Consider the following 278,890-nt stretch of genomic DNA (forward strand, 5'->3'; position numbering starts at 1 on the left):
GCCGGGACTGGAGGGGCCGTGGTCTTTCTGGAAGCGTGTGCCGACCGCCCCTGGCTCGCGGCTCAGCAGGGAGGGCTGGATGTGGCAGCCCCGGTCCTTGCCCGGGCGTCCCGCTCCTCCGCCTGCCCCCGCGGCTCTGGGCTTGCAGGGGCAGCCTCAGCAACGGTGGGACTGGGAGAAGGGGTCAGAAGCCAACTGAAAACAATTACGGGCCTGACTGGGAGCTCACTTCGAAGTTCCCAGTGACCTCGTGGGAGAGCAGAGGATCTTCCCAGCACCGGAGGGAAGCGTGGCAGATACGTAAGCACCGTGGTGAAATGCCTTTCTGATGATGAAACTCACGTTCTTAGAGTAAAAACCCGATTGAGCTATTGTTACCAATCTCCCCAAATCTTGCCTGGAACCAAGTTAGGAGGATCCACTCACTACCGAAGTCATCTGTAATGTGATAAAATGTCAGTAACGGACTTTGTGAGGTTCAGCCAGTCAGTACGTCCAGGGGGTTATATTCTGGAATATGTTGCGTTAATATAGTTCACCAAACACACACTGAGGTCACTGGGTTTATGGGTGCCAAGGTGGGGCGGCAAGATAGTTGTCTTCATTGCTCAGTTTTAAAATGCTGCTTCTTTAAAAAGATCCTTTCAGAGCAGTAGGACGTGTGAAACAATGCTGCGAACTGCTGACAGGTACCATGGCAATGGGCTCCGCGAAAAGCCGCGCCGCTCTTCGGAGCTGCTGCTCCTATTGACTGAACTATTTTTCACTCCATATTTATGAGTATTCCCACTCCTGAAGGATTCTGACAGCTCTTCCAGATATTGCTGTCTTGGGCCAGGGGCATGCAGCCCCTACCTCTGTTTCTGCTGGGCAAAGGGAATCAGGCTGCGGGTCTGTCTGTGCCCAGCACGCAGGTCACGGGCGGTGGGAGCCGGGGACGCGGGTCGTGCTGAGGTGCCAGCCTGGGGAGCGACGCTGAGATCAGGGTCCCGCCGCCGAGGCACTGAGATAGCGCTCGCATCCCGCTGTTTGCAGCCGGCGTCGTGCCCCAGCCTGCCGCCTGCCTGCCTCCGGAGCCCCTTCCCTGCAAGCTGCCCTCGCTCGCAACACGGGCTGGGGAATCTTTACCTCTTTCTGTTCATCTCGCTTGGTCTCTCAGTTCCCTTCGTTTTGCACGAGACCTTTCTAACGGCCAGGCCATGCCACCTCAGCCCCAGTTCAGGGGTGCTGCGTACCTGGAAGGTGCCGCCTGCTGCACCAGGCCCTGCATCGTTGCTCTCTAGTGGGGCGTAGTTCTGCTAACTGCTTGGCAGGTGCAAAAATACAACTGCAGCTTGTCAGAGCTGCCCACGTGTCGGAGCTGAGAACAAGAGACTGCCTCGGTCGTTGCCCCTGGTGCCGAAGGGAAGAGCTCCGCGAGGCTGCGTACCCCGGTCCGTGGGGCCATGCCTGCCCCATGCCAGGCTGCCTGTGCTGAGCCCCCGCTGTCACCGTCCCCTGCCCCTGGCTCCTTCTGACCCTGTGGCCATAGGTCTTCGCTCTCGGATCCTGCCAGTAGTCGTGGCTGCAGACACTGGCGATTTCTGCTCTGCCCCGGTGTCCCCTGCTGAAGTGCGTCCGATGCTTCATGTTGTGCAGGGCTTCTTCAGTGGCACAGTAATGGATTTATTATGCAAGGGTGTAATGCAGTCGGTTCAGCTGACTAATAAAATGCAGCACTGCATAATGCAATCTCCCCGTTCTGCTGGGAGATGCCTACAGACATTAAACCCCCAGGAAGGCTGGTTCACCCCCCTGAAGAGACGCTGCGGCAGGGCAGGGAGCCGGTGGTCTCACAGGCACATTCAGGCAGGAGAAACCAGCCCTGCCTGCGGCGGGGTCCTGCCCTGCCCTGACCGGCCGCTCGCTTTGTACCTGTGCCGCCCTCTCCTTTCTGACAGCCCAAACCTGGGCATCGCCCAGCCAGCACTCACGTGCCCGCTGTCCTGACACGCCGTCCCCGCCAGCACCGTCGCGCCCAGGCTGGTGGGAGCTCCATCCAGGTTACGCCGGGTTGTGCTCCCATCCCCACTGGTCTCCCGTGGCCATGGCAGCAGCCGGGCCAGCGCCGAGCAGGCGCAGGCATAAAGCCTCCCCCCTCCATCACCCCAGCTTCACGGAGCCGGGACGTGGACCACTGTGCCCTCTTCTCAGTGCCACCTGGGGTGCGGAGGTGACATCCCTCCCTGCTCCCGGGATGCACGCTGCAGCGCCCGCGGTCGCAACAGAGCTGGTGCAAAAGCCGAGCTGTGCCAGGCGCGGTGCTCAGCCGGCACCGCATCCCCGGCAGGGCTGTGCCGCAGCGGAGGCACGCAGCGCTCCCCCTCCCTGGTGCGATGTGGCTCAGCGCTGGGAAGCCGGATTTTCAGTACAGGAAGGTTAATTGCTATTTGCTTTCAAAGCCTTCATCTCATTTTTTAACTCGTCTCTCTTTCATCTTCCCCGCCTGCTTTCTGAAGAACAGCATTCAGAAATCTGTTTTGCAGAGTCCAAACCGGTCACAGGTTCAGGGCCAGTGAGAATAAACGGAGGAGACCCATCTCAGGGCTGCGGTGGTCCCGTGGACAGGAACCTGCGCTCCAGTAAGACAGGTTTTGTAGAAACGGGTTTTAAGGGCGTGGGGGGTCATCGAGCCCAGCTCCCGAGGGTGGCCTGGCCCCACTGGGAACCCCGTGTGCTTCGACTCTCATCTCAGCTTCTCTGCTTTGACTCCCAGCCATTGGCATCATCTCTGCCTTTCTGTGCTAAATAAAAGAACCTTTAACCATCAGGTGTTTTCCTTACCATAAAGATATTTATATACTTTAATAACGTCAACTCTCAGTATTCTTTGTAAGTTAAACAGATGGAGCTCGGAGGGTATTTTTGCCAGCCTCTCAGTGATTTCACTCGTTCTCTTCTGCGCTCTCTGCACATCTCTGTTAAGAACTCAAACACCAATCCTGAATGCAGATTTCCAGTGTTGGTGTTAACACCGGGTAATTGAATTTTCCATGGGCAAATTCACTGCCCTGCTCTTCTCACTGTTGGCTTTGCTTGCCAGGGAGCACCCTGCCGCTCCCGGTGCGTTGCTTTGCCCCCCGCGCTCTCCCAGGGCTTTCCAGGAGCGATCTCTGCCGTCCTCACCATGCCCTGCCGCCTGGGCACGGCCAGTGGATCTTGCACTCACACGTCCAATTTTATTCTCAGCCACATGAAAACGCTCTCCGTTTGGATGAGCGGAGCGTTTCAGGGCACTGCGCGCCTCAGCTGCTCTTCCTTGTTAGTGACTGTCCTGCCAGGCTGTTAATCATCCATATGTTTTATCAGCAGTGATCTTGCATTTGCTAACAATTTGCTGATTAAAAAAAATTACTACCAGTCCCTGGCGAGCCCCTCCGGAAGCAGCGCCGTGCAGCGCCGGTGCTGCGCCGCGGTCGCGGCACCGTCCTGCCAGCTGGCCAGCTCAGCCCCGGCCTCGAGACGATGCTCAGCTTCACAAACCCCGTGTTACAGCACACCTGCACAACTTCACTTAATTGAAATCTTCTCGAGGAATGAAAACATGTTTATCTGGCAGAATCTACTGTCTATAAAGCTATTGGCAATAATTATATTTTTGTCCCTTAATTCTGTCTCAATTATTCCATTAGCTTGCCTGTCTAGAAGCCTGCCACTCTGCTTGTGAATACCAGTACAGCATCAGCATTTTGCTTTCTCTCGGATTTTCCCCGGTATTCAAAAGCGTATTCAAAATCAACAGCATTGGGTCAACCGACTCTTTTCAGGTTCAGGTGTTCCTGATTGTGGCTCTGTCACATCTGGTGGCCGATAGACCGGGAACGCGTTTGTCGCTCTTCTGTGGTTCGGGCGCAGAAGGCAGCGCTCGCCGCCCCGCCTGCTGCTGCGCACGGACGTCAGCTGTCGCGCCGTGCCGGGGAGCCGCGGTCCGACACGTGGTTATCCGACTGCTCCCCATAAACGCACAGCTCTTCTGGTTGTTTCTGATCCTTCCCATCCGATGGCTTTTTTCTCTTCGCCGATTTTGCACATTTTATGACTTTACACTGACCAGCTCTTGTCTGCTTCCCCATTTCTCATTTGCCAAGTACTGGTTTGTAATTCCTAAGTGCAGACTCACAACAAGAATACATTTTTACTCAGAAATACTTTGCTCTTGATTGCAGCGTGGCGGTTATCGACCGCCTAGTGAGCTCCTCTCAAAAAGTGTTAGCTTTCGGTCATATTTTTCTCTCTCTGTTTTCATCTCAATCTCTTTGTTCCTAATTCAACTCATTAGAAGCATCAAGTATATAAAAATATTACTTCAGTTAATGAATGTGCTCATTTAATAAATGTGTTTAGTAGGTGTAATTAATACCATATTAAATACAACTGTGTAAATGTAATGCGCTTCCATTTTTGTAAAGGCTTGGCTCGGTACAGAATGACCTTCTTATTACAGTTATACATCAAGTAACTTCCTCAGAGCATGAGGCAGATCTGTCAGGCCATCCCTACGTGCGGTCTGGGCTGGACCATCCTCTTCTGCAAGTTCAAGTTCCTCTGTATTCCTCCTCCTAAAGCCCAGAAAAGAGCTGCAGCCTTCGGGGTCTGCCTCAGGCCTGAAGAACCCACCTCCCCCAGCACCGAACTGCGGGAGCCAGGATGCGGCCCCTCCTGGCTGGGCTGGGAGCGGGCGGTATGGAAGCAGACCAAAGCTCCCTGGATCGTGAACCTAAAGCGGGGTCAATGTTGTGATAAAAGCCCAGAAAAATGGGCCGCTTGCATTTTGGAAACCAGTTAATATAGACGCCAATTGCTTTCCTAAATATGCTTCCACTAGGGTGTTATTTCTCACGGGTGCTACTTACCGTTCCCATGCACAATACCTCCTTTTTAATTTCTTTTCTGCAGCTCGGCACAATCTCTGACTCCCAGACAGCATTCAGAAATCCGTAGGGGCAAAGGAATTTCATATTGACTCTAAATAAAAGGGTAACTTTACACAAAGAAAAAAAAAATCCAAACAAAGCAGAAGCAAAAACCCCAGGGTTTCCTAAAGTGGAAAGGAAGGTTTAATTTGTTACCCAGCGCCGCTGCCGTGGCGCCCAGAGAACAGCCCTGCTGCAGCACCACGAGACCGCGTGAGCTTTCATCCCCCCCGTCCTCTCCTGTGAGTAAAAGCCTTTGAAAAGCATCCTTTTCCTTATAATTCACTAATCTGTAAAAAGGGTTGGTTTTGTGGAGAAAAGGCCATTACTGAATAACAAGTGGACATCGTCGCTACATTGATTTTCCAGGGTCTTAGCAATAGGAGCAGTATTAAGTAACTCAGACGGACTGGAGGCCATGATCTAACACACTGGATTTGCCTCATTAGGCTCTAACGAAAGCCAGCTCCGCGGACAGCCTGTTTTCCAAAGGGCAGAATGACGAAAATCGGGATGCTGGCAGAGCCGGCTGGATGCATCACCCATAGCCTCAGCCCGCTCACCCGGCTTGCCCAGCCCGAGGTTCGTTATCCCGGCTTGCTGCGCACTCCGAAAAGGTCAAATACGTTTGTGTCATCAAAATGCCACATTTTTTGAAGATAACTTACAGGGGCAGCAGCGTCTCAGAGCGCGTTCGCTGCCTTTCCGGGCGGGCCCTGCACAGCTATCACAAAGCTCTTTATCTCTTTCCACCCAAAATGTGCAGTAAATGCAGAAGGCTCAGAAATGCGAGGGATTACCCGCTCCCTGCTGACAGCCTCATGACGTCTGCAAACGCGCAAATTATCTTTGCGGTTCTCTTGCAGCTACAATTGCCAAAAAATCTGTATACAAAATGGAGATAATAAGCAGTAAATATTCAACCCAGGCTGTTGAGTTTTTAGATGTAGAAGCACCCCAGGAGTCCATTTTCTTCAGACAACAGGGTTCTACTAGAAATATTTTGAAGAAAGTAATTTTAAACATATTTAAGAAAAAAATAAAAGCAAGTTAGGAAAAGCAATGCCCGTTTCCTGAAACACTCATCATGCGAATGCGTTTTCTTTACGCGGTGCCCAAGCACTGGTCGTTTTAGCAAGACGCCTGAGGCTGACTAGCTTCCTCCCCTCTCTTCCCTTGGCAAACATTGTTGTGAAGTCTCTCGGATCTGCGCAACGTGCGTTTCAGTTACGGAGCTTTACCCCTTCCTCCTTCCTTTGGAAAAATACTAATTGAGCCTTTGATTCTCCCGCACGTCGGCGGGGCAGCGCCGTCCTCTGCAGACAGCCCGTCGGCATCGCGCAGCGGCATCGCGGCACGTCAGCCTGACCGAGGATGGCAGGGTGAGACCCGCGGGCCGGGAGCGCGCCAGGGCAGGGAGTTGTCATTCCGCATTTATCTGCGGAGCCATCGCCTCCAGCAGCATGCAGGGGCTGCAGGAGCAGACGTCCTGTTCCCACCAAGGCTATCAAGACGTTTTACAAATGGAAAGGAGTCTCCAGCCCTGTTTCATGCAAGAGCCACAGAAATACTCCTGCAAGCAAGGTGGTATGGCGACGTCGGCCGGACAGCCCGCTCCTCCTGCCTCCTGCTCTCCCTCCCGCAGGCTCTGCGCCGCCCTGCCCTGCCCGCGGGGTAGCTCCGTGTGCCGAAAGGCTCGGAGGGTGTTTCGCCCATACGGCGAGGCTGTACGAGAGCCAAAGCGACAGCCCCTCCGCCTGCCACTGGAAGAATCAGGCAGAGTTCAAAGCAGAAATGCCATGAGTAGTTTAGATTAAATCCAAATTAAATCCAATGCTTGTCAAACCTTGTGCTATTACGAGGAGCGGCCGGAGCAGAGTGCTCGCTATTTGCTATTAATAGGGTCAGGCTGCTGCTGAGCAGACTCGCTCTGCCTCGGGGCAGCACACCTCCCGGCCTTCCTCAAGGAAAGAGAGATTTTAGGAGGCTTCCCAAAGGCTTGTACCTTGCCATCCCCTCGCAGAGGCTGGCAGCAAGCTTGAATTAACACCGGAGGATGAGCCATGGTTTTTTCTGCGGGAAATGCGCCAGCTTGGCCGCACTCTGTGCACAGCTCGGAGCCTGGGTCAGCTCAAAATGTGGCTGGCAGCCTGCAGGCAGATGGGGCCCGTGGCGGCGGCAGTGGCTGCTCTTCTGCGGTTTGGAAAAACATGGAGTTCAGGCAATTGTGGGTTTTTTTTTTGCAAGGGCTCATCAAGTGTCTCACTATGGGGTGGCCTGTCTGGTTAAGGTGACAAGAGTCATACCTGATACCTGCCCCCCAGCCCTGCCGGGTGCCATCCTCGCTTGCTGACATCCCGCCCATCACGCCACGCCCAGCAGGACCCAGACCCACACGCTCGGCTCCTCCTGCTCATCTTCGCTCCAGACCCAGACCTACAGCTCCCAAAAGCAGCGCTGGACGGTCCCCAGGTGCCTGCCCTGGGCAGCTGCTGTGAGTCGTCACCATCTTCCCCTGCAATGACGTGCCACCCAGACTGCTGCAGTGCCGGGGTCCTCCCGTACTTGGTACCCTCCCACTGGTTTTGGCTGGTTTGAACGCTGGCTCAGCGTTGTGAGGGCTTTTCTGCTGCCTCTCAGCGCCTGCTCACGCCCGGGGAGCCCGGTCCCGGGGAGGGTTCCCATGGGCACTTAAAGGATGGGGTTTCAGCAGAGCTGAACAGAGTTTGGGTGCCCAAATCTTGTTGGATTACGTGCCCAAGTCCACCAAGCGTCCTTGAAAAGTGAGTATTTACTTACACTTAAATTCTTGCGTGCACATCAGGGACAGCATTAGCAAATCCAAGACCTCATGCCTGCAAATCAGGAGCCAAGGGTCCAAAGCCTGAGATGGAGAGCAAAAAACCCCAGGGCTGCTTTTCCTGCTGTCCTATTTCTGACCCCCGCTGAGCACCCTCTGGTCTATGTGCCTCACGTTTTCAAGCCTTCTTTCGCAATCAGGAGGGATAGATTTTTTTTTTTGACAGAGACTGTGATTACTTCTTAGTCACGGAGAGCAAGAAGCGAGACTTTCAGAAAAATACCACTAAATATCATGAGAATCATAAAAGAATTCACAAGCGCTGGCCACGATGCACAGCAGCGGGTCATGGCAAAGTGTCACTGGGTGTGTTGGTGGGGACACGCGACCCCAGTAACGCCTTTGTACGGAGCCCCCAGTTCACAGTGCAGAGTCCCCAGACAGAGAGAGATACCCTTCTCTCTGCCTGTTACAACATTTACAGAAACGGTCTGTAAATAGAATTACAGGAATATTTTAAATGGATTTCTGGGCTGGATTCAGAACTATTCCCTATTTGTGTTCCCTAAATATAAACCAGAGCTTATCTTGCTAGCAAAAAACTGCCGAGAGCGTTTTTCAGTGTTACCTCAGTGAGCACCCAAGAACTGAAAGTTGTATTTGCACTTTTAAGGACTGGTGATGTAAATGTCTGCCAAACCAGTGACTCAGAAAGAGGATAAAATTCCGCGTGCCCCATCTAGCCAGGCACAAACACAGTGCCTCCAATCTGGAGTCTCTGCCGCGAGCGCACGGAGCAAAGCTTTTTCTGACATACTTATGATTAGCTCTGCAAGCAGGGAAAAAAGTCAAGGCAATTGTTTGCTGTGAATTGCCGACTCGAACAGTCACACTTCGTGCTGTCTCTCTCCTTCACAAGTGCCTTCCTCTACAAGGGGAGACGAGGTGGTGCCATCGCACGATGCCGGGAGCGGGGAGCGAGCTCCCCACCACCAGGAGCTCAGCCGTAAAGAGCTCCCTAAGGAACATGAAGAAATCCAGGGGTGAAGAACCTAAAAAGGATCTTTAGGACCAAAAAATGGCTGGTGACTTTGAGCCCACAGGGAACCTCCTGAAAGGTACAGCCTCTGCCTCGTGAAGGGAGGCAACCATTTTCCCAGAAGACCCAAGCCTCGCTGGGGGCAACCAGAAGGGAAGGTGGGGAGACGTGCCTGACGCTGCCCGTGGCTCCAGGCATTGCAGGAGGGCTTGCGGGGGGCCACGGCGAGGTGCTGGCCCACAGCAATGCCGGCGGAGGAGAACGAACAAGATGCTCCGGAGCGACCCAGTGGTACAGGCTGCATCTGCTGCAAGAGGACTCCATCCCTGGCAGGCCTCCTCCAGCCCGGAGGGACGCCCCTGGAAGGAATTCTGCCTTGTCCTGTTGTGTGCCGGGGAGTGCGGCAGCAGACGCCCTGCGGAGAGATGCTCCTGCTCCGGGTGACAGATTGTGCCGAAGCAGCAGCGTGTCATAGGGTGTGACATCAGATGGAGACCTGTAACCGTTGCTGTAAGCCGGGCTGTCAGGGGAGGCTCATCGCCGGGCCTGCCCATTGGCGAGAAACCACGCTGCTCAGAACTGAGACTGAGCAAGGTTTTCCCGGACGGCACCCGAGACGGTGGTCCCTGAGCACAGGACCGCTCCTCCCCTTCTTTCTTCATCACCATTGCCACAGGACCGGCAGTGACGACCCGCACTGAGCCCACCGTACACGGGGCTGCAGGGAGGAGCCCCCAGCTTCGCCACTGCTCCTTGCCGGGCTCTGCCAGCACCTTCCCCACCCCGAGAGCTGCTCCTGCGGCCCTGCAGCCAAGGAGGAGGGAAAAGGTCTCCGTGGCCGACTGCTGCGACCTGCCCAGCAGCACAGGCCCTAGAATGACTCCCTGAAATACCTGCCTTGAGCCAAAAATTGTGTGCTAGAACAGAAGGAGGCCTCTGCCTAAGGAGCCTGTCCCTGTATGTCAGCAGTAATTAATGTGCATCGCCCTGCAGGTTCCCACCTCCTCCTAACAGGCTGAAATTTTATCCTCTGGTTATAATTGCAAATTATGGTTAAAATTTTAAATGCCTGGGAGTCGGGAAGCTGGATGCTACAGCCTGTTCCCCCGTGGGTACGTGTGGGGCGGTTGCTGGGACGGTTCCAGCCCCTTTTTTCACTTTTGGTCCTCTTACAGCTGACTTTCATCCTCACCACCCTTTTCTCCTCCCTCATCCCCTTTTCTTCCCTTTCTCTCTCATTTTGAGTCTCCTCCTTTCCTCACCTTTCTTTGCCTCCTTCTTTTCTCTTCAGCTCAGCATGGAGCACCCTCCGTGGTGGGAGGTGATCGTCCCTTGTGGCACATGGAGCCACCTCTGAGCGCAGCAGCCCCTTCCCATCAGATGGTGCTGCTAGAAATAATCTCAGGATATACAGAAATAACAATGGGACCGAAGATGCACATACAAACACGTATGGCGCACGTCACCCTCCTTCCCGCTGTGCTGGGAGAAACCATGGGAGAAACCATGGGAGAAATAGGACTTGGGGGGTCTCTTGTTGGTACGGCGTGTCTTCCCCAGCCAGTCCCACCACCACCGCTGCATGAGATGTGTCCGAGGGATGTTATCTAAACCTAAATAATTAGAACTTATTGACCTAATTTTGCTGGAGGAGGTAACTCAGCTGCTGGCCCGAATGTTTCCCGCGGCCACTGGTGCTCGGCTGAGGAGGAGAGCTGTACAAACACTGGCTGAAGGGCTTCCGCGCTCCCCAGAGATGAACCGACGGCGGAGCACTCCCTCGTCCGCGTCCCCTGGAAAAATCTCCTGCATGCAATTCTAGAATACTGGCCTAAAGCCAGTGATGGGCCCCTCGTTGGTTTCCACGGTGTTTCTAATCATTCATTATTGTAGAAAAACACTGTATGAAGAATAGACAGGCATTTACTCCAGATTCAGGTAAATGTAAGGGAACTCAGGCTCGCAGTGGGCTGGTTGCAATGCCTAGGTGAGCCTCTTTCGAGAAGAGGTTAAGTCTTCTTTTCCAAAACTTTCCATCAACAAAAAGTAATTAAGGGATAACAGAGAATTTGGTCTTCTGTTTCCCTCTCTTCTCAGTGTATAGAAAACAGAGGGCAAGTGTGGAGTGGTGAATCAATGCCTGCTTCACGTCGCAGATAGCCTGGGAGAGCAGCCCGGGGACTGTGAATTCGGCTGATCTGGAAGTTTAACAATAACGCTGACGGTACCGTTGACCATTTAAATTACGGGCAGACCCTGTGAGCTGGGCCACGTTTTGACATCTCATCTGGATAGCGCTGGGCTCGTGTTGGAGCTCAGATTGATAAGAACCGTTATTCTTCTATAATTTCAGATTCAGGTACCTGCTGAAAAGCAAAGCAAAGCTGACAGCCTCATTTCCCAGCTCCGGCTGAAGAAAACGCAGAAAGTATCTAAACAGAACAGGCTGCAGTTAAACAAGAAATACCGGTTAAAGCAGAGGTCCGTATTTTGGTCACCCTGTGCAGAAGAAGTAGTTATTGCTTACAAACATTAGCGTAATGTAAAGATGAAGGGTTGTCCTTTAACGCTGTGCCAAGTGAGAGGGCGGCTCCCGGCCGAATCCCCGGCGCCGGGCGCGCGGGCGTCCTCCGCTCCCTGCCGCCAGCCTTGCCTTCGGAAACACCCAGGTCTGCCTCTCCACGCCTGGCGGACAGCCGCCTCCGCTCTCAAACCTACAGCTAGTCCTGGATGAGAAATGATAACGATGATAAATGTATGGATTATGGATGATAAATAGATAATGCATGACATTTTCTACTCAAATACCTGAGACGGATAAAGAGCAATGCATTACTTTTGAATTTAAGGCATTTATTGCATCTTCGCTTCTGTTAATGTTAACTATTCAGACAGCTGAGAACTTCCCAGCATCACCGGAGCACACCAGGCTGGATTGGCGTTAGCTTTGTCAATGCACCCTGTATTACTGCACCAAATAAATGCAAACTAATACGCCTAATTGGCTGTTTTCACTTTGAAATATATCAGAGGGACTTAGGCCTGACCATGCCGGTTAAACAGGCGTATTTGACCCAGAGCCTGCGACAGCCTAGCAAACCTGGGAGCCGCAGCAGGGCTGATGAGCTGGCGCGATGCCGGGGCTGCGGGGCAGCCTTGGGCCTTAGCACCGGCCCGCCGGAGCTCAGTTTCTGCCCTGCAGCAGAGGCAAAGAGCCTCCTGACGGCACCTCGGCACGGCTTCTCACGCACGGCTCTGCAAACCCTCGTTCTGCTGCGCGCTGGATGCTTCGCAGTGGTTTGTAATGCGAGTGCCAGCCTCGGGATGGGTTCGCGCTGCCCTGCGGGGAGCGTTCTGCTCCTCTGAGCAGCAGAGACAGCCCTGCCCCGTCCTCCCAGGGTTTTAAGACACGATCTCTTAGTGGAATTTAACCTACTGGAAAACAAATACATCTAAGAATTCACTTTAAATACACATTTGGAATGCTGCATTTTGGATTTCTGAGCTCAAAACTGCAAGTAAGGGAGAATCCAAATGGAGAATTTAGAGGATTTACTGTATTAATTATTAAAAAGAAAAAAAGACATTACTCATCAAAACTGCATTCTTGTCGATCAAAGCTGGGGAGCAGAGAGTATTTTTATAAAGGCATCTCCCAGCCTTTGATGTGCTCAGTGGAAACCTTTCCAGGCAGTTTGCGAGAGCAGCGTAGAGCTGCCCTGAGATGTCTGGCTCCAGCAACCTTCCCTGTCCCGAGGACGGGCCCGAGGCAGCGCAGCGGGGCGAACGCAGGCAAGGGGCTCCTGCGTTGCCTCGGCGAGGGTCTTTGTAAAAAAATGCAGTTTCTCTGCCGAAAACTGGAACCTCGGCAAAACCGTTCACTTGGTCGAGGAACAAAGTTAATAGCGGAGCCGTGGCACGGGTGAGAGGCTCTCTGACAAAGCTGAGGCTGCTGTGGCATGAATGCTCTCTTCATTAAGCCGCTCAGCTGGCTCAGAAGCTTCTGTTCTTGATGAAAGCAGCACCTGCTAATGCTGAGGATCCCATTCTTCATTAACAGTTCAGCTGGTCCAGAAGGGGAGCTCTGAGGCAGATGAACAATTTATGCAGAGTGGGATACATGACAAAGTAGCAGCTACTTTAGTGAATACAAGCATCTTTGTAAAAGTGCCCAGATGGTTCAGGAGCGAGTCCCATTCTTTGTGAAAAGCGCCGTTGTTGCTCTGGGCTCTGCATCACGCCTCCTAACAACGCGCCGGGCACAACCCACCTTCCTGGGGAGCTGCAGAATTCAGTCTCGCGATAGACATCCCGCACAGGCCAAGTCTCTGGCTTTGCCATCAGTTTTTCCAGCAGAATAATGTCACCTACGAGATGTTGCCCACTGTCTGTGTCTCGCTGCTGCAGCACCGCTGCCTGCAACATCTCCTTCCCACTCCGGCATTTACATTAATTGGACATTGAGATTAATTGCCTCTTGGATATTAAAATAACCGAGCCTGGTCCTCCTCTGGTCCCTCCACGAGCGCAGCCACGGCAGGGGTGCGCCCAGCCCGCCGGGCAGAGCCGGCGCAGCCAGCCGGGCTGGGATGGGGAGGCAGCCTGGGAAAGACCCATCGCTTGTCACTCGGCACGGGGACAACTCCTGAGCTGTGTGGCCCCAAAGAAAAGTGCCGGGGTCCCAGCCCCACGCGCCAGCGTGGGCTTCCCACCGTGAGGGCGGTGTGGCAGGGAGATGAGAGCCCGCAGAGCCACCGGCGCCTTGGAGCCATTCTCCTTTCTAGCGGGGCTGGGGAGAGCTCGGCTGGGCGGTGCGGTGTGGGAAGGGATGCTCCCCGGCAGCCGGGAGAGGTCTGGAAGGGCCGGTGGGAAGGGAGCCAGCGCTGCCTGGGGAAAGGTGAGGAATGTGGCTTTGTAAACCATCTTTCTGCCTGGGAGGGCAGGGAATGAGCGAAGTTGGAGCAGAGATAATATGGGGATCAGTTAGCTGCACAGTCGGAGTCCAAGGCTGGGGCTTGTGAAGGGAGGACGGGAGCGGCGCTGCAGGCTGTGAACGCAGCTGGAGGGGCTGCGTGCGGGTCCCCCGGCAAAGGCGAGCCGAGTCAGGAAGGCGCCGCGGGGACAGGGCCCGCGGTGCGGTGGGACAGACCGGAGGCGGCTTAACAGGGACCTCGCAGCGGCCCGCTTGGTTCGGGCGTCTGTCAGCGTGTGCGGAACGGGGGCGGTGGTGGGAGCGATGCTGAACCCCTCGGTGGGGGCCTTCCTCTGTGCAGGGATGTGGACGGAGTGCGACACCCAGATGGGAATGGCCAGGGCCGGAGGCAGAGATCTGCAGCTCTGCCGCCGCGCTCCCGTCCCCGGTCACTGCTGACACCGCCACCAGGTATCTCACTTCTCCAGAGCAGCACCTACTGCGTCTGAGCAAACACTGACCACTTTTAGAGTCCATTTTGTCTAATAACCAGAAATTTAAGTTTCCTTCCATGGCGAGTGAACACTAAGAGAGAAGCTTATGCCCTGGGGGCCACCTCAGCATTTGGGCCAGCATGCCGCTCCGCTCAAGGGGCCGTGAGAGCCGACCCTTCTACTGGAATACCAACCGATTAACCCGAATCTGTCCCTGGCGAGAGCGCCGGGCGCAGGCCGGGGCTTCGACAGTGACTTGCAGGCCTGAGGGTCGTGCCGATTCGCCCGCCGCCCCCAGGGACGCAGCCTCGTCCTTCATGGGACGGGAAGGGCGGCTGCCCACCTCCCCGCTCAGGTGGTCCGGGGCGAGGATGCACCCGGCCACACGCACCCGAGCCCGCTCGACGTCACTTGCGACAGCAAGGCTCAACCGCAACAGCAGCCGGTTGCCCCCGCAGACTGGGGGCTGCTCCCACAAACTGGGGGCTGCTCCTGCAGACTGGGGGCTGCTCCCACAAACTGGGGGCTGCCCCCGCAGACTGGGGGCTGCTCCCACAAACTGGGGGCTGCTCCCACAGACTGGGGGCTGCCCCCGCAGACTGGGGGCTGCTCCCACAAACTGGGGGCTGCTCCCACAGACTGGGGGCTGCCCCCGCAGACTGGGGGCTGCTCCCACAAACTGGGGGCTGCCCCCGCAGACTGGGGGCTGCCCCCGCGCCGCTGCCCCGCTGCCCCCCGCCCCGGGTGCGGGGGAGCCCCTCTGCGGGGGCAGGCTGCGGGCAGAAGTTGCGGGCGGGAGGTGGGAGGACGCCGGCGGCGGAGCCCCGCAGCTCGCCGGGCGCCCCGCTCTCCCCGGGGACCCCCGCCGGCCGGCGCAGCGCCGCGCCCGCAGCCGCCCCCCCCCCCCCCGCCGCTCCGCGCCCGCGGAGCCCCCCGCCCCCCCCGCCCCTCCGCGCCCGCCGAGCCCCCTCCCGCGCGGGGCTGCCCGGCGCAGGCGGCGGGGCCGCGCCGCCCCTGCCGCATTGGTTTGCGGCGGAGCCCGTCACCGCCTCGGCGCCGAGATTGGCCCCCGCAGCCGGCGCCGGTCGCCCCCCCGGGCCTGCCTCCACCCCGCCCGCCGTGCGCCGCGGCCCGGGCACGGGCACTGCGCTCCGCGCCGCTCCGCTCCGCTCCGCTCGGCCCGCAGCGGGGACAGGGCCGGGCCGGGCCGGGCCGGGCGGGGGGCGCGCCCGCCGCACCGCACCGCACCGCACCGCGCCGCGCCGCGCCGGCAGCGGGGATGTGAGCGGAGGCTCCGCCGCTCCGCGCCCCGCTCCGCTCCGCTCGGCCGCCCGGCTCGGGAAGATGCTGAGCAGGTGGATGAGTGGCAGCAGCAGGAACCTGGACCGCGAGTACAACTGCACCGTGCGGCTGCTGGACGACAGCGAGTACACCTGCACCATCCAGGTCAGCGTCCCGCCGGGCCGGGGGCGGCGGGGCCGGGACAGACCCCGCCGGGGCCGCGCTGCCGCCCGCGGCCGCCAGACAAAAGGAGCGGAGCGGCGGGGGCGGCCCGGTCCTGCCCCGCCGCCGCGAACAAAGGCGGAGACCCCCCCCCGCTCCGCTCCCGCCGCCCCCCGGCTCTCGGGAGGCGACCGGAGCGTCGATGCGGGACTCGGGCAGCGGCTGCCGGCGGCGCGGAGCCCCGGGGCAGAGCCCCCCCGCCGCCGCGGAGGCGTGCGGGGATGGCGCGGGGAGCCGCCCGGAGCCGGAGCGGGGCAGGGGCCGCCCGGCACGGCCAGCCCGGGGCCGGCGGAGCTCCTCGCCGTGCCGCGCCGAGCCGGGCGGCGCTCGCCCTCCTCCGCCGGCCGCGGAGGCTCCGCGCATCGCGGGGCGGACTTCGGCGCGAAGTGAAGTCCCGGGGCTGCTGCTGGGCAGGGATGCGCAGGGGCCGCTCCTCTCCCCGGCCTCCGCCGCCCCCCGGGGTGCCCCGGGCTGCCCCCCCAGTTAGCGCCCGGCTCTGCCCTAATGCGGGGGTTGGGGTTTGCGATAGTCCCGAGCGGCGGGGACGGGGCGCGCATCTGCCGGGCGGCACCGGGACCGGGACCCGGAGCCGTTGCCCCCCGCCCGGCTGCTGCCTCGCCCGGCGCGCACGGCCCCTGGGATGTCGTATTCCCAAAAACCAGCAAAACGCGCTCACCGTCCGCGCTGCCCCGAGTTAGGTAACGGGACCGTGTGACCGGAGGGCTGAGCGGAGCATCCCTGGCTCCGGCTGCTTTTACTCTTCATTCCTACAATTACCATCATCTCTGCAAGGGAGCTCGCCGGCGGCTGCTGGCACGCCGAAAACCTGTACGCTATAGCACTCGCAACTCTTCCTGCCGGTACCAGCTGGCTTCAGCCCAGTCCGTAGGCAGTGGAAAATTCAGGGCAGAGTTTTGAGTAAGGGTGACTCAAGGTGTAAACAGCAGCAGCTCCCACCTTCCAGCCTTCCCTGGGTCTCCCCGGTTCCCCCTGTCCTGCAACTCCGAGGAGCAGGGAGCATCTCCTCATTTACCGGCAGGAGCATGCTTTAAACGGTAACGCTAAGGAATGGCTACCGAGGAACGCTGCAGGCGATGGGAGGCACCGTCATTTTTGCTTGAATAGTCTAAAATAGATAAATAGGGTGTTTTGTGCAAATAACGGCTGGAGAATGCTGATGCTCCTTCCTCCCTCGCCTCCCCCACCTGGACCGCGAAGGGTGACCCAGTAAACAGCTGGAACGGCAACCCGCTCTACCCTGCATCAGCAAAACGAATTCGTCTCTCAGAGGTTGTTTTTAATACAAATTAAATGGAAAACTGTAGTTTGGGAGAGAAAGTGTAGGCAACGCAGTTTAGAAAAATCTGGATTTTCTGTCCTTAAGATAATTTAGGTGTCGTCATTTTGCATGTCTTTTTTTTTTTTTTTTTTTTTAAGAGAAAATACTACTTGATCACACATTTCAGTGGCTTGTTTTATGTTTAGCATCGTAAATAGTGAATCCTGGCATTTAGCATGCATGACCTAAGCATACAGAATTAGCTCGTATTGCCCTCACAACCAAGGTTACCCCAGCTAAATATTTGTTTTCTCTCACTTCCACGCTGCCTTATAAGCCAAGTATTTATAGTCCGCGCAAAATTAAAGCGTACACAGTAGGAATGTATAATGTCTCGCAGGTGGGAAAAGCCGTCACCATCCAGGCTGCGAGCGGCGAATGAGTTTTGAAGGTCATTCCCTCACGAGCGCAGCTATTCCGTGTCTTGCTGAGATCCATAGTGTTTCCTCACCCAGGCTGTTTCTCCGCCTGTTGTTTCTAATTTATGTATTTCTATTTTTACTTAAATACGGAGAAACTGTCCAAAGCATAAGGCGTGAGTTTCGTCCGCAGCGCTGTTAATCACGGCGCACATCTGGGGAGCGAAGCTGCTCGCTGGAAGTTTGTGCCGTGTGTTTTCGCTGCTGTGCCCGTGTGTTCGTGCCGCTCAGCCCGGCGGCGCGGGGGGATGCGACGGGCTCCGCGCCCTCCCTGCGGCGTGGCCCGTCTGACATGTCGTCTGGCTTCTCCATTGCTGGGGAAGAGAAAGGAGCGCTCGGAGGCAGAGCTGATTTTGCGAGGTCTTATTTACGTTCGAGGTAATGGCACTGGTTAAACCTGGCAACAAAATTAACCTCTGGCTGTGCTTGATACAGGCGTGGGAGTAGGGGTTTGGTGCTGCTAGACAATACCTGAATATTCTGTTTCTAAATAAAGCCTTTTTTATTTGATTATCCAAAGTTTACTTTGGTAATATTCCCACGTTGAACGAACGGTTCGTTGTCTGAGCTTGGATGAATCCTTCCTCCCTTTTGCCCTAATCCTCGCTCCGTAAGGGCCCACCCGAGCAGGCGGAGGGGCCTGGGGGGCTGGTCCCCGGCTCCCCCGGCCCCGGCGGGCTCAGGGGCGGTGCGGGGGGACAGAGCTGCCGCAGGCAGAGGGAGCGGGTGCAGTCGGGGCAGCTGGGTCGGCACCTCCAGAAGCGGTTTTGTTGTTGGTTGGTTTTTTTTTTTATCTGTTCCAGTAGTTTGCTGTTTTGGGGAGGACATCGTCCCAGCACCCATCTCCGCTGGGTACCCGGGGACGGTCTGTGTCTGCCGGCGAGCGGGGCTGCGGGTCTCAGTCTCTTGCTGGGACTCGGAGGCTCCCAGCAGGTGCCTGAACATGAAGATGTTGGGCTTTCTTGACTCAGAAAAGCTGGTATTTTAATAATACGACATGCCACAGAGGCACCTTTTAAAGCAATAAAGGCGGCAGTTGGTGGTGTGGTGACCATCAGGCGTGAGAAGGCAGCAATGGCCATTAACGCTCCGTCCCTCGGCCTTGTGCTGGCTGCTGGCCACGGGTGCTGGGGACCCCGCTCCCGTGGGTGTCACCGCCCCGAGACGCGTCCCCGGGGGGCGGCTCGGCTGGCAGAGAGGGGCAGCCATTCCCGAGGGCTGTTTGCTCATCTCCATGGCAAGGGTCTGGTCTAGCAGTATATTTAATTTCTCTTTGCCACCTTGCGCGCCGTGTCTCCAAAGACAAACGCGGAGCAGTTTGCCAGCGAGGCGGCCTTGCAGCCGTTGTTAGAATAAAGCAAGCTTTGAACAAACGAAGCAATGCTCTCGCGCTGCGGTTTTGCTGTGACTGAGCTGCTTGTCTGAGGAAATGTTTTAAATTCTTCGCTGTGGTGTCAGTGGTGGTATAAAAGGCTTGAAATAATTAATGATTTGCCATTGCTCGACGCATCAAGCATTTTCCTGAAAAGACAGCGGCGTTTTGTTTCAAACCTCAGTAGTACTACAGGAACGTGGAGAGGTGAGAAAATAAATAGAAAAATGCGGTTTCTTAGATGCAGAATGTGAGAACTTTCTTGCGTAAGATTAGAAATAAATAGAAACGAGCTCTTGACTACGCTGTTGGACAAACCCCCCGTTTTCCACATGAAGCACAAAGTTCATTAGGAGACCTGACAGGATCATTAATAACAGGCAGTCAACACAAAGGGGAACCTTGGGTTTTTGCAGCGCTGGCTACTGTGAAGGTTATTTGTTCATTATCTCTTTATCTTCTGAGAGTTTCCAATTGCTTTTGCCGGGAAATAGGTTAGCGGATGCTGCTGACGCAGTGGGGTCTCTTGTCCAAAGTCCTGAGCACCGGGGATGAGTTCTGCACCGGAGCTTGCTCCCTGCTGCCGAGAGCCCCAGAAACCACGAGGCTTCGTGCCGAGAAACTTCCCTCCGCCCCCAGAGCCTTCCCTTCTCTCCCGCGGCCTGAACCCGGGGTGCAGTAACAGGGCCCGATGCCAAACCTGGCATCAGAAACGCGGAGTGAGACGGGCGTTGGGTCCGAGGCCGCGGGTCTGCGCGGCGGGTCGGGCTCTCTGAGCATCGCCTGGTCTCGTGGTCCGGCACCGGCGAGGCTCCGGCAAAGCCCCCGCAGCACCGCCGGCGCGTTGGGGCAGCGAGGAGAGGTCCATCAGCAAAGTCTCTGGGCTGCAGCGGGTGCAGGATCGCACCCCTCCCGGCCTGCGGTCCCAGGGGTGGTGAAAGCAATACTGGCAGGTTTCTTTGGCTGGTTTGCTCTTGACTCTATTCAAAGTAATGTTTTTATTTATAGCGTTGAAAACGTATTTGCAACAGAAACCTATCGTTCTTGCTCAGCCGTGTCTCCGTGGAGCTGCACGCTGTCAGGGCGCACCCTCCGTCCCCTGCACCAACGCTTACACACGTACGGCGCGTGGGCTCGGCAGAAAACTGCCTGAAGTGCAGAATAAGTTTGAAGACAAACTACCAGTCAAAGCTGAGAGTTTCTTGGGTTTCATCTCCTTTTTCCTTTTAAATTTATTCCCAAGTATGTAATTTTAAATACAAAGGATACAAAAGGCAGCTGAGGAAAACATCCACTAAATGTCCACTGAAAAACTAGTGCCATATTTGCTCTCACTTTAATGGGAGGCAGAAACACAAGTTATTATGGAGACCCATTGAAAATATTTCTAGTGCTGCTGTTTCTTCCCCAGCTGAAATGTCTATTTTCTCCTAAGTTTTCCTACCTGTTTTACAGTGTTACCTGCTGTGAAACTGCCAGCTATCCCCCTCTTAGGAGCCGGTTTCCTGAAAGAACTACTTTGCTTATCGCTTTCCCATACAAGATGTTGAAGACAAATATATATAGAGAGAAATATATACACACACACGCGCGCGCACACACACACACACACACATACACACACACAGAGTGATACCATTGTAGAAAGATATATATGTACACCGGCATCATGAAAGAAGACATTTTCTGCTTCTGTCATGTAAAAATTAGGTAATGCACAGTAGGAGGCTTTTTTTAAGGTGTCTGGGGAATACTAAAAGTGCCTTGAGCAGCCCACTTATTTTTAATTTTTGACTCATTCTTCAGGAGCTCAAAGGGATCCTGTATATGGGAATGACGTCTGCGGCCACATTCCAGCAAAGCCGAGACTTGCAGGATGCTTCGGTTTGCCCTGTAGAAGACTAGCGGCACCGAAAGCGTCTGGGATCCCGCTCTGCTGGTGCAGCTGGCAGCCCCGTCTCCTAGCTGAAACCTCACAGGTTGGCTTCTCCTGGAAGCCGTGTGTGACGATGGGCAGAGGCTGCGCAGCGAGCAAGACCCTCACTGAGACGCTGCCGCTGGCCGCGGGCAAGGGCCCGATGGAGATGCCATCAGTCTGTGGGAGCTCCCCCACAGCTGGCGCAGGCGTGGGTGTCCTCCCCGGGGGGGTAGCACCATGCGTGAAGGTGGGTTCCTAGGCGTGGGCAGGGCACTGGGAATGGCCTCCGCCTGTGCGGCGTTGGGTGAATTTGGCTGTCAGTGGGAAGTGGGGTCCTTGTTGGCTTGGGGGGTAGCTACTCGATAGCCAACAGGCACTTGGTCCTACGTGTTCGAGGATGGCGTGCGCTTATCTTTGTCTCGTTTGCTGGTGGGAAAAACCAAACTCTATGGTACCCTCAACACTTCAGCCTTCTGGGGGACTTGCAGGAATGTCACGAACCCTGTGGTGACCCCAGTTTGCGCAGGACTGATGGGAATCCCGACACGCAGAGCAGAGCACGCGTGTGCTCCCATCGAAACGGGAGCGGGCCCTCTGCCTTCTGCAGCGCAGCTGTGTCTCCGAGCAGGGTGGCATTGTAGAGCAAACGCTCCGAAGTCGCTGTGCTCCTGGTTCCCAAACGGCAGAGGAAGCGTGGCACTACTGTCACTTGTTAGAAATGACAGCGCATTGCTGGAGAAGGCTGGGGAACAAGCAGGGATGCGCCGTGCGAGAAGTGCTGTATTTTATTTGCTCTCAGTTTTGTCAGGAATAGACAATACCTCGTTAGCGCAGGGGTCAGGCGTTGGTGCTGTTGCGGAGAGAACTGAACGGTGCTTCTGTCATCAGCCACTTGTTTGTGGTCAAAAAACCCAATTATTGTTTGGTTACAGAAGGCTTTGGAGTTGCTTCTGCAAATAAGAAGGTTTCAGGTCAAATTCTTTTCTTTGAATTTTTTCCAGAGTAAATTATCACAGCAGTATGAGAGCAATTTCATATTGATGATCTGGAATTGCCTGCAAGGCTGATGAATCCACAGCGAGCGTCTGCAGAGACGGTGGCTCCTGCATGGCAAGAAGGAGGTGGGGAGCAGGTTCTGACGGGCGCAGCGACACTGGAGTTAACGCATGCGTACGCGTGGGCTTGAGTTTGTCCTGCCAGGGCTGGGGGGTGATTTGAAAGGATGGGGATAAATCCCCTCTCGTGGCAGGATTTGTAGGTATGTATTTTTGGTTGTTGTTCCTACCAGCCTCTTAGAAGCTTCAGAACGCAGGAAAATGTATCCTAATTTGTTCCTTCATCGGCCACCTCTTGTGGATTCCCCCCTTGTATTCCCAACGGAGTTACAGCTGCTGTTGCTCTTGGTGACTTTCTAAAATCTACTCAGATTTCTGTGGCACCTTCATCATCCCAGGAGAGGTTTTTGCTTGTGCTCCCGCACCATGTCAGCAGAGCTCTGCCGGCTGCTGCCAGAGCCCAGGAGAAAGGCAAACCCACCGTCTTCCGTCACGACAGGGAGGAATTAACACTTTGAACGTTTTTTTGAGTTTTCGCCTAAGCACGGCAACATCTTAACCAACCCTAATGTTGCACGAGGCGCTGTTAGCTGGTGCGGTCTGGTTTTATTGCGTTCCTTACCGAACTGGATAATCAGCTGCAGACCTACCCAGGGCTACAGAGCAAACTGCTGGTGGAGGCCGGGCTGAAGCAAAGGTTGCTTTGCTCTGAGCGCCAGGACAAAGGAGGAGATGTGGAAGAAATGGGGTGAGTTTTCAGAAAGGTCTGAAGAAGTGAGAAGACTCTGTGCACACAAGCACGGATGTCAGAATTAGGGTTTATATGGTCATCTGCATTTATACAGAAACCTAGGGGTGTCTTCTGAGCATGAAACACAAGCCAGGTTTTGCTTTAGGAGGCGATGCTCTGCCAAACCAGCTCCGAAGTCCGTGGGCCGAGGTGACAGCATTCCTGCAGGCTGGGCGATGCCCTGCGACGAACCTCCTGCGGTCACAGCCCTGCCTTCACGAGGTCCGCAGGGCACACGCCCGGGGCCAGAGCAGCCTGTCGGAGGATGGAGCAGCGGGGACCAAGGCGCGAGCAACCCCCTGCACGAGCCCTGCGGCTGCCAGGGCGTTTTTGCACGGTGAGGATGAGGAGCGCGAAGGGCGGCATCCGGGGCGCTGCGGGGCGGGGGCGTGCGAGCTGGCCCCACGTGGAAGCGCCTGCGCTGGGACTCAACGGCCACGAAAGCTTTGTGTTGTTACGCTGCAACGAGTGGATCTAAACGGCAGAGTGAAGCTCGCCGCCGGCGCGTCACCGCCGGTTCGCTGAGCTGTGCTCTGGTGGCGTGCAAAATACTGGCGTTTCTAGGAAATAAAAGTGTGGGTATTTATTAGACAGTTTTATCTACGTTTACAACGTTTTGCTTGTAAAAACAAATAATTAAAATAGAAATGAAATCTCATGAGATACATCGCCCCAGAGGCTTATTTGCCTGTGTGGTCTGTGTTCAGGGGGGCCGGGGGGTGGTGGGGGCAGAAGCGCGGTGACCGGGCAGCGGCAGGAGCGGGGCAGGGGATGCGCCGGCTCTTCTGCCCAAATCCCAAAGATCAGCTCCTTCCTCTCCAGAAAAGGAAGCGTTTGGCAGCACCTTTCTTGCCAGATTTCTGCGCCCGTCTGTGCCGGCAGCGGGGTCGGAGCCACGGTCGCCCGGCTGGTTGGGAGATGGTTCTTCTCCTCCGCCGTCTCCACCGGGCGTTGTCCTTCAGGGGTTTGCGCGTGCGTGAAATCACTGCCCGTAAACCATCCCCGGGCTGGCGGGCACGCGCCTACCTGGCCATCTTAAATGAAAGTATATTTTTAAGCTTCACACTCCAGTTCTATGTGTCTCCCCCCGCTGCCACCACCCGCCTCCTATTCGAACAAGCCCATCTTTTATTTTGTATATTGAGGGACATTGACACAAGGAGTTCTTGCCGTTGAAGGTAGCTATTAAATACCCATTACGGTGTTTTAGTTTCTAGACAGAAGAGTAACTGCTGCCTTTTGCATTCAGTAGCGTTTGGAAGCGAGAGGAAGAGTGGTGAGGTCTGAAGTCGCTGCAGCCTCGTGCCCCGGGTGCGCGGTCGGTGCGGGGATACGTGACAGTCCCGTGCCATCTTTCTGTCCTGCTGCTCTGTGGCACAGATTTTGCGATGATCTGATTTTCCAGGAATTTAGGTGAGATCTACCAGGATATGGTTGTTTCTGAAGTGACCCGGGGGATTTGGGGCCGGCCGGGCAGTTTCCTGCGCACGGCGCAGAGGTTGCCGTGTCTGTTGTGTAATTGTGGCCAAGACTGAACGGAATATCTGCAAAAAATGCCTGGTCCTTAGGGTCTAATTTTTTTTTTTCTGAAAAGGGCCCGTGCAGAGGGAAGTTGTGCGAACTGTGCTTCAGTCTGCCGGGGGAGAACTGCTCTTTTTTACTAGGTAAAAATAGGATTTTTGTTAACTGCCGGTGGACCGAACTGGCGTGGTCCTGGGGAGCAGCTGGGCGCTTTGTTCCTCCTGCATCGTCATTTTAAAGATGCAGACCGTACTTTGCCCTTAGTTACACTTTGGCAGTTACCATCTGCGTACATTACCTTGACTGGTAACCATTGCCTTCATTTGCAAAAGTGACTCGGCAGCTGAAATTTTGTGAGGAATGTAGTTTATTCTACGCACACACAAAATGCAAGATGCCATCGTGGTTCCTCTGGCTTCTTATCTGTAGGGGACAGCAGGGGTAAAATACAGTAAAATCTTATTTTACTCAATAAAGTCAGCAGCTGCCTCTCCAGATACCCGTCAGGAGCTGTGCTACTGAGCAAGGTGGTGCCATTTTTACATAACCAGTTTGTAGAGCCGAGCTGTGTTTTAAGCCACGGGATCTTTTAGCTGATCCGAGGATCAACTTTGTCCTTCCGTTAGTGGATGATCCCAGTTCTCCTTATGGAAACGGGGCGGTCTGTGCTCCCAAATTGTTCAGTCTTTGGTCCTGACCGGGAAAGTTGATGTGAATGGAAACTGCTCTTCTGCAGGCAAGGGAACAGACTGAAACGCCTGCCTGGGTTTGTAGGATGTACTTCGCATCGTGCGAACGCAAAGGTTAGGAAATCCTTCCCGAAGAGGCGCGAGTGTTGCAGGGCTCAGAGCTGTGGGCTGCCTGCACCCTAATAATTTTAACATAATAATTTTAACATATTTTCTTTAGAATTCTGAGCTGGGAGCCTCCCCCTGCTCCCGGCCGGGTCGCGGTCTCGCCAGAGCTGGGCTTTATGCCGAGACCCATTTTCTTGCCCTGGGAGAGCCATTTTTTTGCCTTGAGCATCTCATTGGGAAGTCAAGGTTGGCACGTATTTTAATCTTTCGTATCTGGCAGTAAAGAATATAAGCACTGGACTCCCGAGGATGGACAAAAACCTTAGGCTGGCTTGGCATGCTGCGGGGAGGCATGAAATAAGGTGGGTCAGTACTCGCCAGGTACCGGTGTCTCACCAGATAGACGAGGCATTTTTATAAATGATAATTAACAGAAGCTTTGTGGCGTTGTGCTTTCTGAGGCCAGAGAGCCCTCAGCTAGTTAATGCTGGATGTCAAAATTTGATCAATGCTGCAGCTGGAAATAGAATATTTTGGCTGCATAATGTCTGTTACCAAAGACTTTAATTATAGTGGCATATCTGTCATATCGACGAGGTTTTTCTATTTTTCAGGGGTTTATAGCAGGGCTGTTTCAGATCGTATTGGCTTTTAGCTTGGCACATAAGCTGGGATCCCAAAGGAAATATGCATCTAGCTGCCAATAGGAAATTTTTCTTTAATAAAAAAATTAGAGAAATTGATGAAGCCATTCTGGAGCCAGAGAGAGACTTTAGGAATATATAGATTAGGTAGTTTATAGTGATTGAAACTATATGTTATCTATATACTGTACTCATAGAATGGACAGTATATTGGGACTGAAGAAAAAAGCTGGAATCCAATATAGTTATGTTTGAAAAATAGATAATAAACATGCTGAGCAGGTACTTTTCATGAATCGATTTAATTCTCATTAGCATTGCAATATATAACATGCTGACTAATATTCCTGGCTTGCAAACAACAATGGCTTTCCAAAGGAAATGTGTAATGAGAACAGAATGTCTTCGGGATCTGAAACCCAGGAGCCCCCGGGGCCTTTGGAAGTGAAGAAGAGAAAAAGCGATGGCAATAGAAAACGCAGCAGCAGAGGAGAGGGCTGGGGACGACGGTGAGACAGGATCGGGGCGATAGGGGTGTGATAGATCTTGGGAGCGTCCCCCGCCGTGCCAGGCCATCCTCCTCCATCCGTCTGGGGACGCCCGTGGCCCCCGCGCCACCGGGACCGCTCTGAACCAAGCCTCGGCTCCTGCCCTTGCGGCGGTGCCTCCCTCTGAGGGCAGCTCTCCCGGGCCACGCTCCTGCCTAAACCTCAGTGTTCCTGGGCTGCTCCTCGGTATTAAAGTTCTGATCCAGAATGGACTTTTCTGTCTTCTGGTCCAGGTCCGTGTTACTGCTGTCCTTCCTTTCTTCCGCTTGCATTTATTACCTGTGTGTTTACAGTTTTGCATCGTTCTCGTTTGCACGTTGATGTAAAAACCCCAAAGCTGCAGGGAATGGTTCCCCAGCCCGTCACCGCTTCTGGGAAGCCACTCCTTAAGCCCACCCACAGGGCTTTAACTGGTTGTGACTTCTGCTTTCCGATTTCTTCATCTGGGGTTTGGAATAAAGCAGAGGGGATGAGCGGTGGCTGGCAGTTGCTTCCCCAGGCGTGAGTGGGAGCTTGCCTGTCTCCTTAGCAGTATCGGCATTGGTTGGGTGCCGTGTCCCCCAGCTTAACATCTGGGTTTTGTTCTAGACATAAATAAGGTGCTAATACAAAATTAATTCCAACGTAGTGAGCCTTAAATACTGATGACAGTGATTTCTCTCTGCCCTTATGGGATGCTTCCCACTGTCAGTGTTAACACATTGGTCCCGTGGCAAAGTCCCCCAGAATTAAATAAAACCACAACTAATGGGGCTTGGAGGAAAGAAATAAGGCTGAGGCTTTCCTTAGTAACCCCCAGTACCACTGAGCAGAGAGCATTCCTGTTTCTATAGGGCTTTTTAATTAACGTGTGGCATTTTGTTATGAGGACGTCATTGAGTGTAATGGGGAGCAAGGTCTGAGGCATTTTAGGCTCATTTGGTTTTAAACTTCTGCGGGCAGCGTGTAATTCTCAGTCAGCTCTGCTGGGCTTTTCCAAAGAGACGGGGTTTTCGGACACGGTTAATCTCTGTATCCGTGAGCTGATGCTGATGAGCCGGGTCACGTCCTGCCGGTGTCCTGGGGCTGCCGGCGGGAAACGTGCGGGTTCGGCAGGGTGCCGCTCTGGGTCCTCCACGGGTGCTGCTCTGGGTCCTCCACGGCTCCTCCCTGATCGCAGCCTCCCCCGGCTGCAAAACTGGGCTAACAGCTCGTCCTTGTTCCATCAAAGTTTCTCTGAGGACGCGTTGGTGAGAGGCTGGGTGCAGGGAGTACGTGAAGAGGGACGCGGCGTTTGCCTGGCACAGTGCTCGGGCTCCTGGACTTGCCAGGGCCAGCGCCGTGGGCAGTGAGGATGATTTCGCTGTACAAGGTTGATGTTGCTTTGCAATGCAGGGCTGCAAGCGAAGAAAAAGCAGAGCAGCCTGCAGCAGAGCTTTTTGCTTGTGCACAGGGCACATCCCGACCCTTCGTGCCCGCACCAGGCGAGGAGGCTGAAGCCCTCGGCTCCTGTCGTGGCCACCCGCTGCCCCGTGGCCCTTTGCAGGGTGCGGGACCCCAGGAGGGGCAGCTCCGGCAGCCCGGGGCAGAGCAGCGAGCGCGGGTGCTGCGGTCACAGCTCCTCCTCCAGAGCCAACCTGAGACCTGCAAAGCCCCAGAAATACGGTTCTGAGCCTGAAACATAACTGCAGTATTTTTGAGGAGGAGGTGATCCATTCTTAGCTATAAAGCACTACAAAACCCAGCAGCAGCGAGCGGGTCCCCCGTAAGGGATAACTGCGAAGGGGACAGCAGTGTCACAGCACCACTGGCATCGGTGACAGCGCAGGGACGAGCGGAAGGACAGCTCCAGCCTGGGGCAGGGCTTGTCCCCAGGGAGCCTCACCATGGGAAGGCTGATCACGGCCAAGCTGCAACTCAGTTACGGTCCCTGCATCGTGAAGAGGGAGCAGGCAGGGGTTTTGCCATGGGAGCGCATTAGTAACGGAGAACATAAGCAATTAAACCTCGCGCCCTCAAGACAGAAATTTCCAAATCTCTCTGGCTCGCTGTTCACCCCCTGGAAGTGAACAGGGAGAAGATGTATTCTCCGAGACTAACCTGCTGTGTTATTGTTTGCAAGGGCCTTTGCAGCCCTTGGGTGCGGGAAGGCACCGTGCCTTGAGCAGGGACGGGTGCCTGGGGCCGGCTGCCCGCAGCGGCCGGGGGCTCCTGCATCCCAGCAGAGCCGGTGCCCATCCCAGGCACAGGCAGCTGGGAGAACCGGTGCTGGGAGCTGGCAGCGGGGCTTAGCCCCCGTTGGTGGGGGGCCAGGAGAGCCCGGGTGGGGAGGGCGTGCTGGGAAGCCAGGAGGCTGCTGGGTGGCAGCTGGTGGCCCTTGTCTTCTGCAGCCTCTTCGGTGTCCTTCGTGAGGCTGTCCCTGGCAGGTTAAATGGTTCCTGAGACCAGGAGAGATTTTGGGTGCCTCACCCTGCCTGGGCTGGGGAGGCAGCCAGCTGCCCTCTGCCAGGCCACCATCTTCTTTCCGTGGCTTTTTTCTGTTACAGCTAATTGAGCTCTCCTTGACTAAAATTCTGAGTCAAAATTCAGATTCTGCAGGATGGATGTGAATGTTGTACAGAAAATGGGCTGCTCTTCCCAGCGCTCAGGTGCAGCATCCGAAAAGCTTCCCCAAGTGCAAGGGTGCTGATGTTTCCCTCGCTGAGCCAGCACCAGTGCTGGAGCTTAACTGGAATGATGGGCTGCTCTTTAACCAGCCCTGTTAGCACAGGATTTCCCATTCCCTCTGTTTGTCTGCTTATTCCTCACCCCTGCGGAGACGTGCCATCTTCAGCAGGCACGGCCTCGGGGCCGGCCCCGGGGGCTTGGCAGAGGTGCTGGCAGCGGCTCGGAGGTCGTGGTGCCTATAGGATAAATGCGAGGATTAGGAGGCGAGTTGAGCTGGGCTGCAGTTTTACACTCTGTGAAGCTTCCATGAGATGGGGATAAGAGTAAAAAGCAGCTGAGAATGGCTTCCACGTTGGCTTCTGCATGGGACTTGGGAAACTGTAAATCAGGCTGAAGGGAGTGACTGCACGTTGACCCCCGCAGACACTGCCTAATTGTTTTATTTTGCTTTGTTCCACGGACCTCTATGGAGAGAGAGGAAAAGTCAACGTCGCCGTGCAGCTGGCGGGGCTGGGGATTGCCATGGGAACAGAAGAACAGGGCTGATGGTGAGCAGGGGACACCGCCATCGCCTGGGAGATGCCCTCGTCCCCCCTGCCCCGCTGCTGCTTCGGGGACATCATGCTGGGGCTTCATGTCCAGCCCCTGGAAGTGATGATGAGGTGCCGTAACCCACGGGTGTTAGTCCACATCCACCTTGTCCCGACCGCTGGGCTGTGGGGACTCCTCCACGGGGCTCCCCGGGTCCGTGCCAACGCGGCCCTCGGCATCGCTTGGGTCCTCAGCACCGGCGATGGAGGGAGGAGGGGGCTGAGCTCCTCCGTGGACCTCACCCCGCATGGATGCCCTGGGATACCCACATCGAATGCAGGGGATTAGGACCGCCGATGGATGGGCTCTCGTCCCTCCTCTTTGTTCCGTATTTGTTTCATCTGTAAAACCTGCAGTTTGATCCGAGTGGGACACTTCGTTCATGGAAACTGAAGCGTGGAGCTGCCGCCTGCGCGTGCGAAGGGTCCCTGCCCGCGGCAGGGGCTTCCCGGGGCGCGTTGAGAGCTCTGCTCCCTCCGGCTGGTGGCTGCGGTGCTGGCCGGCGTAGGGAGGCACTGAAGGTAGACACAGACTGATGAACCTTGCCTTGTGAGCATCTGCAGAAGGTCACCTGGGTTTAAAGCACCGTTTAGGCAAATAAGTTGTGCTAAAATGGCATATCTTTAATGCATGCAGTCAGATTAACCAGTTCTGCAGATAAACCTCTCCTTAAATTAGTTGTTACTTGAAACTTCACTGTCCTGGCATGGTTGGGTTTTTAAAACACTGCCAGCAGACCAGCAGAAGCAATTCTGCTTTGAGACTGCGATCCTCCGCGGCGCTGAAGCCTGCGCTGCCCGTGCCGGGTGCTGTGCCAGGGCTCGCGGGTCTGGGCTCTGAAAGGCAGAGACTCACGGGGGGACGGGAGAGGTACAGATCCCCGCGGGGGGCACCCCTGGGTGCGTTCGGCGTTAGTCCCTGCAGGACGTGTCCCAGAGAGCAGCGGGACGGCGTCTGTTGCTGCTGCGCAGGGCGAGCGTCCCAGCACAGCCTCTGCAGAAACGCGGCTGATGAGCACCATCCTTAAGGCAGGTGGGGAAGGATCCAGCTTGTGTTACAATAACAAATGAAGCAGGCAAAATAAACGTGGAAGTAAATAAATAAACAAGCCCCTTTGCACTGACTTTTGGAATAGCTAACCACACAGCTCTGAGCTGCTAACTGCCTGGGTGCTGGGAGGGCTCGGCGGATGCGAGGCACGCTTTGCTCTGCCGTCTCGCTGAGGTTGAACTTGCCGGCGGTAGGCGGGCGAGCACATCAGATCCTGTCGGTGTACTGCCGCGTGCAATGTTTCTGTAGGGCCGTGGAGCCTGTTTTGCATTACGGCCACCTGTCAGTTACTATTAGTTGTTTTTATAAATTTTTTTCGTGCCTGCCGTACTGCAATGGTCTCCTACTCCGTACTGCGTGGTGGGGTTCTGCAGGCAGCGCGAGCAGCTGCCATGCTGCTGCTTCCTTTTCTTTACGCTTTTGTAACAGCATCCACACTTGGATATTTTTTTGTGCTACAGTAATAATAAATAAAATGCATATTTGAAGGATTCCCTTGAATCTGTTAAATTAGGGAGAGGGAAGCTCAGGATTGCACTTGTGCACCCCAGGGCTGAAGGGGAGCAGAGGCGTTTGCGATGCTCCCTTGCTTTGCAGCGTTGCGCGTAACGATTGCATCTTCCTTACCACCTCCCCGCCGGTTCCCCGCCTGCCTCGGCAGGCACCTGGCTGCCGGCCACAGCAAGGCTGCTCTTCGCTTGGAGGCAGGCACCGAGGTGCTCCTTTCTGGGTACGCAGATAGAGTGACGCTGCCGTATGTTGTGGGCAGGCAGTTGCACAGGCAGTACCTAAGGGCCGGGGATTTAAAAGGCTGTCTTATTGCTGTTCACGGTTTTGCAAGTGCTGGCTCTGCTGGCTGGTGGCATTCTTGGGCTGGTGTAGTTGGCTGGTTTTCATACCTGTGGCTACAATCTTTATTTCTTTTAGCGTCCTGTGATGGTTGTAGAAGGTCCGGTTCTCTTTGGCCGGTCTCTCATGCACGCAGACCTTAGCAGGACGGGCTGTGACATGGCATACCGCCTGGCAGGGCTTGTTTTGGCAAACCCAGATGTCCCTCTGATCGTACCTGCGTAAAAGCTGCAGGGCAGGGGTGGGTGGACATATATTCCTTCACCTGGCAGCAGGCTGGGAGCAAACTCCCCACCTCTGTGGGACCTGAGCAAGGGCGGGCACAGGGCCCGATGCTCTGCGCTCCTTGGAGCGCGGGATTTGCAAATCCTGCGGCTGTTGGGTGCTCCGGTCTGCCCGTTCCAAAGGGGTGATTTCTCTTCAGCATTGGCCGGAATCGACCCAAATTGTCCCTGATGACCGTAACAGCTTCTCTGCGAATGACGGGATTATTGAAGATCTGTGGCAGCTTCCTGGGCAACCTTGTGCTGGTGCACCCTGTGCCGCGTGGTGGTAGCGCTGGCCTCTCGATGTTGCGGAAGGCGCCGTGCGGTTCCCTTTCCCCGTGTTTTCTCCATGGCTGGGCAAAGGAAATATGGTGCCATTTTGCTGTTGTATTCTTCCAAGTGAGCAAGCTGGCATGAAGTAACACTTACACAGAGCAAGCATGAAGAGGGTGAGTGCTTATGGCATGCTGTCTTTTAGTGTGTTTGGGAAAATAAAATCATCTGATAAACTACAGAAGCCAAAAGAGACTATTTTGAATGCACTTGATTCTTCTGTAAGTGCTACAATTATTCTGGCCTTTATTTAGAGTGTCAGTTAGACAGGGTGATAGCACCGGCGTAAAAATACGATGCTTTTGCCTGGATTGCATCCACTGCCGAGGGAAGGGCTGAGAGGGCCAGTGGAGCTTGGTTGCTTGGGTTAGCAACAGATTCACTCAAGCCCTTAAAATATTTATGGCGTTGTAATCCATACACATTTTAAGCATATTTGACATCATCCTGCATTGCTTTTGTGTCTGTCATTGCTTATGGAGAGACTCCAGAGCGCATCACTGTACGGCTGGTAGGAGGTAGCTGCAGGTAGCCATGCATCGCATGTGTATTTTTATAGCGGAGATTTAGAAAGGAGTCATAAAGTCTGTTCCTAGAGAGCTCTTTATAGTGCGAGGAGGGGCTTTGCACAGCACTTGCAAAGGTGGCTGACTGCTGGTGCAGCGGATGGGACTGGGGTGCAGGATACGTGCCGGCGCTGGCTGGGCAAGGAGGGTTTTGGCTGCGGGGCTCGTCCCCTCCTCGCACGCCCAGCCGCCCCCCGCGCTGCCCCCCGCTTTCCGTCACCCGCGGGGAAGCGAAGCAGCCCGAGGAGAAGAAGATGTCTCAGATGTTTCTTCAGTGACTCAAAGTCACCCTGTCATTCGCTGTGTTCCCGGAGCGCCTTCCCCTGCCCGCGGGTGCTGGAGGACCTGTCACCGCGGCTGCGAGCGCCGGCGCAGCGGGGCCTCGTGGGCTGTCACGTCGCAGCAGCCGCGTTTTGGGAAGCTGTGCAGCTCTTGGCACAGCTGGGAGGATTTTGGGTTCCTTTGAAGCTATCAAAACCCAGCTAAACGGGATGGATCGTCTCGTTGGCTGGGTGATTCATCTGCACAGCTGCAAGGCAGCACTCCTGCCTCCCTCCTCCCTCCCTCCCTCCATCCTCCCTCACTGGTTTTCGGTCATGTCCTGCGTGGCCGAGAGCAGCCTCCTCCTCCTCTGGTGCTGGAGAAAAGCTGCCAAGGGCCGGGACACGCGGTGCTGGTTTGATGGGACGGGCTGGGCATCCTGCAGGCGTTGGGCTGCGGGTTCCCCGGGGCAGCACCCGTGCGGGGAGGGGGCCAGCACCAGCGCCTGCACGTGGTCCAGGAGGCCCCACTGAGTGCTGGTTCCTTGGAAGCTGGGCTAAGATTGTACAGGAGATCTAAAAAATCATCAGAACTGGAAATGTTAATGCCTCTTTCCTCTCTGCCATGGCACGGGGGTGCATTTTTTAAATTTAAAAACTGCCTGGATTTTTTTATCTTATGGTAAAACAATTTTTTTTAAAGGATAGCCTGGAGAAAACCCTCTTATGTCGGATTCCATCAGACATACTCCAGCACCTTCCCTTTTCCTCTGCTCTGTATCTCCTCCATCGCTCTCCTCACTTCTGCCCCTTCCACCGAGCCTGGAGCTGCTGCCTGCTGAATAGCTTTGGTCTCGGGACTCACCTGCGGGTCTGGGTGGAGGAGCGGGGCGCAGCCGGGCGGCTGCACGGGATGAGCCCTCTCCTGAAGCCCCTTCAGCCGGTGGCAGCAGCGACGGGAGGGACAGGGTGGCCGGTGCACGTGGCAGAGCTGCAGCTCGGTCCCTATTGAGGCGCGGTGGCCTCCCCGCCGGGTGCTGGAAGCTCCTGCAAGGCTCTGAGGTGGGGCAGAGGGCTTGCTGAAGGACAGGGGGACATGGGCTGGGTGGCAGCTGTGCCCAGGGGTGGCTGCTGGAATTTATCTCACATACTGGGATGATGTACTGGGAGGCCATTTTATTGTGTCCGTAGCACAGGTTTACCTCCATGGAGCGTGTTACCTGGTGCCATCTGCCTGCTGAAAACCAGGGCTCGGGAGCAGGAGTGCCACCGCTCTGAGCTGGGTCAGCGGGGCGAAAGCCCCGGTGCTCTGCGGGGCTGCAGGGACGTGCCTGTGCCGTGGGTGCGTGAATAGCAAACCTCTGCTCGGAGCTGCGGAAGGAGGGCGGTGTGAGACCTGTTCCCATGGTCTGGGGAGGAGAACGGGGGATTCTCGGCAGGGACTGGGGAGGTTGGCTGCTTCCAGCCAGGGACACCCACCGTTATTTGCATGTGCATCGGCCCTTTCTTTTACCTTTTTCTCCCTTGGAGGCTGAAATCTCCAGGCGTTTCACCTCCTGGGCTTTTTCTTGACCCAGAAATATTTCTGCCTGCCTGCAGTTGTCCGTGGTGACCGCGGGCTGTTTTGTGCCGGGGCTGAGCAGCACAACGAGAGGTTTTTGTGCTTGTGACGGTCTCCGTGGGAATGGGGCAGTAGGGCTTTTTCTTTTTTGGGAAGACCATCCCGATGGCCCCTTCCTGGGCAGCGGCGAGCCCCGGGCAGCCTCGTCTGCCCCGTCGGGGTCTGCAGTGGGCAGTGGGGCGGCCACCACGGCTGCCAGCATGTTCAGCTCCTGTGCACAGCCCCAGGCTGGTGCAGGATGACACCCTGGCATTTGTCATCAGGACGACGTCCGTAGCAGGCAATGGGAGCGGCAGGATATTCAAAAGGGTCTCCTCAGACACGGGGTGATTCCAGAGACCTGAGGGGTGTCTTTGGGATATTTGTCATTTTGGGTGTCCAGTTGAGCATCTTCCTTTTCTTGGGCACCAGGCTGTGTTCCTGGGGTCACCCTCTGTCCTTGCCTCCCTGGACGTGTGCCCGTTTGTGCTTGCATTTTGGTGGCTGCCAGGAAGGCCAAACTGGACCGTTTCCCACCCCAGGTCTTGAGGACACCCACGGTCTCTGCATGAATCCCTGCAGAAGACAGGGCTGCTCCGATGGGATCGGTGACTCCAGGGTGCTGTCACTGCCGACAGGGGACACGTGGCTCCATGCCAGCCCTGGAACCCTAATGTGACACCCGGCCGGGGTGGCCCTGGGACCACAAAGGCGTTGCTGTAACCTATCCACACATGAAGACTTGGCAGAAGAGCCAGAGGCAGCGCAGTAGATCCCCAGCCCAGGCACGTCCACCAGCCAGGGAACGGGGCCGGGATGCAGGAGAGGGCGGTCGGCAGCAGCGGACCCTGCACCGGCTCTGCGGGTGCTGCCCCACCTGCTCTGAAGGGGCAGGAACTTGTTTTCTAGCCACAAAAAAATGTCAGTTTTAACAAGCCAGTTGCCTTACTGCTTGAGGGATAGTTCTTGTCAATCTGCCACTTTTTACTCTGATGTGCTAAAAATAGTGCATTATTTCCAGGCAGTAATTGCACATCCTGTAGTCGTAATGAGCTCTTAAGGTAATTACCTTTTGGTGGGAAGGAGCCTAAGATAGGGTGTGTTTGGCTGACAAAGAGAGGGTTTTCAAGACGCCTGACGGATTCTGCGCTCGCGTTAAAGGGCAGACCCCGCAGCAGGGGTGAAGCCGCTGGGGGAGATAGGAAGGCGGTGGCACGTTGGCCCTTCCCTGGTTTCTCCGTGGGCGCTGGGGGAACGACGGCCTCCATCACACATCACCCTCGCCTGCGCCGCTTTGAAGGGCAGTCCTGGAATAAGCAGTAGCATCGTTGCCGTGCTTGTTAGCGAGAGCACGTGAAAGGTGAATGTCATCTGGGGAGGCGGCTCCAGCTTCCCATCTATGAGAGGATGTTTTAATGTGTTTAGTTTCTTCAAACCAGTCTTTAAAAGTGCTTTTCCATAGCTAGGGGAATTAACAGGAATTATAATATAGATTGAAAAAGCCTGACATGCCACCCACTCTATCAAGCCTTGCCCTAGAAGAGGTTACCCTGGCAGCCCGCTCCCCCCGAAGCCCCTCTCCCCGTCAGCTTCCCGGGGGCTGCCGGAGCGGGCAGGGAGGGGACGGCCCCACCTTTCCCCTGCTGATGGTTTGCCATCCCTGGGTCAATAAATCATCTCTTGTAGTACTGCTTTGCCTCCCAGCTTTGTAAATCAATTTACCGTGTTGTAGAGTATCTAGTGCTTGCATGAAATAGGTAAATTACATCCACCACTGTTACATCTTTGTAACTAATTTGATAACATATTAAGAATATAAACCATTTAGAACGTTTTTGTCTGAATCAATTTTCCTTTTGTAAGGCAGAGGTGCTGATCTTACAGTACAATGCATTTCCCAGCCCTGTGGCTTTTCTTTATCGCAGTCTCCAATGTATTTCCACAATTACAGCCAGATTTATATATCTGCAGTTTCGTTCCCGCACGGCGATGCCGGGATATAACCTCTCCAGCTTCGGGTTTCTACAGCTGCGCCAGGTATGTGAGCACATTGCTACAAGGGGAAAAGCTTGTAAAGCCGTAACTCATGTTTTATGGATTTCCTCATATTTCTGTTTTTTCCAAGCGTGGCTATAGCCAGTAAAGTGCTTGTAGAAACCCACCCCGCTCCCGCCGGCATCGGTGAGGTCAGAGGCTGCAGGTTAAAGCTTTCTATCAGACATCAGAGAATCTGAACAGGAGGGCGATTTGGGAACGTGCTCCTTCACATGGCGCCTCGTGCTCCGCTCGTGCTTCCGCCCTGGGCTGACGCGAGCGATGGGATTTTGAAGTCCCGGACTGTCAGCATTGCATATTATTTTGCATAACCTTTTTTAAAATAAAGGCCCCTATTAGAAATCAGGCTTCGTAGCCATGGCGCGACTGTTGTTCTTCAGGAAGAAGCTGTCAGAGAGGATCGAGCGCGGTTTGCTTGACGTGCCTTTGCCGGCTGCGCGGCTCCGAGGACAAAAGCCGGCTGCTTATGCAATCCCTGCGGAGGGGGAAGGATCCCAGCCCTTCCCTCGCCACCCTCTGAAGCGGCTCCCGATGCAGTCGGCAGAGTGACGGGCGCTGTAGGACGGACTGACAGCCGGCGCTGACGAGCAGAACAGCGGTGACGGGCGGTGTTTAATGAGATGCTCCTGGCAGGAGGCTGGGATGTGGCTGGACGCCTTTGCCCCGCTTGATCTGTCGATGCCCCCAGGCCTGCGCCCGCCCTGGCTCGGGGGCCTGCGGCGCGGGAGGGCGAGGTGCTGTCCTGAAGCTGCTGCAGCTCCTCCGGGGTATAAATTGCTGTGGTTGTGAGAGAAGAGGCTGCGGTGCCCTTGTGCAATTAGAGCAACTCCTTTACAATATAAATATCGTCGCTTTAATAAAACCAGAGTGGTCTGTTGCTTGCAGATAACAACTATAGCATGGTATCAACATAAGCAAAGCATTATGTTAACGATAATCACTGTCCTCGCTGTTTGAAGGATGTGGCAGTGGTGTATACGTGTTTCAGAGTGCAGAATTAAAGGCCAAGGCATGAAATCTTTATCTTTTAATTGGTTAACGCCGTGTTTCATCACCTTGGCTGGTGCAGGATGTTCGCCATAATTAATACTAATGAACACATCTGTTGGAGGATGTGATGGGAAGCCCTTCATCCTGCGCAGTTTTCTTCCTTCATTACTCTTTTGGTTTAGACCAGACCTCCAAAAGGCAGGACCTGCCCATTTCTGTGTTGGGGAAAGGTGCCGGGCCAGGGGTGCAGGTGATGCTCCAGGGCTCGGTGTCCCGGTGCGGGGCCGGGGAAGCTGCTGGGAAAATTCCTCCTGCCTCCCCGGCGGGAGCGTCTTTGCTGTCGGTGGGGCAGAGCGGAGCCCTCCATCACCCGGCCGTCCCTCGCCAGGAGCAGGAGCTTGCTCAGGCTGTCGGCGCTGGCCGAGAGCTGCGCGTCCCGGGGAGGGCAGGACCTGCTGCCCAGCTCAGGAAATTACAACCAGGGGCTGCTTTGTGGAAAGGTGGTTGCTTTTTTCCCTCCCACCTTATCTAAAGTGGCTTTCTGCTGGCTTGCTTGACACCAAGCCCCAGGCATTTTGCTCCGAGTATTTGGTATGTTGAGCACTGCTGGGACCAGAGAGGTCCCCAGGGGCTGTGGGTGCTGTGTCCCAAAGCCAGGCTGGCTCCCGGGCCCTGCCATGCCGCAGGTGCTCCCCAGGAATGGCACCCCCTGAGCTCCCCTGTGCCCCCAGCCTTGCCAGCACCTCTGGGTCTGCGCCAGCCCCCTCTGCGAGGGCCTGGAGGCGATGCTCGCTCCGGCCGCGCAGGGAAGCAGCTCCTCCGGGATGTGTCGTGTTCCTGTGCTGGGCACGGTCTCGGTGCTGCCGGGGCAGACGCTGCGATGTTAGTAGGCTGTTTGAGTGCAAAATGCTTCTGGTAGCGTGAGGCTGGTGAAGCGGAGCAGCAGAGCTACCAGAGGCGGGCAGGAGATCGCGGTTCCATACCGGTCGTGATTCAGATGTGATTTATATGATGCTGCAGAACCAAGCTGAATGTTGCAAAGCAGCTGAGAATGGAGGTGTGTGTTGTCATCCAAGCTTCGAGGGCCTATGTAAGGGCTCGTGATGCTGGCTGGATACCGTGCTGGCAGAGAGATGCCCTTTGGCAGTTACTGACTGATGGGGTTTTGATTCAGACGGGGTTGGGAGAAGGTGGTGAGAATATTTGTTTGTTGCAAAGACACTCGCTCTTCCTCCACGTCCCCGGATCAGCTTCCCTCTGAAGCCCTGCTGCTTCCAGGCTGCTCCCCCTCTCTGGTGCTTCCCCCCTCAAATGCCCCCAGCTTGCGCGGGCAATGCCTGCGTCCCGGCTGGGCACGCTCTGGCTGCTCCCAGTCTGCCCTTCGCCCCGTGCTATGCTGGGAGCACTGGGAGGGACAGGCGACTGCTGCTTTCCTTGGTGGGTTCCCCCTGTCCTCCAGCGCCTTTTGTTTGTATTTACAGTCTCCGTGTGCACCGAGGGATGCTGCGAAGGACGTGGTTTTGTCCATGAGTGGCTAGCAAAGGTGGCCCTGGGCGTGCCGAAGGAGGCTGCCTCGGCACCCTGCTAAAATCCGGGGGTGTTTCTGCTGTTTAGATATGTGCATCTTCACAGAGGCTTTGAATTACCTCTCCGACAGTCCAGAGCCTCTATTGCCTTTGCTAAACTCTAGGAACTTTGTCTGAGTGAGAGACAGGGAGCAGTGGATCTTAGAGATAGCGAGGGTTTTGTAAATGTGCTTCTGTATCAGGCCTGATACGAAGACTTGCTTGCAGGGAAGGGCACTGCCTTGATTGCGAGGGGGGATCACAATTCACATAACTGCCAGGCAAAGCTCGCCTTTCTCTCTCTCTCCCCTCTGTGCATTTCTGACACGCAATCGGCACTGACCGTGCAGCCACCTTAATTTTTTAGCAGCTCAGAATGACAGGATTGTACTCCTCTATCTATTTACCCATCTATTTCTGCAGAGTAAGGACCTAATTGAGCGAATAATGTACGAGCTGACGGCTCTGGAAAGCCATTGCGCAGCACTTTATATTTTAGGGAAAGCTTTTTATTCTGAGCCATTTGCAGCGTGCCCACGCAGGGCGCTCAGTCACTGATGGATGGCCCCGGTCCCTGCTCGGGGCGAGCGCGGGTCACGCGTCCTGCCAGGGACCCGGTCCCCGGGGGTCTCCAGTGCCCGATGCGGGGGTTACTGCTCACTGGTTTGAACCATGGGGACAGGGTCCTGGAGAAAGGCTGCTTTGGCCCCAGGGATTGCGGGATCCATCCCTGGCACGTTCAGACCAAGCCCAGGAAATGTCCCTGGTACAAACATCCCTGTTCCCCTCAGAAAGCGGGGATCAGACCTGGGAGCTCAGACCTGGGAGCTCGCTGGGTCAGAGCGGTTCCTCGGTGGGATCTCGGCTCGGCGCTGGTGCCCCGGACCTCGCGTGGCCTCTCAGGCCCCGGGGAGATGCTGAGCGAAGCCAGCACCCGCTTCCAGACGTGAGCAAAGCCCAGTCCTTAGCAAACTGTTGGAAACCCGCTTTCGCCGAGTGCTGAGCCCGGAGGAGCAGTTCCTCTTGTAACGTGGTTTAGTTTTCACTATGCAAACATCAGCTCTTGCAGCTGGGAAAGTGAAATCTCCAACCAGAAACCCCTCTGTGTAGCTAAGTGAAACATGGTTGCCTTGTCTAATCAGGCAAGTGACTGACACAATTTGCAAAGTCCTTGAGGGTTTTTAAAGGTCAGTAATGTGCAATACGTAACCAGCCCAGCGTGAGTCATGTCTGCTAAGCTGGCCTTCGCTGAAGTCACTAGATGGTCTGCTGGGTTTCTGCTTTCCCTGTCCTGCTTCTCCATGAAAAGCAACAGCTGAGAAGGGATCCGTATCCTCAAGGTGTAACTGAAGTGGTGTCTCTGCTCCATGAGGTTACGAGGAGAATCTGGGCAGACAGGATTTGTAGTAAGACTCTCAGAGTATGGAGTACTGGCATGCTGAAAACAGCCTGTGCGCTGCACGGGGATTTAAATGAGCGGCTGATGGGTGATGGAGGGGACGGTATTCCCACGCGGTGGGCTGTAGGTGATGTGCCTCGGCAGCGGCTCTGGTTTGCACACACACAAATGCTGAGCGGTGGCACTGGACCAGGCTGGAGCCGGGAAGGTCTCGCTCTCGTTTCCCCTTGCTACAGCAAAACTCCTCCGAAGCCGCCCGGAGGAAGGGCCGCAGGCAGGGCGCTGCCCGGCTCCCGCGCCTGGGCAGGGGACGGCAGCTGGAGCGGGATGGGAATGGTGCTGGATGGTGCCCAGCTGCCTCCCCTCCGGGGCAGCACCGGCACGAGGGATCATCACTGCCCAGATTTAGATACGTTCTATGAAATAAAGCAGCTTGAGCACCCCTTGCGTACGTAGGCTTGACCCAGCCTTCCTAAACCTGTTCTGCGGTTTTAAACAGTGTTGGGGATGCTGTGGATGCAGCCCTGCCTGGGACTTCGGGGTTTGGCATTTGCTGTTCTGTTCCCACCGTTATTTTAATGCCGCAGCAGCGCAGCTTTAAAGCAGACTCCTGTGTCTCGGGGCAGCGGCTTCGTGGGTCCTTGTGATTTAGAGAAAAACATTGATGAAAATGGCAACGGCGAGGCTGTGCCCGCAGGCTGCGGTGGCAGCAGTGACAGCAGCAGCCCCGGGCACAGACATGCGGTGCCTTTCTCGTAACCCGGGGTCTGTGCAGGACAGACAGACGGACGCGGGGTGGCTGCCGGCCATCCTCACCTGCTGAGCTCTGCTGGGGATCTTACTGGAAGCTGGGAGCTCCGTGCGGGATTCGTGAGTGAGGCTCCCGTGCCCGGAGCTGCTGAGGCGGTCGGAGGGGCAGGTTTGGTGACCCGGGTGGGCAGGACTCGGCAGTGCTGTGTGTGAAGGCAGCATTTACAAAATCCTCTGTAGCAAAGCGGCGTTCGCGACGAAGGCGTGCGCAGGGACTGAGCTGGGTCTACCCGCTGAGGGGTAAGGTGCACGTACATCGTTTTTATGTAGACGGGCAGCAGAGTCAGGGTGCGGGTGCTCTCTGCACAACTTCTTTTCTCCTGCAAATGAATTAGGGACCCCTGTGTCCTCGTGACTTTAATTCTTCTCGCATCACTCGAGGGTACCTCGGCTTGAGTTGGTGGAATTGCTCCGCCAGCTGTTTCCCTGAGCGAGGTCCCCTCGTCGCAGTGGGTGAGGGTGGGCACACGCTGCCTTTGTCTCCGCTGGCGGCAGTGAAAGGGCCCTCTCCACTCCCCCTTTCCCAGCTATTTAAGCCCAAATTCTTCTGCAGAGTTTCAGTGGGTGGGAAGTGCGTCCATGCTGCAGTGCATCTTGTTCTCTGTAGGACCACACATAGCGGTGCTTCGTTGCACTTTTTTTACATCTGTTGTCAGCAGCAGCATCTCATTTTGAAGAACCACAACTCCCAGGAGTTTTCTAATATTGGACTTTCAAAAAAACCAAACCCTCACCAAATCCACCGCCTGTGTGGTGTGCACCGTAGCCGTGGGACGGGGAGCCGGGGGTGGCCACCCCTCGCATGGGGCTCGAGTTCAGGTCAGGGTTGGAGGAGGGCAGGTGCCGTCTCCAGCAGCGTCTCCAGGCGGAGCGGGCAGAGCGTGCGGGATGAGCTGCACCGTGACAGCGGTGGGGTCATAAAGGGACGGACACCGAGGAGGAGCTGGGAGCTGGTGGGACCAAAGGCTGTTTTTCCGAGCGCTGCCGCGGGACTGGGATGGCCCGTGGAGTGCGGGCGCATCGGCCGGCCCCTCTCTGGAGTCAGGGACGAGGAACCTTCTTACCTTTATTTCTCTGTCCCTTATATGTGTGCGTAAACGCACACTGGTCTGAGACCCTTCAGTGGTTCTTGTAGTGCAAATAATACATCAGAGACAGAAAATGTAAACAATGTTTATTCTTGATCCAATTAGTGCAGCTGGAGTTGATTTCTCTAACCCGTGCGAACATTCCTTAGGTGTATTTTCATTTTTCTTCCCACCGGTTTCACAAAACATTGTTTCCCTTTAGCAGAGACACTCTCTAATCATATGTGAAACCTGGTCTGATGTGAGTAAGTGGAACAGACAGGCAGAACCTTTTTTACATTAAACTCGAGTCGCAGAGTCTTGTGCACACACTGTGCTGGATGAGTGTTATCTGCAGACATGATACCTCGGCTTTACACGCTCTCAGGGCACACGGCTGCACTTCTGAACCAGCACGGCTCAGTCGCTCTCTGAAAATTATGAGGTTGAACTGTTGGGAGAGCTTCCCTCGTTTTGCTTTGTTGCGGCCATAAAACCAAAATGCATCCCTTTGTCCGGTTTGGGTTTCTGTTCCGATCTGACCACTCTCTGCTTTAAGTGCAACTCATTTGAGTAGGCTTTTTAAGGGCATGTCCCAGGCCGTTAAGGCCAGGAGCTGACCTCTCGTGGTGCTGCCACATGTGAGGAGGTCCCCGTGGGCTGCAGCCAGGCTTTGCAGGGTGGGGAGCGCCGGGCGAGCCGGGCGAGCCATCCTTTCTGTCCGACAGGTGATGGAGGGAGCGCTGCTCGCGCTCTCCCTCCCTGAAGCACCCGCGTGTCGCTGCGCTGCGGGGCCCCCGACCCACCAGCGCTGGCGGGTCTGCTTCGTTAGCATGGGGTAGGAATAAAGGTCATAACAGACTCCTCTTCGTTAAGACAGAACACAAACCCCGGCCAGGGAGCCGGGGGGAGGAAGGGCAGAAAACAGCCCCTGAGATGGGTCGCGGAGGTGTTGCTCCGTGCAAGCGTCAGGGAAAAGGAGATGAGCAGGAGCAAACAGAGGGGGTTTCTGCTCGGTTTCTGCCAAACCCTGGGGGAAAGCCCAGGGGAAACGGGAGCAGTGATCCTTCCCAGCTCAGTGCCCACCCGGAGAGCTCTTCCCGTGAGTCTCTGCCGGAGAACGTAGCTTTGCCCTGCTCTCCTTCCAGTAAATAAACAAAGGTGAAATAAAACATTTGATTTGGAATGTCATGTGGTATTTTTTCACCTGCAGAATTCACAGTGAAGACAAACCCAGCTCAGTTCAGGCAGTGGACGCCTGCCCCAGCCGTCAGGGCTTCCAGCTCAGCGTCCCTTGGCCCCTTTGCTGCGGGTGAGCCAGCAGAGCCGGGGGCACCGGCGAGGACGCGCAGTCCCAGCTTTGCCGGCAAACCTGCAGCGGCAGCTGTGTGGGAACAAAGCCTTGACTGATGCAAACAGCAGCAGCAAACCCAACCAAGTTATCTCCACCTCTGGTGTTTGGTCTGTAACTACCCTTTGAGGTCCTGGTGGAGCTGATGCTGGGAGGGGATGGCTGCAGGTCTTGGTAAGGCTTGTTCCTGCAGGCTCAGTGGTAAATTTGAGGTTTAAGAGCTCTGGGCACAGCGTTTGCAGGAGCTCCTAGAGGGGTAGAAGGCTGTCAGCCTGGATAAATATTAGAACAGCAAAGAGAGGAAGGAGAAACGAGAGTGAGAAGGAAGAGCAAGCGAGAGGAGAAGATTGCTGCAATTTGTGGAGCCCTTGGGACGGTGCCCGAGAGCTGGGTGTTCATACCTGATTGAGCTCAAACAAAAAATCCTCCCCGTCTCCCGAGGCGTCCGAGCGCAGCGAAATGTCGGAGCAACTCGTGGTCCGGCGGGTTGGCGGCAGTTCTCCATCCCGCTTCCCATCTCCGCAGGCTCGCTGGCAGGACCGGCTGCCGGCGGGGAGCCGCTGGGCTGCTCTGGGCAGGCTCACGAAGAGCAATTCGCCCGGGGCGCACCCAGCCGCCGAGTGCTCCGGGCAGGGCTCCCCTGGCCCCCCGGAGCGGGGCTGCTGCTCTCCCTGCCTGCTGCCGGGCTCTGCCCGCACCCGGCCGAAGTCGCGCCTGCCTCGCCAGGGGAGGGAGGGTTTTGCTGCGGGGCAGAGGAGCTCCTTGTGTGCTCGTGCATTAAATGCTCTCCTCTGCCACTGGAGAAGTGCTCCGGGGTCTGGCAATACGTTAGGGATGCAGGAAGGGTCGCACACAGCGTCTGTGCTGCCTTCTCCTGCTCTATGGGGCAGCTTTTCTTGCCCGTTCAGTGGCATGTATTGAAAATGAGTGCCCATAACCAGGTGCCAAGAGTAAAAATTTGCTTTTCTTGTATTTTATTGAGGAAAGCATCACGTTTTCCCCATTTTGGTAATCTGTGCTATAGACGGGGAGCTGGTAACCTGCAGCCCGCTGAGAGGCGTGGGACTGGCTGGGCATCTTCCCCCGCCCCGGGGTGGACGCAAGGGTCCCCTGGCTCGGGGTCTCTCGCTGCCGCAGCGCGTTTGAAGCTTCTGCCCGGGGTCCGGCAGACCCGTTGCTGCAGGGAACACTCCCTTTCTGGTTTGCTTCTGAGGGACAGCATAAAATTAGGAGTTATGCACTGCAATAAGCTTTGGAGCTCTCCATCACCAGCATCACCTCAGATCATTAAGCCTGAAATAATTTTAATTGGATCCAGAATGCACAAGAGACGTTTTGTGCCGTTGTGGAGCTGGACTAGTTTCTCTGATATCACGCCAACCACCTGAGCACAGGAGAGGAGAGAGTCCCTGCTTGGCTTTGGCGTGCCTTTGGGTCATAGCTTACTGGGTCTACTTGCAGTACCAAGCTGGGTTTAAAGATTAAGAGATAAATATTTTGTTGCCTTTGGAGCGGATAAACACCACTTGAAAAGCTCTAAGTTGTTAAGTTCTTGAAACGAATTCTCTAGTTTATAGCAGAGACAGCCTCCGGACACCCGGTTCACGCGGGACACAGACGTGTATCTGCTGGGGAGATGAACCTGCAGCTCTGCTGGGATGGATTGGGTATGTGCAGAAAAGACAAAATTTCAATTAATCGTTTTGTGTGTCCCAATTAAAAATGAGGCATTCGTCTTTGCAAATGAATGGCGGATCAGTAACCCTCACCCATGCAGACAGGCTTTTTCAGTTAATGTGTCTTTAGAGTGCGTGGACTTCTTAAAATGAATTAGGCATTAATCAAACAGAGATGATTCAGTGCAATGACTACACAGAAAGGTGGGGTAAAAAGTAAACATTAAAAATTCCATTTAAATAGACTGGCCTAAGAACACTTGCAGCTGGGTGTGTTGCAGCTCTTGCTCCTGTGTCCCCTGGCTAAGGAGAGCCGGGCGCCCAGAAAGCCCCCCCCGGTGCTGCAGCTGCGCGGAGGCTTTGGTTCGGGATTTGGTGGCTCCTTGGGTCTGACCATCAAAATAAACTCCCCACTTTGTGCTTCCAGTTTAACGGTGGGACTGTGGTTGCAGATGCTGGTGTGTGCCCGTGGCTGCCCTCATGGCACCCGTGTGCGTGGGCAACGGGGGCAGCTGGGCGGCTGCCCGGGAGGGGACTTAGCACGTTCCTGAAGTGCCTGTGACAAACGCTGTGGTTTGAATGGGAGTCGGCTCTTGTTCAGGTGTCTGCATCCCTGCTGATAAGCGGTGCAGGGAATTAAAAGCTGAAATTACATTGAGAGCCCCTATCTTATTTTTTCTGTCGCCTTCCAAATGGACAGGGTATAAACCAAGCACAAAACGTTAGCGCTGATTCAGTGGTGCCAGGCAGAGCGCGGGGCTCGGCTCAGATTCGGGGTATTTGCTGAAATACAAATGCATTGATTTGGGAATGTCGGGATATTTCTTGTTGTGCTAAGCTGCAGTTCATGGAGCACCTGATGGGAAACCTGTCATGCCGAAAGCTGCTGCTAGCGGCACAGCTCCGACCCGGGTGCCCAGGAGGATGCTGCAGCCTGTTAGCGGGGTTAAAATGGGACGGGGGATTCATCTGGTCATGGTCGTGATGGGGCTGTAAACGGCACAGGAGCAACCAAGGGATGTTTTAAAATGTACACAGAAAAGTCCCAGAGAGCATCAGAGATTTAACTGTATTTGAGGAGGACTCTGGTGTACAAACAGCACTTGGCATTTGCACGGCAGCCCTCTCTCTTGTTGCAGTCAGACGCCGTTCATATACTGACACGACACAAACCCTGGCAAAGGTATGGCCGAAGCCCCCGGAAGGGTAAAGCCTCGGCTGCGCTGGACCGCGGGCGGGCTGGGGAGCTGCTGCGCAGGCTGGGAGTGAAGAGCGATTGCAGGGAGCGGGACGAAGCGGGGGGATTGAGGGGAAAAGGGGCTTACGGAGAGCTCGGCAAGGGCAGGGAAGGGCAGGCTGGCAGGGAGAGCGGTCTGGGAGCTGGCTGGCAGAGCGGCTAGGGACACGGTCCCGGGCTGCGCAGGGTGCCGGCGCCGGCCCCAGCCCTGCCCTTGGCCTCGGTCCCTCTCCGCGGGCGCCTGGCGAGCGGCTTTCGAGGAAACGCCGCCACACCTGCGCTCGCCTGCCCGACCTGCCGGCGCTGCCGCCGCCTCCGGGACCACGGCCAGCCCTGGACCACGGGCAAGGGCTGCCCATCGCGGAGGAGTAAGGGGACATGGAGGACGATGGGCAAACGCATGGGGGGGGAGCTGGTGCCATTTGTCACCATGAGCCCTGGTGCCCACACACCTCATCTGCCCATCGCGGGGAATTGGGCACCGGTCAGCTCACGCGAAGGCGGCAGTGCCAGCACGGGGCGGTCCCGAGTCGGGGTGCCCTGGGCTCCGGGCAGGAGCTGGAGGGCTCTGGCTGCGGGGCTCCATCCTCTGGCCTGGGCAGGTGTTCGGTAACCTCTGATCAGCTGGCCCGAAAACCAAGGACAATTTTGCACGCAGGTTTTACAGCTGAAGTTTTGTTGCTGACGTTCGTTGTTTTCTTGCCCTGACGGACACTGGTGATGCCATTGGGTCACCTCAGTTTGAATGTTTAACGGATGCTTAAATATTTAATTGTGCATTGCATGCTGTGAGCGTGCGTACCATGCAGACGTCGCACCGCTGGTATGATGTTACACGAATGCAGAGTTTATTCTGCTCCAGCAAAAAAGAGGGCAGCGGGCTGCCTGCAGGCAGGTGCCTGCCCCGGGGGGCCACGTCCCGGCGGGGCACGGGCTCCTGGTGCTCTCCCAGCCCTGAGTCCTGGGCAGAGCTCGCCCGCGGGAGCCAGGCTGCTCCGCTGCAGGAACACGGGCGCGAGGCCATTTCCCGGGGTCAAGTCCCGCTCCTCTGCTGAGTCCCCTCTGCCTTGGAGCCCCTCGGGGGTGGCTGGGTCGGGATCATCCTTCCTGCTGCAGGAATGAGGATTCCTGATGCTTCTGGCTGGCAGCCACGATTCGGGCTAATTCCTCCCCAGATAAAAGCTGAGCTAGACCCCTCTCCAGCGCAGGCAGAGCCAGTGCCACTGGATGCACCCCCAGCCCTTTTCTTCCACCCTTCCCATTTCGGAAGCAAACCTGGACCCCCAGTTTCCCTTCCCCATGTTATCTTACTGTGCTGCCCTTGTTTGCAAAGCCCCTTTTTATTCTCTTTCCTGACTTCTGCGTAAGCACCCCTTTTTGCTGTGCCTCAAATGCGGGTTCGTGCCACCCTCCCGGGGGGCTCCTGCTCGTGCCCTGGCCCCCGCGGTGGGATGGAGCGGGGCTCATCAGCCCTGCGCTCTCTGCAGCTGAACTCGAGCAGAGAGAAGCTCATGGCTCCAGCATCCCTCTGCTCTCGGCCATCTGCAGCTTTCTGGACTGTGGTAGCTGTTTTGTCCTCTTCCTGGGTTCAGCTGCCAGCCCAGCTGTGGTCACAGCTCCCGCAGCAAAACAAGGCACTAACCACGCCGCGGCTGTAGGAGCAGTCTGAACGAACCCGAGCGTCCCCCAGGCTTGTTCTCTCGGCTCATGGTTCCTCATTATGCAACCCAGAAACTCCAGTCCTATTTTTATTCATAATTATTAGCTTGATGCAGTAAGAGCCTCGGTGTGGATTCCGAGGTAGGTTTGGTTGGCCCCCTCGTGCCCTGGGAGGGTCGCAGGAACGCTGGTGCGCACACATATGCTCGTGCACACGCAGCTCTGCCCGGTCTCAGCCGTGTCACCCCCGAGCCCCTCGCCGGTACCGAGGCCATGGGGCTGCCGCCTTTGCAGGGGTCAGGCAGACGTTCCTTGTGCTGCCCTTTCGTGAGGTCCCTCCCCGGTCTGTACCGTACGGGTTTTAGCTAAGTATCGCTGCTGGGAGCGGTGGCTGTTGGGTGCTCTGGGGGAAGACCAGGGCGGTCCTCACGTACGAGCCACCTCTGAGGCCGCCCGGAGGTTCATAAGCTGTTGCAGACCAGCAGTGTGTTCTTGCGTCTGCCATGAGCATGGTGATTTTGAGGTGCTGCTATTGCCCAAGCCTTTTAATATCAAGTTTTCTGTTAAAGCAAGCTGCAAACCCCCAGTGTCAGCGAGATGCATTTTGGGGCTGTGATGTGCGCTGGAGGTGATGCGCCTTTGCTCTTCATTTCCCATTCCCATCACACGCCCACACTGCCATCTCCCCTGGAGCAGGCGGACTGGCAGCGGTCAGCCCGATCCCTGCTGACAGAGGACACTCCTCCGCCCAGCTTAGTGAAATATCCCAGTGGAGGAGCGGCGCTGGCTTCTGCGTTGGGGCTCCCCAGGTTGGGTGGGAAGGCGGGGAGCGGGGAGAGCTGCAGCCGCGCTGGCGCAGCTCTGCCCTCGGCTGCGTCTCGTTGGGTTGCCGGCGCGGTGCCTTTGGGGTTTGGTTCCCCTCTGCCTTTGCTCACAGGAGGAGGCGGGTGGTCGGAGCGGTGCCCTGCCCCGGCTCGCACCGAGAGCCCGTGGGCCAGGGCCGGGCTTGCAGGGCTCACGCAGATCAGTGTAGTGCAGGCATGGCTTTCCAATGTACGCTGTTGGCTTTCAGGCAGCAGCTGCTGCAGCGTCTGGGCCGGCTGCTCCGAGCAGCTGAGCACCCGGTGACGCCCCAGGAGCGGCAGGCAGGCAGCAGCCGGGACGGGCAGATGCATCATTTCCACCACCTACCTGTTGTGAAAATACTTCCTTAGCGATCGCAGAGGGGCTGGAGCGGAGCGGCTGCGCCGTGCCGAGGCGCGTCTCACCTGGGCGTTCTTCCCCTCCTGCCCCGTCCTCGGCAGCATCAGGCCGGGGGCTTCCAGCACTGTGGCAACACAGATGTCAGTGCTGGCGACAGCCGGTAAGTGCTGACACGTCTCCGGACAGTCAGGAGCCTTATCTTCTGCAGGGGGCTGTTTCTGCGTATTCCGCTCCTGGGGACGAAGGTAGTAAGTTTGTGGAGGGAAGAAATTAAACATTCCCTGGGTTTGCATTCTGGATCGTTTCCCATCGCCCACGGGATGCTGGATGTGAGCAGACTGCCGAATCAGCCTGCCAAGCAGCAGTGCCAGCCTCGAGGCCGTGTCGTGCTGTTGCAAGCCCAAATCAGACCGGCAAATCTCTTCAGCTACTTTATTTTTCTGGAATTAGAAATCAAAATCTTTTTTAGTAAATACTAACACTTAAAAAAAAAATAATTCCCATGGCTGGGATCCTCCGTTGCAAGTTCCGTTCAGTGCCAATGCTCTCAGCTAGCAGCTCCTGCAAAGCCGTTGTCTCCAGTATAAATGGTTACACAATCCTAATTCTCATGCTGCAAATGGCTTCATTATGAAAACATAACATCAAAGTAGACCCAGAAACAATCGAGTTTCTGTTCAGAATCCAAGATGTTTGGGGAGGATCAAGAGTTCAGCCTTGCAAACTGCTCCGGAGAGCAGGTTGGGCTGGGTCCGGGGAGGATGAAAGCAGCTCCCCCCCGCAGCCTGACAGAAAGTTGTAGTTTATCCTGAATTTGTAAGGGGAGATAAATGTGGAAATCCTTTCATGACCCAGTAGGCACGCTGAATTAACTAGAAGCGAATGTGAATAATGTGTGAAATAAATGAACAAGGAGTCCTCCTATCTGCTGCCTGGACAGCGGGAAGTAACCGGTCCGGCGGAGCGGGATGCTGGAGCGGGAAAAGCGGTCCCTACACGTCTGCCCCCACCGGCATCCCTCCCTCTAGCTGACCTGAGGCTTCTTCCAAGCCCACAGACTTTTACAGTCTGTGAGATGTCGAACCCTGCAGGGTCCTACGGTGCTGGAGAGACGGGGGTGAGGATTTTGCTGGGCTGCCGCAGGTCTCTCCCCGCTTTGGCTCGGGCCGTCTCTCTGTGCTTCGGGGCAGCGTAGGGGCTGCGGGATGGAGGACGAAGCCCAGCGCTCCTCTTGCATCATCCTGCTTTAATGAACTTCTTTGCCAGTCCATGGCACGGACTAATTTGGTTTCTGTATCAAAGAGAATTAAGCTGTGGCTCGTGACCCTGATGGTCTGTTTAGCTGACGGGGAAGTTGCTGCGTCTCTGCAGAGGTAACCGCGTTATCTGCGCAGCGCCCATTTAGCCCTGATGGGAAGTAATGGCAGTGTAGCTTCCCATTAGAGCTAATGGGCATCACCAGAGCGACTGGCCCAGCGCGGTGAAGCCGTGCCACGCCGCGCCGTGCCGTGGGAGCAGCGGGGGGAGCGGGAGCAGGGGCGGCGCGGCAGGGATCCGCCGTGGGCAGGCAGGGGCTGATCCCCCCCTGCGAGGGGGGTGGAGGAGAGAGACCATCTCCCTGCTGGGGGGAGCTGGGAGGCAGGTCCTAAAGCTCCTGTTCGGACTGGAGAGCGGGGCTGAACCAGATACTGCAGAAACGGGTCGGTGCCATCGGATGCGCGCGGTGAGCCCCAGGGTTAAGGCACAATAAGTCTGGGGTTTTCTAAACAGCTTTTAATTTTGTGGGATCCGTGAAAGAAGAGCAAAGACCACAGATCCTGCCAGGTCTTTAATCTTCACAACAGCCGACAGCGCATCAGCTGCTGGGTTAACCTTCGCTTTCTGCTTTTCTCTGAGCAGCCCATTTGCTTCCCGGCGCCGTGGGCCGCAGAGCTCCTGGCCCGACTGGCAGTGCTGCGAGCCGGCCGCGACTCCGCGCCCCCCGCGCCGCTGCCGTGTTTCCATCAGGGCGAGCGGCGAGGGCCCCGAGCATTCGCCTTTTGGTGGCGTTACTTGTGCTCAGGTAGAGATGCATCGCAAGCAGGAGCACGCAACTACCTGCTCTCTTTTCTTCCAAATTTCTGAGTTTCTGGTTAAGCAGGAGCCCAGTCCGGGTCAGCCTTTGCTGGTTTCAGCAAAACCGCTTCCCTCTGCCAGGTTTGGATGAGGCTGAGATTTTTGGAGTACACGATGGATCCAACATAAGTGCTAATGATCTGATGCGTGTTATTAGTAAGTCTCCATCATTTCTTCTCTTCCTCAATGTGACATAGTGAAGAGGAAAGAGGCATTAGTCAGGGAGCCGAGCCTAATTGTAAAATGTTAGAAAAGAGAAGTAAATGGCCCAAACGGAGGCAGCTCTTACGTGACCGATGACTCAGGCTCCCGCTAACCTTGGCAGCCGAGCAGGGCTGGTGCGAGGGCGAGCGGCCAGCGAACAATGCCCACGATGTGCGTGGCACAAAGGGGCTTTTCTTCACCCAAAGCACGCACAGCTGCTTGCTCCAGCTCCTCTTTCCCCCACAAACAATCGCAGGAAAACCTTGAATTGCGCTGGAGTTCCCCTCGGTTGCTCTCATCGTCTCCCAGGCCAGGGGCTGCGTGGTCTTGGCTCAGCTCAGACCTGGGGGTTTCGTAGCCTTCTTAAAAAAAAAAAAAACCATGCCGAGGAGCAGCTGGTGGCAGGTGATGACTTTCCGCATGAGTCAGTCAGTTTGTCTTTTGGGCACCCAGGTGGTGCCCGTCCCCGTGGCGCGAGCCGGGGCAGAGCGAGTCCTCGTCCCATGCGTCGCCTTGCAGCCCCCAGCGCCGCTCCCGGAGACCCAGGGGCTCGGCCCCCAAGCACGCGTTGCAGGTGGTGGCCTGGGCAGCTCCTGCCCCTTTCTGTCCCGTGCTGACACAGAGAGAAAACCCATGGCTTTGCCCCATTACGCGTGCTGCGGCAGCACCTCCTGTGCCTGGAGCTGGGAGTGGGGCTCCGTCCTGTCCCCAAAAACCCGGCGGGAGGTCCCCAACCCGCCCTGCTCCAGACCCCGCAGGTCCGTCCGCTCTCGCCCACGTAAACAATACAGCAAGAGCATCATTTCAGGTCAATATACGGTGTAAACTGTATGAACGTGTTGCGGGACGGTGGCGGGTGCGTGTGAAGCAGCTGGGAAGTGGAGGCGCAGCATCGGTGGGCAGGAGCCGGCCACCCCAAAGGGCCGTCACCGGAGACCTGATGGAAAATCCTCCCGACACGCCGAAGGACTCGGCTTCCCATTTCTCTGGCTGTGGCTTTGGATGGTAATAGCAAGAACGACATCAGTGCTGTGATGACGATAATGATAGTAATTGATGAAAACGCTTTTTCATCTTTAAACCTATTGCTCTTATCTCGCTGAGCGCTCTGCACGCATCGGCTGGTTAATCCTGCCCGCGCCGAGCTCACCGGAGAAGCACGGGTGGCTGGGCCCTGGCGCTGATGCCCGACGGGCTGGTGCTGCTGCTTTTCGTGCTTGGTCATTCTGCTCAGGAGCTCGGCTAGTGCAGTCGATTTGACAGTTTCCATCTTTGTGCTTTATGTCATGTTTTTGAAAGATTTATTTGAATAAATTGCCAGATGAAATACTGCTTTCAACTGGTTGACCTGCTGGGGTATTGTAGCCTTCCAGCAGTGCCGTCAGGGAAAATTCAAGCCTTAGAAGTTTGCCTGGAATAAGTGAATTGCCTTGTAGGTGTTTTGATGCAAAACTGCATTAAGCAGAAAGGGGGGTTTAGTGACTGTGTTTGTTGGTTAAAAAAGAAAAGAATACTTTTCTGTAGGTTTGAATGGCCGAGTTGATCACCACGGTCGGCTTGGGCTAGTCGTGGAGCGGAAAGCTGGCAATGCCGCGGGGGGATAACAGCTCGTGGCAAATGCTGACTGCAAACCCAAACCTGGTGCCCAGTTCCCACAGCTGGGGAGAGTCGTACAGAGACGTGGTAATTGCTGGGATGAAGAGGTGCTTGGAATATGAGTACGTGAGATGAAATACGTCTTAAGGACATTTTTAGGTGCTATTTCTCCAGAGCGTTCCCGAGGGTGATGGTTTTGGACTCCATTCCAGCCACCTCCTGCCAGAGCAGAGCGAGGTGAGCAAGTTTAAGTTGAGCCTGCCCTCCGAGCTGCGCCTCGGTAAGCCTGCAGCTCTTCTTGGCCCCAAGAGCAGCCAGCGGCTGCTCTTGGCGATGGCTCGCAGTGCCGGGGCTCTGCCCAGCTCCGCTCCGAGCTGGCTGCTGGCTGGGGAGCACCAGGCACGGGCCAGCACAGGGCACTCGTGGGCTGCTCGAGTCGTCCGAGGCTGCAGGACAAACCGTTGGCACCTGCCCGTGGCTGCAGCCCGGGTCTCTGTCGTGGGATGATGGGGATTTCCATGCTGGCAGACCCTGGGCTGTTGGCACGGGGTGGGACAGTGCCCCCGGCAGAGGTCTTTAGGAGCAGCCAGGCTGCACGGAGGTAAAGCCGCTGCAAAGCCGGGCTTGGCAGCGCCTGCTGCCAGCAGGTTTGCTGAGCTGATCCCTCTTCCTCAGTGCTGCAACAACCGCTGGGATTTAAACTGACAACATGGGGCGAAAGCACCTCCAGCTCAGCAGCAGCACGACCATGCCACTGCTGAGCCGGAGGTGCTTTCGCCCCGTTTCACCCTCCCTCCCACCCGAGCCCCCACGCTGGGAAGGTGCTGGGAGCAGTGGGTCCGGGGGGAAAACTGGTAACCCCAGCCAGCAACCGGCGTCCCTTCTCCAGCCACACCTGGGCAACGTTCGGCGCTTCAGGGTGACACTTATACTCCAGCTCAAAGAGTAAAAAGCCAATGGTCTGATGATGTTCATCCAACAAAATTACTCCTAGAATCAGTGCGCTAACTGAAATAAATCACGTTCAACGGTAGCATGAATGTTTCTTTTACGCAGAGGTGTTCAGTGCTCCTGAGTGCTGGTGGATATGTCTTCGCCTTGCGTGGGATTGTGCCTGGGCTCTCGGGAGACGGTCACGTTGGAGGTCCCTGGTTTCAAGGCAGATTTCAGCGAGGGTGGCCGGTGTATCGCTGCTGGGATGCAGAAGGGATAGGGGATTGCATCCACTGGAGGCAAACCTTACTGGAGCCAGCCAAGATTTCCTTCTATACAGGAAATAATTTAACAGCACAACAATAGTTATTGCTGTATTTGTAAGTAGGAAAGTAATTCCAGGCTTTACTCATGCGGTTATGGCGTTATCCTTGAGGTGCGCTGGGTAGCTTTGTGTGCCCAGCCAAACCCCATCGTTCTCCATCATCGTCGTCATCATCGCCCACCCGAGCTGATTCTTGCCCAAACTGCCGGAGAGTGCCGCTCCCGGGCGTCAGGCAGGGCCACCCCCGGGCTGCTCCAGCCCAGTTCAATTGGCAGACACCGGAGGAGGCTCTGGGAACCAGCCGAAGGTTTGCTGGGAAGCGCGACGGCCCCAGTGCGTGCAAACCTCTTGCTGTGCCGTGGCCAAGCAAGAGGGCACGACAGGGCGCAGCTGAACCTGGGGAGATCACCGCGCTTCTTGCCTGCAGCAAGGAGAGGAGCCTCGCTGCTGCTGCTCGCCCTCCTGCGCCGCCGGCGGCTCCCGCGAAAGGGAAAACTCCGGGTGAGTTCGGAACAAAATGGCACAAAATGGGGCATAATATGTTGTTTGTAACTGTCCTGTTATTAATAGTTAATCAGTCTGCTCTGTATTTCAAAGCGTGTGGGCATGGGAGGGAATTGCCAGCGAAGCAAACCACTTAACTTGGAGTTGCGTTTCTGGCGTTCAGCCTCTGAGGAAACGCTCTCCAGGTTTTCCTGGAGAGCTCATTACAGAGACAATAAAGGCCCATGATAAATAGGATGCAACTGTTATTAACACGTGGTCCCTAGGAACTGGTCTAAAAAACTCAGTGCTTGGACAATAAAATTGTGTCCTTGATTTGTGTGGCAGCGTGTTCCCTCCCGTTGCCATGGCTGCAGCATCCTCCAGCGATGCTCCCAGCTGCTGCCTCCCAGCCTGCTCACAGTAACGCTTGCTCAGATCTGTATCTTCTCGGGCTGGGGTATTTGCATTTTAAACCATCAGGAATGCCTTCGCATTAACTGCCGGATTTGCATCCATTTTACAAAGTATTCCCATCTATTCCTGCCTGCTTTCCCAAATACCGTGGTTAACATGAGTGGAATATCCTTCCTCAAGGCAAGAAGAGCTGTCTCCAAAGGGAAAATTTTCAGCGAATTGGCTTGTTTGCCTTTGTTTAAAAAATCTGTGTATGTGGAAGTCGGTGGTGGAGAGTGGGTTGGGTACCAGAAGGCCACCTCCGCACCGACCCTGCGGCAGAGGTGAGGGCAGCTCTGGCACCGGTCACGGGGTCCGGACGGGTGCCCCCATCCCGCCGATTCCTTCCCCCGCACCCATCTTGTGTTCCCTTTACACAGAAGCCACGCGTGCCCCATGCTGGCAGTGGTCACCCTGGAAGTCCATCACGGTGTGAATCAGAATATTTAAAACCACGATGACCTGCGGGGAGGTATGCAGCAGGCGTACGTACGCCGGGTCGGTGGAGCATCCCCGTGGCGTGCATCCCCGCCACCTCGCCCGCCGGCGGCTGGGCGCCCGGACCCGTGCCGCCTCGCCTGGGGCTGTGGGTGCAAACGGCAGCACGGAGGCAGCGGGCAGCCAGGGACGTTTTCTGGAGCCTGCGTTCGGAGCAGCGCTAGTCTTGATTTCGGAGCGCCATGGGCTGCGGGATCCGCCACCACCCGGGGCAGTTTATTCTTCTACTTAATCGCCCTTATTTTTAAAAAACACATCTTGTTTCTAATCCAAATTCGACTGCTTCCAGCTCCCAGAGGCTGGTTCTTGTGCTGCTTTTCTTCACTTGATTGAAGAGCCCTTTAGTAGCTGGTATTTTCTCTCTGTGAAGGCACTTACTGATGATAATCATGTCACCTCTCACTCTTCTTTTTGATATATTAGAGAGGCTGAGCTCTTCAGCAATCCCACTGCAAGGCGGCTTCTCTGGCTTCCAAACAATTTCTGTCTCTTTTTGCATCCTCCCCAGTATTTTCGCCTCCCCCTTCACAATGCAGCTCCCGAGGCTGGGCAGAGCCTTCCCGCATCCCGCCCAGGAAGGCTCTGCGGAGGCTAAAGCCTCTCCCCAGCGCTGACTTCGAGCCCCCCGTTTGCACCTCCAGCTACCACGCTGCTGTTTGGTGCCCGTGCCGGGGCTGCCCCGGTGCCAGGGCTGCTCCCCTGCTGTGCCGTGCCCCCGCTCCCCTCCCAGCTCTGCAAACGCAGCCAGGTAGCACCGGGGTCGCCGACTTGTTGCATCCTTTATGTAATTATCTTTTCTTTTATAGAAACTGCTGATGTAGGCAGGCAGCACAGCGGGTCCCGTCTGCTTCTGCGTCCGTCCCCAGCAGCCTCTGCCGGCCCCTGCCAGACTCAAGGGAGGGACTGGGGGACCTCTGGTCCAAGCTGCTGGGACCACGCTGGTGGCATCGCCATGTGGCACGTTTGGGCCCTTCTAGTCCTTCTCCTTGAGAGCAAACTTGCAAAAAGCAACGCTCGGATTTCACAAGCAGCCTTTAACGACGATGCCTTCCTCGCAGGCAGGCGTGTACTGGGGATTGCAGAGAAGTGAAGTTACGGTGTTTGACAAACGGCACGTGTTTATCCTGTCGTCTGCGCGTGTCCTGATTTTGCAGAGCCGCTTTCCAGCACCCCTGTGGGAACCTGGTGCCCAAAGCCGGTGCCAGCACAGCGGTGGTGTCAGAATGACTGCCGGCAGATCCCATCCAGCTTCAGCAGTGTGCTGGTCTTGCCCCTGCCGGGGGACGCGGCACGCAGCGGGAAGCCTCCATGCAGGGCAGAATATGGCGTATGGCGCTGCTGGAGGGGCGCAGCGGGGTGACCCTCCTCTGGTCCTGGCACTGCCCTGGCTCCGACCGTCCCCTCCCAGCCCCTCTGCACTGTTTTGCTCCCCAGCTCCCCTTCCCCTGCCTGCAGCATCCCCCGGAGGGACCAGCCCCTTCCACCCCTGCCCGCTGCCAGCCGCCCTCGCCCTCCGTCCCAGCCGGACCAGCCTGCCTGCATCTGCCTGGTGCTGCCTGCGCCAAACCCGCTGACCTCGGTGACTGGCGGGGATGAGCTCCATGGTCTTTTGCACTTCATATTTTGCATTTTTCTCTACATCTTTTCTCTTATTTTTCACAGGAAGGGTGAGGTGCTCCGGTGCACCAGGCAGCACCTTTCCCTGCCATGGGCTGCGGCGTTGGCTCTGCCGTGCGGGGACGGCTGCTGCCCGTCCTGCCAGCCCCGGCTGCGGAGGGGCAGGGGCAGCCGCGCTCTGCCCTGGGGCCGCGGCTGCTCTCCCTGGGTAAAGCTGTGCCCTGCCAGAGGGGCTGTGCGTACCCTCTTTGGAAGGCCTTGTGGGTCAGAGGCAGGCAATGTTCTACCCATAATGGGTAAATAATAAAAATCTGCTGTATTTTGGTAGAAAAAGATCTCTCTCAAAAGGAAGATTGTAGTCAGAAGGATATATTTCTGTACATCCTACGCGCAGGGGCTTGATAGGGTTTCTTCTGGGTGTGTGTTTTTCCGATTACTAATTTTGACAGCATCTTCCTATGGATCTGCTGCCATTTTGCATTAACGCCCGTTTATAGGAAGCCTGCCTGCCTGAATCCTGTTGTTTGGTGCCAACATCCCCTGCAGTCTGGGGGAGCCTGCCTTGAGCCTGCCTCCATCCTTGAAAGCAACCTGCCTCATTTGGCTGAATAGCAGAGCTCAGCATAAAACAAAATCTTGTGGCAATATTTTTTCTTGTACTACAGAACAGACAGAAGCTCACATAACTGGTTCCTTCAGCAAAGTACACCTATAATTTACTTCCAAACCATGAAGAAAAAAATATAGACGGGCTAAATCGCATAGGTGAAAAGTGAAAACAGCAAAGGTTAGCAGCATCGTTATTACGGTGGGTGGTTTCACGGCGGAGGGGACAGGAGCGGGGAGGCTCCTAGCAGGGCAGGCGGGGGATGCTGGGGTGGCTCGGGAGCCGACGACGCCGTCCTGCAGAAGGCTGCTGGAGCGCACGGCACGGGGCCGAGCCTTACCTGCTGGGAGTGCCGGCCTGCTGGCGGGGAGCTGCGCTCGGGTGTCGGATACAAGGCAATTCAGACCGAACGTCTCGGTGGCCCCCGAGGTCACCGTCCCCGGGGATCGTACAGAGCACAGCCCCAGCGCCGGGAGAATCGCGTGGAAAGCACCGCAGCTTCTTGGGAAGCTCTCCAGGGCTGTTTGCACGTTATTTTTCAGAATCCAGAGTGTGCCCGGCACACATTCTAGACCATCGAGCCTTGAACAAGCCCATAGGAGACCCGGTCGTTTCTGGTGTTTGAAGCTGGGCAGCGGTTTAGGTGCCGGCGGGCAGGGGCTGTGGGCATGCCCCGCGCCGGGAATGAGCCTCCCGCTCCTGCACGCCCGCGGGCAGCCCGTCCCGCGGCAGAGGGCACGGCCCTGCCTTCGCCGGGGAGCGAGCTTTGGGGCAGAGATGCTGCCCTTCGCTGCATCCAGACCTGGCCGCAGGGGAGGAGATGCCCTGGGCGCTGGGATACTCCTCCGGTCAGGAATCTGATTTCAGGGCTGAGAGCAGCGCTTTGACGGTAGCCGCTTAATCCGGCTGTGGGCACGGCGGTCGCATCCCCGCGTGCCTCTGCAGGATTTCTCAGCTTCTTTCTCATCCGACGGTTTTTTGCTCAGGAAAGCAGTGAAGGTGAAAATTTAAATGAAAACACAAAGAGAGGCTTTAGAGAGAACAAATTGGAAAACAAACTCAGTGGAACAAGGAGAAAAGGCCCGTGACATAAAAGAAATTGCATGGTTAGAAATAGAGCTCAGCCAAAAATGAGCTAGTTGCTTTTTTTCCTCCCAAGACAATTAATAGATCAGTTCCTATATTCTTGAGGGCCTTTCTGGGTTACTCTGCCCATGTTGCTCCCTCTGATTTTAATGAGGGTCTGGAACTGGTTTTGAGGTTTTGATTTTAACGAGGGGCTGCCTTGGCAGGTCCAGGCTGCTCCCACGCCGGGCGAGGAGGAGGATGGAGGGAGCAGAGCGGGTGCAGACCCGGCGCAACGCTCTCGGTGCAGCACCGGCCGGCGTCTGCCTCACCCCGAGGGTTGGTCCCCAGACCCCAGGGCGTCTGCTGGGAAAGAGAGGGTCGCAGAGATTTTTGGGAAGGCAACTGCCCGCCAAGTCCCCTCAGCCCCTCGGCACCGGGGGGCTCCTTGCAGCTGCGTGGGCTTGTTTCTGATATTACCTTCTGGTGGGGCCGCAGAAGCAGATTGCCGCTTCCCCTTGGCAGGCGTGCGGGCTCGTTCGTGGACGCCTGTGTGACATAAAACAATGTGACACTTTTGCGCATGATGTCACACTCGTACAAAAATACTCGTGGCTGTCCACCAAGATCTTTGTACAGCTGCAGCCGGCAACAGCTGAATCTGGGGCATCTGCGTCCGCGGTGCCCACGGCAGTGAATTCCCATATTGTCGTGTGCAGTTAATAATCTTGTTCATCCCGAGCCCGTCTCCCCCAGGAGCGCGAGGTAGACAAAAGAGGTTCCAACGCTGCAAGATCTGATTTTTGTCAGTCATTAGCAGGGAGGTAGCGGGCAGTTGCAGCCCTGGCTTGGTCGCGATGGGCGGGACGTCCGCTGGTTCGGGGAACAAAATGATTGTCGCTTGTTTGTATTGCGCGCTGGGGTGACGGTACCAATGATAGCTGTGCGCTAGGAGAAGACTGTCAAGGTGGGTGAGCCGCAAATGCCCTTTTTGTCCCTTTTCTTCTCTCCCCGGCATTTGCATTTGCAAATAAGCCCTTCAGGGGAGCAGAGCTGTGTGTGTGCCCTGGGGAGACGTGGCCTCCTGCTCTGCAGCACCAGAGAAGGAGGGAGAGGGAAGGCGATGCTCTTTGCAGCATCCTCCAGACAGCACGTGTGGCCCTTCGCTCCGGGGAAGCAGAGCTGTGATGTGGGAACGTGTCGTGGGATGGCTACGGTCTCTCTTAGCAGAGATTCCTCTTCCAAATCCTGGTCTTCCTCTAAAAACTTGTCCGAGAGCTCCTCCTTGGCACCCTGGCCTCCCTGCCCCTCCTGCTGCGCGCCCCGGCGGGGACTGTGCTGCCTGGGGCGGGGGTGTGTATATATATATGCATATATAGATATATATAAAAACACCCGACTATGTATACCGTCTTTACAAATCCTTTGCAAGGTCACCTTATGTGACAAAGGACATCAGCGCTTCAGTGGACGGCACTGAAATGATCTTGAAGGCTCATCCGGACGCCAGGCTATTACAGGGGTCACTCCGTAAGCGTTGCAGCGTGGGGACATTTTGTGCCAAGGCGCGTTGCTAATTCATGAGGCAGGGACTGGGCTGCTCTGGTGTAAGTGAGGAGGAGGAGGAGGAGGAGGAGGCAGCGCAGGGAGAAGGGGAGCGGGAGGGATGCGGGGCTGGCGGCCGGGCTCGGCAGGGCGGTGGCTGGTGCAGCGGCTCAGCGCTGCCGGGGCACAGAGGAAGGGGACGGGACGATTTACGGTTCATGCTTGGCAGAAAGGATGGAGAGACAAGGATTAGTTGCACAGGGGGAGTGGTCCTGGCAGAAAGAGCAGATGGCAATATTTAGAGTTACAGGGAAATATTTTAAATAAATTTGCTGCTGAAGGATAGGCTTTTCTGGCTGACAGGAACAATACGTGGGGAATGAAGCTCCTGCTGCTGTTTCCAGGTGATTTGACTGGTAATAAATGAAGTTTTAGGGCAGTACCTGAAGATAGTGTTTAGAAACGTCCTCCTCCGCTCTGCCCTCCCCTCCGCAGAGGCGAAGGAGCAGAGTTGTGGGTTCAGGGCACTGCAGCATCCGCACGGGGCAGGATGCCAAAGCACGGCGTTGTTCGGCTCAGGTGCTCCTAACAACATGGGCCCATTCCCAAATGCCTTGATTTCTCTTTATTCTCATCTTATTCATCTTATGCACTGCCCCCCCAAAGCCAAACCAAAATAAGCTGTAGCACGACAGTGGTGGTGAGATGTTTGAAGATAATCTTGTTTAGAGCTGGTCTGCGCGTTGAAGGTCGGGCCGAGGATGGCAGCCAGCCTTCCCCCCAAGAGAGCCTCTGAGTCACCGTGTTTGCACAGCAAGAAACAGAAACCCTCGGAAGACAAACTGCCTCCTCTAACCACCGCGCTGCTGGGAGACGGGCGGTGGGGCAGCCTCCAGCCCGCGCCCCGCAGCTCCCCCGGGACAGAGCAAGGGGAGCCGCCGCCGCTCCGTTTGGGTTCACCCCGTGATGGCAGAGGAGCCCCCCAGCAGAGTCCCGGCTTTCCCCATCGATCCGGCTCCTCGGTCTCCTTCCTGTCCATCTCGTTAACTTGTCCTTTCGTTACCTCCTGCTCACCTCCGCCTGTCTCTGATGGTCTCTGTGGACATCTGCCTGTTGACCCAAGCTCCATGTTCATGAGTGACCCTGCTGTGCCGACGGTCAGCAGACAGGGCAGTAGCCTTGCATCATCGCCTTTGGCTCCTGTCCCCATGCTCAAACAGCGGCCGAGGGTTCGGGTCGATCTCTGGATTTATTTAATCATGGGAGCAGCAGGAAAAGCAGCAACTTCGACCGCTGCAGGGAAGAGAAGCTATGATAAATGGACCTGCACGTTGCTGGGTTTGACGCATTGCCTGGGACTCATGACAAAATCCCAATAGCAAATTCTCTAGGTTTTCAGTTTTCAAGCAGGTTCAGCTCTTCCTCCTGCTCAGCTGTTGCCAGAGCTAATGGAAAATCCCCGTTTTCCCATGGTCAGCAGGCTGGAGGAGCCGGGGAGGGCGCGGCGGTGCCCCATCGCTGGCTCGTGTGTGCTTAGGAAGCCTTCAGAGCAAACCCCCCGGTCCGGCTGAGCGTTTGCCTCGGCTCTCGCTGAGCAGAGGAGGCTGTCCAAGGATCGGAGCGTTTCCACGCGGGTCCGGCCGTCACCTGGCCGGGGGCAGCGGGAGAGCAAGCCCCCCTCCACGTCACCTCCCAGAGACGGTCCCCAGCACTTTGCTGTGGTCTATTATAGACCGAATCACCCTGCCCTTAATCTGTCGTGCCTGCAGGAGCCCTGTTCTCGGGGCTGCGGAGAATGAGGCCCCCCGGGTGGATGGCAGCCAGCTTGGCTTGAGCTTTAAGGATGCTTGGGACCGGCCTGGCTCAGACACCCCAGAGCTTCCCCGGGCAGGGTCACCCCAGGGGCCTGGCGGCAGCACGCGTCCTGTGAAGGCTGACCACCGTGATGCCGATAAACCTGTTAGTCCCTTGTATAATTACTGTTTGGAATCACTCTGAAATGCGAAATTGCTCTTTCTTTTCAAATGACAAGGTAGCTGCAAGAAAATTGCGTTTTCAGCAGGAAAGAGTGCAGGTATTTCACCCTGTAGAAAGCAAGTTCCGTCTCTCCTCCCCACATGTCATTTCCCAGAGCCCCTCTGGTTTGGAATTTGGGATTTTTGAATACCCCACGAACGTCTTGGCAGGGTCACCCCCCGTGCTGGGCGCAGCTGGGATGTTCCTTTTCTCTCCTGCTTCAGTGCCTGCGTGGGGGCTGCTCTCGGGGGTATTAAGGGCAGCAACTGAGGAAGTTTGCTACATAATCTGTTTCTGCAATTATGACAGAAAATGCACTTTTTTGGTGCCAGAGGTTTGGCTTTTAAATCTTACCCTTGACAAATGGCTTCGCGGCAGGGTGTCTTGAGGAGGCGGCAGGCTTCATTTGCTCCTTACAGATATAAAATGCTGAGTTTAAGGCTTTAAAAGCTGCTTGTTACTTGGCAGATCGGAATCTCTTTGTTAAAGTCAGAGGGGCGAAGGGTGGCAGAAGTGATGTGCCCCCGCCTCCGTCACCAGCAGCTTTCTTCTGGGCAGACCTGAGTCACGAGCCGGGTCGCGCCGGTGCCGAGCTCCGTCCCATGGCTGGGGCACGTCCCAGCAAGGGAAATGGGATTTACTGGCCGACGGAGCCCTGGCTTGAGCCCCTTGGGTTTTTCTGCTGATGCAATGGGTAATATTTGGATTATAGTAGCAAGAGCAGAAGCCTTGGAGTCACATCCCTCCGGCTGAGTTTCCTGCTATCCTAGCCCCTGCTGCTGCCCCGAGCTGCCTTACGCCGAATTTTCCATGCATTTTGAGCATTTTAAGATGGGTGTGGTAAAAATTGTCATTAGTAGGTGCTGCGAGGGTTGATTTAATTACTGCAGGCAGAACTGGAGTCTGAAGGGGCACCGTTTCCTATCGCAAATGTCTCTGTTTCAGTATTGCAAAATTTGAATAATTCTCTTTGACAGCTTTTTTCTTTTTATGGCAGTAATTAGTCAAAAAGGATTGCCGTGATGAGTCTTAGGCAAAGCTGCCCCGGGATTCTCGTCCGATAGCTGCCGGTCATACTGCACGGCTCAAGGAAGGACACCTCTCTGCAGATTTTAAAGGTGGCAATAATGACAGCAGGTAATGAGGGTATCGGACTCAAATGCTAAAACATTTCCTTCAGAGGGCAAAAACGTGGCCTTTTTTCCTACCTAAAAGTTGCCCTTGCATTTTAAGGCACCTGGTGGGATGCTGCGACACCGGTTGGAGCCCAGCTGTTCAGTCCGGCCCTGAAGTGATTACTGCACAAAATAGCAAAAGATAAAAATAAAAAAAATTGAAGATTAGAAACTGTAATTTTAAAAGTTCCGTCTAGGCGGAGGGAAGTAGGGGGATTTGGGGAAGAAATCAGATATTAAATGTGTTTTTAATCCCCATGAGTCCCCAAAATACTACAAGATCTAGCCACTGCGGGCTGACATCAGTGTAACGTTGGCAGGATTGTGCCTTACTTTAACAAAAAGCGTGCTGAAGCGTGGAGAGAATTTACCAAGGGAAATGAGGGAGGTGTTGTCTCCCTTTGTCTAATTCAAGTTATCTAAAAGCCGTGAGTCCAATTTTGTCATATACTGTTGTTAATGCACGCATATCATTTTGTGGGGTTTTTTTGGCGTATTTTATTCAAAAGATAAAAAGCAGGTCCGAGTTACCTGGTGACTTCAGAATAGGCGAGTCCGAGTGGAATTGGAGTCATCTGTGATTTTTTTTCAGAACGCCAAAATGGAACGAGCCCAGCTTACTGCAGCCAGCGCGATGCCTGCTGTACGGCGCGGAGCTGCGGCTGCTCCCATGTTTCGGGAGCTGGGTGCCGGTGACTCGCAGCAGCCGGGCGCCGGTTTAACCTGCACGGGCCGGGCGCGGGGGGATGCTCAGGGAAGCGGGCTGGCAGCTCTGCGCTGCCGGCTGCCTGCTGCTCCTCTTCATCACCGGCAGCAGAATTAAGCAGAAAAGAGGCATTTGTCTTCCTCTCCCTAGAGCTGCAGAGGGACAGATGATGTCACCCATGATGGTGGAGAAAATACCTTCAGGGAGATGGATCTTTTCTCGTTATTAAAAACACACATGCAAGCCTGTGAGGGGCTAGTGCTGCTCGCAGCGGGGCCCCGCGATGCCGCCCCGTCCCCTGCGGGTCCCTCCCGTGCGTCCCCTCCTGCCGCCGGGGCACAGCCTCCACCTGAGCACCTGCAACTTTACAGGTGCAACCGTTGCCCCGTGCAAATGATAATCTTTCCACATGAAAGCCCCATTTTGCACTTTATTTTCATCTACGGAAGGGGGACAAGTCCTGCCTTAGCATTACTGCGTATTCCCATACAAGTGAGGATGAGGAGCAGAATATGTACGTGGCTGCTCCTGAGAACATCCTCGTGCAATGTGACCTTCTGGTGCTCGGACTGGCTCCTCTGCCAGGACAAACCCTCACTGCTCTCTTGCATTGAACCGGACTGCAACAGCTAAGACCCATCAAGGCCTATTTTTTTGTCTACACATGCATGAGAGACAACCGGACACAGCTTCTGTATTATGCAGAAGTATTAAGTATCAGTAATATTAAAATAGTGATGGATATCGCAGTAATGAGAAAATAGGTTCATCATAGAACAATATTTTGCGGCATTCCCATTTGATTGACTTCTGTGGTAGGGCAGAGAAGGTGGTTAATAATAATCTGTGCTGCTGATGGATGGTGAAGGTTTGCTAAGGATGGAGTGGAACTGTTTTAATGTTCTGCTTAATACGCAGTTATTGCTAGTGGCCATGTGTTCTGTGGATAAATAATCAGCAGATATTGTTGCCTCAGCTGCTGGAGAGCAGCGATTTGGCACCCCTGGCATCGTAGCTCGGTCTTGGCAGAGGCACGGACGCGGGAGATCTGCTAAGCACAGACGCTGACAGCAGAGCGCCCTTCGCAGCCCGCTCCCCGTCCCGGGGGCGGCGGTGGCCCCTCGCAGCCCGGGAGGCGGATCGGCGGTGGGCATCCCGCCCCGGGGCTCTCAGCCTGGCTGGGCCCCGTGCCTCTGTCCTCACTGACAGCCGGCCGGAGCCTGCGGGCTCCGAGACTCAGGTCATGCCTGGTTTTAAGTGTGGTGAAGTGCTTTTGCCAGTTTAGTGGTAAAGCTGCTTTGGAGGATTTTGGGGTGGCATGCACCGCCTCCGTGTCAGCTGTGTGGCCATCACCTGCACTGGGTTTCTGAGTGGGAAACGCCACTCGCTCTGTGTGTCCATGAGGATATCTTCATTTCCATTGACGTTATTAAGGTGTGAGGCTTTATTCAGCTGAGTGTCAGCCAACGAAAATATCACATTCATCTGTGGGACAAACGCTGACAGTGAAGTTCACACCTGAAAAGACATCACGTGAAGTTGACGGTGGCAGTGGCAGTGGACGGGGATGGGGACTTGATGCCACCGTGAGGACACAGGAGATGGAGATGCACAACTGAGACATCAGCTGCTTTGCTCTCCTAGCTTTACCCCCAAAAAGATTGCCACTTGTGTGCACAAGCTTTTCCTTGGCACAATATATCAGATGGATGGCGAATTGGCGGTGCAGCTCAGCGGCTGTCGCAGGACTGCCCTGGGAACAGGAGATGAACCTTTGCTGAAGGGTTACAGTTTCCCACCGCTGGGCAGGGGAACCCGGGAGGGCGGCTCTTGCAGCGGGTCAGAACTGGGGGTGAAATGCAAAAGTAAGGGAAGGAAATCTGGAGATGAGAGCTGCCGTCTGCTGCGAGGTCCCTCTGACGGTGGTAAATAATCCAGTGTTACCCAGGAATATGGGAAAATATCTCGGGGGTTTGTACGTGGTGGGATGGTTCTTCCCCTTCCCTGTGTTCTGGAAAACTGATGCTCGCCTGAAATCAAGGAGGAAGATTTGAGCCTGTAGGACCTTGGGCATGGCACTGAGCACCCTGAGAAAGGGGCATGGGTGACCAGGATGAGCTGGACGGTCTGTCCCAGCAGCCCCAGCCCCTGGGAGATGCCTGCCCTCCCTGCAGCAGACGCTCGGCTCCTCCCTGGTGTTAACGGGTGTTAATGGGTGTTAATGGGTGCCAGGTGCATGCAGCCGGGCTGCCTGTGCTCCGCCCTGCTCAGGTGGGACCGGGCTTTATTTATGGGGAGCAGCTGTGGGGCGAGGAGCTCTCTGGGGCTGCTGGTAGCAGGTAGCTGTGGGCTGTTCTGGGATGCTTCGTGGTGAGTACAGAGCCGCACACGAAGTGCTCGGGTCGTGGTGAGCTCGGTGGGATGGGAGGCTCTCCGGGAGGTTGGAGGAGTTTTTTGACCCTACAGCACTTATCTCTGGGGTGGGGTGGAGGCTGGGTGCTGGGACCTGCTCTGGGAGGTGCTCTCGGCTCCCTGGTCAGGGTGAGGCTGGGGCTGGTGCTGAGTCAAAGGTTTTGCAAGAGCTGAGCTCTCAGAGACTGAAGCAGCAGGAAAAAGGAACAGCACTGGTTGCTGCAGAGGCAGGGTGTTTGTTCGGGGTCCTCCTCTCCGCTATCCGGGAGTTCAAGCACTTTGCCTCGATATTGTGGGTAAGCCCGGGGGGTGCAGGTGCCAGGTTATGGGTTTCTGAAAGATGGCACAAAACCAATGCTTTCTCCTGAGAAACCTGGAGCAGATACTGGGAGGAGCAGCCCTGGGTATAAGTTACAACCCCCAGACTGGGGAAGAGGCACCAAACCAAAACCCCAGGCTGGTATGTTTGCTGGACCTTATAGGGAAAAAGATACAAAGCCAGAAAAAGGTGGCTGCTGCAAATCATGTTAGGTTTCCATCCTGCACCTCGGAGCAGCATTTTTCTGTTCTCCAGTTAAAAAACAAGCAATGGCCTGGGGTGGAAAGAAGGTGATGTCTGGTCCTGACCAGCCCCCGGGCTGGCTGCAGGGAGCCGGGCTGATGGTGCATCCAGAGGGCTCTCGGTGCGAGCGGCCCCCTCCGCTCCTGCGGTTCTCCAGCATCGCTGGCTGCCGTGGTCGTCACTGCTGATGCCCTTCTGGGTTTTTTTTATAATGAAGATAAGTGGATGCGTTACTAGTAGCTGCTCCAGAATCTTATAGCAAGTGGTTTTCAGTCTGCAGGACAGTGTCTGATGCTGAGTCACAAGTGTCTGGGTTTCTGTAAGGTTATAAATAACTCTCGCTCCCAGTGGCCCCCAGCGTGGTTTCCCTGCGGGCTCCGAGCGGGGCTCCCCCTCCAGCCACGCGTTTGGGTTTCCTCTCCGCTCCCGTCCACCTCTGATCCCCCTCGGCGGGGCAGATGGGTGACCAGACCCATGAGAGGCGGCGGAGGAGCTGAGTGGGCGCAGGCAGGTGCCTCCCGCGGGCGCTGGGTTCCCCGGGGCTGGGGAGGGGTCTCCTTGTCCCTGGGCTCCCTGCCCGCACAGGCAGCGGGGGGCTGCGGCTTGTGGGGGGTCTGCAGGGCAACTGGTGCGGCTGGGGCTGGCGGTCCTGGCCGGCACAGTGCCCGGCCGAAGCCGCAGGCCTTCGGTCTCTGGTTTCTTTGGTTGTGCTTTTTCCTCTACTGATGTTGAAATCTTTGTTTGAACTCTGACCAGAGGAATAATTTGTAATAATCTCCCCAAACTGCGGTCCAGAAGCTGTAGTAAATCCCTTTTAGTCGAAATAAACTGGTACGTTTCAGTTTTGTTGTTGAAATTAACTTAGATGTTAGTATCCTGGAAGTCCAAAGCTGTTGGCAACTGCTTGGAGAGCATCAGAACTCAGATGTGAGTTTAAAAACATGTAAATCCCGATGTTGATAGGGACGTACTTGAGAAATTCAGTCCGTAACAGCAGACTCCTAATGCTTTTCCTCCCCTCCCTGCCGTGGGCTCGGCCCGTGAGCAGCGGATCCCGCAGCGGGAGCAGGGGCGCGTCCCCTCGCAGCATCCCTCCCTCCCGTCCCCCCGCCAGGCCGCAGGGCCTCCGCTCCGTCCAGCGCCGCCCGTGCCACCGCCCTCGCTGTCCCCATCCCTCTTGCCTTCAAGTCAGTCGTGCTCACCGACGAGGAGCTGGGTGTCTCGCCTCCCGGGCGATGTGCTGGAGAGCCACCTTGGCTGGAATTCCAGCGGTCTGGAAAGCATCTCCTGAATCCAGTTGTGATTTTTAATTTAGAGGGGCTGCATTGTTCTGATTTTTTTAATGTCCTTGCGATGCTTCTCTGGGAGCGCTGGGGCTGGCGGGGCTCCCACGAGTGCCAGGCAGGCGGTGGCATCCCCGCCTCGGTGCCCAGGTCCCGCGCGCACCCGCTGCTCCCCAAGTCCCTCTGTCCATCGTCCCACCACCCCGCGGTCTTCAGTTCCTTCCCTGTGTGTGTATATTCTGTATATTCCTCAGGATGTATGTGCTCCCCGTTCCCAGGTGTGCGCGCCTCACTTGGCAGAGAGAAAATGTTGATTTTTAATTTGTTTCATTTGCCAAGCTATTCCGATTGCTCTGTACCAGTGGCCTGGCGTCGTCTTGTTTGCCGCTCCGCGTTGCCTGCCAGCTTCACAGCAATGCTGTGTTTTCGTGTAGATTTTTGGTTAAAATCTTGGATTTGGACCCGTTTTCTCGAGGATCCCTGTTAAGCACCCACCCAGCAGTTTCAGCATCCTAATTGCGTTGCAGACAGCTTTTAATCTGTTTAGTGCGTGTCATGTTGGTGGTGTATCATTCTAATTTTTAATCAAAATGTCATGCAATACCAGGTTAAGTGTCTTACGGAAGTCTAAATATATTAAATCAACAGCGTTGCCTTTATTAACCAATTTTTAAACTCATCAAAAAACCAAATAGATTTGACAGGGTTCATTTTTCACAAGCCGTGTTTGGCCTCCGCTCGCCAGCTCGTACAGGCGGTTCCTTTATTCCTCCCCGGTCGTGGTCGGGCTGGAGGACGGCGTTTGCCCACGCTGACACCCATCCTTTCTATTTCTCGGCAGAAGCTCTTCTCCTTCAGGCTTTGGGAGCTGTCTCGTGCAGCGGTGTAAGATGAGGTGAATTGCTGATCGATCGTAAGGGGAACTGTGTAACCCTGAAGTGACCGACAGTCCCCAGCCCAAAGAAATTGCAATTTAAATGCTTAAACCTGGAATCTGCCAAGAGTTTTCTCCTTCTGAATGCAAATATTTGAAATCTGCCATCGAATGCAAACTGTGAGCTGGGTCCTTGCCCCGCAGGCTCCGCAGGGCAGGGGAAAGCTAATTAGGCATTGGCTTAATTATTTCAGGTCTGCTCATCTTGAAATCCGTGACTGAGAGCGGGAACGTGGCGGGGGGAGGGTTTATGGCCGTGGCTCCTGGCAGGAGGCGCGGATGTTCGGTTTTCCCATCGGACGGTCCCGTTGCAGGAGCAGATCCGGGGCTGGAGGCAGGCTCGTGTCGTTGCCTGGGAAGACCGTGGGAAGGCGCTTTCCCTCCCGCCTGGGGGGTTCCAGCCTACCCAAGCCTAATTCATGGTAATTATTTTTAATATCGCTTTTATGTGGCAATATATTGTTTTAATTTCATAACAACGCAACATCTGAGATTAAGCGTTTCCAGCTCGACTCCAGGCTCCCCGAGGCAGTATTTATTAAAATCTTTTTTTGTCCATATTTCATGTTTATTACTGCCATCTTTAATTAAGGGAAGTAAATATCGCTGATGTGGGTTGCGGGGCCTTTTTAACATGAATAATTTGAGATGCACTCAGTAACACAAGATGCAGCAGGAGGGGGAAAGGAGCTCTCAGGTGTTATTGCTGCCCCTTCCTTCCCCGGAGCAGGGCGGCTTGGCAGGGCAACGGGGCTTTGTACCCGGGATCTGGTGATGCTTTAAAATTAACCATGAGGTTCTGCCGAAGGGGTGTTTTTCTTATCGGGCATTGGAGCTGGAGGAGCTGAGCCTGGGAGCTGCTTCGCAGGGATGCGTTGCCGGGGAGGGAACGCGGGAGGTGTCCGAGCGGTTTAGTCAGAATCGGATTTTTTTAGTGAATTCCTCCGTTTTGTTCTCTTCTAATCTCTGGAGTTTTACTCCATGTAGTTCTGCGTTCCGTGTCCACACCCATACTGGGAGGGAAGAAAGGGAAAACCAGACCTAAATCCGGTAGAGTGTGTTGCTAGGTCACTTTTCGTGACAGATCTCCCCAAATCCTCCTTTTTGTCAGGGAACGCTCCCGCAGAGGGGAAGGTGGCACAGGCTGCAGCGCTGGGGCAGGGGCGACGCGGTCCTGGCTCCCGGGTGGGGGTTCGCCACGCTGGCGACTGCGTTCTCCCTCCCTGTTGCTGCTCCTCCCTGCCTGCCAGCTTCGGTTGTTCCGTTCGGCGTTGATGGAGCTTTTTGCTGCCTGAAGCTGTCCTTTGCAAATGGTTGCAGGTGAGGAGCAGTGCGCCGCACAGGGAAATGGAAACTGATGTTGTTCGGCGCTTACAAGGACTAGGCTTAAATAAGATCCAATAATATCTGCTGTGAAAATGGCTTCATCACATTTCTTTTTCCTTTTTGTATCTGAAATGGCAATTGATCTCTGAATCCAGATATGTTGTGCTGCATTATAGACCTCCCCACAGCCCGTTTCATTAAGAGACCTCTGTTCAAATGAATGGGTGTCACTTCATGCTTTGCATGCAAGCAGCAGTATGTAATTGCAGGTTTGCTCATAATTGCATGGCTTCTGGAGTATATTTTGGTGTCGTTATTCATGCAGTTTGTTGTAGAGAAAATAAGATTAATTTATATTCCAGTAATACTTCAAGTACATGTTTTTCTACAATGGTGTAAAGGTGGAACCTGTAGGGAACCCTCAAATATTGCAAGGCTTGCCTTAAGATCCCAGGCCTCGGGCTCATTGCCGGGGTGATGAGGATCCCAGTCTATCCATAAGGAGCTGCAGCCGAGGCGGAGCGAAGCTGGTTCTGGTGTAATCTCGCTGGTTTGGCAGGCTTTCACAGGGGGTGAATTTTGCCCTAATAAACCAGCTGCAAAAACTGGGTTGCCGAACAATAACGGCATACTAAAAATTTACAAGATTGAAGGCTGCTGAAAGATACTATACGCCTGCTTCCACCAGCTCTTATTTCTTTAAAGATGTTTTTTATTTCTCTCTATATACAGCTGTGTGCAAATACAAGAGCAAGAGACAGGTGACTCTGGTCAGCTGAAACTTTAGTACAAGACCACTTAAGGCTTCATCTGTGAAAGCAAACCTTGCACTTACGAATCCTCTCGCTGTTCGCCTTTGGAGAAATTATTCCTTTTTAAACATGGGCTGTGCCCAGCGATGGCATGCCTTGGCTGGTGGCCGAGGGAGCTGTGCACCAGGGCTCCTGCTAAGCTGGAGTGTTCCTGGGACCCTGCTGACAGACGGACAGCCAGCCAGCCCTGCAGGGGCTGTGCAGCCAGCACTGTGCGCGTACCCGGTGCAGAGCCCGAGGTGGGCAGGTTGTGCCCGCGGCTGGCTAGCTGGGCAGGGGGCTTTCCTCGTGCCGCCGGGGCGAGCGTGCCCCAACGGGCCCGGCTGTGCTGGGGTTTGCCTTGGGCAGGGGACGCTTGCCGCAGCCTCCTCGCTGCGGGAGCCCGGCCCTTGCGTGGCTCTGACCCTGCTCCGGCGTCCTGGGGGTTTGTGGTTCTTGCCTCCAGCCCCCGAGGGACGGCGAGCTCGCCGCCGTTCTCCACGCACGGTGGTAGCTGGTCACTGCAATGGCTTCAGCCTGCACCGGTCAGAAATCTAGGCTGCCGTTTGTGGGGTGGGCGTCTCTCCTCTCTGCCCACTGCAGAGGCTTTTTAGAGCTGAAGCGTTCGTTATTGGAGGGCTGAAATAAACCTCAGCCCTTTCCAAGGGGATCCCCCCGCCACGTTCAGAGGCAAGCGTGGGACTGGGCAGCAGTGCAGACCTTGGAGTGACGGAGCATCTCGGAGCCCGTGTCCTCCTCTCTGCGCGTAGCCGGGCTGCAGGACGGGGGTTTGACACAAGTTCCCTGTTTTTGCAGTACCTGAGATCCGGGAAATGAGGATGCCCTGGGGTGCTGAGAATGAAGTTATTGAGCTGTGGTGGTTATTTTGGGGAGGTTTCTCAGGGCTGTGGTGTCTGGCACCGTATAAATGTCAAGCAGGGGAAGGAGGCGAGCACATGGCTGTGGGCCTGGAGTGCCCTGCCATGGGGAGCAGCGTCTGGGGACCCAGGCCCTCGTACCGGTCGGAGGGAGCTGTTGGGGACAGGGCTTTGAAAGCTGGCAGAGGCTTCGGCTGCCTGCTGCCCCCAGATTGCTCCAGGTTGGTGAAAATTCATTATCAACCGTTGGTACATCTGTTGCCCTCTGCTCTGTAGATCCCAGCCAGGAGAGGGTTTAATTTGGAAAAACATCCTCTGGGGACAGATCAGATGTCTCATTTGTGGAGGCATCGAGAATACAGCCATGCTGGGAAGCTTCTGAGATGCTTGTGCTTGCCTGTGCCTAAAGGAGAGGGTTTTCTTTTGTGGTTTCTCTTTGCTAGGGCTCCTGTGTTCTCACTTTTTCTTGTCTCTTAAATAGCAGCTGTGGAGCTACTTTGTCGGAGCTGAGTCACCATTTAGTGGTTTCTCTCCTTCACATCTCCCCTTGCTCTGGAGAAACTCGGTGACAGCACTGAACTTCCCCATGAGTCGTTCCGTCTTACGGAACACGTTAAGGCTGTCGAAGCCTGCGATGGAAGGATTTTTCCTCTTTAATAGCCGAGGCACAGCCTCGCTGCGGTATTGGGTGCGCTGTCTGGCTTTCCCTTATTACTGGCAAAGCAGATGGCGGGGGAAAGGCGCCTGGTCGGGGGAGCCGGCAGGGCAGAGGCGCCGCACCCGTGCTGGCCCAGGAGACCCGGGGCTAAATGAGTCCTGGTGCACCTACAAAAGTGCCTTTCCCAGATAACGCCTGAGGCTCTTTGGACTTGGTGACAGCTGAGATAAAGCATCAGCCAGCAGCAGTAGCAGGGAGGCTGGAAAAAGCCCATTTCTGCAGCATGCGGGGAGAAGGCCGGTGCCCTTGGTGTGGCGTGGGGGAGCGGGGTGGTCCAGCGCCCGCCGCTGAGCAGAGCCTCTGCCCGCAGCGGTGGGCAGGGATGCGCTTCATCGGCAGCTTGCCGCAGAGGGAGGAAAATGGCGTGTCGAATAAAACCTGCGGGGCGGGGGGATTCGTGCCGGCCCCGGCGCTGCTGGGGCTGTCCTGGCAGCGCTCCTGGCTCACTGGGTAAAGGCAGGCTCTTCCTCGGGGCCTCATCTTTTGTCAGCCTTGAGATAATTGGATGTGATAGTGCAGGCACAATGACTTCATTTCTGTAATTATTTTTATTTCTTCTGCAGGCCTGTGTTTTAAAATAAACTCAGGAGCCAATGCACTGAGTTACATCTTCATCTCCTTTATTTCATTTTGTGTAAAGGACTGAATGTTCAGCTGTTCCTCAATGCCAGGCTTACCCAGCTTCGCTTGCCTTTTTTTGCCCCTCTCCAGGTTATTGGAGTGGGCTCAGGTATTGCTACACAAGGTTATATCAAGGATTTTAAACTTAGGCTTTGGTCTGAGGGATGGGAAGTGTTCCTGCAGAAGGTGGGACCCCATCGTGATGCTGAGAGGATGGACGGTACTCTTGGGCAGGACTTCTTGGGCTTGTGACCTATTCCTGGTTTCACCTGACGAGATGAAACCTCCTGGCCGGCTCCCGCCTGCTGCCGCTCCGCTGTGCAGCCTTCTCCAGCTGCGCTCGCCTCCCGTGCGTGTCCCCGTTCTCCACGTGCTCACCCACGTTCGGGGCTTGCCTGCCCTTGCTGGGCTCACCGGTGTTCGTTTCACGGGCATCTGAACGGCGTCTGCAAGATCTGTGCCCTGTGCTATACAGAGGGAGAGTGGCTCTGCGTGGCACAGAACAAAAAACCCCTGTATTTAGTGTTGAGCTGTTGCTAGCAGGGTAATCCAGCGTTTCACATTTGGATATTCAGCTCGCATTAGCTTCAATCAAGCACTTGATCGGAAGTCTCCTTCCATTAAGTCGTGCAATTCTCATCCGCTGATCTGGGCTGCGGTAAAGCTTACGCAGCCATCTGGGCTTAAAACAATGACTTTCTACATCAACATGAGTAATCCTCCTGCCTGACATCATTTAATCAATATTTTGCCTGAATGCATCGTAAATACGCGGGGCCGTGGGCAGAGTTGGGGTTCCCAAAGCTGCTTCTGCTTCGAAGGGCAAATGCCCTGTGGCCGAGCACGAGGGTCCGCGGTGCAGAGGGCCCGCGGCGAGAGCCGGCGTCCTGCACCGGGGCCCCCTGTGCAGTGGGGTGCCGCGGTCCCCGTGTGACGGAGGGGTTCGGGGCCAGTGTCTCTGGGCCCCCTGCGCCCGAGGGGGTGCAGCAGGGCCAGCCCCTCCTCTGCACTGCTGCTGTCGGTGGAGGAGATCTGTCCTGAAATTCAGCTTGTGTACAAACTCAGCTGCCTCTGAGCCCATGGGAGAGCCGTGGGCTGTGTTTCTGTGGGTTATTTTTATCTCTAAATAAGAAATTCTCTCTAAGCAGCATTTAAAACTAATGCCCTTGCCCTGGCTGTAGTGGCTGTCCAGGACACCAACGTGAACACAGAAAATGTGGTTTCTGGCAAGAGAATTCAGGCCGTTTCTTTGAATGTCTATGACTTTTAGTATTGCCAGGAGTTGATTTTTTAAAACTGATAAAGTAATTTGAGCTCATTTAATGAGCTGGCCAAGCTCGAAGGGGATGATCACGCTCTGCCCAGCTGCGATTCCCACGCTCTTTCGGTGAGCAGAAATACCCCGGCCGCTCCGCAGCGGCTCTGCGGCGTGCGCCCTGCTCCGAGCCCCGCGCTGCGCCTCCTGCCCGTGCGTGCTCCAGGGCGGCTGCGCTTCAGTGCTGGGGGAAGGACCCCTGCGAGGCCGCAGCCTGCCTGTGGGACTGCATGGAGCCCGTCTCCAGATAATCCCGGGCAGTAAATCACCAGCAGGCAACTGGCAGAGCTGGGGTCTCTCTGCAAGAGGATGGTGGGTCGTGCCCAGGGAGCAGGAATGCACCTGCCTGAGCTGCATCCCTGCAGCGCAGCCTGCACCCGGCCGTGGGACCCCTGGCTGCGCTCGTCTTGGTGGCACATTTAGTTGGCGGTTTTAAAAAATCCGCTTCGTTATATAAAGTAGCAAAGATGGCTGTGCAGGGTTGTGAGAGTGGTGGCTGCCCTGGGCCCTGGGTGCAGGCAGAGGTGATGCTCTGCCAGGTTCGCTCTGCCCCTCCTCGTGCCGGCAGGACCTGATTTCCCACTGACTTCCCCAGAATGGGCTGGGACGGGCCCTGTCAGGCAGCAGACCCCGCAGCGCAGCCCTGTGATTCGTGTCAGGACAATCACCCCAATTTGTGCAGTGAAGGTTCAGATGACATCGCTGTCATCTGCTGTCATGTTTTTAGCCAGGCAATAAAGCATTGCAGTAATTAAGAAGCATGACCTCGCCCCACTTAGTGTAATGAGGTGGCTGCTCAGGGCATCCTCCTCTGGGCAGCCCCGCTGCGTGCCCGGGTGCCTCTTGGTTTCCCTCCTGGGAAGGGAGAGGTGGGAGCCGGCCGCTCGTCAGGCACCGGTCCTGCTGCCTGTGCATGCCTGCAGGTGTTGCCGGCACCTCCAGCTGTGTCTGCACTGCGGTGTCCAAAATTTGCCACCCGTCCCATTTCCAGAGCACCTGCCCAGCAGCACGGGTGCATCCCGAGGACATCCCGCTCCATGCTACGGCCGAGGTCTCTGTCTGGTTTCTCCGGGGTCTGACTCCCAGGGATTGCCCCTGGCATTTGCCAACGATTCGGGGAGTGGGAACAGCTTTGGATTTCAATTTAAAATGAAAATCTCAGTTACTGTTAAAACACTTATGTTCACCCCTCTGCCCCTGCCTGCTGGCAGCGCCCTTCCCCGGCTCTCCCTATGGCCCCTGCCTGCAGGAAGGGCGGTTTTTTGGAGGGCGACCGCCTGGCAGCAAGGCGATTTGGATGTGTTTGTGTGAGTACCGGTACCCGAAAGCTCTGGCACCTGTGGGATGGGCCCAGCCTGCAGGCTTGGTGTTGCAGAGATGGCATCTTTAATTTGCATTGAACTTGATAGGCAGCCGCTGGTGCTGTGCAGGGAACGGGCACGGGAGCGCCGTGCTGCCAGGATCCCCTTCGGCCCCCGGGAAGGGAGGTGCAGCCCTGGGAGGCTCAGCCTTTGGGGTGCATGCGTGGGGGGACGGGGCTCCTGCGTGGCTTCTGAGACAGGGTTTTGTATATTGCTCATGGGTACAATATAAAATGAGGGAATTAAATCATAAGAGCTTTTGTAATTTTAGTAACTCAAGGTTGTGCAGAAATGCCAGAGCTGCAGCTGGTGGGTCCCAGGTCCTCGCACGCCCCTGCCTGCGGCGGGCAGGAGCCTGGGACCTGGCATTTCTGAGGCTGTGCCTGTTAGCGATCTTGGCAAAGTCATTTTGTGTTGCAGATCTCCAACCACCTGCTGGGTTTGAGTGCTTGGGTTTTGGGGTGTGATGGGAGATGCTGGAGCTGACTTCTCTGCAGGGCCAAGAGCCTGGGGGCTCCGTGGGGGGACCCAGCCCTGCGGAGCTGCTCGCCCGGGCACCTCCGCACACGAGCAGCTGCAGGGTTTGGAGACCTTGTCACTCATTTCTTGCTTTTGGGGAAAGCTGGTGCTTCCCCAGGCACTGGGCAGCTGAACCCTTACGGAGCCGCGAGCGCCCCGCTGCCCCGGGAGCCGCTCGCCCACCGCCCGCGCTGCGGATGGAGGGGCTCGGCAGCGGGGGTTTGAAAGGGGCCTTGCGGGGCTCCGGAGCACCTGGCGCTCGTGGCTTTATCCTTTTCTGGCTGCCTGGCGGTTTACCCATGGGACGCGTGGCTGCGCCTTTGGTTCCTCCTTGGCTGCGCAGGCTGCGGCAATGGGTGGGTTTGGCAGGGGGCTATCGGGGACCGTTCCCGCTCCCTTGGGATGCTCCTCTTTCTCCTCTGTTGTGCAAATGCAGCAATAACATTTCTGTAAAGCGTCAGCTCGCCTGTCTGACTGCTTCTCATCTCCAGACATAATGCTTTGTCAAACATTTTTGTTGTTGAGCGGAGCTAAGAATCCTTTAGTCTGTCTTTTTTGATATGGAAAGTAAACAAGTTAACATGAAGGCGTCTTTCTAACGGCATTTGGGTTTTAGCGTGCAGCAAGGCTGGGCCTCGGTTCCTTCTCTGCCATCCTCGGAAGCCGCGCAAGCGTTCGGCGCCGGGGGAGCGCTGCGCGCGTGGCCCCGCTGCGCGCGGGGAGCGGGATCGCTCTGGAGAGCGATGCAGGCAGCGCGCTGCCTACGATGATGTTCGCGTGGATTCGATCACTTATTTTACAGAATATAGTATGGGAAATGTTTCTAAAAGCAGAAGCCCCACTGGTTTTGTGTGCTTTCTTGTGCGCAGCCTCGGGTCCCTGCTCCCCCCGCTTGCCTGCCAGCGAGGGGTTGGGGGATTTGCAGAGAGGCTCGTGTTTTCTTACGGGACTTTTCTGTACCTTTCCCCGTGCAGTTACAGCCCACGTGTTACGCAGCCGTCCGGGCTTAAATTGACGTTTTTCTACGGGAATATGAGTAATCCTCCTGCCTGGCAGCGGGGGGAACAGCCCCCAGGCCTTTGCAACTGTCCCCTGCCAGGGAGTGTGATGGGGCCAAGGGGGTAAAATACCCCAGCGATCAGGAGAGAACAGAGAAATAAGGTCACTTGTTTCTGTTTTTTTTTAAAAAAAAAAAGTAATTCTGCTTATGGCTCGCTGTGGATAATTGGATCCTGCCGGAGAACTTGGGAGAAACGGATGGAATGACAGTTTTCTTTCCGCTCCCCCGAAAGTTTCCCGTGAAGGATGGCACATCCTTCCTGCAGACGCTAACTGCAGATCCTGCCCAAGCCCGTAGCTTCAAATATCAGACAAACTCCTTATCCGTGTTCGCCGTCTGCGGAGGAACTGATTGTTTCTTTCCCCAGCTGGGGTTTGAGCGGGGCTGCGCTTTGCTCCCTGCAGCGATGGGCGCTTGATGCCCCAGTGCCCTGCAGCTCCCCAGTGCAATCGGGGCTGCGGCGCGGTGCTGCGCGGGGAGGGGGGCACTGGGGGGCGGGGGGGCTGGCACCGGGTGCGGCATCGCTACCGGGCGCCCGCTCTGAGCTCGACAGGGCCTCGAGTTCCCTGACGTGTTTTCTGCAAAATACCAACGCGCTGTGTCCTGTGGGCGTTTTCAGGGGAAGATGTCAACCCGCATAACCATTCCCCAAATCACATCACCAAGAGGATGTTTTTTTGCCCTCTCAGGTTAATCTGAAAAGGTCGCGTGTGACACTGGCATGTGACTGGAAGGACGGAGGCTTTTGGGGGGCTTTTCTTTAAAAATAGCAGCAGCTGAGCGCAGCCCCGTTCCCTCGCAGCTGGAAATGTCCCACCGGTGCCGCAAGCGCTTTGTGCCGAGCCCGTCTGCGGGCTTGCTCCTCCATGGCGGCGTGCGGTGCGCTGCTCTGGCAGGGTGCTGGCTGTGCGGGCCAGGGCTGTTTCCCCCTCCTGGAGGGGCTGCGGGCTCCCGGGGCTCTGCGGGGAGCAAGCGTGTTCAGCAGGACGGCGTCTTGCGGACCCCTATGGCTACAGCTGGTCCCCAGGGCAGAGCCACCAGCCCTCCCCGGCACGGGGACAGGGAGCAGAGGGAGGGGGACAGGGGCTGTGCAGTCCCTGCAGACCCCCCGGGGCTCCCCCGTAGCTGAAGGGGGTCCAAGCGATGCTGCGGGACCGCCCGGGCGTCCCCGGGCCCCGCTGGGGAGGGGACCGCGGCATCCTCTGCCCGCTGGCGAGCTGCTGGGAAGCGCCACGTTGCTGACGCTCGCCAGCTCCCTGGGGTTTGTGCCCCAGCCCTAGCGAGAGCCCGCGGCGGTTTGTGGAGCGCAGGGCAGCACCGCGGTGCTGCGGCACCAGCCACGAGCCGGCTCTGCCCAGCCTCTCCCGCGCGGTCCGGGTGCGTTTGCCTGCAGAAGTCCGTTATCCCCGAGCACCCTTCTCCTGGTGCACATGGCCAGGGTGCTGCTTTGCTCGGGGCTGGGGCAGGTGGAGAGCGGTCGGCAATTAATGACCGCGGTTCATCGAGGAGGAGCGCTGCTTTCTTCCTGGCAAGGTCAGAAAGTCCAGGTCATCTTCAGAGGCTTTGATTTACTGAAGAAAGCAGGAGAGATGGGGAGTAAATGTGAAAGGTCAACACTCAAAAGCTTTTGTTGGGTCCCAGGTGAAACCAGAAATTTGCATTTAAATGAATATGTATTTTGAGATATTAAACCCACAGGCAAAATAAAAGCCTTGCCGAGATGACAAATACACCGCTTCTCCTGCTTGTTCCTGATACTACGCCAGCCAGCCTGTAGAAATAAAACCACGTCAGCTAAAGCAGTTTTTCTTCCTTTCCTTTTCTGAAACCCACAGCCTACTGTAAATAATTTATGTGAGCCTGAGCTACCGAAACTTTAAATGATAAACAAAAAGAATCGGTGGATTTGCAGGGTCCGTGTGTGGAGAATGATCTGGGAGCTGTTCTGCAGTTCCAGGTCAGCTTCTTTTTCATCCTAAAATCCTAATAAACAGAGAAAAATTTGCTTAGAGAGGGGAGAAGAGCAAAAGGTCAGCTCTGGGTGACCTGGGAAGAAAAGTGGGGCTTTTTGGGGGTGGTTTTTGTTTTGTTTTACTTTTTTTAAGTCCCTGGTGCTGCCCAGCGCCCCATCTGTAGGCTGGCTGGGTGCTGAGTCTGGGGCTCCGGCCCTTGGACCCCACGGTGGAGCGAGCGGCACCGGCGTGTGTGGGGTACGGCCGGGATGGCTGCTCGTCGGGGCTTGGACTACGGCAAGCAGCAGCGCTGGCACTCGGTCTCTGACACCACGAGCTGCTGGCAGCAGGAGTCCTGCACGGCGGCATCTGCACCGAGTCGGTGCTTTTGATTCCCGGTCGGTGCTGGACTGGTGTCAGGCGGCACTTTGAGCGCCCGGGGAGGTGGGAGCTGACCTGCCGTCTGCCGCCGCCGCGGTGTTGCTCCCTGCAGGAGCTGCAGCGTTCGCCTGGCCGCGTCTGCCGAGGCGGCACGGCAAAGGGCTGCCGGGGCAGCGGGCAGTGGTCCTGTGCGAACCAGAGCAGGTCTGGGGAGGAACGGGCACCATAAAATAAACAGTTGTGGGGCGCTGCTGCCGTTACGGGTTCTCATCTGAATGTGTGTTTATCCCAGGCTTCTGATGAATAAAAGAAGGGCTCTTTGCTGCACTCTGAAGTCGACACCCAGCTGCTCAACAAGCTTGTAAAGCGTTTAGTCGAGGAGCAGAGCTGTGATCAAAGGTGCCTGCCATCTCCTCGCGCGCTCCCCGGCCTGGGGCTGACAGCTGGCGATGGCAAGGCTCAGCTCCCTGCCCGGCAGAGGTGGTGCTGCCCGCGCCGGAGCCCCTGCCCGCGCCGGAGCCCCTGCCCGCTGCTCTCAGCCACGGCTTTAGGGGAAGAGGGGCCGGTGCTGGTGCCCCTTCCCTTGGAGAGGTCTTGCTGGGTGCGCGCTGCCGGACAGTGCTGCCCACCCTCGCCAGGTGCCGCCAAGGGGCTGGCTGCTCTGCCCTTGGAGGTGATGCTGCGGGCGGATTCCCCTTCCAAAGGTCTCTCCACTTTGGCTTTTTTTTTATATCTCAATGCTGTCCAGCAGCGCCTGCGTGCGCTTCCCCAGCTGCCCTTGGCCAAGCCACCCTTGTTGGTGGCAACGCGGATGCTGGCAGCGAGGTGCAGGCTGAGCGTCTTTGCTTCTCCCCATCCGAATCCCCCCGAACTGTGCTCGCTGAGCAAGGCTCGCTTGGGGAAGGGGAGAGGGGAGCGGGCATAGCGTGGCTCTTGCTGCGGGAGAGTGGATCCTGGTGCTGCTTCCCCAGTGCCTGCCGCAGCCCAGCGCAGACCGGGGCTGGCCCAGCGCAGACCGGGGCTGGCCCAGCGCAGACCGGGGCTGGCCCAGCGCAGACCGGGGCTGGCCCAGCGCAGACCGGGGCTGGCCCAGCGCAGACCGGGGCTGGCCCAGCGCAGACCGGGGCTGGCCCAGCGCAGACCGGGGCTGGCCCAGCGCAGACCGGGGCTGGCCCAGCCGTCCCTGGGCCCCTCTTTGGCAAGAGGCCTCGCCGCAGCCTTTTGCCCTCTTTTACACTTTCCCAGCCCGTGAGAGGCTGCACTCAGCAAGGACAGGCTCTCTAAAAGAGATTGCAGGTACTCTTTGCACGGTGCCCAGCGTGTTATCCAAGGTTTATTCCACGGTGTCATTGGTAAAATAACATTGTCATCGTGGAGATTTACATCTCACAGTGCTTGTCTCTATATCTCATTTTCTGCTGAAGGCAGTATCGGATTTATTGGAAAGTTTCCGCTGTCTGCCTCTATTAGTGTGGATCGTTTACACCTTAAAATGGCTCTCCTCCCTCTCCCTAGGAAATCACCTTTTGGGAGGATGAGCAATCTTGCAGTCAAGTGATATCCATGGTGATAAAAAAGTCGTCTTTGTTAATATTCAGCAGGCAATGCGATGTCTCTGAGGACAAAGATCTTCCCATCGCTGGGTAAATCAGAGTTCATTATCATGTTAATCTGACTGATTATGGTCTCCCAAAAGGATTCCACATATGGTCATTTCTGTAGCACAAATAAGATCTGTTTTGCCTTAATTGCAAGTTTGCGCTCCTCGCTTCCTTGCCTGATGATCTTTATTCTTCAGCTGCAATTCAGGGAGATGTAAATATTAATTGCTTTTGAACCTGCTCTTAGTTTTGATTCTGAATCGGGGGTTTGAGCTTCTACCTTGTGTTTAGATTTGCGGTTTGCCCTTATTTTTTGTTGTTTTATTTTGGTTCTGTTTTTAAGTCTGCAGGGGCATGAGCTGTGTGCCCTCCCCTCCATCCAGGAGACGGCGCAGATGAACGTCTTTCCTGGGACCTCATTTTGGGGGAAGCTGTAAGCCTTGGCCTTGGGCTCGGCGGAGGACTGGGGGACAGGAGGGCTCAGGTCCGGCTCATGCTTTTCTCTGCTTACTCCGGTCTCGCAGGCGCTGCTGGCCCCGGGCGTTAGTCAAACTTCTCACACCAAATTATTCTAGCGGCTCATACAGCACGATAGCGAGGGTTTGGGGACACTTGTGGATTACGAACACATTGAACAGCTCGTTCCATCTTCCCGAGCACGCTGGGATGCTCGGGCTCGCCTGCAGCTCCGTCCCCAGGCCGCAACGCTCGAGCGGTCGGTCCGGAGACCCTCGGGGCGGCCGCTCTGGGGCTGTGTGCTCGGGGAGCCGCTGCTGCAGCCCGCCGCTGCTGCAGCCCGCCGCTGCTGCAGCCCGCCGCTGCCGGGACGGGGCGCGGAGGGCGAAGGAAGAGCTCGGCTGGACTCTGGCTTCCCTAGCCGTTATTGCATCTCTCACCCCTGTGTTTCTTCCAGTGCCTCACTTCACTTTCGTGAAAAGTAAATTTTTTATGAACCATTTATACTTTTCTTTCTTTTCTCCCATGAGCTTTTTGCTGCATTCAGTTGCTGGAAGAGAAGCAAGCTTCTCGGCAGGAACGTTGCCAAGAAAACCGGAGGTGCCTGGTTTTCTGGTTGTGAGTAGCGCACACGGACTTTTCTTTTTGTTGTTTGTTTTATTTCATTTTTCATCGGCTGTGTGTGCAATAGCATTGACCACAAAGTGCAGGGCTTCTTCCCGCAGGGTCGGGAAGAGGACGCTGCTTCAGAAGGGAGATTCCCATGGGACCTTGCACGTCCCCGTCCCTTCCCCGGCCAGGGCCCTGGCTCTGCCCTCGGCTCGGGGCTGCCTGCTGCCCGGCGTCCCGAGGGGCTTTCACAGCACCCCTGGGCCTCGCTGCGGTTCCAGCGGTGCAAATGAGAGGGTGCCGCTCAGCACAGCCGCTCTGATCACTGTTCTTTTTCCACAAGCGGCTTCTGAGTTTCGCACAGTCTGACCCAGCTTTGCTGAGTCGGAGGGTGCTGAGCCAGAGCTGGCAGTTCTGGGATCCCGCGGGAATACGGGGCTCGGGTCCAAGGAGCGGTTACCAGTTTGCACTGGTACCAGAGCTACTCTGCAGCCAGGGTAACTCCCAGGTGCAAATGCAGGAGTTCAGGTACAGCATTACCTGACTCCAGGCTGGTGGCATCTAACGCTGCTCTGCAGATCAGAGGATGCCTGCTGTCGGTCGCTGAGGCTTCGGTTGCTCCTCGTTTGAGTTTGGAAGTGCAGCGATCCCGTTTGCAGAAGCAAAACCAGGCGCCTCTGCCGTTCGCTGGGTCGTGCAGCCATTGCAAGCGAAGCTGTCGCTAAAGCATTTTGAGTTCCTGTGTGCTACAAGCAGCATGACTTGCATGAAAACTCTCTCATGTGCCGCAAGTAGGGCTTACTTTCTGACAAGGCAATATTCATCATCAGATGATTACTATGAACATGTTTATTAGCCTCTAAATAATATATGCCAGAATTAGTTGCACCAAGAATCTTTTGCATGCTAATGGAAGAAGAGTGCCAATTTAAACAAGAGCGCACATGGAGCCACTCCAAGCTTGCATGAATGAAAAAAGTGACTTTGAGTTATAGGAAAAAGCAATTTGGGTTTATGGAGAGAGGTTTTCAGTGCCTCTAAATTATAGACTTATAAATTCTAAATTTAATTCATAAAAGTTATACGGTCCACTAAGTAGCAAAATGTAAGGTGATGTGTCATCAGTCACTGGGACTTAATGTACGGCTCGCTGGAGCAAGCCCTCGCCGAGGGCTGAGGAACGCTTTGTGGTCCTCGCGAAGGCGCTGCGGCAGGACCCGGGCTGCCGCCAGCGCGGATCTCGTCCCTCCGGGTCGCGGTTAGCGGACGGGGACGTGCTGCCTTGACTGGTGTCGGGATGGGTGGAGGGAATGGCGCTTCTGGTGACGAAAGAAATCACAAACTCCAAGCGATGCTGGGGCTCTAGGTAACGCTGCGGGTGTTCAGGGGAAGCATGGAAAAACTACTTCTTGCCTTAAATGAGACAGGGTAGTAGATTCTTCACAAAAGTCAGTGCCTCAGGCTTTGCAGAGCACAATCTTTTTTTGTTATCCCCAAACACTCGCGTTCAGGTTTCCCGTTGCCCCGTTGACGCTGAGATGCTGTGGAGCACTTGCAGAGGCGGGTGGCTGCAGCGGCGCCAGGCCCTGCGATGGCCACGGCGGGGGCAGCCCCAGCTCCACCTGCTTTTGGTGGCGGCTTTGCGTGAGAAAAGGCTGTGGCTCCAGGGTCCCCGGGATAAATCTCCAGTGAGCCCGAGGACCAGCAGAAAGCCAAACCAGCTTCCTGGGAACATCCCATGGGCCGAGCATTTTCTGTTATGGTCCGAACTCCTCCACTGCCATGTTTGCATCATTCTGATGCAAAACTGCCCCTCCAGCGAGCCGGGCAGACCAACTGGCACGTTAGTGTCCAGCCTTTACCCTGCTCGGACGCCCTGCCCTGCTGGGAGGGGACAGAAAGGATTGCTGCTGTGGGCATTGCCCTGGCCAAGGCTTGCTCCTGCCCGCCAGCCCCTCTGCGACCTGGGGAGGACAGCGCGGGTCTCCCTGCCCCGTGGTGCCCAGGGCCGAGCCTCCTTCATGCTCCAGCTGTGAGTAACCTGTCCTCATTCTTTAATTTTCTATATTAAATAGTGTCCTTCTCCCCGCTGCCCCAGGAGCGGGAAGGGATGCACCTAAAGCTGGTTTTGGGAAGATGCACGGGTAAAACCAAAGATTTCCCGGAGAGCGGTTCCCTGCTTTTCAAATGAGCTGCCGAGTGACTGGGAAAGCGGAGTCTGGAATTGCTCCTGCTTCAGCTCGCCAGGACCTGCGGGGCTGAGGCTTCGTTCGGTTCTGATCCGGCGCTTCCCGATGAGCCTGGACCGGCCGTCGGTGTGCTGGTCTTCCCGGCAGATTCCGGTAATGGCTTCACGCATGGACCCACTCGAGTCCTGTGCGGCTGCCCCAGGGATGCTGCGGAGGAGCTGGTGCTTTCGTTGGGCGCTGCTGCAGTGTGCAGCCTGTGCTGCCGTCGGCCGTTGAGCCCAGCAGAGCCGGGTGGGATCCATCGAGTCCCGAAAGGCGCTTGCCCACCCTGTTCCCAGCAGAAGCACCATGCAGGCATCGGGCGAGTGCGTGCCAGAGCAGGGCGCCCAGCTTTGGGGTGACCCAGCTGAATCCTCCATCCTTTTAAGGGAGCATGTCCAGATTGTGCTAAAAATAAGTAAAAGTAACAATGGAGTTTTCATTTAAAAATTAAATACAGCTCCGAGAGTCGGAGATGTCACAGGGGACACGGGCTGCCATCGCTCAGTATTAGCTTCCCTTGCATGTATTACCAACGCGGGGCTTTGGCAGAGAGAACCATTCCCTGCTCTCGGTTTCCTTCGCAGAAGCGAGGCTGCTTGAGAGCTGAGGCACGGCTTCTTCCGAAAAATTCACCGCTACCTCTTGACATCGGTCTTTAAAGCTGGCTGTGAAATAGGCCCAGCCAGAAATACAGCCCCTTGTTGTGGGGTCGTCGGGCGAGGCGATGCGGGGGTCCTGGTGCCAGGGTCCCGCTGCGGGGGGGTGGGGGGGGTGTCACCCCGTCCTTTCCTCGCACGGCCCTGGGTGCCGGGCAGCCTTGCTGGCACCGCGCTGCTCACCTTGCCTGCTTTCCCACAGCCCACCTGCAAACCGCAAGCGACTGCAGTGCTTGTTAGGATTATTTTAAAAAGATTTTTTTTTTTACCTTTAATTTTTAAAAATCCTCTGTATTTAATCCATGATAAATATTTGAATGGTGTGAAACTCTCAATTATGGCAGAAACTCGTGTCGTGCTTGTTCTTTACTGTGACTCACTGAAGAATATTTTGCTGCGAGAACAGCAAACAGATGGCCCTGTTGCCGGCACCGAGGCAGCAGGATTGGAGCCTGAGCGGGAGCCGTGTCTCACGGACCTGCTCGGGTTTATTCTGTTTGGTGTAAAACGCCGTAGCCCTGTGCCCGCTGCTCGGGGTCTTGTGTGCGCCGATGCTGACAGCCCTCTGCTCCTGGGGCAGGACTTCTGCCCCGCTGCCTCCATTCCTGCTTTTTCAGGGAGCTAGAGCGTGTGGGCACAAGGGAGCTGCTGTCCTGGGAGAGACGGGGCTCGGCAGCGGGGTGCCTTTCGCCCAGCCGGGCTCTCTCCCAGGCCCCCAGGATCAGCGCCGGGGAGGACGGGGGCCGGCTGTGCAGCATCGGTCCCGCCAGGGTCTGCCACCGCCTCGGCGGTGCAGAGGGTGGGAGGACGAGCTGCCCGGGCCGGGAGGGACAGCGTTGCTTTGAGCGTTGCTTTGCTGTTCTCCGCTCTGTTTCCAGCAAGGTCCTGCTCCTTGCTGAGAAAACGCCAGGGCTGGCGGGATTGTGCCTGGAGAGCTGCGGTGCGGGCGTCGGTACGGGGCTTTGTAAGGTTAGGGGAAAGCACAGAGTGAGCGCTCCAAAGCGCTTGGGAGCGCAGAGCTGTCGGGAAAGTTTCCTCATCAAACAAGGAGATAAAACCTCAGCAGATGCAGCGGTGAGGAATGGATGGGGTTACAGCCCCCTCGGCTTACTTGCTGGGAGGCTGGCAGGTTCTGGGGGGATAAGTCCCTGGCTATTAAAGGATTTAAAAATGTGCTAAACTGCTGTCCCACAGCGGACTCTTTCCTGAATGGGGACTTAAGCAGAAACATCAGTGGCTCAAATTCAGTGATGGAGAGCCGTGGAGGGCCTTTCACACGCACTAGTATGCCAAAGGTTTTAAAAACCTGCTTGCGGATTAAAACAAGGAATCGATAATCTGGAGTTTAAGGCTCTGAGAGTCACTTCATTAGGAACTTTCCTTCTCAGAAGCTTTATAAACTTCTGGAGCAAACTCCCCAGATAAGTCTTGAAGACAGAAATTACTGTGTCAGCTAGGAAGAAGGATTACAGATAACAGGGAATTAATACTGAAATGCATGTGCTATAAATATAACAGGATTACATTCGAGGGTTATGTAAAACCCCTTTTCCTTACGCTGAGCCTCCTCTGGTGGGCACGGTAACCGTGGGCGCCGGTGGGCCACAGCGGGTGGGAGTTGGGGCACTGTTCTGCGTTTCCCTCTTGGCTTCTTGCTCTCGGCTGCTATTTGCTCAGCAGGCGACGCTGCTTCTGTTACCGCCTGTGCTGAAAGGGCTTTTTGTGTGCATTTCATGGAGACCTGTTCATTTGGCACGTGCCAAAATGCCCGGTGGCACGGGGCAGGGCGGGCTTGCTCGGATCTGGGCAGCAGCACATCCCCAGCACCTTGCCGCTGGGGGCCGGTGCTCCTCGGGGTCCATGTGTCCCTGTTCCATGTCCTCCCTGGCCTTTTATCCTCCTTTTCCCCCATGCTGGGGCTGCCTTTGGAAGCCATCCATAGTGTGCCCCCAAGAAAAATTGTTCCCCCCTCGCCCCTCCATCCCTTCCCGCTCGCTGCAGCGGGGTCGGCATCGCTGCGGTAGCCGGGCACTGGCTCGGGGCTCAGGGGTTTGGCTGGAAACGTGCCCGTGCTCGCCCCTCTCCTTCCTGCTGCGCCTCCTGCTCATCCCCCTCTGGGTCTTCTCAGAAACCAAGGGCCTGTTCCTGGGAACGTCCCTCGGCACTCTCCTGAAGTCCTGGCTTCACCGATGGCTCCAAGAGCATCTTGCCAGAGGCTTTTTGTGACACTGAGGCTCCTTGGTGTTGTGAAGTCATTTCTGGAAACAGGGTGTAGGCTCCTGCCATGGCACACTCGAGCACAGCAGCCTTTTGCTGAGCTCTCGCTGCCGGCCGGCTTCTCCCTGTGTTTCAGTCGGAGGTGTCGTGGGCAGGGTGGGTGACCCCGCTCCCCTCCTCGCCGTGGCAGGGTCCGGCGCCGTGCAGCCCGGCCAAATGTGTCCCAGGTGGGCGCCCGGTGCCCTGCTTACACAGAGCAAGTGCATCAGCTGGTGCAATAGCAGCAAAATAGCCAATAAGAATAATAAATCAAAATAATGAATAATAATAATAATGCTTTCTGTGGCCGTGGAGCAGGGGATGGGGGGAGCTGTGGGGACAGGCAGGACTGCAGGAGCTGCAGGAGGACGGTCTCTGCACCTGCGTGGGAGCAGCGGACGGCGCGGGGGCTGCAGGGTGCCCTGCCCTCCTGCCCCGTCGGGGAGCCTGCGTCCCGCTCGGGGACACCCGGCCGCCATGGGTGGGGGACCCTCCGGGCCGGGGCTGCTGCTGGCCCTCGGCAGCCCCTGCTGGGGGGCCCTGGGGAGAGAGGGGGCATTGCAACCCCCTTAGAGGGTGCGAGCTTGAGCGCTCTGCTCCAGGCATAGGCACAGATTTCCGAGCTGCTCGTTGCCTGTCTGGAAATGAATGTTCTCAGGCATATTTTTGCCCATTTCCTCCTCGCACCGCAGCTCGGATGAGGCACTGGCTTACTTTGAGAGAGCTGTCAGTTAGGAGGACTTTGCCCTGCCTGCAAAGCGAACATTAACTTTGTCCAAGGGATGATAAATCCCAGGCTCATACAGTACAATGCCGAATTTTGAAAATGAAGCATTTAAACCACAATATTGCAATCAAATTGCTAGCGAAAAATCTCTTCATGTTGGCAGTGGAGCTGGTAGGTCTTTGATCTCTCCCAGCTCAGATGTTGCTGCCAAAGAGACTTAAGCTTAAACTTCACTTTGTAAAATAGACTTTTTTGACAGTTTCCTTTAAAAAATAATCTTCTCCTAAGCTCAGGAAGCAGGAGGAATGGCCAGCCCCACAATGAGATTTCCAAACCAAATAGCACAGAAAGGAGCCGCTTTCAACTGCTGCCGTTTCTTCTGTAAATCCTGTGCTTGATCCGCAGAGCGGCTGTGGGGCGATTCACCGGTTCAGCTCCAGAACCAAACGTTGCGGTGGGGCTGGGGGCCCGGTGGGGTCGGGTCGGGGCTGGCGGTGGCCGGTGCTGCTCCGGGTGAGCAGCGTTGTCCCGCAGCCCTGGGGCTGGTTGGGCTCCCTCGTCCCGCAGGCTCGGGGTGCCGCCGCTCGCCAGGCTCCCGGCCGTGCCCTGGCAGGAGAGCCGGGATGCGGGTGGCACCCCGCAAACGGCTGCACCGGAGCCGGCTGGTGTGGGAGCTCAGCCCAGTGGGTTGCAAAGCCCTGGTGCCCCTCTTCAGCCCTGCTCCTGCTTCTCCCCAGTCCTTTTTGGCCACATCCATGGAGCAGCTCCAGCCCTGCCCAGGCACTGGGGCTGTGAGCTCGGTTGCACGGGCTGCTCGGGGCCCTGAACCCCCTTTCTGCCGGAGCTGCAGAGCTGGGCGCAGCGGAGGAGAGCTGCCCACCAGTTTGCATGGAAGGAAATGCAAAGTTATTACACGGGAGGGAATAAGGAATCTGTTATTATGCAGTTTGGAGCAATCTCAGATGACTCTCTGGGGTGGCGGATTGGGCTGAGGTGCAGCAGAGCCGTCATCGCCACTCCCCAGCTTTTCCCAGCCCGCACCGAGCAGCTTTGAACTTGTCCGTGCCTCTGGGCACCCGACCTGCTCCTCTGCCCCTGCGTACGGGGCGATGCGGGATGCCTCGCAGCTTCTGCTGACGTATCTTCCTTTTCCCCTGGCAGGAGGTAGGAGGCCCTCAGCCCCCCCAGCGCCTCCATTTCGCTCCCAGCCCCCCTGCAGCCCTGGCCATGGGAATTGCTTCCCGGGAGCTTCCCCACCACGCAAGGCGTGCATCATGCCCGCTTGAATAACGCAAACAATCCTCTGCTTTTTCTTTCGATCTGGAGTGAGTGCACTTCCAGCATCTCCCCGTGATCACAGCTGGTGCTCGTGTCCTTGCAAAGCCTTGGCTGTGGAGTGAACACGGTGGTTGGGGGGATCAGCTGCTCTCCGCAGCCCCTCCTGCTTTGCTGGGCTCCCCCCGCCATCGTCCCCTCCCCGGGCTCCCGGCTGGGGCAGGACCTTCGTGAGGAGCCCTGCGAAGTGTGAGCCGGTCTGGGTGGGCACGGGGTCAGAAGCTGTTTCTTAGCTCAGAGCGGAGTTTTGCAGAGCGAGCACACTGCAGGAGAGGGGAAGAACCTGCCTGCCGGGGGTTTCCGAGACGTCCCGTGCCGTGAGACTGCTGGGCGCAGCGATGCTCGAGCGAGTATGTGGTACCCAACCCTCGCCTTCCCCTTGCAAGGATCACAGTTAAGGATGGCTGATGGAGGATTTTCAGCAGACGCATCTGCTCTCTCCGCCACACAGCAGCCCCATTGTGCCGTCCCCACGGCGCGGGGCCATCGGCAGGACCCGGCTGGCTGTCGGCAGGCTGCGGGAAGGGGCTGGGCTGGCTCTGCGCTGGTGAAGGGGCTGGTTGTGCTCAGCCTCATCATGCAAACTGGCCTCGCTGGCCTGGCGTGGTCCCGGAGGTGGCAGGTTTGGGTGGCAGTGGTGCTGGGGCTGGTGCAGGAAGCTCACACTTTTATATGGCTTCGGGCTTGGTGCCGCGTGATATCTGATTAAGAAGCTGGAGCGAAACAAAACCATCATGGCATGTGATAAATGGTTTAAAAAATGGCTGTGCTACTGGTCTCCACAAGCAAGACTTTAGGACAGACGTGGGTCTCATCCTGCAATGCAAAGCCAAGCCTTGCCGCAAGTTCATGGCTCCGGAGCTTGGCTGGAGCGCACGGATGTGATGTTGGAGAGCTGCTGTGCTCGGTGGGACGGGGAACGCTCCTGCCTAAAGGGAGGCACACCATTCATTTTCAGATGAGCTGCTATTTTTAAATAGCTCCTTTTTTTTCTTTTTTTTTTTTTTTTATTTTAGCTGTGGATGACCCTAATTTTGGCTGAGGAGCTTAGAAAAGCTAAGAATGCAAGGTTAGTTTAATCTTCTTAAAGTTTAAAAATCATCTGGGATTCTTCTGTTTGGTAGTGCTGGAGGCGCTTATCTCCCTGTAGAAACCTTGTTTCTGTTTTGCAGCACATCATGCACGACTTTCACAGTAAGGGGTGGCAGGCTTCAGCGCTCTGCACTTTTCATCTTCAGAAACTTCAGAGATGCTGATGCTCGGCATGGCAAGGCGCTCGGGGGCTCCTCTGCACCGCGCCGGGGAGGGCAGGCACGCCGCGGGGCTGGCACGTCCGTGCTGCCGTGCCGCAGCTCCAGGGCCAGCTGGGTCCCCGCTGGAGCTTGTTGAGCTCTGTTGAGAAGCAAACCCTGCAGTCCCTGGCGCAGGGAGGTTCCCGTCACCAAGCCGTGGGATGGGTGCGTTCGCCGCTGGAAAAGCCCGGCAGGATCTCCCTGCCGCCGGCACAGCGCCGTCTTTCTGTCCCCCTGTAAAAAGGGATCATAAAACTCCCTGGCAGAGCTCGTTCCCGAGGCCACTGAAGAACCCGTCTCCTCCCCGAGCAGAGCACAGTAAATCTCTGTATGAAGCTGTTGCTGACATGTTAATGCTCCTCGGGTACCTCGTAAAGATGCTGCGGGCTGGATGGCTCTGAAGTGCTTTGTAGAGGAGCGGCGTGGGTAGCGATGGATTCCCGGAGCCAGCACCGCTCCTCTCGCCCGTGGCAGCGTCCCCCTCCGCAGGGTTTGGCCCTCAGCCAGCTCCTCTCCTCCGCGGGAAAGAGCCCCCGGTTTGGCCGGGGCGGCAGGAGGGGAGCGCGCCCAGGCAGCCGCCGTGCCCTGGCCGGCATGTGAGTTGGAATACTGGGATGTGGTCAGGGCTCCAGGGATCCTGTCGAAACGGGGAGTGCTGTGAGATCTGGTCCCAGCAGGATCAGGCACGAGGGCCCCCAAGGGCATCGCCCCGCGCTGCCCCGCAGCGCTGAAACCGCTCGGGTTTCTCTCGTGCGCTGGGGTGCTGCACGGCGCGGCTGCAGGGACCGTCACAGAAAAATTCCGGTCTGTAGATTTTCTGCCTGCCTGTGCCATAACGCAGCCCTCTGCGAGCAGTGGCACGTCTTCATCTCGTTTAACACGAGACTAGGCAAAATTAGGGACTATTATGAATCAGAACAATTCAGCGTGGTGCGTCACGAGTGACTGGCAATCCGCGCTATCCTCCGCGGCTCTGCGCTGGCGGCAGCAGCCAGCAGCGCGGCGTCGGCCACGCGGGCTCCTGGCACAGCCGCTGCCGCTGCGCTGCCCCTGCAAACCGGCCTCCACCGGGATCCCTCCTGATCGTCCTGCTCAGTCGAAATTAATAATGTAATGCACCATCCTTCGGTGCCCAGGGGTGTCTGGGACACGATGCTATGCTTAGCTGCAGTTCCTCAAGTTTTTAAACGTAGGAGAAGTCTAAGACAGAAAGAAGGCATTAGCAGCTGTTAGTACTCGGCAGCAAATAACTTTGTGCGGTGCGGGTCAGCTTAGGGTGCGGCGTTCCCGGTGTGCGCAGCGGGGATTGCTCGTGGTGCAGCTGGCAGTAGTCTCTCAGACTGCTCTGCCCTGAAAGGCTGACCTCGAAAACCCGCAAACCTTGAGACAGATGTAAGTTTTACTTCATAAGAACATGTAAAGATCAAAACATGGAATATTTAAGCTGATATTATGCAATAGACAGCTCTTTTAAGTTGTCATTTGTAAAGACAGTTCAGATAATTTCCTGAAAGACATACTCGTGATGATTAATTTAGAATATGTTTAATTCAAGTTAGAGAGATCAAGGAGAAAGCATTTCCCCCTGTAACGCCGTTTGCGTTTTCACACTTTCACTACATTCCATGGGACTGGGGGGATGCCTGATTTGTCCTTTGTTGAGATTTCTCTGTGTCAAAACTGCAGAGGAAAGCACTCTGCAGGCGTTCGTGCTGATTTGGGCCACGGGCAGGGAAAGGGAGAGGAGCCTGTCGCGAATCCCTGCAAAACCGCCTTTGGGAGGTGAGGAGGGGCGCGATGCTGGGGCTGGCGGGATCACCCTCTCTAGCTAGAAAGGGTCACGCTTTTGCAGCTTCCCCTGGCGTTTTGCATGGCCGTTGCCTGTGTGAAAGCTCAATTCTCAGGAGCAGGGCAGAGCCGCGGCTGCTGGGTGCCTGCCTGCGGCGGGGCAGGCCCTGGGCACGGCGGCCAGATGTGCCTCGCACCGCTGGCAGCAGCCAGCGCCCGTGTCGGCACAGCTGCTTCGGGTAAAACAGCCCTTCAGGTCTAATTTGGAATAATTTACGAGCACGTCTTTATTTATGCCGCTACAATTTCTGTTATATGGGCAGTTGTTTTAACCTCTGTGGCTGTGTCAAATGTCCCTTTAGTTCAGTGCGCAAAGTAATCTTTTCCAGGGGAAGAAAATACAATCAGTATTTATTACTATTTCCTGTGTAATGCAGGAGGAGGTGCAGTCTTTGTAACGCACACGACAGCTGATCTGGGAAGGGTATTTCGTGCCTGATAGGCGAGCAAGGCTCGGGTGTTTGTTCTGCTGCTCACACGGTGTTGTGCCGGGTTAACGGTTGGACCCGATGATCTTAAAGCTCTTTTCCAACCTAAGCAATTCTATGATTCTGTGATTCTATGATTCTGCTGCAGTTTCTCTCTTCTCAAGCTCCGTGTTGCTGCTTCAGCCGTCATTGAAAAAATGCGTATTATTTAATGAAAGCAGAATAACTTGCTCTAACTCAGGAAAAGCGATTTGGATTCTGGCAGGTTTCGTTAGTCCTTTCCATTTTGTGCCCTTGTGCCTGAGCCGGGCGCACAGCCTGTACCAGGCGGTGGTTGTGTTTGACAGTGATGGATGATACACGCGGAGACTCGATTAGCCTATTAATAAAGCACAATCTAGGCCACGGTTTTCCGAGTTCGGCACCTAAATCGGTATTCAGACTCATAAATGAGCGGCCTCATTTCCTGAGCAGCTGCCGGCGGTGCCGGTGACCACCGCGTGCTGGCGAGCCGCCGGCAGCTCCCCGCTCAGCCGAGCCCCAGGCGCTTTGCTCCGCGTCCGCGGGCGCCGCTGCGGCAGGGCGAGGGGCGCGGGCTGAAGGGACCTGGCTTGGGGGGGGAAGGGGTGGGCACCGCAGCCCGGCACCGTCCGCATCTGCGTTCCCAGCGGGAGCAGCAGCTGACGGGGACCTGCCGATTCCCGGCTGCGTTAAGTGAGTGTCTCTGCACAAGGGAGCTCGGGAGGGCTGCGGGGTGAGGCGGGCATTCACCCCGCCGGGGCTGGGCTCCCTGGGGACTTTGCCAGCCCAAGGAGTCACCTTTGGCTCGGGCTGGAGCTGAGCAGTTGCCCTCAAACTCCGGGTTTCTGGTCCTCAAGCCGTGCAAAAGGGGACATGGCTGGTGCGGGCGCCCATCCTGCATGGCCGCAGTGCATCGAAGCCTCGCGGGGCCGGTGCCCAGCCTGCGGCTTTGCCAGCGGGTCCCTGGCCCACGGCCGTGGCTGCGGGGCTGCAACCAACGCAGGGCGGGCCACCCAGCACCACGAACCCAGCCCGGTGAGGGTCCAGCAGGCAGGGCAGGCTGCGGCTGGGGGCCCCTGAAATACGACTTTCGATATCTGAGTATGGAAATGGGAATCTTTCATTTTTCCCAATGCTGGGTGCATGTGGCCATCATAGCAAGGGTAAGTGGGGGCTTTGCTGTTTGGCCTGGGAGGAGGAGGGGGGATGCAGGAGAGGAGAGCAGGCAGAGACGATACCTGAAATTTCAGCTCTGCGCTGTCAGAGCGTTGTTCGTGTTGGCTGGCAGGACTTGCTGCCTGCGGGGAGCTCTGTTTGTTTATGGTCTCAGCATCTCCCAAGGACTGGGATGGGTTTTGGCAGGGCTGCTGCCTGCTCAGCTCCAGCCCATCTCCCCAGCCGTGCTGCAGCTGCAAAACACTTCAGCTGCCTCCGTGCAAGCTCTCATGGCACCGCTCTCAACGCTCTCCTGCTACTTCACCTTCTTTCTGCCCAGAACAGCTATCTCAGGTCTCCGTTTCCACAGCAAGGAGAGTTGCTTAAAAACTGAGTAATAAATTGGGGAAGAGCGTGAGTCAGCGGGGCTGAGCCGGGCTGGGATTCACTGCGGTGCCCAGCCAGCAGCCGTCCCCAGCTGCAGGCTCTGCAAGCCGGCTTTTGGCTGCTCCGCTGGATTTTAACAGCAGGGTCCAAAAGCCCAGCACCGTTTTACTTTGGCAGGGGCCAGGCGAGCTTCGGCGAGCCTTTTACTGCCAGGCTGCAAGGTCGGGCCCCCCCAGGCGAGCGCCAGGGCGGCGTGCTGTGCCGTGCCAGCGTGCTGTGCCGTGCCAGCGGCAGCAGCCTGGCCGGCACAAGGACACTTGTCCTCTCAGGTGCCAGCCAACCTCATGGCCCTGTGAACAGCACCTGGAGTCCTCGGCTACACTGGGGTGGTGGGTGTCCGGCGTCCCCCCGACGAGCTGCAGTCCTGCAGCAGGATGCTGACCCACGGCTGCTGCCTGGGCACCATGAGCAGCAGGACTGGGGCTGGACTGGGGCCGGTTCTGGGCTGCAGCCCCGCGGGTGTCGCAGGTGCCCTCAGGACAATGTAATGAGCCGGCAGCCGTGGCCGGGGCTACCTTTGAGCCCTGGCTTTCGATGGCACCTGCTGCTGTGGCTGTGGGAGGTGGTATCGTATGCAGCGGCTTCTCCAATGCTCCTCCTCGCATCCTCTGCGATCCCTCCCGGGGGATTTGCTTGCAGGAAAGCAAAACCTTGCTGTTACCCCCGGCATAGTGAGAGCAAAGCCGCAGACCCGTTTATTGGCCCAGAGAGGTTTTACAAACCACAGAACAGAGGAGCTTCGCGTCCTGCGGCCGCAGCCGCCGGCGTGGCTGGAGCAGAGCTGAGCAGCACCCGCTGCGGCTGCGCTGCTGCTCTTGCGGGGAGCGCCTGGCTGCTGAAACTTCACCTCAAAGCAGTCTCGTCTGCCTAGACAAAGCTTTTCTAGAGTCGGTTTTCTCTTGCGTGTGCATGCAGCTCGCAGGGACCCAGGTACAAGGCCAATGGGGAGGTTTAATCTGCAGAGATGTGATGCTTTTGAGAGCGGTGAACATGCCCGTGCCCCTCAGCCTGGGGAGAGATGTCTGAATGCCCCCAAGGACTCAGGCTACGGCTCGGTGTCTTTTAACGCCACGTGTTTTACAGTGCATCAGTCGCTGCATAAAAAGCCGCCCTTGACTGCATCCCAAACAGATCCTGTTGAACACATTTGCCACAGGAGGCTTTTTAAGACTTGACTTAAGCTTGGCTGATGCCCGAGCGAGTCCCGCCCCATTCTGCGAGCGAGGCGTGAAGGAGCGGGGAGCCGGGGCTTGCTGCCAGGCTGTGCACATCAGCCCATGCCTGGGGTGGCTTGAGACAGCTCCGGCGGGGTGGGATGCCTGAGGCTGCAGGGATGAACCTCGGAGGCAGCCGACGGATCCTCTCCATTGCCGCTGGGTATTTTGGCGAGACCGCCATGCCGATGGCATGAGCACATAGCCGGGCTCCGAGAGCTGCAGGTGCCGGAGTGAGGGGAGGGCTGGGGTGCGACCAGGATTTCCAAAGGAGGCTTCACGTCGGCGATTGCTTCGAGGCTATCATCTTCAGGGAGCAGCAGGGCCCGGCGAGCACCCACTGCCCCTCGACTGAGCTTTGCTGGGCAGCACCCAGGCCTTCCCTCTGCCGCTCCCCCTGGCGCAGGGGCTGTCTGTCCTTCTTCCTTCTGTTTGGGCTGCAGCTGGGGCGGGGGCTACACGCCCCGCGTCCCCCCAGCCCTCTCCTCCGTGCTGCACCGCCGATTCTCCTGCTGACTGCTGTGTGCGACTGCCCAAAACGCTCCATCAGCCCCTTGCGTTGCCGCTGGCCGGGCGCCAGCGCTGCAGCAGCCGGGAGAGCAGGACGGGCTCTCCCCGCGCCTCCGCCTGCAAAGGCAGAGTTTGCACCCCGGGAGCCGGGATGGGCCCTGCTCCGGCGGCCACCTTGCGTCACCTTGTTGCTGCCCTGGTGCCCGCCAGGCTCCGGCACTGGCGCCGAGGCCAAGTCATTTTAGCAGCTGCATGATTGCAGCCTCAACTTCATGATTCTCTAAACGAAGCACTATTTATTTAAAATGCAGAGACATCTGTCATACCTAGCCAAGCCCCAGGAACGGGTTAATGCCAGACCTGCGGTGTTCTCTGATTGCACGGCCTGTGTTTGCTGAGTGATTATTTGATCAGATAATGCACGTGTTAAATGTATTTGTCGGGAAACAGGAACCTGTGTTATCTGAAGGAGGCAGCATCGGCTGTCAGGAGCAGCCTTTGATCAGGGGAGATGCTGCGCTGTAAAGCAGGTCCCCCATCGGCTGCAGCGCAGCCATGCCCGGGCCCGTCTGCAAACCCCGGAGCGCGGCGGAGGGCAGGCAGCAGGCAGGGCAGGCAGGCTGCGGGGCCGGATCCTGCCAGTGCGTCCCCGGCACCCCGGGCCCCTGCTGCAAAGGGGCAGAGGCAGCAGGGTCCAAACGATTTTACCTCTTCTCCCTCCCTGGCCCCAGGTGAGGGGGTTTCCCCGGGCAGCAGCACCTGGTTTAAGCTTTTCAGAAATAAATAAAATACTGGTTTCGATCCCAAACCTGACACTGAGAGGACCCCGCTCTCAGCAAGCGCTGAGCCTCAGGGGGTGAGACCACCGCGGAGGTATGGCTCTGCTTGGCACGGAGCCGCTGCCCCCGGGACGGGTCCTGCGGGCAGCTCCGCTGGGCAGAGGTTCATGAGGTATTGGGGTGCATCTGGGTTCTTGTCCACGAGCAAAATGTTATAGTGGTCCATTATAAATTGGATGGAACATTTTGGAGTCGTTACATCGCTGTCATTGACGGGGTTCGCTATACAGCATTGCACAGCTGTGCACTTGATGTGGATAAGTCCCATTGCTGATAAATCAGCTCTCGTGTGGGGGCTCTACGGCCCTTTCGGGGTGCGATTCTGGAGAGCAAAGGAACTGTTGAACCAGAGGATCCCCGGTGTAACTCCTCCTTCTTCTTGGCTTACTGATGCCAAACCTTTGGTGGGTAGGAAAAGCATTTCTGGATAAAGTGGTGGTGATCTTTTTGACAGAGGGGACGCACAGCCCACCTCCAGCAGTGCCCCCCCGGCTGGATGAGCGGGGTCCCCGGGAGCTGCCCGCAGCCCTGCTGCAGTCCTGGGGGCCGTGCGCGGGCGGCACCGGGGCCCCGGGGCCCTCGGCTCGCTCGTGTGCCGCGTTTCCACGCCAAATGCAGGAAGGACCACGTGTCCTGGGCCAGCGCCGCCGTGGAGCAGCTCACAGCACTCAAATTCAGCATATGCTTCAGTCTTTGCGATGCTGGAAATTCGATTTTTAATAATTTTGAGATGTATCAGGTTTTATATCTATAATACTTTAAAATTCCCCGTTAATGTTCAGTCGAGCGCTGTCTGTAAGTTATACTGGCACACAGGGCCTTATGAAGCTGTAATTCTCATTGCCCAGATGCTCCCGCTCTCTCGAGTGGGGGTCCGGCAGCGCCGGCTGCTCCTGGAGAAAATATAAACCTGCGGAGTCCCCTGCCTCAGCCCGCAGCCGCGCTGGGCCCGGGGACAAGGAAGGGGGAAGGCTTTTTCCTAAAAGCTCAATAGCAGAAAAGGGCACGGAAGAAACATGGTAAAAACAGGCAGGTCAGCACTGGCCTCGCGCCGCAGGGCCAGGGCAGGGAAAGTCTGCTTAACAGAGCCGGGAGAGAGCAACAGCAACGAGGCGACGGGGAGCTGTGCCATGCCTACGGCGAGGGAGTCCGACAGGGATCGCAACAGCGGCAAAGCTGCCGCCTTGCTGATCTCAGCGCCTGAAAACACGGGCCAGCAAACAGACCCCAAAATTCCCAGCTTCCCCGTCTAACGCCTCACTACGACTCGAGCTGCAGGGCGATTCCCAGACTCTGACCTTGGTCACGGTTTTCTTTATGCTTTTAAAATACCCTGGGTGTTCCGTGGCGTTCGGGCTGCGTTTGGGGCGGTTGCTGTTCTGCTGACCCGCTCTCGCCCCGCTCTCGCCGCGTGCTCCATCCAGGCAGCTTCGCCTCCGCAGCGCTGCCCAGAGCCGCCTGGACACAGATGTGTTGTCCAAGCAAATGTGGTTTTTGGCCGATGCTGCGGTCTCCTGCCAAGCCCCGGGCAGCCTCAGCCCCCTGCCTGGGCACAAGCCGCAGGTCTCTGGACGGGGATGGGGATGGGGACCGGTGTGCTACGGGGTCCTGCTGCCGGCTGCTCTTGGGCTGCCCCTCGGGTGGGATGGGAGATGGTTTCTGAGCTGAAAACACCGCTGGTGAAGCACCTGGGAAGTTGGTGGCATCTGCACCGTCCTTGATGTCACCTTGCAAGTTTCAGACCCTTCACCCGCCCGTCGTGCCCCAGCTCCGTTGCTCCGCTGCCATTGTCCTGCCGCTTTGTAAATGAGTTTCTTTGTCTTGCAGAGAGATGCCAAGGGCCAGTACCTGTTCGACCTTCTCTGCCACCACCTGAACCTGCTGGAGAAGGACTACTTCGGCATTCGGTTTGTGGACCCCGACAAGCAAAGGGTGAGAGCCCTCCCTGCCCGGGCTGGCTGTTGGGGTTTCTTGCGGCTCGGTGGTCTCAGACCTGTCCTTGCTGCTGCAGCTGCGAACCAGAGCCTGAGGCAAATGGCTGCGATAAATTCGGTTTAGGCAGTGATGAGGGGCTCTGTCCCAGCGGTTCTCCCCCGCCCTGCTGCTGGGTGCCCTGACGGGTCATTGCTTTGCCCATGGGAAGGGCATCTACTCATGGCCCCCTGAGCACCCTGGGGAGACCCCCGGCCCCTTCCCACCGCTTCTGCCAGAGCCAGGGCTGAGTCTCACGCTGCAGCCCCGGGGCGGGGGGGCCAGGGCGCACCCAGGCTCCGGCAGCAGCAGCCTCGGTGTCCCGGCCCCGCTGACGCATCCTCAGCATCCGTCGGGATGTGCGAGCCGGGGGGGCTCGCACAGCTCTCGGGTCCCCGCGCGAGTGGTGAAAGCATCTCGTGTTTGCCAAGTGAGAGGATTTGATGCTATCGCAAAGGCAAAGGGGGAGATCTCCTGACACTGGGTTTGCAGGACTATTTCTAGAGCAGAGCCGTGTTTTAACACCGAGATTAGGCCATGCGACAACTTTGTACTGAGAATCCAAACACTTGCGCGTGTTGCCTCGGGCAATGAAGAGTGAGACAAGACATGGGAGTGCGTGGAGCTGAGAGCCCCCGCGGCAGGACCTGGTCCGACCTGGCAGTGCAGCTCCCAGCACGGAGCCGTGCAGAGCCCCGCCGCGTCCCCGGGCAGCTGCAGCAGGTCCGGGCGGCGGGTGGCACAGCAGGGCCAGAGCCCCGCGGGGGGGTCCCCTGTGCCATGGTGCCGACGAGCTGGATTTCCACGCAGCCGTTGTGTGAGTGGGTCCTGCCACTTCTTCAGGGTTAGCCGTCCCCGCTCCTTTTAGAACGCGTGCAGAGTGCAAGCTCGGCGCAAACATACATTGACTCGCCGCTTGCCGTTAGAGCGCTTGAGGTGTGTGAATGGGAAGCGCTGCGAAGGCACTCACAGGCGTAGCTATTAATAATAATCTTGTGTTGCGCTTCCCGCTGATCAATATGAGCCACCGTAACGGTTCCTGCTCCCAAGGCAGCTTCTGCGGCGGCTGTTACAGGGAGCAGCCGCTGCTGAGCAAGGAGCTGGGCCCCGCGTCGCTGCCGGCAGCCGCGGAGCTGCTCCCTCCCTGCTGCCTGCAGTGGGACAGGGTCCGTCTGAGCCCCTCGCTCCCCCCTTTCCCCTTCCAGGGCACCCACTGACACTCACATGGCTTATCTGCCCGGTGCCGTAGCCTCCTCTTCCTCACCCTTCCCACCTTGCTAAGTTGGAGCTGTCAGGGAGCGTGAGATGCTGCTGCCTCTCATGGGGTCTTCGGACCATCACCCTCCCACGTCACCTGTGCCCCCCAACTTGTGTTTTCTGGGCTCTCTCCCTCCCAACTTCTCCAGCCTCCTCCCAGATCTGCCTCCTGGCCGTCGTCGTCACGCTGATGCACGCCCTGATGGGTGGATTTGCAGCGGCTGTGGAGCAGTGGCTCTTCAGTACTGGAGAGGCATTTTTCTTGCGTGATGCTGGCGGATCGTTAACTGCCGCTCCATTTGTGTTGGCTCTTAGTTTCCCTGCTTTTTGGTGAATCACCTCTTTAAACGCATGTAGAAATAAAACCCTGTGCATTATGCATTATTATGCATCATCTCTATGGGCTTGGTCGGTGGAGAGCGAGCTCCACACGGTGCTCAGGAAAACCCCTCGGCACAGTCACCCTGGAGGAGGTGTGCTGGGGTTTTTTCTCGGAGCATCTTCTCTTGCAGCAAACGAGCGGGCAGATGGAGAACGCAGGGTCCGTGTCTTGTCCCAGCTGGTGCAAGGAGAGGACGTTTCTCTGCTGTTGCGTGTGGTGGTGTCAGCGTCCAGGGCCGGATCCTGCCCGGTGCTTCTCCTGCGCTCCGGCTGCAAAGCCCAAAGCCAGCGGGCAGCGGCTGCCAGCAGCAGCGAGGGAGCCCCCTGGGGAGAGGGGCGCGGAGGCAGAGCTGGCACGCTCGGTGGTGCCGAGGACGCTCCTTTTACTGGTGCTTTGCTGCTCCTGGGAATAAGCCGATTCAGTTGAGGCCACGAGGGTTGAGGCAAGAGCCATCGCTCAGCTTTGAGCAGCATCCCAGGACGGGGCTGCTCGGGGCGGGGAGACCCCTCCGCGTGGGAGCCGGCCCCAGCCCTGCAGCTCACAGACGCTGTGGCTGTCAAAGACCTGCCCGGGTTTAGCATTTCCTCGCTGAAAGTGCTGCATTGAAGCCTGTGATGAACTAAGCTGTCGCTTCAGTCCGTTATTTCTGATGCACAAATCAATATTGCTTATTGACGGTGGACTCGGCCACGTGCCTGACGGCAGCCTGGGCTGGGGATGGGCCGGGGGGGGCACAGCGCGCGGGGCCGACTCTGCTCCTGCCCGGGGCTGGGCTGGGAGCCGCAGCGCTCGTGTGATGTGGGAGAGGCGGCTGCTGCAGCCCGCGGCGTGCTCCAGGCACGGCTGCGGCTCCTGCCGGGAGGGCACGTGGCCGTCATTGAAAACCTCTTCATTTTTAAGCGTGGCCGTGAGGAGCCTGTGCACTGCCCTGGGGCTGCTACAGGTGGGATGCATCTGTTGAGAGCACAGGGCCACAGACATCAGAGATGCTGAAAAGTGAGGAAAACGAGAGAAAAAAATCCTGCCTCCTTGCCTGTGGTTTCCTGGCACTCGTTGGGTCTGGGTCAGAGGATGCTGAGGCCGGCACTCAAACCATTTCAGCCCAGTCCGAAAGACAACGATGCTTCTTCCCAGTGTGGTGGGGACCGTCGTGACCTGGAGGTTCCCTTGGTCCTGCGGTGGGTTCCTGGGACCGGGGCAGGCGTTTCCCGCAGGAGCCCTCCGTGGTGTTCCTTCCCCATCCCCAGCGCTGCTGTCGGAGCACCAGGACCACTCGCTGCCAGCAGCCATCGGATCCCACGGGGCTGCCCCTCGCCCCCGGGCTCCCCAAAGCCTCATGCCCGAGGGGCTGTGTCTGCACAGTCCTGGGGGTTACCGAGGCGAGGGACCAGAGCCCCGGCTCGCCGGGCATGCCGTGGCCCCCTCGACCCCTGCCGCTGGTTTTTGCAGTGCTGCCAGCAGCACATCTGCGTCAGTGCCAAGCGCACCCCAGAAACGCCCGAGTGAAACCCAGACCAGTTTGTGCAGCCGCGTGGAGCCACTGCTCACTGGTTTTGTCTCAGTGTTGGACATTATATTTGGAGTTTCCTACGGCAATCCCAGATTTCAGTGATATATCTTTGTAGGTCTGTTATCCTTTGTGCTAACTAGCGTTTGCCTTAATTGTAGTCCCTTTGCTTTGGTGTTTTGGGGTTCCCTCTTCCCAACACACAAGCATCTGAAGCTGCTTCTTGACTGACAACGCTTTGTTTCCTAAATGTGCCTGCTCAAACGATGTCAAATCAAAGCAGCAGCTATTCCGCGGCTTTGCTGCAGGCAGAGCTTGATGGTTTCTTTTTGATGGCACAGAAGTGTAATTTCAGAAATACGGGCTTGAACTGAACCTTCCCGGTGTCACGCTATAATTATAGATCCCGGTTCCTGGTGGGGTTGGGCTGGGTGATTTCAGCCGGTCGTTGCAGCCAGCGCCGCAGAGCGATCGCCCTCCCCGGCAGAACTGCACTGCTGCGTGCTCCTGCCTGCCGGCACTGCGGCGGCACGGACGGCCACGGACCCCGGGAGCAGGACGCCGGGCAGGGCCCAGGGCAGCCCCACATTCCCCGGAGCCACCAGCCTGCGGGGAGGTGGGTTTGTACTTTTTACATGCAGGACCTTGATTTAGGTTTTAAAAATCAGATTTCAAAGTGACCAGTCCGTGCACTTCTTCGACGCCATCCAGTGCACACGTGCAACCACGCGGCACCAGTGAAGGGTGATTTTAACAACTGGGGACCAGGTGCCTCGGCACAAAAACCTTCACTGCCGTGCTGTGATTGCTTACTCAGCTGGCTGGCGAGCAGAGCACCGGGAGTGGGGTGAAGGATGCCTTTGCCCTGTAACTTGGCCACGTTGTTGGCACTGATCGAAAACCGCGCTTGACCCTGGGGACAGCGTGCCTTGCTGGGCAAGGGAAAATCCTGCCGGCGAGCCCCTGCTCTGCTCAGTGCCTCTCCTGGGGCTGGCAGAGGGTCCTTGCTGGGCGCTGAGCAAGCACAGCCGCTCACCCCGGCACAGCGGAGCCCGGCTGTGCCACTGCGTCGGCCCGATGGGGCTGCCAAGAGGGGGTGCGGAGGACCTCGCTTTCCCCGAGGCCGTGCAGAGAAGGGGACATCAGATGGGGGACGCTGGGGCTCGGGTCCTGCTCGGGCTCTCCCTCGGCTGCCGGCCGGGCAGGGGCTGCACCCCCCTCCCACCTCTGCCGGGCAGCTCACGGACTCCACCACAGCATAGGCGTTTATTTCAAGTAGCGGGGTTTGTTTGTTTGTTTAATTTTGCCCTGAAGAGTTAATGTTATTAAGTGAAAGTGTTTGTTGCTGAGTTGCTTAATTACTTTCTTTTTCCTTTCAGCATTGGCTGGAATTCACCAAGTCGGTTGTGAAGCAGATGAGGGGTGCGTATCGCTGCGAGCAGATGTCCTGGACAGTGGTGCACGCTCCCTTTGTTTGAGATGTATTTCCATTTTCTCCAGTCCTTCCCCTCTGGGGTTAATTCCCAGCACATCTCCCAGAAAAAGGGCCTTTTTGGTTATCCACGAAGCTCCTGTGCTGGGTCAAAAGTGGGATCGTTCTCTGCCAGTCCCACTGCCGTCACAGCTGGCCATGCGCCCCGGCACGCTGGCACGGGGCACTGGCCCTGCCGGAGACCGGGCCAGAAACAGTGGGGATGAGCGAAGGGGGATTCGCCAGCGCCGGGCCCGCCTGGCCAGCGGGGAGCGCGGTGGGCAGACGGTGCTGCGGGCGCTTCCCCACGGCTTTACCGGGGACGTCTGCTCCCCCCATGGCCACCGCAGCGGGGAACGGCCCCATGCCCGTCTGCTCCCTCCTTACCAAGGGCAGCTGGGCGTGTTTGGGGGTCACGGGGAGGGCAGGGGAGACCCCCGGCAATATCTGACCATCTCCTCGAGCGGGCTTATTCAGGAGAACGAAGGGGACAAACCCTGTCACTTGGTGACTGCCGTATCGCTCTTCTCCCTGCAGCCCAGCCTCCCTTCACCATGTGCTTCCGCGTGAAGTTTTATCCCACGGACCCCGCTGCTCTGAAGGAGGAGATCACCAGGTAAGAGCCCGGCACACAGGCACCGGCCAGCCCCGCACCAGCCGGCACCGGGCAGCGAGGGCTCGGCCAAGGCAGCAGCACACCCTGCCGAGCTTCGTTTTGTGGTCAAGGGAGAGCAACAGCCATTCAGACTTCCAGACAAAGCTGAACGTTTCTGGGCTGTCACAAGTGTGGGGAAGCAGTGTGGCAATCCCCGCCCGTGCTGTGCTAGCGTGTGGAGCCGCCGTGCCTGGCGGGGAGCACGAGCTGCGGCTGTAAACCCGCTGACTTGGTCTTTGGCTGCGGTCGGTTACAAAAACCACGTTCCCGGGACAAAGCGCTCCGAGTGCAGCACTGCTCACCGTAACGTCCATCGCAGCTTCGGTCCCATCCTGCCAGTGCAGAGCGGTTCCTGGGCTGCACCAGCCATGTGGCCTTCCCTGCAGCTCCCCAGAAATCTCTCCCTCCAGCTGGAAGCCCCGGTCCCGGTCAGCGCAGGAAGGTGGGTTCAAGCAGGAGCAGCAGTTCACCTGTGAGAGTCCGATTTCTGCTCCTGCTGTTGCTCTGGCGGCTCGGCAGTCAGCTGTGAGTGCCCCTGCCTGAGCACATCCTTCGCTCAGGGTGTCATTACGTGTGCTTGGTCTGTCAGGAAGGGTTTGAGTGTCCCCAGTTCCCTTGGCGTCCCCTGGAAGTAATTAGCCACATCCCTTTTACATAAGGGGCATGAATGCTCTGGGAGAAATGGGTGATAAACTGCGATGCAGAGACTTGACAGCGCTTCTCTTGAGTTTCTATCTTTAGGGGCTCTTCATGCCGCTCTTCCTGCCAGGAGGAAGGACGTGAAGAGCACTAGCGGAGAAATCGCAGCAGCTTTGGAAAACAAGCTGTGACTGTGGATCTCCGGGGCGCGACAGCCCAGGCTCCCCCCGCCTGCCGTGGCGTGGAGGGTCGGGTCTGCCTGAGGCAGCCGGGCTGGCGCCTTTGCGAAAGGTTTCTGCATTTTTCCCCTGGAACCTTTTGCCATTATTGCTGCAAAATAATTCTTAGTTGTCTTCACAAGCCTGGGCTTTGTTAGGGAGAAGGCAATAAAAGCAGCGTGGACCGGGTGTAGGCACACTAGAGGGAGCGTGACAAGGGCACAGAGCACTGCCACGGCACGGGCACCCCACCGTCCCCACCAGCCCGGGGCCGCGGTGGTCACCTACCCCCAGGGCAGGACCCCTTGCCCTGCCAGCAGCTGCAGCGGCTCTGCGGCTGCTACGCCCCGCGCGCGGTGCGGGCTGCGTCATTTGCCCGCTGTGCCGTGGTGCAGGGCAGCGAGACGCGCTTCAGCCTCACCCGAGGGCTGGGTGGGCGACGCCAGCCTTGCCTTTCAGTTCCCAACCGCAGCAGGTTTTGGGCACGCAGGCTCCATTAATGCCGAATAAAATTTACTAGAGATGTTTAAAGGTGCTGTGGGGAATTCTGCATCTTCAGATGAGGCCAGAGCATGAAAGGCAGTGTGTCGGCACGCCGTGGGACCGGGAGCAGCCTGGCCTGTAGGCTCAGCGCGGGGGTGGCAGAGCTGGGGGAGCCCCGAGGGCTGAGGGGGCGTCAGGCACAGCCAGTGCCTTGTCCCCCAGTTCTGCTAGAGAAGGGAAACGGGGAACTGCTTTATTCACCCTGCTGACGGGTCAGGCACCACAGCGTGCTGTCCCCTCGGCGTGCTGTCCCCTGGGACGTCAGGTTAGGTAGGAGGGCTGAGCCTGGCCCCCGCTGTGCGCCCGTGGCAGCAAGACCCCAGACCCGGCTGTGGCAGCGGGGGCCACCGTGGGGGCAGTGGTGGCACGCACCCCTCCCATGCCCGCGTCTGTTGCGGCTCCCCGCGGGGCTGCCGTCACCTTTTAAAGCAGAGCTGGAAGTGAGTTCCTCAGCCGTGCTTAGATGTTTTCCAGATTTTCCTCATATCAGGAGTAAAGGCTCCCTGCTCCCCTCCCAGCTGGTGGGGGCATCCGCACCCCTCTGCTCCCCGCTGGATTCTCACCCAGCTCGGGAAGCTTTAAAGGAACCTCTAACGCAGGCAGTGAAGAAGGGCCGATGGGGCAGCCCCGGGGCTCACCGAGACTCCTGTCCTGTCGCTGGCAGGGGCCGTTTGCCAAGGATGTAATTAGAAGAGAGAAGTGGCATGGATGAGCCCCTGGAACCCAGTGGTGTCCCCTGGGGTTGTCCTGCACTTGTCCCCAGCTCCTGTCGGTGGTGTTACCGTCGGGGCTGCGGGGTCCCTTGCCAGCCCTGCATCCAGGAGAGGGCTTGAGATTTGCCATCAGGGTGCTTTGGGTGATTAGGGGACTGTCACCTTTTGGGTGGCAGTGCCTGCTCCCCAGCTGTCCTGCTCCAGTGTCATGCGGAGACCAGGGACAGCGCATGCAGGGACCTCTCCCCTCTCCCCTCTCCTCGAGCTCCAGAGCTGGAGGCAGGCCGGCTGCTGCTGGATCTCGCACAGCACCGGGTCTGTGTCTGCCCCCAGACAGCTTCAGTCCCCTTTATTCTCTGTTGTATTGAGGGAAAAGTTGCTTTTTCTTAAACGCATCCAAGAACTTACCGTAAAAAACAGAGAGAAATAAATGATGAATAAGGGGCTGGCAACCTTCCTTCGATGCTAAAACGTCCCAGCCCAATTCCCGCCAGTTGAAGGCACCAGGTTTTTGTGTGGAGCTCTTGGCTGCACCGCAGACCTCTCACCATCTCGTACTGCTGCCACCAAAAGCTCCGGAGCATCCGACACATCGGTGCCGCGGCTGGCAGCCACCCTGGCACGGCAGCGCGGCTGCCCGGGGAGGGACCGGGAGCGGGAGGGCCGAGGGGGCCCTGGCCGGGCGCTGGGACGGCGCCGGCAGCGTCTGCTGCTCCCCTCTGCCGGGCTGCGCTTGGCCGTCCCGATTTCCAGGCTGCTGGGCTGGTTTTCCCTGGTGTCAAAGCACGGGCTTGTTTGTAGCTTGGAAAGTCGGTCAGCTCGCTCCTGGTGCGTGGGCATCTGCGGGCAGCTCAGAAAAGTATCGAATCAATTCAAAGGATCCAAAAGTGTTTGGGGGCTAAAAAGCACTGGCTGCTGATGCCCTGGAGCTGGGCCACTGCAACGGGAGCCGGCTGATTCTCACAACGAGCTCTAGGACCGAAGTGTTTCACTTTCCTTCTGCCTTTCATCATTTGCATGTGTCCTTATGTAAAGTCCAGGCCAGGGAGATGATCTGGAGAAGCAACGTGAACAAATGACTGCAGAAATGCTTTTTCTGACTATGGCCTGGATCTAGGGCTGGGGTGTGAAAGGGTGCCCGACTTGTAGGGTGCCGTCTGCCAAAACGCAGGTAAGGGCTCCGGACAAAGCCGGGGAGCTGTGTACAAAGGGTCTGGGTGTGGGGAAAAACCATCATGGTTTGTGTGTGCAGCTGCAGCGCTCCCCTCTTCCAGCCTCGGCTTTTGCCTGCGGCGGACCTTAGTCGGAGGCAGGAGATCCTAGAGAAGGAAGCCCCCCGCTTGCCTGTAAAAAACAGGGACAAAAGCAGCACAGACTTCTCTTGCTGTCTTCAAAGTGGGCTGTAAATGCCGTGTCGCACTGCGAACACTCAGCTGCTGCAAATTGCAGGAGCCCCAGCGTCTTGGCCCCCGCTACCTCAGGCGGTGGCACGTAGCCCTTGCCACTGGCTCGGAGCGGCTCAGTCCCAGCAGCCCGAAGCCGTGCAGCCCCGCGTCCCTCTGCCCGCCCGGGCCCCGCGCCGGGCTGCCCTTTCGCCATTTGCCTGGGGGACAATGCTCCGGCTGCCATTAAATATTCCTGATGAATAGCCGGGGTCCGTGCTAAGCGCATCGAGAATTAAGTAGGCTTACTGGTAGAGCTAAATATATTCCAGGATTTAATTCTTGGGATTTTCAGTCTATTTCTGCAGGCAGCAAATGAGAGAGGATGTCTGGGCTTTTGCAGCCCGTTTGGAATATACCTGGGCTCAGCTTTTTACTTGCATTAATAAGCTCTCTGTATTTTTGTTGGACAGGTCAGTTAGAAGTAGAGGATGGTGAGGTGTTTCAAAAATTCTTCTGGAGTTTGGATCCCCCGTGATAATGTACAAAACTAACAAAAGCTTTGCTTGTATTTCACAGAAGGACCCAAAAAACAGAACTAAAAACCCCTTAAGATGTTGTTTGGAAGCCTGAGAAAGTTTCAGTTCTCCGGGGCGGACGGTAGAGAGGAGACGCAGATCAGGACGAAAGCGTTTGGGAAGAGCCCTGCGCGCGTTTGCTGCGCCTGTTTAAAAGCATCTTGGTGTCCAGAATGCCAGGCTCTTTGCTGGTGCCAGGACACCGCTGTCATCAGCTGTCCTGGGTACGATTGATCTGGTTTTTCCTACAGGCGCATTTTAGGGGACCCACAGAAGTGCCCAGGAGTAGTTTCACAGGGATACATCTCCTTGTTTTGCTTAAGAGGCATTTATTTAGTTTGCAGATTTTACATTTGCTCCCAGCAACTGCAGCCCTGGGCAGTCATCGGGCCTTAATTTCCATGTGAAACGGCCAGAGCCGGCGGCTCTGAGTAACGACAGCTATTATGTGGGCATTAAGCTGCGCATACAATATGTTAATTGAATTTCTTTTCTTTAATCGGAGATTAGCAAACATCTGCAGTTGTCAAGCACTGTAGGGAGAATTGAAATGCAGGTCACAGGTTTACCCGTGGAGGGTGGGAGCTGGACTGGGGAGCATGGGGCTGGAGCTGGACCGGGGAGCATGGGGCCATGGCGCTGGAGCTGGACTGGGGAGCATGGGGCCATGGGGCTGGAGCTGGACCGGGGAGCATGGGGCCATGGGGCCGGAGCTGGACCGGGGAGCATGGGGCCATGGGGCCGGAGCTGGACTGGGGAGCATGGGGCTATGGGGCCGGAGCTGGACCGGGGAGCATGGGGCCATGGGGCCGGAGCTGGACCGGGGAGCATGGGGCCGCGGGCGCTTGCGGTTCAAGCGCAGAGATATTTCCCATCTGTAATGGCCTTTTCCGAGGCAGCCTCGTCCCACAGCCCAGCGCTGCCCCGGGAAACTCCCCTTGCCAGGGGATACTTCCCAGGCACAGGCGAGGCTTTGGAAAACCCGTTTGGCACCTGCTGAATGTTTTTGTTTGCAAAACCAGCTCGGATCTGCAGACTTGCCCTGCTTAAAGGGAGCAGGGGGCTTCCGCGAGGCTGGGGGGATTGGCGGGGTTAAAGCCATTCGATTATGCGTTTTGGTGAGGCCTGCGCTGGGGAGGGGCTGGTACAGCGAAGGTCTGGCGCTGGCGAGGGTGCCTCGCAGCAGGACGAGCCCCCCGTGCGGGTGGGCTGCGCCGGCTCGCTGCCGTTCGAGCTGTGCCTGCAGCTGAAACCTGGGCTTCAAATTCCCTTTCCCCTGGACTGAGTACACTTCAATATCTGGATTGCTCTTTAATATATTTTATCTGTGAAAATTAGTGGTTTATCTCGTCATAAATAGGGATTTGAGAAACGAAGCATGACTGAGGCATTGGAGAGTGCAAGTCTGCTTATTTAAACACATTTCTGAGCACTCCAATTTCCATTTTGCTCCTTCACTCTAGGACTTACATTTTACCATCAAAAGGTTTTCCCAAACGCATTGCCACATGACTCATCCCAAAATGTTACTTAGGTTGAAATTTATTCAAATATGTAGTTTTCCAACTTAGTTTAGCTTTTCACTGCGCTTTGGTGCACGGCGATAGAGATGGGCGAGCGCATCTAGGCAATGCGGTGTTGAGCACTGGCAAGCACGGAGGAGGGACGTGGATGCGTACACAGAGACCTGGAAGGATACAAAAAGTTGGGAAAGGAGAAAATCTCGTTACGTGGAGGCGGAGCAGCCGGACAAGGATGCAGGACTGGGAAGTGCAACAGCCGCTGGCGGGCTCGGGCCCAGGAGACCCCTTCAGAGCATCAGCCCTGGGCGCCTCGGCCCCCGGTGACCCCGTGATGGGCTGCGGCCGTTGTGGTTGTGTTTGGGCACCGCTGCCCAAAACAGGGTGAAGCATCGCGGGGGACTGCGGGGGCTGGCAGGCAGAAGGGACCAGCACCTCCTTGTCTATGAGTTTCCTCCTCTGTGCGTTTTCCTGGTGGGAATGCTGACCCGCCTGTCCCCGTGCCTGAGGGAGGATGTCTCTGCCAGCAGCTCTGCCCTGCTGCGAGCGGCCGTGCCGGCGGGGAGCCGGCCGGTGACAGAGGGGCCTTGGTGGAGACCTCCATCAGCCCTTGAGGCTGGGTGCTGGCCCCGGCACCGTGTCCCTGCGGGTGGAGCGGGGCTGGGCTGTGCAGACCTGAGCCCCGGCGCCGGCCTGGCCGGGGGCACTGCCCGCCGATCGGCGCTGGGCTGCGAGCGAGCAGCGTGTCTTGTAAACGGGCTGCTCCGAGGGAAACGTTAGTGCAAGCGTCTCGTGGCAGATATTCCACATCTAAATTGCCTGTTTAGGTAATTTAAACTTTACTTAATAAATAGACTCTCTCTTCTGTCCTCAGGTACTTAGTCTTCCTGCAGATCAAAAGGGATCTCTACCACGGCCGTCTCCTCTGCAAGACTTCGGACGCGGCTTTGTTGGCCGCCTATATCCTTCAAGGTAATGCTTTTTGACAAGATAAATTTGCTTTTCATGCTAAGTACTGGTTACATTATTTCGCTTACAACAGATCGCTGCACCTAGAATACAAATGTCCCCCCGCCAGTGCGGGGCTCGCACTTCAGGACTGTGCTCGTGCCGTGCGGGGCTAGAGGAGGGCGAGGGTTGGTGTCGGGGTCTCGCCGCAGCAGGAGCACCGCGCTGCCGTCTGCTCCCCGAGCTGTCCCGCCTGCATCCGGGGCAGCGGTGTCCCCATGAGCATCCGAAGCAGCCCTGTGACAAAGCACTGCTCTTTCTGGGGCTGTGCACGGCCCGCGGTAACTCTGGCAAGCGCCTGCCGTTTGCAGTTGCAAAGAGGGCTGCAGAGCTAACCGCGATTTTGCTGATTGCTAGGACGGGTGCGGGTGGCCTTGGGTAAGCTCACTGCTTGCTGCCGAGCGCCTCGGAAAAGAAAGTGCCTTTGTCGGCAAGTTGCAGAGGTGCTGGTGGTGTTCGGAGCAGGAGGTGGGAAAACCTCTGAAAACCTTCTGCCTGATCTGCCCTCCTGCCTGTTTTCCTGCCGGCGTGGCTCTGCCTGCTCTTGCCTCCGCTGCCCCTGGCGCTGAGAGCACGGAGGTGGCCGGCGTCTGCTCGGCGTGGTGCAACACCCGGCTGCTCAGCGGGGCTCATCAGGCTGTTCGGAAGAGCTGGGTGGTGGTGGTGTGGTGGAAAAGCACGTTGACATGCCGTTAGCACTGCGATGCCGGGCGTGCGAGCGGGCTTCCCCACCCGAGGGTGCTCGGCTCTGCGCCTTGCCGGAGCCCCTCTCTGCAGTCCCCCGCTGCCTGCGGTCGCATCCCCGGGACGAGCTGGGGAGATGCACCCCAGCAATCAAAACAGACAAATTTCAGCTCCAAAGCATTTTTGAGTTACTTCACAGTGCCGGTGTGTTTCCCCCCTTTTAGTGTTTTTAAGCAGGAAACATACAAATTAGTGTAACGTCTCCATTTCGCTTAGGACCTGAGGCTGGAGGGAATTAAATCAGAGCAAGGTCCTTTCATCCCCAGTGGCAGGAGGCTGCCGGATTACTGTAAATCCCGCAGGAGACACCAGCTACCGAGCCGTGCTACAGTGAAATGCCAGCGGCGATCGCTGCCGGCTCCCGCGGGGTGCTGGGAGAGGGAGCGGAGCTGCGTCAGCCCGCGCCGAGGAGAGAGCAGGGCTGAGCTCAGAAATCAGGTTGTCTCGGGCGTTTCTGCACCCTGGTCTCGGTGCTTGGGGCCAGAGCCGCTGGGATTGTCTTGACAGCCCTCCTGTCGCCCTGAGGACACGCGCCTGTCGCTGCGCTTGCAGCTTGCCCAGGCGTGAAGCAGGTTTTCCAGGCGTGAAGCAGGTTTTCCAGGCGTGAAGCAGGTTTCCCAGGCGTGGGGTCAGTCCCTGCCTGCAGGGCAGAGCCATTGGGTCAGCCTGTCCCCGTGGTCACCCGGCAGCACTTTGCCGGGCTAGGTGAAGAGGGGAAGGAGCCTTTCTCAATGTCACTTTACAGATCTCCAACTAATTATATTTTATTGAGGCACAGTTGCATCCACTGGGCGAGCAGAATTCTCTCGCTGCCTTGTTCCCAGCTGGGATCGGGGTGGGGGCCGGGGGTGCCCCCAGGGTGCTCGTGGCCCGTTGCCCAGGGCTGCCATCGCGCGGACCCGGCGCGGCTCCCGGGAGGTTCTTGGCAAATAGCTTAAGGAATTAATAAATGTGGGATGGTGACCATCTGCTGGCGGGTGATTCCCAAGCAAACGGTGAAAGTAATTGGACACAGTTAATGCCTTACAAATGATACTTCCTAACGGGAACCATGGCCGGGTCGGAGCGGCGTTCCCGGGATGCTCTGAGCCCCGACTCCGTGCCTGGTCGCTGCCAGCTCCGCTGCCGAGGCGGGCGCTGCCGGGACGGGGATGCACTCTGCTGTTCCTGACCGGTTCTGTCTCCCACCAGCCGAGATCGGGGACTACGACCCGGGGAAGCACCCGGAAGGCTACAGCTCCAAGTTCCAGTTCTTCCCCAAACACTCGGAGAAGCTGGAGAGGAAAATTGCGGAGATCCACAAGTCAGAACTGAGGTACATCTGGGAGCTTTGCTGGGCGGGAGGGTCGGCTGCTGTAGGGATTACCGATGCTCGGCTGATTTTTATCCCTGTTTGGGATTTTCAGTCGCCCTGGTCTGTCAGATCCAGCTGAGAGCCGGCGGTGCTCTTGGCAGCATGGGTAAAAAAACCGCACAGCAGAGCAGGCTTTGGGAAAGCAGGTCGCTTGGTGGCATGGAGGCATCACAACAAATGCCCCTGCGAGAGGAGCTGCCGTGTCCCCCAGACCGCTGCTCGCTGAAAGGAAAACGTGATCGCGCAGCCAAGAAAAGCCGCAGAAAGTGCAGACAAACAAAATACACCGGCAACGTGGCAAAATCAGCCCCGATCCCTCCTGCCAGGGAGGTCACGGGGGTGTCTCCTGCTCCTGGCTGTTGGCTCAGCCGGCACAACCTGGGGGGATCCCTGGTCTTCTCCGGTGGGATGGGGACCCCCGTCCTCCATCGATCCCCTCCTGCCATCTCCCCTCGCGCCTTCACCCTGCGCTGGGGACGCGAGGTACGAGAGGCCCTCAGCAAAGCCCCATCCGCCCATGGCGCTGGCGGTGCCGCGTCCCGCCGGGGCAGCCGTGCGCCGGTCCCGGGGAGGGCGGGGGTTTCACCCTCCCAGAAACCCGGCAGAGCTCTGCTCTTGGTGCCGGGGCTGCTGCCCGCTGCCCAGCAAGTGCCTCTTTCCTCCACCCCTGCAGAAATGCCCGCGCTGCCTGTAGGGGATTCAGCCTTACATTTTGCAGATGCTCCTGAATTTTCGTCCTTTCTGGTGCTGCTGGTGCAGCGCATCTCCTGCTGGATCAAGCTGGCAGGAGCAGAAAGGCTGGGTTTCAGTGCTGGTCTCCTGCCGCAGATTGATTGTGCTAATGAGTGTAATGGGAATATGCCGTGACTGATGCCTCTTGTTGTTAACAGAAAGCCTGTAACCGAGGACTGACTTTCACGTTCATGTCTTCCGTGCAATATTCTTTTTTTTTCCTATTTTTTTCCCTCCTGTAGTGGGCAGACACCAGCTACTTCAGAGCTGAATTTTCTCAGGAAAGCCCAGACTCTGGAGACCTACGGGGTTGACCCACACCCTTGCAAGGTAAAAGAGTTTTCTGAGCACTGTTCCTTGCCTTGGCTTTCTCGCTCCAGCCGGTAACAAGCTGCAGAGGTGCCATTGACTGGTCCCCAGTGCAGCCGTTTGTCACCTGCCAGCGGGCTGTGGTGCCGGCGGAGCCGCGGTGCCGGGGACGGGCTGGAGCCCGCCGCCGTCGCCAGCCTAAAACCAGCCCCGAGCGGGCACGTGAGCCCAGAGGGGGAGCGGGGAGGGCCAGCGCCCCGAAATCCTTCCAGAGGGTATTTAGGGAAGCCGTAAGAAAGCGTTTTCACACGCAGACAGCTATAAAAGACAGCGGCCGATCATCTTCTGCTAAAGCATGTAATTCGGAGGCAGTAACGAGGTCAGTAATGTGTCTGAGAAACCAACAAGCATTAATCTGCCAGAGACAGTCTATCGCTCTGCTCGTCCCTGGCCAGTAATCCAGTTTTCTGTTTGAAATGCCCTTTATTGACTGTCGATGTCATTGCATTTGTCTCTCTCTGGTCCCTTATAATCCCATTGCATGCAAATGGATGCGGGATGCAAAGCAGACGGAGACTTTTACTCTAAGGGCCTTGCCTGCTCTGTGGTCCCCCGGGGCTTTTAACTGAATTATGCCCCATAAATACACAATTGCAGTAAATACACCTGGCCTGGGCGGGGGGTGTCCCGTTTACTGGCAGGCCGTGGTTGCCGAAGAGGTTGCCAGGCTGGACGAGCTGAATCACCGCGCCGATTCAGCAACCCTGCGTTGCCGGCTGGATTGGGCCGTGCTGCCCTGGGAGCGATGCTCGGCTCGTCTGGCTCAGCACCGGTGCTGGGGGGTCTCTGCTTTGCTCGTATTTCCCTGTAGGGTGCTGTGTCCCATTTTGCATCACCCTCACCCCCAGCATCCCCCACCTTTCCCGGGGGCACCCTGCTCCCCCGCTCCCCCCTCCGCCCTGACCGGGGGGAGCTCGGCCCCACTCCTCCCATCCCAACGCAGCACCTCCAAGACCATGCAGCTTCCAGCCTGGCACTCCGTTAATCTCCGACCTGCCCCGCTCGTGGCTGCAGCATCAGCCATAGGCAGGGCTGGGTGGGTTGGCCTGTCAGCGGTGTGCAGGGGCGAGCGGGGTCTGCACCCGCCAGGAGGGTACGTCCCTCTGCCAAGATGCTGCTTTTCCCTTTCCCAAAGGTTTTCCCAGATTCGGGAAAGAACCAAAGCACTTTGAGCAGCCCAGGGCCTGAGCTGCAGGAGCCGCTGCCAGGCTGGTGCATCACCCATGGGCTGGTTTCTGCAAAGATGCACAGAGATCTTCCTTCTGCAAGACAGGGCTGCTGCAGCTCAGGCACGATGCGTTTGGGGATTTACGTCGTGCTTTGTGCAGGGCATTGGGTTGAGGTTCAGGACTCTCTGCTTTTGGCCATTCACCCTTGAAAGATTAAGATGGATTTTTGATCTAATCTGGATTTAAAACCAATTTGTTCTCTGCTCAAATTCAGAAGATCTCATCACAACGCTGGCTCCCTGCCAGCCCTGCACCGTGCCAGCAGAGTAACCGAGATCCAGCATCCCGGGCTGGAAAGATGTGTCACCTCTTGATTAAACCAGGGAAGGGCACAACTGGGAGCAGAGGGGGAGGGTTGTACCCCTGAGCTGGGGAGATCCTGGGCATGGGGCGTCCCAGCGGCGAGCAGAGCTGACCCGCATTTGCAGGGCAGCTCTGCTCGCCGCTGGGACGCCCGTGCCACACTTTCCCCTGAGAAAACACTGCAAACACCAAACGTAAATCACTTTGCTGCTTTTCCTGCCCAGTGCACCAGAAATCCCAAGCCTGGCATGCACCTTCCCTTCGGCTCAGCATCCTTTGAAAGCCATCTGAACATCCACCGGCCAAAAAAAAGTCAGGGCGAATCTAACCATTACCGAGTGGCCACAACTGTTTCATAATATTTTTAAAATTCAGCGTATCTCTGTTTTTTCTGTGTGCACCAGTGCAGTTAATGATCACTTCCCTGGAGTCTAGACGTTATGATTAAGTTAAACTGCTGCCTTGCTCCCTATGTGACACTAATTATTGCTTTTAAACTGTCTCGATGCCGCCCAGCTGCACTGGCTGTGCAGGGCTCTGAGGGAGTCAAGTGTAACAGGTTTTTACCGTTTTCTGGTTTAATTGCGTGGTGGGTTGACTGGGCTGACCCTGGCTGGAGGCCAGGTGCCCACCAAAGCCGCTCCGTCACTCCCCTCCTCAGCTGGACAGGGGAGAGTATAACGAAGGGCTGGTGGGTCGAGATACGGACAGGGCGAGATCACTCGCCAGTTACTGTCACGGAAACACAGACTCAACGTGGGGAAATTAGTTTAATTTATTACCAATCAAATCAGAGTAAGGTAATGAGAGAATAAAGACTAAATCTTAAACCCCCTTCCCCTGACCCCTCCCTTCTTCCCGGGCTCAACTTCACTCCCCATTTCTCCACCTCCTCCCCTCCAGCGGCGCAGGGGGACCGGGAACGGGGCTGGGGTCGGTTCGTCCCACGCTGTCTCTGCCGCTCCTCCCTCCCCAGGGGAGGGCTCCTCACACTGCCCCTGCTCCAGCCTGGGGTCCTCCCACGGCAGACAGCCCTCCACGAACTGCTCCAACATGAGCCCTTCCCACGGGCTGCAGTTCTTCGCAGACTGCTCCAGCGCGGGTCTCCAGCGTGGGTCCCCCGCGGGGTCACCAGCCCTGCCAGCAAACCTGCTCCAGCCTGGGCTCCTCTCTCCACGGGGCCACAGGTTCTGCCAGGAGCCTGCTCCAGCGCGGGCTTCCCACGGGGTCACAGCCTCCTTTGGGCATCCCCCTGCTCCGGCGTGGGGTCCTCCAGGGGCTGCAGGTGGATCTCCGCTCCACCGTGGATCTCCGTGGGCTGCAGAGCACAGCCTGCCTCACCCTGGGCTTCCCCAGGGGCTGCAGGGGCATCTCCGCTCCTGGAGCACCTCCTCCTCTTCCTTCTGCACTGACCTGGGTGTCTGCAGGGCTGCTCCTCTCGCATATTCTCACTCCTCTCTCTGGCTGCAGTTGTGCGGTTTTTGTTGTTTCCCCTCCCCTTCTTAAATCTGTTATCCCAGGGGTGCTACCACCATCGCTGGTGGGCTCGGCCTTGGCCAGCGGTGGGTCCATCTTGGAGCCCCCCGCTGCCAAAACCTCGCCATGCAAACCCAGTACAAATCACTACTGAAAGGGTTGCTGGGGCACTGCCTTTGCTGTTATTCCTCACTTAGCAAGCAGATGGGACCGCTGGGGCTGGGAGCTGTACTGCGGTTTCTCCTCATTAGCGCCGCTGGAGCAGCTGCCCCGTTGTTGGGCTGCGGGTTTTGCTGTGTGCAGGGTGCCGTGGTCCGGGTGAGCCGCCAGGAGCATCCCGCTGGCAGAGCCGGCGTGGAGGGTTCTGCATCGCCACCGCCTTCAGGGCTGAGGGTCGCCGATGGCGTGTAAGCTTTGCTGGATCCGCAACATTTTGCTGAGAAACTGCTATTTTCTTCCAGGATGTGTCAGGGAACGCGGCGTTTTTGGCCTTCACTCCCTTCGGTTTTGTCGTTCTGCAGGGAAACAAGAGAGTTCACTTCATCAAGTGGTGAGTTCCCACCCCGGCACCGCCCGCGGTGCCCTGCTCGCTTGGAGCTGCGCCGGCCGGCTCGCTTCTGCTCGCTCGGTCGTGAGATGCGCGGGGTGCTGCAGGGCAGGGGCCATGAGTGCCCTGCATCTCCCCGGGGTGCTCGAGGGATGCTGGGGTGAGCTCCCGCAGACGGGGCACATGGGCAGTCCCGGTGTTGGGTGCCTTCCCCAGGCACTCGCACCGCACCGGGGTAGGGGTGGTGTGCCCGCAAGGGATGGTGGTAAGTGCACCCAGTGCCCATGTCTGAGCTGGGATGGGGTCCGAGCCGAGGACACGGAGGGGAATGATTCTGCAGCAGCTGGAAAACCCGTCCGTGCCCTGCACATGCTTGCACCAGCGCACCCGTGAGCTTGCACGCCCTCATCTCGGCAGCAGGGAGAGAACAGGGCCTCTTCAGGGTGCGCTGCCGGGGCAGCGGGGCTCTCCCGAGGCACGGAGAGCGGCTGAGCAGAGCCTGCGGTGTGCGCTCAGGGTGGCACTTCTTGCTCTGTCCTGCCCTGGAGGAGCCCAGGAGCCTGTTTGCTCCCTTGCCGCAGCTGCACGCTGGGCTGCCGGCTCTAAGGGCTTTTCTGCCCTGGCCCCTAAGCCCACCCTGGTCAGTACGGCACAGGGCTCTCCCAGTGAGCTGCACGCTCTCTGTTTGCTTTGTTGCCCCCAGACTTCTTATTTTCTACGTGTCAACATTAACCTGCATCCTCCGTGTGCTGGCCGAGTCCCCCGAAAGCTGCCCCAGCCCCTCTGAACCTGATTGCGTTGCTCCTCGGTCTTTGCTGCATCTCAGATGTTGGCCGGTGTGTCCCTGACGGCTGGCACTGCCACCCGGCCGCCGCCCATGTGACGGGGTCCCCAGTGACTCAGGGACACCCCGGTGACCGTCACCTTCACCCCAGGGCATCCCCCTCTCCGGGTGCTGGTTTCTGAGCCAGGGCTCCTCTCACCGCCCCGTGGCACCTCCCAGGGACTGAAAACAGTCTTGAAGGTGTCCCAGTGCCACCCCCAAGCACCAGCTCACGGCCTGCAGCTCCCCGCAAGCGCTTTGGCCGGGGCTGTGCCCGTGAGCCGGCCGGGCTGCGGTGGGCTCCGCGCAGCCTCTCACCGGCCTGTCCTTGTCCTTTCAGGAATGAGGTGACCAAAATGAAATTTGAAGGAAAGACTTTCTATTTATACGTAAGTCAGAAAGAGGTGAGTGCTTTCCCTTCCCGTGGGACTTCCCGAGCGCAGCCGTGGTGGGTGCTTCAGCAGGTTCTCCTGCACTTGGCAGGCTGCAGCCTGCAGCAGCGTCGCCCTGTGCCTGCGGTGCAGGGACACGGGCACGGTGACAGGGGCTGCAGCTCGGTGGCAGCGCTGGGGTCACCTCCCTGCTCCCACTGGTGCCTATCTCTGGGCGTGAGAGCCTGCAGACACCGGGTTAGCCCGGGGCTGTGCCATGGTGAGGGCTCAAGGCAGAGCCGGGGACCTCCCGCAGCTCCTCGCCGTGCCTGCCCACCACAGCCACCTCCTGCGTTTGGGATTATTGTGGTTATTTGGTACCGCCATCCCGCTCGGTCAGCCCTGGTTAGCTAAGTCAGCCTGGAAACCGCTGGCGGAAAATGGCTCCCATGCAAGCCATCAGCATGATTTTGTTAAAAATGTATTTCTGGACATTCAGAAAGGCAGGTGAGCTGGAGGAGGTGGGCGGCAGGTCACTGGCAGGCACGTCTGCCCATCCCTCACGCCGGGTGCCATGCCAGGGTGCCGCCGGTGCTCCAACGTCTCCCTGCATCGTGAGCGGCTCCGGAGGGGGATCGGCCCCGTGGCAGTGCCGGTCTCCAGCTCCGGCTGCTCTGGCCTCCATCCACATTCCCGACATGCTGCCTGGTGGGCATCACGCACTTGTTCTCCTACCGACTCCTTCCCTTTCTCCTTTAGGAAAAGAAAATTGTTCTTACATATTTTGCCCCAACACCAGAAGCCTGCAAGCACCTCTGGAAGTGTGGGATAGAAAACCAGGCTTTCTACAAGTAAGTGGTGGTGTGTTCCGCATCGCCCCGGGGGTCGGTGCTGCCCCGCACAGCAGCCGCCCGAGGGCTCCGTCCGCCGGCCGGGGCTCGGGCACTGGCTTCACCGGCCACGTGGCCCCCTGTCCCAGTGGCCCCAGCAGAGTCACCAGCCACCAAAAGCACTGGTGGCCCCAGGCTGGGGGCTCTGCCCCATTGGGTCCCTCCCGCCCCTGCTGTGCTCATCCCTCTACAGCAAAGCTTTAATCAGGAGATTAAAACTAATTGTTTGGAGATTAAGCCTTTGATGCTGAGCAACCGGCCCACGTCCCGTCCGCAACAGCAGATGTGGTTTAGCATTTTCCCCGTTAATGGCCGCTTATTCGGAGCTGGCCCGCGCGTGCGGATGCTCAGGTGCTGTGAGCAGCCGGTGTGGGAGGCAGCAGGCGCAGGTGCCAGCAAAACTTGGAATATTTTCTGACCCAGCGTTCAAGGGTGGCTTTTCAGAATGGCTTCACAGGGTGTGTTTGTGCTGAATCCAGTGCTAAAATCCCCACTGAAGTCGAGCCAGTGCCCCGGGGTGCTTTAGAAAAGCCTATCTTTTAATGGGGAAAGCTCAAAAACTTTCAGAAATCATCTGCTTCGAAGCTCTTTGGGAACAAGTTAGTTATTCATGTGAAATATTCGAGGCACCGGGGAGGTGTCGTGCAGCCTGGGCTGCAGCCGCCAGCCTGGGCAGTCGGGGCCGGTGGCTCGAGGGAGCGTTCCTGCAGCGGCCCGGCTTTGGGGCACCTGCGGGCTGGGGGTCCCGGCGGGGCGGTGGGAGCTCCTGCCTGGGGAGGCGGGCGAAGGTGGTGTCCCTCCCAGGAGCTCTGGGCTCCCTGCTTCGTGGCCATCAAGGCACCTTTTCTGCCCCTGCTTTGGTTAATTGGGCTGTCCGACAGAAAGGGAGAGGTCACGGGCTGGACTGTTGCCCAAAAACCAGGGAGGTGCCAGGTGGAACGGTTTGGTTTTACCATCCCGCTCATGTTGTACTTAAAAATAGCCTGCTTTGTGCTTTGTAATGAGTTTTATTTTAATCAGCAAGATGCGAGATAAAGCGTGTGATGTATTCTCTTTGGGAATACTGCAATCAGCAGCTGCAATCAGCCGGTTTCATTTCTCATTATATTAACATGAAATGAAATTGCAATATTGCTTTACAAATCTTTTTATGATTAATCATGTCAGTAAATTACCGCTGCGTTATGCACCCGGTGGAGTGGACTGTGGGCTCGCCGTGGTGCTGCTGGGCTCCTCCCGGGGCGCGGGACCGGCTCCCGCGGGATGAGGAGGAGATGGGACGGTCCCTCCCGGCGGTTTCATCCACCGCTGGCCGGACTGGCCCCGGCGAGAGCCAGGCTGCCTGGGACGGGCTGATTCCTGCGCCCCTGCCACGCAGAGGTCGTGGCGAGGTTTTAGCCCCCTGGAGAGCTTCAGCCCTATGCAGCTCCTGTGTGCTGGTGGCCCCAGGGGATGCGGCGTGAGCTGCGGCCCGAGCCCCCCTGCAGCCGCTCGGGAAGCCCTTGGCACCGGGTCTGTCCCGGAGCCCGGGCACGGGCTGGGCACCGCTCCCGCTGCCGCCAGGGACGTGCTGTGCTGGCGGAGAGGGCGGCGGGGTGATGCCGTGACAGTCCAGGTGCTCGTGTCCTGCCAGCCGGTGTCACCCCACCACTGCCAGCGGCTTGTTTCGTTCCTGGTGGTGTTTTGCATCTCCAGGGCTTTGCTCTTGTGATTTGGCCTCGCTGCCGTTTGCCGGCAGCGTGCGGCTCCCTCCCGCTGGTGCTGGTCAGTCTGGCGGGGGTGATGCTGTAGGGGCATCAGCAGAGCAGTCAGTCCTCGTCACCGGCGCGGTGCACTGGAAAGAAAACCGGGCGAAGGCTTCGCCATGAAGCGGTGCCGGGGGCCGTACCCTGCCCGGGTGCTCAGCACTTGGCCGGCAGCACAGGGCGCTCACGTGGCTCTTGGTGCTGTTGCAGGTTGGAGAAGTCGAGCCAGGTCCGGACGGTGTCCAGCAGCAACTTGTTCTTCAAGGGAAGCCGGTTCCGATACAGGTAAATGCCGACAGTAAGTAGCAGCTGCTGGGTGTTTTCGGATGCTCCTTAGGCTGTGCGGTGGGGAGCAGTTCAGGGCTGCAGCGGTCTGAGGACTTGCTAAGGGTCCTCCTGTTGCCGCAGGGCCTCCCATTGCGGTGCTGCCGCCTTGCCGAGGCCATCACCGCCTCTTTCTCTGTTGCACAGCTGCCATCCCTCTCTCCAGCCCCAGAACGGCAGATTTTTGGAGGGACAGCAGTGGAAGAGGGGAGAGGACAGGGGGCTTTGGGGTTTGGTTTCTGAGAACAACAAGGAGTGAAACAAATCACCGAAATTCCTAAATTCCTGGGGGGTGTTGCTCCTCCCCGTCCCTGGAGCGAGAGCCTGGAGCTGGGACCTGGTATCTCTGCAGGACGAGAGACCCCAGCGCGTCCCCAGCTGCGACGTGCACGATGCCAGCACCCTCCTTGCTGGCACGGGAGGGCCCAGGCGCCCATGGTGTGACCCCCTCCCCGGAGGGGAGGTGACCCCACGGTGTCCGGCATCTCATGCCAGGAGAAGCAGCAAAACATGGTGGCAGAGGCATCAGCCCAGCCTTTCCCTGCTCTTCCCATCACCCTTATTTCCAGCAAATATTTCTGCTTTCCCCTGGAGCCGTGGGAGAGTCCCCCCCACCGGCCCACATGCGTGGGGAGGGGGCCAGGCCGTGCCGGGGCGTGCTGTGCCACGGGGGAGCTCGCGGCTCGCCGGTACGGCCGTCGCATCCTCACGGCTGCTGTTCTTCGACTGCCTGCAGTGGCCGCGTTGCAAAGGAGGTGATGGAGTCCAGCGCCAAGATCAAGAGGGAGCCCCCCGAGATTCACCGGTAAGAGCCCGGCAGCAGCGGCGCGGCGCGGTGCAGCGCGCAGGGCCAGGGCCTCCCAGGGGTTCGGTACCCGGCTCCCCGGGGCGGCGGAGGACCGAAGCGGGAGAGCTGCCGTGTGCCTGGGGCTCTGACACCGTCCCCGTTCTCGTCCCCAGGGCAGGGCTGGTGCCGAGCCGGAGCTGCCCCTCCATCACCCACGGCCCCCGCCTGAGCAGCGTGCCCCGCACCCGGAGGAGAGCCGTGCACATCTCCATCATGGAAGGTAGGGCACGGGGCGGCTCTCCCTGCCGCTGCCGGGGCTCGGGAGCCGGGGCAGCCCCGGCGCTGGGGACACGCACGTGTGTGCACGTACACACGTGCACGCATGCACACACAAAAAGCCGGCACTCACATCCAGCTGAAAATGAGATTTTTGTAGCCCCTGATGCTGATGTGGGGACGCCGGGGCAGGGAGGGTCCCTGACGTGTCCCCAGGGTCTCACGGCAAGGCTTGGCAGCACCAGAGGTTGCCCTTGCGGCTCGGGGCAAGTTTGGCATCAATAGCTGAGCCCAGGCAAAGTGGAGGGCTGGTTGTGTGACAGAAGCTTCCAGTGCAGAAGCAAAGCAGAGGAGAATTTCTCAGCAATGTTAATTTAGATTAAATTGGAAATGTGGCAGAAGGCTCCAGGTTGCCCTGGTGGCTCTGCCCCGGGGGAGGGGGAGCGAGCCCCGCTTTGAAGTGACGCTGGCAGCCCCGTGCCGGCGTGCCTTGCCCTGCTCTTCCAAACCTGGCCCTGGTTTGAAAGCAAAGCAAACCTGCCTGGAGAGGTACGGCAGCGCCCGGCGGGGTCCCATCAGAGTGGAGTGTCACTGGGAGCTGCAGGGCTGGGGTCTGGCCGTGCAGGAACAAGCTGGTCTGCAAAATAAGTTGTCACCCACCTGGGAGCTGCTCCTGGCCGGCTGATGGCCACCACCGATGGCTTGCCGCTGTGCCAGCCTGCGGCGGGGAGGCTGGTACCCCCCGTCCTGGGGCCGTGCGTGCCCCTGGGAAGGAGGGCTGGCAGAGGGCAGGACGCTGGGACCAGCCCTGGAGCTGCCCCGCGGGGCGGGGGACGACGCAGGGGCTGCGGCTGTGCCGCTGGCGGTGGCTGTGGTACCCACTGGTGACGGCAGCATCTGACTCCCGGTGACGCTGGGGTGACGGAGAGCAGTGTGTGTGGTGGGTGCTGCCGGTGTGCGCTGGGGCCATCGGACAATGCACCGAAGTTTGGAAAACGGGGCCGGGGGGGACCGGGGACAGCAGGGAGTGTGGGGTGAGGGGGGGTGCACCCTGCAGCCGTGCCCTGCTCCCAGAGGGGCTGCGGGGCCAGCCCCCGCCCCGGCACAGCCGCACCGATCCTGCTACGGGCAGGGACAGGGTGCAGAAACGCTGCCTGCCCAAAGGCACGGGTCCCTCCGAGCAGGAAAGGGATTTCTGGCCATCGAGGGAGCCCAGGGCTGAGGCCTGTGCTGATTTTGGGGGCGGGAGCGTGCCTGGCAGCTGCGGCAGGCCTGCGGACGGGGTCACCTCTGCTGCCCGGTACATGTGAGCACCCTCTCCCCCGCCTCCCATGCGTGCCGTTGCGAAGCGGCAAGAGCATTAAATAGTCTCCCACAATAAATTACCCTGAGCTGGCGCAGGCTCCCGGCACCACCCCTGCCCCAGCAGCTTGTGCCCTGCCAGCAGCTGCTTTTCTTCACTCTCACTTCAGCTCAGTCCCGTAGAAATGCAGGAGCCCAAAAATAGCCCTGACCTCGGGGCCAGCGGCACCAGCCCCGCTTGCGTCAGCCGTGCCGGCGGGCGAGCAGCCGTCCCTGCAGCCCCTCGCAGTCTCCGTGGGCGCCCCGTGCCGCCGGCCAGGCCAGCCGCTGCCCGTGCCGCCATGGTCAAGTGCCTGATAAAGATTAAAACCAAAGTCAGCGTCCACCTGCGGCTCATCAACCACTGCTGCAGGGAGGTGAGGGTCCGGGTGCTGGCCCTGGGGCCGCGGCTGCTGGCCCGGGCTCTGGGGGCTTTGCCGCTCCTCCCGGCTCTCCCCGGTCTCAGCCGCGATGCTCCGCACAGCCCCGGGGATGCACCCACACCAGGTAACGCTGCGCCGCCGGGCTGCGCGGGGTCTGGGCTCTTCTTCGGCAGGAGTGTCCCCGGGGGTCCCCGGGGGTCCCCACGGCTGCAGCCCTGGGGGGATACGGGAATGTGAGGTGCAGGACGCGTGCCGTGGGGAGCGGGCTGGGGTCTCCCGTGCTGGCTGGACCCGGGGTCGTTATTACCACAAAGCAGCTCCATTTTCGGGGCTGGCCCCAGCTTTCCCCAGCTTCTTACATCAGCCTCATGGAGCAAGCCGGTGGCAGGAGGGTTTGGGTCTGGGGGACCAGCACCGCTCTCATTGTAGTGGTGAGTGGGGGGACCCCCCCGTGGGCTGCCCTCCCTGGGGAGCCGAGCTGCTGCCCGCCCCGGCGGGTGCCCGCCCTGCCAGGACGCAGTGGGTGCAGCGAGGGGGTGTTCCCGTGAGCCCTGACACACCAGCAGACATAGCTGTCGGGGTGAGAACATGTTTATTCCTCCGCTGCGCTTATCGCCTGAGCTGCCCCTCACGCGCAGTGCCCGCGGTGGCACTCGCATTAAGCCGAGCCGATACGGAGGCATGCGGGGAGCATTTACAGGCAAGGGGTTGCAAAGCCCCGGGGAATGCAGGCAGGACGGGCTCCAGGCTCTTCGCTTCACCCTTCAGCAGTGCAGGGGGCCAGGGCAGCCGGTGACACCGTGCCGTGGTGCTTTGGTGCGCTGTGCCCTCCCCACCTGGGGAAATGGCCAGCCCCGGCCCCGTGGGGCGGCACTGGGGACCGCTGGTCCCGGCCACCACCACCTCCAGGCACCCTCCCTGAGGCGCAGGACGCTGCGATGGCAGGGCCTACCCCCATCGCCTGCCCCTCTTGCCGTGAAAGCTGCAAGAAACAATTCCTGCACTTGTGGCGTTTCTTGGAATTTGGGGTTGGGGGGGAGGAGGAGTGCCCCCGTCCCGCCCGCCGCGCTCAGCCTCGGCGCAAAGGGCAGCGCGGCTGTAACTCTAGCTCAGCCAAGACCGCGGCTGGGCGGGCTGGCACACAGCTCTTCATGCGACTGTTGGTCGCGTGCGTGCGCGAGTGGGTGTAAACCACTGGTTTAGTAGTGACGCCATAGGAATCAGAGCGGTTGGTGACCCCGCTCTGACTGGCGGTCCCCAAGCACCCTGCTCTGCCGGGGATCTCCCGCGGTGCTGGGGCTGCGGCTCCGGCACACCTCCTCCCGCCAGGCAGGCGCAGCCCTCGCCTTGCACTCGCGGCATCCTGAGGTCATCTTTGAAGTCATCGCCTGCGGGCGGGCGGGCAGATGCCTGGCCCAGGGCTCCCACAGCGGGGTCGGCCGTGCTGCCCCCGCGGGGCTCCGGCTCAGCCGGGACCCCTCCGCACCTCTTCGGGGCGCCGGGGTTTGGCGAGGCAGGACTGCAGTAAATCCATACGGATAACTACGTAAGGTTCGCCCGTGGGCAGCAGCAGGCTCGGCCGTCTCCAGCGGTGCCGCAGGGTGAGCTCGTCCCGGCTCAGGGCTCAGGGCCGGCAGGGACCCACCGGCTGCCCCAGCGCGGACCCCTCGGGGGGCGTTTCTCCCCCATTCCTGCACCCCCCCCACCGCTGCTATGGCCGCGTTTCCCGGCTCATCCCTGCCTGCATCTGGGCAGCCTGCCCGCGGCGGCAGCGTCGCCTGCTCCCGGGAAGGGGTTGGCGTTGCCGATGGCCTCAAGCACACCGCAGGCGGCTGCCGGGGTGGCTGTCACCTCAGAGCTGTTACAGCACATGGACGTGGTTGTGATCGATTGACGACAGGCCCAGGCTCCTGCCTGCAGTCCCTACCGACAGCCAGCGGCTGTTGGTGACGGTGACAAGTCGCACGGGTGTTTGAGTGGCGCCGCTGCAGTCACGAGCTGCAGCGAAGGGGCTGCTGTGGGCTCCGGCCGGGCTGCGGCTGCCGGCCCCGGGGGACCAAAACACAAGAAGAAGCCGCAGCCGGCGGCAGCCATGCCCCGTCCCCGCGGGGGACACCGTGCCGGGGGCAGCGCCAGGCAAGGGGGGTTTCCAGCGGTGGGAGGGACCCCCCTCCGCACCGCTGAGCGTCCCCCTTTTCCCCCCCACTGTCCCCCAGGCCTGGAGTCTCTGCGCGACAGCGCCCACTCGACCCCGGTGCGCTCGGCCTCCCACGGCGACGCCTTCGCAGCCCCCGGCCGGAGCAGCCGCGCCGAGAGCAGCGAGCGGGTGGCCGTCATCGCCGACGAGAACTACAGCCCGGCGGACAGCGTGCTGCCCACGCCGGTGGCCGAGCACAGCCTGGAGCTGATGCTGCTCTCGCGGCAGGTGAACGGGGCCCCGTGCAGCATCGAGGAGGAGAAGGAGTCGGAGGCCGGCACGCCGGCGGCGGCCGAGGCGGAGGAGGCGGGCGGCGAGCTGCGGGCCCTGTGCCCGGGCGCCGGCGGCCTGGGGGCGGCGCAGGCGGAACAGGTGAATAAGTTTGTTTTAAGTGTCCTCCGTTTGCTCCTTGTGACAGTTGGACTCCTCTTTGTTTTGCTCCTCCTCCTGATCGTCCTTACCGAGTCCGACCTTGACACTGCCTTTTTCCGTGATATCCGCCAGACCCCCGAGTTCGAGCAGTTCCATTACCAATACTTTTGTCCCCTCAGGCGATGGTTTGCCTGCAAAGTCCGCGCCGTGGTAAGCCTGCTCATTGACACCTGAAGGCAGGAGTCGCCACGTAACTAGCCGGGGGCCTGGGGAGAGACCTGCCGCCGTCCCCCGCGCGCGGGACCCGCCGGGGCGCCTTCGGCACACGCGCTACCCCTCCCTTCCCGACCCAGAGCACGGCGCGGCCGAGGCGGCGGCTTTCCGGGAGGAGGAGGGTGGCGGGCGCAGCCCCCGGGGCCCCCTCCTCCCCGCGCTCGGCCGCGCTGCTCCCACCCCTGGAGCCCGCACAACACTTTACCGTTTCGATTCTCACGGACGCGCGTACGACTTGGGAAGCACCGAGCACAGAGAGGAATTTATTTTACTATTGCCACCCATCATTGTACGAGCATCAGCCGGGAGGCTCGCGATGCTGTATTATGCAGGAGCTTTAGCAATGGTGCTACTGAGTATTAATTTAAACACTCGTGTACTCTTACGTTATTAAATCCGCCACTGTGCACTCCACCGCCACCACCTTCCAAGTACCGCTTTGCAGAAATCCCTCCCTGCTAACCGGAGGCTCCTGCGCGGCGACGCGCGGCGCGGCGCCATCGGGGGACGCCCCGGTTCCCCCGCCGCCGGGCGGGCGCGCGAGCCGGCTCCCCGCGGCGCAGCATCGCCCGGCCAACGGGAGCCCTCGCCCCGCGCTCAGCCGCTTGTCGCTTTTCCTGAGCCTTGAAGCGCCGGTGCTCCCGGGGCAGGGAGAGCGCGGGCAGGCGAGGGCCCGCCGGGCACTCGTGGCCCAGCCTGGGCGCATAGCCGGTAGTGACCGTGTCGGATTTATTAGGAAGACCTTTAGCCTCCGCAAGTTGTACCTGTTTTGTACAAAAAAAAAAAAAAGAACAACAAAAAAAAAAAGAGACTGTTTCAAGGTCTATTTTAACAACGAAATGCTATTTTGTTATCGACTCTAATCAAGTCTTTTTTTACTTTACGGAGCGGGTGACCGTGGTGGACCAAGCGGTTCACGTTGAGTAAATGGTTTAAGAGTAAACGCTTTTGTAGCCCGGCAGCCTAACGCCAGATTAACCCGTTGCTAGTTTTGGAATAGAGAAAGGAGCTATAATTTTGTGACTTTTCCGAAGACGAAAAGGACGGAGCTACAGGAGCGGAGGTGACGCCGAACAAGCCAATGGACAGCCATTAGATCTATCTGTTCTCACGCAAAAATGAATAAACCCAACCCATCGTACTTGTGACACAACCACCGGGACCTGCGGTTCCCTGGGAAGCAGAAGTCCTTTTACACAGGGAGCAATAAAAGCCAGTTCTGTTAAGTTTTGGTTGAGAAGTTGGACATACTTAACAAAACAGGTGAAAACAGGTGAGCAAGTTTTATTTCATCTCAGGGAGAGATTTTACGTAAGCTGGGGCCATAACTGCAGTTTTAAAAAGCCTGATTTCTGTGTTCTCGTCTCTGAGCATCCCACCACCCATCACCGCGCGCGCCGCTCCCCGCCGAGGCCGGCTCCTGCCCGCCCCGGACCCGCTCAGCCGGCGCCCGGCGAAGGAGCGCGACGATGCCGTTGGTTGATCCAACACCGCGACAAGTCGGCCAGACTTGGATCGTTTGTCGCTGCAATAACGAGAGGTCCCGTTTAACTGCCGCCGGTCGGGGGAATAACGAGCTAAGGCGCCGCGTCTCACCGCCGAGGCCGACGGCACGAGGGCCGCAGGGGGTTTTTCGCGCGCAGCCCCCGGCGTTTGAGCCGGCAGGAGCCGTTGCGAGCGCTGCCGGAGGGTCGGTTTTTACATGACATCCCGTTTTATGCAACACAGCAAAATTAACTCTTAGTGTAGTGTTCCTACCTCAGTCCGTAGTTAATGGTGTTTCTATGCAGTGCGTGATAGTCCCGAACCTGACGTTTTTCACCCCGGGTTAAAGATGCAGCGTCCCCCCCCCCCACTGCTGACGTAACTGCGTGATGTCATAACAGCACAGCCCCGTCCGCCCGCGAGGCGCCCGGCCCCGCGCGCCCCGCACCCGAGCCATCGGCCTCCCACCCTGGAAACCTCCTACATCGGCTTCCTCTAGACTAGCGATAAATGCCAGACCTAGTTTACCTCTGCAGTTTTCACCCAGCGTTTTACTGCAAAACCACGAGAACTGGTGATTTTTCATCATGTTTTTCCTGTACGTTCCGCATTACGTCTTGTGTTTCACTACCTGTTAGTTTTACCTGTCTTTATATTAAAATGTTGTTTCCATAGGTTCTTATATCAGAAAAAAAAAAAAAAATCTCGTAATAGCATACTGCATCTTTAAGCAGTAGACGGTAAAATACCTGAAAATGTGAATTTCTTAGTTTTCATAAAAAAAAAAAATCTAGAAATTAACCTTTCATGTGCCAAATACTGTAAGTTACATTTTTCCTTCAAAATGTACCTTTTTCTACATATTCAATATCTTAGTTAGCATAAAATCATTGGTGCCATGAAAAGTATTTTTAAATTTAAATAAATATTTAAATATCATGAAAACCAGCGTTGGTATGAGATTTGTTCAGCATTTATGGTGTCGGTACCGATTTTTTTACTTGAGTAAATCTCAGCTCAAAACCCAGGAGGCATTTGGCCCTTAGCCGCCCAGCACCCCAGGCAGCAGGAAGCCCACGCGGCCACGAGCGCGGCGCCGGGCCCCCGAGCCCCTCCGCTCCGCGGCGCCGCTGCCGGGGAGGCGGCCGCGGCCCGGCGCAGCGACGAACCTGGCAAATCGGAGACACGAACGCCCGGTTCCTCCTGATCGCTGTTGTGCTGAGCGGGGCCTGCGCACCACCGATAAAACCCGGTTTCATCGCTCCTCCAGCAAGGATTTAATGAGACATCAGACATCTTACTTAAGGGAAAAATTGTGCTGAAGACATGGATGCTGAACACTTACCAGCCTTAAGAGATTACGGGAGCACCACACGAGCCGGGAGAGAATAAGCGCTCCCCAGTCTCTAAGGAAAATCACTAAGTGCCTCAAACACGTAGCAAGTATCCCACGGACCCAACATTTTTTCTTTTTTTGAAAAATGACTTCAGTATTGGGGAAAAATACCTATTTTGGTACAAACTGACTGTCGTAGCAGGATTAATATATTTTTGTAATTAAAGAAGAGAATGGCAAAGGTAGTTTAGAAGATTTATTTTAAAGCTTTTAAAATACACCTTTGTCCTGAGAAAATACAGTTAGCTTAGGAACAGCTTAATACGGATTAAACAAATTTAATGCAAAAAGGGGAAAAAAAAAAAAAAAAATATCTAAGCCACTTTTTTTACTCTTTGAACACATGAAGGCGGCCACTGGAGTTGCCACCCACTAAGATGTTCTTACTGGGATGGACCACGTTAATGGAGCACACGGAGCCAAGGCAGTCAAGGTTATAGAAAGAGTGCAACAGCTTTCCAGTATCTTGGAAAACTTCTATTTGTCTTGGCCGCGCCATACTGCCCACCACGAAGCAGTCTTCCCGTTTAGGGTCCCATATTGCTCTGAACCTGGTTAACCAGCGCCCCGTGTTATTGTTGTGTCTTCAGAGAAACAAACAGGGAGAAAAAGAAAGAGAGAAACATTCCTCTTACCGAATCCAGTATTTTTAAGTATCGTCACTGCTGTCCTATTTGCTTAAACCCGTCTGCCTCGCCTTCTAAACCCTCAGCGATGGTGGGGTGGGACAAAGAAACGTAACGGAGCAAGAAGATAAAGCAGAGGGCACTCCGACACAAGTGATTATTGGTCAAAGCCGTTATGCTTCACGGTTGCGTATTTTAGTAAAAAATAGGACAAAAATGCATCAAGGCTTTCCACAAACTGCAAACTAAGAATTTTCAAGCCAGTCACCGATCTAGTTCCAGCTCCTCAGCAAACCAACCCTGACGACGATTCGCCCTTCTGGAGCACAAAGGTGTTTTACAAGTCTCGAGACTCTACCCAAACCCATGCACTTTACCATTAAGAAGTGACCTTTGATATTTAAAAAACGCACAAAGAAAAGGCATTCTGAAACAAAACACGTTTCAAAAGTCACAAAACGGTCCGCCCCCGCTACGCAGGCGGACATCAGAGCTTCCCTGCAGCCTCTGTGACTCAGAGCAGGTAGGGCCAGTCGTGCTTCGTGAACGAAAGCCACCGTGGGCACCCGTGAGGACCAGGGCGAATGCTCAGGCTGGGAGGGCCCGAGGGCTGCTCTCGCTTCCGCAGCCGCCCGCCAGCCCGAGGCTGGCTGGAAACACAACGCCCCGTGCGCTCTGCGCACCCATCGCTTATGCCACGAGTGCGTACGCTCGCTTATACACTTAAGCACATCTACTCGGTTATACACTTTGTAAGCTTACACACTCGCGTGCCCGCGCAACGCTTATGCCACGAGTGCCCGCGAGCGGAACGGCCGCAGCGTGCCGTCCGCAGCCCTGCTGCGTTCAGCTTACCTGATGGTACTGAGAACCGCGACCGCCGATGACAAAGAGGTGGTGTCATAGACCCTGTAACACAAAATGGCACGTTAATAAAGCGTGCACGTGTTTAAAAAGGCAGCCCTTTCCTCAGAAAGCGCCTTGCGCCGATCGGCGCAGGCCAGACCGCGCAAGAGTCTGGAATACAGTAACGAACAGCACAGACATCCAGCTCAGACGTAGGCACCAACATTCCAGTTGCAGTTATTACATTTGCTTTTTTACTTGGATTTGCTTTTAGCTGGAACTGAAGGCCATCCTTTCAGAAAGCTGTTGTAGGAAGAGAGCCGAGCGGCTGGCTAGGGCAAAGGCAAGGCTCCCCAGCCCCGTACCCTGCCCACCCGCCACCGCGCAGAAGGCCGCCCGGGGAAGCGCCAGAGGAGGGAAACCGGCGAGTGAAACCCCGCCACTGACAGCTTCCAGCGCCGGGACCTCCTCGGGCAGGCGTGAGCTCGACTGACGGAGAAACCACCAGCAGATCGCCCCTGCTGGGCTCTCCTTCACCCCCCATAAACCTTTAGGACCCCAAAGCCCCTAGGGTTCAACGCGCTGCTGAGTTAAAAAGCTGCTTTCTTTTTTCTTTGGAGGCGGCAGTGAATAAACGATCCTGTATCCCTTTTCTCCATTCTGTCGAGCACAAATATTCTGGTTTGCTCATATCCATTTTGTGCTCTGACACATGCTGTTAGCGCCAAGGATTTACAATTTTCATAACCAAGCCTACTACAGAGGACAAATCTTCAATTATCTATAGTAAATACGCTACAGGAAAGAAAGCATTACAGCAACGCAGAACCCCCACAAAAGAACGCCTTCCTGTGTATGTGGAAAGGGAAGAAAGAAAATCAGATTTCCAGACAAAACGTATAATGCTACAGCTGCACCATATTCAGGTCCTTGCCAGAATATACGTAGTTACCCCGTCTTTTAAAAACACGGGCAATCTGCAGAGTCGAGGCCTGATCTCAACCGGGCTTTAACTGGGCCCCCCGTTTTGTACCTGCTGTTCTTTGGTACAATTTAGGACTTCTGAACATGTACAGGGCAAACGCGCAGATGCATTCAGGTATTGCCACGAACAGACTACCTACATTATGGTCACAAAACTACAAAGTAGAAAGAAAAACTAGATCTCTGCTACAACACAACTCAGAGCAGTTTAAATTATCAAATGGTAGCCTAGTTACCAAAGAGCTGATATTATCACACTTAAGTACCAGCAGTTAAAAATAAATTCAGTTTCTAAGCATTTTGTATTTGTATTCATGAGCCAGCTTTTGGGTTGGTTGGTTGGCTGGTTGCATTTAAAGACTAACAGCACCTGTATATTTCACTGCTCACTATTAAATATTCTTCAGGAAACCCCAAAAAATCATGCAACACTACAAATGCCAGTGCGAGTAAATCTAGTTTTAAAAAGTGATAATGACTGAAAGCTCTCAACGATGGACAATGCAGATAGGAAATAATAATACAAAATAATAATAAAAAAATACCAGTTGACATTTTCCCTAAAGACTATTCCTCCCTACGTGGTCTTACCTCAGCTTATCATCGGCACACACCGTCACGACTCTGTTGCCGGTTACAGGTGAGAAATAGGCAGAAGCAACACTTCTCGTGTGGCCTTTAAGATTGCTCACAGGCTGGTTCCCCTTGGGCTTCAGGTATCGAACGTCATAAATACAAACATCCCTGCAACACACACCACACACAACGCTTTACAAGCTGACAGTTAAATAAGCATTCTCCATTTACCAAAAAACGCTCAAGAGACACCGCGGGTTTTACGTGAGCTGCGTTCAGGACTTGACTTCAGCAGCGCACGCTCGCTCGACCGGCCAGCGGCTCCAAAGGATTCCGAGGGCACCAAACCCAGCCCGAGCCAACAGCTCGGCAAAATCCCTCCGCGCTGCCATCTGTCAAAAACCACAGCGACTCCTAAGCCCACTTTGTACCTGTTACCAAATGGTGAAGGAAAATCACAGTGTATCGCATTTTAAATCCTGCTAAGAACTAAAAACTTGCTTTCTGAAAAGGTCAAGAAAGCTTTGACTACGCACTGAGGCTGACAAATTGTCTGCCTCGTCGGCAGCCGCTCCTGCCCTCCAAACGTGCCATTTATAGCCGGCTTCAGGCACCACTGCGGACAGAACACCGAAAACACAGAGTAACTGCAGTTTTTGAGCTGCGTACACTGAGCCAGCAGCAACGAAGTACTGTTTATTCACTGGGTGAACATGGACTGTCCTCGTTCTCGTGAAGCCAATGTCTGCAGAAAGCTCTGACGACGTCCCTGGCGTCCGTCTGTCCACAACGGCAACGTTGCCATCCCAGCGTCCTACTATGGCGGTGGAGGCATTATCTTCCAGGAAGTCAAAGGAAGATAAGTTTTCTTCACTTCTGCATACCTGAGCATAGAAAAAGTCAAATGTAACCAAAACTGTTCAACAAAATATATGGAGTTATTGGTAATACCCCAAACAGTCCGTGGGCTGCAGATTTCACGCTTTCCCTTTTTACTACCCTAAAAACACTAATGAGGACTACCTGATTTGATAGCTCCAGCCTTAGCCATCCCTGTAGGTAACCTTTCTGTAAAACTGGCGTGCCTTCCACAGAGGAGATAATGAACCATCCAAAACAAACTGGCAGCAACGTACTCCGACTTCTCCGTCAGAACTCTTAAGAGACACTATCGCCTCCGTGTTCCAGTAATCAAACGGCCGTTACCCTCGAGCAAATACTGAGCGAGGATTAATGATACCGTTCCTTTCTCCAGTGCTACAGAAACCTTTAACTGGGTGCAGAAATGTGAATTTGGCTTCCTGTAATTTGGGAGATGAGTCAGGATGTCAAGCCATCTTATCCCATGGAAGTTTCCTCTCGAAGCAGCAATTAGCCACAGGTATAATAACGCTGCAGGAACACCTCCACCTTTCAGCTCTCTCTAGGCGTGCAGACCCTCCCCGTTAGCGCTGTATTCTTTCCAATGGCAGTCACACTCCTAGAGGCGTCACAAGGCTGTGTAAGCTGGCATAAGGTAAACGGAGCAGGAGAACGGCATTTCTCTTCCCCCGACCTCTAAAGACACATTCTTGCAAGCATTTGCCCCAAGAAAGAGCCCCCCCGGACCCTCCTGGCCCCCTGACCAACCAACGAGCAGCTGGCCCGCCTGCAACCCCACCAAAACTAGGGTGCCTGTAAGGGCTGGGGAAAAAAAAGCCTTAAACTGTTGTAGCTTGTTGTATTTCCCCACGTTGGAGAGCTGATCAATGCAGATGTCTCTGTCAAAACCAAGCAAACGCAGCAAGCGTCGTGAAGCTGCTCAGTTAAGCTGTCTGGCTCACCGCGCAGACAGTCACAGCGTTTGGCTCGCTTGAAGCCCGAGAAAAGCAAAGTCAGCTCATGCTCTACGTTGGTTTACAATGTTTATTTGGGTGGGGATTTTTTGAAAGATTTAGTTCTTTAAATCGCTCTTGTTTGTCATCGTTAAAAGGCAATGCTTTTGAAAAGAGGTGCATATTGCTTAAGTACGGAGATACGAAATTAAATTCAATAATTGCAACTGTCTCTGCAGGAAGGAAATTGCAAGTACCCAAGCTGTTACTGTATTTTATTGACTGGGAAGCATCTCCATAGTTTTATGATGTTAATTAAAGGTTACTTCATGTGTCCTTGTGTAAATGGAATCTTGAACTTCCTTGCTAACAAAACAACCAAAAAAATAACAACTTGGGTACAAGATTAAAACTTCACAGCAGCGCATACCAAGAGATTTCCAAGAGACCGCAGCACAACCGAGGGAGCACTCACCTCATCAAAGACAGCTCTGGTAACATCCCCACATCGCAGAGTGTCATTGCTTAGAGACAGCAAGTGAGCAGGATTAAACGGAGAAAAATGCATGCAGCTGACCGGATAGTTGTGTGGAGTAAAGGCATGTGCTCCTTCTTCAGACCTACAGTTCTGAAAGACAACTGAGATTCAGTGGGCACAGACGCTAAGCACTGTAGTTATTTCTATGGATTACTGCAACTTTCAAAGCCAAGTCCCTGGTTTTTCAAATGTTCTCAGTCTGCTCTGGATAACCGCGCGGAGGAGGCAGGAGGGTGCCCGATGCGTGGAGGCATCGGCACGGGCAGCACGGCTGCTGCGGGGCGCAGCGTGCCCAGGCTGACATCCCACTGCAACAACGGGAGCCGCACCTCCGCAGGGAACAGAGCACTGCCCTCACACGGACCGCACAGCTCAGCGCAGCTGGGCTACGGCCTCCCTCCCGCCACCATTTTCACCACTATACAAGCAATTTAGCTCAAAAGAGCACTACGAATTTACTCTCCGTGTCAGAATTCTGTTTCCTAATTAGGAAAAGCTGCAATTTCCTGCTGTAATTTAAGTGCACTTCTGTCATTGCAGCATCAATACTGTATCTGGACGTTGATACCGGGCTCTTTTTTACCGGCAGAATTGTTCCTCCGTTACCACAGCTGGACACCTTGCTGAGGACCAAATGTATGCATATGCCATTTACATCAAAATATGTACATATTAGGTTACTTAGAACTCAAGCTAAATGATAGTGCCCCAAACTGAATGGGTAGCACAATCCCCTATATCTTCTCTTCTAATTTTGGCATCATTCAAGCTCTGTTATTTTAAAAGAAAATGAATAGATCATTTTGGAACAAGTACCAGTTCATTCCACAAGGATTACTCTGCTCCCGAACTTGGTCAAGTCCAACTCACTTCAGGAAAGTAAAAAAAAAAAGGGAGAGCAAAAGGGAAAAGAGTAGCTTTAACAGCTCTAGGCTTCCGCTGAAATGTCTTTGCAAGGCCACAAAGAGAGCCTGCGGCACCCGGAGACGGCAGCCTCCCCGTCACCAGATCACACTCTTCGACAGGCAGCGACCGCAGCTGCACAGCCAGAGCTTCCTAAATTGCACGGAGCATTTTAAACTTCTTTATAATTGAATACGAGTCTCAGAGCTGAATTTAGTTGATCGGTTTCCTGAAGCTGCCAGAGCAGAAATGACTCGAGAGTTTAGCGGCATTGCGAAAAATGAGAAGATCTGCACGTGTGTGAACGTCAAGCGGCGGGTCTGGACGAGGTGGGCGTGTGGGGAGGTGACAAAGGTGTAAGTCAAGGGCGCGAGTAAGGATTCTTGCTGCAGGAGTAATTAAGGCAATTCAGAAACAACACTGAGACTATCTGCAAAGCCCTCAAAAGCTTTCAAAGCACCAAAAGCTAAGCTATTTTTCAGAGACAAGGTATGTAAGTATGTGCCAGCGGACATATTGGCATAGCAATTTTATCTCTGCTGTTTGGAAAACCAGCGACTTACTGCAGCTACCCACAATTTGTACAAACTCAAAACCCAAATATGTGAGCATCCGTTTCCCCTCACTCTCCCAAACCTGGTTGTGGTATTGCTACAAAGGTACTGTAATTAGATTCTGAATCTCTCAACCGTGAATTGCAGTTTTAACCCTCACTGATAACATTATTTCAGCTAGTGATCCATTTTCTTCCACACTGCCCCCAAAAATTACCAGCACAACCTTCCCTGCCACTGAACCTGGGCTTGCCAAGGACCAGACAGACCTTTCGAGCAATCCCGGCGAGCCTCCATTTCACAGACACCCCGGCGTCATCCGTAAGAACGGGGAAAGCCTCAAATACCATCCCGAGCCTGACAAAATGACGCTCAGGCTGTGCCCCATCTGCGTCCATCCTGCAACAAACAGCTCTGCCAGGCGAAGGGCACGCCGACAACTCACCACATTCCAGAGACCGATCTGCCCGAACTTGTCTCCAGCTGCCACGAAGATGATGCTTTCAGAAGGATGGATAGCCATAGAGCACACTCGGTATTTCACCACCTTTTTAACGTTATCTTCACTGAGGACCATGCTGTTCAGGCTGTCTTGGTACCTAGACAACATCGTTAAAATGTCAGCTATTCAAGAGAAGAAAGAAGGAGAAGACGAGAATACCCAGTTTTTAGCTGCTGTCTTTGGATTACCTTGTCATGTCACACGTGTGCTTTTCAGTATCATTAGCTTTCATCTACAGACAGAAAGGAAATATTTATCAGAATTAGAACCCAAGCTAAATTACGCTATCCAAAAATACCGAATTGTAACTAACAATACCTCACTTATCCTCATCCACGTAGCCAGTAAGTCCTCTGTCAATTTACTGTTCTCCGTCTGATCTTCCGGAACCATCGGCAAAGGTCCGGCTGGAACTGGAGGCTGGAATGACAGTAGCAATTTTCATAAGTCGAAACAACTAAAATTACAAATAGGGTGAATTGTTACTTCCCACACAGCAGATATTCTGGGAACACACCTGTGACAAGAAATAAACATAACAACAACAACAACAACAAAGTTTGTATCAAATCTCATTACAAAGATAAACAGAAATTTACTGAGCACAACAGCAAAGACAAATAGCTACCCTATGTTTTTTCCCCTCCTGATATTCCAAGCAAGGTTGATCTTCAAGAACTGTATTACAAAGATTTAGCTTTATTCCACAGCACCATGGAAGATTTAAATTCCCATCTCTCGGAGCAACAGAATTTTTACTTGTTTCTATATAACTACTTCAAAAAGGTAGTAAATATTTCAAAGAAAAATAAACCGGATCAAAAGTTACAGTGAAAGAACATTAAAACGGAGTAATAAAACCTTGAATTTAAAGCTGCTCAGATCTACGGGCTGTTGAAAAATGCGTAACGTTTCACCTCAGGACCCTTCTGATGATCCCAAACTGCACTGTTCCATCAACTCGAGTGACGGAATACTGACCGACTGTCAGAGAGGACACGGGAAGCCTGCTATTCACGATGCTTCAGGGTGAAAGAATTTACCTTTTATCATCACCACTGTACAACGCACCGTCCCAACCGCCTAAAGGTTTTTACAAGAAGCTCGGCAATGACAAGTTTTATCCGTCAACTTCACCAGCACCGCTTTTAGAAAACTTCTATCTATGCGCACACACACACGCCCTCTAACCCTTCCCCATAACGCTTACGTATTCTGGCTGGGCAGGCATCTCCGGCATTGGAATTCCTGACGGTTCTACTCTTTGCAAGCGCATAGATCTTCGACGTACTGGTTCATCTTCTGCCTTTTTAGGCTTAGCTCTAGAAGAATTGAAAACATTTCAAAATTACAGACACAGTTATGTTAATAAGTCCTCTGCATTTAAGTACAAGACTACAGAGGAGGCTCAGACGTGTAGCTCTAACACCTCGGCCCAGACTCACAGCCTAACTACTTCTGGTTCGCTTTAGGAGGGCCGCGATTACTTTTCCCTTCAGCAATAGCAATGAGCAACAAAAAAAAGCACTTCACAATGCATTTGCATTTTCGCTTCGCTTGCAATACATCCTGCCCTTGTCGCTCCTCTTCCCAGCCCTCCTTATTCGTAATTCATCTTTCCACTCATTGAGCTAGTCATCTCTTTCCCCTTTCCTTCATCATATATCTTACTCTTTATTTGGGCTTAAGCTCATTTTTCTGCTTTGCCTGGCACTGTTTTGGCACCGCCAAATGTCTTCTCTTCTACACTAACTGGTTACCCTATCCCTTGCATCTAGTTCTCCCCCTTTCTTCCCCACGCCTTTTCCCCACCATTTGTTTTCACCATTTAACATGTCTTTCTTTAGCCATCATACCAAAATATGAGCGGAAAAAAGAACTGCACTTGAAATACCTTAAGACAAATATCACAAAAAGAACAAATTCTGTCACTTGACAAAAAAGATGTTCATACTGTCATTTTCTATCCAAAGGACGGCAGAGGAGAGGCACTACCTAGAGGAGCGACCTGTTCACGAGTTCATACAGCTTAGGATAACCAGTTATTCAGATTTAGCTTTACAGGGAGACTCCTCACTAGCTCTCCCCTTCGCAGTATCAGGTACGTGCAGATGAAGTGCTGAAACATCCAACACACAATGAAGGAGCAATGCTACAAATCTCATATACAGTTATTTTACCTTTTGGTGACATGGGATTGTCTTTTAGTTGCAATTTGATGAAGTCTTGCAGCTGACTTAATGAGAAAAAAAAAAAAAAAGATTAAAAATTATATATAAGAAGCATGAAGGATTAACCTGTATGAAATACAACTATCTAAAGGCGGCAATAAACCATATCGCAATTGTTTATTACAAGAATAAAAGGGGATTTTTAAGCATCGAGCCGCGTCGTGTCTGCTTTGCTTCCACGTGCCAGCAAGGATTCCCCGATTTCTGCGAAGGGCGCGCAGGAGCACAGCACAGCCGGGGCGTTCCGCAGCCCTTCTCTTTACGGAACACAGAAAATACTCTACGTGCCGCGCACCAGACGCAGACAGGCATTTATAGGAGAACCTGTAACCTCCATTCACACTGTTCGCTCCGCCACGTTTTGGTTCATTTGGACTCCAGGAAAGTTTAGACATGTCCACCTCGCCGCTAAGACCGCTGCTCCGCTGCCACTCCAGCCAAAGCAGCGTCAAGCCGGGCATGAAAAGATTTATCTGCTTCTTGGGCTTGGCAGCCCACACTGGCCAGCGCTAATGGTAGCCGAGACGGCTATAGCCCCTTTTGCTGGTCTTGGCTACTCTGCGGTCAGTGCTGCGATTACAGTCAGACTGCCTAGTCTTTCCTGACCTCTCCGAGGATAACTGGAAGAAAAGGAGTTATTTTTATTCAAGTTTCAGTCTTGGCGGTAAGGAGCCTTGCTGCCTACGAGGCAGGCCCAACCATGTCTTGCAGCCTGGTATAATGAGCAAGCAAGCGTGCAGCCATTCGAGGAGGTAATTCACTCACTGCTGCCAGAAAAGGGATATATTATGAATTAAAAAAATAACGTAAGAGAATGAAGGAAAACAGAAAGAAGGGTGGAGATTTGGACTGACTTATACGATAGCATTTGAAATTCCACTGCCTTAACCTTCTAGACAACTTCTCCAACATGAGAACTGTAATGCCCTCGTGCCCCCCAGACTAGATACGAGACGGGGAGGGACTCCAGCGGCACCCGCCCCGCCGGCTCCTCCCGGGAGCCTCTCAAGCACAGGGCGGTGAGCTGAACCGTCCCGACAGCCCCAGACCCGGCGCCTCGCAGGACCTTCAGTTAGATAACCGGCTAACCCGCACGCGCTGCGCCGAAAACGCAGGAGCTGAACGCCCTCCCCGGGGAACGCAGGGGACGGGAGGGGCGGGAGCGCACCCGAGGCAAGCGAGCAGGACGCTGCACGTGCGGCGCTCGCGCTGCCCACGACGCGAGAGCGTTTTACCCCAGGGTCGCCTCACCCGGCCCTGCTGGGTCCGCAGGCACCGGCGCGGCGGGGTGCCGCCGGTACGGAATACCGCAGGAGCGGAGCTTGGCTTTCCTCGCTTTTTGTAAGTTTAACCCAGGACTTCCCCCTCTTTGGAAAAACCTAACTAGCAGCACAAAAACCCCATTTTTTAATGCAGTCGGGGCAGTCCTGATGCCTCCGGAGGTTTTCGTGGCTTTCCTCAGGCGCCTGCCGCTGCCAGGGAAGGGTTTCACAACGAGGGGGATGACAGCACAACTATTACACTAGGAGAGCACGTTTTGATGCTACTTAGAATCTATACAAACCTCGTGCAGCTTTAAAGCAGCAAAGAATTTAGCATTTTCTGAAATGTTCTTTAGTCTTTTCCTTTCATAAGCTGATAACTGTGGGTATCCATCCTACAAAAAGAAAAGCCAATTAATCTTCATCGTACAGTTACATGGCCTGCAAGAGACGTCCCAGGCTTCTGGGACTGAGTCTCTACATTGTCTGAATTACACAAAAGTGGTTCGATATATTTGTAAACAAACAAAAAAATACACAAACCGAGGTGATCCCATATCGATACCCAAACTCCCCATATAGGTACTGGCCTGCATTACAAAACTTTACTCCTAGCATTAGTTCTACAAAAAGGGCAGCTCATCAAAATCTTGCTGGAACAAAAACAATACTGAAGCGACTCAATGAACAACTTAAAACTGCAGCAATACAGCCGACATTGCACATCAATGGAATACAGTCTTAGATCATTTTTATCCTTCATAGAGAAGGCGGACTTGACAAGGCAAAACGATGATTTAAACATAAGTGAACGTCGACAAAAGCATCCTATCTTATGGCCGCATCCATCCGTACGGACGCCTGGACGGCGGTTACTGCCAGCGCAAGAGCACGCCGCTGCTTTTGCCGCCGGGTTTTATGCGCTCCGACTGACAGCAAGAGCGGATTTTTCATCCCTCGGACGTTCTGAAAGGGTAAAATGAAGTTTTACGCGGCCAGTGGGAGAGGTTAAAAAGAAAAAAAGGATTGCATAAAGAGGAAAAACGCTTTCGGAGCGTGACTTGGATAAACACCGCGAACGGGCGCCTCCCGAGCCGCAAACCCGCCGCCTTCCCCCGCTGCGGGCGAGGAGCAAAGGAGCCCCGGCCGCGGCGGCGGGAGGGCGGCCGGGCCCCGCGGGCACTCACCGCAGCCGCCTCCGCGCCGTCGCTCCCGTCGCTCTCCGCGTCCCAGGCGCCGTCCGCGCCGTTGGCGGCGGGGCTCGGCGGCGGCCCCGGGCACAGCCTCTTGCCGGCCGGCGCCCTGCCCTCCGCGCCGCCGTAGGCGCCCAGCAGCCGCTTCTGGGGCAGCCGCCGGCCCCCGACGGCGAGCGGCGTGAGCAGCACCCGCAGCTGCCGCGCCGCCACGGCCCGCCGCTCGCCCTGCTCGGGGCTGAGCTGCGGCTGGGCGGTCCCCGTCGGCGTGGACTCCTGCGGGAGGGAAACCGGCGGCTCGGCGGCGGTCCGCGGCCCGGGCCGCGCCCGCGGTGCCCGCCCGCCGCGGCTCCCCCGGCCCCTCTCCTCACGGAGCCGCCCGCCCCGGCCTCCCCTCTCCTCACGGCCCGGCCCGCTCCCGCCCGCCGTCCCTGCCCGCTCCCCGCCGCCCCGGGCCCCCCGCCCCGGACCTGCATCCGTTGCCGGCTGCGCGGCGACGGCTCCCCGGGCTCCAGCGTACCGGCCTGCGAGAGCGCCATGGCGGGCCGGGCGGCGGGCCGGGCGCGGGGCGGAGCGGCCGCTTCCCGCTCCGGCGGGGGCCGGCCCCGGCGAGCTCCCGCCCACGGCGCCTTCCCGCCAGGGCAGCGGCACCGCCCGGGCGCGGCCCGCGGCTGCCATCTTCGGCCGCCGGCCCCGGGGCCCGCGCTGCTCCCCGCCCTCGCTCCCCGCCGCGATCAGAGTCGCGACAGCGGGACCGCGGCTGCAGCTCGGCAGGGTCGGGGGAGAAGCGAGCGCTCGTAGCCCCGCGGCCAGCTGAAACGGCCCGGAGGCTGGAAGCGGGGCTCGCAGCGCACAGACCGGGCTCCGCGCACCGAGGGCCCGGGAGGAGCCGGTGAAATCCTCCGCTCCGGTCAGGCGGCGACCGGTTCCTCGCCTCCACCTTCACCGCGGCTGCGACAAGAGCGCAGCTGTCCCGGTTTACTTTAAATTAACTAAAGCGGCACAGCTGGGGCAGGGCTCGGCCCTCCCCGGGGGCTCCCCAGCACCCGGGGGAGAAAATTTGAAGCTCACACCCGTTAATGGTATTTTCTCTCTGGGGCGAACGCCCCAGCAGCGCCGCTCGGCCGGTAACCGCGGCGGACGCCTGGTCCCGAGGCCGCGGTATCGCGGGCTTACAGGGGTTGCTGTCGCTCAACAGGGAGGGTTTCCAGAGCCAGGCGCTGAACTGCCTTTGTTCATAGCAGAAAGAAAGGTCCAAATAAACGTATGAGCTTAAAAACATTTATTTAATGTGAGTTTTTGTGCTTGACAAATGTACAAGTCTCAGAAGGTCCAGCAAACTAAACAAAAATTTAATAAACAATGATTACATCCTCAGGGCTTGCTTTTATACAGTATGTACATTTTCCTAGTTACAATATCGAGTACGAAGGCTGAAGGAAGTGCCTGCTTTTGGGTTTCGGCGGTGCCATAATCCCCAGCTTTCCAGCAGCCCCTTGCGTGGCACTGATGCTGCTCGACGCTGAACCGTGCCCGGACGAAGCCTTGGCCCCGGACGGCCTCTTGCTCCTTCTGTACTTGCTGTAGCCGCTGCAAAGTTCAGAGAGAAGGTACGCGTCAAACGTCCGCTTTACTGGCCCCGTTCCCTACACCACCATTAGATTTTCTAGAAGACTATGCTTTCATTTTGAAAAAGGTTTGGTTGGTTTGGATTTTTTTTAATGCGCATGGCTGCAAAGATACCTTTGAAATGTAAATCAAGTGTAGCTGTTGCTCTGGCATTTGCCTAAGGGCAAGCAGCAGCCTGAAACAGGGACAGAGAATGCTGAACCAGGCTGACTCCTATTAATCCAATTAGAGTATCAACACGAAGTGACACTTCAGGGTCAACAGCACCTAATGACTAATATTTTAGTAGATGGGAAGGTGAAATGGGTGGGAGTAAAACCTCCTGAGCTGGGAACTGCTATTTGCTGCAAAAAAACAAGGCCAGAATGAGGAAAAACAGGGCAGAGGGGGAGACATCCTTGGAAAGGACAGACAGCGGCAGAAAGCAATGAGTTTTAGTAAGGCAGTATTTTCTCTTTGATGAGGAATGCAGCATTAAAGCAGTAAAATGTGCGTAGTTAATATACCAATAAAACCTAACGGGCTTTAAAATTCAGGCGTGACTCTTCGGGTGGGGATTTTACAGAATGTTTGGGAGAGCGCGTTAGTCCCGTTCAGAGCCGCTCTTCCGAATGGCCTGAGCTCCTCCCGGCTGGTAACGCAATTTCGGTGACACTCGGAGACCGAACAAAACCCCATTCAAAGAGTTATTTCAGAAACGCACGCTGTGGGTTGTTCGCATGACCGCTCTTTGGTACCTCACGTTCTCTATCTCGTATACCAGGCGAGGGAAAATTTCCAGGCTGAGGGTTAAGCAACCTGCCCGTGCCACAGTGCTGGCAACTTTACTTCCTTTTTGTGCAAGGCAAGCTCTGAGCACAGCAAACGTGGAAAAGGCACGACTGTAAAACCCAAATAAGAACGCGTTGCTCAAGTTTTCTGATGTCATTCCCCCTGGTTTTAAGGAGGGTTTGGGGGGGGGGGGGCAGAATCTCTTCAACCATTTCTCCTTCATTCCCTTCCAGCACTGCTGAATCATCACGTTTTGAGGCACGGACCTTCAGCACAGACTGCTCCTACTGCAGTTACCAGACTAACAACCACACAAACTGCTAAAATAAGGCCATTGACTCAAAGGACGAGGCCCGGCCTGGCTCCGTCGTCACCCTGTGACGGCCTGGCGGCCGACCTGCCCTAGAAGCTCAAGACCAAGCAGACTCCTGGATCCCGATGCTGCGGTCTCGATGCAGGCGTAGCCTTGTATCGTACAATCAGGGGGAGAAGTTCTGAATTAACAAGGGACGGGGAGGTGAAATTCAAATATTTCATCAGATCTTCAAACTTTCAAGCTGTCTTTATGTTTCCAAGCACAGAATCCAGTCAGCCTGCTAATAACGGTAGTGGCAGCACACTGAAATTTAGTGTCACTACTTAGCTTGTGGCAGTCAAGAGTGAGAAACAAAGGACAGGAATAAATAATAACCTTCCTCACCAGGAGCTTTTTAAACAGAAAATGCTGGAAACCCGAAGTAGAGCAGTTGTTAGCAGGTGCCTGGATAATTTTAATGCCATTCTTAAAGCCCATACTCACTCAAGAAAATGCAGTAGGATAAGTGCGATTCTGGGATCATCACCACGCTATTCTGGACAACGAGAAGTTACAAGTGACCACAAGCAACGTACCCTTTGGGACGAAACTGCTGGCTGCCACCATTACTTGTCTTTTTCCTCTTTGGTTCTCTGAAGTTTGGCGGCCTTTTCCTTTTCTTCCTTTGGTTTGCAGTATTGCAAAAATAGCTGGAGGTTGTAACTACATCTTCTGCTTCTTCATCGCTCTCAGGTGTGCCGGTGCTGCCCGTAGCTGTGTCCGCACTCTGGCAGGCAGCATCTTCTACAGACAGACAGAGAGTTAGAACTAACGAAATCCAGGCATTGCCTGGGCCGGTCGGAACCGTCAGCCAGAAACTTCTGCCCTTGCTGTTCAACACCGCCTTTGCACTGCCTTCGTCCTGGTGCTGCCCCAGGCTCGGCAAAGGGCGTTTCACAGGCTGCTGTAAACCAAAACCGCCTTCTGCCCTTGCTTGAGCTCATGACGTAAAAGAATACTGGCCAGTCCTATTTTCTCTAGCTTGGCTTCTTGTCTAAACTATTTTGGTAACACTGGGCTTTCTGCCTTTACGTTCTCTTCCCCATGGCAGCTGGAAAGAATTATGGAATCTGCCATAAATACTACAGTCAAATATAGCACTTGTTTTTAAAAACAGCATCAGGAGATGCTGAATGGCTCAGAGAGCCGAGAGCTCCGTCCCCATCGGTCCTGATCAAGAGGGACGTGATTCTTTGCACAGGCAGTAGAATAAAATAGTTAAAAATCAGGTTTGTAGCCATGCCTTTATTCCCATTGCAGGGTATGAAAGCACAACCTCCTTAAAAGTAGGCATGAATCACTTGAAAATTGCAGGCCCAAATGTCAAATCTGATAGCCGAGCTGTATTAAATATTCTAACTACAACATAGGCTATGTGCTACGCTCGCGTGACATTACGAGATTTACTAGTCTCAGGGCTCAGTTCTCACTGAGCTGAACTCTGTGTATAAGGGTAGAGCCGTGCAAAGGCATTGTAAAATGCTACCATTCTGACCTGAGAGCTTGTTGGTTTTACACCTAGCTCTGAAAGTTCTTCACGTTTGAGCAAGGGCTACTCCGTGAAGACCTGAACTCGCTGACCTCAATTACTATGAAAAATAAAAGGTGGTAGTTATTGATCATCTGCCAGGCAGCGTTACCCCGTACGCAGTAGATGCGGGTGTAAAAATATGCAGGAGGTGCAAGACCTTTAACCTTGAGGCCAGAATTCCCATGATAATTAAGCATATTACATACATCCCAGTCACTAATGGGTCAGGAGCAGAGCAGCCTGCTGAGCTCTCCATTTCCTTTTCAGTCCTTCAGAGATACGCTGAATTTAGCTAGTAAGAAGATAGCAAAGACCTCTGTATGTTCTGAGAGCGTGCAATTGCTCCCTTTTTGTAATTATTAAACAGCAAAAATTAGTTATTTGTAGTTAAAACAAGGTAACTTGAGTGAAACTTCTGTAGAGGAGGAGGGAAGGGTACTAAACAGGAAAGTGCACACTTAGGTACAAAGCGTACTAACCTGGTACGGTCCATTCCGAGTACTTATCCATCACTTTAATTATTTCTGCCCCGTATTTTTCCAGTTTGTCTTCTGTGACACCATCGATCTGCAGTAAAACCTCCACATCAGATGACAAGGTTTCTGTCGTGTAACAAAGTACCGATTAGACACATCAAACAAACAAACTTTCTTAAAGAGAGCTCGTGGTAGAGTATTCTGGAGGAAATGAATTCCTTTTAGTGCCACCCTGTGCATTAAGTCCTTAGGGAGCAAGCCTTTATTCTCGCAGATTTGCTTCTAGCTGGTGAGCACAAAAACCAGTCCAAAAGTTTTCTCTGGAAATGCTTCCAAGTTTGTTTGCAGTGTGATTACTTGGGTGGCTCTTGTACTTGTCCAGCAGGACTGCTACCGCATAAACTGCGGCTCCAAGGAACCCGTGCTGCCTCCGCTGCTTCCGCAGGACTCGCTCAGTTACGCGTACTTAAACCCATCCTCACTAAATGTTAGAAACCATAGGTTTTCTATCAGAAAAGGCCACAATTGCACATGCAGTCTCCTGCCGACAGGGCTTCCACGTAACGAAAACCTGACATTACCTGCTATTTTCTTCAGAGTCGAAGTACTGAAAATATTGAAGTAATGCACATCAAAGACTTTCCCAAGCGTTTTGCATGTGTCCGTAAGTTCCCCGAGGCACTTTTTAACCATCTCTTCCCGCTGTGACATTTTTGCCACAGAAGCCCTTTGCTTTCTGATGGCACTGGCGCTTTCCGTTTCGTGAAACTCCACCTGTTAAAATAAAGCAATCGATAACGTCTGTCGGGGGAGTTACTGCAGAGCCATCATTACAAGATTGATTGATAGCACAGGAAAACAGTGAAGCAAACAAAGTATTCTTTGATGGACCAAAAAAAGCTCTTTACCCAGTGTACGCTTTTTAAATGATTTTTTTTTTTTTTTTTTTTACAGGCTACGCAACCGCCCCTAAGTTTCTTCTACAAAGACCTAGGAGAGTAAACACGACACAGGGAGAAAAATCCCGAGAACCCAGTTTATAGCTAGCTTTAAACAGAGGTCAGCAGGTCTAATGCTGAGGGCTCTGCTCTTCTCCAAACACAGCACTAATGCAGAGGAGACACTGCCTCAAGCAATTCTGGGACTGGTTCCATGACCTTCTTGAAGTGCATTTTCCATCAGAGCTCACCAATGACTGGAAAAAAATAGAGCAGAAAATGCAGGAGAAGGTAGTGCTCTTCCTTCTTTTGTCCTCAGCTAGCTTTTCCTGTGTTGGCTGTAACTTTCCTGTCTTGTCAGGCTGGAATCGGATGGATGGGGGAGAAGAGAAAGGTTTAATCCTCTCCAATCCTCTTCAAACTCACCTTTTCCCTCACAACATTATTACTAGAATCCTGGCCCAGAATCCATGCTCGTTGGATTCTGTCCCCTGCATCTGCTGACGGTTAGTTCCTGTACTTCAGCTGGTAGGCAACCGATGCTTAAACTATCCCAGGATATATGCTACATAAAAACTGTAGCACGTCCCTTAGAACAATACATTAGAGAAAAAACAAAAGTAATCGTTACACACCTGCAGCGATCCATCTAGCACGGCCTGAGCTTTCTCTCCTAGAATTACATACGACACCGCTTGGTCGTTAGCTGTGATATACAAGTCTTCATCCAGAATCTTGTCCAAGACCAGTTTTCTAAACAGTCTCTCAACATTGTGCCTTGAGTAGGCAGCTCCCTTCCCAAATATTCCAGACTGAATCTTCGCGCTCTTTGTACCTGTGCAACAGAAATCCCAGGATCAGCCTGCGATTAGAAAGCCGACGTACGTATGTATTTACAGGCCTCTGGAAGATTCCCGAGGGTATTCCGTGGTCTATGCACATGAAAAAACGCGTTTAAGCACCAGAAACTCCAAGCACCACCAGAAAACTAATGTTATCGCTATAGCAACCTGAAACGGATTAGAGCTTTAGTCTTATTTATTTTGGATCATTTATCACCAAGAGATTCCTGGGAAGAATAACTTTGCAAAATATTTTGCAAAAATCTTCTTCTAAACCACTGCTGGTATTGCGCAGACCTCCTGATGCTTAGGCAGGAATCTATGCACCAGGTCTATTTAGATCTCGTTTCTGGAAGAACAGTACTTACCTAAGAAAATGTCTACCATCATGTTCAATGTGTATCTTCCAGAACCCGTATTTCCCTTTGCACTTATTCGCCCCATTTGTCCACAATGCTCTCGTACAAATCGTACAATGCTCTTCACTTCATCTGTTACATTTCTTGATTTGTAATCCTGTTAAAATAGACTTGATTAGGAAGCGACGTTACGTGGCTCTGTCCTAATGCAAGTTGTCACTGACAGCCTTGGTTTTCATTATGGAGCTTTTTCTGGTCATGAATTCATTTTGTTCCAAACAGAGAAAGAGAGATTTTCTAGTTAGTACACCTACAGCGATACAGCATAGTCACGGGAATTCTGGATTTGATAATACTCTGGAAAATGCAATAATACATACCGACTGATTGTACGTAATCTCTATTGTGTTAATTCTATAGAGCGAGCTGCAAGGCTGCTGCGGGAATACTGGTAATCAAGGTAAATCGTTTGGAAAGCACTCCCGTAATTATTCCGCTGCCATGCACCAGAACTTACACTTCCAATAGGCATCAAAATGAGAAGACTGGGCTGAATGTACATTATTCTAGTCAAATTTTGCTATAATCACAGCTATGTAAGGTAAGGCTTCAAACACAGGACCGAGAACCAATATCATCGGGTATAAAAGTGATTTATAGAGATCAGTAACCCCTCCCTGTCCACTTCAACAGCTATCTTCTCTTCTACTTCTGTTCCTGCCACGAACAAGCTTGCTTCAATCCTTGATGCACAAACCCTAATCCTTGGGCCACCTCAAGCAGCGCACACCTCCTAAAGCGGCACTCGTGCTACTCTGGCAGCACAAAGCTGCCTTGAAAACATCAGAATAGGCAGTTGCAGGGATTTCCCCGTAGCCATTCCAGTCCATCTTATATTAGCTCCTGCCTCCTCAACGCACTGTAGTCAAGGAAATCAACGCTAAGGAACATCCTTACACCTCGCTAGCCCTCCTCTGACAGAAGCAGGAGCATCCTAAGTCCATGGATAGTCTGCGTAATTCTACTCTTGGTCAGACCCTGGAAATAATTCAAAGCATCTAGCATCACAAAAATACAAGACGTCTCATTCATCTTCTCCGTTTGCCTTCCCAAATGTCATGTAACCATTTTTTAATGCAGCAAAATGCAAAATCAGTTTAACAACACTATAAATAAGAGCTACAATTTTTACCTTCTTTCTACTGCAGTTATCACAAATTACTTCTGGGTGATCTTTACAGAAGGTGGGATTAAAATTTGTTTCCCCAAAGTAGGCCAAAAGCTGAATTCTCCGGCAATCGACGACATTCTCACAGTAGTGAACCATACTGTACAGGTTGTTAAAGTGGGTCTGTCTTGTGTGACTGTTGCCATCTTTCTCCACTGAAATGCAATAAATTCAATTGTATTCGTTAAATCTGCACCTCTGCATTTTTAGATATTATCAGATAGACGAAACACAATATTCTTTTTTTGCTTAAAAAAAGATGAGGCGGTTAGTACAGAACTAACCTAGGACAGATTTTACCTCTAAAGTTTTAGAGAACGGAGAATGGAAATAAGACTAGAATGACACGAATCACGAGATGGATATGTACAAAGCAAAATGTTTTTGACTAAAATTAAGTACAAGTGACAAAAATCTTTCATTACAGAAAAAGCATTCGGGTAAAGGCGCACCGTTCTGCCGTCCCTGCAATGCCATACTACGTATGGCGCTTCTAAATGAGAGAATAACGCAGCCTGACTGGGAGAGAGACCAGTGACTAAGCGACTTCTCTAATCCTGTCTCCGTTAAGTGCCAAACATGAGAACTCACTGAGTATTAGCCTTCTAAGCCTGGTTACGTCGCTGTAGCTGTAGAAGAGCAGACAGTGAGACATTTCGCCATCTCGTCCAGCTCTGCCAGATTCCTGATAGTAACCTTCTATCGATTTAGGAAGGGAAGCATGGATAACATAGCGTACGTCAGGTTTATCAATTCCCATTCCAAAGGCAATTGTTGCACATATAACCTAGGAAGGAAATAATAAATTGTTACACAAGCTTATATTTGTTACACAAACTTATAACTTATGAAAGTTATTCGTGCCGCACTCTGCACTGAGAACAGACAGGATTACAAAGCGGCAGAAGCTAGAATTTCACTTGTAACACTGCAAGACGAGTACGGAATAGCAAAACCGCTTCTCCTTTCAGAAGAGCTATTCCCGACAAAGGGAGAACTCCGAATTTGAGTCTCAGTATACAACTCAGCAGCGTGCCTTGAGCTGTTTCAGAAGCCTTGTACTGCTCGGTTCCTTCCTCCTGGAGTATCATACCTTGGTGCAGTGCCGCAGTCTTCGATTTGTAAAACTCCCAATAAAAAGCTGCCTAACGTCTTTTGGCAGACCTGTTCCGATCAGTTATTTAATACTGCATCCGATTTGGCACTAATGTTACCAAATTCGCTTTCATTTACTAGGCCAAGAGGGATAAAAGTGCTCTAAATTCTATGAGCTTCCCCCCCCCCCAGTTGCTTTTCTTTTACCTGGCATCCTTCTTGATTAATCCACTTCTTTTGTACGAGATCTCTGTTGGAGTCAGTGAGGCCAGCGTGATAGGCAAGCGCAGCAAGACCTTCCTTCTGCAGAATAGCTGCTGTCGTGTCACATTCATGCCGTGAAAGGCAATAAATTATTCCAGAGTCATCTGCAAATGTATAAGAAAAGATGTGTGCTACAGTACAGCTTTATTCCCTTTCACTTGCCTAACAGTCATACCTGCCAAGCCAATACGTTTATTCCAATAGGGAGAGGTTGCTAAGTGTAATGCAATAATTGCTTAATAATAAAGTAATTTTATTAATATCAGGTGGTTTTGTTAGTTTCTCCTCCCCCAATTTCCTGGTTTTTTTGGTAAGGTGGAATCAAGAAAAGTTTTCCTGCTCAGTACTGTGCAATCTTAGGATTTAAAATGCATGAATCAAGAGCTACGTAAATCAAGAGCGAGTTAACGATATGCCAGGTAGCAGCACTAGAGGAGCTACGAAGGCAGCCTGGTGCAGTCAGCTTCCAGCTGCCAGAGCTGCAGGGCTCCAAGAGAGCCTAGAAAGATAGGAATCTCTGAAGAGATCTTCAAGGGGAAGCACCGATAAGCAGACCAACAGAATTAAGCAATTAAAACAGTATGGGTATTGGATGACCTTTATACCCTGGAGACACAACGCTAAAAGGTCTGGCAACCTCCAGAAAGATTACTCAAGAGCATGACCATAATTTACTTTTCCATCTTAACTTGAACTCTTAACTTTAGGATGCCCATAAATCTGATTTCCGTTATCAATATCATTTTGCCCTCAACTTGTTTTTCTTGTAAATATATTAGCCGCTTACAGAAAGGCACGAGTTTGGGGTTTTTACAGCATTAGGAAAGCTTTTCCTGCCATAAAAAGTAGTTCATAAAAATGCACGCAAGCACACTGAGCTGCTCAGTACTCACGTGGATGATATTTTTTAATCCATTCCAAGCAATCCATTGCCACCTTCTTTGGCTTCTTGGGCAACACATCATATTTCAAGTTATGCCTGTTGAAGCTCATTGTAAACCTAAAACATGACAGTTCACAGGTGCTCATCAGCTTTATGGGTGCGGTAATCCTTTCAGCGGGCTGGGTATTGACTGGAATGTCCCAAATTCAACTAACGACTGCTCCTTCTGCATTATCTGCAAAGGAATTACTGTTCCGCTACGCCCACAGAGATTCACATCACCCACACTTTAGGTCTAAAATTCCTGCATTTTTCCCGTCTGTGAAAAAACCAAAGCTACATGGCGTTACGTAGAAGGAAGAAGCGCCCATAAGCCAAACACACGCACAGTGATTTGCCTCGCCTTCATTTTCCTTTTGAATACTTGCATCCACATGCGACTGATCAAAGTCGCAAAATACAGTGTCACCTCCCTCCTTCTACCCTAAAACATGTTTCTAAGATAAAAAAATAAACAAAACTGAACACTTTATTTTTCCATCATGTACAATGAGAACACTACGACACAATCCAGGCCCAATGGTACCTCATGATCTATGTTACTGCCAATGCTAATTAAAAAACACTTCCAGCTTTTGCAGTTTTCCAGCATTCTCCTGAAAAGCACCCCAAAATACAACTTGCACACCTTGTCAGTGACGCAGAAAATTTCATGAGGTTATTTTCTATTAAACAGCTTCCTTAATCATGCAAGGAAGAGTTTGCTAATTTTTTTTTCTTCTTACTTTAATATTTTGCATATAACTCACACGAAGTTCCATGCCTGCATTCTCATTTAATCAGATACGAGTACGTCAGTATTTCAGATGGACCTGCAATGCTTTTCTTACTTTACTGAGTTTTCCACTCAAAATTTTTGCGGCACAAACAACATTGTTTCAGGAAACTGCTGAGCAACTTACACTTGTGGTTTTAGCATCTCAAGCTGATTCTGAATATCCTTCTGCACCCTGGGGTTCGCGGTGGCAGTAAGAGCCATCATAGGAACAGAGCGGAACTTCTTGCGGAGCATATTCAGTCGTTTGTAGTCTTGTCGAAAATCGTGACCCCACTAGTTTAAAAACAAAGTTTAAGTCTAACTGAGTAAGATGCTCCAGCTAAGTCTTTTGCCATTTTGAGAAACAAAGGAAGGTTTTTACCTGGCTGACACAGTGGGCCTCGTCAATGACAAAACGCGCTAGGAGCTTCCTGTCGTAGAGGTTTTCCAGGGCTGACATCAGTCGGCCGCTTGCACAAACCTAGGCACACATCCACCAGTGGCATTAGAAGGCAAACTAGCAGAGCAAAGCGTCACCCTACCTGACTAAGGATGCAGAAACAGTTGTTCTGTACAGCAAAGTTAATCTTGCCTGCACAGGTAAAGCTTGAAGGCATAAAGAAGATGGCAATTGGCTTCATTTTAATTGGCAGCAGAGCAGCTGGTGTGGGATTACCGCAAGGTGCTAGGATCATCTATCCAGAGGTCCTACAGCCTGAGTAAATTTAAATGACTTCTGTCACGACAGACAGGGAAAGACAATGCTGAGGAAAGAAACGTAATCAGCACACTAAACAGTCCCCTCTTACAAAGCTCTCGTGGAATATTATCCTTTTTAAAGGCAGCATATAATTAAGTACAAGGCAATCTTTTGACAATCACCTATTACCTTGACAGTTACATATTTTTTCCCTGTATTATCCTATTCATAGTAGCCTAGATTTTAATAGCTACTTGACAGCAATTAGCCACTAATACCTAGTAAGATACACTGAAATGGATGGGCATGGGGGTTTTGTTTTAAGAATTTAAATTGTACAGACATACTCGGTTCTCACTCTTGGTTAATTACTGATTGAAATTAGTTACATCTGTACAGAGTCCTACCGAATTATCTAAAAAATATTCAACAAATTTTTTCCCCAGAAACCTACTCTAATTTCCCCTTTAATACTTCACAGTAATCCACCTCCTTTTGCCTCCATGATTTTACCGTTTGAGTTAAATACAAACCTTCTCAGGGGTAACATACAGAAGCTTTATTACAGGATCTTTTTTTGACAATTGCATGTATATTTTTGAAGCGTCAGCATCTGTTCTATCACCAGTCAGATACGTTGCAGCAATCTATATTAAAAAAACCATATTGAGTTTTAATATGCACGAAACAGAAGCATCTCCAAATATAGTCCTACATCTAGTTATAAACCAGATAAAGAAGTATATGCATTCACTATCCTCAGCGAATATAACATTTTCAATGCTTCCTTGTGTAATTATAGATAACATTTCAGCCCCCACCGTACTGTAGACATCACAGAATTTTTCTAATGATAAAACCAAACGACTATAAGCCAAATTCTATTCTTCTGCTCCCAATTCTACAACAGACCAATAGCTGGCTTAGGGGATTTGTCTGCTTTCTTTGAACTCTCTTTCCAGTAAAGAAAACAGCCGGGATGTTTGTTTATTGCTCAATACCCTCTAAGTTTCAGATTGAATTCAGAAAACAGAGATCTTAAGAAAAGAAACAAAGTTTCCAAGAAGCACAAAAACATAACACCCTCAACAGCGCCCACAAACACTGAGCAGCATTGCATCAGAAGAGGCTGAATACAACCTGGAGCAGCAGTTTAATATTAAATTTGAAAGTACAACTTACTATTCATGCTGAACAGTAGCAAAGGAATTAGATCCTAAGGACAAAAGCGATGCAAGAACAGGTCACACCAACAGAGCCAATTCTGCCCGCTTGTCTCCTCTTCCTCTCGCCAGCGGCAGCTGCAGCGCTGCAGAGGAAAGTCCTGCTGCAGCTGCAGATCCCCAGGAGCCCAGAGCCAGCTTAACTGCCTTTTACAGCCACGGCGCCCGGAGCGTGGCCAGTGCAGCACTGTGCAGTAGTCACTAAATGGCGGCCACCCATTCAAGGACCGTGTCTAGTCAGACTATCAAAAACCATATTGATGAGAGAATCTCCTGTCTGAGCTTCAAAACTCTGCATCATAATCATTTTTGTCTCATACCCCAAAACACCTCTGTATTTTTGCCCTCAAACACGTGATCCGCCTTTGTTGCCCTGATCTCTCAGTCTCAATAATACGCTAAGGATGTAAAAGACGCTTCGCTGAGGCAAAAGCATCCGTAAGCGATCAGACTCAGGAACGCACATCTTCTGCACTTGCGTTTCTTTCTCTGTATTACTTTTCCAGAAATGCTTAGCCTCACCAGAACCCTCCTAGCTCAGGAATTGGTAGTGCTTATTTCTGCCACAAAGCCAGGCTGCTCCTATTTAGGTGTCTAAATACAACTCTCAGAATCCAAGAATCAGGCATCTGTACTTGAAAACTCCGATAACAAATACACACAAGCATCAATAAATTCAGCGGTTAGACTGCCAAGATATTCTAGTTCATCTCATTTAGTCCTTCCCAGACAACTTAGTGTGCCTTTTACAGTTTCCATCTAATCAATTTTTGCAGTTTATATTTGAGAGACGTAAGATTTACGGTAAAATTTCAGATTTCTAATTCACTTATCTGCAGTTAAACGTAATCAAGTGAGCTGTTTGAACTTACATCTAAAGACTTCAGTTTCTGAACTTGATCTATGATCAGCGACCTCAGCGGAGAGATAACAATAGTGACTCCAGCAGAGACACACGCTGGTAGCTGGTAGCACAAGCTTTTACCACCACCTGCGAGGATTAAACAGAACACAACAAACATTAGACACTAAGAGGAAAGCGAGACAGCGTGGAGAAGTGGAAGAGGGGAGACCTACTTCTTCCTTCCCATTTGACAGCACTTTCAGAAACAATTAACTTTTACTAATGACTGCCTTTAATATGATACCTGCAGGATAAGGAGGAGTTATCATGTGAAATGTCATGGAAGGCAGAAATTCAATTGCCTCATTCAAAATACCACAGTGCACACAAAATTCCAGAAATCCTGCAGCCACAGCAATTCACGCCGCGCAATTTAGCACCACCTCCACAAAGGCACAGAGAAGGAGAAAAGCTTGTCACGGCCCTTGCAAAAGGAGCTTCAGGTCTCTATTTCTCAGGTGTGTGCCAGACCTCAAAAGCCTGCAGCTGCGTGGCGTTAGGAGATACATACCAGTGGGCATTAAGATGAAACAATCTTCACCCAGAAGAGCAGCGTTGATGGCCTCCAGCTGATTTGTCCGAAAATAGTGCAAACCAAACTTTTTGTGAAATATATTCGTCATTTCTTCAGAATGGGAAAATTTCATACCCCTGAAACGTTCCAGCGCAGGGTTATTAACCGGTGGATCTAGTAGACAAAGAAAATGTACTTACAACAAGTTACAATATCCAGTTGCGCTGCCCCTCTCGCAACATAAAACTGCGTCAGTCGAACAGATGGCTTAGCCACCACTTCAACCCTTTAAACCTTTTCAACTCAAATCATGACTTACAAAAAAAACCTGCATTCATCTAGAATTGAAGACCGGCTAAAGTGTGAACTTTGATTATACGCAAATCTCTGGAAACAAGCTTCTTACCCGCGACCATATAAAATGTCTAGTCTTACCCTGACAAACTTCATCTCTGGCACAAGCAACCACGAACGGGCTCCCCGTTCGTGGGCACCGCGCAGTAGGTGCCAGCTGAATCGGCGACAGAGAAGCTGATGAAACGGGTTAACATTTTCCCCTCCCCTTTTACCAACCGGTTCCTACAGTAACCACAAATAACACCGACCCACCCCGTGCCCCAGAGGGATTAGGTTTGCTTCAACAAGTGCCCGTTTTTGAACATTTTGCATAAACAGCTACAACCGTTGTACAGCTTCAGATTAACAACCGCAGAATCATTATTTAATCAAAACAAAAAAACATCCTAGTTTCCAATTTTAGCAGCCTCATCTTCCCAGCAGCCTGCAAGGCAAATAAATATTCAAAAGTTTGGCATCACTTGGAGGAAAAAAAACAGATGACTTTGCAAAGAGAAGCCAAAAGACATTTCCACAGAAACAAAAGGCATTGATGTAATCTGCAGCAAGTTACTTGGCCTTAGGTTTAAAAATAAGTAAATAAAAATTTTAAAAGGGAAAGACAGTAATCCTAATGAGCATAATCTACCTGATCGGTTCTTTGCGGCCATCAAGCAGCTTGATTTCGGAGCAGCAGCATTTGATACAACAGCAGGGCCGTTGGCTCTGGACATTATCTTTGACAACAGCGATTTGGCAGGCGGCCCTTCCCTGACGGGCTGATACAACGGCGTAGCCGGCGTCTCAGGTGCCGAGACATTCACCGAGTTCTCCCAGCCCTCGTCGAAATCATCAATATCGAAGTGGTCAAGGTCAAAGTCTGTATCGTTTATACCTAAGCTGTCCTCCGCAGGAGTGCCAGCAGGAGCTCTGCCCTGACCTTTCAGAGCTGTGCTTGTAAGAGGCCTCTCCAGCAGATGAGGGTTTCCACCGTTTCTCGCCCCTGGTTTTTCGCACCAGCTGCTGTCGAAGGACATCTCCGAACGGAGGCTGAGGGAAGCGCCGCCTTTGCCATTTACCTTGCAAGAAGGCAGTGCTGTAGTTTCTGGGCAGGTGAGCTCCTCAATACTTTGCTTTGAAGTGTAAGAGGTAAACAAGGTTTGATTTTTTTTGGTAGAAAAATCGCTTGAATTCACAGTCCCAGAAAGCACAGATGGGAGGGTTGTGGATTTTGGTGAGTTTCTGTCAGAACTGAAGCTCCAGGTCGGGCCAGAACACAGAGCAGTCCCAGGCCACGCAAGAGGGCCCCGCGCTGCACACACCTTCCAGTCTCTAGGGAGAGTGTTGTTTATGCTACTTTTGTTCAAAGTGACCGAATTAGCTAGCAATTTTCTCCTGGGAGAGATGGCAAGGGAAGGAAGAAGGAGAAAAAAATATTTAGTCGTAAGTAACGATTTATCAAGTTCTACAACACACATTAAACAGGTTTGTCTCTCTCCTATTAAAAATATTAACATATGGTGGTTACACCATATTCTGTGTCACTATATTTTAAAAATATTTCAAATAAATTTAGGGAAGAGAGAATAATACCAGAACTCAGTTGAACAAAATAATTACAAAATTACTACGTCTTCTCTGCAGACGTAAAATAAAAGACCTCCTCATAGCAAGGAACTGATCCAGGCAAGGAACAGCATTAAAAAAAAAAAAATTCCTTAGAGGCACAATCCTGAAGTTAAAAAAGTAAAAACATGCTTGAACCAAATTATGTTTTTATGTACTTTCTAAAGAGTGTGTCTGACTACAGTAATAAGAGGAAACAGAATAAATTACGTTTAGTGAGAATGTTCAGAAAAAGCACAGAGCCCCAGTCCGGTAAAAAAACAAACCCAAATCTGAATACTTGGTCTACGTATTGTGTCATCAGATTACGCAGAAGTTAAAGCAGCAGATTGCAGTCGCAATAATCAGATCGAAAGACGACAAGTACGTGGATATTAGGAGACGTCACGATCACTGTAGTCAGTGACAGCAAGTCTCACGGAGGGAATATTGAATTAATGCCTCCGGTCCCAAGAAATCAGGATGACACCTAGCAGGTTATATCCCGTCACCCTGCTTCTTTGGAAGCATCTGGTGCGAGTCGCCTTCCAGAGAAAAGATACAGGACTACCCATGCCTCAGACTGAATGTGGAACTGGATTCTTTCTTCTGGCAGAACACTGGGAGCGTTAATACTTTCAGCAGTTTTTTGGATTTTTTTTTTCCTTCATTCAGTCAGCAATTTTAAGCTTTTAAAAAAATCCTTCCCTATCGTCTTCTCAGTGCGATGGAGACACCTGCAGGCACGGCACCGCTTCACAGGGAGCATGGAAACGCAGAAGGCTGCTTATTGAAGCGTACCTGAGATCTCTCTGCTGGAGAAGTTCTTTTGCACACGACAAAGACTTAAGCTCGTGAAGCGGAATGGCATCTACCAGCTTACAGATCTCATCCATGACGCCGTAGAGTTGCTGTTCCAAATGCAAGCCCTTATCTGTTAGACGGAGTGTATTTTAGCATACAGTAATACTAATTTTTATTAGAGTATATAACAAGATGATATCACTCTCCCAAAAGACAGTAAATCGCAATAATAATAATTAAGCCTAAATAATTTACTTCCGATGTATTTTTGAGAAGTCCATTCACATAAAGAAGCTGTTTCTGCGTGCACGAACTCAGCTAGTCTACATGTTTTCACCCTTGCCTTTTAATTATCCATCTCTATTTTCCAAACCTGGTCACAGTTCTTTCAAACTTATTTCCAAAAAAACACTCAAGTTTACGTGTTTTGCTTATCTCAAATTACCCCTCCCCAAACACACTAGAAGACATTTTATCAAAATATTGCATTGCAATTCTAGGCTAGAAAGTACCGTACAAAACCTCCCACAGGCGAAAGCCAGCATTTGTCACCTCATGACCTTCCCCTCCAAATTCAGTACCACTGCAAACCATCCGGATTTTGCCAAGGAACTGCACCGGACCTCAAACGCCTGCTACTGGGAGTGTGATCCCGCAGACTACATTCTGGCCTCTGCTACGCTTGCCGAACTCTGAATTACCTGGCGGGCAGAAGGTAAGAAGCGAACGGTCCAAACTGACCAGGGGTTTGCTACAGGTACACTAAAGCCTGACAAGGTGGAGCTTGACTAAAGTGATTTCCAGAACAGCATCGTTAAAACATAAACACGCTGCTCTGGGCATTTATAAACACAAAATTTTAAATGACACTGTAGAACAGTACCATAAGCTACATTTTTATGTATCTGGAGAGGAAAGATCCGCAGCCTTAAAACCAGGTTGTGCCACACCTATACTTGGTAACCTTTTTACGAAGTAAAAAGTGCAAGTGAAACTCAGAAACATTTTAGCTCAGCAGTTCCCAGAGCCAACCCCTGCGGGAATCAAACGGAAGCACTGACACAGCTCCAGCTTACAGCGACGTGCCTTTGTGCCGTAGCTGACTTCGGGAACGATTTGGTCGATCTGTGCTTTTAAGTTCCGAAAAGGAGGCCTGTGCGGTATCCCAGACTGGTCCCGACAAACCCGGCATCAGGATCAGACAACACCCCTGAGTCTACACAACGTACGCACAGCATCTGAAAACCCTGTGCGAGAGGCAGTCCCCTGCTTCCTCGGCCCCGTCAGTCCCTGTTGGTCAATGCTCTCAGATGACATGGGGTACGCAGAACAAGAAGCTGCAAACCATCCCCGAAATCTAAGGCATAAAATCGCAAAATGTTTCGCGTACCTGCATCCTCTGCCCTAGGATCACTTTCAGCAACAGGCTGCGTTGCGGCAGCCTTCCCAGGCTTGGACTCCACGCCGCTAGCTGTGGGTCTTCCCCCAGTTGGAGATTCTTTAAAAACATTGCTAATATTAAAAGAAAAAGTCATTAAAATATGGATAGCTGTAAATCAATGCATTTCCATAAGAGAAGTTTATCTTTTAGAATAACAGCATTTAAGATGTGTGTAAAAGATAAACAAGTTTTTGAAAACCCCGTTACAATCCAGGTAGCTGAGCAGTTTGTCACTCATCCTACGTGCCAACGTGTAGAGACTTGCTCCAATTTTTTTTTCCTCCCATTACGAAAGGAAAAATAACTCTGCTTTTTCTGAAGCAAAAGCCACCTTAAACAACAGCCGTAAAACAAGAAGTGTTTCATAGGACATTAATAGCAGCTGCCAGCTGCTAACCTGCCAAGCAACAGACAGACACAATCAGCTCAATCTGTAACTCTAACAAGCACCAGTTTCATGTCTTTTTTGGTAATTTTTAAAATCGTCCTACAGACAGACAGGTTTATCAATGAACTTTGTTTTACCTAATGCTTTTTACAGAAGGTGAGAAGGAAGGCAGCTCTTCCTCAGGGGAGGGTGGAACGATATCTAAGTAATCATCTTCTTCAAGCTCAGTGCCCGCAAACGGCTCAACATCGACCTCATCCAGCTCTGGGGGGCTGTTTTTCTCATCGCTGCTTGACTTCTGGCTCCCACCACTTTTATTATCATTAGCAGCTGAAAGAGAAGTGTATTAATATTGTTGGGTAACACTGTAAACTCGTTCTGGTATAAACAAAAATGCAGCTGAATAGAGGGGGGAAATTAATAGCCAGATTTCAAAACACTCGTTTAATATGGTTTCTGACTTTTAAAGGACAAAAAGAAATGATTACTGCTCCCTTTTTCTCCCGCATTAAAAACAAACAGACAAAAACCCCACAAACCCTCTTTTAAGTGAAAAACTTATAGAGCTTGCCCATCGTTACTGTCCCCCGTCAGAAGAGACAAAAATAGCTTCTTCCAACTTAAGAGGTACATTTTCCTACAAGAGCTTTTATAGAAAACTATGGTCATATTAAATACTAGCTTAAAAAGAGCGTAGACTCATCAACTATCATAGTCCCTGTACCAGAAGGAGAAGGTAAATTTACATGTATAGGACCTTACATGATAAATCCTACTAAAAAAGGTCAATATCATTAATCTATTAAAATTCATTTCACAGAAAGAGAGGAAAAAGTAACAAAATATTCTTAAGAAGAAAAATACAGCTCACAAGTCCTTTTACCATTTAATGTAATGGCAGTGTCACAGAACACTGTTCAATATCATTCAGTTGCACAAACATATTAATTTCACAAATAAAGATGAAAAGTTTCAAAACCTAACAGGTAAGGCACATAAAACAGAGAAGCTACGGGGAATCCAGAGCCTCCAAGGAAGCAACCTGACCGATGCTCATGAAGTTCTCAGTCATAATCGAGGGTTGGATTTTTTCTGTTTTGTTTTGCTTTAAATCAAGAGAGATCTCTTTTTTCTGGTTTAAGATTTCTCATCAGCATACATTTAGGCATAAGATGATTTTATGTCTCTTTTGTATGAATTTTAAAAGCACTTTTCTTTCTATAACATCCCCATAGATTATCGCTCCTCATTTCTGGAATGCCATATGGGACCTGCAGCTCCGATACTACCATGCGACCAGCTGCTACTTCTGCCGCAGAGACAGGGCTTCACGATTTACAGCCCTGCACTTCCACAGGCTGCCGTTACCCAAACGAAATCCACGAACCCACGACTGCTTGCCAGATAGGAGCATGCAGCTCCCTCTGATTTCTGAAAAATCAAGCCCTCTGTGTGCAAACACAAACACATTTTCTTCTAGCTCACTGGTACTTTAAAATAAATGGTTACCTGGGTGAGCCTCTTCCCGGTCATCATCCAAAATCACCTCAGCAGATAAATCCTCCCACAGGCCCTCACCCACCGCCTTGCTACCGCTGCAGGGAGCTGAATCCCCCAGACAGATCAGAGATTGCTGCGACAAGGGTCGCTGTTCAGCCTCTGGATTGGCCTCCCCGCGCTCCGAAGCGCCGGGGCTGCGGCTGCGAGGCCCGGTGTCGCTGCCCACGGCCCCGGGGACAGAGCCAGGCAGCTCGTCCAGGCGGGGGTTTGACCTCTGGGAGGCCTTGCAGGCGGCCCGCTGCCCTTTGGGGGACAGGACGGGCGGTCTGCAATACTTCTTTTCGATTCCTGACAAATCGAAGTCGTCAATGTCATCCCACTCGTCTTCTATGGTAACGACGGGGCCAGGCGCAGGCCGGGGCCCGGGCTCCCGGGCGGGAGCACGGCGCAGCCCCTCGGTCCCGCTCCTCTTTCCAGAGGCCGCGGGGCCTCTCGACGCCTCCCGAGCGCTGGCGAGCGCCGGGCTCGCACAGGCCGGCTCCAGGCCCTGTCCACCGGACGCCACTGGGAAAAAATGCTGGATTTGTGTTTTCTTGTCCTTGCAGGCGGGGAGGGACGAGGCGAGCGCAGCCAGGGAGGTGTTAACGTCTTTGTCCCTCAGCGCAGAGGCGGCGCAGAGGCCCCGAGGCTCCGCGGGCCGGGCGCCGGCCGGAGAGGTCTTCTTGAAGGTGAAGCCCCTGCAAAGAGAGGGGCCCCTCGTCAGCGACCCGGGCGCCTCCCGCGCCCCAGCAGCTCGCTGCACGCCCGAAGCGCCGCTCCCCGCCCGCCGCGGTACTCACGCCGGCCGGTGCCGCGGCGGGGGCGGCTTGCTGAGGGCTCCGCGGGCCGAGTGGAGCTGCAGCTGCTCCCGCAGGTTGTTCTGAGGCACGGCCGCCATGGCGGGACCGGGCGGGGACGGCCCCGCCGGCAGGGGGCGCTCTCCGCGCCGCGGGGGCCGCGCTCACCGCCCGCTCCCCCCCGCCGCCGCCGCGCGGCCCCTTCGCATTCGGCGCCAAAACGCCGCCTGCCCCCCCCATTGGATGGGCACGCCGGGAGCGGAAGTAGCGTCACGGCGCTTCCGGTTCCGTGGCACGGGCGGGCTCGCCGCCCCGCCTCCCTCCACAAAATGGCGGCGGCGCCACCGGCGGGGCCCGGGCGGCCGCGTCCGTGCCGCAGGCGCTCTGACGCTGGTCACAAAAGCAAATTGCGCAACCGCGGGAAGGCTCTAGCGCCTCGTGCCCCCCTCAGACGCCCCCGGGCCGGAGCCCGCACCGCCGCATCCCCGCCGGCGGCGCGCAGGGCCGCGGAGAGCACAGCACCGCGCCGGCGACACGGCCTCTTTATTCAGTCAGTGGCAGGTTTTAGCGTGAAATGACGCCCCACGGAAGTGGCCCCTGCTGACACGCGGCCTTCTCGCGCCATCGCGTGTCGATAAACTATTAGCAATAAGTTTCTTGATTCTTTATTGATTCATAAAAGAAAATCATCCATTTCTTCTCTATTTGCATTAAAATACCCTATTTTCTTAATACAAAAAAATACTGAAAACATTTAGTGAAAATAGATCAAACGTACAAATCACAGCACTCATCCTTCTCTAGAGAAAGGAAAAATCGCCTTCAAAGAAAATTTTAAAAATCCCTAGAAGTTACATCTCTCGCTGGGGAAGCGGCCACCTGCAGGAGGGGGTGAGCTCTGTTCGGGCAGCGTCTTAAAATCGGGTAACGGCGCGGCCTTTCCCCCGTCCAAGCAGCCCCCGGTGCCGGCAGCCGCGGGGCCTGGGCTGGGACGGGAGAGCGAGGCCGCCGGCACGCCGCCGGCACCGCAGCCCTCGGCGCGGCAGCACGCCTGCTTTGGGCGGGGGAGAGGAGGCGCAGGCCGCCTACTGCAAGAAGCTGCGTGCAAGCCAAGGAATCTGCCTGCAGGTGACGACTTTCAGCAGACTGGAATTTCATCTTGTTCTCGCTTTCTTGATTTTAACATTCCGAAATTCGTATACAATCGGCCGTTCCTTTTCCTATGCCCACTTTCCCCAGCCTGCGCCCTCCTCTTACACCTGAGGAACTGGGTAAGATGCACAAGCAGCAAGACCACACATGTTCTTGCCACGTTCAATAAGGAAGTACCTAAAAAGGGAAACAAATGTGTATGAGTGAGTGTTTCTTCTCCAGCAGAGTCAGCAGGACAGATACCGGCGTAAGGCGACTGCTCTCCTTACGTGCAAGCTCCTCTCTCACGCCAGCGCAAGGAGCAAATACCCGTGACAGAGCTGTTACCGCCAGCAGTCACGGGGCAGTGCTATTCCCCGTCCCCCTTCTATCACAAACCAGCAGAGTTAGCACCCGACTCTAAAAAATTTCACTTGCGGCTGGAAATACTTGCGGAGCTGGGGTGAAAACTCGCTCCCGGCACAACCCGTTCTTCTCTGGCCGCGTAACCACGGAAGAGGCACGGTGCTCTCCTGGCACCAGGCAAACCAGTGGTACGGCGGCTCTGCCCGCGCTGGCGAGCCCCTGGTGACAGCGGCAGGTCTATCGACCTAAGGGGCTGCTCTAACCAGTCGCCCCGGGGCCGGTTCGGAGAGCCACGGCTCCTTCACTGCTGAGCCTGGGATGATTTTCCCTGCCTCTTCCCAGAGTATGAGAGCGCTGCGAAATTTCAGCGCGAGAGCGTAAGGGCGCCCTGGGGGCCGATGGGGGTGGGTGGAATCCCACGCGCGGGACCGTCCTTTTACCGGGTACGGGGAGAGCGCGGTGGGTCCGGTGGCGCGGGGACCTCCTTACCCGTTCATGCCCCACAGCGGGCCCCAGGAGTTCTTCACAATCCAGTAAGGAGTTCCGTTTTCTTCCCCATACCCCACGGCGAGGACAGCGTGGTTCACCTTGTCAGGGGTGTGCTCGCATTGCGGGCTGCAAAGAAAACAAATCTGCATTATTTTTCCTTACATGAAAAAACAGCCTCTAATTAATCATGGATTAGCCAGCATGCTTGATTGCGCTCCAACTGCAAAAAGAACTACTGGATACTCTGAACTTTCAGTTTGGAGAGCAGGGAGGGAAGCCAGGAAAAGGAGATACCGATGATTACCGGCCATATCTGAAGTCAGTGACAGGCTACGTGGACCTTCGATCTGAGCGCCTGGTCCAGCCTTTTGTTCAGAATTAACATCGTCACGCAAGAATGAGCGACAATGAAAAAAGTGAGCAAAGGAATTTTCCCAATGAAAACCAGAAGCTCTTAGTGCATCCCAGTAATGGTTTGTTCTGCCCTGAAGTTCAGGGGTACTGCTCCGCAGCTTGCACGGCGAACAGCGAGTTCCTCAGTCTAAATACACCTTTCTTTGTATTTCCTCTGAATTTCCAGCTTTTAAAGTGCACTTGATGAAAGTTGCTGCCCATGATCTAAAACAAGACAACACAAGGTACAAGCTCCCATCTCTAGAGCACCTATTGTTAAACATTTTCGAATTGCAGATAACTAAAACATCAATAATCCCCACAACAGATTTACTTTTCTTGACTCTGTTAATGGTTGGTCTGGGGAGCAGAGGCCGAAACCACTCAAGCATCAGTTATTCCATAGGCTCCAACTTCAAATCTACCTTAGACTATAAATCTACAAGACAACTTTACTTCGTGTGTTCCTCAAACTGGAATCCTATTACAGAGTATCCTGGCCGTGCCTGCTTTCACCCCTTACATCTGCCTGTCGCTGGCAGGTCGCTTGGAGATTACTGTTTAGTGCAACAGCAAAGCCACTCAAATTCGCGGTGCTGCCTCCTCTTTCCCTTGCTGCTCCCTGGGGCAGATCACTCATGCTCAGACTCTTGGTTTAATTTTCCCTGCAGTTCTACGTGACTGAGGATTCATTACTCTAAAGTATTTTTCTAGTTCTCTCCAAACATGCACTTTTCCCATTCCTTGCCTAATAGAAATCTATCCTCCTGCAGTTAGCTTCCGTAGTCTTTCCAAAATATAATAATCATCCTTTTAAATAGCTTCTTGCTTTGGCTGTAGAGCTGACACAACACTTGAGACCTTCTCCTGCTAGGTCAATTATGCCTCAACTAATTTTTCATCTCTGCTACTTTTCTTACGTGCCCAGCTGCAGAGAGGGCTTGGCAGGAGGTGCTCAGGGACCCGCTCGCCCTGTGGAGAGCAGCGATGCAGGGGCCCTCGCCTTAATAACGCAACCTGCAATCGAACCAGCTCAGGTGCAGGGCAGCGTGAAGGCAGCTGCACCGCCCACCCCCAGCCCGCCGAGGTCCAGCACTGGAAGGGCCGCCCGAGTCCAGCGGAAACTTCCTTTGGTGAGGGCTTACCCCAAGTAAACCAGACACGTTCAGCTGCAACGCCTGGGCCGACCCTGCCACCATCCACCGCTCGGACAGACAGACAGACACTCAGCCCTGGGACAGGCTTCCCCCAGCTCTGCGGCAGGGCTGCAGGAGGATCTCCCGAGCGCACCGACCCGCCGAGCTCCTAGCAGTACACTGGCTGCAAGCGCACTGTTCCCTCTCCCCTGTGCTGCGCTCTCATCCCCCTGGGAAATCCGTATATCAAGGCTCAGTTTACTTATGTTTGCTGTTTTCTGTTTAAAAGAAAATGCAAGAACGCAGCCCAGTCCAGCACCGCAAAGCAGGAAAAATGGGGATGCGAGCGATTCCAGCCCTACACCTTCCCCTCACCCTCGCCTCCCCAGTTCAGAAGTACTCACTTCGAGTAGACTCCTTTTCTGTAGTGCATGAAGTTACTCGTCACCTCAAACGCAAAGCTCACCGGGTTGTGCTTCCCCACAGCTTCCACCATGCCATCCTCGTCATACTGCAAGAAGAGGATCCCAGGGTCACGTATCTCCCGATTGCCCTGGGCCCAGCCTGGATGCCCGAACGAGCAGTCAGGGCACGGCGGGGATGGCTAACCCTGGCTTTCTGCTTGCAGACAAGGAAACCAGTGCTGCTTGCATTGAGAGACAAGAACCGAGACTTTCTTACAGTCTGGAAGTACGCCCGCTGCGGAAAGCGGGCAGCGACCTAGTGCCTGTAGTTGCCTACAGCACTTCATTGGTGCCACCTGCAGAAAAGGGCGCCAGCGGTGCGCAGGAGAGGAGGAGTGTGCACGCCAGCGGCTCGCTCCGCTCCAAAGGGCGAGCAGGCTGCAGCTTGCACGGCAGAGCCCAGCCCACCTCAGGGCACCCGAGCACCTTCCAGGTCAGGCTTGGCACAGCCCTGCAAGCTCGGAAACGTAACCCTTGCGGCCTTACCTGCGTGATATTGATAACATCCTTGACAAACGCAATAGCCTTCTCCGGCTGGAACTTGCACGTGCCATTCTGCGCAGACGGAAAGAAACGGGCGTTAGAGCCCGCTCTGGGCCCTGCCCTGCCGCTGCAGAAAGGCGTCTGAGCTGCGCTGGAAATACCTTGGCCCGGTACGGGTAGGTGTCCTCCCCCATGAGCCCTTTGTTATACAGTATGTATTCGAAGGCTTGGCTTGGCAGGCCCCTGCAAGACAACACAGCCAGAATGCAGATTAATTAGGACGGTAACGCTGCAGCTTCTGCAGAGCAAAGCCAACAGCCTTCCCCCGCAGTCATACACACTGGTCCTGCAAAGCCGGGGGAAAGGGAAGGACAGCGTGGATCCCGGACCCTCTAAAGGCAGAAACTCCAGTCTGTTCCTGCAGCACCTCCCTGTCTGGGACTCCTGGCCTTGCCCATCATGCTGCTTGGCATGGTCCTACACAGGCAGGGGAAGGCCTCAGTCTCGGGGGTGCCTAATCCCCGGGGAAAACGCCAACGCAGGAGCCCCGAAGGCACGAGGCCACCTCGCCCACATGGCGCCAACTGTGCCAGCTCAGCCCTGCAGCCTCGTGCACCAAAAGGTGGGTTTTGTGGCCTCTGCCCAGCCTGGCCGGGGCCCCCAGCTACGCAGCACGGGGAGAACAGGGGACCCACACCGCCAGCAAGCAGCTGCTTCCACGTCTCGCAGAAGGAAGAAAAGGGGAGCGCGATCAGGGCGTGCTCGCAAGGAGAGGATAAGGAGGAGCGACGAGAAAAATAAAAAGCACCAAGAGTGGTTTTGCTCAGCTCCCTGAACATTCCTCGGGGACTGCTTATCTTACAGAAAACCTAAGATTTCAGAAAGCTTTACTTTCTGTCTGCTCTAGCAATGCCAGTAGGAATTTACCAAAGGGGAAGCAGAGGTTTCTGTGGGTTCCTTAAAGCGCCATGAGATGCGTGTGACCCATGAGCACAGCAACAGATAAAACTCCCCGTGTTTTTCCTGAGCATGTTAAAGCCTGGCTACGTAGCACCCGTGACTGCAGTATCAGAAGACGTTGTAGCAAAACAAATATCAGAAGAAAAACTAATAAACAAGAGGACCAACAGAGGTTAGGAAATGCTGGAGATTTAGTCAAAGGTTCTAACCTCTAGGGAGGGTGAAATTAAAATAAGCAAAGCAAACCACACCCAAAACTCTTTTCCCTGACACATCTCAGCCACGGGGAAACAAAAACCATTCCAAGATCTGGAAGGACCCCAACACTAGATCTTGAGGAAGGCTGTCAATCACGGAACATAAGATACTTTTATTTCTACTTTTTATTACCTTATATTACTTACCCACTGCAGCCGTGGTTGTTAAAAGCCTGAGCGCAATCAACTAACTGTTGTTCCGCCTACAGAAAAGTTTTTTGAGTCAGTATATATTCAGCACCTGCGTTCGGGTAAGCGAGACAGAACGCAGCCCACGTGGCAGGCAACCAGAGCGCTGGTTTTACCCGTGCGGCTGGCTGTTCAGCCGCCCCGAGCGCGAGTCGCCCGGCTGAACGGCTCCACGTCCCAAGGAGCAGGACGAGGAAGACGTGGAGCCGGCGGCCCAGGATGCTCCAGCTGCAGGAAGCATTCCTCCTCAGGCCTGCCGGGACACCGTCCCACCCGCGGGAGCGCTGGCTGAGATCTCTTTCAAAGGTCAAGTTCGTTTTTAACACTTACACCCAACCCCCAGCTATTCTGATAAGTCATGTAAGCGGCTACTGTCTTTCTGGTTCTTCGAGAACATAAATCCTCTGGGAGTTTAAAAATAAGCAGTCTCACAACGTGCTGCTTGCAGCAAGCTGTTTTGCAGCAAGGAGCTCCTGCCGGCTGGCAGCACCAGACACGGCTCTAGCTAACCACACCTGCTCCCAGGGGCAGGGACCGTCACCCTCCGGCCCCTCCGGTTTTGTCCTGCTCCGAAAAGGGCTCTGCCCAAGCCCGGGGCAGTGGGCGGACGCTCAGGCCCCGAGAGGGGATGGCGACAGGCCCAGCCTCGGGCACAGCGAGCTCCCGGCCGCGTTGCCCTCGCACCTCCCCAGCAGTTTTGATCGGCTTGCGAAGAGCTGCAAGGGGGCTGCAGGGCCGGGGGTGCCTGCCACAGCCGCACGCAGCGATGCACAGCCGGACTCGGAGCAAGCAGCCGGTGGCTGTCCCGGCCAGGAGCAGGCTGGCCCCTGTGCCAGCCCCGGTGGGTAACCAGAGGCGGGACTTGCCGTCAGCGCACAGGAAAGGAAAATCTCTTACCAGAGAGAGGAGCTTTCCTGTCGCAATAGCAATAGCAGACTCCAAACACCCCGTGGTGGAAAAGGTCCAGCAGCTCCCGCAGGCGCCCTGCGTTAGGAACCGGGGAAGAACTGCTCCATAACGTGCCGTGGGGTCACCGGCCTCCCCGAAACACCGGGGCTGGGGCAGAAGGGCATGCCAGGAGCACAGCAATGCCGGCAGCCGAGCTTCACCTTCCGCTCGTCCCCTGCCCATGGCTGCCCCAGACCCCCCCCAGCTACCCTTGCCCCAGCCGTGGAGGGGGTCCTGGGGGAGCCTGCTTCCCCGCACACCCCAGCACTCCTCCTCCCGGCAGGGTGCCCTGCCTGCAGCAGTGAGCCCCTCTCCCGGCCTGGAGAGGTCACCGATGACACAGGCTCCTCACCTGGTTTTTCACGGGCGTCACGTAATTTCCCTTTTTCCTCCAGTCGATGGAGTCGGGGTACGGCCCGGAGCTGCGCAGGAAGTTCCCCTTCGTGGCCGAGCAGTTCTGCAAGTGAGGCGGGAGGGCTGCGGCAAGCCGCCGTACCGGGGGACGGTGGCCCACGGCCGGCCGCCCTCCCCGGGGTGGCGGGAGCGGCGACTGCCACGCAGCTGGGGAGACCTGGGCCAGCCCTGGAAGAGCACTACCAGCCCGCACCCCCGGCCGCGGTGCCCGAGCTGCTCAGGGAGCTCCGAACTCCCCAAGCAGCCGGCGTCAGGCCTTAGGTCTACCCATAAAAATACAGATCAACCTGCAAAGCTGAAAGCAGAAGGGACAGTTCAGCTGGAGCCGGGGCAGGAGGCGGCTGAAGGCTGGGGAGGCAGGGGATGGGGGTCACCTCGCTCTTACCCGGGCTCCGGCGGGACGGGGCAAAGCGGATCTCGGGCAGCAGAGCGACGGGGCGCCGACCCCGCGGCTCGGGGTCCGCCGTCCTGCCGGGCCCCTCCGCCCCGCCCGCAGCGCGCTCCCCGGGCTTACCTGGGGCTCTCTCCACAGGTACAGTTTTTTAAATTCAGCGAAGGTCAGATCTGAAAACTGGTTCAGGCCCACTGGAAGAAGGAGAGAAGGTTTTGCTCAGCGGGTCAGAGCCCGCAGCCCGAGCCGGGGCGGGCCGGGGGCTGGGGACGCGGCTCCTACTCTGGAAGCTGTGGTTGCCGGCGTTGTGCTCCTCGATCTCCCTCTTGTTGCCCAGGAAGATGCGCAGCCGGCGGGGGTACTCGCCCGGGCCGTACCGCCGGTTGTTCTGGGGGGGCAGAGCCCGTCAGCCGCGCACCGAGACCCCGCGGGGCCCCGGGCCCGGCCCGGCCCGGCCCTTCCAGGCGCCCCCGGCGCTTTACCTGCACCATCCAGGCCTTGAACTGCAGCTCCTCTGCGGGGGAGAGCGGGGCCGGTCAGCGGCGGGGGCGGCCAGCGGCTCCCCCGCCGCCTCCCGGCCCAGCCGCGGGGCCCGGCCCGGAGGGAGAGCCGAGCCGGGCCGAGCCGAGCCGGGCCGAGCCGAGCCGGGCCGGGCCGGGCCGGGCCGGGCCGGGCCACCCCGTCCCCTCCCGGTGCCCCGTTACCTTCGGCGGAGGGCGCCCAGGCGGCGGCGGGCGCCAGGAGCGCGGCCGCAACCAGCAGCGCGGCCCAGCCCATCTCCGAGCTGAGCCGGGCCCAACCGAGCCGAGCCGAGCCGAGCCGAGCCGGGCCGAGCCGCCGCCGTTGGGGCGGGGCAGGGGCGGGGAAGCCCCGCCCCGGGGCGGGGCCACCCCGCACGGTGGAGGTGGGGGGGGTGCCTGCGGGTTGACCCGCCGATAAAAACACCCCAAGTCCCGGTTCACCCTGAGATAGAATAGATTTATTAGCAAGAGGTAATCAGGAAACATATATTTTTACAAAAAAATGGAAATATTTTTCCAAACAAGCTGTAAGTTGAAATAGTTTTTAGGGCTTGAAAGAGAATTCTCATACCACGAGGTATTGCTTACAGCAAAAGTGTTCTGGTTGTTAGAGTGGAGCATGCCTGCCACTGTAAAGTTAAACTGTGTTTATATACTGTACAATGTAAAAAATACATGGTAATATTCACAGAATAAGCACTACATTACTATATTCCTGCTAGAAGGTGGTTAGACAGGATTACAGTATATGTAATAAAAACACTCGGTCATCTTTTTCTAATTCTACATCATGTTACTCATAGTGGTCACAAGGTATACGGATCTAGAGCATATCAACAGAAGCTTGTCATGAGCCGTACGCAGCGGGGAGAGAGGGGACGGTTCCATCTTCCCGGCTTCGGGGGCCGGGGACGGCGGCCCAGGGCCCCCCGGCGCCGGGCGGCAGGCGGAGCGCGGGCAGCTTCGCGCGGAGGGATGAGCTTCAACGTCTTCTCTTCCCCCGCCTCGCCGCGTCTGCCGATACCGCCGGAGCGAGAGCGGCTCCGTGCCGCCCCGCGGGAGTGCCGGGGCTCACCCGCCCGGCCGCCGGCCCCCTCCAGAAGAACAAATGACAAAAATAACATCATCGAAAAGAAACCGGGACTCCAGCAAAGTGTCGATGCGTGAAACCCTAAACGATGCGGGAAATCCTACGCGAGGTCTACTGCGGCCTAAGAACGAGGGGGGCGGTTTGCTTGGAGAAGCACATACGTGACAGTCACTCCAGGGCGTCCAACGGAAACAGACAGGTATATACAGTATGGTATAGCGTGTGTACACGGGCAGCCGCCGGCCACCGCTCCGGGCTCAAGAAGGCAGTTTGGGCTCTATTCGCAGAGAAGCTTCGTAAAGGGTTTCTTCGTCCATCACAAACGACTGGTCCAGCAGGTACTGCGTCACCTGGGGAACGAGAGCCAGGCCGTTACCAGGGAGGACTCACCTCTGCTGCAGCCGGCGAGGAACGCTGAAATTGGGAAATGATAAAGGCCCGAGCAGCAAACGAGTCGCGGTGAAGTGCCTGCAGTTCCTGCCAACCGACACAGGCATTGCACATGCTCATCTCGTCCCAGGATTGCAACATCTTGCCTAGTCCTCAGCTGCTCTTCTGTTTTTCTTGCTTAGTTTTGCTCCCTGGTACTATTTTATCAGCCACAAAGTTCTCTCCTGTTGAGAACACAAAATCCTGATAATTAAGGCACCACGTAAGCGGGGAACAACGTTCCTGCTGCAGGAATGCTGCTGATGGGGCAGGACATCTGCTCCCGTGCTAGCAGAAAATCTGCTTGCAATTCCCGGCAGATTTTTCCCAAATTACTTTTCAGCCTCGCTAGCAGCGCGGCGTGCTCAGCTGATGCCGAAGATGGGCACAGCCCATGCCGGGGCAAGGCGCCGCGCCTGGGGTTCGGAGCCGGCCGGCGCGAGGAGCAGCCGGCAGCAGAGCCTTTGCCCGGGAAGCACCGGCAGCGCAGACAGGGCTTCATCCCATCACCCAGAAGCGCGCCCGGGAGCTTCTGCACGGCCGTATCCCACCTCTGCAGGGAGACGGGGCGATGCACGGCCGCGCACGGCACCGCCTGCGCTACCCTTCCCCGCTGCACTTGGCGCTGGCTGTTTTCAGCCGGGTTTCTCGGGGCGGTGGGCTGCTTTCACAGACACTGGTCTCCTCCCTGAGCAGGAGAGGCCGGGAGGAGGCAGGGGTTACCTGGGGTGCCCGGCTGGGAGAAGGCTGCGGCGTGAGCCCAGCCCCAGGCAGGTGCTGGTGGTGTGGAGCGCAGGGTTGGGCTGCCCGGTGCTGCAGCGGCTAAAATCAGAGCCCGCAGCTCTCCGACCTCTGCCAGCCCGGCCAGGGGTCATGGTCCAGAGGGACTGGGGCTGCTCCTGCCACCGCACATGGAAACTGGCATCATCGGAGGGTGGTTTGGCCCGGCCCGATCACCAACAACACGGCAGCCGGGGCACCGGGCAGCTTCGGCAGACGCCTGCGGGGCCGCAGCAGTTTCAGGAGGATTTGCTCTTTCTGGAGAGCAGCAGTGCCGGAGCCAGCGGAAACCCCCACAGCCACCAGCCCCGTTCCCGGGCGGCCCTGCGGTGCTGTGGCAGAGGAAGTGCGAGGGCGGCTGAGACCTTTCATCTCATCACACACGTGGGGCCACCACAAGGCGGAGGCCACCCAGCACCAGGCTGCAGTGGGGCGGGGGGACGCGCTCTGCTCCCAGCCCACACCCCCAGGCTGGGGAGGGGGTGCTGCCCCAGAACAGCTATTTCTCAGCATCTCCAGGGTGGGCTCTGCCGGTGCCGGGATAGCTCAGCTGCGCGCAGGCTGCGGGGAGCGACCCGCGGGGGGACGCAGCGTCTGGCCCCGCTCGGTGCAACGCCTGCTGCAGGGAAAGGGGGGCACTGAGGGAGGGGCAGCCTCCGCGCCGCAGCCCAGCTGCGCAGGGCAGGAGCAGTGCATGCGTTTTGTGAACACACAGAGCAGCCCCAGGAGCACTCTGGCCGCCCGCCGCGCTGCCCGCCCTGCCCCACGGCTGTCGCATCCGGGCGTAGCTGCCATCTGCGGCAATGCCTCCGCTGCTGCATCCTGGGGGAGGCATGGGGGAGCCTGCTGCAGCCCCTGCAGCCACCCTCCGTCCCCTGCACCGCTGCCGACAGCCTCCAGCACGGCACAGGCACTGCTCCCGGCGCAGGGGCACCAGCCACGCTCCTGCTGCAGCGGACGGGCAGCAAAGGGCAAGCGAGCGCAGGGCGCGAGGGCAGCGGTCCCAGGAGCCCTCAACACTTGTTACTCATTCCCTTGGAAGGGCCCCATGGATGGGGAAAGGTACAGCTTCTCGTTCCACCTCCAGGTAAAACACAAGCGCTGGCCGAGTTCAAGTCCTGGAGCTGCCCTCCCGCAGGACGGGGGCCTCCGCAGCAAGATGTATGCCCGGGCTCTCGCAGCGCACAGGTCTCTGCCTTGGCCAATGTTTGCCCGAAAGCGGCTCACAGCAGAGGATGGCTCCGTCCCCAGCACCCACCGCTCCCCGGGAGCCCTTCCAGGCTGCTCCCTTGCCGCACGGCCTGACCATGGCCATGCTCCAGCCCCAACTCGGCAAACCGTGCTGGGCTGCTGCCCCCCGTGCCCACGATTGCAGCGGCTTGCAGAAGGAACCAGAGCGAAACGCCAGTGCTGTTTGCTGGGAAGAAATGGCAGCAAAGCTAGGGACAGGCAGGGACAGCGCTGACTTGTTCTGGCCAAGGCTCAGCCGACGCGACCCTTTTGCCCTGCCAGCAATGCTGCGTAGGCATTTTATGGTTTGCGTGGCAGGAGAGGCACCAGAGCAGGGAGGTCGCTGCCCGTCTCCCGTGCCTGTCCCCCTCCGTGACGCCTCATCTGACCCAAGCCCCCCACCTGCGCTGGCTCTGCTAGCATTTTGGTGTTAAATGTCTTACAGAAGCATCATATCTTCCCCGAAGGAGCTGCCAGAAATGGAAGGCTGCTCAGACGCTGCAATTGGAGTGGGAGACGAGGAGAGGGAGCGCGTGGCGCTCGGGGCATGGCCGTACCTTAGGCTGGTGCTCAATCTTGTAGGAGGTTTGCTGGAACTGGCGGATCTCTCTTATGATGTGTGAAATCTGTCCGGAGGTAAAACACAGAAGCTGTTTACAGCACAGCCATCACCGCCGGCACCGCATCCAAGCACCGGGGAGGGTGACGAGCAGCTGGCGGCGCACACTCCGTCCGCACCTTTCAACCACGGCACGATGCAAAGGGCTTTTTTGTTTCTTCCAGACATATCCCTCAGCAGGGAGAGCCCCGGCTGCGTGCGTGCGTGCAGGGGGACACGTGTGGCCGCCTGGTGCTGTGTGGACGATGGCCGGCTGCGGGGACTGCGCGGCGTGGGCACAGACCCGGCCAGCACCGCGGCACCGAGCCGCATCACTCCAACCTGGCGCCCGCACACCCACCGCAGCAGGGCTGGGAGACTCACCATCCTCATTTTGGAGAAGTTCACCAGGCCATCCTCGGTGTAATTCGGGGTCCCCTCCTCGATGAACGCCAGGTCGGTCAGGTACATTCCCAGGTAGGGGACGCACGGAGGGTCACAACTTTGAGAGCAAACCAGAAACAAATAAGAAAGAAAACTGCCTTACTTGGGGGCTTGGGGCTTTGGAAGGAGGGTCGGACTCCACAGTCGTTAGCAGAATTTGAAGGATGCTAATACACAGAAACCCTAGAAGGAAGCCTCTCCCCGGGAAGGCTGCTGGTCTCCTGGGCCGCATCCTGCAGCCGCCGTCCCCGCAGGCAGGGCAGGACAAACACGAGCTGCAGCCATGGCCCGCAGGAAGCCGCGGGCTGCGGGAGGTGAGTCGGGGCAGCTTCGGCAGAGGCTTGGAAAGACCTTTCGAAGCCTTCCCTGCCGGCCTCGGCCACCGCAGCCAGGGAGGCCCCTGCTGAGGGCAGTTTTGGTGCTGGGCTAGCCCCCTGCCCTTCACCCCACGCCCCAGCCCAGTCCCCCGGGAAGATCGCGGGTGTCTGCCATGCATGGTGATGCACAAGCCCGTGGGGATGCACCAGCTCCAGGGCAGCCCAGCACCCCGCTCCCACGCACCCACGGCACCAGGCTCCTCGACTGCAGGGCCAAGGTAACACCAAGTAACGAGGATCTGGGGAGCCTGAGCACTGGCGGAGAAGCCCGATGCCACCTCTGGTAGGGTGCGGGGCCGGCTGCTATTGCAGCACCGCCAGCTCTCTGCTGTGCGATGCTCTCACGCGGGAGCCACCCCGCGTGCTGCCGATAAGGTCCACGCTAGCTGGAGTGGCATGCTCCGGCTGGTGGGAAACCGTAGCTAAATATGGTACATTTTGGGGTTTAAACTATGAGTCTGTAAGGGGAGGGGGAAAAAAAGTTTCCCAGTGTCTGGCAATGATTTGCCCCTTTGCAGTCCCTTTTACTCAGGTCTTTCCACATCGCTGCTCAAAGGAGCAGCTCGTTACTCGGGATCGCTTTGCAAGCCACTGCCCCGTGCCTGCTAAACAAGGCAGCAGCCCCCTCGCAGCAGCAGCCGCAGGAGGAGAATCATCATTCACTCACTTTTTCAGTGCCTCCCTCAGGTTCTTGAACCTGCCCTCCGACGACACCAGCTTTTGTAGCTTATCGATCAGAGCCTTCGTCTGCAAGAAACCCAAGGCGTCGCCTGGAGAAGGCCCTGGAAGAAACCCCCATCCCCGCGGCCGGCGGGGGCGAAGCCTGCGGAGCCGCAGGGTCGCTCCCATCCCGCCCTGCCCGCAGCAGCCACCGAGGCTGCTACGCCCAGCATTGCTGAGCAGGCGCTTGAAAGCAAAGTTCCTCCAACACCTAATAAAAGCAGGCTATGCACTTGTTTCCTTCCCCTGCCTCCCACCTTTGCCTTCACCAGTGCCTGTTTCAATTTACAGGTTTATCCCTTTGGAGGAAAAAAGACGGTGTTTCAGATTCGGAGGAGCCCACACAGCGGTTCTGGCTCAGCAGCCCCTGAACTCCATCAGGCTCTGCACCGTGCCGGTGCCAGCTATTTCTGTACCAAGTAAGTCAACACAAGAATTCATTTTGCTCATGCATAATTGGTCTGAGAAGCCCAGAAAACCAGTTTCAAGAAGCACCTGTGTGTGTGCATACAGCTACAATGACTCTTTAGCCGCACATCTGACCTGCAGGATGAACAACCCGACAGCAACGCGGGGTCTGAGCTGCTTGCGCACCACCTCCCTCCTGGGCAAGACCTACAAAAACCTTGCTCCGTTTCCTGTTTTTTCCACGCATGCGCCTTATGCCATCCCAACACCATCACGCTCAGCCCGTCAAACCCTCCCCTGCCTCCCCCGAAGGGGGTCAGCCCCGCGCCCCTACCTGCTTGGAGACCTTCAGCCAGGTCTTCTTCAGGCGGAAGATGGCACTGCGGTTGAGGGAGGAGGTGATCTCCAGCACCGCGTTGTAGTTGTGCAGGCACCTGCAGATGTCCGCCACCGCCACCCACTTCTCGATGGCGCTCACCCGCGCGTTGATCTCCTCGTTCCGGAGGATCTCCGACGCTATCATGTTACTGACCTTTGGGGAGACACCGGTCCCAGCCCGCGCGTCAGGGGGACTTTGGACAGCAGCTACGCGCCCTCCAGCCTTGCAGCATTTTTTAAAAAAGATTTCCCTTCGCTGCAGTAGCCCCAGCAGGAGCAACGGCACCAGGAGATGCTCCACCCGCAACGGGTCCCCAGGGCACCCAACATCCATGGAGCACGTGCGGGGCAGATAGAGCTGGCACATCCCAGCCCCAGCTAAGGCCGGGGGCAGGCTGGCTGCGCTGCCTCGCCTCCGCCCGCCTCCCTGTCCCCTGCCGTGGCTGCGCTTACATCATTGAAGTGTTTTGTGTTCTTCATGATGTAAGGAGTCCTTTCGTTCTTCTCAAGCTTCATCCAACCTTGCCCAAAGAACTCTCTGCAAACGACAACATTCAGAGCAACATTTATTTCCCATTCTTCTGGGACACCCACGCCCTACAAGCTCCACTGCACCCCCACGGGACGGAGGTGCCGGGGCCTTCGCCCCCCACGCTGCTGGCAAGGGACCGCGTGGACGCACTCACAAGTGCGATGGAGGTGGGAGGCTCTCCCGGAGCCAGTCGCCCCGGGGACGCCGGCAGATAAGCCACAGGGTCAGGCCTCAGATTTGGGCTCAAGCCCAGCCTGGGCTACCCACAAAGCAGGCGGCCACCGGGAAGGCTTTGCACCCTCTGGGTTTAGCCCGGGCCAGAACAGCCTTCCCTCACTCGCGGGGATCACTCACTCATACGGGATCTTCTTGAAGACCAGGTGATCCAGCAGCGTCAGCTGTTCCGCGATTTCCAGGGCGGAGTGGTTTTCAAAAGGTTCTGCTTTGACTCCCTCAGCCTGAGCAACAAAGGCGACGAGGAGGGCTCGTTGGTCACGAGCATAGTACAATTTTTTACATTTCACACGCACAAAATCAAAGCCGAAGTTGGCTCCAATACCAAGAAATTCACTGCTCTGCTCCCGCAAGCAGCCCGAGAGAGCTCACGTGGCAGAGGGGAGCTGGGCCGTGTCCCCGGTGCCGAGCAGGGCTGGGGGTCCCAAGCCAAAGGCTTTCCCCATCGGAGCTGGCGTGCGTGGTGCCGCACTGCTCCGATGGCCCAGAGGCACCGCATCCCACATCCCACCAGCACTGAGAACTGCCGGCTTCACGCAGCCCTGCAAACCTGATGGTTTTAATTACGTTATCATCCAAGCACATGTACAGACACAAAATTAACTAATCTTCTCTATTTAAGTAATTAGGTGTCAGCTATGGAACGGAGCCCTGCATGCTGACTTCTGCAACCGCTGCCTTTTTGCTCAACACCTGTTTAATTAACAAAGCGCCAGGGGATCCCAGTCGGAGCGGTGCTGCCGAGCCGTCGCCTCGCGCCCGGCTACCCCTGCCCGGCAGCTCGGCCAGCCTCGCCAGCACCGCTCCACCAGCACCCGTGGGGGCGGCAGCTCCCGGACCCTGCCGTGCTTGGGACGGCAGTTCCAAGGGATGTCCAGAAAAGCAGGAGAACGGGGCTGCCCCCCGTCCCCGCAGCCTGGCTCTGGCCAAGCAGTGCTTTTAGGCACGGGGGGACTCGGGGTGCCCCGTGCTCGGAGCCACCCGGGCTGACAGCGAGAGCCTCCGGCCCCAGACCCGCACAGAGCGCGCACGGACTTCGCCGTGCTTCGGCACAAACGCAGCCCGAACTCGGGGCTCTCCCAGCAGGGAACTGTCTAAAAACCTGCCGCAGCATCCCTCCTCCTGGAAACGGGCAGCAGCGTCCCTCCTGGCCCGGTCCCAGGGGAGGGGATGCAGCAGCTCCCCGCACAGCGGGGTGCATAGGAAAGAGGGACCAGGCTGGCATCGTGCTGGGAGGGAGCAGCATGGTCGGAACCGCGGGCGGCTCCGGGGACGGAGCTGCAAGGGCCAAGGTGCAAAGCGCAGAGTGCGCAGGGTGGCAGGCACAGGGCGGGCACGGGTGCTCTGCGCTGCTTCCAGTCCAGCCAGTTACTCCCACAGGCAGCCTGGACCCTCCTCACTGCCCTCGCTGCCCTCCCCAGCACCGCCTGGAAGCAAACAGCAAATGGCACGGCGCTGTCCCTGCTTTGCTCAGGGATGTCACACTGGAACACCAGCTGCCGCGTTGCACTGTCCCCTGGCCAGAGCCAGCGGCGCATGGGGGCAGCGGGGCAAGGGGACCATGCTGCGGGGTGGCCGGGGTGCAGGACGTGCAGGCCACACCATGGGTCAGCTGAGCCCCCTGCTCTGGGGCCCTGCTTCGCCCCGAGAGGAGGCATCACCTCCCTCCAGCATCCTCTGCAAAGCAGGGGTTTCGGAAAAGCAGAGTGGCTCCAGGCACCCATGGGTGAGCTGGCCCCAGGAACCGCCCTGGCCAGCACGAGTTAACAGCCCGTTGCAAAGTCCCCTCCTGGCCAGCGGGAAGGGGGTTGCGAAAGCGGCTCCCGGGGAGCAAACACCAGCTGGGCTTCCTCTGCCTGGCTCAGGGGCTGCGGGGAGTGGGTGCACGCTGGGGGGTGCAGGCTGCGGGGGGTGGGTGCACGCTGGGGGTGGGTGCAGGCTGCAGGGGCTCACCCTGCCAGAGCACGGGGTGCTGCTGACAGCAAGCGCTGGGTGGGCAAGCAGCACTGGTGGCACTCCACAGCACTGGTGGCACTCTGCAGCACCGGTGGCACTCTGCAGCACCGGTGCCATGTGGGAGGGCTCCGAGCCCGGCCAAGGGCTCAGCACACGGCGCAATGCACACCCCCAGCTCACGAGGAGGGGGCCGGGGCAGCCACAACCCCCATCACCCCGGTGTGCACCCCAAAGCCAGGGCCCCCTCGTGTCCCCACCGCGCCTCTGACCACAGGTGGCTGCTGCTCAGCTGCTCAGATTGAGGGGCAGACCGAAACCCTCTGGTTTTGTTTGCCTTCTCTTCTTCAAAGGAAGTTTCCAGCACTCGTGGTTGCAGACAAAAGCTTAAAAAAAAAACCAAGAGGGCTCAACCACTCCAGAAGCTGGCTGGCAGACCCAGGGACAGAGACGCTGTTGTTTCAGGTGCACCGGGCCAATTTAAAGTGGCTCTTGGGTTTTTTCTGGGAGCAGACTTTGTTTTTTTTAAATGCAGGAAGGTGGCAAATGCACTACAGCCACTGCGACGGTTTGAAATCCACTGCACGTTCCCAGGGCTCTGCTCCCAGGGGAGCAGCGCCGACGCCAGCTGGGCCAGTGCCCGTCACTTGGAACCAGCGCACGGCAGCACCGGCGCAGGCCTGGGGACACAGAGGACACGGTGGGAACCCACAGGGTTTTCCTGCGTCCCTCGGGCAGGCGCTGGCAGCAGCGGGCAGGCACGTCTCTGTGCCCACTCCAGCCGTCCTGCCGATGGTGCAGGAGGACTAAACAGCCAGTGGGCTGGATTTGTGTTGCCTCTGCCTGTAAGAGATCCAGCTGTGCTCCCAGCTGGCCCTGTCCCTGGAAAACCTTTCCCTGCTTTGCAGCCGTACGCCCGGATAGCAGGCTTGGAGAACCGCTCTCCCCCGAGCTGGGTGCGCCGGAGCGTGCGGATCTTTAGCTGTCCCCCTACCACCACACCGAGCCGCCAGGCAGAGTGACAAAGGGAAAGGGTATTTACCATCTGTACGACCTCCTCCAGGGTTATCTGATTGTCTCCTGGGTCCTCCTGCGTCAAGGTCCTACCGCATAAAAAGACAGCGTTACTTTAGCTGGGAAAGCATCAGACCTGCACGCCTCCAACGGGGCTGCAGCACGACTTCGTGGTTTCCACAGATCAAACACGCGGTGCGCATAAGAACGCTTCTCAGTCCTGTTTCCTCTTTTAAAGAGAAAAAAACCCTGAACCGAGGCCAGAGCTGGCCCCGCATGCGGGGACAAGGGTGGGGGTCCCACCTCGCCCACGGGCCCTGACCAGGTCCCAACGCGCTGGGGGTGCACCCAGCACCGCCCGTCCTCCTCCTCGGCGCCTCCCGAGCCCCAGGCCCTGCCGCGGGCACGGCCCCTCCTGGAGACCTCGCGCCTGCTCTCGTCCCCGCTGAGAGCGGGAAGCGGCCGCCGAGAGCCCGGCACAGCGTCCAGGAGAGGCAACCTCCCACCCACAGCCCTGCACCTTATGATGTTGGCGGCTGCTTTCCTCTCCTGGGTCAGGAGCTCGGGGTCATGAATAACCTCCTCCAGAAAGCCGATCACTCTGAACTTCAGCTCCTCATTGGTTTCAAAGTCCTGCCAAAGCCGGCACAGCCACAGTGTTAATGCGCTATAATGTGAGGAACATCAACTCCCAGCAGCTCCGCTCCCTGCCCGTGTAAACCCGGCCAAGACGGACGGCCCCGCGCTGCCAGCACCGGCGGCTGCTCAGCCCAGGGCAGAGGCTGCCTCTCCCCCGCAAAATCCCAGCCCGCGGCGCCCAGCAAACGGGAACCAGTCAGGAAGGCACCGGGCTCATTCTGTCCCATTGCACTGGCATCACCCAGCCTGGGAGAGGCACGGGGGCTTCCCAGTGCCAACCAGTATGGCACTGCTCCCAGTGCCCCCAGAACCAGCAGCTGAGAGGGACAGGGACAGCAAGGAAAGCCACCCAGTGTCCTAGCCCTGACCTCAGCCTGAAAGCCCCTAACAGGAATCAAACCCAGCTGCTCCACTTCCACCGAGCCCAGCTGGGGGGGGACCGCAGATCCCAGCTCCCCTCCTGTGCACACCGAATACACAAACACTGCAACCCACGCCTGGCCCCCCGCTCTGCGCCAGGGGCTCCCAGCTCCCCCGCCTCGCGGTTTTCATCTCCTCCCCGTGTCCACTCATTTGCTTAATTAAACAAGAAGTGCCAAATCGTCTTTCCAGATGGAGCCTGGCTGAGCCGCCCGGCACGCAGCCGAATTCACGCCGGCGGGGAGGGAGGGCCCTGCGGCACCCACCTGCGAGTGTTTGGAGACCCAGTGCCGCAGCACGTTGAGGACCCGGTTGGTGGCCGCTCTCCGGATCACGAATTCCTTGTCTCCATTCCGCTGGTCTGTCGGAAAGCCTGAAACTGCCAGCGATCCCTTAGCACAGCTACAGCTCCGTCGGGAATCGCTTATGGATATTTTCAGGACTGCTAGAAGGAGCAGCCCTGTCTTCCCAAGCACCCCTAAACTGCCTCTTAAACGCAAGCGCCGGGGAGGCTCCACGTTACGAGGCAGCAGGGTGCTCAGCCGCGGGGGTGAAGGGTTCAGCTGCCGGCAACCTGCACGTTCCTGGGGCACCCAGGGACCACAGCCCAGAGCGGGCGGGCGCTGGGCTGTGGGTGCCCTGGGCACCCCCGGCGGGGGCTGCCTCCCAGCCGAGGGCAACCCAGCCAAGTACGGTAGAAAGAGGCACCGCGAAAACACATCCCCGCTCTCTCGGCAGCCCGGGGCAGAGTACCTGCGCTGGCGAGGGACATCCTGCGGTACTTCTCCTTGGTGGGGGTCCCCTCGTTGGCTCCCGCCGTGGCGATGGCGAACGCGGAGGCGGCAGACAGGGCGCTGCGGGTGCTGTCGAGCTCCCGGCAGGACGTCATGACCACGCCGTTGTTGTAAGAAAACAACGAGAAATCTGGGGGGAGAAGAAAGCCAACACCGCTCTGGCCGCCACCGCAGCCCCAGCCGGGTCCCCTCCCGCAGCCCCGGCCCCCTCGCCAGCCCCCAGCACACGGGCAGCCCCCCGGGTCAGGACACGCCGGGAACGGGGCTCATGGGGGTGGTGGGTGCAGGGGCCGGGGCAAAGGAGATGGGCAGCTTTGGATGCCACCATGCCATAAGAATTCATCCAGCACCGCTTTAGCAGGAACTAAGCCGACAGGGTGCAAGAGAGCGTTAAGATAGCTACAGCGGAGACCCGAGCAGATAAATCGGTGCTTGATGCCAGTCCAGGCTCTCGTCTCGAGCAGCATAACTGGCTCCTAACACACCAGGTCAGCCCCGGGAGGGGAGGAAAGGGGTGAGAAGACCCGGTAAAGACCAAGTCAGCAATATGGGCCAGAGAGTTCAGCATTCCCTATCCCCTTGCAGGAAAACAGAGGGCAAAGTCCTGCTCCTTCTCACATCTGCTTCAGTTTTACGCCTGCACCTTTAGCATCTCTGCACGGCCAGGTTCCAGGGCAGCGCGCAGCCCTGAGCGACCCCGCACGGGACGGGTCTTGGCTCACTTGTTACCTGATGAATTTTTGCATTTGATGGACTTAGGAGTCGTCGGAGATTTTGTTGGGGAAGTTTCAGCTTCTGCTTCATCGCTCTGGTTGGGATCCGTGTCCGACTCTTCCCTGACAGATACCTCCGAGCCTGGGAGGAACAGGGAACCCCGTCACCAACACCGCTGGACATGGGCACACTGCAGCCGCAATTTAGCTCTTCCAGATTTTCCTAAAGTCTGGATCATCCCAGCTGGGCACACAGCAACCAAGTACAGGGAAGGTACGGAGTCTCGCAATTACTTCGGGGGTTTTTTTGGGGGTGGGGGGGTTTTGGGGGTTTTTTTTTGTTTTGTTATTACAACTCACTCAGCTTTCAGATTGCACACAACCCACAAGAGGCCCGAGCTCTCCGTGCTGTGCATGGTGCATGTATTGCCAGCTCGGAGGCTCTGCCCGGGGCTGGCGACGGCGAGCCGGACTGTGGGCGAGCTCCAGCCCAGGCACCCCGTGCACGCGATGGGGTGGGATGCGGTACCTCCCTCCCAGGGCGCAGAAGGTGCTCACACAGCCCGTGGCGAGGGAGAGGATGATGTCGAGGTGCAAACAGGGAGGCTGCAGCCTGTTCCCGTTTTCATTAAAGCCAGGGAAGCTGCTGGCAGTGCCAGAGTCGTGCACACAGCCTCGCTGGCAGAGGGGTCCGGCCCCCAGGCAGCCGCCCCGCAGCCGGAGGGTGCCAGCTCGGGGTGCCGAGTGTGACCCCGGTGCAGACGGGGCAGCGCGAGCACTGGGCTGGTCCCTGCGCCGCGGGTGGGGAGCGCAGCTCAGCCTGCAGCCACAAACGCCGCGGCGAGTGCTAAAGGCAGAGGGTCCCTGGGGTCTCCACTGCTGAACGGCTCCCGTGGGGCTATGGCAGGAGGGAGCTTCGTCCTCCGCTATGGTGCTGTGCTCCAAGCCGTGCCCGGGCACGGCGGTGCAGGGATGCTCAATGGGGCGATGCCCCGGGGCTGGGCTGCTGCAAAGCCCCCGGGCACGGTGTGCCCGATTCCCCGCACATGTCCCTGTACCCCCCGCAGAGCACCCACCAAAACCGGCCCCCTCCCTGCTGGCTGCCGGGGCTGGACGCCCACCCACCTGCAAACCCACAGCAACTTACTTTGCTTGCTCGGCTGCGGCTCCTCTTGCTTTTCTGAGGCTGCTTCTCCTTCGTCAGGGATTTTATTGGGATAGTTACTGGACACGTACAGTTTGTTTATGTCCAGGGTGGTCTTACTGAAGGGAGCCATGGAGGAGTACATGCTTGCATAGCCGTTGGAGGAGCAGCTCAGAGCAGCCAGGTCCAGCGCCTTCCCTCCTGTGATGATGGGGATGTTGAGGGAGAGCTTCCTCCGCCGGCTGGGGGACGAGGACTTGGTGATGGAGAGGGGGGGAGGCGAGGAGAACTTGCGGTTGGCTCTGGGGGACTTGGGGGGCTCGCCGTACAGCAGCTTGTTGTTCTGGCTGTTTGCAAACAGGAGCTCCAGGGACCTTGGCAGAGAGACAGGGAAAGGCTGAACTCGCACCTACTCTGCCTGAGGGGTCGTGGAGATCCCCCCGGCAGCTCCAGTGGCACCGGGTCTCCGGGGCATCCCCCTGGGCACAGCAGAGCTGGCACACCCCCTGCCACCCCGCTCCCACCGTGCAGCCCTCCCAGGAGCGGGGACACCCGCAGAGCTCGGGTTTATCTGCTTCCCCGATTTGTGGGTGTCACAGCTCCTGGGGACCAGGTGAAACGGCCCTGGAGCGGCCCTGGGGCCAGGCAGGTCTGGGGAGCAGAGGACTGACTCAGGACAGAAAAGGGGATGGAGGAGCCCCCCCAAACTCTGCCAGTCCCTTAGGGGCAGGACAGGTCACCGGCACGGGCACTGCAGCGATGCCGCGCGCAGCCTCACCGTGCGGGGATGGCGCTGATCGGCTTCTTGTAGATCGTGATGAGCTTGTCGAGGACGACCAGGGCGGTGGTGAAGACGCGGTACGAATGCAGGAACGTGTTCAGAAAGTCAATGCTCAGGAACCGCAGGTCCGTCAGCCTCTCCAGGAGCCGTTCCACGCTTGCATAGCGGATCTGCAGGACCTTGCAGGAATTCATCGTTTTACTGAACCTAATGTCAACATCATCACAATACAAGCTGGCATCAGACCTGCAGAGAAACAAGATATCTGTGGTTCCAGCCTGGAACAAAACCAAGAGCTGCTTCACGCAATCAGCTTCCCCCCGAGATGTGCGGGGACCACAGAAAGCGGCACGGGTCCTCGGCAGCAAAGGGCTCTGTTCGTAGGGGTGTCCCTACGTAAGACACAGGCAGGAACACTCCCGGGGAAAGCTAGGAAATCCGCACCCCAGAACGGGTGGGAACACTGCAGAGGGCTCAACAGGAAAACCGTGGAACGAGTGTCCCTGGGGACACCCACGAACCGAGACCCTTCCCCGTGCGCGACGGCAGGCCCGCAGCAGCGCGGCGGTCAATGTGGTGGGGACGCCCCCGCGCTGCCCCGTCCCACCGGCTGTGCCCGGCCCCCCTCGCCGCACGTGTCCCTCCTCGGCCCGGGCAGCTCTTGCACCCCAGCACCCAGCACGCACAGCCCGCAGCCCTCTGCACCCCTCTCCTCCGGGGTTTCACCCCCCCACCCCTTTACTATCATTATTTTTTGTCTGAGCTCTCCCTTTCAACTTTCCCACCTCCCCGAGCGCAGTCCCACACAAATCTCCTCTCCCAGCTAATCAGCACTGCTAATCACCACGCTGGGAACAGCACACCCAAGGGCCCGAGCCCATGGGAAAGCCGCCGGGCTCCCGGGGCTTTCGGCAGCGCTTGGCTGCCGCGGGAGCTGTGCCGTGGGGCCGGGCAGAGCCCGGCGCTCTCCGCAGCGCCCGGCCGCGGCAGCACTCACTTGATCATCTGGGGGACGGTGACCTTGGAGTTCTCCTCGAAGGCGTTCATCATGAGGCCGTTGCAGCGGATGTTGTCCACGCACTGGAAGAGACACGGGTGGGAGGTGGGAGAAGGCGGCAAGGGGACGCAGGCAAGGGCATGGTACAAGAGAGGTGGCCAGGAGGCAACCCCTATTTAACCAATAACTTTTTCTCTTCCTCCCACCTGGGAAAAAATATCTTCAAAGTCATTTGCACCAAGCAAGTGAAGAGCAGGTGTAAATCATTACCACGTGTCTGCGTCAGAGCAGAAATCCAAACCACATATCCTCACGTGCAGGCAGAGCGCGGCTAGGACAGACCCTGCTCCCCCCTGCTGCGGCTTTGTCACCGTCCTCCTCCACCTCCTCCTCTTCGAGCTACCAGACACCAGCAAGCTTACGGCGACGGCCGGGCTCTTGGTGCCCCCCAGCTCCAAGTCACCCTCTGCATGGAACCGCTCTCCCTGGGTGCCCAAGCCTCGGTGGTCCACCCGTGCTGTTCGTGCCAGCCCCATGCAGCGAGGCCTCAGCCCGCGGCAGGTCCCGAGCACCCCGATGGCACCGGGAAAGCACCCAGGGCGCAAACCCAGCCGGGCGCAAACCCAGCCGGGCGCAAACCCAGCCGGGCGCTACCGCCGCAGCCCGAGGGCCGGCAGCAGAACCGCAGCCGTGCAGCCAGCGCCAAGTGTTAATCCTGGGTGCCCAAAGCCGCTGCCGCAGCCTGCGTGCGGGATCCCGGGGGAGCTGCGTGTCCCTGGGGACTCTGCACCCCGACACCTCCTCCCTGCCGGGTCCGTCCTACCTGGCTGATGTCACTGGTCCACGCAGCCTTCTCCTGCCTGGACGAGGCCACGAGGATAACCGTGAAAGACGAGGAATCTTTTGGCTCCACCACGATTTTGAAGTCAAGATGGTCAATGTCTTGCCCTGACGCTTTTGCTTTGGAATAGAAAAACCACACACAGTGATTGTGAAAAGATTTCCCCACCCCTCTCCCCCAGCGCAGGTTTTATTAAACTTTTAAGGAGTTTGTTGCATTTTGCAGGTTGTCTGCGGTGAGGACGTGACAGGTTTGCTGGGCAAAGGCTCCGCATTTGCAAAGTAAAGTCTGCACACCACGAGTGCAGCATGGCATCGCTGCCGGGGCCCCGGCGCCACGTGCTGGGGAGAGCCCGGCTTCCCGGCACGTGTTAGAAAACTCGTCATGAGGACGAGAGAAAGGAGCCCGTGCTTTTTCACAAGTCTGCAGTTAAGTGGGCACAGCTGACGACGTCCAGCATCTTTGCCTTTTTCCACTTGCCAGCACCGAGCCGTGACGCTCGCTGCCTGCCTCGGGAAGGTCAGATTTGCATAAATGTGCATCTGTTTGCTTCACAGTAAATTATTTACTTAATTAAATCCAGCCAGTAGATCATGACTTCCTTGAATCTATTCAGCATCTGAATTTGCTCCAGCCCTGCTGCAGGTGGTTTTACGCCACGCGGACGGATGGCAGCAATGTCTGGGAGGACACCACGTCTGCGACAGGGGATGCTGGCAGTGCTGGCCACGCTGCCATCGGTCCCCAGCCCTGGAACACGGCAGCTGCCTCCAGCTGGGGAAAACATTGCTGGGGCTGGCAGCAACCTCGGGCCAAGGCCCTGGCGTTAAGTGCAGCCTCCAGCGGGACCCGCACCCCCGGCACCTCCCCGGCCACCCTGGGTGCAGGCTTTGCCCCCCCTGCAATGGGGTGACCACGCTGCAAAACTCGAAACTGCCTGCGGTGCGCAGCGGGAAACAGTCTGCAGTGCTGGTGGTGCCGGCAACCTCAGCAAAGAGGGTCCTGGAGTAGCTGGGACTTTGCTTTTTGAGGTGCTCCTGTCTGCTCAGCACCCGCCGGGAGATGCACAAGCCAACCCCCCCGCCCCGCACCCACGGGTGGGGGCCGAGCAGGGCCCTGGGCATGCCCCGAGGGGCGGCTGCCCGGCACGGGGCTGCGGTGGGCCGGGGGCACCTACCGTCCTCGTCGGTGCTCTCCTGCTCCTCCACCAGCGTGCAGTCGATGAGGGAGATGACGCCGTTCTGCAGGGGCGGGAGTCGGGGCTCAGCGGCAGGATCCCCCCAGGTGGCTGGGGGCTGCCCTGGGCCCCGGGCCCTGGGCCCCACCCCGCCTCGCAGCCCACCGCCCCGGGGACGGGGACGGGGCGATGCTGCCAAGGGTTCCCCACCACCCCGGGGACGGGGCGATGCTGCCGAGCGTTCCCCACCGCCCCGGGGACGGGGCGATGCTGCCGAGGGCTTCCCACCGCCCCGGGGACGGGGAGATGCTGCCGAGGGCTCCCCACCGCCCCGGGGACGGGGCGATGCCGCCGAGGGTTCCCCACCGCCCCGGGGACGGGGCGATGCCGCCGAGGGCTCCCCACCGCCCCGGGGACGGGGCGATGCCGCCGAGGGTTCCCCACCGCCCCGGGGACGGGGCGATGCCGCCGAGGGCTCCCCACCGCCCCGGGGACGGGGCGATGCCGCCGAGGGTTCCCCACCGCCCCGGGGACGGGGCGATGCCGCCGAGGGCTTCGGCACGGCTGCATGCAGCCCGCGGCCAGCGCAGTGCCTGCTTTCTCTGGGAAAAAAGCAGTTGCTGACTGCTGGGATATCACAGTTTTCCTTGTATAACCGATCAACTAATTTGTTTATAAATTATTTAATATGAGCTTTAAATTAAATTTTCCAAAAGTCTGTTGTTGTAATTATCAACTCTTTGCCATGGACTGTAATTTTTCAAACTGATAATTTAATGCCAGTAATGAGCAATCTCTGTAAGATTCTTGCTCAATTAACTGCAAAACTTCCACCAACAAAAGCGTGAGGCTTGGGAGCGGACTGGAGGAGACTGTGAGCGTTATGTACAAACGTAGGCTATAATTTAACTTTCTCACTGAATAGATTGTCACGGTTTCTGCTGCAAATCAGGATAACTTCTTTTATCGAGAACTTGCAATTTCTCATCTTTGCCCGTGACTCAGAGCTCTGCTCATCACTGACAAGGACCACGCGAAATAAATCCGATCGCCTGCCTGCTCCCAGCCCGGCACCCCCAGGAGGCTGCAGCCAGCGGAGGCAAGGTGGTCGCTGGACCCCGGTGTCACCGGGAGACCCTGGTGTCACCGAGAGAGCCCGGCCAGCTCGGGCTGCAGCAGTGCCAGCCTCTGCCCCCTCCCCGTGCACCAGCCCGTGCCCCGGCACCCCGGGCAGCGGCACCAGCTCCAAGCCCGGCAGCCACCGGACCCTTCGCTGGGGGCCGCCGAGCCCCCGCCGCCCTCCACACCTTGGTCAGATGCAGCTTGCCCCCGGAGCCCCTGGTGCAGATGATCAAGTGCTTGGAGAAGAGGAAGCACTGCCGCTCGCCCTCCTTCTTCAGCGAGAGGGAGCCCAGCCGTCCCCGTGTGATCTTCCCTTTCTCCGACATCGGCACCTGGATGAGGGAACCTGCGGAGGGGAGAGCCCCGTCCCTGCCATCGGCTTTGAGCGCACAGTCCCTGGGAGCGGGGCATCACTGCGGGCTCAGAGCGGGGCAGGGGCAAGCGCATCCCCAAGCACCAGGACTGGGACTGGGACTGGGACCGGGACCATCCCCGTGAGCCACCAGCTGTGCGGGCTATCGGGGCCCAGAGACCGGGCGAGCACCAACCACGGCCCCCCCCACCCCTGCACCCACAGCGCGCGGGTGCTCCTCCGGGTCCGAGCGTGCCCAGGAGGTCAGGACGCGTCCCACTACTCCTCCGGTGGTAGGAAATCCGTAACGGCTAAAATGCACGTTCTGCTCCGTGATGCAATAAAATGCAGTGCCGAGATTGTCTGAAAGTGAGGTGCTTCGGAGCAGAGAAAATCCAGAAACGGGTTATATTTTTAAATTTCACAGCTCCCCGGACCGCGCTGCGGAGGGATGTGGTGCCGGGGGGCCAGGGGCCGCAGGGCTTCGCGTTAACCGTGGAGGGGAGGGATGTCGACGCAAAGACCGTACCTTGTCTTACAAAAGTCTGGCTGGTGTCCAGCAGAATTTCACACCCCTCAATAATCATCCTCTCTATCGCCAGATTTTTTCGAATATTTTCAGTCTCACTCACTTCATCGTGCATTATCCTGAAGGAGGGAGAAGAGAAAATGGGAGCTCGGATGAGATTTGCACTTTTCCCAGCAGATCCCTTTTAACGGACCGGAGGGGCTGCGCTAGGTAAGACCAAAACCAAATGAATATCAAGGGAATTACAGCGGTCATCTGTATCTGCACAGACCCGGGAGCTCAGGGGGTAACCTACACCTCAGCCTGCACTGTACCTCTGGATTGGTAAATACTGAAACGCAAGTGCTTCTTACTCGGAAAGCACAAAATTTGGATTTAGTGACGGGCAGATCCCCCCCGTCACCAGCCCCCTCCGATGTCCCTGCTCCTTGAGGAGTGGGAAAAGGGATGGAAACTCTTTACGGATCGCCTCGGGACCGAGGAGCGCCGGCGGGTTTGGCGCCGTTGCCATACGCTGGCACGGGACACACAGAACGCTTCGGTCCGTGGCCTGCGGAGGGAGAGGATCAGAAACAGGGAACCGCGGCTGATTCCCGGGTGCTCGTTGCAGAGACCTTGGAGGACTCAGCCCCCTTCCCGGATTTGCACAGGAGGGCAGGAGACGGCACTGGAACGCCTCAGCCTTCGAAACGCAGAGGACGAGGGCAATGGGAGGGCAGGTCCTGGCTAAAACAGCGCGGGGCACCTTTGGCGCAGGGCTGTGCTTGGTGCCCGCGCCCGAGCCGCAGGCAGGGTGCAGGGGCGGCCGGAGGCACCTGGGCGAGCTCCCCACGCCGCCACCCACGGCACCCCCCACACGAGCGGGCCGATCTCCCTGTGCCAGCGGCTCACGGGGGGATTCATCCTTGTCAGGGAGGGCCAACGGGCTCCGAGCGAACCGAGGACTGAGCTCCTCCTGCGTCCCACCCCAGCAGGACAGCACAGCCCGCCCGTCACCATCTCCACCAGCTGCACCCTGCGGGTGCTGTACGAGCACTCGGGCCAGCCCAGTCCCACCAGCACGGCACCCTCTCCAAACCCTGTGGGTCAGGGTCTGCCTGCCCCAGCCCCGCTCGCTGCGCAGCAGCAGGGCAGCACACCGTGCCAGCAGCCCGGCCGAGAGCCCCTCCACGAGCCCGAACCGCCTGGGTGCGAGAGCTGCCCCCGGTCCCGCAGCCCCGGCCGCCGGGACGGGCAGGGACGGGCAGCGGTGGGTCTGACCTGGACAGCTCTTCCAGCTTGGACTTGGCGTAATCCAGGCTGTTCCTCTCCACGTGCTCGTGGGGGGTGTGAGCCAGCAGCTCGTGCAGCGTCAGGATGTACCTGGGGATCTGCGGCACGACAGAGCAGAGCGGGGAATCAGCCGCGGCACAGCGCGGGGGCGGGCGGGCTGGAGGGGGCACAGAGCGCTGTGGGTGCCCCCCCTGCGCTGCGCCGGGAGCTGCCGTGGCCGGCGACACCGTGCCTCGGACCCCCTGATCTGGGAGGTTATGAAAGCTTCAAAGCTCTTTGTGCTAAAACTTAATGAAGAGGGGGAACGGTGTGGGGGTTTGCCCAGGACTCTGCTGTGCCCCAGCCATGCCCCAGCAGCACAGGGTAACTGGGAAGCCAGCAGCTTCACCCAGAGAGTCCTCCCGCAGCACCGACGAGCCCCGCAATGGCCTGAGCAGGTCCCCGGAGCAGCGTGGGACCACACGGGGTCCAGCCCCAGGCCATCTTTGCCTGGGCTTTGCCTCCCCACCACCCGATGCCTGCTGTGGGGCTGGGGTGTGCCCCGCCCAGCCCGTCCCGCACCGCCAGCGCTGTGGTGGCATCCCTGGGGCCGATCCCGGCGCCAGCCGTCACCTGGAACATGGGGTAGGTCAGGAAGGTCTCCAGGGTCCTCTCCTCGCAGTCGGGCTTGGCCTCGTAGTGCTTCAGCAGCTTGTCGAAGTCCCGGTTCTGCTTGCAGTGCGCCAGGATCTGCAGGCTGTACTGGTGGTTCCTCACGAACTCCTGGTAGATGTTCAGCATGGGCAGCAGGATGTCGAACAAGTCGGCTGCGGGCAGGGAGGCGGTGGGGAGGTGGGTGTGCTGGTCCAGCCCCTGCCCTGGGGTCCCTGCGCAGCCGCCCCGGCTCAGGACCCTCCTCGCCCCTGGGTCCTCCCAGGGCACCCCCGGGGCCTCGTGCTGCTTGTGCAAGCCCCAGCTCTGCCCAGTTTGGGTTTTAAAGACACCCTGCAGAGCCAGCTGAGGGTCTAATCGGACACAGCAACGCTCTTCAGCATCAGCTCTCCTGTGCACGGTCCAGCCCACCCCTTCCACCACCCGGCAGAACCAGGAGCACAGGAACTAGGTTTCTCCAGTTTTTTTGCTCGGGTCCTCACCCCCGTGACCAACATGAACAAGTGATGTGCTGTGCGATGCCTTTCACTGCTGCCGCCGGTTAGCAAAACCCTGTTAAGTTATCGTGGGAGAAGGAGCGCGGGCTCGGCTTCACCAGCGAGCGGGAAGGAAACGCGGCGAGGAGGCGACAGGCACTCACCCAGCACCAGCGTCGGCCAGCTGGATATCCTCGCCTTCAGGCCTTGGTAAAAGATTTGGTGCAAAAACATGATCGTTTCACTGAAAGATAAACCAAGGGGTGAAAAGACAGATGAACAAGCGGCAAATAATGAGTAATTAGACAAAATCACCAGCCCAGAGGGGAAGGGGAGCCCTCAGACTGGCTGGGGGTGCAGAGAGGGTCCCAGAGGCACGCAGGGAACGGTGGAGGAGGACGGAGGAGGAGAGGGAGGAACCGAGCAGCCTGAAGCTCCCCTCAGAAGTCAACCCCAAAATGCAGGGGAGCTCCACCGTTCATTCTCCAAGAGACCCCATGGCGAGGGACCGCCTTCAGATGAGACAAGGCAGAGGAGGGGTGCCCAGGAGCATTCACTCTGCCTGTGCCGGCCCTAGCCAAGGCGCTGGCTTCACACAAGCCCAGATGTGGGGGGAAACTGGAATTTGGGTTCTGCAGTTTGGGTCCCTCTCAGCTTCCAAGGCAGGCTGGCACCCAAGGCAGCCCGGGGAGCTCGCAGCAGCAGCAGCAGCAGTAAGGGCTGTGGAGAGGGGCAGGAGCGAATGCCAGGAGCAGCAAGCGCTGCTCCCAGAGATGCTCCCCTCTGCAAGGGACGGGTGGCCGGCACCTCCGGGGCTGGCTGGTAAGACCTGCTGTGCCACCGGTGTCAGTAGCATCCGCGGGACGGAGCTGTTGCAGGTGCCGTTAAACCTGGCGTATACTGCTGACACTTGGCACCACCGTGGCCTGGCTGGAGTCGGTGAGTGCCACCTCCCATCCCCGCCAGCGCCTGGGCATAGCCGCTCTCGGCACACTTTGCAGCAGCTGTGACCCCGTGTCACAGCTGCAGGAGAGGCTACGCCTGCCCCTCCATACCACCTCCCATGAGAGCTGCATCCTCCTCGCTTCACTAATCCGTCGTTACCTATGGGCTGCTATGAATGCCAAAGGACACCGTCCCCCCACTGCCAGAGCCAGGACCTCAGACAGGCTCCTGGCAGCCCCAACCCGCTACCGAGGCCCTGGAGCATCGGCCCCCATGGCACCTCCTCGTGTCACTGCCAAGCGCTCAGCGGGCTGCTCGTGCAGGTGTCCCACGGGGATGGTGAGCTTCCCTCCATGGCTCGGGGGGCCAGGCTGCAGGCTCCCGGGGAGCCCCCCGGCACCGAGCGCCCCAACACCCATTCCCAGGGGAGGGCAGTGGGCTGTGGACACCAACGCCTGCCCGGAGACCGCCGGCTCCATCAGGGTGCCGCAGAGCTCTTGGAGCCCGGGACGGCACTCACCTGTTGAGGAATATGCTGCTGACATCGTCATGCGTGATGGGAGGCTTCTTGGAGCTGGCCGCCATCCGCAGCGGCCGCAGGAAGTTGTTGACGAGGATGTGGAGCTGCTGGACGTACTCGGCCTCCGCCTCCAGCATGCTGAAGACGACCTGGTTCCTCTTGCGCATGCTGTCGGCGTGGGGGGACCTGATGTAGTCCTGGATGATGGTCTTCCACTTCCTCCGGCACAGCCAGCCCCGCAGGAAGCTCTGCACCTGCCGAGGGAGCAGCGGCCGCGTTAGGGTCGGGGCTGGCGAGCCGGGCAGGCGCCGCGCGCTCGGCACGGTGCAGGGGCCGCGGCTCTGCGGCGAGGTCTCCCTGGCTCTGTGCTGAGGTGTGCACGATGGTGCCTGTTACTGGTGCTGCTCTGAATCCTCCCGGCTGGGAAACGAACAATAACTCATTTAAATGCACTTTCTTACTGCTGACAATGTCCTCTTTTCCCTTTTACAGAGATGCACGGAAGACTACTATGAGGAGCAAGGATCCCATGTTAACTCCTGACCTCCCCCGGCACAGCCACGACACCGGGCGCTTCCCTGCCAGCAGGACCGCGCGGGTACAGAGACTCCCAGCCTGCCGGGTGCTCAGCCCTACCCAGCACCCCCCAGTCGCCCGGTGAAGCGGGGCACCAAAGCCCCCCTGGAGCCAGCACCTGTCTGGGCACCCAGACACGCAGAGGGGTATTAAGACACCTAGAAATCCTCCAACCCTTCCCCATGTAAATGCGCATCCACAGCACATCCCGGTGCGCGCCCGGAGCTCCGGCCATGTGTGCGGCTGCTGCCCGCTGCCCCAGGCCCGCAGGGTTCAACCCCCCATCCCCTGCACGGGGCAGCGGGCACCCAGGGACAGCAGAGGCTTTCCCAGGGGTCGGGCGAGGGCAGGACCCGCTCCCCGAGCAGCGACAGTGCCGGTCCCCTCCGCGGCACCGTGGGGAGGCCAAGGCACCTCCGCGCTTGCCAGGCTCGGGGCATCGCCTGCGGGAGCGGGGTGCACGGCAGGCAGCGTCTGCTGGCGAGTGCAGCTTGTTCTCCCCAAGAGTGTTTATGCGGAGCAGATTTCCTCACGGGGTCTGTTGCTCCCTGCAGGGCTTGTTCTTTGCAAAAATAAGAGACGTAACCGCAGCCACGGGAGGAGGAGATGCAAGAGGTGCTATTTGTGCGTGAGCCGGCCCGGGCAGGGATGCCTCGTTCACCAGGGAAAAGCAGGGCGTGCCCCGCGGAGCAAACACAGCCAACAGAAGGGTTTCCAGGTTTGCAAAACACATTTTCCTCCCAAGAAAACCCCGTTAGCAGAGGCACCTCCTCAGACAGCTCCCCCAGGCCAACCGCTCCGCCAGCCCCACAGGGAGCACGCCTGCCGCGCCGCCACGAGCACCGGGACCCCGCCGAGCGCCGGCTCCGGCCCCCGCGCCGGTCACCACCACCACCCACCTTCTTGATTTTCTTGATGTCGCTGTCGTCGTCGCTGGGCGCGCTGGTCTGGCCGGCCTGGATGCGCTCGTGGTCCTTGAGCAGGGAGGCGATCTGCGGGTACAGGGGCGGCGTGAGCGGCTGCGCCGCCCCGGCACCTCCTGGCATGTCCCGGCACGTCCCGGGAGCTGAGGACAAACCCTGCTGCCGCGCGGTGCCGGGGAACGGCACACGCCTCCAGCTTAACTACAGATACAGGGACATATTGTGCCGATTCTGTCTTAATGGGAGATGGGTAGACAGAGCAGATAAAGAAAGGCTGCAGAGCCGTCAGGGCGCCGACGACTCCCCGGCATCGCCAGCACCCACCGAACACGCCACAGGGACGGGGACCTGGAAATCCTGCTGGGTACCCAATGCAAACGGCAGCCCTGTTGCCCAAGAAAGCCTTCACGGGCGAGTCGTTAAAAAACAGTTGGAGAGAAAATGGCAGGAAAATCTCAAGTCATTGGCACCCTAAAACTTGCAGACGGGGACGAACGCTCATCCAGTCGCAGCCTTCCAACAAAAACTGGATTGAATCTCGTTAGCGTCAAGCATTTGAATTTTTACTGTTTCTCGCCTGTACTTTTTCTCACTCCTCTGCTCATTGCCGTGTCCCTGCCCCCTCCGCTGCAACCATTGCTAAAGCTAGAGGAGAGGGCAGGAAAACAGAAAATGTACCATTCAGAAAAAGAAAATTGGGAAAAACGCGATTTGAATTTTGATTTTATAGAAAATAATAAAAATAAGAAAACAACGTTCAAAGAGTACTTTCCAAAAAGTTTTGGAGAGAAAGGAGTTGAGATCTTTTTCAGCTGGAGACTCTGCCTCCCAGCGAGGCTGGGAACGGACAGCAGCGGAGCTGCGACGCCCACCAAGCGCGTGGGTTTTTTGGTGTCTGGACTGGTAGGAAGGAAAGCAAAGCAAAGGCCGAGAGGAGAGGCTGCCGGGGGAGGAGGACGGCGGCAGGAGCTGCGTCTGTGCACAGCCACAACCCGGGAAGAGGAGAGGACTTCCACAAAATCCAAACTGTAACAGAGAGCTGTGTGTTTTCACGCCATAAGAAACTAAAAAACGCTGCGGGTCAATGCGGTCACCGTGTCTGAACAAAGCTCAACAGCCGCCGCTCGGCGTCGAGCTCACCCAAAGAGAGCCGGCCCTCCCAGCGCTCAGCGTGGAGGCATCTCCCCAAACCCGCCGGGCGCCGGGAGGGAGGGAGGGCGCGCGGGGCTGGTGCCGGGCGCGGGGCTGGTGCCGGGCATGGGGCTGGTGCCGGGCGCGGGGCTGATGCCGGGCATGGGGCTGGTGCCGGGCGCGGGGCTGATGCCGGGCGCAGGGCTGGTGCCGGGCGCGGGGCTGGTGCCGGGCGCGGGGCTGGTGCCGGGCGCGGGGCTGGGGACAAGCCCGATGCAGCCAGCCCCGCTTGTGCCACTGGCGCGACCCGGCCGCGGCTCAGAGGGGCTCGGCCGGAGGCACCGGGGCTGCCCCGGCCCCCCGCAGCCCCGCTCTCCCAGCACAGCCGCCCCCAGCGCCGCCGGCCTCGGCAGGAGCAGCCACACGCCGGAGACAGCAGCCGCGGGCTCACAGACACCAATTCAGCTCCTGCGCAGCTCCATTGGCTTCACCCCATTTTATTACATGGGATTAGATTTTAGAAGAGATTTTAGAGACTTTTTCCTCTCCCTGTGCTTTCCTACGGAGCCTCAAGTCACCAAACGTCCCCTGCAGCCTCTCTGCATTTAAGTGCTTGCGAGCACCGAAGCCATTCCCTGTGCCGGCTCCGGGAGCATCCAGCTGGGACCCATGGAGCGGGTTTGCCAGTGCCATGGCTTTATTTTGGTTTCTTTTTTTAAAACTGAGTGAGCAAAATTTGCACATTAAAGTAGAAGCTGATTATTTGATCTCTGCTTCAAAGCATGTGGAAGAGTAGAAAAAAAAAAACAAACCAATGCAAGGTAAAATCAAATGTAGCTGGGCACAGGGGCCAGGCTGCCGCTCCGCCGGGTGTCTCTGATCCCGACCCCTCAGCTGATTTCAGGGTTCACAACACAGCTCCCACCTCCCCCAGCCGAAAGCTCATCGGGATGCTCACCGCCCTGCCGCTGCCGCCGCTCGCCTCCCCTGCCTCTTACCCCGCCGCGCTCCCAGGGGAGCGGAGCTCGCCCCACTCGGAGGCTGGACCGGACCCGGGGAGCTCCCAGCCGGCGCCGGACCGGGGTCCCAGGAGAAACCCCCCCACCGAGCGGGTGCCGCGGGCTGCGGCCGGGGCGGTTTTGGGGCTGATCCTGTTCTGTCGGAGAGCACAAATTCAGTGGTGCCAAAACCGCTCCTGGGAAAGGCTTGCAGCTCCCCAGTCCCCCAAGACTAAAAGCAGCCTTCAGCGCACTGCCTGCCCTGACTCGGGGCCGGGCACTGCTATTGACCTGCACTTTTAAACTCAAATACTAGAAATATAAGGAAAACACCACAATAAGGACATGCCAACCCACTCCTGCCCTCGCCGCCTCTCCAATTGCCTCCTTTGTGGCAATTTTGAGATTTTGACTTGCTCAGGGTCGATGCCTCAGCCCAGCAGGCAGCAGGACCTGCTCCCGGCTGCCTCTACCACGAAGCCGCTGCCTGACCCTCCCTGCCAGACACCAGGAGGGGGCCAGCGGCAGCACTGGCTTTGGGGGGCCCCACGCCTGCCGGCACCAACACCCACCAGCAGCCGAAACCCACGCGGCGAGAGGGCACCCAGGGCCGGCTGCAGCCCTGCAAGGCGGGTGGCCAGGCAGCGCGGGGCATACCCACGCCTCCGAGCATCCTCTTCCCCAGGTGCCTTAGAGACGCGAGCCTCCCTCGGCACCGTCTGCTGAGTCATTTTTGCATTTTGTTGCTTTGTCTGCCATAACCCACGTCGTGTCACCCTTCCTACAACCCAACACCGCAAACTACTGAACAGCAAACTGCTGCAGGAGCTTCTAGGACAAGCAGGGGCAACAGGTTTTATGGGCTGCTCTCAGTGCAGAGACGCTCCCTTCTCAGCAAAGCATCCACTTTGTTTATAGCGCCGTGCCCAGTAATTCCCTGATGTGCTCGGGTTATGCAGCCTGCCCCTGGCACAGGCTCCCTCCCGAGGCCACAGGCGCCTCTTCCCTTTTTCGGCTACTCCGCTAGCTTTGCCGCGCCTGGCAGACGTTTCCACCAGGCACGCAGAGGGCTCTGATCAAGGTGGCTAGGGTGAAAATGAGGAAGGCCAAACAGTAAGACAGGGAGTTTCCATCCCTCCCCCAATACCTACTCCTGAACCCAAGGGACCGGTTCACCCGCCCGTTCCCCAGCACTCGTTGCTGGGGCAAGCCCTTCCCTGCCGCGGCAGCGTCCCGGGGCCAGGGACCGCACGGAGCCCCGTACACGCACCGTGCCGGGGCGGCACAGCCGCGGGGCTCGCCGCACACCTGTAACAAAAACCTCCAACAAAGGCGATGCCCTTGTCCCTCTCTGCAAGAGAAGGGGCCAGCCTGATGTCATTAAAACAAGCATAAATACGGCTGCTGTGACACCCCCCGGTCCCTGCCAGCGCGGCGATGCCGCCCGCCCGCCCACAGCCCGTGGGTCACCCTGGGGAGCAGCAGCGCATCCGCGGGGCGACGCCGGGCTCTTCACCTCGGCCTTCAGGCGCTCGATCTCGATCTCCCCGTCCTCGATCTGCTGGCGGAGTTGCTTGGCAACAGTCTTCTCCGTTTCCACAATCTGCAGGAGATGGAGGTACTTCTGCATCAGCGCCTCGTGCTCCGTCGCCAGGTTCCTGTAGCTGCAGGCAGACACGGCCATGAGCACCTCCCTGCCGTGGACCCGCCGCCACGGCCCCCCCGGGACGTGCACATGAAATTAGGTGCCCGCACGCTGCGGTTTGCCGGGGGGGTTTCTCCTTCCCAGCTGCCTACGCGCTGCCCTTGCCCCTCCGGCTCGGGGCACCCGCAGGGAGACGGCTCTCACAGTCCGGGGTGCTGCTACTCAGAACTGACCAATTTGGAGAGGACTCGGGTTCCCCACGAGGGTGCAAACAGAAAAGATAATGCAAACTTTAAGGAAATGGTAGGAGACAAAAAAAAAGAAAAACCCATGGCCAAACCTCTCTCACCTAACACATCCCAGAAGTTTAACGAGGAGGGCACTTGTGGCACAAGCTCTTACGAACGTCTGCTCTCATTAAGGTGCTGCAGCAGATGATTTTCTCTTATCTCCCACATACAACACTCATCTGCCCCCCTTCTCGCTGCCAGCCTGGCACCCTCCTTCACCGGACGCGCGGCTGTGCCGTGCTGGCTCCTGACCGCTCTCCCCTGGGCAACAAGTGGGCTGCGCTCGCCTTCCCACAGCACAGAAAAACCTCTTTCTGACCATTTTTGTTATTCCAGATGAAACCCTTCCCGACTGTCTTTGGACCCAGCGGCGAACCGGGCATCCCTCCAGCACCAGGCTGGGACAGGCAGAGCTGGGTTGGCCGCCCTGCACGGGATGGGGGCAGGCGGGCACAGGGCTGGGTGCGAGGTGTCTGAATGCAGCCTCCCATGCAGCACGAGGGTCCCCAGCATGGGGCTGCGGACCAAAAGTGCTCTGCTTTGCCTGCCAGCAGCGCCCGGCTGAACGGCTCCCTGCCCACAGCCCTGCCCGCAGCCCTGCCCGCAGCCACCCTTGGGCACGGCTTCACCTCCGACACCCCCCGTCCCCGGGTCTGCGCGGAGGGCGATACCTGGCGTGAGCTATGGCTGCCACCCACTCGTCGCAGTCCTTGGCATCCTCGGTCCTCAGCTCCAGGGTCTTCTGGTTCTCGTGGTTGAAATTAACGGTAAAGTAATGCTGCGGGAGCAAACACAGGGTGAGGTTACCGCTTGCTCGCACAGGGCTATTAGAAAAGTGCTTTATGATCCACCACGGGTTGCTTAATTTAAAAAACACATTTTGAAACACCAGGAGCACGGCCGAGACGTGCTGCCCTCAGCGCTCTGGGAAAAGCTGCTCCTTGCCGGCGAGGCAGCGCAGCTGTGCCGCGGGCGAGGACGGGGCTGAGAAATGCTCCGGGGGGAAATCCCGCTGGGCAAACCTAAAACCACCGAGGACCAGGAGGCTGCAGGCCTGAGCCTGCGGCAATCGCCTTGGGGACAACCCTCACCCGGGGAAAGGGGCGGACGAACAAGGGCGTTTAGCCGGCCCCGGCACCGGGCTGCCTGCATCCCTGCCTGCACAGGCAGCGAGCACCCTCGGGCACCAAAACAAAGCCCCGCTGCTGCCTGGGGCTTAAGGTTGGGCAGAGCCCCGGTCCCACGTGCTCGCACGGCTCGAGCGGGAGGCTCTGATGGGCAACGGTGTGGTAGGACTCAGCGCAGGGCTATATTTAGCCTCCCTTGACATTTACAGTATTTGTGCTAATTGTGTGCGGTGGCAGCCCGCGTCGGCTGGGGTTTGTGCTGCTCCTGTGCTTTCCTGCAGTCTCCTAGGAAACAGGTACCACGCTGCAGTGCCGGATACTGCCCGGAATAACTGGGCTAAAACGAAACCCACCAGAAAAAGCTCATCCTGACATTATCTGCTCCTCTGTTAGGTTTAACGAGGGATGTGCATTAACAAGTATCTTGGCAAAAAAAACCCCGAACCCAACCTGCAGCAGCCGCTTGCTCCCTGGTGTGAACCCCGCTGCTCCCCAGGACGGCAGGCAGCAGCCGGCTGCGACCGCGGACCCTGGTGCACCACGAAAGCACAGACGGGCACCGCACCGCCGGCAGGAGCTCGCGTGGGAACCTGCTGCGACACGGGGCTGCAGGCAGGGACGGGCAGGGCAGTGAGGGCAAGGCCGGCACTCACCCGGTGCAGCCGGGCGGTCCAGCACCATCACCACCCCTGTGCCGAACATCGGGGGTACTGCTCACCGCACCTCCCCAAAACAGGGCTACGTCTCCCACCCCTGCCCTCCCAGCTCTCCCCTGTCCTCCCCCTCCCTGGGCATCTTTACTCTCGTCCCCTTCCCATCCTTAACGCCCAGGGGTGTTAAGGAAAAGGACCTCCAGATGGATGCAAGAGGCTTTCAGTGAAACTGGGATGCAGGGCAGCAGCCAGCCACTGTTCCCAGGTGATTCCAGTGCAGGCAGCACGGACAGATGGACACCCAGCTCCCCACCCAGCACCATGCCCACCTAGGGCTCATCTCGCTGGGCGACAGCCTGAGAAACACCCCCTGAGCTTCCTCAGCCCGTCCGGGTCCTGCAGAGGAGAAAGGGGAGCCCGGGGACCCCGCGCTGCCTGGGGCCACACCAGAGCCCTCCTTCGGAAACGGCTCTTTCGCCTTTGGGGGACAACTGGTTGTTCCTGCGACCCCGCAAAGATGCGTCTCCTTTGCTTCTGTCCAGGATCCTTTAGGTGCAATATCTCTCTATTGCTGACCCTGCGGACAAGTTTTCTCCCTGTGGAGCCTTCTCCATGGTAAAACACACCATCATCCATCTCCCACCCCTTCCCCAACCCGCCGCGGCCAGGCTGGCGAGAGCTCCAGGCAGCCGGGCTGGCAGCTCGCCTCTGTCTGCGGGACACGTCTGGAACTGCAGCAGCTCCACAGCCCTTCGCTTCTCATCCCCTCTTCTGCTCCCTCCCACCCCCAAAGGCTTTTATTGGCAACAAGACATCTCTGACAGAAAATTCACCAGAAATTTTTGGTCTCTGAAACTGTGCGGGGAGTTACGCCTCTCTGCTTTATGCCCACCTCTCTTACATCCCTTCCCTTGCAAACAGCATTCAAAAGAGCTTGTCAGATTGGCAAGTCTGGAAATCCTCCCCCTTAACCACCGACTCAAGCGTATCACCAGCCGTGCCAGGGCACCGCCGCGCACTCACTCCCCAGCCCCGGTGTCCTGGCCGCGGGGACGCGAGGGGTGGGAAAGCCCTTGCTCAGCCCCGGTGCCCCCGCGAGCTCCCGGGTCCCTTGGGGGAATCAGGGGACGACGCAGCACCCGTGTGCGCTCCCATGGGCGAGCGCGCCCACTCAGAGCCCTGCGCCCACAGGCAGGACCAGGCATCGGGTTAGAGCACCCCGATCTTACCCAGGGCCCTCTGGAAAAGCAGCACCTCTCACAGCTTCGGGACCTGTCGGATTTTAAAATAAGAGGTGGCAGAGCCCGCGGCAGGGACCGGGGCAGGGACCCGGGACAGGCACCCACCCTGCCTCTGCCACTGCTTCACCCACCAGGTCCATTGAGGCACCTCCCTGACGCCCCAGCACCAAAAGCGTTTTGTCAGATGGCTTCTGGCTCATCTGATTTAACCCCAGAAACTCCTGCAGGTTTTGCAAATGGCAGTTTCAACGCTGTCAGCAGCAGAGCCAGAAGATGTGGGGCCAAAAGCTTCGCGCTGCGGCCAGGGGCAGCTCTAGCAGCCGCTGCAGGGCTGCAGCCGGGACGGTTCGGTCCCGACCGCCGCTCCGTGTACAATTAAGAGCTGGTTCCTGCGAGCACACGCGCGGCAGCTCCCCGTGTCACTCTGATTTATCCCCACACAATACCCAGGAAGTGCAGCGCGCTTGAAAGGAGGAAGTTATTTTATATTTGAATAATAAAACTCCCACCACCTTTTATCTCCACCTAAATTATGATCCTTCTCTGTTATCGCAGTGACACATCAAACCCGACAGCCCGGGAGCATTTCCAGCGGCACTGACTGTGCTGGGGCCGAGGCTCGGTGGCAGCGCGGCCCCGGCCGGGCAGCAGGACAGACCCGGGACCAGCTGCTCACCGGCACCGGGCGGAGAGCAGGGAGCAGCAGGATCAGCCCCTGGCTCCAGCATCGCCCCATGCCTGGCTCCCCGGGGCAGTTAGAGCTGCTGGGCCACCCCTGCCCGGTGCAGAGCACGACTTACCCGCAGCTTGGGTTGGCTTCTTCTCGCACCCGTCTTTTGCCCATTTGGGGACCTCATTAGCCATGGGGCACTGACACCCCTTGCTCAAGCCACCTCTCACTCTGCTTCCTGACAACCTGAGCAGATGCAATTCCTTCAGTCCCTCATTACGGGGCATTTTCCAGCCTCCCCCATTTCCCTGGTGCCTTCGGAGCAGCCGCTGCGGGATGCGCAGCCCCCGGCACAGCGGGACGCGTGGCCCCTGGCACTGCGGGGGTGTTATTTCAGGAAACCCCCGGGGGACGCAGCAGTTCTGCCTGAAAGAATGACACGGGAGCATTCCAGGTCACAAAGTGAAATGTTAAAAACCCACCCACGGCCAGCCACAGCCCTGCGACCATTGCCCGGCTTGTCCCGAGCCCTGCCGGCCGCCGGCAAGGACGGGCGCTGGCCACCACGGGGGGCAGCTACCGAAACCCCTGACGGGCAGAGACCCCCTGGCTCGCTGGGACACAGCCTGTGATGCCCGAGACCCCCGGGGCCTCTCCTCTCTCCCACCCTAGCTCAGGCTCGTGGCAAACCAAGCGCTCGGCACCCCCTCGCCCCGCACGGCTCACAGGCTGCTCTGGCCCCGGGGCTTTTCACCGGGGGAAGACACGGCGCATCCCCGGCAGCCAGCGGGAGCTGAATCCGTCCTGCAGACCCTGAGCCGCCAAGGCTCACAGGGAGATGGCTGCAAGCGTTTTTCAGCAGAGGCAAACAATGTCTTCTGCTTCAGCCTCAGCCCCAGAAACTCCAACATTTCACCGTAATTCAGCTGGAGGCAGCCACCGGCATGGAGGATTTCAGCTCCAGCAGGCAGATTGCCCAAGTCCCGTACCTGGACGCCGAGTGCTGTCGTGAGAGGCGTTGGGCACCCGCAGCTCGAGAGGTGCTGGCAGGAGAGGGCCAGGCCATGCCTGCGCGGGCAGGGGCTGCTCCTCCGGGGACCCCCAGCAGCCGCCAGCTCCGAGACCACTTCCAGCGGTTGCTCCTGGGGTGCCCTGGGTGTGCCGAGGGTGGCCCAGCGGGGAGGGACCCGGCCCGGCACCCACCGCAGTGCGGGACCCCTGAGCCCACTCCTGAAACTCCGCTCCCTCTGTCACTTTTTCTGCAAAAAATCCCTGGCACCGGCGTGGCTATTTTTACTGAGAGGAGAGTACAATAGCGAAATGCTGCTCAGGAGCTATTTCTGCTTCCAGAACCTCAACAAACGACTTTGAATTAATGAAGGAGACTACCCGAGTGATTAATGTGCAGGGACTATCTCCCCAGAAATGTCCTCCGGCGTGTCTGATGTCCCTGGGCTGGCACGGTTAGCACCGCAATGATTCTGCCCTCCTGCCATGCCCAGTGCCAGAGAAGCAAAACCTCCTGCGTGTGCAGCCCCGGACGTGGGTCCCTGCCGCCCCGGGACACAGGTGCCTGTGCACAGCAAGACGTGGGTCCCCGGTGACCCCAAGACGTGGGTCCCTGGTGACCCCAGGACGCGCTTTGCCCGCTCCCATGCCTGTGTCTGTCTGACACCCGTTCCCACCCGCCGTGGCTGGGACGCTCGGGCTCCTGCATCCTCCACATCCTCAATAAAAGCCAATGAGACGATTGCAGAGAGCGCTTGCCGTTGTGCTTTGGGGGATCCCACGCTGGGGTCTTGCCGGGACGCAGATCCCCATGTCCCACGGCCACAACAAGGTGCCACGTGGTGTTTCTGCAGGGGCAAGCTCCTGCAGGGCTCCACATCGGCAGGGAGCCGGGCTGCTCGCCGGGCTCACGGCATGCCATGCCAGCGGCTGCACCGGCATCCCCCCGTGCCCCCGCCGCACCCGGCTGAGAGCTGCCCAGCCCTCCCGCGCCCGCTGCCCGCGGTGGAGCCGCACACGCCGGGGCTTCAGCTCCCCAACGCCTGGCTGGCCAGCGCCGTCCCGCTGCCCACGCAGACCCGACCAGTGCCCGACCATCGGCTCCGGGTCCGGAGGGAACGCACGGAGCTACGAGACCATCCCGGTCTGCCACACCAGGACGTTGCTCTCACCTCCCCTACCACAGCCACCAGCACACCAAGAGCTCCCGCGCCCCAGGACACCGGGAGCAAACGGCCGGTGCCGCGGGAGCCTCGGCAGGCACCGCCACTGCAGCACCGGGGACAAAACAGCAAATTTTCCGGTTTGTTGGAGTAAAGCCAGAGAAGGACGAAGAAGAGCCAGGCCTGCCATAAGCAAACCCGCTGCTGCTGGTCCAGCTAAGCTCCTGAAGGGTTTTACTTTGCTTCTTGCCTACTATTAAGTAAACACATAAATAAATTCAAATACGCTTTAAAATGACGCATTATTTCCAAAATAGAAAATCAACGTATTCCAGAATTTTTTTTAATTTGGAGCAGGGCTTTTCTAGCCTGAACAACTTGCCAGACCACCCTGGATGTCGCGACCAACGTGGCCAGGCACCTTTCCCACAGACCCACGCTGGTCACCGACAGTGCCCGGCTCTGCTGAAGGGGCCGGCGTGAGAGCGGGGGGACCAAGACAGAAACAGCCCCGGCAGCACCGCCTGCGCAGAAGCGGGGACCGTCACCCTTTCCCGCACGAAGCGGTTTTGTTGTGCTGTCGCAGGGGCCTTTCCGCCCCGCGGCAGATGCCCCCCGCCGTCCCTCCGCAGCGGGGACGCTCCCGCCGCACCGGGGACGCGCGTGCCCTCCATCCGCCCGCGGCAGATAGGTATGCGGCCGCCTGTTCATGAAGCTGATGGTTATTGCAGCTGACATAAAGGGCAAGGGAGGAGAATTTGCCTGCTCTGGATGGATGAGTCTAAAAATCCACAGCCAGCAATGGCAGCTTTTAACTTCCCTGACCTACATAGCAAGTGCTCTGGGAAGACAGGACCTGGGACTGGGATGGAGGTGGGTGGTCAGGCAGCTCATTTGCTTGCCAGCAATAAGAAAAAAACCCAGAAGCAGAAATTTGTGTCCTCTGCTTCAGTACGGACCATGAGGATGCTCACGCACGGGCACCAGAGCTGAGCATCAGCCAAGCTGCTGGGCAAGCAGCACCCGCGAGCAGGGCAGGCAGCAAGCAGGGGACCCTCTGCAGCGGGAGGCTTCACCCCACGTGAATCCCACCCTAAGTCTTGTGCAGAGACATTTGTAAAAAAAGATCATTGTTTCCTTCTCTGGCACATTATCCAGCGATGCCGGCAGGCGGGCGCGCAGGCATCGCCGGGACCCGGGTCCCGGTATACGCACCGCGAGCAGCCCCCCGGCTCACGGCCTGGGAAAAACCCAACAGGACAAGGGGCCGGCTGTCACGGCAAACACCCGCGCGGGCAAATCAAGGGCAAGTAAGCTGATGGGAAGAGCCAAACAGCTTAAGCCAAGAGATCCCTTAATCAGAAGCGGTCCATACATTTAAAAAAAAAAAAAATATTGAAAAATGTCCTTTTAAACTTTTTAATACCATTTTCTTTTTCAGATTTTTTGTTTTACAGGTGAAAATGCTCTCAGCCTTTTTGCTTTATCAGAAACCAACCTCTACTGACTCCCAGTCTTTGGCAATCAAAATATTCCAACACCTATTTTCCTACTTCAGCTCAGAGTTTGGATGCACAAACCCACTTTTTCTCAACCATCCAACAACGGACAGCTCCTCCGGCAGGACTGCCGCTGCCCCAGCGGGGCTGCTGCTCTAGCACCCAGCTGCCGACTTCGGAAGCTGGAGCTCAAGTGCCTGCGACATCGATGCTAAGCTTAACTGCGGATCTGGAAAACCTCGGGAAGGTGTTTAACGCCTGCGCTGGGGCTTGGGACGGGCGGGTGTTTACTGCTGAGCACGCGATACCCCAGCGTACCTGGACACCGTCCACAACCTCGGGGGCCGTGCAGGGACGCGCACTTTGCGCTCGCGATGATGGGCAAAAGGCAGCTATCGATTAGGGTGGATCTCAGCCTTTTGGAAAGCTGTTTGTACATGCTAAAAAAGCCCACAGCCCTGACCACCACTGGTGGATGAGTCCATCTAACGTACGCACCTTGCTTGGTTCATGAGTGCTGCAAACACCAGTTTGCCCAGCCGGTGCCACCAGCAGAGCGGCCCGGGCTGCAGCCGGCCCTTGGCGACGGCGACAAGCACAACCTCAGCCGCGGCTCCGCCTGCAACCTGCCCAGCATCCCCGTCCGCTCACGCCGTGTGTACTGCTGGGGGAGCCGTTCACCCCATGGCTTTAGCTCCTTTCTTCACAGAACACCTGTAAGAAGGCCATGTTGTCCCAAAATTGCCTTATTTGGATTTATATGACAAATTTGGGGAACAGTTTTCCATCCTCTGACAAAGCCCGTTCCCACAGAGGCAAGGTGTCCTGCGCTCAGACTCAGCTGCGATCGCTTCATCGCCATCAGTCACACAGATCACACTGCATTACCCTGTCCTTTGAATAAGCATCCTGTGAATAATCAGAAAGACGGCAATCAGGCAGCAGCACGCTCACACGGATGCCCCGAAGAAAAACCAGACTTTTCTAGAAGGCGAGAAGCGCGCTACCCTCCTGTGCAAAGCATGTTTTGCACAGACTTGGATGCAGCTGGATGCACGGCCAACGCAGGATTTCCACGTGGCACGGGGATCGCTCGCTGTCTCCAGGCAGCCCTGTGGTACCAACCGGCTGATTTTGCTTTGCTGCCTTCACGCTGGGCTCCGGCGGGCAGGCAGCCACCCCGCGCCCTGCGCGGGAGCATCCTCGCCCCACCGCCCCGCACCCCCAGAGCGGCGCAGAGGGTGCCCAGGCTGCCGGCAGCCCTGCTCAGCGTGTCCGGGGACGCCCTGCTCGCCCCTGCGAGAAGCTGCTCTGCAGGCAGGATCTGTCCCCTCCTGCCACCGGCACCAGAGCTGCACCCTGCTCTGAGCTCTTCCCTGTCTGCCGCAACTCGGGACCACGTTCGAAACTGCTTGTGTGGCCTCTGCTGCTGCTCCCACTCACCGAGAGCACGGCCCGTGGCCCGGATAACCCCGGCCAGCTGGGCACTTAGCAGAGGTGCCCAGGAGGGGAAGAGCCTGGCTCTTTCTTTGCTGGAAAGAGCCAGGGGGTCCCGGGGGGCACACGCTGTTTGTCATTGCCACGGGGGCTGGGATGGCAGCACCCAGCAAAGGCACCCACATCTAACGCCAGAGGAGAAGGCCTGGGCAAATGCCCGGCAGCTCTGGAAGGGCCATCGCCACCCTCGTCTGCAGAGGGACGAGCAGCGGGCACCTGCCCAGTCCCACCCGCAGAGCGAGACCACGTTTGCCCCTGGCTCGCCCACAGCAGCCTTCCTGAGGGCACCGGGAGCTCTGCCCAGGTGACCCCCCCGTGCAGGGACAGGCACGGCCGGATCCCGTGGCCCGCGCTGCTGCGCCCTCGCAGAGCTGCCGAGCTCTCCTGCCGCCAGGGACGGCTCCATCAGCAGGGCTGGGGCTCGGCCCCGCGAGAGCCGGAGCTGCCGGGCTGGCCGGGGCTGCTGCAGGTACCCGACGCCCCGCGAGGGCAGGCATCCCCGAGGCACTTGACCATCCCCCAGCTCCGCTTCCCTCCAGCTTTTCCAGTGTCTCAGGGATGGGTGCCACCGGACAGGGTGCCCTCGGTGACTGCGCTTTGTCCCTGCTCGGCACCTGCTGCTCTTTGTGCTGAGAAGAGACGTGGCTTTCTCGCGCCCTCCTTAGCTGTGCAGGGAAACGAGCAGGACGGGGGCTGGACACACTCCAGGGAGATGGAAGACAAACTCCTTCCCGACATGCCGGTGGGAACCGTTTCCACAAGCCTTCTCGCATCCCACTGGGAGACCACAGCCACGCGCGCCCACCCACCGACCGCTCGTCCTCAGCTTTGCATCAGGGCACAAAACGCTTCCCTGAGTCTCCCCTGCCCCCTGGTAGCACGGACAGTAAACGCTACACCCATCGCTGGCAAAGGCTTCGGAGATGGGGAGGGAAATCTCCAGCTGCAGGCTGTGTTCTCAGGAGCAGCCCAGGCTTTGTGGGAAAAAAAGGCTCGTGGCTCCAGAGAGCTTCTGAGTTTCAAGTCAAGGGTTTCGCACAGTGCTACCACTTGACTCAGCATCATCTTGGCTCTCGTCTGAGGCACAGAGGGCTGCTGGTTAAGAATAATTCATGGCATCAGGGTACGGGTCTGCAAATCCGACTCAAGGCTGGATCCATGGAGCAAATCCAGTCGGGATTCCCGCTGCCTGACTCACGTGCAATGGAGAGCCCTCACCCCGCGCCGGGGCCTTCCTGGTCCTGAGGACATGGCCGTGAGGTTGGGGACGGATCAGCTCCGGACCTCTGCGCCTGCTCAGCTCCTCCGCCGGCATCTCCCTTTGGCTGTGCCCCACCACGTGCAGTCCCACCGGGGCACCCCGCGTCCTGCCCGCCCTCCCCGGCAACGCGGCACGGCCCCGGGGGGCCTCTCCTGGCCCCTGCCACCGAGAGGCAGAGACGTGGCCACGTGAAAGCACATCCCAGCATCCCCACCCTCGGGGGACCGGGGACAGCAGGTCCCGGGGGACAGCATGGCCCAGACACCACAGCAGAATAAAAGGGGGGGTTCAGACCCCCCCGCCTCGCCCCAGCATCGCCGGGCACGCACCCATCGCGCCGCTGGCACCACCGCCCCGAGCAGCCCAAACGCCAGCCTCCCGCCCCGAGCGGGGCAGCGCAGGCGCAGCCGGCAGAGCCCTCCTCCGGGCCGCAGCCTGAAGCCCACCCAACGATAAGATATCTTCCAAATCAAACCGGTTTGAAGAAAACGGCATTTGCGGAAAAATGTAACAAAAACAGAAAAGAAAGTTTCCAGAGGCGTCCAAATCCCCTCTTCGGTGTTTCAGTCTTTCAAATAACTTTGCTGCTTTATTCTCACATGTACACACTAAAAATACACTGCATTCCTGGCAAAACAATGCCCCATCAAAGGTGAAATACGTGAACTTTCAAAAAGAGGGGGTTTAGAAAGACCCTCCTTTTAAAATTTCGCCTTCATGGAGAACGTGAAACCTTTCAGGCTTTACTCCAGCGAAGAAGGAATCTAAACCTGAAACCCCTCTGCTGCAGGGAACACTGTCCTTACAGCTCCAGTTGAAACTGCCCGGATAGATAAATACCCTCAGAAAACAATTAATGGTGATCACGGGCAATGCTAGAAATTTCCTCGGCACCTTCCTTTCAAAGGAAGATCCAGCGATGCTGAACACAGCTCGGGACCGGGGGAGCTGGAAGAAAACGCTGAATCTGGTTTGCAGAAGCCGGACACCTTCCTCCGAGACCTGCCGGCTCCGCCGGCTCCCTCCTGCACAGACCACGCTGCAGAGCTGCACCACAAATAATCCGCTGCTCATCTCAGCTGGTATGCCATTAATTAGTTTGCAAAGCAGTGGGCATTCAAGTGCTCGAGCACTTTCATTTAAATTTGTCCTAATGAATTACACAAAATTATGAGCCAGACACTAAACCTTGGTAAATCGGCGCAGATCGGCGGCCTGGTAAATATTTGGTGTGGCAGGATCTCACTGTGCCGTGACAGCAGCCCCTCATTTACACCGAGGATAAATCTTCCAGGTGGATTTTGAAATGGAAGGGGGCTGTGACATCCTCCCCTTAACGTTTACCTGGTGGAAAATCCCTCCCGCACAAACACAAGGAGTCAGGACCCGGTGAGCGAGCTGGATTTAAACCTGGCTCGCAAGCCTGATTGAAGCCGAACCGGGGACGTGCAACGACATCCATTACGCTGCTACCTAAAGGGGCGCAGCTGGCCGCGCAGGGCAGCGGCGCGACCCCCCTGCAGACACAGACCCTTCCTTGCTGCCATGGCCGACCGCGCGGCGCGCCGGCGGCCGCTCCAGCGCAAGGGCCGGGACGGCGAGAGGGCACAGCTGCTGCAAAAAAAGGGTATTTCGATCTGAAGAGGGAAATATTCCCGTGATCCCTGCCGGGAGCGAGATGCGCCACGGAGCAGTGGTGCTGCGCTGCCTCGCTCTTGTGGCAGGGCTTTTTGGAGTGCTGCGGGTGCCATCGTTAGCCAGAGGCAATGAAGGGGCTCGTTGCCTTCCAGCCAGCCCCTGGCCTCAGGCGGGTCCCACGGGCCCGCAGCCTGCCGGCAGCCTCGCCACCACCTCCCCGGAGCCTGCTTAGGCAGAAATTATGCAAGACCTGCAGAGCTGGACCCAAAATGCACGGTGCCTCCTGCGAGCACCCAGCCTGGGCTGCCAGCACCGGGAACACCACCCCGCTCCTCCTTCCGAGGGGCCTCCCGGTGCCCTCTGCAACACGGGCACCCGGCCGGGCGTGCGACCGCGCTCCACGCGCAGCGGTCGAGGGCTGAATTCAACCGCAATGGGCTCCTGTCCACGCTCATGAGACCGGGGCTGATTTTGGAAGCTACGGCAGCGATGGATGGGGATTTGCACCCCCAGGCTGGAAGCCAGCCCTTCCTCCCCCCCGAGCCCTCCCTGCCTGGCTGCTCAGACGCGCCCCGAACGACACCAGACAAACAAGGCAGAGGCTGCCAGCACCGCACGCCGCGCTGCTCGGTGCCACCCTGCCCACCCGGGACAGGCGCAGCCAGGGGAGAGAAACCCACCCCCGGCCCGTCGGGGGCTGCCGTCCCTGCGGCCGGGGGCACCCGGATTCTCCCAGGGCCTCGCAACGGCCGTGCTGTTTGGGTGCTGTTCCACCCGCAGACATTAGCATCTGGCGAGGAGCGCTGCAGCCGAGTGACAGCCCTGCGCGTGGCACGGGGGTCCCTGGCTCCGCTTCTCCCCGCCGCCCGGGGAGGGCACCCGTGGCGTCCCCACCCGGGTCTGCGACAGGAGCAGGAACCGCAGGCGTGGGGAGCGGGAACGGGGTGCAGTCCTGGGGAAAACAAGGCCCTGCGCCCCCCGGCGCTGAGCACCGCGCCCCCGTCGCGGGGCCGGGGGCGGGCTCGCCCCCCAGCACCCCGGCCCGCCCGTGGGCGCCCACGGGGGCCGCGCCAGGCGGGGAAACGGCGAAGCCGAGTGGCCGAGCCGCAGCGCGGACGGAGCAGCCCCGCGGGCCCCCCGGGCCCCCCGCCCCGCCGCTGCCCCCAGACCTCGGCCGGGGCCGGGCCGCGCCGCGGACACGCGTGGGGCGCGGGGCTCCGCTGCGCAAAGCGCGGCCCGCGGCCGCCGGGGGGCGCCCCGCGCCGCAGCCCCGCCGCCAATTACCGGCGGCTTAATTAGGGGCGGGGGGGGGGGGGGGCTCCGGGCCCCCCCCGAACGAAGGCACCCGCTGCCCCGGGGGGCGCTGGCGGCGCGGCCGGGGGAGCGGCACTGCGGCCCGGGGAGCAACCCCCCCCCCACCCCCCGGCACAGGCCGGCCTCGTCCCCGCCGCGGTCACGCGTGGGGCAGGCGGCGGGCGCCCGGCGGCAGCACCCCGGGGCGCGGGGCCGGGACCCCCGCGGGGGCGGCCCCGGGGCATCGCCCCCCTCCGGCAGCGGCCGGTGCGGGGGGGCCCCCGCGGCGCCCACCTGCTTCTCCAGGGAGTCCTTGGCCGAGAGGGAGGGCTTGGGGGAGGGCGCCCGGTCGCAGACGCAGCCCTCGAGCAGGTAGAGCCCCGAGGGCCGGGAGCTGGAGTCGGTCTCGAAGTAGAAGAGCATGTTCTGCAGCAGCGCGAACCACTTGGTGTGCCATTTTGTGTTGTCGGAGCTCCGCTTGCTCAGGTAGCCCTTCCTGGCGCCGTCCTTCTTCGCCAGCAGCCCCAGGTAGGTGACGTGCCCGTCATTGAGCCGCATCCCCTTCTGCATCTTGGTGGGCACCGCCAGCTCCTCACATGGTCGCCGCCGGGCGGCCGGCGGGCGGGTCCCTGGCGAGCAGCCGCAGCCCCCGCGCCCGCATCAGCGGCGCCCGCTGCCCCCGGAGAGCCGGCGGCCGCCGCGGCGGCTCATGCCGCGGCCGAGCCCCGCCGCCCTGCCCGCCCCGCTCGCCTCCCGCGGCGCCGGCGGCGGCGGCTCTGCCGGGGGAGCGCCGCGTCCCGGAGCCGCGTCTCCCGCAGACGGGCGAGTCATGTGATGCCGGAGCCGGCGGCGGCACCGGGAGCCCGAGCCGCGCCGAGCCCTGCGGGGCCGGCCCCGTCCTCGTCCTGCCGCCGGCTGCGGGGGCGGCCGCGCCGCGCTCCCCGGGGCCGCCCCCCGGGCCGCCGGATGCCGGGGCCGCCCGCCCCGCCCGCCGCCGCCAGCGCGGCCCCGCTCCGCAGCCGGCGGGACCCCTGGGCGCACGGAGCCCCGGGCGCACGGAGCCCTGCATGCAGCAGGACCCCCGGGACAAGAGGGACCACTGGGACAGATGGGACCCCCGGGACAGACAGGATCCCTGGGCACAGTGGGAGCCCCAGGCCAAGAGGGACCCCCGGGCACATGGGACCCCCAGGCCAGGAGGGACCCCCGGGCACATGGGACCCCCAGGCACAGCCAGAGCCCCAAGCCAAGAGGGGCCTGTGGGACAGATGGGATCCCTGGGCACAGCGGGAGCCCTGGGCCAAGAGGGACCCCCCAGACCAGAGGGGAGCCCTGGGCGAAGTGAGGCCCCAGGCCAAAAGGGACCCTCAGGCCAGGAAGGACCTTGGGACAGGGACCCCCGGGCAGGGAAGGACCCTGTGCAGACAGGGACCCCCGGGTGAAGCAGGACCCCCAGGCCAAGTGTGGACCCCCAGTCTGAGATCAACCCTGGGCTGGCACAAGCCCTGGTTTGCCGTGAGCCCCAGACTGAGCAGGACCCCCAGGCCAGGTGGGACCCCCAACCTGCGCTAGCTCAGTGTTGGGCTGTGCTCAGCTGGGCACCCACCCCGGGGCACCCACCTCCAGCCTCGGGTGCCAACTCCTCCGCTGTCCTGGGAAGCCCCCCCGTGTCCAGCCCTGTGCATGTTGCTGACCGTGGGATGTCCCCACTGTGGCCTTCCCCTTGGCGGGTCCCACGCGCAGCCTGCACCTCCCCACCCGGCAGCGTGGAGCTGATCCAGTCCCTGCACGCTGCGATGCCCAGGGCTGCAGTCCCTCAAGCCGGGTGGTCCCTCCCGCGCACCCTCGGCACCGTCCCCTCCCTTCCCACCCTCCGCCTCTCATTGGGGCACCCTGGTCACTGCGCAGCCGCTCCCAGGTGTCACACGTGGGAGAGGAGAGGACCCAGTTTCTCCATTTATGTCTGTTTGTCGCGCTCTTTGGTCCCTCTCCTCCATCCTGGCCTTGTGCGCTGTGCCGAGCCAGGCAAAACTGGGAAAACTGGGCACTGGCAGCAGCTGGAGCCTGTGCAGGGCAGGGAGGGCCCTGGTGCTCCCCACGTCCCGGGGGGTTCCCCACAGCCAGGAGCACTGGGTCGGTCAGACGCCACGGTGATGGGCATGCCTGAGACCCGGGTTGGCTGCGAGGCGGCGCAGGAACCCTGCTGCCCGTAGGCAGCTGCCTGCCCGCATCGGCCGAGGAACCGGCCCCAGCCCCAGCCCCAAGCGTGGCCAAGCCCCGCAGACAGGGAGGGCATCAGGAAAACCACGTTAATTAGCTTTGTTTCCGCTGAAAATGCTGGCAGATCTCCAAGGAATTCAGTGAGGTCACAGGTTGCCATGGCAACAGGAGGGAACGGGCTGGAATTGGGAAGGGTGCTGGCATTTCCAGGATGGAGCCGCTTGGCCTGAGTGCTCGCTCAGACTGGGATGCGTGCCCATCGCTGCCCCAAGGGACATGGCCTGGGTGCCGGACCGGTGCGCTGCCCCGAGGGACATGGCCTGGGTGCCGGACCGGTGCCGGAGAGGGACAGAGCAGCCCTGGCCGGGAGCGGGGAGCGGAGCCGCACGCTGCCCTCGGCACCCCGTGCCCTGCCCCTCCTGGCTGAACATGCCCGCTCTTACCCAACTCGCCAGCGGGTGTTTAGCTCTAGGACTTTCCCCACCGGCACGGCTAACTCTCCTCCTCAGCCAGGGCTCTCCCCTTTTCCATTTTTCCAGCCTGATCAGTGAGCTCCCGCATCCCGTTTCACCACCACAGCCTCTGCTTGGGGTGGAAGATGGGTCAAAGCATGCGGCAGAAGGTGCCCCCCGTGACCGGCCCCTCCTGCCAGCCGAGCGCTGATCCACAATAACCCCCGGAGAAGAACTGAGACATCCTCCGTCCTCTCCGTCTCTCTGCAGGTTAGCCAGAGCCGAGCAGGCAGCAGCCAGGCCGAGCTGGGCAGTGATGGCCATGGCTGCGGGGCCGAGCCTTCTCGCAGCTCCTCGTCACAGGGAGCGAGCTCTGGGCAGCGCTGCCTGCTTTTGTGGCAGGGAGCGTCAGGCAGGACCTGCTGCCTATGAAATGGTGCCGTTGCACAAGGAAAGATCCTTCACGGAAGCCTGCAAAATCTTGCATCAAATAATAACTTGGAAGCTAGCACAGTGAATAATTCCTATACTTGGCGAAAGTGATGGAAAGGAAAAAACATACCCTCTGAAAATGCATGGGCAGCAAGCCTGGCAGCAGGGCAGCGTGCGGAGCTGGGCGGCCATGCCAGCCCTCCCCGGGTCAGGAGGGACCAATGCTGCACAGCAGGCAGCTGGTGCTGGGGGCCGGCTCCTCTCCCTGTGCAGCCCGCTCCCAGTCCAGAAGATCTGGAGTGCAAAGCGGAGCAGGAGAGGAAAAGCCGTCTCGTGCCCCGGGAGCGGCTGAGCCCCCGGTCGGCCGTGGGGCCGTGCCCGGGGACACGGCGTGCCCGCTGCCCGGGGGCGAGGGTCCCCGCTGCCCTCCGCTGCCTTGCCGGCGCCAGCAGGCTGCCGTGAGGACAGCAGCACTTACGGCACCGGGGATGAGCGGCGTTTGGCTGTGGTAGAGTTGGTTCCAGATGAGGCAGCTGGACTCCGGTCCCCAGATAAGTGCTGGTTTAGCTCGGACTCCCCTTAGGTGATATGCAGGGTAATGGAAAAAATAGCTGACAGTTTGCAAGGCTCGAGCAAATACGGAAACTTTGATATCTAAAACAAAGGGAGGTTTATTTTTTTGCATGTGACATTTGCTTCGATCGATTCTAAGGCCTTTGCAGCGTGATCCCTTTGCTCTGGGGAAGCAGAGGTGAAGCCTCTGTTGCGTGTCCCGAGCACCGCCGCACATGGACGTGCTCTGAACGTGCCGCGACGGGGGCCGGGGGCGCAGGGTAGAGCACCCGCTCAGCCGGCGATAAGGCAGGCGAAGGAGAGAGGGTGACAGCACCCGTATGTAGGGTGCTTGTTAGGGGCTCGGTGGGCGTCCGCGCGCGCAGCCGCAGGCCGAGCCCTGACCCGCCGGCGCGGCGCAGGATGGAGCTGCGGCAGGCAGCCTGCTCGCTCAGCACCGCGGCGCTGGGATTCGCCTGCCCCGCGTCCCGCCGTTGTCATCCGGGCAGGTGCAAAGCCCGTTGCTGGGCACGGACGCCTCGTGAAACGCAGCCTGTGGGTTCCGTGCCAAAATAATCAGCTGTGAAAACGCGGCCCTTGCTGCTCTCGGCCCGTGCTTCAACCTCCTGCGTTAGCAGGGCTCACATTGACTCAGCTGGCGGCCGGCGCTCTTTTATACGGCAGCAGCCTCCTCACCAGCTCAGTTCCCATACAGTCTCCTCCTTTCGAGCTTGGATGGAAGAAACAGTTTGCCACTCTGCCTCCCGCTCCGGCGGGGCGCACGGGCCGGGTGCCGACGGCTCGCTCTCCACGGCTGACACCCGTGCTCAGCAGCACAGACATTTCCCCATCTCTGGGCAAACGCTCCCCACAGGGCTGGCTCTCGGCACCGCCTTACCTGCCCGGCGGGGCTGAAATGCCCTCGGGAGGAGCCCCGCAGGGCACCGCTCGCTGGGGACCGCTCTGTTGCTGGCACGAGACACCCCTGAGTGAAGGGCAGCTTCCCTGAGACCCGCCGTGCTGCTGCTCCTCGCCGCGCCGGCACCAGCCGCAGTGAGCGGCACGGGGGGTTCCCTGCAGGCAGCGCTGGCAGCCCAGCCCCGGTCAGACTCGCTGCACCCCTGTCTCCTTTCCCCTGGGCTTTCAGATGGTCGCGGGCCCCTCGGGCTGCCGAGCGCATCTCGCTGGCTGAACTGCAGGCTGAGGATGCTGGCGCTAAACATGTGCACAGAAAAAAAAAAAATGCAGCCTTGCCAGCTCCCCACATGCTGCCGGGTAATGTGGGCGCTGGTATTTACCGGCGGCTCCCCCAGCTCCCGCTCGGCCTCTCCTGTAAAGGCCGGGCTCGGCTGCCGCCCCCGGGAAGCTGCCGGCAGCGGGGAGAGCCAGCAGGCAGCTGGGGAGGCACAGCCGAGGCGCTGCTTGAGGAGCTCCCAGCCTGGCAGCACGGAGACCAAACCTGGGAGGCTGTGCTTCTGTGAGAAACTCCTTGCCTTCTCTCGGAGCGGGGAGTAAACCGGGCGTTTTTATCCAGTCAGGCTCAGAGGCACCAAGCCAGGGCTGAGGCATAGAAAGGTCAGGCGCTGACATTTGTGTCATTAAAACGTGTTTTCCCAGGACACGGCGTCGTTCCAGGCTGCTGACAGCCGGGCACACGCTTACTTTCAGCACTGAGCGTGGATGCTTGGTTCATGCCCCCCCGGAGCTCTTCTTTTCTGCGTAGTATGCGTACAGGGCACTTCCAGCTGCTGCGAGGGATGCAAAGTGTCTCGGACTCTGCCCAAACTGGGCTTTCCGAAAGGAATCAGCACAAGCTGTAGTCAAAGTCAAGTCCATGGGCTCAGGCTCCTAAATCACACCAGCAAGCTTGAAAGTCCCAGCCTTGGTTGAGCCAGTTCAATCTGTGCTCAAGGTTCAGCTGCAGCAGATGCCGCGGGCGGGCGGGTGTGCTGTCACCGTGCTCCACGTGCCGCTCCGGGAGGTTTCCGCCGATCCCGCTTGCCGTGCGTGCATCCCGGGGCAGGCTCGGGCCGAGCGGGGCCCCGTGGGGTTCGGAGCAGCTCTGCGGGCGCGAGGGCTCGGCTCTCTGGCAGCAGGGAGACAAAACCCCGCAGGTCGTAGTGCGAAAGCAAAGGTTTTCCGTTCTTAGCAGCAAACGTTGAAGGAGCAGGAATAGCTTCACATTTCCTTCCAAGGCCCTGGCGCCTTGGCAGGGTTGATGGCGTACCAGATCGGCCGCGGACAGGACAAAGCAACCTGATTCGGAAGGCACCCTTGCTCCGAGCCGCTGTCAAGCACGAGCTTGGTTTTCATCCAATTCCCCAGCGGTTCTCCAGTGCTCTCTCCTTTGTGTTCTCAGAAATATTGCTAGGGCACTGGCAGGACAGAGAAGAGATTTTCAAAGCACAAGGAGGTACCTATTATGGTCACACAAAATGTCAGCGCTGCAGCCTGGTAAGCAATGCCCTCCCCGATACACCAGCACCCGGAGAGCTGGACTCAGCACTCTACTGCACAGACAGTTCTCTGCTAATTGGCCCCATCCAGTGTTTCATTTTGGCAGACCAGGTTCCCGTCACTACCATCACACACTTAACCTTCCCTGACAGAGGAGTCTCCAGGGGAGAGAGAAAACCTGGCTCCTGGGGACAATCTGCGAGCGCAGATCTGCAGCCAGCACCCCCTCCCGCTGTCACCCACGCTCTGGCCTCTCCAGCCTTCGCCCGCTGCCCACGGCAGCCCCGCGGCACGTCCTGGGCTGCTCCCCGCGGTGAGCAGGGCCCTGCCGCTGTGGGTGGGGGCAGCTCCCGCCGGGCAGCCCCTGCGCCGGCTGCTCGGGGCAAAGCTCTGGCGCTGAGGGGCTGCCTGCCCTGCCCTGCCCTGCCCGAGCAGGCACGTGCTGAGAAGCCCAGGGCCGGTGCAGGTCCTCTGCTCTCGCTGTCCCCACAAACCCACACAAGATCCTGCTCTGAGGCTGGGAAGCAGGAGAGCAGGAGCCCAGACCCCCCAGCCCAAGCACGCCAGGACCACAGCGTCGCCAGCGAGGTGCGGGCTGCCGGGCGGGCTCCTACCACCGCCTGCCACCGCCGAGGGAAGAGCGGCAGCCAGGTCCCTGCGGCGCAGGATGCCTCGGGGCTCTGGGTGTCCGCGGGCTGGTGGCTCGCTGGGGTGGGGGGTTCTCCGGACAGGCTGCCATGGCTTCCCAGCAGCGCTGATCTGCAGAGGTCGGCAGCCTCCTCGCAAAGGGACGGGTAGGAAATACTCGTGGAAACGCCAAATTGAAGCTTCGGTGTGCCGCAGCTCTGTGCAGCCAACCCTCCTCCTTGCGCAGGCGTTTCCCTCCTGCTTTGGCACCGCGGTGGCTGCGTAACCACGGCATTGCCACGTTTGGGTTCTTCAGGCAGTGGCCGCTGGCCAGGCTCCCGGACAGGGCGCTCCTGGCACTGCCAGGTGCTGATCTTCAAGCCGTAAGATGCCCCTTGCCTGGGAATAAACAATAGGATGAACACGGATTTGCCAAGCGGTTTACGTGGGAAAAGCACCTTCTCCGACCGTGTTATAAATCCCTCAGTAGTAACTGGTTTCACAAGCAAATGGTTCTGGAAACCTACCAGGCACTTCATCTATTTTGAATTTCACTAATTCGATGGCTGGCGAAACCAGAGCACAAGCCCTGCAGAGGGAGGTTCCCCAGGAACACGATGGAGTTTAAGCAACCTCCTCCCTCTTTTGCAAGGCAACTCATAATATTATGTAAAAATGCAAATAATGTCCACGCGAAGCTGCAGAGCCGTAAGTGCCCAGCACAGCGCTCCGGCGAGGAATAACCCGTTGCTCCTGGATGTGTGAATCACAGGCACAAGCAGTTTGGTTTACAAGCGTTTGCAGCGCAATGTGTGCTCAGCGGCTGTGAAGGGCCCTTTACGCCAGGGCTGTGCTGCGCCGCGCTAACGAAGAGCGTGCCAGGAGGGCAATCCAGCCGAACCGCGGTAATTTCCCTCACTACTCGTGAGCACTTAGAGGGTTTGCAGAACTTAAACGCTGGTAAGAGCTGCCCATTGACTCCTCGGCTGCAGGAGCCCGTGGGGGATCTGGAAATCGTTGCCCTCCTGGAGCGTGAGCTCAGGGATGGCGGGGGAGCATGAGTTAGTGCTTTGTGTGTGCCAGGCGGGACGGGGACAGGGATGGGGACAGGGGCAGGAGGGGGGACAGGGAGGTGGCACAAACCTGCAGCCTGGGGTCACCCACAGTGCCAGTGGTGCACGGGGCTCACTGGGGGGCAGAGACCCCTCTCCCAAACTGAGCCCCCCTGGCCCCAGTTGCCTGAGAGAGTGGAGAGAGGAGGGAAGTGGACTCAGGAGATCTCTGATCCCAGGGCCTTCAGCCGTAACCTCTTCCTCCTGCTCCCAGGCTCTGCCTTCGTGAGCTGAGCCAGGGAAGCTGCAGCTCTCCCCGGCCAAATCCTGCCAGCCTGGAGCCCGCTCACAGCAGAGTAAAGCATGGCGCACGGTGCCCTGGCACCGGCGTGGCTCCTGCGCCTTGGGGACACCACGCTGTCACCCTGGGAAGGTGCTGGGCTCCAGGAGGGACACGGTGCCCCATACACCCCATGGATGACCGCTGGTGGGAGCTGGAGCTTGGCCAGAAGCAGGAACGCCTGCTGAGCTGCGGGGCTGGTGCCTGCGGCACCGGTGGGGGACAGAGCTCTGCCCCAGCCCTGCCACCCACCCGAGCCCTTCTCCGGCCGCCTCCTGGGGAGGGGACAGGCAGCATACGCAGCTGCACACCCGCACTGCCCTTCCCCAGCTCCGTGCCTCCTTCTCCCACCGCGCCGCGAACGAGAGACTTCCCTGCTGCCCACGCGAGCGATGGCTCCCGGTGCCAAGGACCCGCCTGCAGCCAGCGCCTGGGGTGGCACCATCGTCTTGGAACCCGCTCGGCGACGCGCGCAGGGAACAGGCGTCTTGTGCACGTGGCTCCGAGGGCGAAGGGCTTCCATCAGCCAGGAGTCTGAAATAACTTGTCAGAGGAGGGAATTGAAGATGCTCCAAGAGGTGCTGTGGCACGCCGGGCTGGAGGAGCTGCGCTCCCACCGCACGGTGGTCTCCCATCTAGTGGCTAAAATAAAAATCGTTGGTGCAGCCCGGGCAGGGTGAGGAGCACTCGCTGGGGTTAGCGGGCGGCATCCTCACCAGGCCGCGGCCGTGCCGGGCAGGGTGAGTGCCACCGGCGTGGATGCCCCTTCTCATCGCGCCCCGCTTCCCCGCCGGCACCCAGCCACTGGCACTGAGCAGATGGAGGAGCGACATTTGCGTGAAGTGCTGGGGGGGAGAGGGATGTATAAATCGGGGCTCCTCACCAGCACAAAGATCCCGCGAGTTCATTAGGCTAATTTGTCACTTAGAGCCAACCTCTCCACGCTGGGTGTCAGGAAGGGGCTGGCTGCGCCTGACCCCCGGGTGCCAGCAAGTCAGCCACGCTGCGGAAATCATGTCTTTGTTGACGTTTTTAAAATGGAAGGACTGTTATTATGCTGTGCAAAATTATTTCAGCAGCCCTTTGAACCGCTAAGCTATTCTCTGGGAATCTCAGCGCCAGGGATGACAACGTGGTAATTTATGCCAGCAGCTCTCGCTCATTCTCGAGCACGCAGAGAGGGCTGCTGGCACAGCTCCTCGCTCCTCGTCGGGCCGCGCTTGGGTGCCAACATCTTCACCTGAGCTATGGGGAGGAAAAGAGTTGCCTTCCCACGTTTCATCAAGTCATGACCTGCTCAGGGTCCTTCCCCTCCTGGAAGGGACACGGAGCAGCATGAGGCACGGCTGCGTTTCACTTATCAGGGACCCACATTTGCAGGGAGCGGCTCCGAGGCCACCAAACGCCAGTGGCCCCTCCAGCCCCACAGCAGATGAAGCAGCCAGCCCGGTGGTGCATCCAGCCGCTCCGCGGTGCCGTGGGTCCCCGCCGGGTCTGCGTGTCCCGGCTAGCCTCAGCCATCCCCGGTGCCACCTTGCTCCACTGGGACAATGACACGGCATCTGCCCGGCCCAACAAGAGCACCAGGTACCTGGGCACAGACAAAAATTTTCCCTGTCCCGTGGCAGGGTCAGGCAGAGGCGCCGAGCACCCCGCTGCGGCACCCCGAGCTGCTGCAGCACCCCCAGCTGCTGCGGCACCCCGAGCCGCTGCCCCTCGGGCTGGAGGAGGATGTGCATGGCTGGCAGCTGCTCAGTCAGCGGTTTGCAATCACATAAGGTGAATCATTAATATCTCCATGGAGAGCTCCTGGGGAGCACACAGCCACCGCCACGGGGACCGCGGCTGCCACACGCACGGCCACTGCCAGCATCGCCTGCCGGCGCCGGGCGCCCGAGCGCACCGGGGAGCTGTTATGGGGACGGGAGCTCTGCCGCTGCTGGCAATTTGTGTCAAGAGCAGCGCTGCGCTGGGCTGCCCAAGCTGCCGCGGGAAGGCTCACTCAGTGCACGTACAGCAGTGATTTGGTAACCAAACGTTATTTTTAGGCATTTCCGAGACAAACTGGAGTGTTTTACAAGCCTCTCTGGATGTATTACAGCTAAAATGTATTTTATATATTTCTGTGATCCTGTACTTCACAGGCCAGGGGTCCCTGCTGTTACATACAATATTTGCCGCACGATAGACACAACAACACTGAAACCTCCCCTGAAAAATCACAGCTGCAGACTTTTAAAGACTTTTCCTGTCCCTACAGGTACAAAGTATTTTCAGGTACAAACGTTCCCACTCACCCTGTGCCTGACTTTATCGTTCAGCGTTTGACTGGCAGTTCCCACGCTGCAGCTCACAGCGCTGCCAGTCGCTGCTGAACGGCCAGAGCAGGGGCTGGGCTGTGCCGTGGGTGCCCGGCCCCGTGCATGGCACCCCCAGCCCTGCGCCAGTGCCCTGGGCACTGGAAACCACCCCACATCCCCGGGGGAGCAGCCCCCATCCCTAGGGAAGCACCCCGCATCCCCAGGGAAGCACCCCGGCACGTGCCAGCCCGGGATGGGTGGGCAGAGAGCAGCCCTGGCCGTGCCTTTAGGGCCGGGAAGGAGGGACATGGGCCGCCGTGGGCCTGGGAACACGGGGTGGGTGGTGGCGGCAGCTTTCGCAGGCAGCTGCCCAGCTGGGGCGAGCACGGCACAGGCTGACGCCAGGGCGGGTGAAGAGCTAAAGCTCTCCCGAGCTCCGGTGCACAGCAGCACGGTGGCGGCTCAGCCCTCCCGGGGCAGGAGGTGGCACGGAGCGGGGGCACAAAGCGGGCAAACCTCGACCCCCCCGTTTACGGCCAGGGAGGGGGATGCCTTGCAGCGACCTCCTCGACCTTGTCCTCCCTCCCTCCAGGCCCATCCGGGTGCTGCTGGCAGCGCTGAGCCTCTCTCAAACCTCCTGCAGGCAGAGGATTAAAGAGTTGCATCGTTTGCAGGAGTCTCCGGGCTCCTTTGCCTGTCGGAGCCGTGAGGACCAGCTGGAGAGGCAGATGGGAGCTGGAAGGAAAACGGGCAGCCCCGAGCCGCGGGCTGAACCGGGCAGCGTCCCAGGGTGGAGAACGGACAGAAGAAACGGAAGCACTTCTTAATAATACTCACTACAAATTTCCTGGTTAGGGTTCATTTTTCCCTTCACGTACGCAGGTACCATCGGGATTCGGGGGCAGCGAGGGCACATCTGCCGTTCCTTACGGGACAGAAGCAGGGCACGCCTGCGGCAGCGCAAGGGGCGGTGGAACATCTTCCCCGGCTTCCAGCGCCAGCTCTGGGCTCCCCGGCAGCGACAGGACGGTTGTGAGCAGAAATCCCCATTTCTGGTTCTGTGGGAAATTCAGAAAACCTGTGGGTACGGCCAGCAGGGTCAGCGAAGTGCTAGTAACTCCCGGGTACATTTAATGGGCAGGAGGACTAAACTCACGCCTTTGTATTTCAATTTGGTCAGCAGTAGGACGGAGTACGCTAGACGCTTGGACATCTGCTGCAGGAAAAGGCAGCTCTTAGCGAACAAGCAGATAACGCTCAGGTGCTGTCGGGCACCTGCAAAAACCCGGAGCTCGGCCCCCTTCGAGGTGCCTGCGCACCTCCTTCGTGCCTGCCTGGCTGCCGCTGCTCTGGGCAGCGTGGGAGGCCGTTCCCAGTGGGAATCCCCAAATCCCCATCCCCACGGGTGCAGGCGTGGCAGCTCTTGCCACCCTGCAGATCGAGGCTAAAGCTGCCCCTTTACCCCCCCGAGCACGGGGCACGGTGACAGTTGCAGACGGAATAGCTCTGCACATTTTCCCTTATTAGGCTCCAGAGTCAACACCACACCAGGGTGAAGGGGAAGGGCTCCTGCTACTCCGAGCTGCTGCCACAGAGATGCAAAATTACTTTCCCTAAGCAGAAATTTAAAGTGGAGCCGTGCTCCCCGGTCCCCTGACTCGCACAGCTCCGCTGCCCGTGCCCAGCGCTGGGTGGCCCACAGCCACCCGGGGGTCCCGGTCCCCAGCATCTTCCGCAGGGTGAGGTGGGAGCGCAGGGAATAAACCCAGCTTTAAACCCTTCCCTGAACCTGGGTCTCTGAAGGAGCAGTGTGCTACTTTATGTTCTCTAATTAAACTAATATTGCAACTTACCAGCGAAGAACAAGTAAACAAACAATTAAAGACTTGATGAGGTGTTAAATGTGGCACCGGCAGCAACGGGGAAGGAGCTGAACCAAAGGGCCAGGCTCTGCCTGCAGCGGGGCAGCCCCCAGAGCCGAGCGTGCACACGTCTGCGTGTGCATACGTGTACGTGCACACGTGTGGGCGTGCATACGTGTACATGTAGAAAGCCCACGGCCTGATCTGACCGGCACTCAGAAAAGGTTGAGCTGCCCTGGGTGGGGAGGGGATCTGGCAAATCTCTGACAAACAGCATCCTTCCGATCCCAGCAGGCTCACACGCATCCCCAAAATGAGAGCTTTATATACACCTATAGAAAAGGGCTTTTTTTTCCAATTCACTGCTTTCACAAAAAGGCTGAAGAGGGCTCCAGTCCTTCCACCCGTCTCTCAAGAGCGCGCCAGACCCTTATTCAGCAACACTGAAAGCAGATCCAGCCAAGTCTATTTTTGACATCCCCCTGGACACTTTCAAAAACCGAGCTCTGCTTTCCAAGCTCGGAGGAAAGAAAATGGCAAAGCTCTGCCTGCAATCTGCCTGCACACCGGGCAGTCCTGCCCCGGAGGGCTCGGGCTGCTCCGCGGCGCTGCCTGCTCCCACGGGGCATGGCCGGCAGGGAGAAGGTGCAAAAGCAGAGCCCGAGCACCCTTCCTTGGGACCCGTCCAAAGGGCAGAGCCAGGGCTCGGAGCCTGCGCTCGGCCGGCCGAACCCGAAGCCGTGGGTGCGCGTGGAGGGGCAGCAGCCAGGACCTCGGCTCCGGGCTTGTGCCTAAAGCCATTTTTGCAGCCTGGCCTGGGACAGGCAGTGCTTCAAGGCTGCTGTAACACCGCTGGTGCCACCAATTCGGAGGGCAGCCCTGCACGCTCAGCGCAGTGAAACTGTTTGTGCTCGGACACCTGAAAATTAAGCCCAGGGTTTTTCAGCCCCCTCCGAGCCTGGGACAGATGAGCTGCAGTAGTGCCGCAAGAGATTTCGGCAGCCAGGTACCAGGGAGAAGCTTTGAGGGCAGCAGCCACTGAGCCGGCTCGCTCCGAGCTCAGTGTACAGGCGCGTGTGCTGCTGCGGAAGGTGCTGGGCAGCAGGGCTGGATCACCTTGGACAATCCGTCCCGGAGCTGGACACGCCGTGCCCAGGCGTGTAATCCCCAGGGCCACCGGGATTAGCCCACGGCAGCAAGGCCAGCACGCTGCTGCTGCCGCCGGTGCTCCCGGGAACAGCCCTGCCAGGGGCAGCTTCTGCCTAACGTTATTGCACACTTTAGCCCATCTCTAATTAAGAATTTAATAAGCGAATCTCTGGAAGCAATTACTTACTTATTGTCATAGAGAAATTGTTTCTCCCTGTCTCTCTACCAGCAGATCTGGAAGACAACAAAGCACTCCTGTGTCTGCTAAGAGGCGATGGTTTAAGGAGATGCAGGAGCCACAGGACTTGGTTTGAGTGGGTGCAACGAGCCCCGATAGCAGGCAATGCTATAAATACACCAGACAACGCAGGCGGCAGTGGGCAGGACACGGGTGTCATTTGCTAAACCAGTTAGTTCCCCACTTGCCACGGGGCAAACGCTCCACAATTACCCACCGATCAGCTCCGCGTTAGCCGCTTATGTGGGCGGGTAGGATTATCCGCACCAAGGGCACGGCGGGGATACCCGCAGCGACTCCATGGTCCTCCCGCATCCCTCGCAACGCCGCGCTGCAGCCAGGGCTCCCTCCGCAAACAGGACCAACAGCCCGGTGGAGCTGGCTGTACACGTCTGCTCTTTGCCAGGCAGAGCGCCCCGCTTCCACCAGCGCCATGCACGAGCAGCCGGCCAGGATAATTACACCGCTGCAGGAGGGCAGGGCTTTTCCGCAGCATCCCAGCCTCGCTCGGGGAAGGGAGCCGGGCAAATTCCCAGCTGCCCAGGTAGGCTGGAAGCACAGACCACCCCCAATGGCAGGATCCTGGTGCAGGGGCACGAATGGCCCTGGGATGGGGAGATCCAGCAGCCAGGGCTGGATTCCTGCCAGGTGCTTTGTGCAGCCCTGGGGGGAGCAGCAGCTCCCCCTCCACACAGCAGCCAGAGGCCAGGGGAGATCCTGGGGCGCAGGGATTGCTCCGGTCCCTGCGGAGAGGGAGGCTCAGGGCAGCCAGGGAAGCCTCCCAGGGTCAGGCAGCACCACTCCCATCATCCACAGCAAGCGAGGAGCCCAGCAGGCTGCAGGAGGTCCCACTCATGCTACAGAGATGGGGTAATTTGGCTTCCCCATACAGAGCCATCCCCCCTGCCCAGCCAGGACCCCCCTCGGCCAGGGGGGCCAAGCCCGGTGCCACTCGCCCCCAGAGGCTGGGGGAAGCGGACCCCAGGGTGCTGCCCGGTCATCCCAGACCTGCAGCACCAGCTCTCCTCCCTGCAGCGCTTCCCCAAGCACACGGTGCAGCAGCCGCAGACGGCATGGTGAAAGGTGCCCACATCCCTGTGCGCCCCAGCCCGCTGGCTGCCTCCCCTCATCCAGCCGGGACAGTCGGCCCCGCGGGCAAGGGAGCAGCCCAGGGCCGGGTGACATGAGCCCTGCTGGCGCTCGCCCAAGGCAGCACAATGCTGCTGGCCGTACCTGTCTCTGCAATGCATCAGCGACACGCTGTGTCTGTTCCTCCTCTCCCAGGAGTGCGTGCAGGGACGGGTTCGTGAGCCCAGTGATGCTGCAGCAGCCACTGGCCCCAGCACCCGCGGGTCTCGCTGCTCCTGCACCAGCTCACGGGGCTGCTGCACCGGCGGGGGCAAGGACTGCTCCTGCTAGCAGGGCTGCAGGGGCTCACTGCCATGCTGGGAAGAGGAATTTCAGTGTTTTCAGGAGCCCACCGGATTCCCAGTGCAGGAATACACCAGCCCGACTGCCTCACCCCAGCCCAGCTCAGAGGAAGAGAGGGGACCCCGTCTCCCCGCAGGCAGGACCCCAAGGTCGCACCTCCAAAGGCAGGGACAGGGGCTTTGCAGCAGTTCCCCCTGAACCAGCTCCTTTCACTGCTCCCAATCCCTGGAACAGAAACGGCCCCAAACACGTCCCCATCGTTCGGGGGTTTCATTAGCTTGTTACCCACAAGATGGAGGGCAGAGACCCGCTCTGCACCCTGGTTCACCTTCCTGGGAAGAAAGTGCTGCATCAGGCCTCCAGCCTCACTAGCTGCCTGTCGTTAGCAGGACTTTGGCATGAGAGCACCTGGCAAAGCCCCACCATTTCCCAGCTCCCACCCCCTGCACCAGCCATCTCACCCACCGCACCAAGGGCCACGCGAAGCCCTGGGTGCAGGCGGGGCTCTGAGCCTGCCTGCAGCAGCATCGCTGCCTCGGGGCTGTCCCACGGAGACACGACCCACGTCTGCGGTGCCTGTGTCTCGGTGCCCACAGCATCCCCACCGCCCTGCTCCGGGCTGCACCACCTTCCTCACACCCAAGCCGCAGCTCCTGGGCACTGACCCTTCTTTCAGCAGTGGTAAAGTTTTACATCTTGTTATGGTCCCTCAGCGACTTTGTTGGGGTTTTTTTGCCTGCTGGACAGAGCTGGTTCACCCGGGGACGTGGGGGACCCTTCTCAGTCATCCTGCATTTTCCGTGGTGTGTTTAAGCACAGGGATATCGGCATCCTCACCTTGCAGAGAAGGCAGAGTGATTTGCCCAAGGTCCTACGGGGAGTCACGGGCAGAGTGAGGAGAGGCCCCAGGTCTCCTCATCCTCGCTGGATGGTATTCACAGCCGCGTCACTAAACCGGCCTTAACGCCCGCAGAGAGCAGCGAGCCCCCGGCGCCGCCCCGAGACCCGCAGCAAGGGGACCCAAACCTTCCCTGGAGCTCAACGGGGAGAAAGCGCCGGAGCCTGGCACACGCTGCTCAGTTCCACATTGCAATGGGATTTGCTGTAACAGATTCCCATCAGTCACAGAAGAGTGACAGATTTATTTTTAATCAGATTAAGCATCTGCTGCTGACAGAGCACATCTCTGAGCAATCCAGGCAGACTTTCCAGCAAGCAGTGCCCACGGGGGAAACGTAGCAAAAACACACCAGGGAAGGCAGCGACCGAACTTGGCTGGCTCGTAAATATGTTTTAAGGTCATTTTAAGCCAGATGTGAGAGTGTCCCATCAGGGCTCGGCCGACACTGGGTTCGCCCAGGCCCCGCTCGCTGCGGCGCATCCCAGGCAGGCTGCTGCGGGCTGGCACCACCACGGATGCAGATGCCGGGCTCTGTAGGATGTCTTCGTGTTGGTTATAGAAACAAATAAAACAAAACATTTGCTAATGCAGGGAGATTCTTCTGGATAAGGCAAATTAATCAGATGTGATTCATTCTTGTGCTTTCCCTGCGGGACAGAGGCAGATTGGGGGATTAGCGAGCCAGACGGGAACGTCGCAATCATGTGAATCCGAGCCGCCCAAAGGCTCTCCCGCCTCGGGCCCGGCAGGAGCAGCAGCACCGGGGCTGGTTCAAGCATCGCTGGCAGCAGAGAATCAATTACGGGCTTGTTCAGTTGCCCTAGTGAATCCAGAATTAACCAGGCAACACTTAGGAGTCAGTTTGTTTAATTCCCGTTTCCAGGCACCAGCCCTCTCCTGTCCTTGCCGGCTCTGGTGAAGAGGTGCCCACCGCCAATATTCTCCCTGATCAGCTCGACCTACGCTTGTCTCTGTGAAAGTAAATAGATCCAGGTCTCCGCCTTCAGCCCTTTAAATCAGACTCAAACCTCTTCTCTAAACGGTCTCCAGGTTTTCAATATCCTTCTCCGCACGCAGGCCCCAGCAAGAGCTGCTGGTCCAACAGCGCTGCAGCAGCGGACGGAGGTGATGGAGTCTTCGTGACATCGTGTGTCCTCCCATCGCACACGAAGGACGCTTCAGCTCTGTGGGACGCGGCAATGCCTCGGGCTCCCGTCTCCGCTGCAGTCCCCACGAGCCTCAGCCCCGCTCCGAGGCACCACCGGGGATGAGGACCCAGCCCAGGGAAGCAGCTCCTCTCTTCTCTGTCGGCAGATGCAGGAGCTCATATTTGCACAACCAAAGTGTAAATGGTTTGCTCAAACCTACTTTTCCACTCCTTCAACCTTTGTGTCACATCACCTGCGAACACTTGTAACAACAATTTTCTACCTTCTTTCAGGCCATTGGCAAAACATGTTTGACAATGCAAGCCCAAAGCCTCGTCCCCAGAGCCCCCACCGCCCGTCCCAGTGGGTTCCTCGGTTCCAGTCCCATTTCAGGGCCGACCACCGGTCACTTCAAACCATTTAATGTATGCACTGGTGACTGCAGCATCCCAGCTACCCAAGCCACCGTACCAGAGCCCACGGCAGCAGCGCTGTCCCTGTACCAGCTCAGGCTGTCATCCCCACCATAACCATCACCAGCCCTACCAGATCCGGCTGCCAGAAAAGGAACTCCATCGACCATAATTACCCTCTTTTAATTCTTGATTAGTGGAGTCTGGTACCAGCTATTGCCGAGCCTCGGGCCGGGCTGATGGCGGCACAGGCAGCCTGGCCAGGCTTGGCTCTTGCTACCATTGCTGTGCCACACACCGGTGCTGAGCACATCCCACCGCCGGCTCCACCGCGGCTCGGGGTGCAGCTCCCTGGGGACCCAGCCATCGCTTTCCGTGGGGCTGCCCTCCGGCACAGCTCGGGGTGCAGGGGGGTCTCCCGGCCCCACTCCCCTCCTCTGCTCCCAGTGCAGCGACCCAAGGGGATGGCCTGCAGAGGGATAAGCCAGGGAAAAAAAAAGAAACAAACCAACCACCATAAAAAGCTGTTTTCCAGCAGGTCAGCCTGTCCTGCTGGAGTCGGAAGCAATGACGTGAGCCGGCCGTCAGCACAGCGAGCAAGCGGGACTGTATTGCTTCAGCAATCGAAATCCCAGTGAAACACATCACACCGGCGCCTCGCGGAAAATGAATCACCTGCATTTTTACATCCTTCAAAAAAAGAGAGCACCTTTTGTGCTGGGACCAGGGGCCATGTGCTGTTCTTCCCTGACCTCCATGGGGCACGACCGAGTGGGTCGCAGGGAGTGGATTTGTCACCGGTGCTCTGCGCACCCCATGACGGCCTCTGTGAGCATCTCTGTGCCTCCAGCTCCAGCCCGCTGCCTGCGCCTCTGCTGCCTGCACCTCTGCTGCCCTCCTCTGCCTCCTCACCTGCCCAGCCCCTGCCAGCTCTACCAAGGGCATCTCCTCACCCATAAAGACAAACAGATTAATGAACCGCTCAAGAATAATGTTTTAAGATTAATGAGGCATTTATGCCCAGCTGGGGAGCTGCTGCTGCCCCACGTCCCCTCCTGCTGCCCCAGGGAGAGGCAGGGGTGGGAGAGGCAGGGAGCGTTTTGGGTTTCAGACAGCCGGGCTGATTTTCTGGACTGAGACTCTCCGAGCTCGCTGCCCAACACTGGTGCCATGCCCATCACTTGCCGAAGCCCCGTCTTCAGCCGAGGCGGGTGGCAGCGCCGCAGGGCACACTGGGTCCCATGCCAACCTGGCAGCGTTCAGCACTAGCACAGCTCTCGTCTCTCTTAACAAAGGTGTCTAATTAATTTTAACATTTTTCTCCAATCAATTACTCAAAGTATTCGCACATTTAATTCACCCAGCTCTTTTAACCCCCGTGGCCACTTCTACTTCTCCACCATAAGCATGCAGCATCAATCCCCCTCAGCAGTCCCAGGCACACGTCCCCCGCGCCCCACTCCTTGAGCACCCAGAAATGCCCGGGGCACGGTGCCTGGTGGCCCTGGAGCGACTTCTGAACATCGCCAAAAAGTTAACTCAAATATATATGCTTGAAAAGTGCTTTTAGTGACACGATTTCTGCTGTCTTGGGCCAACGACACCAGACCATCTGAGTTACACCAATGCACCTGGATAACCCAGCACGTCGCCTGATGGAGCCCGGTGCTGCTCTGCCGTCTGGGGGGTCCCGTCCCTGCACGGCCGGGTGCCGCAGGCAGGCTGCGGCACGTCTCTGCTGTCGGTGGGGCGAGGCTGCACGGGGCCCAGCGTGCACCCCTCGCTCACAGCCCTCCCAAATCAGCCCTCTCCGACGCGCCCCGCAGCCCCGGATTGTCGCATGTGCAGGCTTGAAGAGAAATAGAGCGTTTTTCCTACATTACTGCTGTATCCATAGCTCACTAAAAATAAAGATCGCTTTTTTGCAGTGGGTGAAAACCCATGATAAAAATCCCCATGAATACTTCATCAGGCTGCCTGCTTTCCCATAGATTTTCTGTCGCCAGGAGAGCGTTTCCAGCAGCCTCTGGTGCCTGGAAACCGGGACTGTGGAGAAACCCAAATCAATTGCATCTGAAAGAGGGAATTTTCTACTAAATCCTACTGCTCCCGGTGGCATTATCCATGTGGGAGCTCTGGCAGCAGCTGGAGCGATGTTTTTTTCCCCGGGACACAGAGCGAGGGGGTTGGGGACCAGGGCTGGTGCATCCCACTGCGGGCTCCTGGGCGCCTTCACCTCCCCGGCTGGAGGAGCACGCACAGAAGACACGGGGCGAGGACAAGCACCAACAGGATGAAAATACAGCAAGAAAGATCTGGCTCCAAAGGTACAGAAAGCTTTCGGAGCTGCAGGGACACCAGAGGCTTTGCAGAGAGATGGGCCATTGGCTGAGGGAGTTTGGAGAGGTGACCCTGCTGCGGGGCCGAGGTCTCCTCCGGTCCGTCAGCTCTTATCCTAGCGGGGTCCAAAGCCGCCTGCTCCACTCCCCGGCACGCTGAGCCGCCCAGTGCCTCACAGCCCCGGGCTGGGTCCCAGCTCCGGAGGAGCCGCCTGTCCCTGCCCCGCACCAGCCCCACGTCCCGCGGGGTTTGCAGGCTCACTGCATCATTCTCGCTGGAGGAGACCCAGCCCGGAGGGACGAGGCTTTCTCCCTAGGATAAGGCCTGAAGACCGGCATCCTTATTACCTCGCGTCTGCCTGAGCAGACGTTGAATCATACAGCAAGCCGGCATTTAAAATAGTTGAATTCCTCTTCTTAGCAAAAATATTGCTCAGACCTAAGAAGAGAAGGCTGAAGGGGATCCGCCTGCCCCCTTAACTGCCGCACAGGCGGGCGCCATGAAGGCTCTTTGCAGCGGCACACGGTGGAGGACGAGGGACAGCGGGCACCGGCTGCGAGAGCCATGCCGAGGAGACCACGGGGTGGTCAGGAGCCAGGCAGGGCCGGGGCGCTGGGGGAGCTCCATCCCACCCCAAAGGTGCCCAAAGCGCAACCGCAGGAGGCCCCATGAAACCTGACCTGAGCCCGGAGCTGGGTCTAACCTGAAGCTGGATCTAACCTGGAGTTGTCCCACTTTGAACAGGGGCAGGGACCAGAGGTCCCACCCACGCTGGGTGATTCTCACCCGTGATCACGCCAGAAGCCATTAACAAGCCACCACACCGCCAGCTAGCGAAGAGCACAGAACCCTCTGCTCAGGAGCGCTGCCGCAGGAATTGCTGCGGCACCTCAGATCCGGCTGTGGGCTCAGGGCTGTTTGTCACCGTCCCAGCCCCCTGTGACCAAAGGCTTTGCCAAGGGTCCCCGGGGCTCTGCCGCGTTGGGGTGAGCCAACGTCCTCGCCAGCTTTGCTGTGCAGGCGAGGCAAACGGCTCACACAGGGCATCGCCCCCAGCACGGGCAGCCGCCCCCTCTCTGCCACCGTCCTTGCGGATGCTCCGGCTCACGAGTCACCAGTCCCCCGCCCTTGGCACCGGCGGTGTGCCGATGGCTCGCCGAGCCCCGCTGCAGGGACAGGTACGGCTCGTCCTGCATGACCTAGTTAGCACCAACAGCAGCGAGATGCAGCTCTGGGAGACAAGCAAAGTCTGTCTCAAATCCAAGAGTGCCTGAGGCATCCATCCCTCCCCCGGGACCTGCAGCCAGCCCCACAGGAGCCCTGGGTCCATCACCCACCGCACGGCCGGGACGGGGCATGCAGGAGGCAGCAGCACCCGCACTTCCCCAGCTGGAGGTGCCGGATCCACCCTGGCAAACCGCTCCTCCGGCCTCAGCCAGGGGCTGGTTCCCAGTCCTGGGGTGAGATGCTGCCTGCCTTCGTCACGGAGCCGCAGAGCCTGCTGCTGCCCTGACGCCTGTCCCCAGGGCGGGACGCGGGGACAGGGACACGGTGCTGCTGCTGGCCCTTTGCTGGGCTGCCCAGGCTGAACCCTGGCTCGAGCGGGTTCTGACTGCAGGAGATTTCCGTGGGTCTGTCCCAAACCCCCTCCCGCTCACAGGCATCCTTTCCCAGGCAGAGGCACCCAAAATCCACCCTGCTCTCCAAGAGTAGCCCAACAGCCGGATCCCCCCCCGGCCCTTTCCACATTGCCACTCCTTGCACACGCAGGGCTGCACTGGCGCTTATCAACCGCGTTACCCAGAGCGATGCCGACTCGGCCGCTCCCCGCAGCCCCAGGGGCCCTGCCACACCGCTGCTTTCCACCGCAGCCCTCCGCAGAGGCAGCTTTGTTTCCAGGTGCCTGCCTTTGTGCTCCTCCAAATCAAAACATATGTTCAAACAAGCCCGGCTATTGTGCAAGCCGGGTCACCCTACCAGCATTTACATAACCTGGGAACTTCAGCAGCAATGATTTGTTTCCCTCTAAATTGCTCATAAAAAAAAAGAGAAATAAAGATTGAACCAGGCTGACAGCTGCAAGCAGACGTTGCCTCCGGGGCATCAGCTCCTGGCCGGCGCTGGCTTTAGCAGGTAGCACATTTGAGCCTGCCCCGCTGCATCAGTCTTACCCGGCACGAGCATCCTCTGCAGGCACACGCAGCGCTGCAGCCGCCCGGCTCTGGTGAGGCTGCGTCGGGAGACAGGGAGCAGAAATTGCCTCAGAGAGGAATTTGCCATTTTTCCTGTTCATCTTGCGTGCACAGCTGAAGCCAGAGCTACAGAAAGAGATTCCTACAGGGATCGCCAGCACTTGCCTGGCGGTCCCTGCACACCCCACAGGCACGCTACAGGGCCCACCAGAACCCCACTAGCACAAACCGAGCAGCATTTTCCCCCTTCATCCCTGAAAACAACCCAGGAACACCCACAGCAGCACTGCCTGCACCTCCCTTTTGTACCCCTCACTGCACCTGGCAGTCGATTGCTAATGAGAGCTAATTAGCCCCAGCTCCCACCCTACGGCTCCCCAGGGAGCTGCTGGGAGCTGCTGGGAGCTGCTCTGCCCACCAGCCAGCCTCCCAGCCCCGGGCTTTTCCCAGCGTGTGCTGGGCCCTGGCTGCTCCCCGCTGGCAGCCGGACCCGCTGCCTCGCTGCCGGGGTGGCTGCTCACCCCTGGGGATCTGGGCTCTTTCCTAAAGACTTGGCACTCCCAGGAAAAAGCCAGCTCAGCCCCAGTCCCGCTCCTTGGGCACCGGGCCCTTGGCTCATCACCTGCACAGACTCATTAACCTGAAAAAACTCCTCCTGAAGACAGGCAGGAGGGCAGGCAGCTGCCTTCCCCACTGGTTTTGCAGTCATTTTCAATAGGCACGGCCAAGAACGGGCATTCACACACTGGCACGTATTAACCTGGATGCTCCCAGCAGGCAGGAGCCCACAGGCAGCTCCAGGGCTGCGGGCAGGATGGCGGGTCCCGCCAGCCGGGGGGTGCAGGATCTGGCCAGCGGATCGGTTTGGCCCCTCTGTGCTGGCGACAGCTCCCGGCACGCTCCCCCAGGGAAGGGTGGGCACAGTGCTGCGAGCGAGGAGACAACGCCGCTCCGGCACCGCTTCTGAAATAGCTCAGAAACCGTGCCCAGCGAGAGCAGCACCTCCTACGAGGTGTCCCGGGATTTGCCGACCGCTCCCAGCTGTTGGAGAGGATCCCCAGGCTTGGGGAGGCGAGGGCAGCGTTATTCCCACCGGCACCACACAGCCTCGTCCAGAGCACGGGGGGAGCAGTGCTGGGTCCGCAGGAGCCCCTCTGTTTTGGTGTCTGTCTGTTTACGGGCAGTGTTTTGGGATGGGTTGCTGCTGGTTTCATCTTTTGCTTTGTTACCAGGATAGCAAAGAGCACGGGAGAAGGGGCAGGGGAAGGCAATGCTGTGGGGGGGAAGGCAAAGGATGAAGCAGAGGGGGGATGGAGGAGGCACGCGGGGAGCTGATGGTAGGGTTACGGGCTGCTCCCAGCATCTCTCTTGCTCTTGAACCGCATCCCACCACGGGAACGCATCCCGGGGCAGGCAGGGGCAGGCAGCGGGAGGCCGGGCCGGGCTCTCAGGCTGCTCTGGCAGGGTTCACCTCTTCAGTCTGGGAGGAGAAAGCCAGGCAGCAGCTGGAGAGCAGAGCCCCGGCAGGGCGGCGTGCCGGAGGCAGGGGCGCGGGGTGCCCGCTCCACCCCTCCTGCTCCATCCCTCCGGCTCCAGCAGTGATGCCGGCCTCGCCATCGGCTCCAGGCTGAACCCATGAGGGGCAACTTCGGTGCAAGTGGAAACGGCCCCGCGGCGAGCGAGTGCCCCCGGGCTGCTCGCCTGAAGGTGCGAGGGGAGGAAGATGAAGCTCGGTTCCCTTAGATGGAAGATTTTGGATAGCAGCAGCGCACGAGTCCATGAGCATTTAAAGTACAGCTTCTCGTCACGCCAGGGGAAAGATTTTCCATGCATGCATATGGCGGCGCTTCAGAGATTATTATTTAGTACATGAATTAATTCTAAAAAGCCAAACATCAAACAATCTTTTAAAATTCCACATTTCGTGTGTTTTAGGTGTTCAGAACAGTGATATAATGACTGCGCACACCCCCATTGCTGGTGAATACAGGCGAGGAACAAAGCAGGCGTGTGGGTATCCAAGAGCTCCCCCTGAGCCTGGAACCACACGGACAAGCCAGATTTCTGCTATTTCAAAGCCAATTTTATTATTACAGCAGAGATTTTCTTTTTTTCCCAAGCTGGTCTGTTCATAATGGTATGAAACCAGAAAAAGTAGGAATTCCTGCGCTGAAGAACAGCAGGAAAAATATGGTATAAAGGCATAAGGTTTTGCCTGGCAGTGAAATAAGTGAGTTTCAAATGTCAAGCCTGCTGAGTTTTGCTGCATTCGAAGGAGCCCTTCCAAGCTGTCTGAGATGTCACAAACGTTGGATTTTGTCTCCCTGTTCCAACTGACTTCAGTAAATGGCAAAAAATGCCACTAAAATACAGCAATTGGCAGCATTGGCTGCACAAATAAATAAGCATGTCATCATTTTAGTTTTTTTCCATTTTCTAAGTTAAAAATCTTCTGGATGCCAAATGCCACCCGTTGGACCGATCTCTGTGTACACACAATTAGCAGGAACAACAGGACTGGAACAGAACCGGGGGAGGTGTAAATATGACCCCTGCATTTCTGCACTTTGGCTAATTAGAATGCATTTTAGGGAAAAAAAAAAAAAAGAAAATAAACCCCAAACTGATTGGCCAAGAGTTGAACAAAGAAAATATCTACTGGGAAACCGGGTTTGGGACAAGGGCCAGCCGTCCGGCCGATTGCACTGCCAGCGAGCACGGGGTGAAAGTACCCCAAAGCGTCCTGCATTTGCACGTGCCAGAGAGGCACGCCGCAGCTCCCGCACCAGGAGGCTGCTTCCAGGAGCCGCTCGTCCCCCAGGCTGCTGCTGCCGCTGCTGCGCTTCCACGGATGCGCTGGGGTACGGCTACGGGGCTGCGCTGGGGTACGGCTACGGGGCTGCCCGGCATCCCCGGCCATCGCAGGACAGCGAGTGCCTTTGCAGTCCTGAACGCGGAGGGAGAGGCGCCGGGCTCTGCGTGGGGCTCAAAGGAGCTGCCCCTGGGGAGCCAGACCCCGCCTGCCCCACAGCAGCCCCGGGGTACAGCTGGGCCAGGATGGGCTTCTCAGAGGGCGAGACCCGCTCTCGACACCCGTACGGGGTGGCGGAGGGACGGGGCAGCCCTGCACAGCCTTCGCGGCAGGACACGCTCTGACCGGCTGGTGGATCTGCTCCGGGTTCAGCCCGGCTGCTCCATAGCGGGAGCGGGGGTCTGGGGGGCTGAGCTGGGCACAGCCCCGGCCTCGGCGCTGAGCCGGCCTCGCCAGGACGGGTGGCACTGGCCCCTCGGATCCGCGGGGAGCTGCGGTCGGGGTACCCAGCGGTGCCAGAACACGCAGGGACACGGCAACCCCAGGGATCAGGTACGTGGTGGATTGGAGAGCACAAAGATATACCCGGCGCCACTTGCAAAGGCAATAATATATTTAGCTTGTCTCTGCCACAAAAAGACTGCCATAGATCCAGAGCGGCGGTTGGGATTGCATTTACATTTGCTAATTTAGCAAAGGCCTGTTGGAGCCGTTTATCTCTGACTGTTGACTGTTGGCGTGGAAGCTTGTTAGCAAGTTGTCAGAGCAGATATCGCTGGTGAATCTGAATACCAGATCAGGTGTCAATTGCTGCGGAGCTGTTTGTTTTGGGGATGGATTTAGAAATTCAGCCGAAAGAGAAGGAGCCGTGTCTGTAATAAGAATTGTATGGTGCCGGCTCTCCGTGAGGTTTTTGCAATTACAGCACATAATTTGACAAAGCTGCTCCTGCTTCAATGGTTATGTGGAATACCTTCATCCAGGGCAGCGTTACTCCAAAACAGCGGATTGCTCCTGGATCTCTGCGGGTTGCTCAGTTAGAAAACAACTGGAAAACTGTGGGGGCAAAGGCTCTTCCCACCCGCACAGGGCACGGGCTGCCCCGGCGCTGGCAGGGGACGGTGGTGCTGGCACGGACCACAGCTGGGGGCCGCTGCCCACGGCCGCGTCGGGGGTCTCTGTCCCCAACACGCAGCGAGTAAAGCTCAGCAAACCGCCCCACTGTGCTGCTGGCAGGCTGGGTGGGTGTTTCTTCAGGACTCCCAGGCGCAGAGCTCCCAATGCAGAGCCAAAGCTGGGCAAAAGCCATCAGCGCCTCGGAAACCTCCCCGGCGAGGAGAGGGGACAGCAGGAGGGTGGCGGAGGGGAGGCGTGATGGCAGCGTGGGCACCAGCGATGGGAGATCGGGGGGCAGCCCCTTGTCTGTGGTGGGGGGACAGGGGACCGCAGAAGCGATGCAGGGAAATGCTTCTTCCACGGGTGGTAGAAACCAAACCGCCCGGCGCCAGCGCTTGGACAGGTGAGGGCTGCACAACCACAGGGACCAGCGTTCCCCGGGGCAAGCACAGCACCCAGCAGCACCCCTGCTCCTCTCCAGGGATTTGCAGCCTCCTGCTCTGCCCTGCTGTGAGCAGAGGTGTAGGTGAGACCCAGGTGGGAGGGCAGGAGAACCCCATCCCCTCCAGCCCTGACCCCCCATCTCAGACCCACGCAGCCCCCGGGACGGATCCAGCCCCGACTCCTCTCTTCCCGAGGAGCAGCACAGCCGTCGCAGGACTTGGCTCCAAGTCAGACCAACATGATTCAGTGCGGTAACATTTCCCATGCTCGCTGAGATTGGCACGTGGGCGGGAGGGAGCTGGCAGCTGCCTGTACCGGGGGAGGAGGGCAGGGAGGTGAAGATGTGCTGATGGAAGAGAAAGGACAAGCTCAGTCCAGGTGGCTCCAGCTGGAGCAGGAGCCCATCCCGGTCACTCGCGGTGGGCGCCGACCCCGGCCAGGCTGCGACCCCCGGCATGGCTCGGCACTGCCAGCACGGACACCCTGGCATGGCCGGCTCACAGGCTGCTCCTGCTCCTTGGAGGAATGGCCCCAGGCTGGAGAAAACCCCAAACGCAGGGTTTTGGGAAAAACCCAAACCCAGGGGCCTGGCCCATCTGCCTGGGCTGGTGGGAGGCCACCAGCTGCTTCCCGCATCCACAGCATCCCTAGGAAGAGCAGCCGCCAGCCTCCTCCCCTCCACACGGCCATACAGGCACTGCTGTGCCCCTCTGCAACCTCCACAGGCTATGTTTATAACAGAAAAATATGTAGCAGAACGTGTGCTCTCTGCCAGAGACCGGCCGGGGAACAGACCCCTCCGGGCGCCCTCATACCCTGCGTCGAGGGCAGCGGCGGAGCAGGACGGCCGACGGGGCAATGCGCAGGCTGGGTTGCGTGTGCCCAGGCAAGATCACAGGAGCCGGTGAGTGTGCAGCAAAGCAGGGGGCTGTTACTTGTGTCCCAAGCATTTAGAAGCAGGAAAATTAAATTAAATTAGATCGCCAAGCCGCCTCAGCGCAGCGACAGTGGACGCAGCATCTGCACAGGGCGAGTCTCCTCGCCGGTCCCTTGCCAAGGACGCAGAGCTGGGCGCACCAGGACAAACCTCCCTCCCCGCCGCTGCTGCTCAGCTGCTCGTGTGTTCCACGGACAAAACCTCATTGCTACCTGCAAGAGACACGTGCCAAGGAAGAGGACAGAAAAACGTACCAAATCCTCCCTGCAGACCACAGGCGCTCGGCTCCGGCAGCGGGACCTGGCCAGCCCGGGTGCCTGCGGCAGAGGGGACCCGCAGACCCCTCGCTGGGGGAGCCGGGGACCGTCCGGGCTGCAGGACAAGCATCCATGTCTTTGCACATCCCTCATGCCCTCAGTTGATCCAGGTTCTTTTTCCTTAAATATTTATTCGCTGCAGAGTTAATGGTTTCAAACCACATTTTCAATATGTAAAAATAATGGTTTGGGTTTTAACTCCCTCTTCTCCCAGGTTTTCTTTAGCCAATGTCCCGCAGCCCCTGGAAACGTCTCTCCTCGGGTCAGAGCCCCCCGAGCACCGTGGCGTTACCGCCGCGTCTGCAGGCCCCTTCTCCCGAAAGCCCGGGCAGGGCAGTGCCCCGGCGAAGCCGCCCGCCGCCGTGCCGTCGCTCCCGGGCAGGGGCCGCGGTACCGGGACGGGCAGCCCCGGCTCTGCAGCGCGACTCCTGCCGCCATCTCCGCTCCTTTTTGCAGCTTTGTAATACAAGTGGTGAATGTAAAACAAAAAAAAAAAAAAAAAATAAAAGCATGATCTAATTAGCAGCCTTCAGCTACAGCATTGAATTAGCAAAAAAAAAGTGAAAGTGGGTTTAATTAAAACTGTTGCTGGAAGAGAATTTTGATTAACTGATGTAATGCATTAAAATTGCAAATCCCAGAAGCCTAAGTGACAGATAAAATAGCGCAAATGGTTTACAAATTAATTTACTTTTTTTGAAAACAAGCATGCTTCATATTATTAAAAATTAATTAGTCATAGAGGAAAGATCTCGCACAAAGGTTGCAACAGCACAGGCCGTCGAGATGCTGTACGTGTGTGCGCGTGGCTGGCCGTCTATTGGAGCTACAAACCCGAGACGTGTGTTCACGCTGGAGGTGAAGCCGCGGGAGCCGGCGACCATCGCGGTGAGCCCGAGGGAGCCGAGAGGCTGCGCAGCCCAGCGGGACTTTGCTCTGCCACGCTCCCAGGGGGAAGAAACACCCCGAGCGGGATCGCAACTCGCCCCTGTCGCGGCACCGCGTCAGCGCCCGGCTGTGCCCGACAGCTCCGGCCTTCTGCCAGCGATGGGCGATTTGGGCGCGCAGCTTCCCTGCCCCGCTGCGTCCCCCCGCCCCGGGGCCGCGGCCCCCGGGGTGGCAGCAGCAGCCCAGGGACCCGCAGGGAGGGAGCCCTGGGCCAGCACAGAGGCTGCAGCCAGGGCACGGGGCAGGACGGACCCGCTGGCAGCCACAGCAGCCCCGACACCTCTGAAAACCAAGACTTTTTACAGTGGCTTTGCCCCGCAAGGGACGGGACGGGGCTGGGGGTGGCTCTGCCCCAGCGCCGCAGGAGCTCCAGGACAGGAGCCACGCGACAAGTGACACGAGGATGCTGCCGAAATGTTGTCAGAGCAGCAGTGTTAAACTAAAATACCATACTGTATTTTTTTTTTAATTCCCCTCGTTTGACACATTTTGATGATGTTTCCATGCCCCGTTGCCATGGCAACTCGCGTTAGCCTCGCAGCTGCTCTGTGAATCCTTTTCTCCCGAGAGCCGGCGATGGGTCCGGTACCCGCCGCCGCAGCAGGGTCCGGCCGGGCACAGGGACCCCCCAGCCCCAGGGCTGCCGACCCCACGGCCGCGCCGCCCAGCCCTGTCCCCGGCACCAAGAAACGCCACCGGGGCTTCCCAGCGGTGACGCGGGCGGCTCTCAGCTGGGGGCTGCCGGTTCCTGGCAGTCACGGGTACAGCCCTGCCACCTTCTCCAGCACTGCCATCCTCACTCGAAATCCCCCCATTTTGCTGCCTCCCTGCCCGCCGCCGGGCTCCCAGAGCGGAGCTGTCGCAGACCACGCCGGCAGCGGGTGCCTGCACCTCCGTGCGATGCCTCAGCGTCTCGTGAAACAGGGTTCGACACGGACACAGCCCCCTCCCCGAGTGTCCCCCCCTCCACCTTAATGGCCCACAAAGGCCCCATCATATTCCCGCCGGCAACCCCCAGCAGGACAAGCAATTGCTCTCATCCTCCGGGTGCTTCCCCAGCCTTTCTGCGCCCTGCGGCGCCGCTGCCGGGGAAGCATCCCTGCCCCTCGTGCCTGACCCAGGAAAAGCACAACGGCGATTTACTCCGGGTCTTGTGTTCCCATCGCACCCGAGCACGCGCTGCACCGCAGGCAGAGCAGACCCATCGCCCCGTCAGCTGCACGTCGCAGGCAGGAGCAGGCAGGGGGACAGGCAGCCAGCAGCAGATCGGACACAGGACACAGCAAACCCGGTACACCAGATTGTGCCCGACAGCGGAGCGAGGGTTCATGTCACCATCCCACCCAGCTTGTCACGTACAACGTGCCACAGCTGGGTTCTCTGCAGTTTGAGGAGCGCTTCTTCAAATATCTTCAAATAATCCCCTTGGATTAAAAATAGCTCGCAGCCACCCAGGACTGTGTCTCTGGTTTACGTTGCCAGCAGGCGATGGCAGCGATCCCTGCTCAGTCACCGTCACTCCCGCACAGTCTGCTCCGACCCCCTTTCCCCACACCCGGTATTTCTGCCCGCTAACGGGCCCGGGGACGGGCAGCGCAGACCCCAGGCACAAAGGCCAGTTTTTCAGGAAAATGCTTTAAAAAAACCCAACCAACCATGAAGTCATAGTTTGCTGCCTAAATGAGTGACCTGCTTTCAAGGGCAGCTTGAGGCGAAGCGAAGGGTTTGCCCTTCAGTTGCAGATTCCAACAGACAGACTCGAAGCCCCGCTTTTTGCGGGCGTGGGGAGCTCCGGCGCTCCCTCCCCACGCGCCCCGCGGTGCCCGCAGGCGTTTGGGAGAGGCACCGACAGCCTGGGGGGGCTGAGGCGAGAGCAGGACCCTCCAGACCCCCCAACACAGCCCCGGTCCAGGATTACACCCCGCAGGGGGTGGACGGGGCTGAGACAGCATCTCCTAAACCTGCCCTGGCCTTGCTGCTCCGTCGGGATCCCAGCGGGGCTGGCCCAGCACCCTGCGTGCCCGGGGTCCTGGCTCTGCCCCCCAAACCCACGGCTGTGCCGAAGAGCCGAATGGTTCACACAAACCCCTCTCAGCACAAACCGCAGACAGGCGAACGCTTGCTGCCTCACGTTTAGTGGCACTTGAGGTATTTTTTCCAGGCGCTCACTGTTTTCCAGGGTATTTTATCACGTTTCCAATGCACAGTTACGCTGAAAGCACAGGACCAGCCTGCTTCAGGTGTACCTACGGTGCTGTGCTTTCTCTGGCTCATTAACGGGTTCATGCACGGCCTTGGAGCGTTCGAGGAGGCATTGTTTCTGCTGACAAAATTAGCACTAACAAGTAGGACATAAAACAGCATCTACAGTAAATCTAGTACCTCCGTGTGCTGCAGGAGCCGCGGCTCAGACAGGAATTTAATTGTACCCTTTAGGCGTCAGATAAAGTTTTTAAAAGATACAGCAAAATATAAAGCAATGCAAATTCGCTAAAGCATTGCATTTCTCATTGAACACAGTGGGGGACAGAGAGTTAGAAAATGGAATATCCTTAAAGAAACCCGGTAACCCTTTGTGGGCTGCGCCGCTGCCGGGTTCTGCCCGACAGCGGGGTCTGCGCCTCCGGAGAAAACGAGGAATCGTTCCACGAGCTGCGGAAGGAGCTGGGCTCCTGTCCCCCTCCCACGCACCCTGCCAGCCCGCAGCGCCCGCGGTCCCCCCGGGGGGAGGCAGACAGATGGACTGCCGTTACGTGTGCCGCCTTTCCCTAGGAAACCTGGCTAAAAACCCCACAGAACGCAAAAATAGGAAAATGCTCTTCAGGGAAACAGGATACGGAGCAACCACCACTGAGAACACATCCAGGTCATTCCCCACTGCCTGTCCGCGCAAAAACATTCTCTATGTTGGATTTCTGCGCAGCCCCAACGGTCCCATCTCTCACAAAAGCCACAAAACGCAAGGGACTGCAGCCAAGCCGTGAGCGGCTCAGCTGGGACGGTGCCCAGGCTCCAGGGCCAGGTTTGTCCCCGATCCGACACGATCACGCACGGCGGAGCCCAGTGCCACTCGGGAGCGCTCCCTGCCAGCACAGCCCCGCAGGCAGAGCCGGCCCCGCTGCCTGCCCGCTGCCCCGACACCCGGCGCTGAAGCCGCTGGAGATGCACCCAGGGCTGGCGATGGGGAGCCCTGACCCGAATAACCCAGGCGGATCCATCCACCGCCAGGCACCCTGCCAGGCACCCACAAACCCCGGCAGTGAGCGGGGCAGGCAGGGCTCGCCCGAAACCCTTCGAGCTCCTCTCTGCAGGGTGACCATGGGGGATCAACAGAGCCAGGAGATGGCGAGACTCGTTTGTGCCGTCACGGCTCAACCCTACCCTCTCCGGCACAAACCAACCTGCTTGTGCAGGTGAAAGGAGCCAGAACAGAGCCAGACCGCAGCCCTACGGCCTACAGCAACACCACTGCGCCGAGATCTCGGACCAGGGAACGTTATCAGCCTTTTGCCCGCAGGCACAACGTCCCGCTCAAGCACAGGGTGCCGGCAGCCAGCGGCCCCCAACATATCTGCGGGGCGAACTGGGCAGGACTCGTCCAGCACGAGAAATGCACTTTGATTTAGCAGTAGCTGAGTGGCAATTCCAGCTGGCTGATCTCATTTTATTGCAGATTACATAGATGTTCCCAGGAAGATGGGCTGTCAAGTCTAATCTCATTACGCATTCCTGGTATGCTTTCCACACGCCCTGCCGCAGCAGCCCGATCTGGCAGCGTGCGCAGGGCGCCAGCGCAGCCCAGCCGCCAAGGCTGCTGTGAAAGAGTTAACGCATCCCAAGTGGGGGAGCACCACCCCGAAAGCCACCGCTGCTCTTCGCTCGGGGTCCCACCGCTGGCTGCCTCCAGGTAGTAGCAACCACCGACATATTTTGGTGGGAGGCGCAGGCGTCGCGGTCACTCGCAGCATCTCCAAGGGACGCTGAACCGCTGCCTCAGCGGGCGGCCAGCTGCGATATCCCACTCCGTTTGCAACATGCCGGGCGCTTTTCCCCCCCGACGCTTGAGCTGGTATCCCCGTCCCTGGCAGTCGGCACAGGAGAAGCCGTGCGACGTCCCTCTGTCCCAGCGGGCAGAGGCCGGACGGTGACAGCCACCCGCGGGCACGTGGGGGAGCGATGGGGAGTCGGGGCCGTGCCTCCCGCTTTGAAGCTCCCAGCGCTCAGCACTATTATTTGGGGAAAAAAATGGGTCATGGGAAGGGGAGGGAGGAAAATACAGTTTGGATACTTGCATATCACCTGCGTTACAGGTACAGCATGTTATCTGGCTGGTTGCCACAGTGCCTCTGGATCAGAACAGACACCTCAGCAGATACGAACAGCCTTTATTACCAGGTGATCTGAAAATGAGAAAGCCAGCTAGGCCAGCACTAACGCAGCATTTTTAAACAGGCTGACTAGGAGCGGGCCGCCATGCATACCTCAATGCTGCCACGCCGCTTACCCACCCAGCTCGTCTCTGTACGAGCTTTTGGATGCACCGGGCATTGCACAAGAGTTTCTGTGCAAGTGTTTATGCTCTTAGCAGATGTTGCAAGATCGGATGGAAACAGCAGCCCTGCTCATCGTGAGCACTGCTTGCAGAGAGACGTTTGGAAACTTGGCTTCTGATGGATTCCCAAGCTCTCCCCAGCTTTCACCTGCCCTCTCCTCTCCAGCCTGCCCAGGCCACGCTCCACGTACCCTCTGCCAGCTGCTGCCTACCACGGTCCCGGTCCCGCACCCTGCCCCGAGCTCGGGCGCCGCTGTCCCCTCCCGCTGCATCCACCCTCGGTGCAAGGCTACGCCTGACTCAAACTGTTCCCAGAAACCGCCTGCCACCACCCTTCGCTGGCACACTTTGCAAAACACGCCCAGGCTGCTTTTTAAAATGAGACTGCCTAATTTGTGCCTCCTTTCTTTCCAAGCACAAGTCCCAATGTCTGGTGCTGGCACCCTCCCGTCCCCTCTCTGTCTAATCAGCATCTACAGGAGGAAGATGCTCTGCGGGCATGCAGCCCTTCTGCTAACATCCCAGGAGGTGAAGCTGTGCACACAGCTGCTTCTGCCCTGCATGCTGGGCTTCTCCATCCTTCAGGGTCACAAAGGAGACCCTGGGACGGGCTGCCCTGCGCTGGTGTCCCCAGGCTGTCCCTGCGCTGGTGGCGAGAAGGCACACCGCTGGGAGCAGCGTCCCGTGGTGCCAACACCCAGCTTTGACAGCGTGCTGCCAGGCCTGGGAGGCGTCCGAAAACCCCTTGGGTCTCAGCAGCAGCAAGACAGCAGCAAAAAGGGACAAAAAAGTTCTCCTGTAGCAGGAGAAGGCAAGTGTGCAGCTGGAGGTGACGGTGCAGGAATAGAGCAGCTCAGGGCACAGGGGAAGAGCTGGGTTTGAGATCCCACCCCGGCAGCGCCAACGCATGCCCCGGTAGCACCCAGCTCCCCGACCGGGAGCAGCTCCCGCACTCCCGCGTCCTTCCCGAACACAGCTGGTTCCCAGAGCTTTGCGTCAAGCACTGTGACAAGTCGCCTGTCCACAGAGTGCCTGTAACCACCTTCCTTGAGGCGTTTGTCCTCTGAAATTCAAGCTATGATCTGGCTTTGGTGGTGTCTCATTCCTGCCCGCAAGAGTTTAATCCTCAGGCTGTAGCGAGACTGTCTGTTATTCCTGTTACCATACAGCTGGAAAGCGGCTGCTGGACACCAGTCTGAACCTCCCCCATCACATACGGACGTGTTAACAAGTCACACCCAGAAAATCCCCCATTCCCTTTTAAAAAAGACAAGGGTGTCTTGCTTTGCGGTCTGGCTGATTCCCACCGGCAGTGTCAAGGCTGAACAGCTACAGTTAGGAAAGGCGCAGGGGCGTGAGCACAGCCGAGAGCAGGGGCTTGGACCGAGCTCTCCCCAGGAGCCGTCGCAGAAAGCCACCTTTCGCCATGGTACACAAGCGCTTAAGCAGCCCTGAGCCAGGGCTGCAGGCGCCCGGCGTGTCTTGGGTGGTCACTGGCCACTGGAAGAGCTTGGGCACTCTCCAGTAAAGTGCTAATTAACCCATAACCAAAGCGGGCAGAGAGCAGCCGGACCTGCGGACACCCGGCTCCTGCCCTGCCATGAGGGGCGGGACCGGCGGTCACATCTTGGGGGACCCCCTTCGCCTTCGGCACAGCCCTGCGGTAAGGGCCGGCCATGCCCCGCGAGCTGCGGCGCTAAACCTGCCTCCTGCTTCCCCTCGCCCGTGCCGCCGAGGGAAAGTTCAGCTTGGACACAGCCCGATGCCGGCCCCGTTCGGGAGGGAGAGGTGCCCCAGCCCCAGCCTTTGGGATCTCAGATGCTGGCAACACAAGCAGCAGCATATATTTTAATCCCGTTAAAGTTTTGCTAATTGCTGACAGCTATTTTTTGGGCAGCACAGGTGCCCTTCCATGCTCCCTGTCTCCTGTACGGCCCTGCCAGTGATCCATTCAGTGGACACATCTGCGACGGGCTCCGCTCACCCAGCCTCACCTGCAGCTGCATCCGGCTGCCATGGCAACCAGGGCTGGGGACCACTGGCCAGCACCGTCCCAGTGGGCACCTCCGGCTCCCAGCCCTGCTGCACGGGGAGGCACCGCTGCCCGCACTGGGGATCTTGGAGAGAAACGGCCCTGCTGGCACATCACCAACAGACAGACACCCGTGCTTCGGACAGACGGGAACCAGGAGCTGGGGTCACGGGGACCCACGCAGGATGAACAGCCCTGAGCCCCTTCCCAAGCCGCCTCAGTCCAGCGCTGCTTCACAAGAGCTCGCTGGAGTTCAGGGGTGAGCAACAAGGCTCTGCTACAAACACCTTCTTGCTAAAACTACGCTTCACGGCAGAGCTGCAAACCAAGAACTACCCGTGTTTGGGCAACAGCCCCACAGGTCTCGGGGTCTGGCTGGCAGGGTGGGCACAGAAGGGGCACTGAGCAGCGAGGGAGCAAACCCCCAGACCCCCCCAGAAGCAGCCGCTAGCGATACCTCCTGGGCTGCAGGCTGCAAGCTTCATTAATAGCGCCGCAGATTCACCCGGCGAGCACCGATGTCCAGGGCTGGCTGGGGGCGGTGGGAAGCAGAGGGTCCTGGGCAGCCAGAGCAGCGGTGACTCCGATGGACACCTCTCCGCAGGAAAAATAACATGGAGAGCCCAAGCCAAACCACCAGTGGCTTAGAAGCTGGAGGCAACATGTCCGATCCACAGCCCCGGCTGCACACCAGAAGCCTCACCACACCTTGTTTATGCCCCAAAGAGCACAGTACAGCCAAACCCCCCCAGGAGCAGCCACCACCTGGCCCCGCTCAGCTCTTATAGGGGCTGGGGGCCGTTAGGGCTGAGCAGCAGCACGTGTGGGGTCGGCCCAGCTGGCTGCGGCCAGGTGTGGATGCCAGCGCCGGGGATGCGACAGCTCTTTCCCTCCGCTCCAGGCATTTCTCCAAGGCACGGCCAGGTCCTGGGCTCCCCCTCTGCTTGCAGCTCCGCTGGTGTTGGACCTGCCACCCCCTCCGCACCCTGCAGATGGGCACAGCCGGCGCAGGGAAAAGGGCCCAGCTCCTTCTGCCAACCGGCACCCGGGCACCACGTGTCTTTGCTTTAGGAACTAACCAAAAATACCACGCAGGGGCCAAATTCAGGAAGAGGTACGGCAAGTCAAATGAGGCTGTGCTAAAACATGCGTAGGGTGAGAAGCTGCCCTGCAACACCGCTGGAGCCATCTCCTCCCGTTCACTGGTGCCGCTGCCCTCTCAGCACGGGAGGCTGAACCACGATGTGCACAGAAATGGAAACGAGTGTTGGGTGCTTGAGAAATTACAGCTGTACAACCGCCTTTTAAACAGGCCTTTCTGCCCATGAGAGCTGGTCCTCTCCAGCTTTCCTGGGGCCCGGTGACCCGGCCGGGGTGGCTGCACGCCAGGCAAGCGAAGGCGCCCGGGCCGGGAGGGCTCTGGGCTCCAAGGGCTGCCGGGACGAGCACGGTGCACCGACCCTCGCCGAGTGCACCCCGGGCTGCTCCGGGGATTTGGGTTACACCATCAGCCCGTGCAAACAGGATCGGGCAGCGTCTCGGTGCCTGCACACCCAGGCACAGCCGAGGAGGAGCAGCGGGATGGCCACTCACTCGGGCAACCACCTCTTGCTCATTTATTCACCCACAGAGCACACTTCGCAGCTGCAAACCAGGGACAATGACAGGGATCTGTGGCATCTTTCCTCTTTTGCCCAAAGCAGAGAGTACGGTTTATTTACAAACACAATTCCTTTGGACCATCTAGAACAGCTGACTCTGAATATGGGTCTTTAATTAATAACTTCCATATCTGTCCATTTGCAAACTTCCCTGGCCACGTCAATTCTTGCTACAACCAAAATACGCGGCTGGTTCCAGCCCCCACATCCCTAACCCTCTCTCCAAGCAAACCCCTTCATCTTCCCCAGCTCTGCGGGAAGGGACCTGCTCTCCCCGGGCAGAGGAGCAGGTCGGTGCAGGCAAGGCAGGGAGACAAACGGGTGCACAACCTGCTGCTCTGCTCCCCGAGCGTCTGCAAAGAGCAATCGTTTCCTGGCCAGTTTTGCTCATGAATAAACACAACCACTAACAGCACGGTTTACGTTGGCCCCTGGGGAAGCATTTTTGCAATTTCTTGCTAGAAACCCTCTAAATGCATCACTTCCCTGATCCCCTGTGGAGATGTTTCCACAAACAGAAACTGCTGGGCTGCTGCATGTGAATATAACCTACTGAATTTTTTAAAAATCCCATCTCGCTCACCTTTTCAAGGAGAGTGGCAGCGGGGAGAGCTCAGGTCATTTCACCAAGGCATCAGCTTTGCTGAAGCCTACAAAATCGTTCTGTCTCCCGGCTCTCCATCCTGGGAGCAGATCTCTGCCTTAGACCGTGAAAAGAGCAGCAACGACAGGAAAAAGATGAAAAGACAAGTGGCATCGTTTCTGTGCTGTCGCTAGCGGGAAATAAACCCCGGCTTCTGGGATGCGGCATCCAATAAGGCACCGGAAAATATCGCTCATCTACCCAGGCCCCGGGCTGGGCAGCAGCCCCGGCCATGCAGAGCCCCGGGGCGGCAGGGCCCCCTGCCCACCCCACCGTGCCGGCTGAGCCCCCGCACCTCGCCCCGGCACCGCCGTCATGCGCTGGCCACCCCGCTGCAGACCAAAACCTGTCGGGAGAGTTTCATCCCCATCCCCTCAGCCGGGACGGGCAGCCCGGCACGCGCGGCACGCACCGCGGCCGCCCCGGCGTGGGACGGTGGGGCAGGCTGGTCCCCATCCCCGGGCAGGATGCGCTCGGGTACCGCCACGCTTGGCAATCCCACTGCGGGGAGCGAGGGCGGTGCAGAGCCCAGCCCTGCCCCGGCCCCCTGCGAAACCCCTCTTCCTCGGGGGCCGGGCTGGGCAGGCGGCGAGCGCCCGCTGCGCCCTTCCCGCTTTCGCAGCCGGCGTGGTTTCCTTGCGTTAGCTGCTCAAACGGGCTGTGCGTGCGCTTGGCTGTGGGGCGTTGAACAAGCAGCCTGAATTTGAAAATAACCAATCTGTCAGGCTCGCTCCCGAGCGTTTTTTGGAAAACCCTGCAGGCAGGTGCAGGTGCCACATCAATCTGTCAGTGCTCAGATGACGAGTTCATAATATTTTCTGCTTGCATTCCACTGTCTCCGCGTATTAGCAAACAGGCTGCTCCCGAGAGCTGCTCTCCAGAGCCAGGGGTTGCAGATTTAATAACAAAATCATCGTTGTAAATCATTAGTTGGTGATTCAGCATGGAAATACCTCATTATCACTTAAGCATGTGCAGTATGCGACTTATGAAAACCTCTGAATTGTGACTGATTAAGTGCAGGCCAAAAAATATCCCAGATCAGAGCCGTAGTCATCCACCATGGAGAATAAAATACGTGAGGCCAAGAGGACCCCTGGCCACTGGGAGGTAAATGGACCCGTACGAGGTTTTCGTTGAACGGTGTGCGGAGAGCAGCGTGCTGCTCAGAAAGCTTCTTCCATCCTGAAGCGCTGGGATACTTAGCAGCACGAACCTCTAATTAACAGAATTTTTAAAATCTGCAACATGCTAATTAATTCCTATATTAATCACAAGAACTTTGAACACTGGCAGCTTCAAAACCTCTTTGAAACAAACCCATTTCGCTTTGCAACAGCTGACCTCGACGAGGCCGGTGACTGCGCGCCCCGTGCCGGCTCGGCTCCTCCTGGTCTGCGGGACGGGAGCTGTGGTGCCGAGAAACGGGGGGTCCCGCTGTGCCCCCGCCCGGGACGCGGCAGCCCGGCAGCCCCCGCGCCCGGCAGCTCCCGGCGGGATTTTCGGGTTTGTCCCAGGCAGTCAGCGGGAAGCAGGGGGGACTGAACTGCCACCAAGCGAGCCTCTCGCACTAAGAAAGGGTCTAAAAATAAGCTTTTAATACGCTCTTGCATCCTGTCAAGGCTTTAAATAGCTGTTTGGTGTTCAAATTTTAAAAACTGTTGAGCTCAAATCATTTATGACAACTTGGGAGCCAAAAATAAATGGGAATGAGGAAAGAGGAGGAGCCCGTCCCCCACTATAGCTGCTGAGGAGAAGTGGGCTGAGTGCCCGCGGGCTGAGCCCGCTCAGCAGCGGGTGCCCCCCGGGTGCCTCTGGGGCCGAGGGGTGCAAGCGGGTTGTCGTGGGGGTCACCCCATCCTGCACGGCATCACCCGCCGAACCCCGTGCCTGCGCCCGGTCCCTCTGCATCGCCCCATCCACGCAGGCAGCAGCCCGTCCTGCCTGTGCAGGCAGGTGGCCCGCGACCGCTGGCACAGCCGGAGCCCTCCCGGTGCGGGAGCAGACAGTGTCCTGCTGGGCACCGCTCCTCCGGCGGCACAGCCGCGGGGGGTTATCGGAAGAGCTGCTTAAATCTGCCCCCTTGCCCAACACGCTGCAGTTGTTCGCTCTACGCGCCCCGTCCCGGGTGGCTTTACCCCGTCCCCCGGCAGCTCGAGGGCAGGCAGAGCTCTCCCGGGGTGTCCCACACCGGCACCGGCACGACCCACGGCCGGAGCAGCCGAGCAGGGAGCGGGGAACGGCAGGGCCGCGGTTGGAGGGACTGGCCGTGTTCGCCCTGCAGCGCAGGGGTGGCAAGGACGCTTTTGACCAGGAAATCAAGTCAAAACGACACGCCAGCCAAGGAAAAAGTGTCTCTCTGAAACGCTAAGTCACCTGAGGGACTATCTGATTGCGCCAGGTTGTCCTAATTTTGGTCCATTGCGAAGATGTTCTTTTACCCTATAAGATATTAGACCTCACTTTAAATCAGTTTGTAATAAGAAAAGGGCAGGGAGCGCTTGCCCGTCTCCCTCTCCAAAGAGAGAGACCTGCAGAGTTTATTGCACATTCGCTCTGCTTTTTATAAATACGATGAGCTCTCGTGAAGAGACGAAAATGAACAGCGCGCTATATCCCCGTTTCAAATAGCAAACTCTTGTCTAACATCCTGAGAAGCTGCTTTGGCCCAGCAGGCTCTTTGGAAAACAGCCGTTCCCCGCCGTGGGCGCAGCACCCTGCCTGCGCCCTGCCTGCGCCCTGCCCTCGCCCCCGGCCCCGCGTCGTCTGCCGGGCAGTGGCTGTGCCCAGCCCTCGCAGCGGTTCCAGGGTTGATGTCCCTGGAGAAGCAGCTTGGCTGGAGGACACCGAGGAGCAGTCTGTCATCTAGGAGCTGCCTGTTTTAAGCCGACCTGCGGCGAGGGCCGTCCCTGCGGCGCAGCTTCAGTGGCCGCATGGGGGGTGAGCACCTTTTCGGTGGTGCCTGCGGGGACATCTGTGACCCCGACCCTGCCGCTGCTGCTGCAACAGCCCAGGAGCAGCTCCTGAGCGGGGCACACGTCTCCATCTGCCCTGGGTCCCTCCTGCGGGCACCTTGGCCGGGGTGGGCTCTCACGGCGAGGAGTTTCGGGGCCAGGTCCTTACATCCGTGAAAAACTTCCTCTCCGCTGCACAGCGATACCCAGATCTGTCATCATATCTTGTTTCCTAAAAGACCACCCGAGGGCAGGGACGGTCCCTGCGCCATGCAGGCCTGCCCCTGTCGGCGTTGGTGCCGGCGCCGGTGGGGTTGGGTCGCCCGCCGCCGCGCGGGGCAGCCCCACGTCCCCTCTCCCGCTGCCTGTGGAGCTGCACCCAGCCAGCGCCGTGTGCGCCGGGCTGGAAGCAATCGCTGCTCGTGGGCTTTCCAGAAATATTCTGCACTCTTGTTCATTGAACTTTGATCTTTTATTCAATTTTCATTCTTCTGGAAAACTGAGAGACAAAAAGGATGCCCTGATGCTCTCCGTCAGGGAGGAGGCTGCAAATGATGACGGTGCTGCCTGCTTGTAAAAAATAACAACGGGGCTGAGCAGGGAGGGGGCTCAAGAGCACAGGGCCAATTATTTCATTTTTTCTGGACTTTGAAGGAGCCAACCCCTCTGCAGCCACCGCTCCCTGGCCGATGAGGGAGGGAAGCATCTCCCCTCGCTGCCTCCCTCTGCTGCGGAGGGCACGCTGGGCTCTCTGCTCGCTGGCATTAGTGGGAGGAAGCAGCGAGCTGCAGCTCGGCGCTCTCCTCCGAAAACAGCTGAGTAGGAGGTGGTGGAAAAAACATGTTTTCCCAAATCCCCGGCACTTTCCGCTGCAGCACTTGGCTCTGGCTCCACCTGCATCTCACCATGCAGCTCAGCGCTCCCCGGCAGCCGGGGCCGGCCCAGCACTGATTTTCTCTCTCACGCACGCACGTTCCCGAGGTGGGAGTACGGCTGCGGTGCAGGCTGCATGCACCGCTCCCTTTCACCATGCAGCGTCTGCTCTGCAAACGGCCTTTGGGAGCGGCTCCCCGCGCACCGCAGCGGCAGGGCTTCCCGCGCTGCCGGCTGTGCCGCCGCCGCTGCCCCCTCACCGCGGCGCCGCCGGCCCGAGGCTGCCCGGGACCCAGCTAGCCGAAACTGTGCTGCGCCGCAGAAAATCCCCAGCTGTGTTTAATCAGCATTTTCCTTGATCGTGTTGGAAACCTTTCAGGAGCGCAGCTTTGTTCCTGCTTATTTATGTTGAATTGCTTTTAGGGGGCTAATTCCCAAACAGATGCCTACGCAGGTGCATGCCAGCAGAGTGTGGGCTTTATGGGAAAAGGCTGGATTTGTGCTCGGAGTAAAGATGTTGCTGCCTGCTGTAGGGGCGAGGAATGAGGGAGCTGATGCTGGGAGACAGAATTGGCCTGAGCAGCTGAGGAGAAGGAAGGAGAAGTGATGGTGTGTGCCTCTGCTGTCGGGGGGGTGCATTAGCTCTGCCCCGTGAGGCTGGTTGGCATCTGGCTGGGGTGGCCCCCGGGCTGACACCCACTCGGGGACGGGCAGGTCCGGCGGGATCTGGTCGCCTGAGGCCCCAGCGTTGCACGTGGCTGCGCCCGCAGACCTGCGGGGGCTTTGGGACCCTCTCGCCCCACCGCTGCTGCCGCCCCAGGCCTGCACAGGCGTCCCCGGCGCCCGGGCGCGGCGTGAGCATTGCTGGTCACGGCCGAGTTCAGTCCCTGCAGTGACAACGGGACAGAGCCCGTCTGCTCTGTGCCTGCCCGCAGAGCTGGAGCAGAGCCCCGCCAGCCCTGCCGCGGCCCCGGCAGCTGCCACACCGAGCTGGCAGTGCCACAGCTGCGGTCACTCGCCGGCGGGAGCAAAGCCCTTTGCCCATGCTGGGACTTGCACAGATCAACCAACAGTGCACATTGCTTGCAGCAGAGCTGCTGTGTTACCCGCAGCTCACAGAGATGGCAGAACCCAGCGACTGTGGTTCACGATGGCAGAAACGGGTCCTGGCAGAGGGGGCTGGCAAAGCCGCAGCCCCCGAGGCACCTCGCGGGTTCCCCCGGGAGCGACAGAGGCAGCCGAGGTGGCTGGTGGCAGCTGCAGCCCCCAGGGCCGTGCTCCCAGGCGGTGAGCTGGGACCTGCCCGCCTCCTCCCTGGGTCAGGCAGCAGCCCAGCGCCGGGATGGATGTGCCACGCAGCCGAGGTGGCTTTCCCACGTGCCAGACAGCGGGGTACACACAGTCGCCAGCCCCGGCGCCCAGCCCTGGGCATGCAACACCCAGCCAGAAGGAAGAGCCCTGACTGGTGGGGAGGAGAGGGGCACAGGGGGAAGAGTTCTGGGGCAGATGGCTGTGGGTGGGGGGCCGGAGCACCAGACAGTGTCAGCTCAGCAGCAGGCAGACGCTCCCGGCACGAGGCTCCTGCAGCAGGCAGCTGCCTCCGCCCCGGCACCCTGGAGCTCGGCAGGCGCAGCGGCTTCGCAGGATGGGCGACACGGTGGACGGCCCCCGCAGCTCCCCCGCCACGAGCGCGGACCCGGGGCGACCCGTCCCAGTGCGGCACCACCCTGCGCGGCACCACGCTGGCGCTGGGGCGCAGCCGCCCGGGACCGCGGGTGCAGGAGCAGTGCTCTGCGGCGGGACTGCAGCTGGCCCCGCTGCCCCCAGTCGATAGCTCTCAGGGAAGCAGCTTCTTAGAAAGCACTAATGCAAAATTAGGACCGACCTTGCACCCTCCTCTCCCACTGCTGCCAGCTGGGAGGGGAGACTCAGCACCTGGAGGATCAGGCCCTTCGACAGCAGCAGTGCGATAAAATGCGCTGTGCCATCCAGCCTCTGGTTTTGGGTGTTTTACGAAAGCACCTCGGTGCAGAAGCCGCACTGAAAACAGTTTTGCACGCAGCTCTTTCAATTACTAATCTCAGCTATTAAAAGGATGTATCCCACAACAGCAGAACAATGTGGATGTGAAAATGAAACTTAATAATGAATAATTTGCTCTCTAGAGGAAAAAAATGCCAAATGGAAGTATATTGTACTTGCAGTCATGTCATTACAGATGTAGTAATTTTGTGGTTCTTACCAAGCCCTCATGAAAACAGCACTCCTGAGCAGCCTCTCCCCGAGCCCGCCGGGGCAGAGCCCGCGGGACCACAACCTCCCCGCTCCCGGGGCTGGCGGAGAGGTGTCGGGGATCCCAAATGGGAAATCAAATGTAAACGTGCCACCTGGAGCAGAGAGGGAATAACGAGCCGGGAGCAGCAGAAAGGGAGCCGAGCCTCGGGGAGCTGAGTGTGGAGGTGTCAACAGCAGCGGAGAGGAAACAGGAGCCTGGGGACGGCGTGGCAGAGCCAGGCTTTGGGGATGGGTAAGAGCTGAGCAAATCCTTCTCTCTTGCTTGCCTGGGTTTTTTCCTTTTCTCCCTTTGTTTTTTCCCCCTGCGCAACGGTTATTGCAACTCACTGCACGTTCTGGGGGAGCCCGGGCAGAGGGCTCAGCTCCCACACCCAGAGCTGCTCTGCGGGAGCCCTGGACCGGGCCGGCGTTCGCGGGGCGTAGCTGCGGGTCGCGGCCGGGCGGGCGGCGGCTACGGCAGCACCGCGGGCAGGGTGCGCGGGCGCGAGCCCCGCGGGCTGGTCCTGCGCAGGCGGGTGAGCAAGGCGGGTATTGGCACACTGAAGTAAGCACCTGCAGAGCTGGCTCCCCTACACAGGGCTGAGCAGGGTCAGGAGCTCGTAGACGTGTCTTCTCGGGCTCTTCTTTTTCAAGGAGAAATGTTGGAATATTTGCACCCGCCCTTGAGGCCCCAGCACCCACCTGCTGCTGTGGCCAAGACCTGCACCCGTCCTGGCACATCCCCTGCATGCCTGCCTGCTGCAGGGAGGCACGGGGCCATGGCGGAGGCACTGGGCACTGCGCAGCACCACGTGCGGGTCTGCCACGCTCCGTCCCGCGTCACCTTCTCCCGCCCTGTCCCTGCGCTCGGCGGTTTGCAGCTCCGGCAGCACGATGGCCCAGGGCCGGCCAGCGGCGGGCGCAGGGCAGGGCCACAGAGCTGGGGTAGGGGCTCGGGATTTGTGAGTGGTCTCCGCGCCGTGGCGTGGCTCTTCCCAAGACATTTATTCCCAGAGAAGGCTTTGCCTTCGCAGGCCAGCCCGCGCCCGCTGCAGAGGAGGCGTCAGCCTCGGATGGGTGCAGAGCGGCGCGTGGGTCTGCACGTGCTGCACCAGCACTGGGGGGACTGGGGCTGGAGGAACAGCCACAGCTCTTTGGGGGTGTCCGGGGGGCTGCGAGCAAAGGCACCGGTGTGGGCTGTGCTCCTTGTGCATGTCGGAGCTGAGGGAGCAGCGAGGCACTGCCTGGTGCGTGCCGGGAAAACGGGAGGGAGACTTTGGAGCGTGGGAAAGCTGCTGTGCTGGAGGGGCAGCGGAGGGAAAGCTGCACCTCTGCCCAGCGCCCCGGGCCGCGCAGGCCATGATCGGGACGGGCTGTGCGGGTGCTGGACACGCACCCAGCACCTATGTGCCGCTCTCGGGGTGTCGACGTGCAGAGCAGCCGCGTAGAGCATCCCAGGGCTGCCCTGCCTGGGCAGGGGGCGAGTGCCTGCCTGCTGCTGCTGCCCAGCGCTGCCGGGCCCGGGCATCCTGCTGGGACCCCAGGGGCACCCCAGGGACACCCCAGGGACACCCCAGGTCCCGGCACTGCCAGGCAGAGGTGGGGGCTCGGGCCGGGGGCTCAGGCTGGGCCGGGAGCAGGACAAGGCTGCCATCTACAGACCGCCGAGCGGGCGGGGACCGGGACGGGGACAGGGACGGGGATGGGATGGGGACGGGGATGCCGGTGGTCCCCAGACCCCCAGGCTGGCAGCGTGAGCAGCCTCGGCTGCTGGGAACCGGCTGCTGCCAAAGCAGCCGACCCCGCAGCGACGGGCCCGGGGGGCACCCAAAGCCCCGCTGCAGCTCGGCGGGGCGCCCTGCAGTCGCCCCTGCTGGCTCCCATGGGACCCGCTCGCCGCCCGCAGCCACGCACCCTGCCCGCAGGGAGCACGCAGGCAGCCGGGCGAGAAAAGGCTCTGTTTACGCCACGTCACTTAAATTGATAAATCACGCTAACGAGAGCTGCATCTGCCACAAATGTCCTCATTAGGCTTTGGTCATGCGTTAATATTCAATAGGGATCTCTCGCCTGGGGTGAGCTGGGCTGAGCACCCAGACTCCCCACCCCTGGCAGCCCACGGGGCGGCGTGGGGCTGGGGCAGCTCCAGGCAAGGAGCTGAGCGGAGAGCTGTGCACAGCAAAACCAGCCTGGCACATCCCCCGGGAGCCGCGGTCCCGCTCTGGTCAAGGCTCAGCCCTCCTGGGGCCAGGACACCGGGCGGGAAGGTCCCATCCATCACCCCTCACCCGCCCCACCTTGGGGGCACAAGGAAAGCCGTGTCCGGCTGCCACCTCTGCCTGGAGCAGCCTGGCAGCGCTGCTCTTCACCCTCGCCACGGCCAGGCCATGCATGGCCAGCCCGGCGGGGAGCCGCGCCGTGTGCCACGCGCTGCAGGCGAGGGGCTGGCAGGGCCCGCGCCGGCATGTTTGAATGCTGCAGCAGTTTTCCCGGTGAATAACCAGCACACACCATGCTGGCAGCAAGCTGGGCACAGGCTCCAGGAGCCCAGCTCTGCAATCGCATTTGAAAGGCTTGCCCAGGCTGCCTGTCGCCCGGACTGCCCCGGTGCCAGGACACATCAGGGGTGTCACACCGAGACCCTGGGTGCCACCCTCCGGTGTGCCGGGGGACGGTGGCTCTGGGTGTCCCAGCCCGGGACGTGGAGCCGTGCAGGCAGCACAGGCGGATTTGCCGGCATTGGCTCCTCGGCTCGCACAAGATCTTGCCCTTCTCCATGCCAGGGTGGTGCCGGGGCTGGTGCCCTGCGCCGGGGCGCTGCTGCTGGCAGCGTCCATCGCTCCCGCAGCCCAGGCCCGTGCAGGAGCCGTGCCAGGGGCTGTGCGGTGCCGGCCACGCGCAGTTCATATTGCAGGTGACATCCAGTGGCTGCGGGGAGGCAATGCAGCCCCACTGCCACCGCAGGCACCCCACACCCCAGCACCCGCACCGGGGCATGTGGTTGCCAGCCCCCAGCGCAGCTCCGAGCAAGCCTGGACGATGCTGGGCTCCGCTCTGCTCGAAGGGTCACGGGGATGTGGGGTGAGCCGAAGGGCTCGCTGGCGGAGAGCTGCCCGTGGTGCTCCCGCACTCTGAGCATCGCTTCTGCCTCGCCGCAACCTCGCGGTGCGTGGCCGAGCCCCGAGCCCTGCACCACACTGGGGCAGAACCGGGTGGGAGAGGGGCTGAAGTGTGCAAAGCCCCGGCTCAGCCCCGACCATGCCCCGCTGCTCCCGGCGAGCTCCCCCCGAAGTGCCGCGCACCGGCCGGCGCCCCGCACACCCCTCCGGCAGGGCCGTGCTCATGCTGGGACGCAGCAGCTGCGGCGAGAGCCCTTCCTCGCCCGCCCTGCACCGCTGGCGGGATCCGGCAGCGCCCAGCAGGCCCGTGACACTGCTGCTGGGGCAGCACGGGGCCAAGGGACCCGGAGGGAGACCCTGGGTGCCTGGCCGTGCCTCCCTCTGCTCCTCCAGGACCTGGTGCTTGCACGGGAGACTGGGACGCCCCGTGCACCAGTGGGTGCCTCTGATCCAGGGAAAAGTGGGATGTCCGTGCCAGGTCAGGGCCAGTGAAAACCAGTTGGAAGACAGCCCTAAACTGGAGCTTCGGGAAGTTTAGTCTGCTGCTAGTCCTGGCACATCAGACCCGCTGGGCACGAGGCTGCCGCCGTCTCCAGAGCAGGACGTGCCGGGGCCTCCTCCACCCCGGCTGCTCGGAGAAGGGGCCGCTGGGGAGGGGAGGCGTTCAGAGGTATTTGCAATTTCCTCCCCACCCCAGGGGGATTTTCTCTCCCCTCTCCGGAGGGCAGCAGGAGAAAGCTCACTTTTTTTCTCCCTCCAAGAGCTGCTTTAATAACAGAAGTATGTTGGGGGAGGCCAGTAACCACAAATAAATCCGTAGATGGGAACACCAGTGAAGGGAGCTCACCTTGCCCCCAGGGCCTTGCTGCAATCCCTGCCCCAGGCCCCCGCGGCTCCCGCACCTTGGTCCCATGCTCCCGGCGAGCATGTCCGGAGCTCTCCTGCCCCGCTGCCAAAGGAGATTCGCCCCACCCGCAGCAGGCATCGGCCAGCACCAAACGCAACCTGGATGGGACACCCCAGCCCGCAAAGCCAGGACCCAATGGGACACCCCAGCCCCACAGAGCCAGGACACAATAGGACACGCGAGCCCCACAAGCAAACCAGCCCTTTGCTTGGCCGCTGGCAGCTGCAGGAACCGGTGTGTCAGCACCGGGCTGTCTGAACTCACGCCACATCTCAGCAAACACTGCCAGAGGCCCCCCTTGCTGTCCTGCCCACGGCCGTGCTCGGCGCGGCTAGGGGACAGCAGGTCCCTTGGTGCCACCTCCCTCCCGGTGCTGCTCAGCACCGCAGCCCCGTTTCTGCCCCTCCTTTTGGGGCATCAGCCCCACTGCCATCACATCAGCATCGTGAATGAGCAGCTTCTGCAAAGAAACTCATTTTGGGAGCGAGCCTTGTTTACTCTGAAACAAATGTTCACATCCCTTGGAGCTACTCAGCTACATAATCATCAAAACCAACACGGGACCCAGGGCTGCTCGCTCTTTTTGTACTTGTCCACTGGCCGCTCACAAAGATAAAAGGCTTGGCTCCGGCTGGCCGCAGCCGGTCCCGCGGGCTTTGTCTGGCTGAGCCCGCCGTGCTTTCCCACCGCGCCGGGGCGGTGGCACTCGGTCAGGGCACGGCAGCGCCGGTGCAGGTGGGAGCACCGTGAGAGCCATTGGTGCAGCCAGCGATGCTGCAGGACTCGAGCTGCTCTTGCGCGGGGCTCGAGCCTCCTGCTAACCCTGAGACACAAGGCTCTTCCAAAACAGCCCGAGACCTGTCACAGACTGGAAAAAGAGCTGTGGGCCGTGCTCCAGCGTGGGCAGGGGGTGCTCGCTGGGCACAGGCCGCTTGCGCTAGCGGGATGCTCTTACGGCCCTTTGGTGCTGCCGTGGGTTTGTGGTGCCCCCCTTTCTCGCCCACCATCCAAAGCCGTGGGGACACGATTGTCACAGTCACCCCCTCTCCCCCACTGGGGAAACCTGTGGGGGTCCCACCCTGATGCAGGGCCAGGGCGAGGGGTGAGGGACGGGGTCCCAGCCCCGGGGGGCACACGGGGAGCACACAGCCTGCGGCGGTATGGGGACAGCTTCTCACGAGCCCCTGTTTGTCCAGGAAACACCCCGGGGACACCGTGGGGATGGGGTGTCACCCCAGACATTTGTGCTCACGGGCACAGACCCTCACACCCACACACGGACGCCTGTGGAGGTTTTGTTGATCCAATTTAACCTGGCCCAGCCTAACGGGGCTCCCCGGTCCTGCTCTGCACCCAAAGGGCTGTCCCCACGTGTGCCAAGCCGTGACCATCTCGCGGGACTGAGACAGCAGCGGGACGCGATCGTCATCTGAACACGTGCCTGACCGAAGCGGTTGGGGTGCCGGGCAGAGGGTGCTTCTCCCTGGCATCCCCAGCAGTGTGCAGTGCTGCCGGCCTCGGCGCAACGCAGGAAACATCTGTCTCCTCTCCCTCCTCCTCTCCTCGCAGATGTTTTAAATGGGACGGTTTGTACCTTCCAGCGAAGTCAGGCACTGAACGTGGCCTCGTCTGACAGCCCAAACCCCCGGCTCCGCACAGCTCGGAGCCTTTCGCCGCCGCCTGCCCGAGGCCCCGGGGAGCCGTGCGTTCCCAGCGCTCTCCCGGCACGCTCCCAGCTGGGAGCAAGGGTCTCCCTGTGCGCGTTACCTGTCCCTGGCAGGCTTTTGTCAACTCCAGCAGGTCCTCCATGCGGAGGGAGGCTGGGACGCCAGGGCAGGCCCCTGAGTCAGCGGGACGTGCACGGGTTCCCGAGCGTGCCTGCGCCGGATGCCGGGAGCCCGGCAAGCGGCAGATGCAAAAGGGCTTAAAACGGCCCCGGGCGCTTCAGCAGATGCCATTCCTGAGCCAGCCGAGCTGGAGCTCCTCGCACCCTTCCCACGGGACGGCCACTGCCCACGGCCAGGCCACGGCTCCCCACGGTGACGGCCTCAGCCGAGCCCCCCGCAAAGTGCAGGGAGACCGAGGGGGCGGCGAGGGGCAGCAGGCTTGCCAGCGCTGTCGCCGTCTCTTGTTGTTAGGGTACAAATAAACCTGGACAGAGAAAAGAATGACTTGAAGACACAGCCGCCCTGAGCTCACGGTTGTGGGGGAGCACCGGCTTTGGCGCCTGCGCTGCCCGCCTGCGCTGAAGGTCCCACAGCTCACTGCTCTCCCACTGAGGAGCTATGCAAAAGTTTTAGTTTTGAAAGGTTATTTCCACCTGAAAGGTCACCCTGTGCTCATTCCGTGCTTGCACGTGGCCTGGGAAAGGGTGACAAAGGCCCCGGGAAAGCGGTGGGTGAGGGGAAGGGAGAGGTCGGGGCAGGGGGACGACAGCAACCCGAAGGGAGGACACGGGGCATCGGTACCCACGGCTGTTTTATTAACTCCACCCTTCCCTGCAAGCCTTCCTCATCGCTGCCTTCAAAGCCAGTTTACATCAGCTGCGCAGACAGCGAGGCCAGCTGCAGGAGCAGGGAACGCGCCAGCCCCAGAGCACCTGCGAGGGCTCTGCCACCCGCCTCCAGCCCCACAGCCGGCCAGGGGCGAGGACAGCTCAGGGGACAGCGGTGGGGGCCGTTAGGGCCAGCAAGGACCCGGTGGGTGTTGTACTGGCCTCATTTCAGCCAAACTGTACCTGTGGCGAGTCCCCACAACCCAGCCCGGTGCTGGATGGCTGAGGGCTGTGGCCGCTGCCGTCTGCTGGACCAAATTCACCAGTTTTCCATCACCGCTGAGCATCGGTGATCACCGCAGCCAGACCCGGCCATGTGGAGGTGCCCCCACCCTGGGGGGCATCGCTCCCACCTCGGGGATCCCCAAAGAAGAGAACCCTGACCACGAGGCACCCGCCTGGCATCGCCCCAGAGGAGTCCTGGGGGTTCGTTTGCTGCTGCTGTCTCGTGCTGGAGAGGGTCTCTGGTTTAACCCAAGCATCCCCTAACGCGCCTGGTGCAGGACCATTCCCCAGGCGCTCGCTAACGCGTGCTCAGAGCGGCTCGACGGCTGTGACAAGCTCGCACACGCCCGAGCCGGGGAGTGCAGATCCGGATTCCTCCGCTCCAGCCTCGACTGCACTGGAGCTGAAAACAGGAGGGTTGGGGTGCTCCGGGACGAAGGCGCCGGCGGCCAGGGCCGGTCACGGCCCCCCAGCCATCCCGGCAGGTTCGGCCCAGCAGGCAGCGAACGGCGCTCGCCTCCCCCGTGTCTCCCTGCCCGGTGCAGAGCGGGCGCGTGCCCACGGCTGACCCCCCGCACCGGGGGGACCGGGCTCGGCCGCTCGCCTTGAGCCTTTGCCCTCGAGTGCGCCGAGGCGGAGGAATCGCTCACGAGAGAACTGGAGGACAGCGCGGGGACACGGTGACACGGGCCGCGGGGCACGGGATGGGGTGGCACCGTGAGCTCAAACAGCCGCCGCGGGCCGCCGGCACAGTGGGCAGGGACAGGGTAACGGACCTTTCCCAGCCACCCGCAATGGGGGTTTCTTGCCTTTTGGAAGCGGGGCACCCCCAGCCCCGGTTCCCCGGCACCGCCGTGGCAGCGGGCTGGGGAGGGCGGCGGCTGTCGGCACCTTTCTGCAGCGTCAGACGAATCCGCCCAGCTGAAACCCCGCGATTTATACAGCTTAATCCGGCGGCGGGCAGGTCCCCACCCGCGCCCGGCCAGCCCGGGGTGCCGGGCTCAGCCCCAGCGGGCGCGGGGCCGAGGGGGACGGTCCCACCCCGCAGGGAGGGGACTGAGGTTATGAAATTTGTGAATGGGGAGTGTCTGGGGGGCTGGAGCAGCGGGAGCCCACGGGGCGCGGGGCACTCGCTGCGGGCAGCGCAGGCAGGCTGGGGCCGCGGCGCAGGCAGAGGCGACTCGCACCCCGAGGTCCCAGCGACGCACCTCCCGCCCTCGCCAGCACAAAACCCCGTCGCCTTCCCGCGTCCGACAGACGATGCCGACCGGCGAGAAGAGGCAACCGGTGATGTCCTAACCTTTCTTTCATGCATTACCGGTCTAGCTTGCTTTTTGCATTTCATATTCTAAAGTTTTAGGGGGGAGACGTCTCCTGAGGCCATTCTCATCTCCTTATCACTTTTCCAGCCCAGCTTCTTCACTGTAACTGTTGGACGGAGAACTGATAAGGGTATGCGAGTGACACGAGCAACCGTCCCGGCACGCCAGCCCGCCTGTCCCCGGGCTGTCCCCGGCTGCGGCGCAGCCTGCGCGGCGGGGATGCGGCAGGCGTGCGTGCTTGCTCTGCTGCAGATGTCGGCTCTAAATAAAACCGACTGCAAAGCGAACTCAAGGGCTAAAGAAACATATTTTTTTCACTAAGAGCTGGCAGGTCCTGTCGTTCCAGGCTTTTTCTCTTTCAGCATCTACACAACAGGTCTCCTGCAGGGAAACGCGTTTTTTTAAAAAGGTCTTGAAATACTTTTTTTACAGGGGGTCCTGTAATGCTATTTTAGCACGTTACCATTTGCTTGTGTTTCAGTGGAGTTAGCCTGAAATTCTTTGGAATCGGTATAAAGAGTAATTACAAAAGTAAGAAATAAGTGTTGTGTAAGCGTAAACCTCCTATGCTTTATATGTGTCTGGAACTGTTTACATTAAAAGTTATTTATTCCAAATGTTTACATGATTTTAAAGGTGAGTGCTTGCAATACGGCTTGAACCGCAGCTGATGAAAGGAACCGCGTTGTCAGAGTCTCAGACACCCCCGTGAGTCAGAGGAGCAAAGCCAGGATTTAGGGAAGCGAAGCGAAGCGCGAGGTAAGGGGGTATTTGCTCGGCAGAGGCGTGCGGCAGAGCCCCGCGCTCGCTCGCAGGCTCGGTGTGCCGCTGGGGCACAGCCCGTGTCCCCGCCGAGCCCAGGGGCGCCGGGGGTCCCGCGGGGGCTGCCCCCGTCTCCCAAACCGCTGCTCTAAAGCACCCGGGATTTGCTTCACATTTCCAGCCTCTTTTTTCCAGTTTTCCAGCTATTCCGCTCAGTCAGATCTTCCCTATCTCCACTAAAGCATTTTGCACAAGCAGGGTGCCGGGAAGGGCTGCACCGCGTTGCAGAGCCCGTGCCGGCACACCAGCGTTCCCGGGTGCTCGCCCCACGGCAAAGGGCCAGCCGGAGCGAAGGAGCGGGCACCGCGGGGAGGTTTCTTTGCACGGGGCAGACAGCCTGGCCTGGCTGGAACCCATCGGCCGCACAGCCCTCGCCCGGGGCTGCCCTGGTCCCGCACGATCCCCCACAGCCGCAGACCACTGCGGCCCCGCAGGGCTCCCGCAAACATCGCCGTCCTCGCAGGGACCGAGACGTCAGGGAAGGGGCAACGCCGGTGCAGGCAGCCCCTGCCCGCAGCTCCCTGCACGCCCCTGGGCTTGACGGAGGCTGGAGGGGGGTCCCGGAGCCGCCCGGGGGTGGGTGCCCCAAACCCCCTCAATTTCCAGGCACAGGCATCAGGGCAGGGGTTGCCGTGGACGAGGCAGCTCCGTGTCAGGCACCGCAGTCACCGGCTGGCCTGGGAGGGGGACGCACCCCCAAACCCAGGTGCCGCCTTCAGGCACCCTCCTGCCCAGACCTTCCCGCTCCCAGAGCCTGGGCCCAATCCTGACCCATGAGACCTGGCCTGGCCCTGGACAGTGAGTTGGAGGCGCAGCACCAATGTGGGGGTCTTGGCCCCCCTGGGCTCATCCTCCCACGGCCGGTGGCTGCGCTGCCTTGTGCGGGGCACAGCTCACTGCACCCGCTGCCACCGTTTGGGGAGCGCCAGGCTGCACCCTGGGTGCTCTGCCCCGATCGCAGGCAGCAGAACGGCAGCGCCCGCCGCAGCCGAGGGGATGGGGCATCGCCGCTGCCTTGTGCTCCTGCGGCAGCCAGCCCTTCCCGTGAAATTCAAGCATCCTCTCGGAGCAGAGGGAAGTGTCAATATTTGGGGCAGGCTCTATCACCCCTCGCCTTCGGCTTTCACCAGCCGGAGTCGCGAGACAATAACCTCACTGTGCAACCCCCCTGCTGACTCAGGACCCAGGCCAGGGGTGGCAGGATCGGGCCCCCCCCCAGCACAGCTCTGCAGAGCAGGGGACGGGTTTGCGGGGGTGGCAGTGGGCAGACATCCCGCACAGGCTGGCACCAGCAGGCACGGAGCACTCGGGGGTCCCAGGACGTCTCCCCAGCACACCCACCCGCCGGGGAGCAGCAGGACAGAGCGCTGCTCTGCAGACAGCCCCTCCAGCTTCTCCATCAGGCAGGGCTGCTCCCGTCGCCCAAGGAGGTGGGAAGGCAGCGGTGAGCCCCAAAAGCAAAGTGGGGGGAGAGGAGGCTCCTCCTGAGCATCCCCCATGAGCTGGTCCAGGGGACCAAACCCGGGGTGCTCCCGGCATCCCTTGGCCTTGACTCAGCTGCCAGCGCACTGGGGGTTTTCCCCAGGGAAGCGGCAGCAGCATGGGGAGAGCCGAGAGCTGCCGGGAGCCACGCACCAGCCGGGCGCGAGCGCCTGCGTTCTCACGGCCGCTTCTGCATGAGGGGTTCAGTGGCAGGACAGGACCTCATCTGATCCCTCTCCAAACAGAGCCGCCAGCGAATTGTCAGTGTGCATTTGGATTTCACCCATGGCAGGTGGTGTGATTAGCCATGAAAAGCAGGCTTAGCGCAGCCTGGAAAACTACTGAGGCAGCCGAATTCCCCGCACCGGCCCCAGCCCAGCACCGGTGATGGGGAGCCGAGCCAGGGGAGCCGCGGCCGGGGGGTGTCAGAGCAGGGGGAGCGCGATGGCTGAGCCAGCACCGGCGCTGCCACCGTGCAGCCGCTTCCCTCCCAGAGCACGTAGCCCTTATATTAAATCCATAAATAGGAAATTCCACTTCTTCAGAAAAAAACAGAATCCGGATATTTCATAAGTGTCCCAGCGGACATGAAAGCCGAGTCAGGAAATTTCACTCAGCGGCGATATTAAAATTGCCGCAGACCTTCGGTCAGCCGTGGCAAAGCACCCGCAACGCACGCCCGGGGCCCGGCCCAGCGCGAGGGCTGGCTGCGGGGACACGCGTGCCGTGGCTCCTCAGCCGCGGCGGCTGCGTGTTCCCCTCCCTCACGTCCCTCCTTACGCCAGGCCCCGGCAGGCCACAGCCACTGTTTTCTCTGCAACAGGTGGCCCCAGGTTCAGCAGAGCCGGGCTGCACCTCTGGAGGAGCTCCCACGGGAAAACATTGCCTCCCACCCATGGCATTCCCAGCTGCAAAAGCGCGGCCCCCTCCTTTGCAGCCGCAGCCCCGGCAGAGCTGGTGCTGCCGGGCTGCCTGCGCCGAGCCTGCCGTGGGCAGCGCAGACCCTCCCCACACACCGCTGCCGGCATCAGCTACCTGTGCTGCACAACGCTGCCCGTCTGAGCCCCGATAACGGAGGTAACAGGCTGGGACCAAAGTGGCCAAGAGGCTTTTCCTGACACAGCCGCAGGGGAGAGAGCAGAAACGCGGTGTGCCGCTGGTGTGCCGGCACAACTCGCTTTCCCACCTGCGAGGCATTGCAGCGTGTTCCCGCGCTGCGCAGGCAGGGGAGGCAGGACCGGGAATCGTGATAAGGGCTCGCGCTTTCCCACGCGGCGGCACGTCCGCGGCGGTGGCGGGAGCTGGGGGAGGCGCGGGTCGGGAAGGCGGGCGGCTGCCCTGGTACAGCCGAGGCCGCACTTCGGTGCCCACAGGCGCTGGCTGCGGGGCCGGCGTCAGCACCGCGCTCTGCTCCCACCCCGTGCACGCGGAGCCGGGAGCCCGTGGGCCGCTCGGGAGGAGGCAGAGCCTCGCGGCTGTTTGCACCGGGGCTCCCCGGCAGTCCTTGTGCCCAGCACCCCGTGCCCAGCCCACCTCCACCCACCAGACAGAAAATGTCCCTTTGGTCACCCAGAGGCCAAGGACCCCACTTTGGAAAACCCCACTGGCGGGCTTCACCTGGGCTGTGGGGAGATGCCACCCCCGGGGACTGGTGACGGGTGCCTGCGGGGCTGGGCACAGAGGTCGCACTGTGGCCGCCCTGCCAGCCGTGCTGCCCTGCCAGCCATGCTGCCCACCGGCCCCGGCCCTGCCAACCCCGGCCCTGCTAACCCATGGCTCCCACAGCCCGTCCTGGTGACCAGCGATGCCGGGGCTTGGCCACGCTTGGTGCACGCCAAGCGCGGTGCCCTGTGCCAGGCCCCGAGAGCACCGCGCCGAGGAGGCAGGACGCGTGCTGGGAGCGGCCCGTCCGTCCTGGCAGCACGCGCGGCGCAGAAGCGCTCACCCCGCTCTGCTCTGCCAGGGAAAGAGCCGCCCCCACAGGCACCGCGCAGAGGTAATTGCAGGTTATTACACAGCTCTGTTGTTAAATACGGATCACTTCTCTTCCGACAAGCCTTCTGTGTAATGCAAACTCAAATCATCTCCCTCCTCCACTGAGCACCTCTCCTCACCCGCCAGGAGCCGTGGCACGTCACGGCGGTGGCAGAGGACGCGATGTGCATCGGACACGTCATGGACGTGGCCACCTCAAACCACAGAGCTATTTTCCAGACTCAGTACCTTTGTCCACGGGATCGGTTTGTGGGGCATCCTCAGGCAGGTGAAAGTCGTGCCGCTCGCACCGTGTATTTTCAGGAGGTAATTCAGCCCGCAGTCTTTACAAAGCTCTCCCTGCTGTATCGCCCCAGCTAAGTGACTACATCGGTATTTTATTGCCTTCTTGCAGAATCCCTGCTGCTTTCCATCTGACATTTACCCTGTGAAGTGCAGAAGTAAGGTGCTGCAGCAGCACCATCCCTTTCCCCGGCATCCACCCTCAGGTGCCGCTCGTGTCCCTGGCCACAAGACGTTTCATTACAGCTGCCCCAATAATTCTTTCATTTACATGATTTTTAGAAAAACTGGAAGCTAACCAAACTAACTGTTGCTCTGCCCCTGTTCCACACAGCACAGGCCAAAGCGATTGTCACTGTAATTACACACTCGCAGTGATGAGGGAGGAAGGTTGGAGTCCTGGAAAGCCAAGGCCAAGGACGAGTCCGTCTGTCCCGTCCCCCTCGCTGGGTGCTCCCCCAGGCCCCCACCCACCAGGCCGGGACGTAGTGCCATGGCTGTCTTCTGCTCCCATGGACAGTCATTTTGAGGCAACAAGAGAAAATTTCATCCCAGATGGCCTCAACTTTGGCAGAGTCAGAAACCAGCTGCCCAGATCCCGGGGTTTGTCTCCAAAACAGCACGCTTTTGCACTGATGGACTTACCGTGTGCAGTGGGTTGCCCTTGGGTGGCTGCCAGATGCCCACCCAGCCACTCGCCCTCAGGTGCCTCCACCCTCGGGTGGGGTCCAGACACTCGGGTGGGAGAGATGCGCCGTCCGCCCGGTCCCTTCGGCAGAGCAGCACCCCCAGCACCCGGTGCACGCGACGTTCAGAGCCCCCAGAGCTGTCTGTCCCCAACCCAGCAGCACACGGTGTCCAGAGAGCAGCGATGAGGAGGTGAGCTTGAGGAAAGAGAAACAGAAAGAAGAAATCCTTAGTAGTGACGCTTGTATGGCGTACGGCACAGAAGGACCCCAAAACCCTCCGAAATCATTAACTCTGCTCTGCAAGACCCCTCCAGCCCCAGCACGGCTGCTCTCCTTCAGCAGGGGTAATGGAGAGGCCCCGACCCGACAAGTGAGAGAGCTGAGGCAGGAGCACAGGACCCCTGGCTGCTCACCCTCCACCACCGCTTCCCTGCCCATAAACGACCGCATTAACCCCCTTCCCCCCGACGGCCATCCGCCGCCTGTCTCCAGACAGTCATGGAAGTGAATGTTTCATCAGGCAGAACTGGTACGAGGGCAAAACAAAATTACTTTCTATATAAACGAGCTTAAATCAAGGCGATTTTTAGATGAAACTCTGTTTGCCGTGATGGGTCTCAGCGCTACATGCATAAGGCAGGAGTGCCAGAATGCCAGGGCCAATGTTTACCCAACCCACCTGGAGCACAAAAAATGTCTGGAATGGGAATTCGGCAGAGGACACTGATGAAGTGTGGATGCCAGCTCACGGCCTCGGTCCCCACAGACCAGAAAGCGTGAGCATGGCGAATGGGACACGCGTGCTCCGCGCCGTCCCCGGGGCAGGACAGCCCCGCCGTGCTGCCGGCTGCCACTCCGGGAAATAGGAAATTGGTCCGGGGGAAATCCTTCTGTATTTTGTGGTTCTGTAACAGTAAACAGTTCTGTAACAGTTAAAACAGGCTGGTTTAGCTCTGTAACCCATTGCTCCAGTGCAATAAGGTTTCTCCTTCAGGAGCACGGAAGCCCCAGCGCTGCCAGGCAGAGAAGCGTCGGGAGCCGTCGATGCCGGAGCCCATCTCCTGGCACGGCTCGGGCGCAGCCGCCCCGGCGCTCGCAGGACCGTGCCATGCCCCACACACACATCGCCAAAAGTCACCCAGCAGCTCCTGCTTGCCAGGTCTCAAGGTGGCAGACGGGGCTGGGGGGGTGAGCTGCATCGTGTGTGCTTCCCACGGCAGGGCAGAGGGCGTGCAGGGAAGAGCCCCCCTTTGGCGTCACCAGGGGGTCTCCGGGAGCGCCCGTTCGCGGTGCAGGGGTCACTGATGCTCACGGTGCGGGTGGGCACCTGCAGATGCCGAGGCAGCGTCTGCCAGCTGGGGTCCCGCTGGTGCTCCCGGGGGGAGCCGCCCTGCGCAGACCCCCAGCACAGCGGCGGGGTCTCCTCGTTCCTTCTTAGACAGCGTTCCTGGGCGTCGCAGTGTTTCACCTTTCGGTCTGAAGCTCCGCACCTCTGCCAGTCCCGGGGACGAGGTGCTGACATTTTTGTTGTTCCATGCCCTGTTAGGTTTGGAGATCCTTACGGTGCTAGAAGTGAAATGCAACCCAAAGAGTCTTGTAATGACTTCGAGACAAAATGAGTTTCTAAAATTAAACCAGCAAAATGAGAGAATGGAATATTTTTGCATTGATTTCATTGCCAGGAATATTTATAAAACTTAGTTTAATAATATTAAATAAAATTAAGAAGAGCGCTCGGTGAGAACTACTGCCTGCATCTCTGTCCCCATCACGCCGCAAAGCACACGTGAAAACACGCCTTAACGACAGCCGCTCCTGAGACTGCGCACGCCCTGGGAGGATCGGAGCTGCAGCATCGATTCCAGGAGCTCGGAGCAGGGAACCCCCGGTCTAGAAACAGGTAACATCCCCAGAAAGACCCACAAAACCCCATGGAGTTTGTTGCCCACCAGGACTGCTCGCTCCCCAGAGAGACCCTGACACCCCGGGCACCCCAGCGCCTCGTCAGCCCCGGCGTGACGGCCCATCGACGCGCAGCCGCCTCGGGAGGCGACCGGCGGGGCCGTGCCCCTGCCTAACGCAGGCAGGGCGGGCAGCGAGGGACGGCGCATGGGGCCCGAGCTCCGGACACCGCTGCAGACGTGCCGCGTCGCAGACGTGGGGTGCCGGCGTCACCAGCCCTGTCCCTTCCCCTGCTTGCGTTTGCACGCCCAGCTTCGCCTCTGCCCTTTCCACCCCTGTGCTCAGGCCAAGCGGCTTCGCTCTCCCATCCCAGACGCTGCCTGCGCTCATCTTAATTGGCAAATAATCGCTACAAATTGAATTGCCACTCAGCCCCTCCTACGCCTGCCTATTAATTCCTGGAGTTAGCAGGTTCGAACGCACCCGTGTGAAACCGCTCTCCATCACAAGCTTCAGCCCGTTTCCAAGCTCCAGCCCCAGGCTTGCCCCTGTGCTCCCAAACCCTGCTGCAGGGACCTGCCGGCTGCCCGGCCCCGGCAGACCCCGGCGGGGTTATGGCTTCGGGGAGCGGGTGGCATTGCCGTGACAGCCCGCGACTTCGGAAGGACGCAGGACACCATTCACCATGGGGAGATGGAGCAGCGCCGCTTCTCCCAGCTGCAACACGACTGTCCTCGCCTTCCACCACCACCTCTCTCCTCCCGGCGTCCGTGGTTTTCCAGCCTGGCACTGAGCGCATTTCCCTGCCTTTCAGTCCAAAGGGCTTCTCTGCAGATCCTCTGGAGTTACAGCTGGCACGAAAAAGAAAACACCAACATGGAGATGCGAGAACGTAGAGATTACAAAGGAAAAAGGATGAAAAAGCGCAGGGAGAGGGATATGTTGCCAAGGCAACCTGTGGCTGCGGGGATGAGAGATGGGGAGCGAGGCGAGGGGGGCAGAGGGAGCGGGGCCCTGGGGCCGCTGGCGCCCCGGGGAGCTGGGCCAGGCCCTGCACCGCCGGCACGGGCTCACCAGAGGAACCGCGGTTCCCTGGCATGCCGCTCCGTAAGGAGAGGAGAGGGTTTGCAAATGCTTTTCCAGCCGCTTTCAAAATACATTGCCACCCCACCTGTGGCCCACATGAGAGAGGAGAGAAGAGGGAAAAGGAAGGTTTGTCTGGAGGGGGCCTTCACCTCGGGAGCCTGGGGCTCCGGTGATGGAGACAGCGGGGCCAGAAAGCCCAGGGCGAGGACAGGATGGAGACGAGCTGCCCCCAGCCCCTCCGCCCTCCAGGGCAGCTCCCGGCCCCGCTCCGAGCGAGGGAGGAGGATTCCCAGCACAGCAGCATCCCTGAGCCCATCAGCCCGCGTCCCGCCTGGTCCCCAGCCCGGCTCCCTGGAGCCAAGTGGTCAGGACTCAAGAGATGAAAATCGCAGTTATCTGAGGGCCAGCACATTGAGTTAATTGTGCAAAATGTCAACCAGTAATTAGAAAATGAGAAGCACTCACTGTTCAGTGACACATAGCAGTGGCATTTCTATTTTCAGACCTTAACACAACTTATTAGAGTCAAAGTCTAATTAATGCACCACACTGTTGAGCAGAGGATGGAGAGTGACCCAGATCTCACCCATCTCCAAACGCTCCTCGCTTACAGGAAGGTTTTAAACTTTGTTCACACTTCAGACACGGATCAGGAGACGACGGGCACTGAAGTCCCCAGAGCAGGGCAAAGCGCTGGCATTGTATAGGGCCTCGCTCCCAGGCTCGTTTGTGCTTCAATTACAAGTGGAAAATGAAGTAATGCCAGACTCATCCTGCCGCGGGGGAGCTGGCAAAGCCAGGCCCAGGGATGCGCTGGCAAAGGGGAGCAAGTGGATTTCCACGTGTGGTCTCCCTCTCTGCAGCAGGGAGCGATGCCATGAAGCTGCTGGCCCCCGGCCGGGCTGTCCTCATGGCACATGGAGGCCACCAGTGCCCCCGAGGTCCCCAAGTCTTGGCATGATCCCTTGCAGAGGATGCTGCACCCATTTCCCAGCCCTGGTCCCACTGAGCATCGCTCCCGCTGCAGCGTGGAGCTGAGCCGCCGACGGGATGGGCACAGCTAGGACAGCAGCAAAGCCCCAGTTCTCCTGTGCCCCCCCGGTGCAAATCACTGGGGGTGACGAATGCCCCCCCGACCTGCCCCAACCCTGGGGTGAGCTCAGGCTGGCTTCGGTGCAGCTGGAGATCCCCATCTCTGACACTCAGGAGTCAAGCACCCGCCGAGGCCCCTTGGGCTGGCCCCAAAAATCACTGCCCCCAAGGGCAGCTGGTGGGATTTAGGCTGCTTCTGCATTCGCCTGATGCTGGAGCTGTGAAAGCCTCCAGGCTCTGCATGGCTGGGCAGCAAACGCCGGCACCCAGACGGGTCTGAGCCGCAGCCCCTGCCTGGGCTACGCGGCTGAGAGCCGGGGCACGGCTGCCTGCAGAACCGGGGCGGCCCCAGGCACGGGGAGGGGGACAGCAAGGCACAGCCACCCGCAAGGTCCACGGTGGCCGACGCAGCTGCAGAGCTGCCGATCCGACACGGGACGGCGGCAGGGAGGGCAGCCTCGAATCCAAGCTGAACAGCACAGCAGCAACCGTGCACACGTGCTCCGGGCACAGCAAATCCTTTACGCAGTTCACCTACAAGACCCCATAGCATGCAAACGCCCATCACCGTGCCTTCACCAGGAGCCAGAACTGGGAGAGCCTAGGTGCTGCGGAGACAGGCAGGGGGTCGGTGCAGGAGCAGCCCGGGGCCCTGCACCACCAGGGTCCTGCACCGGGGCGGGAGGCACGTCCCGAGCCCCACAGCTCCCTCCTCCCTGGAGCAGCCCTGGCACGGAGAGCAGCTCCCAGCAGCGTGGTGAGCCCTGCTCCCCCGGTGAACCCCTGCTCCCCCAAGCACCGCATCCCAGGAGCTCTCCCTGACAGCTCCGAAGTTCTCCAGCACTATTTTTACCCCGCGGTTGCTATAGAGACATCAGACCCACTCACCGTGATGCAGCCTCTTTCGGAAGCGCTGCATCACCAGATGCCTCCAACAACGCACGGGGCAGGAGGCCACTATTTTGGGCAGAGCCCCACCATAGCTGGAGATAGCCCAGCTCTGCAGGACAGCCTGGCCTGGGAAGACGGAGGGGTCCAGCAGAGAGAGGGAGATGTGGCCAGGGGCAGGAGGACAGCAGCGTTTCAGAGCCCCAGGAACCCACCCCTGCAGCCCCTCGCCCTGCCCTGCTGCTCTGTCCCCTGGGCAGGAAAGGCTCAGACCTGGGCTGCTTTTAAAAGCAAGAAGGGAAACGTTGAGGTTGTCTGACACAGCAAGGGTTTGGGAGGTCACAGAGCTGGAGATGAGAGGGCACCCGCGCAGGATTCACCCCTTCTGCCAGCAATACCCGCAGCCCTGCAGCACCCACAACATCCAGACCAGAAACAGAGAGGTAGCAGGGCTCGGTTATGGCCATGCTGGAGCAGGAGCGGGGCTGTGGGTCCCCGACACCCCCTCCAGCTCTGAAGAGCCCTGCCGGCCCCCTCTGCCCTGCCGAGGGGTGATGCCGCAGGGCGTGGGGGCAAACGGCCGCCTGCTCCATCGCTCCTGGTGCTCCCGGGTCGAGGGCGAGCTGCTGCCTCCCCCAGCCTGGGCGAGATGCAGCAGTGTCCCGGCAATGGCCCGGTGCCGGGGCTGAACTTCCCAGCACTTCCCCGGCACCGCAGCCAGCCCGACCCTCTGGCCAAAGCCGGGGACAGGAGGGGACGTGGAGCGGCTGTACACAGCACTGTGTGGCCACACAAGGTATCAGGGGCAGGGCTGTCACTAGCAGAGGCCACCACAGATATCAGCTGATTGATCTCCATTACACCGTGGGAAGCTGGTACTTGCTTGCTTAATTTTTCCAGCAGGAAAAATTAGGGTCAAAATTAAAGCAGATGCAAACCTGCACCAGGCTTTGGCCCTGCTCGGGTCTGCGGGGAAAACGTCCGGATGCCGCGGGAACGGCCGGTCCCCTCGCCCGTGAAAACCCCCGCAAGGAGCGCGGCCAGGACCTGCTGGCCCCCAGAGGCTGCCCCTCCCCAGGGAGCGCAGGCAGGGCTGGGGGCCTGACCCTGAACTTCACAGACCCATCATCAGTCCTAATTAGTAACAGACACCCGCAGCATCCTCCTGGAGCAGCAGAGCGGGGGACAAACCCCCCGCGGGCCCGAAGCACAGACTGCTGCCAGTTACGAGCATGCCGAAGGGCTGGGACCCCCGGCTGCCCCGGGCAGCCCTGTGCCCCGCTGTGCCCGGTGGGTCAGGAGACACGGGCCGTGCCCCAGGCAGGGCGCAGGGCGGCACAGCGCTCGTGGCAGAGCTGGTGGCCCCCCCCGAAACGCCAGCGCTGAAAGCTCCCCCATCACCTGAGTTCATCCCTCCAGGGAAGCGTGTTTATAAAAAGAGGCTGTGCGTGGATGAG

General features: G+C 57.9%; 5 protein-coding genes across 7 annotated transcripts; 1 reads left to right on the top strand and 4 right to left on the bottom strand.

Moving 5' to 3' along the window:
• Positions 1–15,541: 15,541 nt before the first annotated feature.
• FRMD5 (FERM domain containing 5) lies at positions 15,542–128,696 on the top strand (the record flags this gene model as incomplete). 3 transcript variants are annotated; one of them, XM_082321510.1, is made up of 14 exons in its annotated part: positions 15,542–15,643; positions 100,183–100,287; positions 104,809–104,894; positions 105,481–105,559; positions 112,046–112,163; positions 114,135–114,258; positions 115,272–115,359; positions 118,868–118,956; positions 120,117–120,180; positions 120,907–120,998; positions 122,993–123,067; positions 123,843–123,911; positions 124,067–124,173; positions 128,110–128,696. In XM_082321510.1, 14 exons carry the CDS (start codon positions 15,542–15,544, stop codon positions 128,694–128,696), a joined length of 1,785 nt encoding a protein of 594 aa, XP_082177636.1. The 3 variants fall into 3 exon arrangements, with proteins under 3 accessions (XP_082177636.1, XP_082177637.1, XP_082177638.1); XM_082321511.1 differs by having other exon boundaries at positions 104,852–104,894; positions 112,066–112,163; XM_082321512.1 differs by lacking the exon at positions 100,183–100,287 and having other exon boundaries at positions 104,852–104,894; positions 112,066–112,163.
• A 3,155-nt stretch (positions 128,697–131,851) lies between these two features.
• WDR76 (WD repeat domain 76) lies at positions 131,852–144,204 on the bottom strand. The gene is made up of 13 exons (XM_082322025.1): positions 144,116–144,204; positions 143,640–143,921; positions 142,755–142,847; positions 141,140–141,195; positions 140,170–140,281; positions 139,278–139,379; positions 139,148–139,191; positions 138,903–139,056; positions 136,938–137,090; positions 135,318–135,532; positions 134,664–134,816; positions 133,098–133,151; positions 131,852–132,200 (listed from the first exon to the last, which is right to left on the bottom strand). Exons 1-13 carry the CDS (start codon positions 144,182–144,184, stop codon positions 131,945–131,947), a joined length of 1,743 nt encoding a protein of 580 aa, XP_082178151.1. The 5' UTR covers positions 144,185–144,204; the 3' UTR covers positions 131,852–131,944.
• Positions 144,205–145,026: 822 nt separating this feature from the next.
• BLM (BLM RecQ like helicase) lies at positions 145,027–165,185 on the bottom strand (the record flags this gene model as incomplete). Its single annotated transcript, XM_082321717.1, has 21 exons — positions 145,027–145,235; positions 146,937–147,144; positions 148,411–148,533; positions 148,989–149,181; positions 149,981–150,180; positions 150,556–150,703; positions 151,739–151,929; positions 152,366–152,561; positions 153,077–153,237; positions 154,027–154,133; positions 154,979–155,127; positions 155,216–155,314; positions 156,067–156,180; positions 157,629–157,747; positions 158,172–158,348; positions 159,160–159,905; positions 160,917–161,049; positions 162,310–162,431; positions 162,886–163,078; positions 164,258–164,985; positions 165,088–165,185. 21 exons carry the CDS (start codon positions 165,183–165,185, stop codon positions 145,058–145,060), a joined length of 4,383 nt encoding a protein of 1,460 aa, XP_082177843.1. The 3' UTR covers positions 145,027–145,057.
• A 561-nt stretch (positions 165,186–165,746) lies between these two features.
• CTSH (cathepsin H) lies at positions 165,747–173,534 on the bottom strand. Its single transcript, XM_082322351.1, has 12 exons — positions 173,410–173,534; positions 173,188–173,219; positions 172,988–173,093; positions 172,829–172,899; positions 172,253–172,357; positions 171,850–171,936; positions 170,911–170,966; positions 169,708–169,789; positions 169,550–169,618; positions 169,004–169,110; positions 167,071–167,196; positions 165,747–166,413 (listed from the first exon to the last, which is right to left on the bottom strand). Exons 1-12 carry the CDS (start codon positions 173,480–173,482, stop codon positions 166,338–166,340), a joined length of 990 nt encoding a protein of 329 aa, XP_082178477.1. The 5' UTR covers positions 173,483–173,534; the 3' UTR covers positions 165,747–166,337.
• Positions 173,535–173,777: 243 nt separating this feature from the next.
• Positions 173,778–215,969, bottom strand: RASGRF1 (Ras protein specific guanine nucleotide releasing factor 1; the record flags this gene model as incomplete). Its single annotated transcript, XM_082321430.1, has 27 exons — positions 173,778–174,666; positions 177,313–177,381; positions 177,738–177,855; positions 178,842–178,921; positions 179,637–179,834; positions 180,134–180,218; positions 180,567–180,670; positions 183,442–183,502; positions 183,934–184,046; positions 184,739–184,845; positions 185,226–185,396; positions 185,996–186,121; positions 187,127–187,497; positions 187,902–188,150; positions 188,902–188,984; positions 189,725–189,861; positions 190,920–190,983; positions 192,227–192,387; positions 192,923–193,041; positions 194,183–194,292; positions 194,807–195,000; positions 195,486–195,565; positions 196,787–197,040; positions 198,262–198,354; positions 201,931–202,078; positions 203,021–203,127; positions 215,694–215,969. 27 exons carry the CDS (start codon positions 215,967–215,969, stop codon positions 174,574–174,576), a joined length of 3,771 nt encoding a protein of 1,256 aa, XP_082177556.1. The 3' UTR covers positions 173,778–174,573.
• Positions 215,970–278,890: the final 62,921 nt, after the last annotated feature.

This window comes from Platalea leucorodia (genome assembly GCF_965183815.1).
Source record: "Platalea leucorodia genome assembly, chromosome: 9".
NCBI classification, from domain to species: domain Eukaryota; kingdom Metazoa; phylum Chordata; class Aves; order Pelecaniformes; family Threskiornithidae; genus Platalea; species Platalea leucorodia.

Bases quoted from the DNA above. Each gene is read 5' to 3' on its own strand.
- WDR76 (XM_082322025.1), bottom strand. From the start codon at position 144,184: ATGGCGCTCTCGCAGGCCGGTACGCTGGAGCCCGGGGAGCCGTCGCCG. The intron at 143,922-144,115 runs GTCCGGGGCGGG...TCCCTCCCGCAG, and splicing joins GCAGCCGGCAACGGATGCAG to GAGTCCACGCCGACGGGGAC. The intron at 139,380-140,169 runs GTAAGCGTTATG...CTGTCATTCCAG, and splicing joins TGCCTGCCCAGCCAGAATAC to CCTCCAGTTCCAGCCGGACC.
- CTSH (XM_082322351.1), bottom strand. From the start codon at position 173,482: ATGGGCTGGGCCGCGCTGCTGGTTGCGGCCGCGCTCCTGGCGCCCGCC. The intron at 173,220-173,409 runs GTAACGGGGCAC...TCTCCCCCGCAG, and splicing joins CTGGGCGCCCTCCGCCGAAG to AGGAGCTGCAGTTCAAGGCC. The intron at 173,094-173,187 runs GTAAAGCGCCGG...CTGCCCCCCCAG, and splicing joins TCAAGGCCTGGATGGTGCAG to AACAACCGGCGGTACGGCCC.